The 247,904-nt window shown below is 34.6% G+C and overlaps 23 protein-coding genes and 1 long non-coding RNA gene across 37 annotated transcripts; 11 read left to right on the top strand and 13 right to left on the bottom strand.

The window, feature by feature from the left end:
* Nucleotides 1-1,242: 1,242 nt before the first annotated feature.
* Nucleotides 1,243-65,299, bottom strand: LOC101895959 (nose resistant to fluoxetine protein 6). Its single transcript, XM_005185850.3, has 10 exons — nucleotides 64,729-65,299; nucleotides 39,304-39,557; nucleotides 7,290-7,459; nucleotides 4,470-4,621; nucleotides 4,228-4,382; nucleotides 3,803-4,135; nucleotides 3,530-3,723; nucleotides 3,335-3,460; nucleotides 1,660-2,002; nucleotides 1,243-1,579 (listed from the first exon to the last, which is right to left on the bottom strand). The coding sequence occupies exons 1-10, from the start codon at nucleotides 64,958-64,960 to the stop codon at nucleotides 1,382-1,384; spliced, it is 2,157 nt and encodes a 718-aa protein (XP_005185907.2). The 5' UTR covers nucleotides 64,961-65,299; the 3' UTR covers nucleotides 1,243-1,381.
* An 11,666-nt stretch (nucleotides 65,300-76,965) lies between these two features.
* On the bottom strand, nucleotides 76,966-93,548 carry LOC101897975 (BTB/POZ domain-containing protein 7). Its single transcript, XM_005185862.4, has 5 exons — nucleotides 92,930-93,548; nucleotides 81,416-82,174; nucleotides 80,319-81,353; nucleotides 78,608-80,251; nucleotides 76,966-78,345 (listed from the first exon to the last, which is right to left on the bottom strand). Exons 2-5 carry the CDS (start codon nucleotides 81,821-81,823, stop codon nucleotides 78,193-78,195), a joined length of 3,240 nt encoding a protein of 1,079 aa, XP_005185919.2. The 5' UTR covers nucleotides 81,824-82,174; nucleotides 92,930-93,548; the 3' UTR covers nucleotides 76,966-78,192.
* A 3,659-nt stretch (nucleotides 93,549-97,207) lies between these two features.
* On the top strand, nucleotides 97,208-99,879 carry LOC101896125 (pyruvate dehydrogenase [acetyl-transferring]-phosphatase 1, mitochondrial). Of its 2 annotated transcripts, none has more exons than XM_059127316.1 (7): nucleotides 97,208-97,328; nucleotides 97,522-97,668; nucleotides 97,764-97,908; nucleotides 97,968-98,137; nucleotides 98,386-98,575; nucleotides 98,646-99,213; nucleotides 99,268-99,879. In XM_059127316.1, exons 2-7 carry the CDS (start codon nucleotides 97,522-97,524, stop codon nucleotides 99,479-99,481), a joined length of 1,434 nt encoding a protein of 477 aa, XP_058983299.1. In that variant the 5' UTR covers nucleotides 97,208-97,328; the 3' UTR covers nucleotides 99,482-99,879. The 2 variants fall into 2 exon arrangements, with proteins under 2 accessions (XP_058983299.1, XP_058983300.1); XM_059127317.1 differs by having other exon boundaries at nucleotides 97,219-97,356.
* Nucleotides 99,880-100,078: 199 nt separating this feature from the next.
* On the bottom strand, nucleotides 100,079-102,864 carry LOC101896295 (probable serine/threonine-protein kinase ndrD). Of its 2 annotated transcripts, XM_005185852.4 has the most exons (4): nucleotides 102,776-102,864; nucleotides 102,509-102,705; nucleotides 101,789-101,956; nucleotides 100,079-101,658 (listed from the first exon to the last, which is right to left on the bottom strand). In XM_005185852.4, the coding sequence occupies exons 2-4, from the start codon at nucleotides 102,558-102,560 to the stop codon at nucleotides 100,304-100,306; spliced, it is 1,575 nt and encodes a 524-aa protein (XP_005185909.2). In that variant the 5' UTR covers nucleotides 102,561-102,705; nucleotides 102,776-102,864; the 3' UTR covers nucleotides 100,079-100,303. The 2 variants fall into 2 exon arrangements, with proteins under 2 accessions (XP_005185909.2, XP_019893163.2); XM_020037604.2 differs by having other exon boundaries at nucleotides 102,509-102,826.
* Nucleotides 102,865-104,883: 2,019 nt separating this feature from the next.
* Nucleotides 104,884-107,116, top strand: LOC101896468 (negative elongation factor B). Its single transcript, XM_005185853.4, is given in 5 exon segments — nucleotides 104,884-105,174; nucleotides 105,246-105,663; nucleotides 105,666-106,543; nucleotides 106,612-106,739; nucleotides 106,814-107,116. Coding segments are annotated over 5 exon segments (1,758 nt in total). The 5' UTR covers nucleotides 104,884-105,048; the 3' UTR covers nucleotides 107,022-107,116.
* Nucleotides 107,117-107,303: 187 nt separating this feature from the next.
* Nucleotides 107,304-114,095, bottom strand: LOC101896649 (protein HIRA homolog). The gene is made up of 8 exons (XM_005185854.4): nucleotides 113,731-114,095; nucleotides 113,284-113,549; nucleotides 111,324-112,678; nucleotides 110,932-111,257; nucleotides 110,718-110,863; nucleotides 110,207-110,571; nucleotides 109,927-110,143; nucleotides 107,304-109,735 (listed from the first exon to the last, which is right to left on the bottom strand). Exons 1-8 carry the CDS (start codon nucleotides 113,765-113,767, stop codon nucleotides 109,367-109,369), a joined length of 3,081 nt encoding a protein of 1,026 aa, XP_005185911.2. The 5' UTR covers nucleotides 113,768-114,095; the 3' UTR covers nucleotides 107,304-109,366.
* An 817-nt stretch (nucleotides 114,096-114,912) lies between these two features.
* On the top strand, nucleotides 114,913-116,996 carry LOC101896829 (phosphatidylinositol N-acetylglucosaminyltransferase subunit A). The gene is made up of 6 exons (XM_005185855.4): nucleotides 114,913-115,064; nucleotides 115,128-115,218; nucleotides 115,273-115,518; nucleotides 115,581-115,698; nucleotides 115,767-115,886; nucleotides 115,993-116,996. Exons 1-6 carry the CDS (start codon nucleotides 115,054-115,056, stop codon nucleotides 116,922-116,924), a joined length of 1,518 nt encoding a protein of 505 aa, XP_005185912.2. The 5' UTR covers nucleotides 114,913-115,053; the 3' UTR covers nucleotides 116,925-116,996.
* A 1,408-nt stretch (nucleotides 116,997-118,404) lies between these two features.
* Nucleotides 118,405-120,921, top strand: LOC101897116 (sperm-associated antigen 7 homolog). Its single transcript, XM_005185857.4, has one exon. The coding sequence runs from the start codon at nucleotides 118,649-118,651 to the stop codon at nucleotides 119,501-119,503; it is 855 nt and encodes a 284-aa protein (XP_005185914.2). The 5' UTR covers nucleotides 118,405-118,648; the 3' UTR covers nucleotides 119,504-120,921.
* A 335-nt stretch (nucleotides 120,922-121,256) lies between these two features.
* On the bottom strand, nucleotides 121,257-124,532 carry LOC101897299 (XK-related protein 4). Its single transcript, XM_005185858.4, has 5 exons — nucleotides 123,731-124,532; nucleotides 123,494-123,655; nucleotides 123,301-123,431; nucleotides 123,079-123,231; nucleotides 121,257-122,075 (listed from the first exon to the last, which is right to left on the bottom strand). The coding sequence occupies exons 1-5, from the start codon at nucleotides 124,138-124,140 to the stop codon at nucleotides 121,627-121,629; spliced, it is 1,305 nt and encodes a 434-aa protein (XP_005185915.2). The 5' UTR covers nucleotides 124,141-124,532; the 3' UTR covers nucleotides 121,257-121,626.
* Nucleotides 124,533-133,603: 9,071 nt separating this feature from the next.
* Nucleotides 133,604-189,300, bottom strand: LOC101891750 (high mobility group protein DSP1). 7 transcript variants are annotated; one of them, XM_020036027.2, is made up of 6 exons: nucleotides 187,915-189,300; nucleotides 170,029-170,628; nucleotides 144,683-144,853; nucleotides 135,476-135,639; nucleotides 135,136-135,310; nucleotides 133,604-135,062 (listed from the first exon to the last, which is right to left on the bottom strand). In XM_020036027.2, the coding sequence occupies exons 1-6, from the start codon at nucleotides 187,936-187,938 to the stop codon at nucleotides 134,853-134,855; spliced, it is 1,344 nt and encodes a 447-aa protein (XP_019891586.2). In that variant the 5' UTR covers nucleotides 187,939-189,300; the 3' UTR covers nucleotides 133,604-134,852. The 7 variants fall into 7 exon arrangements, with proteins under 7 accessions (XP_019891586.2, XP_058983294.1, XP_019891582.2 ...); XM_059127311.1 differs by having other exon boundaries at nucleotides 170,029-170,649; XM_020036023.2 differs by lacking the exon at nucleotides 187,915-189,300 and adding an exon at nucleotides 174,316-174,381 and having other exon boundaries at nucleotides 170,029-171,448.
* Nucleotides 189,301-194,138: 4,838 nt separating this feature from the next.
* On the top strand, nucleotides 194,139-197,617 carry LOC101890706 (double-stranded RNA-specific editase B2). Of its 2 annotated transcripts, XM_059127314.1 has the most exons (5): nucleotides 194,183-194,333; nucleotides 194,468-194,505; nucleotides 196,184-196,409; nucleotides 196,485-197,083; nucleotides 197,151-197,617. In XM_059127314.1, exons 2-5 carry the CDS (start codon nucleotides 194,497-194,499, stop codon nucleotides 197,349-197,351), a joined length of 1,035 nt encoding a protein of 344 aa, XP_058983297.1. In that variant the 5' UTR covers nucleotides 194,183-194,333; nucleotides 194,468-194,496; the 3' UTR covers nucleotides 197,352-197,617. The 2 variants fall into 2 exon arrangements, with proteins under 2 accessions (XP_005181467.1, XP_058983297.1); XM_005181410.4 differs by lacking the exon at nucleotides 194,468-194,505 and having other exon boundaries at nucleotides 194,139-194,333.
* On the bottom strand, nucleotides 197,588-200,935 carry LOC101891577 (nucleolar complex protein 4 homolog A). The gene is made up of 5 exons (XM_005181415.4): nucleotides 200,675-200,935; nucleotides 199,833-200,601; nucleotides 199,431-199,766; nucleotides 199,164-199,357; nucleotides 197,588-197,780 (listed from the first exon to the last, which is right to left on the bottom strand). Exons 1-5 carry the CDS (start codon nucleotides 200,807-200,809, stop codon nucleotides 197,652-197,654), a joined length of 1,563 nt encoding a protein of 520 aa, XP_005181472.2. The 5' UTR covers nucleotides 200,810-200,935; the 3' UTR covers nucleotides 197,588-197,651.
* A 1,175-nt stretch (nucleotides 200,936-202,110) lies between these two features.
* On the top strand, nucleotides 202,111-202,937 carry LOC101890534 (uncharacterized protein C1orf131). Its single transcript, XM_005181409.4, has one exon. The coding sequence runs from the start codon at nucleotides 202,352-202,354 to the stop codon at nucleotides 202,895-202,897; it is 546 nt and encodes a 181-aa protein (XP_005181466.2). The 5' UTR covers nucleotides 202,111-202,351; the 3' UTR covers nucleotides 202,898-202,937.
* Nucleotides 202,938-204,943: 2,006 nt separating this feature from the next.
* LOC101890365 (uncharacterized) lies at nucleotides 204,944-205,387 on the top strand. Its single transcript, XM_005181408.4, has one exon. The coding sequence runs from the start codon at nucleotides 205,020-205,022 to the stop codon at nucleotides 205,314-205,316; it is 297 nt and encodes a 98-aa protein (XP_005181465.1). The 5' UTR covers nucleotides 204,944-205,019; the 3' UTR covers nucleotides 205,317-205,387.
* On the bottom strand, nucleotides 205,374-207,231 carry LOC101890191 (26S proteasome non-ATPase regulatory subunit 8). Its single transcript, XM_005181407.4, has 4 exons — nucleotides 206,982-207,231; nucleotides 206,693-206,868; nucleotides 205,857-206,064; nucleotides 205,374-205,788 (listed from the first exon to the last, which is right to left on the bottom strand). The coding sequence occupies exons 1-4, from the start codon at nucleotides 207,087-207,089 to the stop codon at nucleotides 205,483-205,485; spliced, it is 798 nt and encodes a 265-aa protein (XP_005181464.2). The 5' UTR covers nucleotides 207,090-207,231; the 3' UTR covers nucleotides 205,374-205,482.
* A 133-nt stretch (nucleotides 207,232-207,364) lies between these two features.
* LOC101890031 (putative uncharacterized protein DDB_G0291812) lies at nucleotides 207,365-212,932 on the top strand. 3 transcript variants are annotated; one of them, XM_059127383.1, is made up of 2 exons: nucleotides 207,365-207,497; nucleotides 208,307-212,932. In XM_059127383.1, exon 2 carries the CDS (start codon nucleotides 208,339-208,341, stop codon nucleotides 211,834-211,836), a length of 3,498 nt encoding a protein of 1,165 aa, XP_058983366.1. In that variant the 5' UTR covers nucleotides 207,365-207,497; nucleotides 208,307-208,338; the 3' UTR covers nucleotides 211,837-212,932. The 3 variants fall into 3 exon arrangements, with proteins under 3 accessions (XP_058983366.1, XP_058983365.1, XP_005181463.2); XM_059127382.1 differs by having other exon boundaries at nucleotides 207,377-207,582; XM_005181406.4 differs by having other exon boundaries at nucleotides 207,378-207,752.
* Nucleotides 212,933-217,926: 4,994 nt separating this feature from the next.
* LOC101889863 (ribokinase) lies at nucleotides 217,927-219,319 on the top strand. The gene is made up of 3 exons (XM_005181405.4): nucleotides 217,927-218,226; nucleotides 218,282-218,830; nucleotides 218,899-219,319. Exons 1-3 carry the CDS (start codon nucleotides 218,162-218,164, stop codon nucleotides 219,248-219,250), a joined length of 966 nt encoding a protein of 321 aa, XP_005181462.2. The 5' UTR covers nucleotides 217,927-218,161; the 3' UTR covers nucleotides 219,251-219,319.
* A 3,675-nt stretch (nucleotides 219,320-222,994) lies between these two features.
* Nucleotides 222,995-231,225, top strand: LOC101889408 (ADP,ATP carrier protein). 2 transcript variants are annotated; one of them, XM_005181403.4, is made up of 4 exons: nucleotides 222,995-223,154; nucleotides 230,025-230,331; nucleotides 230,430-230,557; nucleotides 230,664-231,225. In XM_005181403.4, exons 2-4 carry the CDS (start codon nucleotides 230,029-230,031, stop codon nucleotides 231,136-231,138), a joined length of 906 nt encoding a protein of 301 aa, XP_005181460.1. In that variant the 5' UTR covers nucleotides 222,995-223,154; nucleotides 230,025-230,028; the 3' UTR covers nucleotides 231,139-231,225. The 2 variants fall into 2 exon arrangements, with proteins under 2 accessions (XP_005181460.1, XP_058983279.1); XM_059127296.1 differs by lacking the exon at nucleotides 222,995-223,154 and adding an exon at nucleotides 227,435-227,592.
* Nucleotides 231,226-233,093: 1,868 nt separating this feature from the next.
* On the top strand, nucleotides 233,094-234,684 carry LOC101889234 (26S proteasome regulatory subunit 8). Its single transcript, XM_005181401.4, has 3 exons — nucleotides 233,094-233,252; nucleotides 233,311-233,452; nucleotides 233,508-234,684. The coding sequence occupies exons 1-3, from the start codon at nucleotides 233,235-233,237 to the stop codon at nucleotides 234,560-234,562; spliced, it is 1,215 nt and encodes a 404-aa protein (XP_005181458.1). The 5' UTR covers nucleotides 233,094-233,234; the 3' UTR covers nucleotides 234,563-234,684.
* Nucleotides 234,685-235,464: 780 nt separating this feature from the next.
* On the bottom strand, nucleotides 235,465-236,963 carry LOC101891399 (uncharacterized). The gene has a single exon (XM_059127318.1). It carries the CDS (start codon nucleotides 236,510-236,512, stop codon nucleotides 235,760-235,762), a length of 753 nt encoding a protein of 250 aa, XP_058983301.1. The 5' UTR covers nucleotides 236,513-236,963; the 3' UTR covers nucleotides 235,465-235,759.
* A 710-nt stretch (nucleotides 236,964-237,673) lies between these two features.
* On the bottom strand, nucleotides 237,674-240,915 carry LOC101888880 (acyl-CoA-binding domain-containing protein 6). Its single transcript, XM_059127289.1, has one exon. It carries the CDS (start codon nucleotides 240,913-240,915, stop codon nucleotides 240,157-240,159), a length of 759 nt encoding a protein of 252 aa, XP_058983272.1. The 3' UTR covers nucleotides 237,674-240,156.
* On the bottom strand, nucleotides 240,911-241,526 carry LOC101889059 (uncharacterized). The gene is made up of 2 exons (XM_005181400.4): nucleotides 241,374-241,526; nucleotides 240,911-241,313 (listed from the first exon to the last, which is right to left on the bottom strand). Exon 2 carries the CDS (start codon nucleotides 241,271-241,273, stop codon nucleotides 241,010-241,012), a length of 264 nt encoding a protein of 87 aa, XP_005181457.1. The 5' UTR covers nucleotides 241,274-241,313; nucleotides 241,374-241,526; the 3' UTR covers nucleotides 240,911-241,009.
* Nucleotides 241,527-241,972: 446 nt separating this feature from the next.
* LOC101891225 (acyl-CoA-binding domain-containing protein 6-like) lies at nucleotides 241,973-243,067 on the bottom strand. Its single transcript, XM_059127288.1, has 2 exons — nucleotides 242,417-243,067; nucleotides 241,973-242,256 (listed from the first exon to the last, which is right to left on the bottom strand). Exons 1-2 carry the CDS (start codon nucleotides 242,929-242,931, stop codon nucleotides 242,007-242,009), a joined length of 765 nt encoding a protein of 254 aa, XP_058983271.1. The 5' UTR covers nucleotides 242,932-243,067; the 3' UTR covers nucleotides 241,973-242,006.
* A 349-nt stretch (nucleotides 243,068-243,416) lies between these two features.
* LOC131804435 (uncharacterized) lies at nucleotides 243,417-247,311 on the bottom strand. Of its 2 annotated transcripts, XR_009343134.1 has the most exons (3): nucleotides 245,188-246,045; nucleotides 244,391-245,070; nucleotides 243,417-244,080 (listed from the first exon to the last, which is right to left on the bottom strand). It is a non-coding gene; the product is annotated as an uncharacterized LOC131804435 (long non-coding RNA). The 2 variants fall into 2 exon arrangements; XR_009343133.1 differs by having other exon boundaries at nucleotides 243,417-245,070; nucleotides 245,188-247,311.
* Between the last annotated feature and the right edge of the window lie 593 nt (nucleotides 247,312-247,904).

The raw sequence follows: 247,904 nt of genomic DNA on the forward strand, positions 1-247,904 counted from the left end.
GGCGCTCCTTATAGTATCTACCATGGTAAGAGGACCAAAAAAAAAAAACACATTTGGTGGCTCGCTTAAGGGTTAAAATTTTCAACCACAATACTCGTAATCGTCGTAAAGTTATTAGTAATATTACCGAGGGCGCTATATACCTAAAATGCAAGGTTTTTGGAAATCGTCATCCGAAAAATGGCAAAAACTAAAGGGGGGAAATTGCTCTCTGTATTTAGGTTATATTGCGATGTAAACTTTCTAAACGCCGATACCAGAGTCTTAGTTTAAATTTTATGTTCATAATATATTGGGTGTTGGAAACAATAGAATTTTGTCGCTGTTATTTATGTAAATACACGCCTAAAAGTATGCTTAAAAATTATGTTTCTTCGAATACTACTCGTCCACATTAAATTAAAATCAAGATGGCGCTCCTATATCTACCATGGTACAATAAAAACAAGGTAAGGCTATGATACCATGTTTTTTTTCTTGGCTTAATATGTCAACTTTATTGTTTTATGAGGGTGTTTTCTTTTCAATGATAAAAAAATGCTCAGAAAATATTGAAATTCCGCTTTTGTAGCCTTTTTGTAGGCAAATGCAAAATCAGGAAATAGTTTTTTGGTCCATTTCAACACCTGAATATTATGCGATCATCTCTTAAAGCAATAGACTTCTATTCTGACTATAACCCCACCTCCATGTAAAATTTCGTGAGGATCGGGCCATAATTGCGACCTGTAGCGTGATTACAAACTAACATGGACAGACGGACGGACATACATAGCTAGATCGACTCAGCTCGGAAGATCCATATATACTTTCCTATGTGGGAAACCAACATTTCGAGGTGTTACATAATTTTTGGCCCAATCAAACTTATAACTTTTCAAAAATAAAGATTGGACAGGAAGCGGGTCTAGCAGTATTTCTACACATAGTTATTCGAAGGTGTTCTACCTCTTTATTGTACCATGGTATCTAGTAGAAAATGCAGCTGTTAATTTTTCCTGTTTTAAAAAGGTAAATTTAAACAAGTAGTATAATAGATGAAATTGAATAATCAAAGCTGAGATCCCTTAAACCAACCCTGGGAATAGCAAATGTCTTATACTAAAATAATTTTAAACCCCTGAAATAAAATAAAAACCTCAAAGGAAATTATAAAAAAAACACTTTGGCCTTTATTACCAACAATAATGGGGGGCAAGTAAAAATAAGTAAATTAAAATATATATACTTTATAAATTAACAATGACGAAAGATTGAGTATCTTGAAATGAAGTGAAAATCAAATATTTTTGTGTCACACATTACAACAATATACCCGAATGAATTCTCTTAAAAGCTATCACAGATGTATGCATGTAAATCTTAATCGGAAAACAAGGACTTAGGCTACTTGTTCCTCAGATGTAGAGGGCGTTGCATCATTTGAACTGCTGCTATCGCGTTTCTGCGGCGCACCGCCTCGAACACCAAAGTGACGCATTAGCACTCGTTCTACGGCATGTAAAGGCGATTCGAAGATCAGACACAAGATGAAAGCCAATGCAAATGTGTTCAGCGTATGGTTCAGCATGTAATTTGTCTGCGCAAAAAAAAATCGAACAAATATATTTCATAAAATAAACATAAGCATACTAACATTCATATTTTTTGACAACTTACCATTTCTATGTAGCCCGACCGCTCTACAGTCCTTTGACTCGATGTATTGTACAGCTCGACAATGCCATTACATAAATATGCACAGTATGTCAATCGCGAGAATGGTACAAACACCCGACTGCTTAACATTCGCTGTACCCATCCGCCATGCCCTGTTGTCACGGCTAACACCAACCAACCACTTGCCAAATTCCAGGCCAATTTGTGTAGACCAGCATAGATGGTGCTTTCCATGTTCGTATACGATGATGTATAGAAACGGCTAAGGGAAAACATGGAACCAACACCCATAATGACGCCTAAGGTCCACATGGTACGCACCAGAGATTTTGGTAATTTTATGCTGAAAATGAAGGGTTAAAAATATTAAACCAGTAAAAAAGGCCAAAAGTTGGGTGGGCCGACTTTATGATGCCCTACACCTCTATGCATATTTAGTAGAGCTTCGAGTAACAAATAAATGTTTATATTGTGAAATTATGTGAAGCAAGTCATGTCAACTATGGTCGTTTTTTAATGCATATCGTTGATATAGAGTGCATATTACGTCTGTGGGGGAATCAAATAACAAATTGGAGGAACAGTATATATGGGAGATTTGGCTATATCTGAGCAGATTTCAATCAAATTTGACATACTTGTTTCTAGGCTCAATTTGGTGGTATGTTCCAAATTCCTATTTGGAATAATATTAAACATTTGGTGCTCCAAAAAAGACAAATCGGAGGACCCTTTAGTACAATTATAGTACGTATATCCTTTTCTCAACCACTGATACCATACCCATATCACCCATGTCCATATCAAATTTTAGGAATTCAGATCTATATTTTCACCCAATACCAAACTTAGTACGATTTAGTACTTTTTGTACATTTATAGCACACATATCTCAATTCCATATACAAACAAAGACCTCAATATCAGATTTAAGGATTCCAGACCTACCTCTTTGGCCAAGACCAAATTTATTACCATTTAGCCCACTTCGTACAAATACATAATCCATTTCCAAACCACCTCTAAATGTAGTACAATTCAGTAATTTTCGTACAATTATAGTACACATTTCCGAAAACACCTCCATATGTCTAGGTTACACATTAACGACGACCCTAAAATTTATATATCAAGCATTATCTGTTCACCTTATACCAAATTGTACAAATATAGAACTATTTAGTACTTTTCGTGAACTTGTAGTACACATTTCCAAAACCACCAGTTCATAACAAATCTACCACCAACAGAGGCCCCAATACAAAATTACTGCTTTATTTGTTCCCCCTAAACCAAACAGTTCCAAATTCAGCACCATATAGAACAGTTCGCACACTTGGTACACATTTCAGGTTTTTAGTTCTATCCGCTCACATAATACTAAATAGTACAATTTTAGGAATTTAGTACCATTTTAGAACTTTTCGTAAGCTTTAAGTTCGAATTTCTAAAATCCCTTTGGTACATCCTGCACTCCATCAGTGACTCTCATTCCAAATTTCTGAATTCTAGCTCATTTCATTTGTTCAATACAAAATATTCAATTTTTAGTACATGTTATTACTTTTTATATCCTTTTAGTACGAATTAAAAAAAACAGGTTTATTACACGCCTACGCACAAATACTGACCCTCGTGCAAAATTTCAGTCAGATTTATAAAAAAATTACCTTACCTTTTACAATGTATCAAATGTGCCAAATAACCAATACCCAGACCAATGAAGTAGGCCGAAGCCCTCATGTGGGTCTTGATGTAGGTGTCATGGTAATATTCGCTTAGAGACACATCCTCAGCCTCCCTTTAAGATAAAAAAAAGTAGATTACAAATACAATTCCCTTGAAAAAAAAAATTCAAACATGAACCTACTTCCTGGTGACCATAAATGTGGGTTGTGCCTCCTTCATGTAGGTGACCACAAAGGGTATGGCCGATGTAAGGCCAACGAGACCAGCCAAAACAGTTAAGCCAAATCTGCGGAATTTATAAATCAACAACAAAATGAAGGGGGCTATCATGAAAAGTTGAGTATCTGCCGATAGATACCACGATTGGAACATGCACTGGAATAAAATTAGGAGTAGGGTTTTTTTTTAAATTAAATTTCAATATTTGATTTAAAATTTTATTTGACTAACTTACCAATTTATCGGTGTTAATGTAGTTATTAACATACAAAATATTCAACCACCACGAGGAGATACAACGTTCTTGTTGTGGCTCAATACGTTCCTGCCAAATGGGTCCACTGCCAATATTCAGAAACCATGTCATATAGAAACCAATTACCACCATATAGGGTGGTGTCAAACGTATGTAACGTCCGAAATATAAAAATAAAGGATTCAAACGTCCCTTACGTTTCTCCACCTCCACAAATGCTATCCGGAAGAAGAGATAACCACTCAGCAGTAAATATACATCGACAAAAAGCAAAGAATTGACAACGAAACCAACCAAGGGATTTTTTAGATTCTGAAAGAAAATTAAAAAATAAATAAATTATGTGTCTTCAAAAAATACTAAATGTGTGTGCTTGCACGATAGAAACCGTCTCATATCCTTACCTCTGACATAAAATCAACGTTGTACGATGGGCTACCGTATATGAATATACCTGCATGCCCAAACAGTATCAGAATCATTGCCAGAGCTTTAACGCCATTCAATGGATTCAGTCCATTCTTATCGCTGCTGGGTTGAAAGAGTTTCTTGGTGTTTTCTAAAAATGTATAAATATTAAATTAAAAAAAATGGATCCGTTTCCAAGTAATTGCAAAGAGTAGTGAGTAGAAGAATATTTACTTACCAATTACCGAAAAGGATAATAAGGCAGTCTTCCAGATGTCATTGTTGTTCATTGCCTTCTTTAGATCATCTTGACTTGCTGTGGATTTTTTCAAATAAATGTGATAGCCGGTGCAAAAAATCGTAAAGAATGCAAAGAATATCACAATGGAACTAAAAATAAATAAAAAAATAAAAAAATGTTAAAAATTAGTAATTTTTGAAAAAAGTCCTCAGAGACTGCAATTTTTTTCAAAAAAAAAAAAAAAAACAAATTCGTTCTAAGATTATGAGATCTTTCTCTGCAGAAAAAATCAGTTCCCTGAGACTGAAGATTTTTTTCCTGGAACATAATTAGTCCCCTGGGACTAAGTAATACTTCCCTATATAAAAAACTAGCTAGTGCTACATCGTCAGCGTAAAGTCCATCTTAAAATTTTAGATTCGTTCCCACGGTACGTATTAGGCCTTTTTAGTGCTAAAAATGCACAATTTGTTCAGTTTGATAAAATGCATACAACGTACCAAATTTTCAGACTTTCAAGGTTTTATATATTATTCAAATACATTATTTATGCCAAAAATTCTTCAATCATTTTGAATTTTACCGAGGAGGTTATGAGCAAAATCATTCCACAATGGACGCACATACGATTTTCCTGTTCAAAAATATTTCAACGTCTCCATATGTGAACCCTAGAAACCAACAGTGACCTCAATATTAAATCTCAGAATTTCAGCCTTAACCCGATAACAAATTTAGTAACATTTATTACGTATATCCAAAACAATCTACATATATCCATCCTAGACATCAACAGTGAACCAAATGTAGTACTACTTAGTACTTTTCGTACAGTTATAGTACGTATTTAAAAAACCGCCTCAATATCTCCCTCCCAGATACCAATATCAAATATCAACCAATATCCAATGTAGTTCCACTTGGTACTATTCGAACAATTGTAGTACACACTTCTAAAACAACTTCCATATCTTAACCACAGACGCTAACAGTGATATCTTGATCAAATTTCAGTATTTTACTTTTGTACCCTCACCCAGTACCAAATATAGTAGAGTTCTCCATTTCAGATACCAACAGTGACCTCAATATCAATTTTTTTGTTTTCTTAATTTAATTTCTCTCATTGCCAAATTTAGTACTATTTAGTACAATTATAGTACGCAATTTCAAAACCACCTACATATCTTAACCACGGACACCAACCGTGATATCCATATTAAATTTCAGGATTCCAGCTCTATCCCTTTACCCAATACCATATTTAGGACTCTTTAGTTATTTTGTTATAATTATAGTACAGATTTCCAAAACCAGTTCCATTTCTCAATCTCAGATACCAATAGAGAGCTGAATTTCAAAACTCGGGATTCCAGCTATATCCCTTCACACAATATCAAATATAGTGCAATTTTGTACTTTTCGTAAAGTTTTAGTACACATTTCCAAAACCACATCCATATCTCGAATTCAGATACCAACAAAGACCTCAATATAAAATTTTGAGGATTTCAGCCCTACTTCTTCACCCAATACCAAATTTAGTACCATTTAGTCCTCTTCGTACAAATATAGGACACGTTTCCAAACCACCGCCAATTCTCAAAAACCAGATATCAGTAATCTAAATGTCAAATTTCAGAATTGTGTCTCTATCCGTTTACCCAATAACCAATTTAGTACTACGTAATACTTTTCATACAAATATAGTACACATTTCCGAAACCACCACACAAATCAACGACCAGCGGGAATACAAATACAAAATTTCAAAATTTCAGCTTCATCCGTTCACGCAAATGTAGTACCATTTAGTACAGTTCGTACACCTTGTACATATTTTCAGAAACCACCTTTATATATCAGACTTACTTTCTAACCTTGATTCTCATACCAAATTTAGCCCTTTCGGTTCACATAATACGAAATGGTACAATTTTAGAAGATTTGTACAATTTTAGAACATTTCGTAAACTTAAAGTTCAAATATCCTTTGGTACATCTATTCTGCAATCCATCAGTGACTCTCATTCAAAATTTCAGAACTCTAGTTCATTTCGTTTGTCCTACACAAAGTATTAAATTCTTAGTACATTTGAGTACATTGCGTCTCATTTTAGTAAGAATTTCCAAAAACTTAGTCCGATCACAAGCCTTCGCATTGAGACTGACTCTTGTCTGAGCGTAGATTACTTTTTCACTACTCTTTTATAAATATAGATAAATTAATGCCTAGGAACTGACAATTTGTTCCTGTAAAAAATCAGTCCCCTATGACTACGATTTTTTTTCGATTGAAAAAATCTTACCTCTTCGAACTTCAGAAAAAAGCCTGAGGCATTTTTTATATAAAAAAGTGAGCTGAGATGAATTTTTCTATAAAAAATAGGCTTCTACAAGAAAAAAATCCAGGCTTCCATAGAAAAAATCCAAAATTCAGAATGCCTGAGGCATTTTGGTTTTCTAAAATAAATCTCGTAGTCAGTGCGTCTGATTCTCAGTTAGTTGAGTCAATTTTTTTATAGAAAATAATATAGGCCTCTTTTAGTTTTTTTTTTTGTCGAATGGGAGTACTTAAACCAATATGACCTCCCAAAAATATATATTCCATTTTTTTTTAATTTTAGAGACCACGTCTCAGTTAGACATAACAAAAATGTTTTCTGCATTTACAGTTATTACACAATCCTTGGATGTCTATTACTTAACATCCAAACAAAGTTCTCCATTTCCCCTCCCATAACCCCGCTTCACACTACAATGACCATAACTCACCCACCGCCATAAAAATGGAAATCTGACAAGAATACAACTTACGCATAGGCAAACATTCCAATCGATATGGTTCGGCTTCCGTTCGACGTTGACAATTGGCACATTTTATCGCTGACCGTCACATTGCGCTGCAGAATATGGTGCAAGAAAATTGCAACATCCGAGCTACTGCAGGAGGCCGGTAAACATTCGCCCCAGCGCGAAATCAATGTCTGCAAAAAAGAAGAGAAGAAGAAGAAAAATAAAACAACAGTTAATAAAAAGCGAATGTTGTGTAGTTGTAGTTGATTGTTTGTTGTTGTTGTTGTTGTCCGAATCAAGTTAATTGTATAATTACAATGCTCGAGACATTCATTCACTTGGCCATTAAGAGCTACAACAGTGACCAAGTGATCAATGGCGGGTTGTTGCTGTGACTTTACAACAGTTGCCGTTTGGCATTTACATTGAATCGTATTGGATCGAATCGAAGTGAATTGCCATTTTGCATGGAAATTAATTTTGCATTAAAATTTTGCCATTTCGCTTTTTGCCACAATTTGCCGGACAACCTTGTTTTATTGTAAGGTAATAAAGGCAAATAATTGATTTATTTGTAACTGATATCGCGCTTTGTTGGTGGCTACTGTTTTTCTGTTGTTGTTTCGATGTGTGGCAAACCAATAAATAAACATATCAAAATATATATAACCCACATGTTTTTACATATGTGTGCATTGGGGGGATCCTACTTTAATGAGTGATTTTTTAAGAGCTACAGGAAATATATAGGAAATCTTTATTCGAGTTCATAGTACGGTTCATATATGTAATAAATGTTTAAAGATTATTTCTTTCAAATGTTGAACGCGACTGCGTCTCATAGAAAAAAGCTTTAACATAAACCCACAAAAAACGGCAAATTCCCCCCTATTCCACACATTTTCAAATTTTCGGACTAAGATTCGTTGGAATTTTTGCATTTTAGGCATATGCTCTCTCTGACAATACAAAGATTTATTTGGTCAAAATTTCTATCATTTTTATTCCAAAATATGGTAAAATTTTCCTTAATAACTCTCTTCACGAAATTCTACTATAGTTCTCAGAAAACAATTCAGCTCTATATCATACCTAAACGTCAGGAATTCATAACTATTTCTTTTTCCGAATTTTATGCAAATTTTCTTATAATTTCACAGTATAATAGCCACTCTGGGCTTTAAAAAATGCCAAGCGGATTAAAAGTAAATGGTTTGTAGATCAAAACTCCAAAAGAGTTTCGCGTTCTTATAACAAACTTTTATAAAGCTCTTACATATCCTTGGCCATAAACAAAGAACAACAAATATTTACAGGGTGAGATGAAAAAACAACTTCGGACTGCTGTCATTTCTAAGCCACTCATCCGACAGCTTTTAAAATTATTCCAGTGACATCTCATTATATTGTTTACAAGCTTACAAATGCATTTTAGTGAAAATTTTCCAGAAAAAATGATATTCGTGATTGAATTCAAGCGCGATGGTGTGATTTCCTTATATTTGGCTGGAAAACCACAAGTGGATATCGTTAGAGCACTCCACCATTTAAATGTGAATAAATCTTTTGTGTCTCCTACCATCGCTCGTTACCGAGATACTGGTAGCTAAGCCCGACGTCAAGAAAGTGGACGGAAGAAAACAGCAATATCAGCAGAAATGCTTCGAAAAGTAAAGAGGCGATTTCATTGAAAACGCGCCGCCGTGGCCAAAAATGGCCACTCGGCAAATATTGAAAAATGAGCTCGGGGCAAGCCATTGAAATTACAAAAAGTGCAAGATCTTACACCGCAACAGAAAGAAAATAGACTCAAAGGAGCTAAAGAGTTGCTTCGCATGGCCGAAAGTGGTGAAATGCCGAAGTAGGTTTTTTCCGATGAGAAAACATTCGTTGTCCAGCAGTTTGTAAACAAATAAAGTGATCGTGTTTACTTGCCAAAGAGGTCAGCTGAAAATGTGCACCTTCTGTTGGCCACCAGAACTCAAGCGCCGACAGTGGTGATGGTGTGGGCCGCCATAACAACCGATGGTCGATCTCCGCTCGTATTAATCGACTGTGGCATCAGAAAAAAATTTCAAAGTGTCGATCACCTCAAGCAAGCGCTTCGCCGGGAATGGGCCAAAATTCAGCAGAGCAACATTCGGGCAGCGTGTGATGGTTTCTTGGGCAGTTTGAAGACCATGATTCGTGTCAAAGGTGACAAATTCAACAAATCTAAAGTTGTTCTAAAATTTGATGCTATTTCCGACATTTTTTGCTTCCATTCAATAAAATTTAAAAGAAAAGTAAAAATGATGGCTTTTGACTTTGTTGCAGTTTTTTTTATCTCATCCTGTATGTATAACAGTTTTCATTAATAATATTGATGAAAAAAGATATTATATTATGTTTCTACCAACTTTTCATAGGCCATCACAATTTTTCAATATTTTTTAAATTAATAATGGGGTAGGGTATATATTTGCCCCAAAATTGATTAGTAAAATATCTTAATATTTACAATGAAAAGTTCCAGAAGAATGTATAAATTTCGTTCATAAATTTAATGTAAATATTACGCCATTTGACGTTTATATTAAAATGTCAAAAAACGCATGACAAATGGTTTTAATGTAAACGTAAACGTTTACTTTTTTATTATTATATAATTTAACAAAAAAAAAAAAAAAAAAAAAAATCAGGCCAAAGCTCTTAAGGCGCGAGAATAATGTTGTAGGCATACCCCACATTCATTCATTATTAATGTTAATGTTATTTTTTGTTTTGTTATTGTTATTAAAGCGCGAAATATAAACGTAAAATACCAAATATTAACCGCAAATATTTACAATACCATTTAGAAAGTATACTTAATTATATTAATTATTTTACAAAAAAAATCATAAATAATTTGTATTTATAAAAATAAATTCCATAAAGAGTTGAAATATGAAAAAAAAGAAAATAAAATAAATTTAAATTCCATGACTTTACGTCAACATATTAAAAGTGATTAATCATCAGTGGACCATTGTTTGTTTTTTTTAACTCATATTTGTCTTGTCATCGGATTTTTTTTTTCAAATACAACATTTATTATCAGACGTTTACAACGTTGATGTTTTGAAGATTACGATAGAATTTTCTTGACCCATTCACTTGAAAGTTCATTATCACCATTTCGGTTGATGGACATCAAATGATTGGATTTTTATATATATTTTTGTATTCGTATTAAAATGTGTTTCTAATTATATATTTTTAATTGAGATTTATGATAGCCGCGAAGCCTAAAATTTAGGCCAATTAATTGATGTATGTACTTTTAACACGACAAAACAACTAAAATTGTTTTCAAATGATAGTTTGCTATCACGATTTTAACTAATTGTATTTTCTTTAATTAGAAATACTGAAAATTATTGAAATTATTTAGGCACAAATCAATTACTGTCATTCTTATAGAAGTGCTTATTAAATCTCTTAAATTATTAATTTAATATAAATTTTGTACCATATTATTTGCCCGAAATTGCCCTCTCATAGAAGAGAATAACTAATTTTGTTGTGATAGTCTCTTAGAGCAAATTGAATGTCGAATGAGGTTGCCTTCACCCTAATAGAGAGAGAGAGTATCACAGATCGTCAAACCAAATTTTTGTCCCACGAAGTGCGATTAATGGTGTTAATAACCAGTCTTGTTAGACTCTCCACCATAGTATGGAGGATACGTCCCTATATACAGTATTTGTATACCCTCCATCATACATAGTATGGAGGGTATATTGAGTTCTTCATTCCGCTGTAACTCATCGAAATAATAATTTTAGACATAACAAAATATATATATTCTTGATCAGCGTCAAATTCTAAGACGATTTAGCCCTGTCCGTCCGTCTGTTATAATCACGCTAGAGTCAATATGTATAAGATAGGAAGCTAAAATTTTGCACAGATCAGCCTTTTGTCTTTTTTCGCAGGCAGATCAAGTTCGAAGATATCGGTCCACGTTATCGTATGGCCCCAATATTCGGTATTTTTATGACCGACTGAAATTGTCGGAAAATCCACAAAAGGAGTTCCTTCTGAGTACATTAGCCCTTGGAAGAGTATTGTCTATACATGGTGAGATAAAAATACTGCAACAAAGTCAAACGCCATAATTTTTACATTTTTTTTAATTTTATTGACTGAAAGCAAAAAATGAAAAAAAATTAGAATAAATTTAGATTTGTTCGAATTGGTCACCTTTGGCAAAAATTATGGCCTTCAAACGACCAATGAAACCGTCACACGCTGCCCGGATGTATTTTGGCCAATTCCCCGAGAAGCGCTTGCTTGAGGTGATCGACACTTTGGTATTTTTTAGTTCCAACCTTGCTTTTCAAAAAACTCCATGCCCAATAGTCCAATGGATTGTTATCCGGAGATTTTGGTGGTCATTGTGCGCTGGAAATGAAGCGAAGAACCTCATTTTGTAACAATTCTTGGGTGGTGTAATCATTCTTGGGTGGCGAGTGCGGAGACCTATTGGAAGGTCCAAGGTCTGCGGCCAAAATGTTTGCGTGCCCAAGGCTTTAATACACCCTCCAGAATATTTTCGCGATAATATTCGGCATTTATTCTGATGCCACGGTTGATTAATACGAGTGGAGAGCGACATTCGTCTGTTATAGCGGCCCACACCATCACCATGACCGGCGCTTGAGTTCTGGTGGCCAACCGAAGGTGCACATTTTCAGCTGATCTCTTTGGCAAGTAAACACGATCATTTTGTTTGTTTACAAACTGCTGGACAACGAATGTTTTCTCATCGGAGAAAACCAAATTCGGTCGGCAGTTCGACACTTTCGGCCAAGTGAAGCAACTCATTAGTTCTTTTGAACCTATTTTCTTTCTTTTGCGGTGTAAGTTTTTGATCTATTTGGAATTTCAATGGCTTTACCCCGAGCTCATTTTTCAATATTTGGCGAATGGAATATTGCAATATGTTCAGCTCACAAGCCATTTTTCGGCCACTGCGACGCGGGTTTCGATCGAGTCTCTTTTTTACTTTTCGAACCATTTCTGCTGATGTTGCTGTTTTCTTCTGTCCACTTCCTTGACGTCGGGCTACGCTACCAGTATCACGGTAACGAGCGATAATACGAAACACAAAAAATTTATTCACATTTAAATGCTGGAGTGCTCTAACGATAGCCACTTCTGGTTTCCAGCCAAATATAAAGAAATCACACTATCACGCTTGAATCCCATCACGAATAACATTTTTTTGGGAAAATTCTCGCCAAAATGCTTTTGTTCGCTTGTAAACAATATAATGAGCTGTCACTGGAATAATTTTAACAGGTGTCGGACGAGTGGCTTAGAAATGACAGCAGTCTGAAGTTGGTTGCAGTTTTTTCATCTAACACTGTATATAGGTATACGATATCGTATAGCCCACATACAACGGTACCCCCCAGTATTCGATATTTTGACGATTTTATGGACACTATTCACCGGAGTTATTTCAAACAGTTTATGCCAGAAAATTGTTTACGCATGTCTTCATAAAGGTCCCATATATGAGTACCTCCCCATATTCAATATTTTGACGAATTTAGGTACCATATTCACTGAAATTGTTTGAAATTTCGTATTTGAAGTTCCTACAAGGTACTACAGCTTGCCTACAGAAAATTGTCTATGCAGGTCCAGGACTTCGCATAGCCCGGATATAACGGTACATCCCTATATTAGGTATTTTGATGATTTTAGCTACATTATTCACGGGATTTTTTTTTTCAAGTTTGGTAGTTGAATATTCTAATTCCTTACGACAAAAGTTGCATATGCAGGTTCACATCTTCGTATAGACCCCAATATAACGGCTATATTCGGTATTTTTAAGATTTTAACAGAATTTTTAACGGATTTTAGTTTTTTTGAAAAGTTCCAAATTCCAAAGTTTTGCCCTACCGAACTTACTGCTTTTTTGCTTGTTGTACCATAAGCCATATAACTAGAGAGGGTATATATCATTTGATACGGCAAAAATGGGTCTCATCGGACCAAATCTGTTTCAGGACATTTTGAGTCGATCTAGCGATGTTCGTCCGTCTTTTACAAACAAAACAAGTAAGCAAAGGCTACAGTCGAGCGGGGTCGACCGTTGAATACCCTACAACACTATAATAAACGTTACAGTTTATATAGGCGAGATACTCGAAAGAATTCTCTAATTTTCGAATAATAGCAACTTTAACTAATTTGCTCATTTCCAATTTATTGGAAGATGTTGCACGTAAATGGTCTTCCTAGATCTGGAACCAATATTTCCCAAAGACCTATAATCTCTCAGAAGTGGCAAAAGATTAACATTTATTATTGGTTTTTGACTGAAACTTATCTATATGAGATACAGACATTTGATTATATTCTTAAACGAAATCAGCGTTAACGACATAGTCATAAGTGTGTCTTTCCTGTATTTGTGAATTCTCCAAAAAGTCACTGGAATGGACATTTTCGTATTTTGTCTACAAAAGTTGGCAAACTATTTCACACATTGAATATTTTTGGATGGCCATCTAAAACTGCTCGGCTTTTGCAATGTCCGGTAACCCCCATTCAAATGTGCGTGAGGATCGGACGATAATTACGGCCTGCTGACAAATTTGCAGTTTTTGGTCCATTTCAACCCCTAAATATATGGCGATCATCTCCAAAAAGAGTAGGCTTCTATTCTGACCCTCATCTAATCCCCATGCAAAATTTCGTTAGGATCGGGCCATAAATGCGATCTGTATATGATATCCTGATATCCTAACTACTTAGTTTTGTTAGCTGTAGAAATATTATCAAATGTTTAATTCAAAATGAAAATATGCCAAAAATATGACAAAATTGAAAAAATATGAGAAAATTTTACAAAATCAATATTTTCATCTTTAGAGAGATATTTTTATGCGATTTTTTCAGAGGTTTTTTCTTTCCTGCCAAGAGGCCATTCTGAATTAATGAGAACTGTTGAAATCTGTTCAGCCGTTCTCGACATATAAGAGATCTTTCAAGCATATCCTCTTTGATAGACATATATATCGCACATATTTTGCTATATATCCGATTTGTTGGATGTTAACATCAATGTAAAGATCAGAAGTAACCTTGTCATGGCTTTGTGATTTCGCCGGGATTTAAAATATTTGCGGTTTAATGAAAAATTTTGAATTTTTTCAACACAAAAGATATGGTCTATTTTACCCGTTAAATATTATCCGATGACCACCCAAATTGGTAGGCTTCTTCCCCGCCCTAAACTCTAGCTACATGCGAAGTTCCGCGTCGATTGGTCTATAATTGCGACCTGTATAGCTACTGCAAAATCCGACATTTTTTGAGTTTTTGGTCCATTTCGACCCCTAAATATTATGCGATCATCTCCAAAAGAATTAGGGTTCCATTCTGACCCTATCCCCACCTCCATTCTAAATTTCTTGAAGATCGGGGCATAATTGCGACCTGTAGAGTGATTACAAATTAACATCGACAGACGGACAGACGGACAGACGGACGGACGGACATACATAGCTAGATCGACTCAACTCGGCGAGATAGGAAGATCCATATATACTTTCCTATGTGGGAAATCAATATTTCGAGGTGTTACATAATTTTTGGCCCAATCAAACTTATAATACCCCCAACACATAGTGTTGTAGGGTATAAAAATCTTGAAACCAATATGGGGGAGGTACCAGAAGAAATGGTCCGATCTCTAGCATATTCATAACAGATCTTATGTTGATGGAAATATTGAGATGTATCAAGACTGAAAGGAATAGGATGTTAATTTCGCGATTTATGAACTTCATGGATACTTAAAATTTTGACGCTATGTGAAGGTACCAAAAGGGATGGGACGATATATTCCATTTTAATAAAAATATTGTCATGTTTGTAAGTTGAAGACAATCGGACTCTAACATCACATTTTATAAGAGTTATTATTTAAAATGTTGACCCTTTGTGGTGGTGGTACTAGATGGAGTAGACCGACATTGTCCATTATCCTACCTTACCTAGTACCACTGATGGAAATATTAGGATTTGCAAAGTTGGAGCAAAATCGGATTATCCTTTCTCTTTCTGTGCAGTAAAATATTTTTTTGCAAATGTCGACCTTTTGTGGGGGAGTTAGCAGAAGTGGGTGCCGATATTGCCCATCTCCGAACTCGAGCTAATTTTGATAATAATATTACGAATTTTATATATTCTAGGACCTATGCTGACAAATATGTTTTTACTATATTTTTTGCATCCAATCCTTCTCTTGTTATTCGGTACAATTGCACCCAACTAGTTCTGAAAGTTGTCTTCTTAATCATTATTTTTTTTTTGTGGTGGTTACGTCAATCCATTTTAACGGCTGATATTAAAAAAAACTTTAAAATACAGATATTATCCAAATCACACACATTTGGGTGACAGTATTGATTGGTCATATAATAAATTTTGAATCTAAATTACGATTTTAGAATCAAAAAAAAAATTAAAACTGGATATAGACAGTGCCATTATTTATGTACAAGAATATTTCAATTAATTGCCGCCATCATTACGAGAAATCCACAAAAATACCAAATACATTTTCAAAATTAACGATAATAATTCACTAATTAAATTCGACTACCGTTGATGGGTATCGACCTTGAAACGTGTCTCTTCTAAAAAGCTATTATTTACAAAAAAACAAACAAACTGCCAAACACGTTTCAAGCTGTAACAATTAAAAAGGATTTACATGGCTGTAAACATGTCCTATTAAAAAAAAAAAAACAGGAAAAAAGAAAATACCAAGACGACTCTGGTCCTGGTAAAAAAGGATACATATTTTCATTTTCGATTTTTGTCTTCAACATAAAATCCAACTTGTTGGTCCATGTTCGTTATCCAATTAGCTAGAATTCGTCTATAACGATTTCGATTTAAGATTTTATGTTCCGTTATTTGGCCAACAGATAAGTGGGTATTATTATTTATTATAAATCTATTATCCTTGGAATCCTTGCAAAAATACAAGAATTCTTTTGGTAGGAAATTGTAACTCTAACGAGCCACCAACAGGGTATTGTTTATCTTTTGTTTAAAATATGACTTAAAACTCCCCTTAAACGAATAAATGAAATACATTTTCGCTTTGGGCCGAAGGGGTTAAACAAAGAGATATTCTACACAACATTTTATTTTAAAACTAATTGGATTCATATATTTAGGTATTAAAACAAGTAAGCAAAGGCTACAGTCGAGCGGGGCCGACCGTTGAATACCCTACAACACTATAATAAACGATACAGTTTATATAGATATTGTGACAACTAATAAAAGAAAACCATCAGGTTTCGTTCTCTAATGTTCAAATAATAGCAACTTAAACTAATTTGCTCATTTCCAATTTATTGGTAGATGTTGGACTTAAATGGTCTTCCTAGATCTGGAACCAATGTTTCCCAAAGACCTATAATCTCTCAGAAGTGGCAAAAGATTAACATTTATTATTGGTTTTTGACTGAAACGCATCTATATGAGATACAGACATTTGACTATATTCTTCAATGAAATCTGCGTTAACGAAATAGTCAGAAGTGCGTCTTTCCTGTATTTGTGAATTCTCCAAAAAGTCACAGGAATGGACATTTTCGTATTTGTCTACAAAAGTTGGCAAACTCCTTCACACATTGAATATTTTTGGATGGCCATCCAAAACTGCTTGGCTTTTGCCATGTCCGGTAACCCCCATTCAAATGTGCGTGAGGATCGGGCGATAATTACGACCTCCTGACAATTTTGCAGTTTTTTGGTCAATTTCAACCCCTAAATATATGGCGATCATCTCCAAAAAGAGTAGGCTTCTATTCTGACCCTCATCTTATCCCCATGAAAAATTTCGTAAAGATCGGGCCATAAATGCGATCTGTATATGATATCCTGATATCCTAACTACTTAGTTTTGTTAGCTGTAGAAATATTACCAAATGTTTAATTCAAAATGAAAATATGCCAAAAATATGACAAAATGGAAAAAATATGAGAAAAAGTTACAAAATCAATATTTTCATGTTTAGAGAGATATTTTTATGCGATTTTTTAGACGTTTTTTCTTTCCTGCCAAGGGACCATTCTGAATTAATGAGAACTGTCGAAATCAGTTCAGCCGTTCTCGACATATAAGAGATCTTTCAGGCATATCTTCTTGGATAGACCGTTTTGTTGGATGTTAACATCAATGTAAAGATCACAAGTAACCTTGTCATGGCTTTGTGATTTCGCCGGGATTTAAAATATTCGCGGTTTAATGAAAAATTTTGAATTTTTTCAACAAAAAAGATATGGTCTATTTTACCCGCTAAATATTATCCGATGACCACCCAAATTGGTAGGCTTCTTCCCCGCCCTAAACTCTAGCTACATGCGAAATTCCGCGTTGATTGGTCTATAATTGCGACCTGTATAGCTACTGCAAAATCCGACATTTTTTCAGTATTTGGTCCATTTCAACCCCTAAACATTTGGCGATCATCTCCAAAAGAAATAGGCTTCTATTCTGACCTTAACCCCATCTTCGTGCAAAATTTCGTAAGGATCGGGCCATAATTGCGACCTGTAGCGTGATTACAAATTAACATGGACAGACGGACAGACGGACGGACGGACATACATAGCTAGATCGACTCAGCTCGGCGAGCTAGGAAGATCCATATATACTTTCCTATATGGGAAATCAACACTTCGAGGTGTTACATAATTTTTGGCCCAATCAAACTTATAATACCCCCAACACATAGTGTTGTAGGGTATAACTAATTGGATTCATATATTTTGATATTACAATTAAGGTATTCGAAAATTACATTCGAAATTTATATATAACAATTGAAAATTATGTGTTTGAGCCTTTACTGGTAATTACACACGTTTCCAATCAAAAGTCAACATTTCCCGAAGAGATAGGAGATGGACAATGTCGGTCAACTTCTTCTGGTATCTTCCCCACAATAGTTCAAAATCACCACAAAAATTCGAATATCATATTGAGCTAGGAAAGTCCTGGATATTGTTTAAGTTTGTACATGTTTATATTTCAATAAGACTTAGGTCTTTAAAATACTGAATATACCCTATATTCAGTATTTTAATGACCTAAGTCTTATTGAAATATAAATTACCGTTATATTGGGGTCTATACGAAGACGCGGACCTGCATATGCAATATTTTTATAAGCCATTACGCTTTCATATACGAAAATTGAAAAAATTGCAGAAAATAATGTCGCAAAAATCATCAAAATTCTGAATGTATGGAGTTATCGTTATATGGGGGCTATACGAAGACGTAGACCTGTAGCATCCATTACAAACTTACAAAACGAAATTTGAAACAAATCGGGTGAATTGTGTCAAATCATAAAAATACCGAATATCGGGAGGTAGCATTATATGGGGGCTTTACGAAGACGTGGACCTGAATACGAAATATTTAGGAATAGGCTGTATTACCCATTACAAATTTGGAATACGAAATTAGAAACCATTCGTGTGGGTAATATCGATAAAATTATCAAAACATCGAATATCGGGAGGTACTGTTATATGGGGCCTATAAGAAAACGTGGATCGACATGACCCATTTACGAACTTAACCTGCCTACTGGCAAAACACATATGTGTGCAAAATTCTAGCCTTCTATTTCAATTCGTTCGAAAGATAGCGTGATTACAACAGGTGCCTACACCTCAAAAGGTGAATCTTAAATGCCGATAAATCTCATAAAGTATAAAATCATTGTCCATTGTTAAGCATATATAAATCGACAGATATTGACCTATCGGAACACCGAGTAAAACTTTCAAATTTGTTATTTCACAGAATTAAGTCACAGACATATATTCATGTATACAGGGTGAGATGAAAAAACTGCAACCAAATTCAGACTGCTGTCATTTCTAAGCGACTCGTCCGACATCTGTTAAAATTATTCCAGTGACAGCTCATTATATTGTTTACAAGCGTACAAAAGCATTTTGGTGAGAATTTTCCAGAAAAAAGTTATTCGTGATGGAATTCAAGCGTGATAGTGTAATTTCTTTATATTTGGCTGGAAAACCTCAAGTGGCTATCGTTAGAACACTCCAGCTTTTAAATGTGAATAAATCTTTTGTGTCTCGTATCATCGCTCGTTACCGTAATACTGGTAGCGTAGCCCGACGTCAAGGAAGTGGACGGAAGAAAACAGCAACATCAGCTGAAATGGTTCGAAAAGTAAAGAAGCGACTTGATCGAAATCCGCGTCGCAGTGGCCGAAAATGCCTCTTTAGCTGAACATGTCTATATCCAAACAGTAAAAATTACAAAATTTCATCATTTAACAAATTTTTGAAGTTTTTTCCCCAAATGAAATGATTTCCCCAAATTATTAATGATTTGTAATCTAAATGCCTTTTTTAAAAAGCAATTCAAAAATAATTAATTTTTTTTTTTAAATTTATTTGTATATTTCTGTGTGGAAAAATTATGTCATATACTGTGCCGTATTAACCTGTTTACGTTTAACATTACAATATTTTTTTTTCAATTATTACAAAATATATAAAATATAATCTCATGTACATTTATTTACTGCAGCTCAAACGAAATTTGACAAATTATCCTACATTAATCTTCACAGTCAATTAAAATTATAATTAACAATGAATTAGAAATGTTAAATGACAACTTTATTTGTTCGCATTAAATTTGAAACTGAATTGCATTTATTTGTTATCTAAATCTCTCGGTTTATTTTAATAGCAGTTGGCATCGTGAAAATTAAACACTTTTTACATTTACTGTCAATGACCTATGATTTGCAATAGAAATTCACGACAAAAAAACAACAACTTTTTCGATATTGTTTTAAATAGAAATTGTTTTTTGAGGAAAATAAATTAAAAGTTCAGCATAAATATGAATGCATGAATATTCACGACTAAATTTCAATTATAACTTGGTGTCGCATAGGTCATCTGAATAATTTTCGACATTTTATTAAGTTTTTTTTTTAATGTGTTTTAATTTCTACTTACGGGCGTAGTTTTTTAATTTAATTTCAATAAATCTTATATTTTATAGTAATTAATCATGGTTAGATTTCCTTATATTCCTGTACTATTACTAGTTCCACAATAATTCCGACAAATGTAAATAATTTTTGGCACTCTAAAAAATCAAGTCACCATTTTATGTTATGAGCAATGTCTAAAAAATATTACATTTCCCATGCAAACATTTAAACATAAATCAAGATAAAGTTTACCGGCAGTGGAGACATAATAAAACGTCATCAAAATTATTTTTTTGACTGGCCCGCCGCATCTTAAGAATAAAAATTAACATAAATTCAAATTTGTATATTCAGATGTATATAATTATGTTGAACTTTCAGTTTCGTTGCGATTAAATCAAATGTTTAACAACGACATTTTTTGCGTAAAAATCTATTCCACTCCTTAGTTCATTGGCATTTCTAAAAAAATAATTGCTTTATTTTACGTTAAGTCTTCTGTTACTAAAATAGAGCCGACGATTTGCGTTAAAAAAAATAAATGATATTCAGTTCTAAATTTAATGTATGCTAATAAAGTTGTAGTCATTTCTAATTTGTTGTTAACAGGAAATTTTATTATTGGTTGTAAAATTTTTTTTCTATAGCTTCGGCCATATGGCTTCAGAGGATTCGAGCTCGAAAATGGAGAAATATCGTCCCATTCATTTCCTATCTTGTACATTTAAATAAAATTACTTTTGACGATGAATTAGAAATAACGACAAATTTATTAGCATATATGAAAACAGAATCCCATTTATAAGTTTACGCAAATAGTCAAATTTTACAGTAGGTTTTGATCAATTCTTTCTCGTTTTTTATTATTTTTTTTGGGTTTATGCTTAAAAGTAACATTCATTTTAATTTTAGGCCGAAAGTGTAAAAGGGGAAATATTCTACACATCAGTTTCTTATAAATCGCAGAATAAAGCTTACATATACAGGTTGAGATAAAAAAAACTGCAACAAGGTCAAACGCCATATTTTTTACATTTTTATACCACCCACCATAGTATGGAGAGTATATTGAGTTTGTCATTCCGTTTGTAACACCTCGAAATATACATTTTAGACCCCACAAAGTACATATATATTCTTGATCAGCATAAAATTCTATGTCGATTGGTGTCCGCCGTCTGTGGAAACCACTCTAGCTTTCGAACGAATTGATAAAATTTTACTCAAATGTATATTATGTCTGCAGGATTTTTGGTATTGAAAATGGGCCATGTAGGTATACATGTCTTCGTATAGACCCTAATATAACAGCTACATTCGTAATTTTTAAGATTGTAGCAGAATTTTTAACGGATTTCACTGTTTTTGAAAATTGCCAAATTCGTTCCAAATGGTGGAGGGTATTCAAAGTTCGTGCCGGCCGAAATTAGAGCTTTTTTACTTCTTTTTTTAATTTTATTGAATGAAACCAAAAAATTCCGAAAAAAGCATTAACTTTTAGAAGGAGTTTAGCTTGAGGTGATTGACACTTTGGTATTTTTTTTTTTTCAAAATACTCCAGACATAATAGTCCAACGGATTGGTATTCGGAGATTTTGATGGCCACTATGCGCTGAAAATGAAGCGAGGAAACTCATTTTGTAACCATTCTTGTGTGGCGCGTGCTGAGCTCGATGGTGCTGAGTCCTGTTGGAATGTCCAAGGTACAAATGTTTGCGTGTCCAATGCTTTAACACACCTTGCAGAATATTTTCGCGATAATAATTGGCATTTGTTCTGATGCCACGGTCAATAAATATGAGCGGAAAGCGACCATCGGCTGTTATGGCGGCCCACACCATCTCCATGGCCGGCGCTTGAGTTCTGGTGGCCAACCGAAGGTTCACATTTTCAGCTGCCCTCTTTGGCAAGTAAATACGATCATTTTGTTTGTTTACAAACTGCTGGACAACGAATGTTTTCTCATCGGAGAAAACCAAATTCGGCAATTCACCGCTTTCGGCCAAGCGAAGCAACTCTATAGCACCTTTGAGTCTTTTTTCTTTCTGTTTTTGGAATTTCAATGGCTTTACCCCGCGCTTATTTTTTCAATATTTGCCGAATGGAATATTGGCTCAAGAGCCATTTTTCGATCAAGTCAAAGAAGCGACTTTTCGAACCATTTCTGCTGATATTGCAGTATTCTTCCGTCCATTTGCTTGACGTCGGGCTACGCTACCAGTATCACGGTAACGAGCGATGGTACGATACACTGACGGTTTTTTCACATTTAAATGCTGGAGTGCTCTAACGATAGCCACTTGTGGTTTTCCAGCCAGATATAAATAAATCACACTATCTCGCTTGAATTCCATGACGAATAACTTCTTTTCTGGAAAATTCTCAACAAAATTATTTTGTTCGTTTGTAAACAATATAATGAGCTGTCACTGGAATAATTTTAACAGCTGTCGGACGAGTGGCTTAGAAATGACAGCAGTCTGAAATTGGTTGCAGTTGTTTCATCTCACCCTTTATATGCATAATATTTTTTAAGAAAACTACAGTCGAAATGTATGTATTACTAGTAAAAATTATGTAGTTATGTTTTTTACTGCTAATTTAATACCCTTCCAATCAAAGTCAAAATCTTCCTTAATATTTAATTTTATTATTATACATTAAATTTAAAACTAAATCCCATTTATATATTAACTACAATCGTCGGCTTTATTTTAATATCAGAAGATTGGATTTGTACAACATAAAACAGTTATTTTGTTTTTTTTTTCTTGGCAATGTCAACAACCTAAGGTTGGTTATATGTTTTTACGCAAAAAATTGTTGCTGTTTTTGTTATTAAATATTTGATTAAAACGAAACTACCATTTGCAAAACGAAACGGAAAGTTCGACATAAATATGTACATATGAATATAAAAATGTGAATTTATGTTAATTTTGCGAACTTGGCAGTTCGGTCAAAATGTTTTTTATGTCTCTACTATCGGTAAATTTTATGGTGATTTATGTTTTAGAAGTATCTAATAGACATTAGTCATAACATGAAATTATGTTTTTTTTAAAATGGCAAAATTTATTTATCTAAGGAGATTATTGTGGATCTAACTATAGTACAGTAATATAAGGTATTCTAATGTAACCATGATAAATGACTATAAAATATTATGTTTGTACAATAAACTACTCCCATAAGTATAAATAAAATCGCATAAAAAGAAACTTAATAAAATGTCGAAAATTATTCCCATGACCTGTCTGACTCCAAGTTATTATTGAAAATTAATCTTGAATATTCATGCACACATCAATAGCGAATCAGTTGAAGTTTTTTGTCGTGAACTTCTATTCCAAAGCTAAGGTCATTGGCATTTTTATTAGATGTAATATTTAATTTTTAATAATAATTATACCTTACAACACTATGTGTTGGGAGTATTATAAGTTTGATTGGGCCAGAATTTATGTAACACCTCGAAATATTGGTTTCTATAGGAAAGTATATATGTATCTTTCTAGCTCGCCGAGCTGAGTCGATCTAGCTATGTATGTCCGTCCGTCCGTCTGTCCGTCTACCCGTCTGTCCATGTTAATTTGTAATCACGCTACAGGTCGCAATTATGGCCCGATCCTAACGAAATTTTGCACAAAGGTGGGGTTAGGGTCAGAATAGAAGCCTATTTCTTTTTGAGATGATCGCCAAATGTTTAGGGATTGAAATGGACCAAATACTGAAAAAATGTCGGATTTTGCAGTAGCTATACAGGTCGCAATTATAGACCAATCGACGCGGAATTTCGCATGTAGCTAGAGTTTAGGCCGGGGAAGAAGCCTACCAATTTAGGTGGTCATCGGATAATATTTAGCGGGTAAAATAGACCATATCTTTTTTGTTGAAAAAATCAAAATTTTTCATTAAACCGCGAATATTTTAAATCCCGGCGAAATCACAAAGCCATGACAAGGTTACTTCTGATCTTTACATTGATGTTAACATCTAACAAATCGGACATGTAGCAAAATATGTGCGATATATATGTCTATCAAAGAAGATATGTTTCAAAGATCTCATATATGTCGAGAACTGATTTCGACAGTTCTCCTTAATTCAAAATGGCCTTTGATAGGAAAGAAAAAAAGTCTAAAAAATCGCATAAAAATATCTCTCTAAAGATGAAAAAATTGATTTTGTAAAATTTTCTCATATTTTTTCAATTTTGTCATATTTTTGGCATATTTTCATTTTGAATTAAACATTTGGTAATATTTCTACAGCTAACAAAACTAAGTAGTTAGGATATCATATACAGATCGCATTTATGGCCCGATCCTTACGAAATTTTGCATGGGGATAAGATGAGGGTCAGAATAGAAGCCTACTCTTTTTGGAGATGATCGCCATATATTTAGGGGTTGAAATAGACCAAAAAACTGCAAAATTGTCAGGAGGTTGTAATTATCGCCCGATCCTCATGCACATTTGAATGGGGGTTACCGGAAATTGCAAAAGCCAAGCAGTTTTGGATGGGCATCCAAAAATATTTAATGTGTGAAGGAGTTTGATAACTTTTGTAGACAAAATACGAAAATGTCCATTCCAGTGACTTTTTGGAGAATTCACAAATACAGGAAAGACGCACTTCTGACTATTTCGTTAATTAAATTGGAAATATATATAAACTGTATCGTTTATTATAGTGTTGTAGGGTATTCAACGGTCGGCCCCGCTCGACTGTAGCCTTTGCTTACTTGTGAAAAATTTAGAAAACTACTAATTGCAAATCAGTTTTAAATTTAGTGCGGGCAAACAATATTGTCGTTTAACTTTTCTAATTCATTGTTAATAAAAATTTTAATTGACTGTGAAGATTAATATAAGATAATTTGTTAACTTCCATTATACCTTCTGTGAATAAATACACATGAGTTTATATATTTTGTAATAATTTTGAAAAAAACCAGCTGAGATAATAAGACACATTAGATGACATGATTTCTCCACTCAAAAATATAACAATAAATTTTTAAAAAACCTAATTATTTTGGAATCGTTTTAAAAAATAAAAGACATGTGGATAATAAAAACTTGGAATTTTTTAAAAAAATATATCACCAAAGAAATTTTCAATTAAAAGTTGATTAGTGAATAAATTTGAAAAAAATTTTATGTTCGAAATCATATTGCATATGAAAAAGGCCTGTGGCTCAATCCTTGATGCATAAAATAAGAATTAACAAATTAAAAAACAGATATAAAATGTTAAGACCATACAAAATGACTTTAAGAAAAATATTTCATTTCATGGTATAATAAATAGGTAGAGGTTCATGGTACAAGCTAGAGTAAGGCTACCAACTGGTCACAAAAACCAAATTAAAACCAGTAAAGAAAGTCCTAAAGTCGGGCGCGACCGACTTTTTGATACCCTACACCACTTTGATTATTTAGTAGAGCTCCACATAACAATTAAAGTTTTTATGGGATAATTCAATCATACACGCTATGATTATAATCATAATTTAAAGTTCAAAGGAGTATATATACCGAAGCATTTGTGTCTTTTAAATTCGGACTTGTATTGCCTATTTGGTGCACAATTAATTTGAAATCGGGAGATGGCAGATATATCTCAATCTGAACCGATCTCGATAAAATTTGGCAAAGATATTTCTGAGCTGCATTTGATATATTTCCCCAAATATTGTTGTTACAGAGTGAATATTACGGCTGTGGAGGACAAAAATAACAAATCGGATGAACAATATATATGGGAGCTATAGCTATATCTAAACCGATTTCGATCAAATTTGGCATACTTATTTTCAGGCCTAATTTGATATACTTCTCTGAATATTGTTGTTACGGAGTGCATATTACGGCTGTGGGTAACAAATACTACAAATCGGATGAACAATATATATGGGAGCTATAGCTATATCTGAACCGATCTTCATCAAATTTGGCATACTAGCTTCTAGACTCAATTCGGTCGTAAGTGACAAATTTCATTACATTTGGGCAAATATTAGACGTTTGGTGCACAATAAAAGGTAAATCGGACAAAGTTATATATGGGATATATATCCAAATGGGAACCGATCTCAATAAAATTTTGCAAAGGTATTTCTGAGCTGTATTTGATATTTTTCCCCAAATTTTGTTGTTACAGAGTGCATATTACGTCTACGGAGGACAAAAATAAAAAATCGGATGAACAATATATATGGGAGCTATAGCTATATCTGAACCGATTTCGATCAAATTTGGCATACTTATTTTAAGGCCTAATTTGGTTGTATGTGCCAAATCCCATAATTTTCGGCTTGATATTACACGTTTGGTGCACAATAAAAGGCAAATCGGACGAACATATATATGCGAGCTATATCTAAATTTTGACCGATTATTTCCAATTTCAATAGGTTTCATCTCAATCGGATAATAAATGCGACCTGCATTTTGTTCACAAGAATACATGAACAGACGGACGGACGGACGGACAGACGGACTGACATGCATAAATCAACTCAGAAAGTGATTCTATGGATATCCTCAAAAGTAACTATGGGTCTATCTCGCTTCCTTCTCCATGTTACAAACAAATGCACAAAGACATAATACCTTTACCACTATGTGGTGTAGGGTATAAACAGCTTGAAATGTATCAGATCTTGTATTAGCAGAAATAATGGAATGTGTAAAATATGAAGAGAACCGTATGCTTATTTCGGATTTTATAATCGTTTTGTTTAAGGAAGGAATGATCCGATCCCTACCATCTTTATAACAGTTATTGTGTTGATAAAAATATTGCCAAGATGTGCCAAGTCTGAATGGAAGAGGATGTTAATTTCGCGTTTTATGAGCTTCATGGATATTCAACATTTTGACCGCTTGTGGGGGAGGTACCAGAAGAAGTGGACTGATATATTCCATACTCCCACCAGATTTTGGATTAATACAATATCTTGTGATATGTGAATTTGAAAACAATCCGACTCTTATATCACATTTCATGACAGATATAATTATTAACAAGTAAGCAAAGGCTACAGTCGAGCGGGGCCGACCGTTAAATACCCTACAACACTATAACAAACGATACAGTTTATATAGGCAAGATACTCGAAAGAATTCCACAAGATATTGTGACAAATAATAAAAAAATCATCAGGTTTCGTTCTCTAATTTTCGAATAATAGCAACTTAAACTAATTTGCTCATTTCCAATTTATTGGTAGATGTTGCACTTAAATGGTTTTCCTAGATCTGGAACCAATATTTCCCAAAGACCTATAATCTCTCAGAAGTGGCAAAAGATTAACATTTATTATTGGTTTTTGACTGAAACGCATCTATATGAGATACAGACATTTGACTATATTCTTCAACGAAATCAGCCTTAACGAAATAGTCAGAAGTGCGTCTTTCCAGTATTTGTGTCCAAAAAGTCACTGGAATGGACATTTTCGTATTTTGTCTACAAAAGTTGGCAAACAATTTCACACATTGAATATTTTTGGATGGCCATCCAAAACTGCTTGGCTTTTGTAATGTCCGGTAACCCCCATTCAAATGTGCGTGAGAATCGGGCGATAATTACGACCTGCTGACAATTTTGCAGTTTTTTGGTCCATTTCAACCCCTAAATATATGGCGATCATCTCCAAAAAGAATAGGCTTTTATTCTGACCCTCATCTTATCTTCATGCAAAATTTCGTAAGGATCGGGCCATAAATGCGATCTGTATATGATATCCGGATATCCTAACTACTTAGTTTTGTTAGCTGTAGAAATATTACCAAATGTTTAATTCAAAATGAAAATATGCCAAAAATATGACAAAATTGAAAAAAATATGAGAAAATTTTACAAAATCAATATTTTCATCTTTAGAGAGATATTTTTATGCAATTTTTTTAGACGTTTTTTCTTTCCTGCCAAGAGGCCATTCTGAATTAATGAGAACTGTCGAAACCAGTTCAGCCGTTCTCGACATATAAGAGATTTTTCAAGCATATCTTCTTTGATAAACATATATATCGCACATATTTTGCTATATATCCGTTTTGTTGGATGTTAACATCAATGTAAAGATCAGAAGTAACCTTGTCATGGCTTTGCGATTTCGCCGGGATTTAAAATATTCGCGGTTTAATGAAAAATTTTGATTTTTTTCAACAAAAAATATATGGTCTATTTTACCCGCTAAATATTATCCGATGACCACCCAAATGGGTAGGCTTCTTGCCAGCCCTAAACTCTAGCTACATGCGAAATTCCGCGTCGATTGGTCTATAATTGCGACCTGAAGAGCAGGTGCAAAATAAGGATTTTTTTCAGTTTTTGGTCCATTTCAACCCCTAAATATTATGCGATCATCACCAAAAGAAATAGAGTTCTATTCTGACCCTAGCCCCACCTCCATTTTAAATTTCGTGAAGATCAGACCATAATTGCGACCTGTAGAGTGATTACAAATTAACATGGACAGACGGACAGACGGACGGACGGACATACATAGCTAGATCGACTCATCTCGGCGAGATAGGAAGATCCATATATACTTTCCTATGTGGGAAATCAATATTTCGTGGTGTTACATAATTTTTGGCCCAATCAAACTTATAATACCCCCAACACATAGTGTTGTAGGGTATAAAAATGTTGACCTTTTGGTCGGGGAGGCCTCAGAAGGAGTGGACCGATATTTTCCACCTTCACCTTGGGTTAATAAAAATATTGTGATGCATGAAATTTGAAGACAATTGGACTCTTATGTCACATTTTATTAGAGTTATAATTGTTTTGACCTTTTGTAGGCGAGGTACTTGATGGAGTGGACCGATATTATCCATAATCGCAACAGACCTAGCACTGATGCAAATATTAGGATTTGCAAACATGGAGCAAAATCGGATTATCCTATCCTTTGAGTGCAGTAAAATATTTTTTTGAAAATGTCGACCTTTTGTGGGGTAGTACCAGAAGGAGTGGACCGATATTGGTCCAAAGAGACCTAGGGTCTAAAACCGTTATTTTGATTATGCCCGTGCTTAGATCTAGTTCGAAGACAAACAATATCGTTCTAATCCTTTCCCTTCTTTTACATCTTTACAGTTAATTAAAATCACAAATATCGAAAATTTATTAGCATATATTTAAACTGAGAAGCATTTATTCCTTAAGGCAATTTACAGGAAAATCCTTAGCGGGGTACAGGGGTTTTGAAAGTTTACATTGCAAAGTAATTTAATAGAGGAACAGTTTTTATACCCTGCAACACTATGTGCTGGGGGTATTATAAGTTTGATTGGGCCAAAAATTATGTAACACCACGAAATATTGGTTTCCCACACAGGAAAGTATATATGGATCTTCATATCTCGCCGAGCTGAGTCGATCTAGCTATGTATGTCCGTCCGTCCGTCTGTCCATGTTAATTTGTAATCACTCTACAGGTCGCAATTATGGCCCAATCTTCACGAAATTTAGAATGGAGGTGGAAATAGGGTCAGAATAGAACCCTATTTCTTTTAAAGATGATCGCATAATATTTAGGGGTTGAAATGGACCAAAAACTGAAAAAAATTCCTTATTTTGCAGTTGCTCTACAGGTCGCAATTATAGACCAATCGAAGCGGAAGTTAGCATGGGGCTAGAGCTTTGGGCTGGGCAGAAGCCTTCTAATTTTGATGGTCATCGGGTAATATTTAGTGGTTGAAATATACCATAACATTTGTGATAAATAAAAGTCAAATTTTCCTTTAAACCGCGAATATTTTTAATCCCGGCGAAATCACAAATAGACGAACAGGTCAATTCTGACCGTTACGTAGATGCCGATAGTAAATATATCGGTTATATATAGCGAAATATATACAATGTGTATATACAAAGAAAGGGGATGTTAGTTAGAATGCTTATATCTCCAGAATGGCTGGACCGATTTTGACAAATTTTGTCAATTCAGAATGCCCTCTTCACATAAAAGTATAAAATCTAAAAAAATCGCAAAAAATATGCCAATAATGATGTTAATATAGATTTTGTAGTATTTTGTGACATTTTTTTTTTATTTTTTCATATTTTTTATCGCATGCGATTTTTTTCAATTTGACTTTCAATATTTTGTAATATTTTTTCACCTTACAACACAGGTTGGGGATATTATATAAGTATAGCAAATATCGTCCGATCCTCACGAAAATTTTCTCAAGGGTAGGGTTGGGCTCAGAAGGGCTAGAACTATTGTTTTCAAAGATTTTCGCAATATATTAGGGGGTTGAAATGGACCAGCAACTAAAAATTTTCCTGATTTTGCAGCCGTTATAAAGGTCACAAATAGAAACCAAAGGACACGAAAACTCGCATAAAGTTAGAGTTAAGGACAGCGAGTACAATGGACCACTTTTTGTGAAAAAATACCAGCGTTACTTACAGGCGATATCCGAAATACACAAAAGGCGAACTTCTGGCTTTTAATGCTGATTTCGTTGACGAATATAGCCAAATATCGTAGACAAGCAAATCATATAGATGAGTCTAAATTTGGAGATACAGAGGGGCTTCTTGCTTTTGGAGATGATTGCAAAATTAACCAAAAACAGAAATGTTTTTCCGATCACACAATTGAAGCCAATCGACACGCCTGTGAAGAGAGTTAAGGACAGGGAAGAATTCTAGAATTTTGGATGACCATTGGATTATATTTAGCTGTAAAATGGACTACAACAACTAACAGCCCGACAGAGTGCATAAATGTTGGGCAAATGTCCATAGTCAAAATCCTAATTTCAAAAGCGAAATCTTGCAAAATGGATTTGGATATGAGGGGCTTCTAACATATTGTAGTGTTGTAGGGTATAACATAGTCGGCCCCGCACGACTAAAGCCTTTGCTTACTTGTTTGAAATTGTTGCATTTTTTTAACTTTTCGAATTAAGATTCATTGAATTTCTTCCGTTTTAGGTACATAGTTTTAATTTAAACGGATTTTGATAATTTGAAAATTAATTTGTATTTATGTTTTGACATTACAAAGACTATAGTAAGTATTGCACCATGGATCGGAATCCAAGAAGAGTTGTGGATTCTCAAGACAAACTTTATTTTAACCGTTGGGCGTAAAAAAATGGGTCATGTTAATATTTTGGTATAGTCCCTAAATAAATATCAACAGTGATTTCAAGTATTTTATACAATTTTGTCATTTCCTCAGTTGTCGTCAGTTTTATTTCCGATTTTTATGTTAATAGTTGTTTATTTCTTAGTATATGCAGTTTTTAATTATGCTACCGGCTTTTGCCACCATCACTATCACTTACAGCAGCATACCAATTCCTATCTTAACGCCGTTCACATTGTGGTTCTACCACTATGTGTTCTCTTTGGCATAACTTGAATTTTGTAAACAAACAAGTGAACCGATGTAGCAGAAATGCTAGTTGGCCATTTGCAGAATAGTTGTTTGTTTATTTATTTCCCCCAAGTATGGGGAAACTTTTTAACGGCATTCGTCAAACTGGTATTTATGGTACCGGCCACTTACAAGTGTCTACCGGTCTATCGAACGGCCAGGCCTTTTGATTACAAAACGTAGAATATTTTGTTTCTAGAAACTATTCATGGCTAATGGTTTGTCGCACATGTTGCAATTCTTGCATAATTTGAAAAAAAAAAACAAATTAATATTTATTCCATATTTAATGGGAAATACGAATCTTGTAACAAAAGTAGGGGAATGGATTTATAACTACCATAAATCGGGTGTTAGTAAATTGTGATTGCAATGAAGGTATCTTGGTTTAAATGAGAACTATATAAATAATACATTTATTTTTGTATATGGATCTTTAGTACGAGTCTTTAACTAGCAAGCGATTCGAGATAACAACAATTTTTTAATTGTTTATAATTTCTATAATTTACGAAATTTATTGGTTAGTTAGCGATAAAATTAATGGAATAAAATTTAAAATAAACAAGTAAAAAAGCAGTAAGTTCGGCCGGACCGAACTTTGAATACCCTCCACCATTTGGAACGAATTAGAAAATTTTCAAAAGAATAAAATCCAATAAAAATTCTTTTAAAATCTTTAAAATATCTAATATAGGAAGATGCCGATATATGGGGGGATATACGATATTGTGGACCTATAAAGACAAATCTATGTCTGCGTGTAAAGTACTCACAAGGAACTCCTTGTATAGATTTTCAGATAATTCCATTGGAAAAGTGGGTAAAATCATCAAAATACCGAATATAGGGCAGTACCGTTATACGGGGGATATACGATATTGTGGACCTATATAGACAATTCCGTTTCAGGGGTAAAGTGCTCACAAAGAACTCCGTGTGTGGATTTTCAGACAATACGATTGGAAAATGTGGCTAAAATCATCAAAATACCGAATATCGCGGGGTACCGTTATATGGGAGCTATACGTTATCGTTAACCTATATAGAGAATTCTCTGTCGGGGGGTAAAGTGCTCACAAAGAACCCCTTGAACCCCATTCCGTTGAAAAATATGGCTAAAAACGTCAAAATACCGAATATCGGGGGTACCGTTATATGAGGGCTATACGATATCGTGGATCTATATAGATAATTCTCTGCCGAGGTATAAAGTACCCACAAGGAACTCCTTGTGTGGATTTTCAGACAATTCCGATGGAAAATGTGGGTCAAATCATAAAATACCGAATATCGGGAGGTACCGTTATATGGGGGCTATACGATATTGTGGACCTATATAGATAATTCTCTGCCGAGGTATAAAATACCCACAAGGAACTCCTTGTGTGGATTTTCAGACAATTCATTTGAAAAATGTGGGTAAAATCATCAAAATACCGAATATCGGGGGGTACCGTTATATGGGGGCTATACGATATCGTGGACCGATATAGCCCATCTTCGAACTTGACCTGCCTGCAGACAAAAGAGAGATCGTCTTAGAATTTTACGCTGATCAATAATATATATACTTTGTTGGGTCTAAAATGATTATTTCGATGAGTTACAAACGGAATGACGAACTTGATATACCCTCCATACCTTTTTTGGTGGAGGGTATAAAAATTTAAAATAATAAAATTGAAAATTATGTGTTTTAATTTTAACGATTGTAATCGTAATTACCATGGTTTTTATAAACCAAAATTGATGATATTTTTTATGATGAATGTGTGGTATACAAATTTCCTTTGACCAGAGACTCACATTGACATTTAATGTGGAATATTTCTTTCATTGGCAATTTCTCCAAAAATGAAGTAGAGAGATTTGACTTAAAATGAAAACGTTTTAAATTGACAATAACAAACTTAAACACATAATTTTCATTGTAATAACTACATTTCGAATCTAATTTTCCTAAAAACGATTAAACCTAGATACATGACTTATTCGGAAGATTTATGGTGAAATTTGTGTAGTGTGCAGAATATTTCTTCTTTTGACACTACCTGCCTATAACGGAATTTTATGTTACATTCATGCACCAGCTTGAAAAACGGCCAAGGAAAAAAATGAAGAAAAAATTAAGAAATATTTTCGTCTGCTTTTGGCAACATTGAGGCTAATATTTTATTTATATAAAATGGAAATATATATTTCTTTTCTTTGGTGACTTGATGTGAAATTTGATGAAAAATAATTTTGTCTCTGACGTCGTACTTCTAAATTGATACCTTGTAGTAGAATTTAGCATAAACTCACATAAGGCACAAGTTTAAACCTCAAATGTGTTGTTTATATCTATGAATTTCTGACGCTTAGTTAGGATTTAGACTTTTGATGTCTTCTGAGACATAAAGTAGAGTTTTTAAAGGAGTCTATTTTTAAAAAAGTGCAAAAAGACCTCTTTAGTGACTCACTTGGGGGATTAGAACTTCCTACCAAAATAATCCTTGTTATTAGTACCGTTTCCGAGGAACATTAATCGAACATTTTTAAAAAGTGTCGAAGAGGGGAAACTTTGCCCCTTGCCCTTTCAAAATGGAGCATGGCTCGCCCTTTAAAAATGGAATTTGGTCTCTTTGGGCCGAATCCTTTTCAGAACATTTGGAGTAGATCTAGCGATGTGCGATTTGGTCTAATCTTTGTACATCGTAATATTATTATCAAACTTAGATTAAGTTCGGAGATGGGCAATATCGGTCCACACCTTCTGGTAACAACACCACCAAGGCCAACATTTCCAAAAAAAAATTACTGCAAAGAATAAACAAGTAAGCAAAGGCTATAGTCGTGCGGGGCCGACCATGTGATACCCTACAACACTACAATATGTTAGAAGCCCCTTTATGCCCAAATCCATTTTGAAAGATTTCGCGTTTAAAATTGCGTCACGGAGCACTGCCCACATATTACCCTTACAATTTTGGCTAGGGGCATTTGCCCAACATTTACGTACTCCGTCGTGCTGTTAGGTGTTGTGGTCCAATTTTCAGCTAAATATAATCCAATGATCATCCAAAATGCTAGAATTCCCCCTGCTCTCAACTCTCTTTTCAGACGTGTCGATTGGCTGCAATTGTGTGATCAGGAAATTTTTTCTGGGTCATCTATATGATTTGCTTGTCTACGATATTTGGCTATATTCGTCAAAAAAATCAGCATAAAAAAGCCTGGTGTTCGCCTTTTCCGTATTTCGGATATCGCCTGTAAATAATGTTCGTAATTTTTTACACAATAGCAGTGGTGCATTCCACACGCTTCCGCTTACAAAATATTAAAAGTCAAATTGAAACAAGTAAGCAAAGGCTACAGTCTTCAACGAAATCAGCGTTAACGAAATAGTCAGAAGTGCGTCTTTCCTGTAATTTTGAATTCTCCAAAAAGTCTCTGGAATGGACATTTTCGTATTTTGTCTACAAAAGTTGGCTTTTGCAATGTCCGGTAACACCCATTCAAATGTGCGTGAGGATCGGGCGATAATTACGGCCTGCTTACAATTTTGCAGTTTTGTTGGTCCATTTCAACCCCTAAATATATGGTGATCATCTCCAAAAAGAGTAGGCTTCTATTCTGACCCTCATCTTATCACCATGCAAAATTTCGTAAGGATCGGGTGATAAATGCGATCTGTATATGATATCCTAACTACTTAGTTTTGTTAGCTGTAGAAATATTACCAAATGTTTGATTCAAAATTAAAATATGCCAAAAATATGACAAAATTGAAAAAATATGAGAAAATTTTAAAAAATCAATATTTTCATCATTAGAGAGATATTTTTATGCGATTTTTTTAGACGTTTTTTCTTTCCTGCCAAGAGGCCATTCTGAATTAATCAGAACTGTCGAAATCAGTTCAGCCGTTCTCGACATATATGAGAACTTTCAAGCATATCTTCTTTGATAGACATATATATCGCACATATTTTGCTATATATTCGATTTTTTGGATCCTACCATCAATGTAAAGATCAGAAGTAACCTTGTCATGGCTTTGAGATTTCGCCGGGATTTAAAATATTTGCGGTTTAATGAAAAATTTTAAATTTTTTCAACAAAAAAGATATGGTCTATTTTGCCCGCTAAATATTATCCGATGACCACCCAAATTGGTAGGCTTCTTCCCCGCCCTAAACTCTAGCTACATGCGAAATTCCGCGTCGATTGGTCTATAATTGCTGTATAGCTGTATAGCTACTGCAAAATCCGACATTTTTTCAGTATTTGGTACATTTCAACCCCTAAACATTTGGCGATCATCTCCAAAAGAAATAGGCTTCTATTCTGACCCTAACCCCACCTTCGTGCAAAATTTCGTAAGGATCGGGCCATAATTGCGACCTGTAGCGTGATTACAAATTAACATGGACAGACGGACAGACGGACGGACGGACATACATAGCTAGATCGACTCAGCTCGGCGAGATAGGAAGATCCATATATACTTTCCTATGTGGGAAATCAATATTTCGTGGTGTTACATAATTTTTGGCCCAATCAAACTTATAATACCCCCAACACATAGTGTTGTAGGGTATAAAAACGATAATTCGATTTTGCTCCAACTTTGAAAATTCTAATATTTGTGTCAGTGCAAGGTCGGGTGCGAAAATGGACGATGTGAATTCACTCCATCAAGTACCTCTCATACAAAGGGTCAAAATTTTTAATAGTTATAACTCTTATATAATGTGATATAAGAATTCGATTGACTTCAAATTACACACATACCATTGTTTCTACTAACACAAGATCTGCCGTGAGGATGGAATATATCGGTCCACTCCTTCTGGTACCTCCCCTACAAAGGGTCAACATTTTGAATGCCCATGAAAATCATAAAGAGCGAAATTAACATCGGATTCCATTCAGACATGGTACATTTTAATATTTTCATCAAAAGAATATAGTGTAGATCGGACCACTCCTTCTGGTACTTCCTCCACAAACGATCAAAGTTTTGTATAACCAAAACGATTATAAAATCAGATATAACCCTGCGAGACTTTTTTCAACCAGTTGAAGAAATCGTTAGTTATAAATGCATTATTCCACAACTAACTACAAATTGGTTGAAAAGTCATCTGGAGATCAGAAGGTAAGTAATCACAACTGGTTGATATTCAGATGACTTTTCAACCAATTTGAAGTTAGTTGTAGAATAATGCATTTACTAACTTTCCAGCGGGGCATTTTTCAACCAGTTGAGAAAATCGTTAGTTATAAATGCATTATTCTACAACTAACTTCAAATTGGTTGAAAAGTCATCTGGATATCAACCACTTCAAACACCAAAATGAAAATAAATTGCAAAAACAAAACACATATAAGTTCTCTATTTCTCAAGAGATCACAACACCAAAAGCAAAAACCGTTAGAATTGCATACCATACATAAAAAACAATAACAAAACACTTTGCTGAGCGATGAAATGAAAAAAAGAAGTCATTCGTGTTTGGATGTCAATCGATTAAGACGCGTTATTTGTGGTGAAAAAAGTGAAATATAAAGGGTAATTTAAAAATATTAAAAATGCTTCCAAGCAAATCTCATTTAAGAAAATTAATTAAATCCCAAAGGGAGGATTACTTGAATATATTAAATTCTGGTATGCCTTTGGGTGAAAGTGAAGAAAGTGTGGTTTAGGAGTCATTAAATAAAAGAAAGCGTGTGGAAGGGGAGGAATCAAGTGAAAATGTATTTATTGATATAGAGAATGATTCTAATCTAAAATGAATCTAAACCGACAAAACGACCAAGAAAATATTAATTTAAATTGTCCCTCCTGTAGAAGCCTCGTTAAGACTATGGAGGCAAAATTTAATGAATTAAATGGTAAAAACCAAGAACATTATTTGTATGCATTTTTAACCTTCTTACATTTTAGAAAGTATCAATCAATTAAAGACAACAATGCGTTTAAACAATGAGGCAATTATGACAGCTTTAGCCTCACAAAAATTGGTACAACAGGACAATCACACGAAAAGCATAAGGAAATCCTTCCCAATACAGACCTTGTCAGATTTGGAAACCCTAAATGATGAGATAAACGATGATAATCGTTTAACATATGTAAGTTTTTTTTCTTTAAAGCATTGTTGTTTATATTCTTCTAATGGTAAATAAATTTCTATTTTCAGATTAAAGAGTTAAAGACGTTATTAAAAGGACCACTTCATAGATCGATTTCTGAAGTTTTGTCAACGAACATCATAATTGACTTTAATACGGATGGGACGCATGGTAAGAAACGACTGAAAGATTATCAAAATGTTTTCGAATGTCTAATGGGGGCCTTGCAATCACAGACGGAAGACCCAAACAATGAATTTCGAAAAGTTCTTAATGTCGTCAAAAAAATGCATTTTCACAAAGTGTGCATTGAAAAAAATCAGTAAAATAATTTTGTATAATTTTTGAAATATATATTTGTTTTAATAAATAAAATTGAATTTTAATAAACGAATTGGTATTTTTTTAAGCTGACAAAAAATCAGTCAAAAATATTTAGATATAAATTGGTTTAATTTCAACTAGTTATAAATTGTTCTTTTTGAACTAACTACAAGTCGGTCAAAAAAGCGTTAGTTATAAATTGGTTATAAATTGTTTTTTTTTTTTAACCGGTTTATAGTTAGTTTAAAAGTAATACAGGAAAGGACAATTGTCCACTGCCTAGCTCATCCCCATGTTAAAATAGTTAGTTGGCGTAAAGGAAATAAATCAAAAAATAACTAGTTGTGGTTTTTTTAAACTAATTTTAAGTTAGATTTAAACCAATTAATTTTCCCGCAGGGAAGCATCTAATTCTCTTCAAATTTCACACATACACACACACTAATTTTTGCTTGCACAAGATCTGTTGTGAAGATGATATATATCTGCGAACCCCTTCTGGTACCTCACCCACAAGGGCTTCAATTTTTAATACTTTTATCTGTGAAAATATCATGACGAAAACATGTCATGACGAAACAAGTCAGCGATCTAAATAAATCTAAATATTTCTCTCAACCAGAATTCTGAAATGAATATGGAATATATGATTTCCCATAAAATTGGACATAAATGATCGATTTTCTTTTCTTGAATTATAATAATAACAGAAGTCAAAATATATTTAAAAATCGAAAATTGGTTGACGGTATAGATCTGTCGGCAAAACCGACTGATGCCTTTTTACTTGTTTATTTTTACTTTCATAATCAGCTCGTTTTGCTGTAATTATTTTTTGTGTTGCACAGTGTTATTGTCGTTAACTACCGAAAATGTTATAGAATCGCATTTGAGGTTCCATGTGACCACTTAAGCCACAAGCAAATAATTTTACTGTGAATCACCGAGTTCATTGCTCGCCTAGTTTCCTCCTCGTGAGTCGTTTGTTTTTTTTTTTTTTTTTTTTTTTACATGCATAAATCAATTATAATCATTGCTATTACAAAATACTATAAACAAACAATAGATTGTTTTTGCAAATAAATTGTTATTTTCTAAACACTTACCTCGCCTTGTTGTTGTTCATCACCTTCCGCCTCGTCTGAGTCCAGTATTATTCCATTGATCCGCACATCGACTAGACAATATTGAACTGGTATTGTTTCCTTGTAAATCCCGTCATTCAAAGATGTCTCCATTGATGTAGCTGTTGTCGTTGTTGCTGGCTTACTCGAAGCTTCTAAGCATTGATCAAAATGTCCCATTTGATAGAAGACTTTACTGCCGGTGCCAATGGCATTTCGCACCGAAGCATCGTACACTGAAAATATCGAATAGCGAATGGAATAAATTAATTCGATATAATTAAATAATATTTATAACGAACAACAATATAATAATGCATTCTATATTGTAATCACGCACAGGTCGCAATTATGGTCCGATCCTCACAAAATTTTGCATGGAGGTGGGGTTAAGGTCAGAAAAGAAGCCTACTGTTGGGGGAGATGATCGCAAAGTATTTAGAGGATAAAATGAATCAAAAACAGAAAATTATTTATATTATTATATATTATTTATAACTTAAGAACGTCTGGACGCTTTTTGATATATATTTTTTCTAGATTTTAAAGTCGCCCTACACTTCTCAAGTAAGGACCAATATACATACATAGAATTTTTATGGGGTTGGAGTTCAGAACAGCTCTTTTTTTGTGAACAAAACGGCCAGGTCACAGGTCACATTTATTATCAGATTGAGATGCAATTTTCCAAACAATAGTTGTTTGGCCCAAGGACGAGCCCTATTGAAATTGGGGGGGAATCGGCTCAGATTTAGATATAGCTTCCATAAATAAATATATATCTTCAACCGATTTCGGGTTAATTTTGCACCAAATGGCCAATATCCAAATGACCTGAATTTTGACGAACATCGGTTCAGATATAGCTATCGCTCTAATATACAGTGCGCAGTGGCCGAAAATTGGCTCGTGACCTGAACATATCGCAATATTTAATATGGCAAATATTGAAAAATGAGCTCGGGGTAAAGCCATTGAAATTCCAAAAAGTGCAAGAACTTACCCCGCAACAGAAAGAAAATAGACTCAAAAGAGCTAAAGAGTTGCTTCGCTTGGCCAAAAGTGGTGAACTGCCGAATTTGGTTTTCTCCGATGAGAAAACATTCGTTGTCAAGCAGTTTGTAAACAAACAAAATGATCGTGTTTACTTGTCAAAGAGGTCAGCTGAAAATGTGCACCTTCGGTTGGCCACCAGAACTCAAGCGCCGGCCATGATAATGGTGTGGGCCGCCAGAACAGCCGATGGTCGCTCTCCGCTCGCACTAATCGACCGCGGAATCAGAATAAATGCCGAATATTATCGCAAAAAAGCCTTTACCACGCAAACATTTTGGCCGCAGACCTTGGACATTCCAACAGGACTCAGCACCATCGCACTCGCTTCATTTCCAGCGCACAATTGCCACCAAAATCTCCGGATACCAATCCGTTGGACTATTGTGTCTGGAGTATTTTGGAAAGCAAGGTTGGCACTAAAAAATACCAGAGTGTCGATCACCGCGCTTCGCCGGGAATGGGCCAAAATACAGCAGAGCAACATTCGGGCAGCGTGTGGCGGTTTCATTGGCCGTTTGAAGGCCACAATTCGTGCCAAAGGCGACACAAACATATTTTTGATCAGCGTAAGGTTATAAGTCGAAGTAGCCCTCTCGCCGCCCATGTGATAGAGAGCTAACATTTTGCATAGATTTGTCTTTTGTCTGCAAGCAGTGTCGAGTTCGAAGATGAGCTATATCGGTCAACGTTTTCATATAGACCAAACATAATTGTACCTCTTCATATTCGGTATTTTGATGATTTTAGCCACTCTATATTTCAAAATATGGAATTTGGAGTTCTTAACGTGTTCTACCCCGTTTGGCAGAATATTGTCTAAATAGGTCCATGTTATAGTATAGCCAGCCCCTATATAATGGTACCTTCCTATATTCACTCTTTTGACAATTTTAGCTACATTTTGGATTTCGTAAAGAATTTTGCTCCTATAGCAGTTCATTTTCTATATAGGTCAAGGTTTCTCTATAGTTCCCATACATACTTTACAAATATTGGAGGGTATAAAACTAGTTTTTACTTGCTTATATTATTCTTTTCATTTCGGTAACATTCATATGGATACATAATAATAATAATTAAATATTACTACATGAATTCACCTCTTGTGGTAAAATAATGTCGGGAATTTCGATATTATTTCGAAATGTTGCAATCACAAAGTTAATAATTGGACTGTTCCAGAACGATAAGAATATAAAATTTTTTACTATGATAAGCGATTTTTAAAATGTTATCGATCAGCTAATTGATATGAGAAGTGAAATAAAAATATTCCACCAATAGAATTTATTGACAGTTTTTCCATTGTGATGCAGTTCTGCTGGCAAAAATCGCATGTGAATGACTTGGAATAAAAACTAGTTTGTTTTCGTTTTTATGTTTCATTTCCTACATCTTGTCAAATCGTCGTAATAGATTCCCCCAGCGTTGGCTAGACAATGTAAACCATTTTGCAAATGGAAAACATTCTCAAATACATAGGAAATTTTGGAGATTTGACTAAAATATTTGGCAAAGTATTCGAAACTAGTTTTGACAAAAAATCCTAATCGTTCCAAAAAAAACATCCAAAAAATCCCAATCAAATATTGTTATTTGTTTTCAGTAGAAATAACAGAAAAATTTAAAGCCAACACCTCGTTGTCGTTTTTACAGCTGTCTCTACTTCCCACCTCTGGTGTTAAATGTCAAAATTGTAATCATGCATTGCTGTCTACATTGCATTGAGTAGTTACTGTTTTTTGGCAAGCACTTTGGGAGTACCTCTCGCCAGTCACTTGGCTGTCAGGAAATCATCAATGCGAAGACGTCAGTGTCCGCATGCCGGCAACAAATATGCATAACAACAGCTTAACATAAAGCCGTAAATTTTAAAGAACAATGGGAAAAGCCGGCCTTTTTTTATGTTGTCTCATGACTCATGAATATTGTAGTTCAGCTTATAAATATGTCGTAATACATATGTAAGTGCTACATATTGCAGAAAAAATAATACAAATATATAAATGCTTTGAAGTCTTTTTATGCGACTTCAACGGATAGTAGGTGGTTGTAAAAACAACATTCGAAGAATATTTTATTGCCAATCAATGAATGGCAAATCTAACTTAAGAAGTTGTTACATGAACATGCCGAAAATTTTTGAAGACAGTTTTTTAAAAGATCCTACGAAATCCACGATATCGTGGAAAAAATTTAAAAATCGATATTTTGCTCACAGTTCTTTAAAAAAATATGAAAAAGTAACTAAAAAATGAGGCAAGAGTTTTCTTACGGATTTTTGTAGTTTTTTATTATTGGGAGGCAGTTATTGGGAGAGAAATATTTGAAGATGTACTATAAAACTGCTACTTTTTGTCAGCAAGTCCCTGAAAATGTAATCTTAATCAGGAAATATAAAAACATAAAATTATTGGCCAACAATTTTTTAATAATAATTCAATAGGAATTTTTGACAAATAACTTTGAAATTTAAAAAAAATATACAAATATTAAACAACAGTTCATAGCCCAAAATCATGACTCTTGCTTTTGCACTATGAACTCTTTTTTAAATATTTAAAAATATCCAAGATTTATCTCCAGAAATATAAATATTAAAAAAAGATTTTTAAAAAAATTCACGACTTTGGAAAAGTTAAAAAAAAATTGTTAAAATCCATAACTCCTGGCCAGAAAGTTTTTTTTTTATAATTATTAAAAAAATAAAAAAGCTTTAAGTTCGGCCGGGCCGAACTTTGAATACCCTCACCTTTGAAACGATTTTGGCAATTTTCAAAAACGTGGACTACATCACCCATTTTCAATACCAAAAGTCCTGCAGATTAATATACATTTGAATAAAATTTTATCAACCTACTTCATTTCGTTCGGAAGCTAGAGTGATTTCAACAGACGGATAGAAGGACGGACATCGACATAGAATTTTATGCTGATCAAGAATATATATACTTTGTGGGGTCTAAAACGCATATTTTGAGGTGTTACAAGCGGAATGACAAAATTTATTTATGCAGGAAATCCTTGAAAAATTAAATATATACAATCCAGACGTGCAATTGGACAGTGAAAATTACAGGAAATTTGCAGATAATTCGGAAAAATGCTAAATTTGTCGAAAACAAGTTTAAAAGTATCAGTTGGTTTTGTCGACAGACGTATACCCTCAGCCAATTATCGAATATTTAAGGATATTTTGACTTTTGTTACGATTATTCAAATTGATGAATCACCCTTTGTGGGTGAGTACCAGAAGGAGTTCGCAGATACACATCATCTTCGCAAAAATGTTTGAATGTGTGAAATTTGAAGATAGTTAGATGCTTGTTTCGCTTTCGTTTAGAGTTTTGTTTTTCAAAACTTTGATCCTTTGTGGGTGAGGTACCAGAAGGAATGGTCTTATCTATACCACTTTTTATTTTTTTTTTTTTTTGATAGAAATATTGAGATGTGTCAAGTCTGAATGGAATCGGAATTTAATTTCGCTTTTTATGAGTTCCATGGATATTCAGAATTTTGAGCCTTTGTGGGGGAGGTACCAGAAAGTGTGAACCGATATATCCCATATCCCAGTAGATCTTGTGTTAGTAGAAATAATAGGATGTGTGGAATATGAGGGGAACCGGATGCTTATTTCGGATTTTATTATCGTTTTGGGTATTCAAAACTTTGACCCTTTGCGGGAAAAGTACCAAGTGGTCGGATCTCTATCATCTCTATAACAGATCTTGTGTTGATGGAAATATTGAGATGTGCCAAATTTGAAATGAAGTCGGAAGTTAATTCCGCGTTTTATGAGTCTCATTGATATTCAAAATGTTGACCCATGGTGGGGGAGGTACCAGAAGGAGTGAACCGATATATTCCATCTTCACACTAGACTATCGGACTGTTACATCACATTTTATAAGAGTTTTAATCATTCAAAATCGTTGACCCTTTGTTGGCGTGGTACTTGATGGAGTGGACCGATAATGGCTATTTTCCCACTTGACCTTGATATGGTGTGCATCAGCCAGCGAGATAGACAGACGGGCGGACATAGCTAGATCGACTCAATGAAACTTGAAACGGATTTTGTCCAAAGAGACCTAGGGTCTAAAACCGTTATTTCAATGAAGCACGTTTTGGCCATATCAAATTATATATACCCTCTCTAGCAATATGGCTGAGGGTATAAAGATATGAAATATATTTTTCTGTGTATTGGTAGTGGAAAGCATAAAACAAGACTTCATGGACAATTATCTACTGTTTTTAATGATTTGATTTTATTTCTATTTTATTAGTTACATGGCTACATCTACGCAATTTATTTACGTTCTTATATACCTACAAACATATAGTATTTAGTAGCTTAGCAATTAGATTTCAATGGAAATCTCCAAACACTGCTGTCAGCAGCCACTTCGGCAAAACGAAACAAAAAAAAAAGAAATATTAGTTTCGCTTACAAGTGCTCACTCAGCAACTATACGAGCTTAATATAAATTAACGTATTAACTTTTAATTTACATAAATATTTCATATAAATAACAGCGACAACAACAACTAAAAAAATAGCATTTGTTTATAAACAAAAGCAATTGCATGGCAGGCATTTGTAAGTGGATATAAAAACAAACATGCATTAGACAGTGGGTATCCATTCACCCACTGTGGTTGAGTACAGGGATTCTATGTACAAATATTTATAATAATTAATATTTGAAACCATTTGTTTAAAATTTATCAATGTTGAACGAAAATAAAAGTAGTTTTTTTTATAAATAACACTGTGCAAAAATAAACAATTAAAAAGGCAGTAAGTTCGGTCGGGTCAAACTTTGAATACCTTCCACCATTTGGAACAATTTTGGAAATTTTCAAAAAAAAATAAATAAATAAAATAAAATAAAATCCGTTAAAAATTGTTAAAATCTTAAAAATGCCGAATATAGTCATTATCTTGGTGTCTATACGAAGACGTGGATTGGCATTAGCAACCTTTGTCATAAGCCATTACAATATTCAAATACGTATATATAGGGAGGTACCTTTATCGGGGCTATACAAAGACCTAGACCTGCATGGACAATTTTCCATCAGAAGCTGTAGTATCTATTAGGAACTTCATATACGAAATTTCAAACAATTTCGGTGAAAATTGTATCTAAAATCGTCAAAATATTGAATATAGGGAAGTACTGCTATATGGAGGCTATACGAAAACGTATGCCTGCATAGCCATTTTTATACCCTCCACCGTTTGTAAAATCCCTAAATATTCGTCGTAGACCCCATAAAGTGTATATATTCATAATCAGCATAAAAAGTCGATTTAACGATGTCCGTCTGTCTGTTGAAATCACGACACAGCCCACATTATTTGACGTACAACGTCAAAATTTAGCAGAATAATTAGCATTGTGTCTAGGATGGTTGGTATTGAAAATGAGACATATCCGTCCACGTTTTGGTATAGTCCCCATATAACGGTACCTTCCGATATTCGGTATTTTAATGATTTTTGCCACATTTTTTCACGGATTTGTCTAAAAATTGGTATTTGTTGGTCAGAATGGGTTCTTGCTTCGGTGGCAAAACATTGCATGTGTAGGTCCACGATTTGGTATAGCCCTCATATAATGGTACCTCCCGATATGTAGTTTTTTGATGGTTTTTGAGATATTTCTTCGAGGATTTGTCTAAAAATTGGTATTTTTGTGTCCTAATGGGTTGTAGCTCCGTTGCCGAAATATGGTATGTATAGGTTCACGTTTTTTTATAGCCCCATATAGCGGTACCTCCCGATATTCAATATTTTGATGATTTTGCGACATTTTCCCACGAATATGTCTAAAAATTGGTATTTGTGGGACACAATGGGTTCTAATGTTTTATTTACACTAAGGTGGAGGGTATTAAAAGTTTGGCCCGGCCGAACTTAATGTTGTTTACTTGTTTTGTCATAGGCTGTAGTTCCCATTACGAAATCTAAATACGAAATTTGAAACAATTCCGGTGAACAATTTCGCTAAAATCATCCAAATACCGAAAATTGGGAGGTACCGTTATATGGAGGCTATACGAAGACGTGGGCTTGTCGTAGGCTGTAGTTTCCATTTCGAACTCTAAATACAAAATTTGAAACGACTCCGGTAAATAATGTCGCTGAAGTTATTACATTGTCGATGAGTTACAAACGGAATGACGAACTTAAAATACCCTCCATACTATGTATGATTGAGGATATAAAAATTATATACTTAATATGTACTATGAAATTTTTATACTCTAGCCATATGGTTGATACGGCCAAAACGTGCCTAGTCGAAATAACGCTTTAAGACCCTAGGGCTCTTTGGACCAAATCCGTTTCAGGACATCTGGAGTCGATCTAGCGATGTCCATCCGTCCGTCTGTCTGGCTGGTACGCACGACAACTCTTGAAGGGAGTATCCGATTTGGTGCGAACTTGGTACATCGTAATATTATTATCAAACTTAGATCGAGTTCTGAGATGAACAGTATCGGTTAAGAGTAACTCCCCCACAAAAAATCGATATTTTCAAAAACAAGTTAAAAAGCACTAAGTTCGGCCGTGCCGAACTTTTAATACCCTCCACCATTTGCAACGAATTTGGAAATTTTTAAAAAATAAAATCCTTAAAAAATTCTGTTAAAATTTTAAAAATACCGAATATAGCCGTTATATTGGGGTCTATACGACGTGGACATACATAGGCATTGTTTGTCATAAGCGGTGAATAATGTAGCTATAATCACCAAAATATCGTATATAAGGAGGTGCCGTTAAATTGGAGCTGTGCAAAGACCTGGACCAGCATAGACAATTTTTTGTCACAGGCTGTAGCATCCATACCAAATTTCAAACAATTTCGGTGGGTATTGTACCTAAAATCGTCAAAATACCGAATATGGGGAGGTACTGATATATGGGGCCTATACGAAGACCTGGATCCGCACAGACAATTTTCTGTCACAGACTGTAGTATTCATTACGAACTTCAAACACCAATTTCGAAACAATTCCGCGGACTAATGTCGCTAAAATCATCAAAATACCGAATATAGGGAGGTACAGTTATATGGGGGCTATACGAAGACGTGGACCTGCACAGACAATTTTCTGTCTTAGGGTGTAGTATCCATTTTGAGCTTCAAGTACCAAATTTTAAACAATTCCCGTGAATAATGTCGTTAAAATCACCAAAATACCGAATATCAGGAGGTACCGTTATATGGGGGCTATACGAAGACATGGACTTGCACAGACAATTTTCTATCTTAGACTGTAGTATTCATTACGAACTTCAAATACCAATTTTCAAACAATTCCGGTAAATAATGTCACTAAAATCATGAAAATACCGAATATAGGGAGGTACTGATATATGGGGGCTATACGAAGACGTGGACCTGCACAGACAATTTTCTGTCTTAGGGTGTAGTATCCATTTTGAACTTCAAATACCAAATTTGAAACAATGCCAGTGAAAAATGTCCCCAAAATCATCAAAATACCGAATATAGGGAGGTACCGTTATATGTGGGCTATATGAAAACGTGGACCTACATGACCCATTTACGAACTTAACCTGCCTACTGGAAAAATAAACATGTGTGCAAAATTTTAGCCATCTATCTTAATTTATTCGAAAGATAGCGTGATTACAACAGACAGACAGACAGACAGACGGACATCGCTAAATCGACTTAGAATTTTACGCAGATCAAGAATATATATATTTTGTTGGGCCTGACATGAGTATTTCGAGGAGTTACAAACGGAATGACAAAGTTAATATACCCTCCATAGTATGGTGGAGGGTATAAAAAAAAGTTTTACTGCACATAAAGAGAAAGGGACGACTTTGCAAATCCTAATATTTTCATCAGCGCTAGGTCAGGTGCGAAAATGGACAATATCGGTGCACTCCATCGAGTACCTCATAAATTGCGAAATGAACATCCGGTTCGATGTACACCTGGCACATATCAACATTTCTATCAACACAAGATCTGTTTTAATGATGTTGATGTTAGATCGGACGGTTCCTTCAGATATCTGCCCCAAAAAAGGGCCCAAGTTTTGAATAACCAAAATGATAATACAATCCGAAACAAGTCTCTGGTTCTCTTCATATTTCACATTTCCCACTACTAATACAAGATATGCTGTAAATATGGAATATATCGGTCCAATCCTTCAGGTACCTCCATCAAAAAGGCTCGAAATTGTGAATACCCATGAAGCTCATAAAACGGGATATGAAACGGGACCATTTTTTGTAGTACCTCACCCACAAAGGGCTCAAGATTTTGAAAAACAAAACGCTTAAACAAAACCAAATAAGCATCCAACTCTCTCTTTAAGTTTCGCACATACACATATTTTTGCTTACACAAGATGATATATATCCGCGAACCCCTTCTGGTACCTCGCCCACAAATGATCACAATTTTCAATACTTTTATCTGTCATAAATTGCGAAATAACTCAGTGATTCTTTACAACTTACCATATCTAAATATATGTCTCTCAGCCAGAAACCTGAGATGAATATCGAATTTATGATTTCGCATAAAATTGGATATACATATTTTGATTTTCTTGTCCTTTTGCTAATACCAATATTTTTATGTGTATTAGATGAAGTATGAAAAAGGAATACTTCTGTCGAATATGTATGCGGTATCCCACGCTCATTTTAATGATCACAAAATCTCATTTAAAAGGAAGGAAGTAGTCGATATAGTCCAAACCTGGCACGTCGCAATATATATATAATAGGTTTCCTTCGGAACCTACTTCATAAACGGGTCAACAGTTTGAATTATACTAACACAAGTCAAAATAAATTTAAGTAATCGAACATAGGCTGAGGGTATATATCTGTCGGCAAAATCGACTGATACGTTTTAACTTGTTTTTTTTATACCCTCAGCCATATGGCTACAGAGGGTATATATCATTTGATTTATACCCTCAGCCATATGGCTACAGAGGGTATATATCATTTGATACGGTCAAAACGTGCCTAGTCGAAATAACGGTTTTAGACCCTAGGTCTCTTTGGACCAAATCCGTTTCAGAACATTTGGAGTCGATCTAGCGATGTCCGTCCGTCCGTCCGTCCGTCCGTCTGTCTGTCTGTCTGTCTGTCTGGCTGGCTGGTGCGCACGATAACTCTCGAAGGGAGTATCCGATTTGGTCCAAACTTGGTACATCGTAATATTTTTGTCAAACTTAGATCGAGTTCGAAGATGGGCAATATCGGTCCACTCCTTCTGGTACCTCCCCCACAAAAGGTCGAAATTTGCAAAAAATTTATTCTTTGCACAGAAAGAGAAGGGAAAATCCGATTTTGCTTTAAATTTTGCAAATCCTAATATTTGCATCAGTGCTAGGTCAGGTGTGAAAATGGACAATATCAGTCCACTCCATCAAGTACCTCCCCCACAAATGGTCAAAATTTTGAATAATTACAACTCTCATAAAATTTGATTTAAGAGTCCGATTGTCTTCAAATTTTACACATCCCAATATTTATATTAACCCAAGGTCTGGTGTTAAGATGAACAATATCGGTCCACTCCTTCTGGTACCTCCCCCACAAAAGGTCGAAATTTGCAAAAAATATATTTTTTGCACAGAAAGAGAAGGGATAATCCGATTTTGCTCAAACTTTGCAAATCCTAATATTTGCATCAGTTTTACGTTAGGTGTAAAAATGGACAATATCGGTCCACTCCTTCTGGTACCTCCCCCACAAAAGGTCGAAATTTGCAAATCATATATTTTTTGCACAGAAAGAGAAACGATGATCCGATTTTGCTCCAACTTTGCAAATCCTAATATTTGCATCAGTGCTAGGTCTGGTCTTAAAATGGATAATATCGGTTCACTCCTTCAAGTACCTCCCCCACAAATGGTCAAAATTGTGAATAATTACAACTCTCATAAAATGTGATTTAAGAGTTCGATTGTCTTCAAATTTCACCCATCCTAATCATTTTATTAGTCAAGGTGTGGTGTTAAGATGGAGTATATCGGTCCACTTCTTCTGGTACATCCCCCACAAATGGTCGAAATTTTAAAAATATATATTTTCTGCACAGAAAGGGAAGCAATAATCTAATTTTGAAAAACATAACACTCAAAGAAAGCGAAATAAGGATCCAACTCTCTTCAAATTTCACACATACAATAATTTTTGCTAACACCAGATCTGTTGTGAAGATGCTATATATCTTCGAATACCTTCTGGCACCTCACCCACAAAGGGACACAATTTTCAATATTTTCATCTATCATAAATTACGAAGCGATTCAGCGATTCTTTACATTTGCTATATCCATCTACTATAATTTATTTGTTTACATATATAATTAGTTTTATATATAATTATATTTATATAATATTTATTTATGTGGGATACGAAATGGACAATCTTGAACGATTCTTTCAAAACCCACTCCATAGAGGGTGGATAGGGCTGAGGGTATACATCTGTCGGCAAAACCGACCGATACTTTTTTACTTGTTTTTTTTTAAATTTGACAAATTTGGCACTTTTTTCGAATTTTTAGGGGCTTACATAAAAAATTAATTAAAGAGTGGACCCCATGATTCCGGGAATAGTACATGTATTATTCTTAAAAAATCATGCCTAAGAACCCTACCCCGTCCATTTTTATACCCTCAGTCATATGGCTACAGAGGGTATATATCATTTAATACGGCCAAAACGTGCCTAGTCGAAATAACGGTTTTAGACCCTAGGTCTCTTTGGACCAAATCCGTTTCAGAACATTTGGAGTCGATCTAGCGATGTCCGTCCGTCCGTCCGTCCGTCCGTCTGTCTGTCTGTCTGTCTGGCTGGCTGGTGCGCACGATAACTCTCGAAGGGAGTATCCGATTTGGTCCAAATTGGCTACATAGTAATATTTTTGTCAAACTTAGATCGAGTTCGGAGATGGGCAATATCGGTCCACTCCTTCTGGTACCTCCCCCACAAAAGGTCGAAATTTTCAAAAAATATATTTTTTGCACAGGAAGAGAAAGGATAATCCGAATTTGCTCCAACTTTGCAAATCCTAATATTTACGTCAGTGCTAGGTCAGGTGTGAAAATGGGCAATATCGGTCCACTCCATCAAGTACCTCCCCCACAAATGGTCAAAATTTTGAATAATTACAACTCTCATAAAATGTTATGTAAGAGTCCGATTGTCTTCAAATTTCACACATCCCAATATTTATATTAACCCAAGGTCTGGTGTTAAGATGAACAATATCGGTCCACTCCTTCTGGTACCTCCCCCATAAAAGGTCGAAATGTTCAAAAAATATATTCTTTGCACAGAAAGAGAAAGGATAATCCGAATTTGCTCCAACTTTGCAAATCCTAATATTTGCGTCAGTGCTAGGGCAGGTGTGGAAATAGACAATATCGGTCCACTCCATCAAGAACCTCCCCCACAAATGGTCAAAATTTTGAATAATTACAACTCTCATAAAATGTGATGTACAAGTCCGATTGTCTTCAAATTTCACACATCCCAATATTTATGTTAACCCAAGGTCTGGTGTGAAAATGAACAATATCGGTCCACTCCATCAAGTACCTCCCCCACAAATGGTCAAAATTTTGAATAATTACAATCTCATTAAATGTGATGTAAAAGTCCGATTGTCTTCAAATTTCACACATCCTAATATTTGTATTAGCCCATGGTCTGGTGTGAAGGGGGAATACATCGGTCCACTCCTTCTGGTACCTCCCCCACAAAATATTGAAATTTTGAGTACCCATGAATCTCATAGATCGCCAAATTAACATCCGATTCCATTTAGACTTGGCACATCTGGCGAAATATTTATATCATATATTGGGTCCGATAGGAAATGGGCAATATTGGCCCATTCAAACGTTTGAATAACCTTAACACTAGTCAAAATATATTTAGATAATCGAACATAGGCTGAGGGTATATCTCTGGCGGCAATACCGACTGATACTTTTTAACTTGTTATCTACGCAATTCGAATACATTTCTCAAAACAGGCCAATGGCGTTTAGAACACTTAATCATGACACCGACGACGTGTCGACCATGTAATGACCATGTAACGTTACGCCCATCTCACTTGTTTTATTAATGCAACAAGTCTCATCTGTTTAATATTTAAAAAAATGTTAGACGTTTAGACTCTAATTGTCAACCAAATTAACATTTACTAACCTTCTATGAAATGTCACACAATTTTTGAAAAAATCAACGTTCCACTGGTTAAATATGTACCTTTTAAACACGCTCTAATTAAAACGGCCAGCAATATCAGCGAAAAACAAAATGAAACAGTTTAGCCTATTTCAAATCGTTTGCATTCGCAAAGACCCACCCTACCGCCATCATCAATTTTCGTAATTTTTTTTTTTAAAGTTCTTCTTTTTTGAAAATCTGTCTACATAATACCAAAAGAAAACCTAATAATAATAATGATAAACAAAAACAACAAAAACTGGTTTCATTCATTCGTTCATTCATTGCATTGCCGCTCGGCTGAGCGTGTAGTACTTGGCATAACTTGACGATCATAGTTGGCCGACAAAGCGTCATGAGTTTTGTACTTAACTCTGTTTCTGCACACTTGACTTCGAAAGAGATTCCCAAGTCAGAATTAGTTTTTCATCTTCTTCTGCTAAGCACCTTCTGTTAAATGTTTGCTTGTAAAAAAAAATATCAAAATAAATTAAACGTTGTCAAGTTGTGACTGTGTGTGTGTGTGTGTGTGCGTGTGTCTCTGTCTGGACCATAACATTTGAATGCCGCTGCTCTTTGCTGACTTCTTCACACAGTCATGGTTGTTGGAGTTGGCTACATATTTGTTTTTGGGCGGATTACTAACATAGCTACTTGTTTTGTTTACAACAGCTTTTTATATTTTGTCTTTCAAATGCCTGGCAAATAAACCAAACCAAGAAATTAAATAAAAATAAAAACAAAAATGTTAAAATGACATATTGAAATGTAATTGCCCAATAATTTTACATTAAACGTTTTTCTCCGCTTCCCAGATGCAAAGCCCAATCCAATGCTGAACTATCATGATCCACTTTTTTTGTATTTAAACATTTAATTAGACGTTTATGTGATTTTGGGTTTTTCGCTGAATGAATGTGCAAGTGTGTGTGTATGTGTATTTTGGTTATGCTGTCATTTATTTGGATATTCAATCTTATCAGTACACATTAAATTATTTTATTTGTGAAGGTCAAGGCTAAAGAAATGACACGATGCTATTTGGAATTAAGTGTTGAGAATTATTTTTTTCTTAAGCGCTGGACATTATTCAATTTTTCAGTATTTCATATATATAAAATGATATTTAGAATTTAAGAAGTGGACTTATTTGCCGCTGCTCAGACATAAACCTTTTTACAAGTTATATTACTTACCCATTATATTAAAAGTCCACCAGATTTTTTGACATGGAATTATTCCTAAAACACTCCATGATTTTAATCAGAAATTCTAGAACATTCGTTGACCTGGAGAAACTTTTAATCCATGAAGTTTTCATAGGAAATTCTTGAAAATATTCACGATTTTTAGCAAAAAATTGAAAAAAACGAATTTTCATCAGAAACCCCTAAAAACATATTCAAGGCCAGGATATTCTTCAAGAAATAGTCATAAAATATTTTACAATTTCTTTGAAACTATCCGTGACTTTTATTCTGAAGTCCTTGAAAAAGTAATAATTTTTTTTTAGAAATCTTGAAAATATCTAAGGTTTTTGGATCGAGAGTCCGTGAAAACCATTTTTAAAAAATCTATTATTTTTTATCAAAAATACTTGAAAATTTTCACGAACTTTGACTAAGTGTTAATCCATTAAGTTTTTATCTGAAATTCTTGAAAGTGTGCATTGTTTTAGGCAAAATATTGAAAAAATACGAATTTTCATAAAACAATCTTTAAAAGCGTATCCACGATTTTGGCCAGAAAAGTTATTGAATAAATATTCAAATAGAATTCATAATTTTTTAGTAAGAAATTTTTGAAAATATCCATGATTATGGGCCAGTAAATCCTTGAATATATATTTATTAAAAAATTTCCTTCAAAATATGCGCGATTTTTGACCAGAAGTCCTTAAACAAACATTTATAAATAAATATCCGCGATTTTTGGTCCTGAAGTCCTTGGAAAAACTATCCATGTTTTTTATTAGAAAAACTTGCAAATTTCCATGATTTTTTTACCAAGAATTCCTTGAAAATCTATGAAATCCTTAAAGATATTCACGGTTTTTAGGCAAAATATTGAAAAAATACGAATTTTCATAAGAAACCCCTTAAAAACATATGCAAGTTTTCTGGCCAGAAAATCTTTGAATAAATTTTCATAAAAAATTTGCAGTTTCTTTGAAAATATCAGCGTTTTTATCCTGAAGTCCTTGAAAACTTAATAATAAAAAGTCCATAATTTTTTTACAAATTTTGAAAATATTCGAGGTTTTTGGTCCGAAAATCCATGAAAAACAATTCCTAAAAAAAGTCCATGCTTTTTATCAGAAATATTAGGAAATGTTCATGATTTTTGACTAAGAAGTCCTTGAAAAACTATTAATCAAAGAAGTATTCATCTGAAATCCTTGAAGATGTACACGGTTATAGGCAAAATATTAAAAATATGATATTTTTAATCAGAAATCCTTAAAAGCACATCCATGATATTTGGCCAGGAAACCCCTTGAACGAAAATTCAAAAATAATCCATTTTTTTGTCAGAAATCTTTAAAACTGTCCAAGATTATGGGCCCAGAAATTCTTGAACACATATTCATAAAAATATTTACAATTTCCTTGAAAATTGCCTCGATTTTGTGGCCAGAAGTCCTGCAACAAATATTAATAAAAATTCTTTGTTTTTTTTAAATCCTTGAAAATATCCACCATTTTTGAAAAAGAAGCCCTTGAAAAAGTATTCCTAGAAACCATGATTTTTTTATCAAAAATACTTCAAATTTGAAAATTTTCAACATTTTTTAATAAATTCTCACCAGGAATCCTTAAAAAAACCTTAAATTTGTAAAATATTTGTAAAAAAATCCATGATTTTTTTGTTTTTTATCAAAGATCCTTGAAACATCCACCATTTTTGCCCGGAAAATACTTGAACAAATACCCCAAATAATTACATTTTCAAAAAAATATATATATTAAAAAAAATATAAATTTTACAATTTCTTTGAAAGTATCCGCGATTTTTGCCCTGAAGTCTTTGAAAAGTAATAATAAAAAAGTCCTTGAAACTATTAATCCATGAAGTGTTCATTTGAAATCCTTGAAGATGTACACGATTGTAGCAAAATATTGAAAAAAATGCGACTTTTAATCCCTAAAAATATATCCACGATTTTGCCACAAAAATCCATAATTTCTTTTTTTTTTTTTGTCAGATATCTTTGAAAATATCCAAGACATGTGAAAAAATATTAATCCATGAAGTTTTCATCTGATATCCTTGAAGGTATACACGGTTTTTGGCAAAATATTGAAAAATTCGATTTTTATCAGAAATCCTTTAATATAGCAAAGATTTTGGGCCAGGAATTCCTTGAAAAAATATTAATCCATGAAGTTTTCATGCCAAATAGTTGAAAGCATCCACGGTTTTTATTAAAAAAAAATACGATTTTTCAATAAAAATTCTTAAAAATATTAAAGATGTTGGCCCAGGAAATCATTGAAGAAACGTTAAAAAATCTATGATTGTTTTTATAAGAGATCCAAGATTTTAGGCTCGAGGACTTCCTTGAACAAATATTCATAAAAAACCATAATTTTATATCCGAAACCCTTAAAAATTTACAAAATTTTTGCAAAAAGAAGTCCTTAAAAAACTATTAATGTAAAATCCAGGAAAATATCCTCGACCAGGAATTCTTTAAAAATCAAAGATTTTGTTTACCAAAGTCCTTGAAAATATTAAAGACTTTTTGACAGGAATCACGGAAAATTTGCACGATTTTTGATCCAGAGTTATTCGATTTTTTTTAAATCACGATCAACTTTTAATTATAACCGCCAGATTTCCAACAATATTTTTTAAATCCACTTTCTTTTGGCAAAAAGTTCTTGTAAAATATTAAAAACAAAATAGCACCTGCTCAAAATCTTACAAATTTAATGGGTCCGCTATGTAACTTTTTTGAACTGGTGCTTGTTTCGTAAATGGTAAAATTGAGAAAAAAATGTCTGGGCGTATTTTAGTCCAAATATATGAATGGACCATTTATTTTCGAAAATGAGGGTCCGCTATGTAACTTTTTTGAACTGGTGCTTGTTTCGTAAATGTTAACATTGAGAAAAAAAATGTCTGGGCGTATTTTGGTCCAAATATATGAATGGACCATTTATTTTCGAAAATGAGCAAGGAGGGGACCATTTTGAATGAATTTTTCCACCAAAATTGGAGGACAACATTTACTCTCAATAGAGCGGTGGTCGAAGCTCCACTCGATTTTCAAAAAAAAAAAATATTTGTTGACCCAAAGTTAAGATTCACAAAATTAGACTAATCGGAAACCAGTTTGAATCATACAATACTCACAATTTCTAAAATGTTTAAGGCTGAGAGTATTTAAAACAAACAAGAGACTGTGAGGATATCTTCTTTAATTTCCTCATTATTTTCATATGCATATATGAATAAATATTTATGCATATATGACACATAAACAATTCAGGAAAACAGTTCCCCACTATTTTAAGATGCCATGTAAACACGGACCACTTCAATTAGCAAATCTTTGCAAAACATTTGTTAAAGTGTGAAAAAAAGTACTCACTTTATTTGTCTCGTCATCTTCAAACCACACAATCGAAAAAAAAAACAATAGCTCAAAATTTATTAAAGATGTAACTATATCAGATGGAAAACAATAAACAAAAGTAAATATTTAATATTTAAAACTTGTAGTAGACAGACAATAAGTACCTGGAACCCATATGACACGTTGGGGATATTCGTTTGATTTTTTCTTTGTCATCAGCCAAATGGAAATGCAACAACAACACTGGATTTTTTTTGCAAGCTAATAGTTTTTAATTCATTTGAAGTGTTTAAAGCGATACTTTTGCGAGGAACATCACATCACCACTTCTCAAAGCAAAACAAAAAAAATGTTAATCTCAAATGACGTAGAGAAAAGATTGGATAGACAGGTTATTGGGAATTTTTACTATTATTGTTGTTCTTGTTCCGACAAATAGGAAATAATCTGCCTTCCCTAAATGGTAGAAATGTGTTGTGCGATGATATACATTTTTTGGATGTAAAGAGGCGATCAAGATTTTTGTGTATATTTGCCAAAAAAAAAAACATGCTGCAATATAATTTTAATTAGGCTTTTTTAGAAATAGACAGGTGGGTACACTCTACTGCAGTAGATTAAATTCCGGATGAAGATCAGTGTTTAGATGAAGAACCCAAATTTTTTACAACAAATTTCCTGTGTAGGTCTGTGTAAGGGGGAAGCAAAATTTAAGATCGAGATTTTATTTAAGAATCTAAATAAAATTACATTTTTGTTCAATTGTCAAATATTTGATATCTAATCATTTTCTAGCATTGTTATCAAATTAAATTATTAAAATAATTAAAGAAACACGTTAAAAAATATCAGTCGGTTTTGCCGACAGATGTATACCCTCAGCCAATTTTATTTTTGACTTCTGTTATGATTATTCAAACTGTTGACCCTGTATGGAGTATCTATCTTTAAAACAGATCTTGAGTTATTAGAAATATTGAGATTTACCAAATCTAAATGGAATCGGATGTTAATTTCCAGTTATATGAGCTATATTCAAAATTTTGACCCTTTGTGGGGGGAGGTACCAGAAGGAGTGGACCGATATATTCCATCTTCAAACCAGACCTTGGGTTAATAAAAATATGGTGATGTCAGTAATTTGAAGACAATCGGACTCTTACTTCACATTTTATAAGATTTATAATTATTCAAAATTTGGACCCGTTGTGGGGGAGGTATTTGATAGAATGCACCGATATTGTTCATTTTCGCACCTGACTTAGCACTGATGCAAATATTAGGATTTGCAAGATGGATTATCCTTTCTCTTTCTGTGCAGTAAAACATATATATTTATACATATTTTTTTTTGAAAATGTCGGCCTTTTGTGGGTGGGTACCAGAAGGAGTGGACCGATATTGCCCATCTCCGAACTCGATCTATGTTTGATAATAATATTACCAAGTTTGGACCAAATTGGGTAGTCCCTTCGAGAGTTGTCGTGCCAGCCAGATAGACGGATGGATGGATATCGCTAGATGGACTCCAAATATCTTGAAACGGATTTGGTCCAAAGAGACCTAGGATCTACAACCGATGAGGCTGTGGGTATAATTAAGTGATATTTAAAGTAGGTAGGTAGGTCAATTTTAAAGTAGGTAAATGCTCTTGCTTGTCCCTTAACTTAACATTTAGCAAATTGTAATATTCAAATCAAAACTTAGCTCAAGATATATTACGCGGTTTGGTACCTCTTCGCGATTCGCCCAAAACTTGCACTTCTTCATATTTTTGCCAGACTTTCAACCTCCTCAAAACTTTATTGTACAGTGTCTCCGCCGTTTTATTTATTTAATTTGTTTTTGTTAAATTGTATTGTTGTTATAACCGGTACTTATTTATTTATTTTATTTTCTTTTATAACAATTAAGTATAAAAGGCCTAAATATTATCGGAACGGCATTTAGAAATGTCAATATTTAAATAAAAACCTGATACAATTTCTAGCTTTGATGCCTTTTTCTATACTCACCTCACCATTCTACTTAAAACTTTGAAATTATTTCAAAATGTGTGGGAATTTGGAAAGGGGAATGTTTTGCTTATTGAAGCCAAGTTCGGTACATTGAACATCTGAAGAGAAATATAGCAAAACAAGATTTGCCCTGACCGAATTTAGAAATTATACGCCAAACTCGCTATTTCGTCAGCGAAAAGACCACCTTACAATTATAGATTCGTTTCAACAGTTCGTGGTAGGCTTTCTGAGTACTCGAAATGCAAAATTTGTTCAGTTTTACAAAAATTGTTTATCAAAACTTCATACATCGTACTAAATACTCAGATTTTCAAGGTTTTATATATTATTCAAGTGTTCCCCTTTTCTGAAAGAATAAATGGAAAATATTTACCTGTTACACCAGAAAGTCTTCAAATTGTTTCATTTTGGAGTTTCCCGAGGAGTATCCATTGCACAATGGACCCACATCCAATTTTTCCGTCCAAAACTATTTCAACGTCTCCATATGTAAACCATAGAACCCAACAGTGCCCTCAAAATTAAATTTTACAATTTCAGCTCTATTTCTTCATTGAATACCACATTTACTCATATTTAGTACGAATATGCAAAACAATCTACATCTCTCCATTCTAGACACTAACAGTGATCTAAAATTAGTATCATTTAGTACTTTTCGAGCGATTATAGTACACATTTCTAAAACCACCACCAACAGGGACTTCAATATCAAATTTCGGGATTCGAGCTCTAATGTTTCACCCAATGCACAATTTAGTACCGCTTTTCGAACAATTCTAGCACACATTTTCAAACCGCCGCCAAAACTGTATCCCAGAGACTCAATATCAAAATTCGGGATTCCAGCTTTATCCCTTCAGCCAATGCCCAATTTAGTACTATTTTGTACATTTCGTACAACTATAGTACACGTTTTCAAAACCACATCCGTATCACAATTCCCGATACCAACAGAGACATGAATATCCAATTTTAGGATTTCTGCTTTATTCCTTTTTCCAGTACCTAATTTAGTACTTTTCGTACAAATTCCAACCGTGACATCTATATCGAATTGCAAAATTTCAGCTCTATTTCTTCACCCAATGCCCAATTTAGTACCATTTTTCGAACAAATATAGAACATATTTCAAAACCACCGCCATATCGCAATTATAGATACCAAGAGAGGTCTTGGAAAAGGAATAAAGCAGAAATCCTAAAATTTGATATTCATGTATTTGTTGGTATCTGGAATTTTAGCTCTATCCCTTCACCTAATACTAAATTTAGTACTTTTCGTACAAATATATAGGAACCATTTTCAAAACATCGCAAAGTCTAAAAAAACACACAGATTCCATCAGCAATCTATACATCAAATTTCAAAATTTTATCTCTATCCCTTCATCCAATACCAAATATGGAACTATTTAGTACTTTTCGTGTACTTATATAACTCAATTCCAAAACCACCTTTCTATCACAAACCCACCAGGGATCCCAATACAAAATTTTGAAATTCCAGCTTTATCCGTTCACCTTTAACTTAACTCTTCCAAATTTAGTACCTTTAGTACAGTTCGCACACTTAGTTCACATTTCCAAAACGACCTTCATATATCAAACCTGTTTTCCTTGATCTTCATTTTCGTAGCAATTTTTAAAATTTTAGCTCTATCCGTTCACATAATATCAAATGGTACCATTTTAGAAAAACCCATTGGTACATCTGTCCTGCACTCTATCAGTGACTCTCATTCTAAATTTCAAAATTTTATCCCGTTCCATGTCCAATACAAAATATAAATTTTTTACTATATTTTAGTACTTTTGTACCCTTTTTAGTGCGAAGTATTTAAAATAAGTATTCAATTTTAAGTACTTTTTGTACGATTTTAGTACGAATTTCCAAAAACCCAGCTTTATCACATGCCTTGTAAAAAATTCAAGATTCTAGCTTTAACTGTTTCATATGGACGTTGATTCTCAATCAGTCATTTATATTTCACTCTTATATAGATAATAGACGTATATTAGGCATATGTGGTAGGGAAGGCTTGTATCCTATGAAAACCTGAAAAACTAAATTACAACTAAATTGGGTTAAAAATGACTCCTGGTGGTAGTTTGGTTAGTACTCACTCTTTATGATATTCCTTAGTACTCACTTTAATGATAAGTTGTTACTGGTGCCAAAATGTACTTAATATACCCATTATTTGGTAATGAGATTTTTTTTTGTTGGGAAGTGGACCATCAAAAATTGTTTGGCGTGTTTCGTTTGACATTTTGAAAACAAATGCAAAAGCAAGCGCCTTAATACTCTGCTCCACGTGATGGCGTGGGTTGCTACAAAAAAAAATCCCAGCACTAAAGAAAATAAGAATTTTTTCGTTGGCTAGCATTTAACGAAAAAGGAAGTGGTCAGAATCACATCCACATAGTATTCCATTTATGTTGAATAGATAACGAACGTGTTTCTGAAGACAGCGATTAGGCCTCAATTAACCCTTTCAGTGTCAATGAAAATTTTTGTCGAGATAAAAATCTGAAATTCCGTACTAATTTACTAAAATGTGCTCAGAAATTCGAAAACGAAACTAATAGAATAGAACTGCAATATTTTTAAATAGCGAACGTGTCTGTTATTAAAAAATGTCAAAAATAACGGTTCGTAAGAAAAACAAAAAATGGCAAAGAAAGAGAGTACTTTTAAATGTCAAATATATTTGACAAAAACACTGAAAGGGTTAAAAAGTAAACTTTGGTATTATCTGTAGTGGGGTATTGCAAAATGTCGCTGAGTTTGTTTCTTAAGTCTTTTGTTTTTGTTAGGGGAATTCAGTTAAATATAAATGATTCGCCATATGTTTGTAATTTGTTCATTAAATTCAAATCGTTTAATATGTCAATTTCAAAAAAACTTTGATTTTTTATTTGAATTTTTGATTATATTTGCAGTCATCCATCCATTCGTCTGTCCATATTGATTTGTAATCACACAATTATAGTCTGACCCTCACGAAATTTAGCATGGAGTTGGGGTTAGGGTCAGAATGGAAGCCAATCGTATTTAGGGGGTGAAATGGACCAAAAATCAAAATATTACGGATTTTGTCGAATAATATTTTGAAGGGTGAAATAGACCACAACTCTTTTGTGAAACAATACCAAAATTTCCATTTAAAGGCTAATATTTTTTATCCTGGCGAAAACTCAAATACACACTAAGGTCACTACTGGCCATTATATTGATGCTGATAGCCAAAATATCGGATGTATAACAAAATATGTACAATATTTATATAAATAAAAGAGTATTGAAATAACTGACTGACCGACCTAAAGTAAGCGCCCAGTTGAAACGGTTGAAGTTAGAATCATGAAATTTTGCCCGAGGGTCAATCTTGGTGCGTAGGCACGAAAAGTACTAAAATGTACTGAAATTGAATACTTTGTATTGGATAAAGGGAATGAGCTAGATTTTTTGAAATTTGGAAGGAGAGTGACTAATGGAGTATAGGATAGATGTACCAACGGGTTTTTGGAAATCCAAACTTTAAAGTTACTAAAGTTTGGTTGTATTATAGGTGTGCGAACTGTACTAAATTTGTCACAGTTAGGTTTAGGGCGAACAGATGAAGTAGGTATTCCAAAATGTTGTATTGGGATCCCTGTTGGTGGTAGATTTGTGAAATGGAGATGGTTTTGGAAATGTGTACTACAAATGCACTGAAAGTACTAAATGGCACTATATTTGTTACAATTTGGTATTGGACGAGTAGAAAGTGCTTTAAATCTGACATTAGGTATTAGGGTTGCTGTTCTTGTGTAGCTTGGGCATATAAGGTCGTTTGGGAAATGTGTAATATTTAATATAATTGTAATAAAAGTATTAAATGGTACAATATGTGGTATTAGATGAAGGGATGGGGCTGGAATCCTCGAATTTGGTAAAGATGTCGTTGTTGGGGTCTGCGCTTAAGGTATGGAGGTGGTTTTAGGAATGTGTTGAAATTTGACATTGAGCTCTCTGTTGGTATCTGGGATTGAGATTTGGGGGGTGGTTTCGGAAATGTGTACTTTAATATATGAAAAGTACTGAATGGTACTATATACGGCATTGGTTGAATGGATAGAGATAGAATTTAAAAATTTTACATTTAGATAAGTGTTGGTATCTGAGGTTGAGATTTGAAGATGGGTTTGGAAATGCGTCCTATATCTAAAATATATATATTTTGGGTAAAGGGAGAGATCTGAAACCGTGAAATTCTATATAGCTATAACTGTTGGTGTCTAGTATTGAAATATGGAACGGTTTTGCAAATGAGTACTAAAATTATACGAAAAGTACTAAGTGTTACTAAATTTGGTATTGGGAATAAAGGTATAGAGCTTAAAATTATGCAATTGAAGTCATTGTTTCTAGGCTTTACATATGGAGACGTTGAAATAGTTTTGAAACGAATGTAAAATTTTAAGATGGACTTTTTGATGACGAATAGGGAACACTTAATAGAAATTTTACTAAACTTAAAACAAGTGTGAGATAGTCAATATCGGTCCACTCCTCCGCCAAAAAAAATGTCAAAAACAAATTTTATGCTCATTATACCCTCCACCTTGGAAAAGGTGTTTGTAACATCCCTAAATATTCGTCGTAGATCCTATAATGTATATATATTCATAATTAGCATAAAATTCTAAGTCGATTTAACGATGTTCGTCTGTCTGTTGAAATTTGTATTGTGTCTAGGATGGTTGATATTGGAAATGAGATATATCGGTCCACGTTTAGGTATAGTCCCCATATAACAGTACCTCCCAATATTCTGTATTTTTATGATTTTTGCCCCATTTTTTTACGAATTTGTCTGAAAATTGTTATTTGTAGGTCATAATAGGTCCTAGTTCGTGTGGCGAAAAATTGTAAGTATAGGTCCACGTTTTGGTATAGCTCCCATATAGCGGTTCCTCCCGATATTCGGTATTTTGATGAATTTTGCCACATGAATATGTCCAAAAATTGCTATTTGTGTGTCATAATGGGTTCTAATGTTTCCTTTACCCTAAGGTTGAAGGTCTTAAAAGTTCGGCCCGGGCAAACTTAATGTTTTTTACTTGTTTTTAGTTCAGTTTAAATATTAAATCATAAATCCATATCTGGTCAAATAATTCCAAATGTTGTGCCCTACTAACCCAACACAATCATTCCTAACTTGGAAATGCACTTATTCTGTTCAAAAAATTGTATAGATTTGAAATAATAATTTCCAATATTCAATGAGTAATTCTGCTTAGGTGTTTGCATTGATTCATGTTTGCATCACAAATTACAATATTGAAAATGACACACATACCGATAAATCTCCATCCAAATCAAATAGCTAAACACATATAATGCACCAATCGATTAGAACAAAATAACTAGCTGTCATTGAAGAACATGTGTAACTTGAATGAATATAAATTTTCAAATTTACTTACTCGTTACGGCCCACTGGACATTGTTTAACAGAGCCCAGAGTGTCACATTTAAATCACGTTGACAATTCGGGTCCTGAATGAAGTCTAAACTTTCACGAAACAGCTTCACTTCATTTGGTGTCAAATAAATGGCTTTAGATTGCTCTGGGTTGACATTTTCAGTCGACACCGCATTTGAGGAAAATAACAGCAACAATAAACATAAATTTAAGGAATATTTCAACATTTTCATTGCACTCCCAAAAGATTAAGAAAATAAAAATACACTGGAACACTCGAATTAAATTTACAGGATCGACGTTTTATATATATTTTTGTTTTCTTTTACAACACCGCGAAGTGAAATTATATTCTGTGAGCTATTTTCTTTACATACACCTTGTAAATGATCGCAAATGCAATTGTGTATGTATGTGTGGTTTGATAAAAAACCCAACGCCAACACAGAGATATCTATTCACTTTTTTCTTCAATTTTTTTTAATAATATTTTTTTAATTTTTTCTTAATATTTAAATTTGTTCTCTAAGTCGCTTCATAGAAATTCTGTTTTTTTTTGTAATTTTCCGTTTTTCCAACCGTTCGCGTTGATGTTAAAAACTCAACTGTTATTAATTAACAGGCTCCACCAATGCTTAGCTTAGCTATGGCATGCTTATAAAGCCGTTTTAACCATTAACCACACAAGCACCACATGTGCTGCTGTATCCATAGACCAGTCCAACATGTTTGATCACACTGGCTCGCATTTAAATGACTTACAACGTGTTGTGTTTTGTTTTAGCATTTCGTATAAAAATTGCCCGGCCCAACCGGCAGTGGATATAAATTTCACACTCAAATATGATTTTTTTGGGGGGGTGCGCCGAGAAATTCCAATTTGGGGCTAGGTTGTGAGAGCGTAACGGCAACAGAAATTAGGGGTTTTAAGGCAATTGTAACACATCCGAATAACTTGTAATTGGAATTTTAAAACCAATGTCGATTTTTATACCCTCCACCTTGGAAAGGAGGGTATATTAACTTTGTCATTCCGTTTGTAACATCCTTAAATATTCGTCTTAGACCCCATAAAGTATATATATTCATAATCAGCATAAAATTCTAAGTCGATTTAACGACGTCCGTCTGTCTGTCTGTCTGTCTGTCTGTCTGTCTGTCCGTCTGTCTGTCCGTCTGTCTGTCTGTTGAAATCACGATACAGCCCACATTATCTGACGTAGAGCGTCAGATAATTTTAGCAGAGCTATTTGCATTGTGTCTAGGATGGTTGGTATTGAAAATGAGATATATCGGTCCACGTTCTGGTATAGTCCCCATATAACGGTACCTCCCGATATTCGGTATTTTGATGATTTATGCCACATTTTTTTACGGATTTGTCTGGAAATTGGTATTTGTAGGTCATAACGGGTCCCTGAGCGTGTGGCAAAACATTGCATGTATAGGTCCACGTTGTGGTATAGCCCCCATATAAAGGTACCTCCCGATATTCGGCATTTTAGTTTTTTTTGCCACATTTATTCACGGATTTGTATAAAAATTGGTATTTGTGGATCATAATGGGTCCTAGTTCGTGTGGCGGAACATTGTAATTATAGGTCCACCTTTTTGGTGTAGCCCCCATATAACGGTACCTCCCGATATTCGGCATTTCAATGGTTTTTGCCACATTTCTTCTAATGTTTCTTTTACCCTAAGGTGGAGGGTATTAAAAGTTTGGCCCGGCCGAACTTAATGTTTTTTTACTTGTTAAGAATAATTTTAATGACTATCAGAGAAACTAATGCGGTTTTTTTTAAATATTTTTAGTAAACAATTTCTGAGAATACGTTTAAGGACTTTCAGACCTACCAAAAGATATTTTTAAAATATTTCCGTGGAATATCAGAGCAAGCAATGGGGATTTTTTAAGAATTTTTTTTCAAAGACTTTCGGGGAAACAAAGTGGATTTTTTAGGAATAGTTTTGAAGAACTATCAGAGCAACCCAAGTAAATATTTATGATTATTTTCTCAAAGACTATCAGAACAACCAATGAAGATTTTAATACCCTCAACCATATGGCTACATCATGAAACGGTCAAAATGTGCCTCATTGAAATAACGGTTTTATACCCTAGGTCTATTTGTACCAAATCCGTTATAGGACATTTGGAGTCGATCCATCCGTTCGTCCGTCTGTCTGGCTGCCACGCACGATAAATCTCGAAGGGATTATCCGATTTGGTACATTGTCATTTTATTATCAAACTTAGATCGATTTCGGAGATGGACTATATCCGTCCACTGCTTCGTCCCGCACAAAAAGTCAAAATTAAAAAATATATATATTTTACTGCACAGAAAGAGAAAGGATAATCCGATTTTGCTCCAACTTTGCAAATCCTAATATTTGCATTAGTGCTAGATCTGCTAGAAAATGGACAATATTGCTCCACTTCATCAAGTACCTCCCCCACAAAGGGTCAAAATTTTGAATGGTTATAACTCCTATAAAATGTGAAATAAGAGTTCCATGGTCTTCAAATTTCACACATCCCAATTATTATACCAACAAAAAATCTGGTATCAAGAACAGATAGAACGGACCACTCCCTGTGGTACACCACCCACAAAGGGTCAAAATTTTGAATAATTATAACTCTTATAAAATGTGATGTGAGAGTCCGATTGTATGCATATTGCACACATCACTATATTTTTATTAACCCAAGGTCGGGTGTGAAGATGGTGTATATCGGGTCACTCCTTTTGGTACCTCCCCCACAAAGGGTGGACATTTTGAATACCCATGAAGCTCATAAAATGTGAAATCCATTCAGATTTAGTACATCCAAATATTTCCATCAACACAAGATCTATCATAAAGATAGTAGAGATCGAACCATTTCTTCTGATACCTCCCGTACATAGGGTTTAAGATTTAAAAAAAAACAAAACGAACAATAAAAGCGAAATAAACCTCCTAATCTCTTCGAATTTCGCACATACAAACATTTTTGCCAACACATGATCTGTTGTGAAGATGTGTGAGGTGTTCGCAGAACAACACCTTCTGGTCCCTCCCCTACAAAGGGTCACAATTTTCAATACTTTTATCTGTCATAAATTGTGAAACAAGTCAGCGATTCTTAAAAAAATTTTATATCTAAATATTTCTCTCAACCAGAAACAAGAGATGAATGTGGAATTTATTTCCCATAAAATTGGATATAAATGTTCGATTTTCTTGTAATTTTTCCCATACCAATATTTTCATCTGTATTAGATGAAGTATGAAAATAAAATACTTCGATCGACTATCTGGTACCTCACGCATATTTTAACATTTTCAAAAAATTATCACATATCTCATATAAAGTAAAGGAATTAGTCGATATAGTCCAAAACTAGCACGTCGCAGTATTTATATCACATTTATTTAGGTCTGATACGAAATGGACAATATTGGCCCGTTCTTTTGGAACCTACTCCATAAAGGATCTACAATTTGAGTAATCATAATATATCATCTGTCGGCAAAATCGACTACGATACGTTTTAATTTGTTTCCTATACATTCAATGTCCAATAGCCTGTCCGGATTCCAAAGTGGATTTCATAGTACTTGGTGGGAAGATCAAAACCCCAAAAAAGTTTAAGGTTTTAGATCATATTTTTAAAGGTTTTTATATTGCCTTGGCCATATGCAAAATGACCTCAAGTTTTTGTACAGTCCTTATAAAAAAATACCTCCTGATTTTAGTTGCTGCGAGTAAATTGAAAATTACGCAATTTTTTAAAGTCACAACTGGATCTAAGTAAATGACATTTCGAATTTTAATAAATTCTACAATAATATCGCAATTACAATAAGGGGTATAAACAAATTATCTTTAATACGTTAGGAATTAACACAATTTAACTATAGAACAATATTTTTTTAATAATTTAAAGGGCATTGTGCGTCTTACACTAAGAATAAAAAAAAATAGTTCAAGTTATTCAACCGCCACTTAATAAAATTGCTTTATAGGCTTGTAGAATACGTTAGATTTATAAAATATCTATTGACCGACAGTAATTGTCACTTGTAAAAAAATTAACAGTTTTCCAATTAATTTTGTAGTTTGGTGGACCAAGGTCTTTATACATTCCGTTACGTTTAGTAGAATGACAATTAATTCTGTTGAATATTTTGATTGTTACAGTCCCGTTTGAAGGGGATTTTTAACCAATTTAAAAAAAAATGTCAAAAATACACCTTTGTATGACTCGCTCGAGGGTTAAAACTTTTCAACAACAAAAAAGTATCAGTCGGCTTTGCCCTTAGCCAATATTCGATTATTTAAATATATTTTGACCTCAGTGATTGTTCCCCCTATATGGTGTAGGTTCCGAAGGAATGGGCCAATATTGTCAATTTCGTATCGGACTTAAATAAATATTGGTTACTTCCTTCACTTTATATGAGGTATGTGATCATTTTTAGAAAATGTCAAAATATACATGAGGTAGCAGATATAGTGGGCCGAAGTATTTAATTTTCATACTTCATCAAATTCAGATAAAAATATTGGTATGGCCAAAATTATAAGAAAATCGAACATTTATATCCAATTAATGGGAAATCATAAATTCCATATTCTTCTCAGGTTTCTGGTTGAGAGACATATGTTTAGGTCTAGCAAGTTGTAAAGAATCGCCGAGTTATTTCGCAATTTATGACAGATAAAAGTATTGAAAATGGTGACCTTTTGTGGGTGAGGTACCAGAAGAGCTTCGCAGATATATATGATCTTCACAACAGATCTTGTGTTAGTAAAAATAGTTGTATGTGTGAAATTTGGACATAGTTGGATGCTTAATTCGCTTTCTTTGGGTGTTATCAGAATCTTGAATCCGATGTTGAGGAGGTACCATCATCTTTATAAAATATATTTTATTGATGGAAATATTGAGATGTACCAAGTCTGAATAGAATCGAAGGTTAATTTCCAACGCCCAATGGCCACCAAAATCTCCGGATACCAATCCGTTGCACTATTGTGTCTGGAGTATTTTGGAAAGCAAGGTTGGCACTAAAAAATAACAAATCATCACCTCAAGTAAGCGTTTCGCCGGGAATGGGCCAAAATGCCGCAGAGCATCATTCGGACAGCATGTGACGGTTTCATTGACCGTTTGAAGGCCATAATTCGTGCCAAAGGTGACCAATTCGAACAAATCTAAACTAATTCTAAAATTTGATGCTATTTCGGACATTTTTTGCTTTCATTCAATAAAATGTACAAAAAATTTAAAAATTATGTCGTTTGACTTTGTAGTAGTTTTTTTATCTCACCCTGTACTTTATGGGGTCTACAACGAATATTTAGGGATGTTACAAACGAAATAACAATATTAATACCATCCTTTTTTCAAGGTGGAGGGTATAAAAATACGGGAAAAAAGTCAATAAATCATTGTGATTATGCATTGCGGGTCGATTTATATTGCTTCCATTTCCAGGCCCTAAAATTGCCCCGTTTAGCTGATAGGGACAAGTTGTCAGTCGATATTTCCCGACAATACTACATATTCATATCGTGTTTTTTTTTTCGAAAGTGGTACGATCATCACATGGACTATTCTAGGAAATACCTATTTGGTGGGTTTACCAAATAAAACGTTGTAGCATTTCTCAACCTCATTATACCTCCGCTAAAATTAATAGATGGTCTATATAAATATATGATCTAAGTGCTATATGTGCCTGAGCTCAAAACCCTTTTTTCATTTAGAACCTACATTTTGCTTATTTTTTTCATTTTGCCGGATTTTTCCACCATACACGTCAATTGCAAAATTTCCCAACGATCCATCCTCCCGTTTATTCCTCGGGCAAAGGTTTAATTAGTTTGATACACAAAGAGATGATATATTTCATCCCAAAAACTATTTGTATTTAGACCCTAGTATGTGGTTACTTTCTTTGCGGTTACACCTACACACGTTTTTTACATTTTTTTATACATTTGTATCATTTATTTATTGGTGCTTTAAAGCTGATGCAAAACGATGATGACTACAGTTTATTTTTATTTAATTTTCTAATTGAGGAAATTTTTTGTTTTAAATTTCCGCATTCATACTTAGCAAAGTTATTAATGAGAAATATATAAGTTGTGAATGAACTAAGGGCAGTTATGCCAACCCTATCCCCTTTGAATGTGAATGATCATGCAACAATGTTTTTGAAAAGGTGAAATACTTTCTGTTCTAGGAAAAATAGCAATATTAGGTGTGTCTGGTTACCCTAAAGTTTGTAACAATTGTTACAAATTGTTACTGGAAGTCGTCTGTTAACCCAAAAGTTCTGCAAAAGAGAGCGGTTGGAGAGAGAAATTTTGACAGTTCTTTCAGTGAGAGTTTGCAAATTCTTGCTGGACAAATTTCTTCTTGCAATCTCTTGCAACTCTTTTTCTCATTCATCGACATTCAATCAGATGTTTTCTATTGTTTATTTATTTCTTTTTGTGATTTTAATTTGAAAATATTGTTTTGGAATTAGCAAGACTAATTGTTTTTAGAGAACAACTTTACAAAATGTGAAAAACGTAAATGTTAATATGTAATAAGAAAATAAAAGACTATTTCCAACATTTTTATTTAAAAAACGTGTAAAATTAGTATTGGTTCCTTTGTTTTAATTCTCCTTATGGGGGACAAATTGGTTTGTTTTGACAAGCTTCTGCAGGAATAGCGTCTGTTTACTTTTTGCATTTTCCTTGCAAAAGAGAATAAAATTACCTTACTCTCTCAGAAAGAAGTTGCTGGACAATTCCTGCTGGAAAAGTAACCAGACACTCCTATTATACCCAAAGATATTCTGCAAGATGAAAAACAAAACATAGTATTAAATTTAAGGGCATTTAAACGCTAGCCGAATTTAAGATTTATACATTTAGATTGAATTATTTAATGTCTTAGAAATATAATACTTACTTTTCAACACATTTGATATATTTTTAATTTCTTTCCCGCAAATAATTCTAAAATATAAGAAATCTATTATTCATTTAATTACTTATATTGTTTTTGAAATTATTTTACCAGTTTTTGTTTTGAATATTAATACGTTTTGATTAACATTTTTTAATTGACGTCTTCACTGCAAAACAGATAAATAGAAACAAAAAAAATAATATAACTCTCGAAGGGAGTATCCGATTTGGTCCAAACTTAGTACATCGTAATATTATTATCAAAATCGGTTCACTCCTTCTGGTACCTCCTCCACAAAAGTTCGAAATGTTCAAAAAAAATATATATATATATATTTTACCACACAGAAAGAGAAAGAATAATCCGAATCCAAATTTACAAATACTAATATTTGCATCAGTGCTAGATCAGGTGTGAAAATGGGCAATATCAGTCTGCTCCATCAAGTATCTTCCCCACAAAGGGTCAACATTTTGAATAATTATTACTCTTATAAAATGTGATGTAGTAGTTCGATTGTCTCCAAATAACACACATCACATCAAAGGTCAAAATTTTAAATAATCATGAAATTAACATTCGATTTCATTCAGATTAGGCATATCTCAATATATCTATCAACACAAAATCTGTTATAAAGATGATAGAAATCGGACCATTTCTTCTGGTACCTTCCCCACAAAGGGTCAAAATTTTGAATAACCGAAACGATCATAAAATCCGCAATCCGCAACGGGTTCTCATTAAATTTCACACATCCCATTATTTCTAGTAATACAAGATCTGCTGTAAAAATGGGATATATCGGCGCACTCCTTCTGGTACTTTCCGCACAAAGGGTTCATTATTTTGAAAAACAAAAAGCGAAAAAATCATCCCACTCTCTTCAAATTTCACACATCCCAAGATTTTTGCAAACACAAGATCTGTTGTGCAGTTTATATATATCTGCGAACCCCTTTTGGTACCTCACCCACAAAGTGTCACAATTTCCAATAGTTATATTTGTCATAACTAGCGATTCTTCACAACTTGCTATCCCTAAATATTTCACTCAGCCAGAAACATGAGATGAATATGGAATTTATGTTTCCGCATAAAATTGGATATAAATCTTCGATTTCATTTAATTTTGCTCATGCCAATATTTATACCCTACACCACAAGGTGGTTAGGGTATTATGTCTTTGTGCATTTGTTTGTAACAGGCAAAAGGAAACGAGGTAGACCCATAGTTCCTTTTGATGATCTGCATAGAATCACATTCTGAGTCGATTTATGCATGTCGGTCCGTCCGTCTGTCCATGTATTTTTTTTTGAACAGAGTACAGTTCGAATTTATTACCCGATCCAGATGAAATTTTGCACAAATCATTTGTTTGGCCCAAGGACGAACCCTATTGAAATTGGAAATAATCGGTAAAAATTTAGATATAGCTCCCATATATATCTTCTTCCGATTTGCCTTATATTGTGCACCAAACGTGTAATATCAGCCAGAATAGTATGGAATTTTGCACATACAACCAAATTAGGCCTGAAAATAGGTATGCCAAATTTGATCGAAATCGGTTCAGATATAGCAATAGCTCCAATATATATTGTTCATCCGATTTGTTTTTTTTAGTCCTCCGCAGCTAACTAAACTAAATAAGCAAAGTGGTGTAGGGTATCATTAAGTCGGCCCCGCCCGACTTTAAGACTTTCTTTACTGGTTTTATCTGTATTAGGTGAAATATGAAAATGGAATACTTCCGACGACTATGTATGGTAAACCGCGTACATTTTAACATTTTCTTAAGATTATCACATATATTATATAATGTGAAGGAAGTAACCAATATAGTCCAAACCTGGCAAGTCGCAATATTTATACCATATATATTTAGGTCTGATACGAAATGGACAATATTGACCCATTCCTTCGGAACCTACTTCATAGAGTGTCATCAATTTAAGTAAACATAACAAAGGTCAAAATATATTTCAATAATCGAACATTGGCTGAGGATATACATCTGTCGATAAAACCGACTGATACTTTTGAACTTGTTTATACCAAATTTGGGCAGTGGACCATATTTTTTTACAATTTGCTATTTTGATTTCTCATTGAATACGAATCTTTTCATTTTTTTTTCTAAAATTGTCTTATCTAAGCTTCTAATTCAAGTCTTATTATCAATAGTCGTCAATCGTTAACTGTATTCATTAATTTATTTGGCTATGACGTATTCCAAAGAAACCTGAAATATTTGTCTAAGTTTTTATCGGTCACTATAATTACGCAAAATTTATATCTATTCAAATTTTTCAAAAATTCCTCCGTTCCAGTTAATAAAACTAACCTAGAAACAACTTTCTAGTTTAACTCGAAAAATACAATGTCAATTATCAACTATTTTTTTACCAATTCTAATTATGTCGCATTTTATGCAAACTATTCTAATGCTGTTTAAAAATGCGTATTTATCTCTATTCTCATATTCTATATGTTATAGCTGTCGTAAAATTTATTTAAAGATCAAAGGTTTTTTTTTAGAGAATAAATACATTTACTCATGTTTCTTAAGAGATTTCTATAACTCTAAGTGTTTAGAAATATTTGAGTATAAAGTTAGCTACCAGCTAAGCTGCGGCCACTCAAATATAGTAACTGGATAAACTTAGAAAATTAAGAAAATTATGCTAAGTAGATTTAAGAACTAATGTCACTTTTTTGAAGTATAAGAAGTAAAAAAGCTGTAAGTTCGGCCGGGCCGAACTCTGAATACCCTCCACTATTTGGCAATTTTCCAAAAAAAATAAAATCCGTTAAAAATTCTAAAAATTATTAAAATTAAAATCTAAAAAATACCAAATATAGCCGACGTGTACCTGCATAGGAATCTTTTGTCATAAGCCATGACAATATTCAAATGCGAAACTTGAAAAAAAAATCGGTGAATAATGTAGCTAAAATCATCAATATAGGGAGGCACTATTATATGGGGGCTATACCAAAATGTGGACCTGCGCAGACACTTTTCTGTCATAGGCTGTATTATCCATTACGAACGAACAAATTCCAAATTTGAAACAATTCCGGTGAATAATATCGCTAAAAACATTAAAGTGCCGAATATCGGGAGGTACCGTTATATGGGGGCTATACAAAGACGTGGACCTGCAAAGACAATTTTCTGTCTGTCGTATTCATTACGAACTTTAAATACCAAATTTGAAACAATCCCGGGGAATAATGTCGCTAAAATCATCAAAATACCGAATATCGGAAGGTACCGTTATATGGGGCTATACAAAGACGTGGACCTGCACAGACAATTTTCTGTCTTAGGTTTTAGTATCCATTTCTTCAAATACCAAATTTGAAACAATTCCGATGAATATTGTTGAAAAAATCATGAACCTTCTTGGAGAACTAAATCCGTTTGTAACCCACACCCACACTTGACTCTCGCATTCATAGTGCACAAACCTTTCTATACCAACGTCAGAATGACTCCAAAAACCCACTCAACTTTACCATTTCAGCCTACCATTTTCCCCCTAGAATAACGCATTCAGACCATATTAATTTCTTATCGATAATTGCATACATAAATATACTAGGAAACACCGGCTACTTCGTCAGCGAAATCTCCACCTAACAATTTCAAAATTCATTCCAAGAGTTTTAGTACTCATTTTGTTTAGTTTGAAAAGATTTTTTAATCCAAACTTCATACATCGTCCTAAATTTTCAGACTTCCATGGTTTTATATATTTTTCAAAATTTTCCTTTTTGGGAAAGAATGAAGTCTTCAAAATCTTTCAATTTAAAGGTTACTGAGGAGGATATTAGTAAAACTATTGGACATTGGACACACATCAAATTTGTTTGTCCAAAACTATTTCAACTTCTCCACACGTAAACCCTGGAAACCAATAGTGATCTCAATGCCCAACTTGAGAATTTCAGCTCTCACCCTACAGGGTGAGTTGAAAACTGCAACCAACTTCACTTGTTTGATAGCTGTTAAAATTATTCCAGTGACAGCTCATTATATTGTTTACAAGCGTACGATAGCATTTTGGTGAGAGTTTTCCCGAAACAAGTTATTCGTGATGGAATTCAAGCGTGATAGTGTGATTTCTTTATATTTTGCTGGAAAACCACAAGTGGTGGTAACGAGAACTCCAACATCTAAATGTGAATAAATCTTTTCTGTATCGTAACCTCGCTAGTTACAGTGATACTGGTAGCGTACGTCAAGGAAGTGAACGGAAGAAAACAGCAACATAATCAGAAATGGTAAAAGTAAAGAAGTGACTTGATCGAAACCAGCGTCGCAGTAGACGAAAAATGGCTCGTGAGCTGAACATATCGCAATATTCCATTCGGCAAGTATTGAAAAATCAGCTTGAAGTAAAGACATTTAAATTCCAAAAATGCAAGATCTTACTCCGCAACAGAAAAAATAGACTCTCTTGGCCGAAAGTGGTGAACTGCCGAATTTGGTTTTCTCCGATGAGAAAACATTCGTTGCCAGAAGTTTGTAAACAAACAAAATGATCGTGTTTACTTGCCAAAGAGGTCAGCTTGAAATGTGCACCTTCGGTTGGCCACCATAACAGCCAATGGTCGCTCTCCGCTCGTTTAATCCACCGTTGCATCAGAATAAATGCCGAATATTATCGCAAAAATATTCTGGAGGTCGAATTAAAGCCTTGGGCAAGCAAACATCGCACTCAGCACGCGCCACCAAGAATGATTACAAAATTAGTTTCCTCGCTTCATTTCAGATACCAATCCGTTGAACTATTGTGTCTGGATTATTTTGCAAGGTTGGCACTACAAAAATACCAGTGTCGATAACCTCAAGCAAGCGCTTCGCCGGGAATGGATCAAAATCTATTCTATTGTCATTTCTCTTCCATAAAAAATAAAGCTTAACTACATTTTTTTTTTATTTTTTGAATTGGTTCGTTTTCATTCAAAGGCTTTATTTATAATTATTATATTTCATTTTTAAGTTTATTTTATTTGTTTTGTTTTTTTTTTCTTTGTTTGCTTAATAATTTTGTAAATTATAACATGTTTTGTTTTGTTGTTTTATATTTATAATTTGTTTTATTTATATTTAAATTTATTTAACTTGTTTCTGGTTTCCTTTTTTTTTGTATAATAGAGTGTAATTCAAACGCATTTTTGTTTTTTTTTTTTTGTATTTTTAAGGGAGTGGGCATTTGTTTTGTTCATTTCACAATTTGTAGATTATGTTTCATAATTTATTTAATTATTTTACAACTAAATTATTTCGAGTTGTTTTGTTTTTGTTTATTCTTTTCTTGGTTGCTTTTTTTTTGAAATTTAAATACAATAAAAATATTTGCTAACAACGTTTTGTTTTCGTTATTTGTTATCAATTATATAAATTACTAAAATCTAATAATAAATCGAATGAAAATTAAAAATATATTAAACAACTTTATAAACTAATATTATATATTTCATATTTATATTACTATATAGAGAAGAGAAGTACAGTGTGAAGGATGGTGGAATAGAAGAAATGTTTTGTGTATGTGTGTGGTAGGCGGGTGGGGACAATATAGGAGCATAGAGGAAGAAAGTTGTTCTGTGTGCACAGAGGGCATGGCAAAAAAGGCCCGAAGAATATTTAAACTTATTTATTTTTCCTCCGGTACAAAGTATGCGACAGTTTAAAACAGAATTAATTTTTCACAAAATGTAAAACAATTTAGGACGATATGCAGCAAGGGAAGTCGAAAGAGAAACACCAATTCCATGAAATTTTTTTAAATTAAATAAAAATAAAAAAATTGAAAATTTATAAGGAATAGATGTGTTCCTTTCGATGTCACTTTTTAATACTCATACAAAACAGGTCGTTTAAAAATTACATTTAAAAAATCAAGTCTGTCATCTGAATATTCAAACTCATATTAGCTACTCTTTAAAAAAAATATAATAACATTTCTCGTCACTTCATTTTGATTTACCCTCTATACACTGTTTTGTTTTTGTTTTACAAAATTATTTTAAGTAGAGAAGAACAAAAAAGGGAGGTCTTAAAATGTTGTCTTTTTTCCCAAACTTCCTTTTGAAAGAAGTTTGCTGTTATTTTCTGTAGTTTTTTTCATATCCCTTTAATTTGAGCGCGTGTACTTTATTTTAGCTGATAATTTTTTGATGTTTTTGTTTTTGGGGTTTGTTTTAGGAGAGTAGATTTAAGTTAGGTAAATTGAAGTGTTTAATGTTATGTGGCATTTTTGTAGAGGTTCTTCTTGATGTGGATGTTGCTGATGGTTTAGTTGGTTGGTGTGAGGACTTTACATAAAGATATTTTGGTTTTCCATATTTATTATCGGGTAGCAGCTGGCCATAGATTTGTGGAGTGATGGTAGTTGGGTGTTGTTGTTGGTGTGTTTGTGCTTTTTGTCAAAAAGGCATGCTAAAATAAAGGCCCTCATCGGGGGCCACACGCAAACTCTATAAGAAACGTGGTGGTCCTGTATTGTACGTCCCAGGTGGTGGATGTTGTTGCGGCGCAGGTGCTGGTGAATGTTGGCCTTGTCTTAAAACATCGAATGGTGAATTTGATCGCTGCATAAAATGATGATAATTACTAGGAGGTAATTGATGCTGCAAAAAAACAAGAGAGATATAAAATTGTTCCATTAGAAAATAAGAAATTCTACCGAGTAAACATAGTTCATGATCATGCAATTTGGATATAGCCCTCGAATTGAATAAGATTTATAGGTACTTTTAATCTTTATCACATGTGGAGAGGGTCACAAAAGGTATGCCATATAAACAATCTTTAAATATCATCCATGATTGGTTATAAATTACAATTTATGCTGAGTATGCCATTGTGTAGAACACCAGAACCCTTACATACCTGCAAACCACGTAATCCTCCCATTGGTCCCGCTGCAGCTCCTCCCCCGGCTGCACCCATCATATGACTTGAACCATCGCCCAAATCCAATTGCAGCGATTCAGGCATATCATTAGTGCTGCTCGCTGAACTGCCAGCATTGGCCAGATGAAGTTGACCCAATGAAGCTGTTGCCATTGCCACATCAGGCATCATATCCGATAAATGACCAGCATTGGCACCGTCTGCACAGCCCATTGCACCACCTTCGGCACCACCCATATCCAAACCAATGGCTGAACCATGAGCAAAACCACGGTAATCACCTTCAGTTATTAGTGCCGGCAGATCATTACGATGATGTGCTGAGGCCGAGAGACGAGCAAAATTCGGAGGTAGACCCGTTCCCATCGCGCTTAAGCCCAATAGACCAGCAGCATGTTGTCGGGGGAATGTTAAATTTCTTGTATAACAAGAGGGCAATGTATCTCCAACGCCGCCCGCACCTCCACCTCCCGCTACAGCCGCACTGCTACACGAAGTGGCTGCCGATGATGTCGACAGATAACTGGCTCCCATCGCTGACGCATGTCGAGGCACTGAGCCTGCTGATGCTGCCGCCGGCGAAGGTGGGGGACTTTGATCATCGTCCTCCAACAGACAACAGTCATCTACCGATTGCACCGTAGTCGTGGAGTCAGCCATATTTTGTACTTCTTCTTGCATTACATTGCGGGGATTGCCCAACAGTGACGTCTCCAAGAGATCCGAAACGGCATCGGGCAAATTAAATTCTCTAACGACACGCAAACGTATTTGCCGATCGATTTCATGTTTGGAAGATAGTGGCAGATGTAAAGCACGCTGGCACAATTGTGACTGGCGCAGTTTGTGTTCGCGCTTCAACATGGCAGCTAAGGTTTGAGTATCTGGTGGTGGTATGGCGGCCGCAGCTGCCAAAATATCTACAGTGTCTGTGCCGGAACCCACGCCGGCATTGCCAACACCACTATTGGAGGCAGCATTCATGCGAGAAACCATATACAGGGTGTCGGGTATGTCGGGCATTTGCCGCGAACGACGCATTCTCATCAGCTCGGCCTGATGATGTGATGAGGTCATGCGATCTTCCAGCAATGCCTTGATTTCCTCAAAGTACGGCATAAACAGTCGTGGTCTCACAAATAGACCTTGATTTTTACCACCTCTGATCCAGGCATTTACCCTGAGATTCTCCCGTTCATCGCCGATCATGTGCGAGGGTGGTGTGCTAACCAATCCCCGACGTATGGCTTGGGCCAGCACCTCACTATTGGGCGGTAACACATGATCCATTCTCACCAAAGGCAGCAGGTCCGAGAGTATCTCCCGTAGCTCTACATCGCTTAAGTCACGTTTTTTGACACCTTTGCGTGTCACCGAATGGGCAGTGTGTGAGAGTAGATTGGGTTCACGGTCTTCCATGCGCCGTATAAGCTCTTGTTCGCCCCATTTGAGAACGGCTTGGAGCACTTCCAGCTCGGAAGCTTGCAAGAAATTCGACTGTAAAACATGAATGAGCTGTGATTTGTCGAGCTGATGAAGAACAGGCGATGAAATGACTGCAGAGAACTCTTCACGTAAATATTGGCAAGCTTGGCGAAACACCCACGCCGAACCATGGGGCTGAAAGCAACAAAAAAAGAGACATTTAAAACACATTGGCATTTGAATTCATTCTCCTTTAGCTTACCTGGCTACCCCATTTAAGCACCGTTGGCAGCGTGTCCAGGGTCAGCCATTCTAATATGAGATCTTCGCAACCCTGGGCCAATATGTCCAATTCCAGAAAGCGACCAATCTGATACAACTCCATGGCCTCTTCCAATGGTGTGGGCCGTGTACGGCCCGCCGTCAGTGCATGTACTTCACCCAGCGAACCAGCCGCTGTAGTACCCGAATTGGCACCTCTTAAAATTAATGTTAAGTCTACGGTATCCAAGTAAATGGCATGTAAAAGAACACGAGCATAACGTTTTGGTATCACGGTCTCATCGAGGACAATACGCGTTGGCACATGCAACGCCCGTTCGGCATATTCGGCATCCATGTTACGTGTCCGCCTGGCTATGAGATTACGAAAGAACGGCGATCTGGCACTGAGAATCGCTTTGTGGCAGGGCAGCTCTAGTTTGGGACGAAATCCGTATTCGGAGTTACCCGAATCGGGGCGGTTATAGGCATCGCCGCCACCACCCAGAACCCCTGTAATACCCAGACCACCATTGCCTCCACCAATAATGCTGCTACCACTGGCGCCAGCACCTAAAAATCCTCCAACTCCACCACCACCACCGCCGCCACAGCTCTCTGATGTGAAAACCAAGGCGGCATCCGCATAATCACCAGTTTCCAGTAAGTACCGCAAATCATGTTCCAGAGGATTTGGTGTGCCAAAATCATCGCCCAGTTGCCGCAGAAGCCCTATATCAATACTGGAATCATGTGGACACAAGTCTCCCGTATACAGATACCGCAACAGTGAGGCGAACATTTGAACATCTATTGGTGAGGCAGGTAATTCGAGACAAATGCGAGCTCCAAAACCAGGACAACTGGCGAGAAGGTCACGGAAATATGTGCATCGCGATGACAGTATGCAACGATGCACGGGAAATATGGCGCCACGGAAGACGAGATCACAGTCTGTACAAGTCTTCGTTTCAAAGAGAGCTGCAAGATCTTGTTTGTATGTGGTAGCAGGTGGTCGGGCCAGCTCGGCTTGCATCTGGAGGAAAAGAGCAAAAAATAAAAACTGCCTTTTAAAACTTATTTACACCGTTAGCTTACCGATAAATCACGTAAGGCCGACAGTGATTCATACTCCTCACACAGTGCTGCCAGCTCCAGTGGCGTCCAGTCGGAAACAAAATCTCTTAGAACTCTGGCATGATCACAAGCTTTGGAGGAACGCCGTCGTCTGATAAATTTACGCTTTAGCGTTGCAAACCCCGTAACACGTTTCCGGCGAGGCTCTCGAAAATGAGGGCCAAACGCACCACCACCGCCACTGAGGCCACCCATCGAGCTGGACAACAGTGAATTGGCCCCCGTTGATGGCAGTAGCAAACTGGAACTGGTACTTGTCCCCGGTGGCATACCACCCATGGCCGAAGAATGGCCACTCTGTTGTGAGGAGGTCATTACCGATGGATAACCCCCACCTCCGCCCCCTGCTGATGATGCACTTGCACCCATTTTGTTTTGCTCTTGTTCTCGGCCTTCTTCTTCGTCTTGTTAATCCTTTTTCAGAATGTGTGGTTGTTAGTATGCGTTTTTTGTTTAACTATCCTAAAGAATTTCTATCAATGAGGAGATTAGAAAACTATCTGATGGAATTCTGTTTCTGCGGCATACACTCTCCAGAGTTTTCCAACCTCCGCTCATAAGTTATGAGCCAGTCATGAGCATTTAAGAATGTATTCTTTTTGAATTGTTCATTTTTTCTTGGGTTTTTTTTTTTGGTTCTTGAATCAGTCAAAGTTTTATTATTTTATGCGTATCCACCACTTAGTTATAAATCACGCGTATCAACATGATGGAGAATTTCTGGAAGAGACAATGGAAATGAGAAGAGATTAGTAAAAAGTGTAATTTCAATAGTACGATGAGTAGATTGAACATTCGGGTGAAAGCTGAAGGTGTAAAAGGAACACGTCTGCAAAGAAAGCACTGAGTACGCCAAAAAAAAATCTCCTTTTAACCTCGATGCGCTAATATTAATCTAATACTCTTCAAGACGAGGCCTTCGTCGTCTACAACTACGACCTTTATCCAGATGGACGAAATTCAAGTCGTGTAGAGGTATGAACTTCAGCCCGTCTATAACGTCTAACGTCTATAAAGACGACCTTCAGCCCGTCTATAATGACGACCTTCAGTTTTTCTATAAAGACGACCTTCAGCTTTGATCCTTCTTTGTGTAATCCCTCCTTTTTGTACTTCTCAAAGTCTTACTCGTTTTGTGCCTTCCATAAACTACTACGCTGTAAAAAGAGTATTTGCCTGTTCCGAGATTTCTTCAAAAAAAAAGTTAATCTTGTGAACTCTTGTTAAAGTTACAAAAAAGAAAATACAGTAAAACAAAGGCAACCAGCAGAACAGCAACGAGGTTAGAAGGCAAAATGGAAAAGGAATACGAAATTAAAACAAAAACAATGACATTATTTATAATATGCATCTAACCTTGACCCACTCAACAAACTTTCCCAACCGAATACATTTTGTAAACATTCCACCGCAATAGCCACCACATAAGCAGCAACAGCAGCACCCCAATACAACCACCCCTTCCTCGCCCCAATACCTCACATACCACATAACTAACACCCACTATCATTATGAGCATCAACATCGCCAGAAGCATCATCAACTTCATTATCATCGACGTCATCATCATTTTCGTCTTCATGATGCTAGCTAAGAACAAATGATTACGCAGCAGCTGCTGCCACCGCGATAGCAATGCCCATATGGTGGTGCAGAGGGAAAATAAACTTTATACCAAACTGTGTTTGAAATGAATGGGAATAGCATATGGCGCTTGGCATGATTTGGTCGAAGCGTGTATACCCTATCCATTATATTTTTATTCAACAAATTAAAAAGTATCAGTCGGTTTTGCCAACAGATTTTTACCCCAGCCTTGAGTTATGATAATCGACCGAAGTATTCCATTTTCATACTTCATCTAATATAGATAAAAAATATTGGTATCTGCAAAATTTGAAGGAAATCGAACATTTATATCCAATTTTAAGCTAAATCATAAATTTCGATAAATCACATATTCATATCAAATTTCTGGTTAAGAAAAATATTTAGATATAGCAAGTTGTAAAGAATCGTCGGCATGTTTCGCAAGTTACGACAGATATTGGAAATTGCGACCCTTTGTAGGTGAGGTAAAAGAAGGAGTTCACAGATATATACATCTTCACAAAAGATCTTATGTTAGGAAAAATATTTCGATGAGTAAATTTGAAGAGAGTTGGATGCTTATCTAGCATTTTTCTTTTTCAAAAACCTTGAACCCTATGTGGCATACACTCTCCAGAGTTTTCCAACCTCCGCTCATAAGTTATGAGCCAGTCATGAGCATTTAAGAATGTATTCTTTTTGAATTGTTCATTTTTTCTTGGTTTTTTTTTTTTTTTTTTTTTGGTTCTTGAATCAGTCAAAGTTTTTCAGAAGAAATGGTCCGATCGATACCATCCTTTACAATAGATCATGTGTTGATGGAAATATTGAGATGTGCCAAGTCGGAATCGAATCGGATGTTAATTTCGTGTTTTATGAGCTTCATGATTGTTCAAAATTTTGACCCTTTGAGGAGGAGGTACTAGAAGGATTGAACCGATATATTTCATTGTTACAGCAGATCTTGTCTTAGTAGAAATAATGGGATGTGTGAAATATGAAGGGAACCGGATGTTAATTTCGGATTTTACCGTCGTGTTGGTTATTTAAAATTTTGATCTTTGTGGGGGAGGTACCAGAAGAGTGGTGCACAACAAACCTAATATCGAATAAAGATATATATGGGAGCTATATGCAATTCTGATTCGATCTCGATAAAATTTGACAGAGATATTTCTGGGCTGTATTTCATATCTGGTATCAAATATTATTCTTGTGGAGTACATATTACGCATGCGAGGGACTTAAACACCCACATCGGGTTTAACATATATGTGGGAGCTCTAGCTATATTTGAACCGATTTTCACCAAATTTGAAGTACTTGTTTCTAGGATGGATTTAGCCAGATGTGCCAAAATTCAGGTCACTTCGACTGATATTGGCCATTTGGTGCACAATTAACCCGAAATCAGTTGAAGATATATATGAAAGCTATATCTAAATTTGAATCGATTCTCACCAATTTCAATGTGGTTCGTCCTTGGCCCAAACAAATATAAAATTTCATCTCAAACGGATAATAAACGCGACCTGCATTTTGATATGCATGAATCGACTCAGAAAGTGATTCTAAAAAGATTCTCAAAAGCAACTATGGGTCTATAACGTTCTCCATGTTACAAATACACAAAGATCAAATACCCTTACCACTGTGAGTGTGTGGTGTAAGTTATAATAAACTATAGGTTCCAATTTTAAGCTTCAACGAATCCCACCTTTCTACAAAGACTCATCTACAGGGACTCACATTAGCTCGTCTATAAAGACTCCATTTTAATAGAATCACTAACGAGCTCCTCGGTAAAGTCCCCTTGCCCAGCTAATCTAAGAAGAGTACCTGTCCAGTTCGTCAAAGAGATTTACATGGAGACTTTTTATCTATACAAAGACGCTCTACAGAAGAATGGACACTTAGTTTTTCTAATTACCGCTTATCTATAAAGACTATCTTCAACTCGTCTAAAAAGACCACCTTCAGCTCCTCTAGTCTATTATGACTACCTTCCCCTCGTCTATGAAGACTCTCTTTTAATGGCCTTAAACTGCTTCCTTGTGGTCATCTCCCCTTTCAGCTCGTCAAATGACATTCCTTTAAAGAACAATGATCAGCAAATCTTTCAATGATTAAAATTAAATGCCAGGTCATTGTTGGTGCCAAAGGAGAATTGCAAAAAATGGACATGTGAAACACGTATTCACAATAAGCAAAATAAAAATGCATGAAAATAATCTGGAATGTTGACCAAGAGCACTTAGCACATGCTTGCTTTCCTTAATTTTTGGATGATAGTGGAAGGAATGGGGAAAAAACCACCCACCCTTATTCAGTGAAATATGTGCATAAGAATGTCTAATGAAATGTGGAGCGAGGGAGAGTGAGAGAGGGTGTGTAATAAAACTGGGTGACGCAAGAATTCTTGGACCTTTAATGGTTGGCTGGGTGTAACAACAACAGTATCCCTGAACTCAATAATATGCATCCCTCACCGCATGCGACGGATGGATGCCTTAACTCACCCTGACGTTCATACCACACACAAAAACACTCAAACACACACATACACATACATACATATGTTATTATTCCTTATGGCATTGCTCCAAATCCTGCCTTTATCCCTCCTCTCTTACTCATTCTCCTATTCTCTCTTCCTGTCTGTAGCACCATATGTCTGGCTCTTGCTCACTCTCTCGCTGTAGCTATTTTACACTGTTTTGGCTGGTAACAGTTTAATGTTGGCACATTTATTCAACCGGAAATAACGAAATCGGAAGTAACTCAAGTGTCAAAATTAGTTAGCTGTTAGAACAAGTGTTCGAAGAAGAACGGAAAAGAAGTGTTCTTTTGAAAAGTAAAACAAACACCACAGACAGACGATGGTGATGGCGATGGTAATGATGTTGATGCTGCCGCTGTTCTTGTTGCTCTTGTTCTTGTAGTTATAACAAGTGATTTGATTTGATGCTTGTTTCATTCCGTCTCTCACCCCACCCTCAGTAGTCACTCCTGTCGCAATTTTGTCATTTGAAGAAAATTAGAAATTCATTAAAATTTAATTCGTTGTCATATCATGTACGGATTGCAGGATGAGATACCCACCAGACGGTTAGAGTTTGAGGGCGTAGGGTAATTTATTGGATGGTAATAAAATGGGGGTAATAAAACGTTTTCGGTGTAGAGGATTATCAAGGAAGTCTTTAATAAAGGAGCTGAGAAATGGGAGACTTAGAAAACTCAGGAAGTGGAAACTGAGATGGGAAAGCCTTTGATAAACGAGCTGAGAACAGAGAGTCTTTTAATCATTGTAGACCAGCTGGAGTCGGAGTTCGTCTCTAAAGGCGAGATGGAGCAAGCGAGTTGAAGGAGGCCGTCGAACTGAAGGTCGCATCGACTACTTCCTTCAATTTAGACGATATATGTGATAATATTTAGAAAATGTGCGTAATGTACCGGATATAGTGGACCGAAGTATTCCATTTTCATACTCCATATAATACAAATAAACATTTTGGTATGTGCAAACTTACAAAAAAAATCGAAAATTCATCGAATTTTTTGCGACGTCATCAATCCCGATAAATTCCATATTCATATCAGATATCATGGTTAAGATAAATAATTAGATATATCAAGTTGTAAAGAATCGCTTTTCGCAAGATATTACAGATAAGTATTGAAAATTATGACCCTTTGTGGGTGAGGTATCAGAAGGATTTGACAGATATCTATTATCTTCGCAACAGATCTTGTGTGAGAAAAAAATGTTTGTATTTGTGAAATTTAAAGAGAGCTGGATGCTTATTTTACTTTCTTTGAGAGTTTTGTTTTTCAAAATCTTGAACCGTATGTGGGGGAGGTACCAGAATAAATGATATCTGCCATCTTTATAACAAATCCTGTGCTGTTAGTAATATGAGATAGTCTCAATGGAATCGAATGTTAATTTCGCGTTTTATGAGCTTCATGGATATTCAAAATATTTACCCTTTGTGGGGGAGGTACCAGTAGTACTGGTCCGATCTCTACAATCTCTATAATATTTGCTTATTGAAATATTGAGATGAGTCTGAATGGAATCGGATATTAATTTCCCGTTTGATGAACTTCATGAATATTCAAAATTTTAACGCTTTGTGGGGAAGGTACCAGAAGGGGAGGAGCGATATATTCCATCTTCACACCAGACCTTGGGTTATGAAAAATATTGTGATGTGTGCAATTTGAAGACAATCGGACTAATAATAATCACATTTTATAAGAGTTAAAATTATTCAAAAGTTGGACCCTTTGATGGAGTGGACCGATATTAACCATTTTCGCACCTGACCTAGCATTGATGCAAATATTAGGATTTGCAAAGTAGGAGCAAAATCAAATTATCCTTCTTCTTTCCGAGCAATAAAATATTTTTTTGAAAATTTCGACCTTTTTTTTGGAAGTACCAGATGGAGTGAACCGATATGTTTCATCTCCGAATTCGATCTAAGTTTGATAATAATATTATGATGTACCAAGTTTGGACCAAATCGGATATCCAGACCTAGGATCTAAAACCGATAGTTCGATGAGGCACGTTTTGACCGTATCAAATGATATATACCCTCTGTAGCCATATGGCTGAGGGTATAATTATCGTATGTTGAGGGGTATCAACAAGCCCTCTACCGACAGCCAATGTGTAAAGTGATGGGTGGCAATTTAAATTTAAAAATAATTTTATTGCGCCAATAAATCTTTTAATAGCGACATCAAGAAAAATCTTCAGATCCGTGTAAAATGTCCGATGCAAACATTCATAAGGTGTCAAAAAAACGAAGAAGAAATACGATTTAATTTTATCAAATTAAATGCCTATCTTGTGTGACAGACAAATTATCTCGCCTCACCATGCGTCTGTGGAGGACAAGAAAATCTCTTATGAATGTGTGCGTCGTCTGTTTTACTGCCACTCACCTTCATGAGTTGTGTTCACCATGTTGAAGACAGTTCAAATATGATGGGTGAGTGACAGTCAATACTTTCATCACACGTCGATTTGACACAACCATTTTTTTGTATCTTCATGTTGTAGTCGTTGTTGTTCTTCTAGTTGTGAAATGCATTTGCATTTTATTAAAAAAAAAACAAATATAGTGAATCCACGAAAAAGATCTACCGACATAAATCTGCCTGGAATGTCATGTTTTACAAAATTCGATGTCGTCCATGGTGGATTGTCTTGTGGGATTATCAGAATGTTGGATATTAACCACCACCCACACCTTATCACCTCCCCCTTCTTCTGAAGATAAACAAATGAAAAGTTTTGCATTTTATTCGGAAGAAAAATTCTAAGAATTTCCGGTAAAGAATTTTGGAATTCAGGTCACGATTGAAAAGTATGACCAAAAAAACTTGTTAAACAAATATTTGAAAAAAAGTAATATTATGTATGGTTGTGGTCCGGCCCATTCTTTGGGTGGTAGTGGAGAAAATGTTTTATATTTTTTTGTAAATATAGAATATTTAGAAAATATTTTAAAGTAATTTAATTCTTAAATTAAATGGCAAATTTTAAAGAAACAAGCAAAAAATTACTTAGAAATATTTAGACTTCTGTTATGATTATTCAAACTCTTCACCTTATACAGAGTGGGTTTTGAAAGAATGGGCCAATATTGTCCAATTCGTATCGGACCTAAAAAATATGATATAAATGTTGCCAGGTTTGCCCTATTTTGGTAACTTCCCCCACTTTACATGAGATATTTGATAATTTTTAGAAAATGTTAACATGTGCGTGAGGTACCAAATATAGTCGACCGAAGTATTCCATTTTCATGCTTCATCTAATACAGATAAAAATACTGGTATGGCCAAAATCATAAGAAAATCGAAAATTTTTATCCAATATATAGGAAATCATAAATTCCATATTCATCCCAGCTTTTGGTTGAGAGGCATATATTTAGGTCTAGCAAGTTCTAAAGAATCGCTGAGCTATTTCGCAATTTATGACAGATAAAAGTATTGTAACCCTGTGTGAGTGAGGTACCAGAAGAGGTTCGCAGCAAGAGGTTCGTTTAAGCAAAAATGTTTGTATGTGTGAAATTTTTAAAAGGTTAGTTGGTTTTGTTTTTCTTGAACCCTTTGTGGGGGAGGTACCGGAAGAAATGGTACCATTTTTATAACAGATCTTGTGTTGATTGAAATATTGAGATGTACCACGTCTGAATGGAATTGGAAGTTAATTTCACGTTTTATGAGCTTTCATGGATACTCAAAATGATGACCTTTTGTGGGGGTGGTACCAGAAGAAGAGGACCGATATATCCATCTTCACAGATATTGTGTTAGCAATAATGTTTGTATGTGTAAAATATAAAGAGAACCTGATGCTTATTTCGGGTTTTATAAACGTTTTGGTTATTCAAAACTTTGATCCTTTGTGGGGGAGGTATCAGAACAGATCCCGTGTTGATAAAAATATTCAGATGTGCCAAGTCTAAATGGAATCGAATGTTAATTTCGCGTTTTATGGGATTAATGGATATTTAAAGTTTCGACCTTTCGTGGGGGAGGTACCAGAAGGAATGGACCGATATATTCCTTCTTAATACCATATCTTAGTTTCATAAAAACATTAGGATGTGTAAAGGTGGAAGACAATCGGACTCTTACATCACATTTTATAAGAGTTGTAATTATTACAAATGTTGACCGATATTGTCCATTTTCGCACCTGACCTAGCACTGACGCAAATATTAGGATTTGCAAAGTTGGAGCAAAATCGGATTATCCTTATTCTTTCTGTGCAGAGAATATATTTTTGAAAATTTCGAACTTTTGTGGAGGAGGTACCAGAAGGAGTGGACCGATATTGCCCATCTCCGAACTCGAACTAAGTTTGACAAAAATATTACGAAGTACCAAGTTTGGACAAAATCGGATACGCACTTCAAGAGTAATCGCGCGCACCAGCCATACAGACAGACGGACGGATATCGCTAAGACGGCTCCAAATGTTCTGAAACGGATTTGGTCCAAAGAGACCTAAGGTCTAAAACCGTTAGTTTGACTGGGCACGTTTTGACCCCCTCCATAGAAAAATTGAAGATCGGTCCTTCATAGGAGAGCTAAAATCGGCTATTCATAGACGAGCTGAATGGCGACTTTATGTAGAGTACGTCTTTATAAATACAAGCTATCCAAGGTTGATATGGCCAAAAAAAAAGCCTGCAGACGCACATTGACTATAATTATAAGAAATTGAAACAACAACGAGCACAACAATAATGATTGCAACAGACGGTAACAGATAGCAGACATTGTCACCAACCCCTTCTCACCACTCTAAGCAATAAACTACTAGCGCGTTGCAGCAAACAACGAACGAATGTAACAAAAGGCACAATAAAGTAGAGACAGATAAAAGACAAAGACACAGCAAACCTGCAAATAAGACAAAACACACAAAAGTACAATGCAACAATTTACAGTTGGTGTCAATGGTATACGTTGTTGTATGGCGGTGTTTAATGGGAAATTTAAATATAAAAAGTGGGGACAAATTATTTAATTTCATCGAAAATTGTGGGTGGAGGAGTTTATATCATTTGATATTAATTAAATCCCAACAATTGAGAAAATGAAAGATACCAGTCAATTTGCAGACAGAACCTTGACCCTCATAATATAACCATTTACTTTTGCATACCGGGAAGATACATACATATTAATTTGAAGTAGAAAAGTCCCAAAGGCAACTCGAATGGAAAATATCTTGGAAATAACATAAATCAGTAGGATCTTGCAAAATAGGAAAAGGGCTATACCAAAACGTGGACCTATATTGGAATGTTTCTTTAAGTTAATAAGTAAAATACCACAAAAAGGCAAAATTACATGGAAAATACGAATAAAAGGCAAAAATAATTGAAACTGGTGTTACCCTTATGTGGTGGCGGAATAACTCTGTTAAAGGCATTTGTACCTGATTTCGGGAAAGTATTTTTTCCTGTGCGACGGACAAGCATACCCGGATATTTGACCTAAAAGTCCAAGTAGGTATGGTTTGAAAGCTAATGAATAGCCAACAAGTTACCACATGATGGGGATTCGGGAGTTATGATTTAACAATCGATTCTTGGATTCAATTTGTTTGCAAAACCCCCAACATTTCGAAAAGGGCCCATTATTAGAGTCAAAAAAAGGGTGAAATGAAAATACTGCAACCAACTCCAGACTGCAGGTTGTATTAAAGCCTTGGGTACGCAAACATTTTGGCCGCAGACCTTGGACATTCCAACAGGACTCAGCACGCGCCACCCAAGAATGGTTACAAAATGAGGTTCCTCGCTTCATTTCCAGCGCACAATGGCCACCAAAATCTCCGAATACCAATCCGTTGGGCTATTGTGCCTGGAGCATTTTGGAAAGCAAGGTTGGCACTAAACAATTTCAAAGTGTCGATCATCTCAAGCAAGCGCTTCGATGGGAATGGGTACCGCAGCAACATTGACGGCAACGTGTGACGGTTTCATTGGCCGTTCAAAGGCCATAATTCGTGCCAAAGGTGACCAACTCGAAAAAATCTAAACTTATTCTAAAATTTGATGCTATTTCCGACATCTGCTGCTTCATTGCCAAAAAAGTTACGATGGCCAAAAACCCAAAAAAAGTTGATAAACTCTTAATATTATCCAGTGCTTTTCTACACTCCAAAACTATCGTGAAAATAGTCGCTGACCGGACCGTCAAGATCACTAATTTTGATAGCCAAGATTTCTGAATGTCTAGAGGTGAATTGTATCGACTCCTGCACAGTATGCGGACGTCTAAAGACCAGGGATACATCCGAGTTGATACATATTCTTTGGTTAAAACCTCGCTGGATGGTATAATCTGTCAGCCCTCAAAACCTATACGTTCAATGATCATATTCTTTTCTTTATCATTTAATTTGAATATCGCATTGAAATTGAATGCCGAATCTCTGATGTGTTGGCAGAACCTCTGCCTCAAACATCTTTAAAATATGACAACTCCAGGTGCTGTAATGACGAGCAGGGTACTTGATTTAACACTACCCGTTGATCTGATACCCGATCTAGTTTGAGGAGGCAAGAATATCTATGATCTGCATTTCTGTCCGCTTTGGGAACCATCCTTAAAATGCCCGAATACTTTAAGCGGTTGCAAAGTCCTGGAAACAGATCAAACCATTAAATTAACATTGTCCACAAATGCACCCCTTTAAAACACAAAAACATACCTACCATCTCCAGTAACCTCCCCTTTTTTCTTATTTATATTAAATTGTTTTGGCCCTCCTTTTACATATCTCCGATAAGCAAAGACGACGCAGGATATTTTCACGACCTAGGGAGAAAGATCCGGAGATATTCATGCACTAGAAGGCGTGACAACATACACCTTCTTTATATCTTATGGACTCCTCTTTAGTATGTCTCCCCTTTAAAACTTCGTTATGATTTTAAAATAATATCAATTTTGATTTACACCTCATTTTTTTAATTTCAGAAAACTTTTTCGTTCAAGTGTAGGTATTTGTTTCTTGTTTTATGTTTCTTCATCAACATTTCCACCTTTCTACACATCTGTCACCTCCTCTCCGTACGCCTCCCTCACTCCTTTCTTCTATCAACAGAAAAGAAAACAACACCACATCTCTCACTATTACAACACACACCACTATATACGCGTATAGTGGAGATTTTTGTACGCGTAAGTATGTATGTGTGTGGCTGTGTGTTTGGAAAATGTGAGAAAAGGCACATAGAAGGCCAAACAAGAAGAAGATATGTAAAATTAACCAACAGCTTTCACTGGAACTTTTTCACCATTAATTTATTTACAAAATAATATTTATTTTTGCCTACCTTGTTGTTGTTTTTATTAAAAATAATATATTATCTGCCAATAAAAACAATGAGTTTTATGACATTTTCAGCGAATTCTGGTTGTTTGGCTTTTTGGCTGCTGCTGTTGTCGTTGGTGCTGCTGCTATACGAACGATTGCACTTGTCACTTTTTTATGTGTATTGTGTATAAAATTTTCAGGGAACTTCCTCTTCACACAAAACGACAAGCAGACTGAATGTTGTCGTTGATTTATTTCTTATATTTTTTAAGAAAACTTATCTAAAGAAATTCTTATCGAAACACATTTCGTATATTTCATTTGATTATAAACATAACTATTTTACGATATATTAAGTAATTTTAGTTGACAATTATACATTTTTTCTCTGTGAACTTTTTTCTTCACACACACATACTTTATTTTCAGTCTTTTTTCACATTTCCACAGACCATCAAACTTTTGTAAAGTTTTCCCCATGGAATTAATTAGTATTCGTCTTCATAGGATCATAAACATTTTGCTTTAGTGTATTTCTATTGATCTTTGTTAACATTTTCATGATTTAAATGAAATAAATCCATTTTATTTTCACAAATACTTCACTACTCCAATTTGTTGCCACTGACTGACGACGACACTCCTGACATTTGGAACGTATTTTTATTCGATAGGCATAATGTCAACCAAAATTCCAATTAGTCTTTTACAAATAATAGGTGATGTAAATGATGGCAAAACAGTCGATAATACTGTTCAAAGTAGTGATAGCCCTGTTCACTCAATTATTTTTTTAGTGTTTCTAATGAAAATATGGCTAATTTTAACTTTTAAATAACAAGGATTTTAAATTATCTAAACAAACTTTTAAAATCCCCTCTGTTAATAACACCTTCATCTGCCATGTCAGAAAGGTAATTAAATTTCGAAAGAAATATAGGCATGGCGAAAAATTCAGGCAGATGCATCAACGCTTGGGAACATTGATATGTCAAATTTTTTAAAATATATTGTCGAAAATAAGTAAATTTTTTTTATTTTTTCTTATGCCACGCAAATCGGAGGTTGTTATGGTATGTATTTTTCAACCATTTTTACAAATTTCAATAATTTTTCATTCAATATTTTCAATTCCAAAATCGGTTTGCCAGTTTATTGTCCCAGCAGCTGTGTCGATGCGACTACCTGTATTCTGGGACCTGTGCTGGGACAATGAACTGTCAAACCGATTTTGGAATTGAAAATGTTGAATGAAAAATTATTAAAATTTGTAATAATTGTTGAAAAATTCATATTATAACAACCTCTGATTTGCGTCGTATAAAAAACATTAAAAAATCCGCTTATTTTTCATAAAACATTTTAAAAATTTTGACATATCAATGTTTAAAAGCGTTGATGCATCTACCTATATTCTTCTACCATGGTATGTAGACTCCAAACCAGATTTAAAATAAATCCTGTCATAGGATTTGGTAAAATGGTATTCGGATTCACCCACATTTTCTGGATTTATTGCTTAATCCGGATTTATTCGACCAGATGCACCATACAAAATTATAGCTTTTAACGACCGGATTTGTTTTAAATCCCGCGTGACTTCTACATGCCAACGGAAAACTTATTTGAATAAAACGCTTAAGGGCTAAGTACATAAGAAGCTTGAAGTCATGGCACGGCCTATTTTGTGACATTTCAGAAAAGAATTACAGAGCCGCAGTAAAATCCTGCCGTCGTCTTTCATTATAATTTGGCATTAATATGCCTAGCCAAGACTTCAAGCTTTTTATGTATTTGCAGCCTTATGCTAGGAACACAATTGGAGCGAACGACGAATTTTTTCGCGGCGTATGTTCGTCGTCAAAAATAAAACACATATGTGTATATGGAAGTGCACACAATCACGGCACCGGCGAAAATTTCGTCGGTCGCCGCGAACTCAATTAGCTTTATTTCTATTTCATACGCCGGCGACCGGCGAACAAAACAGTACAAGGTGGCCATACTTGTACGAATTTTATGTGTTTTAGTAAATAAAGTTACTTTTTACTTTAAAATTTGTTATGGTCACTCTACTATCTGTTACTCGTATAAAAAAACATAATTAATTTGTTTATTTATTTGTGTACTTGCGCCTGAGTGAAGATGGATATCAGTGAATTTATAATAGAGAAGATGGACATAAGTGAAATTATAATAGAGAACGTAAAGAATTATGTGTTCTTGTATAATTCATTGTAGTCAACAAATGAGCAAAAAGTAAACAACTTCATCAGCTGTTTTATAATTTCGTCGGTATTGTGTTCCATACGACGAATTTTCGCGGCTCATTTTGTCGTCGCGTAGGGCGAAATTCGTCGTTCGCTCCAATTGTGTTCCTAGCTTTAGTTGACTGGCGTAAGTCATCGGCTGGCTTCTTTAGAAAAGAACAAAGGAGCGTAAGGCTAAAATAGAACTAGGACAACCTAATGCTAGGAACACAATTGGAGCGAACGACGAATTTCGCCCTACGCGGCGACAGAATGAGCCGCGAAAATTCGTCGTATGGAACACAATACCGACGAAATTATAAAACAGCTGATGAAGTTGTTTACTTTTTTCTCATTTGTTGACTACAATGGATTATACAAGAACACATAATTCTTTACGTTCTCTATTATAATTTCACTTATGTCCATCTTCTCTATTATAAATTCACTGATATCCATCTTCACTCAGGCGCAAGTACACAAATAAATAAACAAATTAATTATGTTTTTTTTATACGAGTAACAGATAGTAGAGTGACCATAACAAATTTTAAAGTAAAAAGTAACTTTATTTACTAAAACACATAAAATTCGTACAAGTATGGCCACATTTTGTTCGCCGGTCGCCGGCGTATGAAATAGAAATAAAGCTAATTGAGTTCGCGGCGACCGACGAAATTTTCGCCGGTGCCGTGATTGTGTGCACTTCCATATACACATATGTGTTTTATTTTTGACGACGAACATACGCCGCGAAAAAATTCGTCGTTCGCTCCAATTGTGTTCCTAGCATAAGGCTGGAAATACATAAAGTCTGGCTTCTTCGTAGATGAACAAAGGAGTTTTAGGTTGACCCAGTTCGATTTTGGCCCTAGGCTCCTTTGTTCATTTCCGAAGAAGCCAGCCGATGACTTAAGCCAGCCAAATAAGCGTTTTATGTATTCCCAGCTTAAAACTCCTTTGTACGGAGGCTATTAGAATTCTCGTTTTTCAACAATTTTTACAAATATAAATAATTTTTCATTCAACATTTTCAATTCCAAAATTGGTTTGACAGTTCATTGTCCCAGCAGCTGTGTCGACGCGTCTACCTATATTCTTCTACCATGTGAGAAATGTTGTCTACAGTTATACTAAGTTTACATGACATGTGATTCGCCCTCTATTCCTTGTTCGAACATTTATTAAGAAATATCTACTTAATTGTCCACACAAAGTTTGCTGAGCGAACAAAGATTTTTGTTCTTTGTTCCATTCAAATTACTCTTAGAACTAAGATGAAACGTGTGCCATCCCTAAAAAATAGAGCATTTATCGAAAAAATAAATTATGAAATTTAAAAATTAAAAATAGAAAAATTTAATGAAATTTTAAAAACATTTGGGAGGACTGAAAATTATGAATGAAAACTACAATGCTGAATGGAGTATGTACATTCAAACTTATGCCATGTTTACGTTAGAACTTTTTGTAGGGTTAACCTTCTTTGAGAGGATTTATTTGAAGTAAAAGTAATGGATATGACAATTTAAATCCAAATCCAGTGGGTTAACACTCATATATATAAACGTACTATTAAGTAAATTTTCCACAAGTTGAAATTTCAACAGAAAACTGGAAACAAAAGGGGCAATATTTTCAAAGTGTTTGTATCGGCAGAAAAAATTTTTGACAAGTGTCTCTCCAGCAGAATTTAAAAATAGACAAATACAAAAATATGTCAACATTTACACAAAAAGTTGAAAACATGAATGAAAATTGTAAAATTAACGATATAATAAATCTTTGGAAGAAAAACAATAATTTCTTCAATTCATATTAATGAGAAATTCTTGTATTTTCATTTAAATTCGCATTAAAATCAAGGAATAAAATTTTTGAAAAAGGAATTATTTTACTCTGAACTTCGAATCGTGCCGTATGAACGGGTTAATTCGTGTAACTAATTCTGAGAGCGAACAACATGATTGAAAGTGCAATGAGAACATAGCATTATATGAAATACAATTTTGTTACAAAGACACACTGTCGCCAAGCCACCTAACAGAAATGTCAAATGTCAGCTATTCAAATGACATCCCTCAGATAGACAAGTGCAGTTTTGATCTTTTTTCGGTGATAATTGTAAAAAAAATAAAAGTCCGTGAAAAAAGATAAATAACAATAAAAGTACATATATAAATACGTATATTTATAAGTAAATATATTAATGCTGCAATTGACCAAGAAATAATAGGCAACGCAATAACATTTCATTGAAAAAAGAACCCTGAAGAAGTGCAAACCACCCCCTCTCGCTTTTGCAAAGAAAATCGAATAGAAAAAAACCAACAGAATTAGATCATTTTCCATAATTTTTTAGATGTTAACAATATTTCTACGCAATGTCGCCAATGTCCGACAAAGAACTTCCATCAGGCTTGGAAATGAAGCTGGTATTATTTCACGAAACTTGCACATTACCTCACAAAAACGCTGCAATCAACTTCCACATTTGTCGCCATACGATGTGAGTACGAAAAATGAAAACTATCAGGAACAACAACTTGCCAATGACTTGTTTACTTAGTAAATTCTATTGTATTTCCTTCTTCCGGAATTAAGGTTAATATGATGTTAAGAGAAAATGAATTTGTTTACACATTCACCGATGAAAAAAGTACTATTTTGAGTTATGAATCAAATCAATTGGCCTCCAATTCTCCCTGTGAAGATACCCGAACAGAAGCCAGTTTTAATCATAAGCCAGGTAAGTGGTTTGTTGATGCTGCTGTCAGTTAAGAATTGCTAAAAAAGTTGTTTTTGTAGGTTTCATTTGTGGTGTCTTTGATGGTCATGCTGGTCCTGCCTGTTCTCAGGTCATTAGTAAACGTTTGTTACGCTACATAGCCGCCTCATTAGTAGATCGTAAGATTTTAAAAGAACAAATTGAAAGAGGTTGCAACAGCCAATCGTTTTTGAAGTGCCATAATGATAAGGTATGATAGCCCAATTCTATTACCACTACTTTACGACTCAGGAGTTCGATTTGTGTTTTATAAAAATATAATAATTATTTCCAATTGGACATTTATATTTGAATTGATAGACTGAGTTATGCAGTGTCGCACCACTGCTTCATATCATTCATAAAAAAACTCAAAATCGTAGAATTAACAATAATTCAGGTTTTGACTGCTATAACATATATATGGTTTTTATTTTGTATCTCGCCCTGCTTTTCCAGGTGGATTTCGTAAAAGAAATCAAAGACATTTATGAAGAGAGCTTTGCCAAATATGTGGACACATTATCCAGTCGGGATCCAACCGATCGTTCTCAGGCCATAGAAGAAGCTTTTATGCTATTGGATAAGCACATGTCAGATGAGGCTTTAAATAAGACAAGCATGATGACAATGGCTGTGGCAATGTCAGGTAGGTCGGCAAAAGCTTTGGCATTATTATGATGAGGTTTCCAATGTTTAATGTTATTTTCTTCTCTCAGGTGCTGTTTGTGCGGTTGCCCACGTTGAAGATCTCGACCTGCATTTGGCAAGCACAGGAGATTGCACCGCAGTTCTGGGATCACATTGCCCCGAAACCGGTCAATGGACATCAAAGAAACTAAACAATGAACATAACACCGATAACCTCCAAGAAGTACAAAGAATTTTATCCGAACATCCCAAAGAGGAAAGTGAAACAGCAATACGTAATGATCGTTTGCTGGGTCAGCTGGCCCCATTGCGGGCTTTAGGAGATTTTCGCTATAAATGGTCCACCGAAATTATGAACAAATATGTTGTACCCTTGTTTGGGGACCATTTTGTGCCACCCAATTATCATACACCACCATATTTAACGGCGCGACCTGATGTACATCATCATCGTCTAACGGTGAATGACAAATTTGTTGTGATCGGTAGTGATGGTTTATGGGATTTTCTGTCTCCATCACAAGTGGTTAAACTTGTGGCGGAACATTTAAATTCAAAGAGGATAATGGAACCAATTAAATTGCCCGAAAATGATGTGACGTTACAGTCCATATCAGATATGTTGGCTGAGAGAAAGTAGGTTTCCGGTATTATTTGTATGGCATATTAAAAATGTTTATTGTCTTTTAGGGCTGGCCGCAAACGCAAACCTTTGGATCAAAATTCCGCAACGCATCTCATACGTCATGCTTTGGGCGGCACCGATTATGGTGTTGAACATTCGAAAATTTCCTACTATCTTTCTCTACCTCAGGATGCTGTGCGCTATTATCGAGATGACATCACCATAACAGTTATTTATTTCAACACAGATCGTATTAAATCCTTAAGTTCTAGTTCATAATTTCTATTATGCCTCATCGTCTGTCCAAGCATATTTGCCTAATTACTCATTGTTTTGTTTCTTTTTAATCTCTTAACATCGTAAAACTTAAAATTGTATATTGTTTAATTAGTTATTTTTTGCCAAATATTAAGTCAATTTTGTGTTCCTCAATACTAAAATCAACAGTATCGTGTTCGATAATTTAATAGCACTTTTACAAAGTATTTCATTACAAGATTCATGCTGCATACATTTGCATTTTTGTGTTTATACTTATGTTGTTAATTGGAAATGAAATCTATTGCAGCTATACATATGTGTTTCGTGTGACTATTCTGAAATGATGAAATTTTGAAATTGTTTTTAGTCAATTGCCATAAAGAAATAAACTTTTTATGAATGTGATTAGCTGATAATTTGGTCATTTTATTCATTTTCGAATAGAAATTTAATCTGGCTGACAAGATCCAATTATTTGTAAACAAAACTGGAAGTCACATCGCAGATGTAGGGAAGACTTGATTTCCCAAAAAACTCTGCGAAAGTTTGGGCAATAATAATATTTTGTGCACATTTCCATTGCAATTCTTGCAAAAAGATTAAACAAACATTCAATTTCAATTAGATAATTTATTTATTAAATAATTGATACACTATATTAACCTATTAACTAAATTACACTAAACTTAAACATATACTGTACGTAATATGTAAAGGACATAACATCTGCTATCGATCGAAACCTTTAAGGATGGCGGGTTGGGTGGGTGTGTATGTGTGGTGTTTGGGGTCATACTTGATATAAATTAAATAAGACAGGCCACAAAATGTTCAGCACATTCATTTCATATTATGCTGTTGTTGTTGCTGCTGCTGATGATGGTGTTGTTGTTGGTGTGCTATTTTCTGGGCATGTTCAGCCTCTCGGCGTAAAACACAATTGAGGAATTCCACCTGTATCGATGTTATCTCTTCAGGTGGAAAACGTTGTATTTTCTTTTTAAGGAAATCAAAAAATAAATCACACTCCTCTCGTTGGTGATTACAATAATCGGCTGCTACCATACATGTGGGTCCGGCGGACATGGTCGTAGTTGCAATGGATATTGTTCCCATATTAGTGCCGTTATTGTTGGTCGATGAATTATGGACATGTGTCGCATTATTTGAGTATGTGGGCGGATGGGAGTGATGTTGTTGCTGATGTGACGACTGATGGTTTTGGTTGTTGTTGTTACCATTGTGAGTATTTGATGAATTTGTCGATGCCGCCAATAAGGTCGGGTTCGGGTCGGTCTTAACCATTACAGTTGCCGGGGTATTAGCTGTTGCTGTTTTCGTCGAGCTAGTCACAACCGGTGTTAATTCCGGCAATTGCTCCATATGTTGCATGGCTGGTATGGTAACACATGTTGGCGACGTATCCAGCGTATTATTTGATGAAGTTGGAACCATTGATGCCGAAGATGAACTCACCATGGGCAAGCTTTTCAATTTTATTGTACCAGATGCTCCAATAACACTGCTGGCACTACTCGAGTATTGTGAACGTGTTGGATTCATTGAGCCTATACAAAAATCATTTGTATCGATATATTGAAATTTTGTATCATCCGAGTTGGCGGAATTCGTTACCGGAGCTCCAATGATTGTCTCACAATCCACGCTAGGCGTATTGCCAGATTCTTCATACAAACACACCTCCTCATAGTCGACCTCGGCCGCAGTATTGCCATCGTCATCTAAATTTGTGTGCTGTTCATGTTTAACTATTTCCACACAATTTTCTATACTATTATTGTCATGATTCAGCTCATTGTGTGACATATTGTGATCTTCATGGGTCACATCGTTATCGTGTGTCACATCCTCGTATGAGGTCAGTATAAAAGTGTCGGCATCATTTACCGAAATTATGCTAGAATGTACCATATCCTGGTGTACCACTTGATCGTGTTCATCATTACTCTCCGACACACTGTGCAGTAGATTATCTTGGGTTGTGGTTGTGTTGAAATTTTGTGTACGATTCGATTTCAATTTGGGCTGATAGACATTCGAAAGAAATTCCATATCTTTGGCATATCGCCATTTCGATAGGCCATCGCCTATTTTGGATTTTCGTAGACGATACTGGTGATAGGTATCGCGTAGATTCTTCCATTTTCGACGACACTCTTCAACGGAATATCGATCTGAAATGCAAAAAAAAAAGAAATTTAATTGAATGGATACATTTTTGGGAATACGTAGATTTCAAAACATGCACAAGACACTTGTAATGAATTGTTGTCAAGTAGCTGAAACTACGTTTAAAGCACTTACTTCCAATGGCGGCTGCAATTTGCGCCCAGCCATTTAAAATATCACTACGTCTTCGTTGATTTGGTTGTAATTTATAATTGTATAGAACTGGATTTTGTCGCACCAAATGTATCAACGTTGTAACAATGTCATCTGTGGAGGACGAATCTTTTTGGTATCGTCTCCTCTCTGCAAATAATAAAAAAATAATATACATTTTAATGCTGCGTTTTGCAATTATATGAAAATCAAATAATATGTAATGTCCCTATACCTCTCTATCTTTGGGTATTTTTAGGATTTTAACATGTTAGGTACCGCCAGATTTGGGTATCTTTGCAAAAGTGGTCAGTTTATGACTACGTTTTGATAATTTCCTCATAATAAGAATTTTAAATAATAAGAGAATGTATTATCTTTCCATTCATTTTAGTCGTAATGCAACCTCTACGAGCATATAAACCCCTTACCGAAAAATTGGCAACATAGTTCCCACGAAATTAGTAAAAACACTAATTAACAATTTCAAATTTTGCATCATATTTTTAAATTTATAGAATCAATGACCATTAACACCGCCTTGCTAACTCGTTCCGGATGGATATCACAATAAGATGAACAATCAAATCGCTGTAATATATTAACCACCGAAATTTTTAATCCAAACAATCTGGCCCGAAAAACATCATCTTCAGGTCTTTACCTTTCAATTGCCAAATTTCAATAATTACACACACTTACTCTGTGGATGACCGTTGTTTTCTATCTTTATTTGCTCCATATTCAGCAACATTCATGCATTTACTCGCTCCTTCGTGGCCCTCTTAGTTTTCGATTTCAATTTGTACGAGTTTTGTATTTCCGCTCGTTTTATTTTGAATTCAAGTTCAAGCATTGATTGTTTGGTGGTACATCCACTGGCAGACCATATAATATATCTGTATATTGTTTGGGGAAATTTTTTATTGCAAATGTTTGAATTTTTTACAGATTTTGTTAAATTTTCACCTTTTTATGTATAAAATGTTATCGTCCCACAGAGAACTATTTTGTTGAGTTACTTCTAAATGGCTGACGTACGACAAATGCAACAGCTGACCATTTTGTAATAGATCATGTTATCATTCGTTTGCATTAAAAGCATAGGTGTCCAAATATATGAGAGAGAGGGGGCCTCGTAGAATAAAGAAGGTAAACTTGTGTTAGATAATGTTTTTTTTAATTCATCCTTTATTAGACTTCAATTGCCGAAATGTATATTTTTTAAATCTACTGTATATACACATGTTAAGGATGGAAACAGTGTTCAAAGAAGTTAATTTTGCCTAGGTAAATTTCAGAAAATGCAGAAATTATTATTATTCAAAATTAATTCTACCATGATGGGGAATAATTAAAAAACGGTTGAATTAGACAGACGAAGAGTAAAAAATATCATTCGATAATTGTTAATACCCAGAAAACAATATGGAACGAATATCTAAATTCGACGTAATGCCGCAGAAAAGAGAATACAATAATTTCCTAGGTTTGGCATAGAAATCACTTAAATATTATCTGGAATTCGCTGCAAAATATGACAAACTGTAATTAAAGAATTTTTTTATGCTGAGAATATTGGTATACACAATTCAAATTCGATTTTCTAATTCTGCACAATTGTTTTCTCGTGATTTTAAAATATTACAAGCAAAAATGAAAGTCTGCAAGATTTGCAAAAAAATAGTTTGAATGGAATTGTAAATTTATAAAATGAATGTGAGATATTTCTTTTTTTCTCCAACAGTATATTTATTTTATTTATATATTTCAATTCATTTGTGATACAAAGCCTCCAAGGCCAATAATGTGTATCAACTTGCATTAAATAATATATATATATATATAGTATATGCTGATTTAAAACCAAACCTTATCCAGGCACAAAAGGGATTTACATTTCTCTGTTTGCTCTATTCATTCTCCAGGTCAATACGAAGTCAGATATGTGGGCCGTTCCATTGTGCATCCTGAATAGCAGGCCTATGTTATTGACACCAAGAATTTGCATATTTAAGTCGGAACCATTCGATTTTAAAATTTTACAAAAAAATGCACATGATACCCTGTTCCACGAAGTGATGTAGGTTTTAAATATCTAATGAATTATAAAATAAAAATAAACTAACAACATAACAAAAATACAATTATTGATTTTGGGAAATAAAAATCGTGCTATGTTTACGTTTGTTTGCAATTCGCCACAAAAAGAAGAAGAACGAAGGCGAAATATTTTTTGCTTCAAAATAAATTTTGACAGTTCGAAGGAGTAAATCAGTTGTTTTTAGGCAATTCGCCCTTTACACGACCTAATTATTGGACCATTGATAGTCTTATTTGAAATGACTTTAGCATTTGTATTTCATAAAATTAAAATAGCAAAAATGTAAGAATTGCTGACTTTGCGACCTTTTTCTACATAAAACAAAAGAATTAAGGAGAAATTTGATCGACAAGAATTTGCAAACTCTCAGTAAAATTATACTCAAAGCGGCTCTCTCAATTCGCTCTCTTTTGCAGAACTTTTGGTTAACAGACCACTTTCAGTAACAAATTGCAACTATTGTTGCAAATTTAAACATACCATAATATAAATTAATGTTCAATTGAAATAAGTAGAATTAATATTTAATTAATAAATATTAAACTAAGTCAATTATTACCTCCCGCTTCGAAATTTTGCCGCCGCCTTCAAATGAACAGCGCGACTCCGGTTGGTTTACACCATATGAGCCGCCGCCAATAAATATCGTTTTGCTGCGTTGTCTGGAATAGATTTATCAATTGTAAAAATGAAAATTGTTAAATGAAAGATAAAATAAATCTTTAGAGGAAAAACAATAAATTATTCTATTATTCTTATTAATGCTAATTTCATGTACTTTCGTACAAATCGACTATGAATAGTCGCGTACTCGGTTTTTACACAAGTCCATAGCCGAGTTCGAGTTTCAGAACTTTGAGTACCAAAAGTCGATTATTCGATTAATCGAAAGTCGACTTACCTATCCTGATACTCGTTCCGTGCTCTTTTTGGTGAATGTGTTGTACAACATATGTTGTTAGCCGTTCTGTTTTGATTCCACATCTTTATTCAGACTTTCTTTCTGTACTGTCTTTCTTTCCAGTGTTGCCATAACTTTACTTTTTTCTTTCCTCGGTGGCGTCGGTTTGTTAAATTGTTAATTCAGTTAATTCATTCCATTCAATAAACTAATAAACTCTTTAAACCATTTTAAACAATGGCACAACCACCTCCCAAATTTACCGGTACGGGTTTGGAAGAAGTCAACATTCCTGGTCAGGCGTATTTGCGGGAAGCCCTTACGTCGTGTACGGATCCCCTAAAAGCCATAGAAAGTTTTCAGGTAAATGCAATAAAAACAACTACATCATGCCATGTAAACAAACATTTAATATTAATATACTATTTGTGCAGTTGGAAAATGGGGTATTACTGCCATCGTTAAGACCAATGCTGCCTCTACTGGATTTACATGGTGTACGGCGTTTGGATTTTCATACATCCCTTATGGAGGAGTTACGCGATAAGCTAATAGCTCACATTAACGAACTGGGCCAAAAGGATCCCCGCGAACGCGATAAGAAACTCAAGGAGTTGTTGATTAAAAGTTTCCCTGTGGTACGGGTAAAAGCCTTGCGGCCTGTGGTTATGGCAATTTTGCGTAACACTCCCCACATTGATGATAAATATTTGCGTATTTTGGTAAGAGATCGAGAGTTGTATGCAGACACAGATACCGAGGTTAAACGGCAGATATGGCGTGACAATCAATCCCTATTTGGTGACGAAGTTTCGCCACTACTATCGCAGTACATCAGAGAGAAGGAGCATATTCTTTTGATCATACAAATCTCAATAATCTATTCTTTCATCCATCGCCCAAAGTAAGACGCCAGGGTGAAGTGGTCCAGAAATTGGCCAATATGATTGGTCGTAGCGTTAAACTGTACGATATGGTCTTACAGTTTTTGCGTACGTTATTCTTGAGAACACGTAATGTTCATTACTGTACCCTAAGAGCTGAACTTCTAATGGCTTTGCATGAACTTGATGTTCAGGAGATTATATCTGTGGATCCATGCCATAAATTCACCTGGTGTCTGGATGCTTGTATACGTGAGAAAAATGTTGACATTAAACGATCACGTGAATTGCAAGGGTTTTTGGATAATATAAAGCGTGGCCAAGAACAGGTGTTGGGTGATCTTTCCATGACACTGTGTGATCCATATGCGATCAACTTTCTCGCCACCTCGGCCATAAAAATATTGCAACATCTGATTAACAATGAGGGTCTGCCACGTGAAAACACCATTCTCATATTATTGCTTCGCATGTTAGCTTTGGGCCTGAGTGCATGGGTAATGATCGACTCGCAGGACTTTAAAGAACCCAAACTTGATTCACAAGTAGTCACTAAGTTCTTACCTGCGCTTATGTCACTAATGGTGGATGATCAGTGTCGTAGTTTACACTCAAAGTTGCCACCGGATGAACGTGAATCGGCTTTGACAACCATAGAACATTCGGGACCAGCACCTGATGCTGTGGAGGCCTACATTCAAGAGAGTTCGGTAGCCAGCATATTGGCTATGTATTACACTTTGAATACAGCCCGCCAAAAGGATCGTGTTGGTGTTTTAAGAGTATTGGCTATATTGTCTTCGTGCAAAGATGATCGGTCCTATGAAGATCCGTTTTTACATTCTTTGGTGAGCATCGAATTGGCAATATAAACTAAGTTGCATATACTAATTAAGGTTTTTCTTTTATTGCCTAGATTGCTTTACTTATACCTATGGCAGAGGAATTTACTACAGAAGATTTTTGTACGACACTATTCGATGAATTCCTATTTGCTGGCCTGACACGGGACAATGTGACAAGGCATATGATCAAGTTGTTGTGGTAAGTAAGAATGATGCATTGTATTTTGAAGTAAATAAAACTAATTTGGAATTCTCCATTGTATTCAATTTAAGGTACGTCCATAATAAATTGCCACCCGGTCGTTTGGCCACATTAATGAAAGCTATGCAACCGACCACGGGTCACAATGAAGCCGTACACAAGCTATATGAAACCCTGCAAGAACGCACAGCTCAAGAATGTCCACCCGAACAAGCCGAAGTTGATTTTGATTCACCGCTGAAAAGTGTACCCACACCGGGTCCACATTATATGCAATAAACCCATATTCGATTAAGTATGGTTATAGTAATAGGTAATGTAAGTTTCGGAAAATAAAATTCATGGCGTTTTTTTTTTTTTTTTTGTAATCGTAATATGTGCGTATGTGTAAAGTATTAATTAATTTATTTATTTTTCATAATTCTATAAACTACTGATTACATTAAAATTATTTTTAGATTACAAGAGTAGTAGTGAAAAGACAAGGCGGGTTTCATGGGGACTATTTGAAGGGAATCCAGGGAAATTTTAATCAAACGTAATTATTTTTTTTTTTTTGGGTTTTCTTGTGTACTGGAATAAAAAATCGGGATATTGAAGGTCTGTAAAGAAATGGTAAAAATGCGGAAAAACATTAATGGATAACAGGATGAGATGAAAAAACCGCATCAACTTCAGACTGCTGTCATTTCTAATAAGCCACTCGTCCGACAGCTGTTAATATTATTCCAGTGACAGTTCATTATATTGTTTACAAGCATACCAAACGAATTTTTTAGAAAAAAGTTATTCGTGATGGAATTCAAACGTGATGGTGTGATTTCTTTATATCTGGCTGGAAAACCACAAGTGGCTATCGTTAGAGCACTCCAGCATTTAAATGTGAATAATTCTTTTGTGTCTCATACCATCGCTCGTTACCGTGATACTAGCGCAGCCCGAAGTCAAGGAAGTGGACGGAACAACAACAACAACGGAACAACATCAGCAGAACTGGTTCGAAAAGTAAAGAAACAACTTGATCGAAACCCGCGTTGCAGTGGCCGTGAGCTGAACATATCGCAATATTCCATTCGGCAAATATTGAAAAATGAGCTCGGGGTAAAGCCATTTCCAAAAAGTGCAAGAACTTACACCGCAACAGAAAGAAAAAAGACTCAAAAATGCTAAAGAGTTGCTTTGCTTGGCCGAAAGTGGTGAACTGCCTTGGGCATGCAGACCTTGGACATTCCAACAGGACTCACAACCATCGCACTCAGCATGCGTCACCCAAAATGTTTACAAAATGAGTTTCCTCGCTTCATTTCCAGCGCACAATGGCCCCAAAATCTCCGGATACGAATCCGTTGACTATTGTGTCTGGAGTATTTTGGAAAGCAAGGTTGGCATATCAAACTTTTGATTACCTCAAGCAAGCGCTTCGCCGGGAATTGGCCAAAATACCGCAAGCAACATTCGGGCAGCGTTTGACGTTTTCAGAGGCCGTTTGAAGGGTATAATTCGTGCCATTTGTGGCAAATTCGAACAAATCTAAACTTATTATAAAATTTTATGCTATTTCCGACATTTTTTGCTTTCATTCAATAAAATTTAAAAAAAAATGTAAAAATTATGGCGTTTGACTTTGTTGCAGTTTTTTAAACTCACACTGTCGATTGAAGATGTGGAAAAATTAGAGGAACATTTGTGGCGGTTGCTCTATTGATGCAGAACTGGCCGAATTGACTTGTTGTAACAACTCTTTTGATAAAGATTGAGATAGTATTGCTTGGTCGAAAAGGATAGAAGGTTCAAATGTTAAGGACTTATTAGCTCCAATGTGCTCCCTAAATCTACAATTTTGATACAAATTTCGAAAGAGCATGAAATTGCTGTGAAGTGGTTAGGACATTTCCTTACAAAAGCCATGAAAATAGACATTTTATAAATTATCTTTCTTTAAACTATCGTTACTATCACTCGATCACCATCAATTTAGATAACAATGTTTGTAAATAAAATCAAAACGAATGCAGAAATGAGGACTATTTTATTAATTTTCACAAAGCATTTCTTTACTTTTCTTAAACAAATATGTTGACCATGTTTTTAAGCTGTATTTCTTAATTGTAATATTTCTTGATTAACAAAAAATGTTTTTTTTTTCTTAACCACTTATACAAATAAAGTCTTTTATTAACTTAGACTTAATAGGGTTTTTGTGAAACTAAGGTATCGTTCTTTTTTTAATTTTTAGAAAATTCATTTCATTTAATGATCACCCGGTCATTTAATTTCAGTGCTTAAACTAACACAAATTGGAAATAATTTAATATATTTGAAAAAAAAAAAAAAAAATGAAATAAATACCTATTTATATATGCATGTATATGAGAAACTAGTGGAGTTTGGTGGGAGAATGGAAAAAGGAAAATGTGTTGAGAATATTTATAAATTTAGAGTACAAAATAATTACTAAACAGGGAAACACAAATAAAGCTTAGCTTCTAAAAGAGAATTACATTAAAGTACAGGATGCTAACAATACAAAATTGAATTGGAAAGGAGAAGAGGATAGAGACTTACTACTGCTGAGCAGACTTGAATTTTGGCAATGACTTGCAATATACATTGGAATAGTATGGTTAGGCAACATCCATATGTTGTGGTTGTTCTCCACCTTTGTTGTCAATATCATCGGCCGGAATTGTAACAGACGCTGTAGTACACTCATTTGTTTTATTTGCTAAACAATGGTTTGACGAAGATGTGCTAGATGGTATTGGAGGTGGCGGCTTTGATGATATTGTTTGTGATGGCGATAAAGACGCTTCACACTCATCGCTATTTCCACTGTTAAAGGGACTTCTTCTGTTCGTGACTTCTACTTCTTCTCGTTTAAATGTTTTTATATCTTGATATAATTCATTATATTCCATATAAATACGCTGCCATCTTGGAAGAAGTTTTATTTGCTCCAGTGTTGCCTCCAATATTGAATGCTTGGGGATATTCTAATAAAGATAAAAGCCAAATTAAATAACATATATAAAAACAAATAGAAAATGGTATTCTTTTTATGACATGTTTTTATTCTAAACTAAAAAATTTACTTTAATTTTCATGGCCCAATTAGAAATCCCATGTTTTCACAGAGGGATATTATCAATTGATTGATTGATTAAATTGTCTTGTCTAAACTTACCAATATCTTTGCCTCCTGGCCAGGGGTGGGTCTACCGCTGCCCAATAAATCATTTAATAGGTCTCGTAACCTTTTCTCATTTCCATGTGCTGCCAAATAGAATACCAACATGCTATACCAAAATTTCAGCTCTTCGGGAGATTTTATCATTTCACAAAGTTTTATTTGATTTTCGGCAAATGTGATCTTGGCAGTTGATTGCCAATCATTGGCATTGCTGTGAAAGAAAATTTCCATTTAATATCTTTCCGATATCATTAAAATTTGAACATATACTTACAGCTCTATGCCAGCACTAGTTGTGGTAAAGAAATTCGTACTGGCTTGTACTGACATCAACGGGAAATCCTGATAGTCTTTAGGAAAATCTTTTGGCACAGAATTTTTAACACCGTGTCGTGTTATCGGATCTTTTGCACTCACAACCAACCAAGCTTGCATTTGTGGTGAATACGAATATGCATTGCCATTGGAGAAGATAATTAGAGGTACACCATTTTCGGTGATGGTATATTGATATATAGCTCCATGTTTTCCGAAAATATCTGAACATGTAGTTGACAAAATGCATGTGCATTTCTCAATGTTCCAAATACGCAATAAACCACATTCGGTTACAACTCCAACTAAGGTACCCTTGGGGGACTGTAGAATATAAAAATAAGTTATTTAAAATTACAAACATTGTACAGCGAAGAAATTTGAATAAAAATTAATTTTAAAATCCTATTATTTTCTGTTACAATTTTGTAATAATGTCTTCTCCCCTACTGGCCCAAATTAGAACTTACAAAGGCACATTGTATGGCAGGGGAACTCAAGGTTATGACCGGCATTAATGGATTACCATTCATTAAATCCATTAAACGCATAGAACCATCCAAGCTGCACAACATTACACACTTTAAACAAAAATTAAAATTAACAATAGGTGACCCTAGAACACAGAATAAAAATCAATTACAATTTTTTATTTATCTTGCTTTCAATCGACTTAAAACTTACCCACAAATGTCTCCCAAAGTTTGCCTGAGACTAAGCGTATGGCAGTTACCCTGGCCAATGGACCAGTTGCTGTCTGTACCGCCCCATTGGCTACGTGGACACGATAGTCCATAGCAGTCTTTTGAAATTCACATTTAGATGATTCAGTTATTTTTATCTTTGGACCCGCTGTCGAGGCCATATAAACTTTCGATGTGTCTTTTGGCGATGAAAAATATTGTGGTGTTCTTTTGAAATGTGGGAATTCCCGAAATGAATCTTGTTTCACGGAGAAAGGTTCGGGCGGTTGTTTTACATTGCTCTTTACCAATCTTGGATCTAAACGACTGAAAAGAAAAATAGATGAAATTCGAAATCGAAAATAAATAATTTAGAAAGGTCTAATATCATACCCAGATTCTTCCGATCCAGAAACTTTAGCCGTTTGTGGTATATTCTCCTTACTGACATCATTACCTACAATGTTATTCGTTGTTGTTTCCACCGATTGTGATGTGGCTACTGGAAAAGCAGAACTTGCATCGCTTCCCGGCACCGAAGAAGACTGAAAGCTATTGGGAGGATTTAATGCACCTTCGTTTTCAGTATTTAGCGGTATAAACATGGGTGTTATACGCCGTTTACCATCTTTTGTACGTGTCTCCATTTGTTTACTAATTGCTTTCACAGGCGTTGTCTGTGGTGCAGTTGCAGAAGAGTTTTGTGAAAATATGCTTCGACCATCATGAGTACCGAAACCATTTGATGATGGCAGTGTTCCCGTGGATTCTATAAAATTATTATTGCTGTTATAACTATTGGTCAGTTGCATTGTTGGCAGTGTTGGAGGTTTAGGTTTATTTTGACTATATAAAATTAATTCAGGATTTTCAATTAGCATATCGTTAGCTGTGGTGGAGCCATTTGTAAGATTTGCTGCACTTTTTCCATAAATACGTTGATACAGTGCATTCCGATCATCTTCGGAGAGCGGTGTACCCAGTTCATTTTCAGAAAATTGAAGACAAGCTACCGTGCCATCACCACTACATGCCATAAGTATGTATTTTTCCGGGCCCCACGACAAATCCAATATGCTGTCGTTGAATAACTCATGTATCACAACCAAAGGCCGTTGCAATGCTGTCATCCATACGGACAATGAGCGATCACGTGAACCCACTGCGAGACAACAATACTGTTGGGGTTTTTGTGATTTCGGTGCTTGTCGTTTGAGGATTGCCGTATGAAAGCGTACACATGTTACCGCTTTCCGATGGCCCACAAAATCTTTGTCACACTTCCAACCTTCACGTTCGATAATTTGTGCTGTCGGGCCGCCACCATTAATGGCATGCGCCGAAACTAAGTATTGGCCATCGGGTGACCATGATAAACGTAATATATGTGTTGTTCCACCGCATTCCTGAAATGGTTCTGTAATGGTATTACTGCATGTCCAATCACAAGTCTTCCATATTTTCACACTACGATCATCACTTTGCGATGCAAGAAATTTACACACCGGATCCCAGGCAACACCTTTGACCAGTCCGGTGTGTCCCCTGAGTGTAGTAATGATAACGGGAAAATTTTGAGCGTCCCATACAATGATTGTATTATCTACACTACAGCTGGCCAACCAGCGATCTTGAGGTGACCAGGCCAGGTCAAGTACGTCGCCAGCATGTCCTCGTAAAGTAAACATGCACTTCCAAGATTCGGGATTCTTTTGTATGCCGCCTGTGCCAAAAACACCACTGGGACCCTTAAAATGATTAAGAAAAATGGAAATATCGATAAAATATAATATTTATAAAACGAGTTAATAGAAATATATTTTTAAATTAGAAACAATACATTTGGGAATGAATTAAGCGAAAATTTAAATCGAAAAAAAGCATTTAAAATCATTGTCTAAAATTTGGATTTTGATTTTTAAAGATACCTTTTTTATTGCATTCAATTTGTCGGATGCTCTTTGGTACCACAAACTAATCAAGGTTCAAGTCAAATTTCTTTCTCCAATCCGTTTACAATATTTTAATTGTGAAACTCTTTCTTGCGTCCAAATAAAAATATGTTTGTGCCTCGGACCACAATTTATTTCACGAATTTATCGCTATTAATATATTAATATTACCGATATTTATTTCTATTAGAAATTATTCCGAATGCATTTATGCGCCTAAATATATGCTACATACACAATAATAAGTACTGTACAGGACAAACCGAACTATCTCATCCCCTCCCCCATTGCAATTTTTAAATCTTAAATTCTAACTTTTGAGTCCTGCATCATCCGACTTCTACATACTCTATTTTTTTTTAATTTCTGTAAACTTCTCACATAATTATTTCAAACAATACCTTTAATTGTTTCCATATCATTACAAGTTTATCGTCTGAACATGACGCCAACAGTAAACCGTTTTGCGACCAGCGCACACAATTAACACAAGCCAAATGATTGTCCATTTGGCACAGCATTTTCGGCACAGATTCGTCCATTTCGGCCTTTTCGGAGAGTACCGGCAGTAAATTCCATATTACGACCCGGCCGGAATCCACACCTTGGCCACCGGTGGCAAATTTAAGACACTCCTGATGTACATCAATTGAAAATATTGGTTTTTCTGTAGAGAAGAGAACAATCCCAACTATTAAAAGAACAATTACCGAAATTGTCTCACATGCACAAGCAATAACAATACAATTTCGACAAGCCGCCTTGCCGTGCCGCACATTGTTTGGCGAAAAAAGTATGGTGCATTAGCATGAATAATTTTGCGCGCTGTGATTTTCCTTCCAACTTACCGTCATGATGCACCCAACTTGGTTTTAATAGTTTCATTAAATCGTTTTCAATTATACCAATACTTTATTATGTATTTTATGTGGTTTCAATTTCTTTTTTTGCAAAAATTGTTTGATTTTGTTTCTCTCTTGTTTTCTGTTTTTTTGTTTAATTCCTCTTCAGACATCCAAGGGGACTGGTTTTCTCGACGGCGGCAGCTCATCAAATGCGAGGCAATCCATTGAAGCACGATGTAGTTTTTACAGTCGGCTGTTGAACACTTCGGTGTAGAGAACATTTCTCAAATTGCAAAAACATGAATGTGGCTTTATTCATTTACATTTTAATACCATGTTTACATTACCTCTTTATCCTATGTTCCAGAAAAATCGACAGGTTTTACAATTGTTGCCTAATAAATTTGAAAAGAAACTTTTGTAAAGGAATGACATTTCAAATGAAAACATTTACAATGGAAATATTTCTAAACACCTGAATAAAGAAAACTATTTTTATTGCTTAAACACATAAGAAGCTTATTTTACCAAAACACCGGCAGATTACCAAATCCAGTAAAGATTTTGTGACCGACTTAACGGTCACTAATAATTTACTTTATCGGATAGCAATATTGAAATCTTAGCCAATTTCATTGCCGACATACCTAGAACGTACACATTAAATTTGAACAAATTCTAATTTGAAAAAATTTATATTTGGTTTTTTATGTTTTTATTTATATATGAATAATCGTGTTAAAGCGAAAGGTAGGGTAAAGTTACCAGCTGGTTACAATTTGTCTCCGACCTCCGCCAATTTTGTGTAAGTATTTATGGTTTTGTTTTAAATAAAATGAAAATGTCATGAAACTACCATAAAATCCGAGCCTATAGCTGGGAATACATAAAGCGCTTATTTGACTGGCTTAAGTCATCGGCTGTCTTCTTCGTAGAGGAGCAGAGGAGTTTTAGATTGACTTAGTTCGATTTTGACCCTAGGCTCCTTTGTTCATTTCCGAAGAAGCCAGCCGATGACTTAAGCCAGCCAAATAAGCGCTTTATGTATTCCCAGCTTATAAGTGAAGGAGACTCTTTTCCATAATTGCTAGCAAAAAAAAAAAACGCAAACAATCGATTACCATAACCCTTTAACCCATTTTCGATCTAGAAATCCCAATTCTGCTCACATTTACGGTTTGTTTTGATTCCTACATTTTATCAACAATTTTCTTTTCATTCTTTGTTCAACTTTTACATCGGGTGCTGGTGCCAAGGGGTGCTTGTATCAATTTTATTTCACACATTCTAGGCTTTCGTATTTGTTTAGTTTTTATTTTATTCTTGATGCGAATATGGTAAGTTTAGAAATTATCTTCATATGTTTTTTATATAATTTATTATTTAATTTTATTTATTAGCATGGCATCGGACTTCTTTTACCCCAGTATAGGTGGTGTAGAAGAGCATATATTCAACTTATCACAGATTTTATTGAAACGGGGACATAAGGTAGGTCGTTTTTAAATTACTTTAATTGGATTAAATTAATTAGAATTTTAATAGGTTATTATATTAACACATTGTTATGGCGAATCCAAGGGTATACGATATCTTACCAATGGCCTTAAAGTATATTATTTGCCTATAAAAGTGTTCTATGCTCAATCAATACTACCAACAATGATATGCAATGCTCCATTAATAAGGGCCGTATTAATAAGGGAACAAATTGAGATTGTCCATGGCCATTCTGCATTTTCTGCTTTGGGTCATGAAGCTATGATTGTCGGCTCTTTATTGGGATTAAAAGTAAGTGGTTTATTTAAATTATGTAATGTTTGGCTTCCAAATTAGTTTTTGTTTTTTTGTAGACTGTTTTCACTGATCATAGCCTGTTTGGTTTTGCTGATTTATCCGCTGTGTTCACCAATAAAATGTTGGAAATAGACCTAACATGTGTTGATCACTGTATATGTGTTTCCCACATTGGTAAATCTTTGTTTATTTTGCAATGTCTCATTCATTGCCATTGCTAATGAATGCTACTTCTTCTGTAGGGAAAGAAAATACTGTTCTAAGGGCTCGGGTACCTAAGGAAAGAGTTTCTGTAATACCAAATGCAGTAGACACTGCACTTTTTACTCCTGATCCTAGTAGAAGACCACAAGATGATACAAGTAAGTGGCGTAAGGGTTTCCCTAGGAGCCAAAGGCGTAAAATTTTCTTATATGGTAGTCTCAGCAATATGTATAAGTAATTGTGTTTGTTTATAATTTATTTCAGTTAACATCGTTGTTGCTTCCCGCCTTGTTTATCGCAAAGGAATTGATCTCTTATCGGGCATAATACCCCGATTCAAATCTATGCCAAATATAAAATTTATTATAGTTGGCGATGGCCTGAAACGAGAACTGTTGGAAGAAATTCGAGAAAAAGCCAATATGCAAGATCGTGTACAAATGATTGGGGCCGTTGAACATGTCGAAGTACGTGAATATCTTGTACAGGGTCACATATTTCTGAATACCTCATTGACCGAAGCATATTGTATGGCAATTGTGGAGGCAGCTTCATGTGGTCTGCAAGTTGTGTCAACGAATGTTGGTGGTATACCCGAAGTTTTGCCGGACAACTTAATTATATTGACTAAACCTGAAGTCGATTCCATATATGAGGGTATTATGAAGGCAATTAAACGTTTGCAAGGATACAACAAACAAAGTACCACGCATCGCAATTTGAACACATCAAATGAAACAAAAACTCCACATGCTTCCGCTCATGATCACCATCCCGCAAAGAATGGCAAATTATCCAGAAAACTAAAAAAGCGCCATACAAAAAACAGCATGCAAAATTCTAGTTCTTGCCAAACGAAAGCAATTGCCAATAACATAGTTAATGATAATCTTGATGCTGGTGATGACGTTATTTCTTCCGAGGCCATATTATGCCCCCATAAATGTAATGAAATCGTAGCATCTCTATACAATTGGAATAATGTTACACAACGTACCGAAAAAGTATACGAGAGCATATTAAAAGAGCCATCACGGAGCTTGGGTGAAATTTTACATTCCTATTTACGTGCCGACGTCTGGTCTATATTGTTACCAATTTCAATGTTACACTTGATACTACGTTTTTTAGAATTTATTCGTCCAAGTCGATATATGGAAAAAGCCAGAGATCTTCCTTACTCTTTTAAAGAATAATCATAGTACTGTTATTCCATGATGCATTTTCTTTTTACATCTTATTAAACAATCCAACACAATTCTTACTAATACTGCTGGTTATTTTTAAATTAAAATGGGTTTAAGTTATCATATTATTAATATCATATTACAGTTTATGCTATACATACCAAATTTAATAAATATTAAAAACTTAAAATAATGTTGGGTTGTTAAACTATATTGCTTTCAAGTAGGCTGGGATATACCGGAGAAAAATTATTATGTTGCAGATGTAAATTCTTCGATTGATATTGATAAAACTAGTAAAAAACATATTACTGTTTTGACATTTCAGGTTAAACCATGGTAGAAGATGCATCAACTCTTGATATGTCAAAAAATTCTATTTTTTTTTAAAATAAGTAGATTTGTATATGTTTTCTTATACAATGCGAATCGGAGGTTTTTATGATATGCATTTGTTTAACCATTTTTACATATTTGTAAAATTAAATTGTATTATTTATTACATTCAAAAATTTAAAATTTTAAAATTGATTTGACAGTTCATTGTCCCACCAGCTTGTCGATCCGACTACCTGTATTCTTCTACCATGGGCTAAACTCATTTATGATAATTTATTTATTGAATATGCAATTTCGTAAATCCAATAAAAAAAATATAAATGTACTATTACCCATTTAACTTTGCAAATGTTTGTTGTTTTTGTTTTATGTAAAGATCCTCTTGCATAAATGCAATTTTCTTATATTCGAATTTTTCGTTTAATTATTCACATTATCAAATAGGCTATGTTTACATTGAAGCATCGTATAATGTTTCTTGCTCGGTAATCGCACATTTTTACGTAACCCGAATTGACATGAATTTAAACTAAGCTTTTTTCTAGTTTTATGAATTTATTGATTATATTTTTAATAATTTTAGTTTGCTCAGAACTTATTATAATGTAATTTTTTTGGCCTTAAAGGCTTTTATTACATGAATGAATTGAAATAAATAAAATCTCAAATCTGTCAACAGAAAGTAACGACTTTGTATGACTAGTTCCATCACTTTCACCAGTGAATTATTGAATTGAACCTTGATTGTGAACTACTAAACATAGCCACCAGTGGTGGAAGCGAGTTAATGTGATATATATTAGCCCCCAATCGAATACGTAGGAAAAAATTGATTAACAAAATGGTTAAAAAATATCTATAACATTTTCTTGTTCGGTTTCTTCTTAGACACTCGTCCCTTCGTTCATTAGGTGAACTCATACATTTTGTTTTTTATTCACAGGTAAGCAAACAGCTTTTGCGGCATGTTGCCTCTTCCACTTTCTACACATTGTCCTATTCGGCGGTTGCCTCTTGTATTAGTTCTTTGTACAGAGTACACGGAATAAACAACACGCCGCCGTCGATTGGTCTACAGTCGTCGCCGCCGAAAAAATATCATTCCGCTTCGTTGTCTGCTAATCATTGCTATTTTAATACCAAGGTAGATCTACCTTGTTTAATACATTTCATTTATTCTATTAAACTTTTATGGTGCAAAAAAATCAAAAATATATAAAATTCCAATATTTATATATATTGTGATCAAAACTGCAATAAAATATTCAGCGGAGGTATATTCCAGACTCATAGGAGACTAACCCTTCTCCAAAACAGAGTCGACCGTCACTTCAAACGGGAAATCACAATTTTTTTGCCTGGCGACATAACACACAAATCAATCAACATAAAAGATGGATTTGCTAGGATCCATACTAAATGCAATGGACAAGCCACCCACGGCCAATGAAGAACAAAAGAAATTACTTAAACGCCAAAAAGAAATGGCAGAACGCATAAAAAACAAACAAAAAGAAGAGCTATTGCGATTCAGAAAATTCGTTGAGGAACGAGTGGGTAGATTTGCAAAAGACGATCGTCCTCATATTGAGTTTCAACCTTTGGATAAGGTACATCGTTCCATAATACATGAGGTGGCGGAATATGGTGGATTCATATGCATGAGTTTTGGCTGTGAAGATGTTGATCGCTATTCGGTGGTCTATAAAAAAGAAAATGCTCCGACAGAAGATGAGATAGCAGCACGTCGAAATGGTGATGGTTGGAATGAAGAAGTGGCCAAAGAGTATGCCGAAAGGCGGCAAAAACAAAAAGAGATAGAAGAACAAAAAAGACTGGCTCGTGCTTCCGTACAAAATTCTCCACCATCCACATCTGCTAGCCAAACAACTAACAACAACAGCAATAGCCCCAATAGTACTGGTCGAAATAACGCCTCCAAAGAAACCGAGATTAAACCTACATTTAATTATAAAGACAAGTATGCTCATCTTATTGGTCAAGAGGCAGCCTTGGAGGCTGCCCGAAAGACTGAAACAAATGCTACCTATGGTTTCGTGCCGAGTAAAAATAAGAAGGATGTTCGTTCCATAGAACAAACGTTGGCTGATATTCAGGCAAAGAAAAGGCTTAAACTACAGCAACAACAAGAGCAACAGCAGCAAAAAGAGCATGACGAGGGGCAACATGCTAATGCTGAGCCGCCGGCGTCGGTTACATCAGCAGCATCAGTACCAAATTCACATTGATTTTTATAATCGAAAAAAATTAGTTCCTATCTGTGTAAGGAAGAATGTATGGAAAGTGAAAAGCGCAACATTGGGACATGGGGCAATTTAGTCATTGTTTCCTTCTGAAAAAAATATAAAATTGTTTTACAAGTATTCCTTAAATTGAAGTTATGCTATGGGTGTCTTTTTGATGAATTGAAGAAAAACTCCCAATAACCATATTCTATATTTAATAACATATTAAAAAAGTCTAGAAAGACTATCTCCTGAAAACTTATATACTTTAGGAGTTCATAACTTTATAACTGTAAAATATTTATATAGGTATCTAAAAAAAAGAATTTATGGGTACAGTTTTTCATCATATCAGAAAATTTTAAACGTTTGGTCACAGATGGATTGAGGCTTTTGAATTAATTTGTTTACAAAAATAGTCGTAAATATTTTACTAGAGCCTTATGAGGTTCACGGCTATACCACTTCTAAAATGCCATATAATTAAAAAAAACTCTGCTGGAAAATCCCAAAATTTCCTACACATACAAATAATAATGTAATTTATAAAAAAAGAACCTTTTTCTTTGAACTTTGCTCTGTTCCAGAACCTGCAAGAATGTAACACTGTTACGACAATAACCAATTTTTCCTTTATGATATCAAGAAAAATGTAGTATCTGGAAAAATGTAGTATCTAAAGTATTTACAGATTTCCTTTGTCTTTCCTTATCTTGAAATTTGTTTATAGTGACTCCCATGACAAATATCCGTTATTCAATTTCCTACATTCTTCGAACTCTTAGGTAATAACAAAAAGGCCATATACATATTTCATTTTTAAATATAAACCTAAAATAGTTAACAACAGATTGCAATTCAAAAACAAATTATATTTCAGTACATTTAAAACATTTAAATGTTATGTCCGAATAACCAAATACTCTGTGGTCCCTATTTGTTTTTTAATTAAAAATATTTCATGGTTTCACAATCAAACAATGCGTTTGCAATAAGTTTTCGAAAAGAGCGCTCTGCAATATTTTTACTCCCATGGGATAATTGTTAATTGTTGTTAATTTTGACAAACAAAACTAAAAATATACATAATATTGTATGAATTGAAAAAGCAAGGAAATACACAATGTTTCTATATTTAAGATATTTCGTTAATAGTTTAATTTAAATGACAACAACAAAAACTACAAATCTTTTTAGTTCATTTTAAGTTGTGTATATCATTCTTTTTTTCCTAGTTTATATTATAAGGATTTTTGTTTATTTTCTCTTTCAAGAGATTTTTTAATGGTATCTTAAAATATTAATTTTAAAAAAATATCAAATATGTTTCTAGACGATTTATTTTAGCTTGTACCACAACCACTATTCAGTGAAAGCAAAAAACAAAAAATAAATAAATTTTAAAACGTTGTAAGAAAAGAGCTATTGTATTTCAATTTAGTTCATTTCGCAAAGGGAGGTATTGAAATAACACCTTAACGTTACTCATGTTTGCTACTTCTTGAAACTTAAATACGACTGTAAAACGACAAGTAAACTCCATACAAGATAAAAAACTGCAACAAAGTCAAACGCCATAATTTTTACATTTTATTAAATGAAAGCAAAAAATGTCGTCAACTTTGGGAAAGTTGATGGAACTAGTTATTATATATTATAACTATATAGGTAGAGAGAAAGCATCAGAATTTCTCCAGAGTTGCATTAATGAGTTTTTTAATGATAAATAACTACATAGAAAAAGACCTTTATATAGTTATTGTAAAAAATATCGTTTTTATTTTATTTTCCATTTTTTTTTCAAATATAAAAACCTTGTTTAACAATAATGCTAAATATTGCCGTTTTATGTCTACATTTGTCGTTACCTATTTTGTTTTTCATTGTAAGTTCATATATTCTTCGGGAGGTTACTGTACCCTGAAAATATATTTTTAGGGCAAATGCTCCTTAATTTATTTTTTATCATAAATTCACTCAGGATCTTAAAGATATTACTAAAAAATACACATGCATTTACATACATTTTTGAACACCTCTCAATCCGGTGGATATTCAGAGCCTATATATATCACTAAATTTTATTGCAATATCAAAAACATTTGTGACTTTGTAATAATCTGAACTCAATTATTATTTATAATACGTTTCGATGTTCGTGCCGTAATGCGTGGATGAAAATATAAATAATATATTATCATAAATACAATGCCAATATAATAAAATGAAAAACCCATTGCACATAATGGATAAAATAGATATCCAATTGATATTAAATCGGGTGAGGCAAATAATACAAATATTGCAATACAGATCACATTTTCCATAGAACAAAACATATAATAAAACAAGTATTTATAACGTGTGGGTGCATCACGTACCGAAATGTATGTAAAAATATATACAACACCCAATATTAGACAGAAGAAGAAATTACCCAACTGTGAGCGGGCAAATTTTGGGCGATCAACTAAAAATGTTACGAGACCAAAGACTAGAGCATGTATTAGACAGGTCAATAACGTCCACAGGGGAAATACACTGGCAACAAATGCAATGCATAAGGTACGGGAGGCTGAAATAGATGAACAAAGAAAGAAAAGAACATAAGTAACTATATTGGAATATGAAAATACAAATAAATATTCAAATAAAGAATGTATGAAAATTAATGCCATCGTTAGGAATTTCTTAAGTAGTATAGATGTGACATGATTGAGCACTATGAGTGATGGTAATACCCTATAAATTAGTGGTATATGTATTATTTCGTCGCTGGTGATAATATTCGGTGTCAGGGACGCACACAGGAATAGTAACCAACTCGGGTAGCCTGCCTGCACACTTCCCTGTCCAATGTTTAAAATATTTACTTAATTCCACATTACGTGTAACAGCCTTATGCTAGGAACACAATTGGAGCGAACGACGAATTTTTTCGCGGCGTATGTTCGTCGTCAAAAATAAAACACATATGTGTATATGGAAGTGCACACAATCACGGCACCGGCGAAAATTTCGTCGGTCGCCGCGAACTCAATTAGCTTTATTTCTATTTCATACGCCGGCGACCGGCGAACAAAACAGTACAAGGTGGCCATACTTGTACGAATTTATGTGTTTTAGTAAATAAAGTTACTTTTTACTTTAAAATTTGTTATGGTCACTCTACTATCTGTTACTCGTATAAAAAAAACATAATTAATTTGTTTATTTATTTGTGTACTTGCGCCTGAGTGAATATGGATATCAGTGAATTTATAATAGAGAAGATGGACATAAGTGAAATTATAATAGAGAACGTAAAGAATTATGTGTTCTTGTATAATTCATTGTAGTCAACAAATGAGCAAAAAGTAAACAACTTCATCAGCTGTTTTATAATTTCGTCGGTATTGTGTTCCATACGACGAATTTTCGCGGCTTATTTTGTCGCCGCGTAGGGCGAAATTCGTCGTTCGCTCCAATTGTGTTCCTAGCATTACCCATTTGGCAGTAATTTCAAAAGAAGGGAGGTTGGAACACAGCAGATGATATGTTTTGAAAATCCACTTAATAATAAATCTGGAATAGCTCACCTGATATACAAAAATGCCAACAAAGTTGTAATATAACACCATTTGTACTTATATTGTATTTATCACTCTGCGAATAACGATTGTAACGATGGTAAACGGATAGAGACCAGGCCATACTGCCAAAATATGAAATTATGGCAATGATTTGAGCATCTAATATAAAAACAATTAGTATTATTTTAATATTTTAAAATCGACTGGTAGAGGGACATGTTAACTCACTTGACATTTTATCTCTGTGGGCCAAAATAATTGATATGAGCAGAATTTTTTGGGGTGCTGCCTCGAGAAAACACTCAAACAGGCGTATAAATGCAACATCACTCTCTTCACGAATATTTAATTTGTAATATCTAAATGAAATAAATTGCATGTTTAAAGGGACATCATTTCTTGAATGACCAAAAAAACTCACTTCAGTTGAGCCTGTTTATCACCAACCAGTTGAGCCTTTTTACATTTTATGGCATAGACAAACGACTTCCAATAGCGAAAGAAAAATGACGATACCAAAACTAAAAACAGTGTCTGTAAAATTTGACCACACCCATTGCTAAATTTGCCATCTTGATAACACCTGCATGGAAAGGAGGCCGAGGAAAAATGTATTCGTAACTAGAAATTCCATGTACTTCAAGCTAAAACTACTTACATATTTGCATGTATGAGCATTGTTATAATCATTGGGGTTACAATGCATATAACGGTCCATATAAAGTAATCTTGATGTCCTTGACGTTGATAATCAACAGCCAATTTAATATTTATACACACAGTCATTGCTCTCATTATTATGGATAAGGCTGTGGAACATATTTCCAAATAGCTTATGGTACAATGAGATGATGCACTGCCACCGGGGCATATGGAACTGATTTCCATTCGCTTCCATTGTTGATAATTACTTTCTTGGGGGCATTGACGTTGTTGCATTAGATGTTTATATTGTTGATATTGTTCGTTTACGGCCTCCACGTTGGACGAATTGCTGATGCTTGGTCCCACAGTGTATGCTCCATTGGTGTTAAGAGGATTTGTTTGTTTGGTAGGAATTTCACGCATTCTTTTGATCTCACTATTTTGTCCGATGGCTTTGGCCTTTGGTGCGGATTAAGACTTGAGAAGCTCTATAGAATTTCCTTAATAAATTGCATATTCAATTTGGAATGTAAATATGTTCTCTTTAAGATAAGGGCATCCAGAGAGACGTTGTTGCTACATTATCACGACAAATATTAATAAATTTTACTCATTAACTTCTTTAAACAAATTAAATTAAAAAAAAAAGAAAAGATCAACAAGATCGGTGGAAACAGAAGTAGAAGCAAGTCGATTGTAAATCGCCGCCGTCGCTCCTTTTTATTCAGATGTTAGCCGCCGCTGCCTTTATCCTACCGAATCGGCCAAAAATCGCTGGCAAGAAACTAGAGAAAATGTATTTGGCCTATATTTTTTTAAAAAGTAAAAAGTTAAAAAGTTCCCGAATAAAGGAAATAAGTGAGAAAAGAATATAAAAATATAAAATTTTTTCTTCAATGTCAACACATCGTTGCCGCCGACAAAAATGGCAACGTTCTGACATTGTTTGTTTACAACAGATTAGCCGCCGACGAAATAATGGCTCTGCTTCGTTGTCAGGGCCCTCTTAGTAATTCATAGCTCGTTTACATATCCGGATAAGCTGAATAATCAGGTTGACTGTACGTTTATACCACTGAAGGTAAACTCACTTGATTTAGCACATGGTAGAAGAATACAGGTAGTCGCATCGACACAGCCGCTGGGACAATGAACTGTCAAACCAATTTTGGAATTGACAATGTTGAATGAAAAATGATTAAAATTTGTAAAAATTGTTGAAAAATTCATATAATAACAACCTCTGATTTGCGTCGTATAAAAAACATTTAAAAATCCACTTATTTTTCAAAAAACATTTTAAATTTTTTGACATATCAATGTTCCCAAGCGTTGATGCATCTACCTATATTCTACCATGATTTAACAGTAATAGGCGAAATGGAAACATGAAAATGGTCAAAAGTGGAGTAGCAAATAAAAAAAAAAAAAAAAAATAAATAAATAAAAAAATAAAATGTGGGTGTCTGAAAGGAAAATAAAAATAATACAACCTTGATGCAAATATTATAATTTAAAATGAATTGCAAACATTTTCATACTCCTCTCCTCTTTTAAAAGGAAGACAAGTTGCAGAAAATAAATAAATAACGAAATGTCTGGATGCTCTTTTTGGAAATATGATCACAACCATTGCTCAATAAGAAAGATTACTCAACTTCTAAGAAACTAGAAAAATTTAACTCTGTGCTGGAGTCTTATAGTGTTAAATAGATTTTTAATTATGCAACAATTGGTGTTGTTTATTTTTTATTTTTTAAACAAAATTCCTTTATTGAGAAACCCCCCTAATCAAAAATGGAATTTTGGGTTTATTCAACAAGATTGAATCTAAAATGGTAGGACATAACAGTTTCCTCCCAAAATTTTACAATGTTTTGCTCATGGTAAAATTAAGAAGGTAAAGTCATTTCAAATAAGCATTCCCATCTCTGCATTTTCTGTAACATACCTTGTCAAATGTCAATGCATAGAAAATAGGTTCCCATATCCGATTTCTGTGTATGCAATGCATTCGTAAACATAAATTTTGACAAAGAGATGTTGTCAAATTAATATTTTTGAAAAAAGTTGTAATCATATAATTGCATGACTTTACCTTCTTACATGGCAGAGAACACAGGTAGACGCATCAACGCTTAGGAGCATTGATATGTCAAAAAATTTTAAATGTTTTTTGAAATATGAGTAGATTTTTAAATGTTTTCTTATACGACGTCATTCTGAGGTTATTATAATTGGAGATTTTTAACAATTTTTACAAATTTAAATAATTTTTCATTCAACATTTTCAATTCCAAAATTGGTTTGACAGTTCATTGTCCCAGCAGCTGTGTCGATGCGTCTACTTATATTCTTGTACCATGGTAATAGCCGAAATGGAAATTTAAAAAGTGTCAAAATGGAGTAGCAAAAATAATAATAATAATAATGATAATAATAATAATAATAATAATAATATAATAATAATAATAATAATAATAATAATAATAATAATAATAATAATAATAATAATAATAATAATAATAATAATAATAATAATAATAATAATAATAATATAATAATAATAATAATAATAATAATAATAATAATAATAATAATAATAATAATAATATAATAATAATAATAATAATAATAATAATAATAATAATAATAATAATAATAATAATAATAATAATAATAATAATAATAATAATAATAATAACAATAATAATAATAATATAACCTTGATGAAAATATTATTATTTAAGATGATTTGCAAAAAGGAAGCAAATTGCAATATGATCACAACTATGGTACAATAAAATCAAAGTAGGACACTCCTACCAAATGATTTTAAGTTTTTTATTTGCCTGGCTTAACATGCCAAATTAATTTGTGCATGGGTGTGTTCTTTTCAATGGTATGAAAAATTGTTGAGAAAATATACAGATTCAAAAAAAAATAAATAATAATATCAGCTGGTACTTCTACTTAACTTTTTATAGTACCATGCCAAAACGTAGTAAGACTCGCAGGCAAAATTTAAAACTTCTGATTGGCTGAAATGTTAATTTTAAAGGATTGCCACCTTACTTTAATATATTTACTAGTTTTATGTTTCCATAATTTCCATCTCTCCTTTTACTAGTATATATATATGAAACCAATGAAACACCATCACACGCGGCCCGAATCTTGCTCTGTGGTATTTTGGTTCATTCCCGACGAAGCGCATGCATGGGTGATAGACACTTTGGTACTTTTTAGTGCCAACCTTCCAAAATACACAAATCTAGACACAATAGTCCAACGGATTGGTATCCGGAGACTTTGGTGGCAATTGTGCGCTGGTAATGAAGCGAGGAACCTCATTTTGTAACCATTCTTGGGTGGCGCGTGCTGAGTGCGATAGTGCTGAGTCCTGTTGGAATGTCCAAGGATTGCGGCCAAAATGTTTGCTGACCTCTTTGGCAAGTAAACACGATAATTTTGTTTGTTTACAAACTGCCGGACAAGGAATGTTTTCTCATAGGAGAAAACCAAATTCGGCCAAGCGAAGCAACTCTTTAGCTCTTTTGAGTGTATTTTCTTTCTGTCGAAAGGAAACCCAGCGAAGGCACCACTGGAATTTGTCTTATGAATAAGACTGATTATGATGAGTCCCTGACAGAAATGAAAAACACACAATGAAATTATTTTTTATTTAATTTATTACTTTTTTTTAGATTTTTTCATTATTATTTAATATATTTTTTTTTCTCCATTTTCTGTTTGCTCTTAGTTGTTGTTGTTTTTTAATTACTTCTTACATCTGTACGTATTTATTTGTTTTTTTTTGTTACTAAAATTTTATTCTGGGAGTTTGTGTGTTGTGAGTGTTTTTTTTTTTATTATTATTATTTATCCAGTTTCTCTTCTATTTTTTCTTGACAATCATTCATTTGAGTGTTGCAAGGATCTCTTAATGATTTTTCTCATTACTTGTTTTAAAAAATATTCCACTTTTTTTGTTTTATTTACTTTCTGCACTTGCTGCTGCTGTCTGTCGGTCTGTATATAAAGAATGATGATGAACCAATAATTCACCCTAATTTATATGTGTATGAGTGTGGTGTTTGTTTTATATTGCATCTCTAAATTAATAGAGATTGTCTGTCCTTGTATTTTTAGAAATTGAATGAGGATTTCATGTTTTTCTTTTGTTTTGTTTATATATAAATATATACTAGTTTTATTATTATTATTATTTTTTTTAATATATTATTTTGTATATACGCCCCTCTCATCTTGTAACTTTTCTTTAGAATTAAAAATTTACCATTAGTACGAGTGTGTGTAGGTTCTCTATTTTTTTGTTTTTGTTATAAACAAAAAATATTTTTTTATAAGGGTTTTGTGTTTTGTATCTTTCGCTATATTATATATCTTTTTATTTCAAAAATAAAACAAAAAATATTTTTAAATCCTAAAAAATTTACACAAGACTACAATTGTCTGTAGTTTTTTGTTTTGTTTTTAATTGTATTTATTATTCATGTATTGGATTATTGTTAATAATTAATCTAATTTTAGGCCTAAATATGCAAATTTACTTTATGTTTTTTTTTTTCCTTAAAATATAACCTAAAATATGTATTTTTTCATTTAAGTAAACTTAATTAAATTTATAATAATTTCACAAGTTATTTCATTTTCTTAATTGGGGTTTGTAGTTATTTTGTTCTTTTAGAAAAAAATATTAAATAATTTTTTGTTTGTTCCTTTAAAAATTTTAATTTGTGTTTTGTATTTATGTATGTTTGGGTATTGTAAACTAGTTTGTTTTATAATACTAAGCAAATCTTAATTAAATTATAAAAATTAAAGATATTAACGATCAACTATTTTTTTAGATTATTCAGAAAATTAATTCATGTATTTAATTTTAATGAAAAGATTTCATAGATTTCTTCCTTATAATGAATGGTTTTTATGAGATAAAGAAATGTAATCTTAATTCAAAATATAAATTACAAAAAAAAAAATTATATCCAAATTTTAAAATAAAATTAGAACTTAAATTAATAATTAAAAAAAGCACTACATATCAATCTCACTCTATAGAATTTGAAATTTTCAATTGTAAGGTAAAATATTGAAAGCTTTGTAATAATTCCATTTAAAACAGAGCATTTAATGTGCTCTTACCTTAAGGTATAATGACGTCACATTTTCATAGACATTTCCTCCTTCACAAAAAGGCAGCGTTTCCTTTTATTTTGAGCGCCTTAATACCAAATTTCATAGCGTCTTTTAAAGAGTTGCTTTAGTTTTTAAATGGAAGTTCAAAACCTCTGTGGTTTCTTAAAGAAACCCTGCAAAAAATGAGTATGTTGGGTTGTCACGGGATATACATAGAGTAGACGAACGAGGTGGCAGGAAGAATTCTAACTTGTTTTGAAATAGTTCATTTATCAAATAAACAGTGTTATTTCTTGTGGAAGTTTGTTTTTCTCTGGGGTATTACTGATTATTAACAATAAGTTTTTTAATATATTTTTTAGGTTATACTTTTTGTTTTGATAAATTATTTTTATACATTAGATTTAGTATATGTATGTATGTATATTGGTGTTACTAAAGATTTTTGTTGTTGCCGTTAATTCACTGATAGATTTTGTTTTAATATTGATTGTAATATTCCTTCAATATATTTTTGTTTTTACCAAATTTCTCTCACTTTATTTCAATAAAGAAAAATAATTGAAACAATTTTGCAGAAGTTATATATAAACGTGCGAGGTCTTATTTTTTATATAACAGAAAAACCATATGGTCAGTTTAACTCTGTGCTGTGTAAAACTTATCAGAAAGGGTCTTTTAATTGGTCCGGTATTGTAATAGAGTTTGCTTTTTATTTGAATATGAATTGAATTTAAAATTAAAAATTCCATAAGGAAAACTTTATGAGATAGATTAGTCCATTGGTTTTAAGTTCCGATTACCGGGTATGCAATTTGTGAGCAAGATATTAGAAGTTTGCAGATATAATTCATCTTCGAAAATGAGGAATATAAACCATATTGACCCTTGGAGGAGGACATCATTAAAGTTTAATAGAAACATAATGGGTAAAGTTTGAGTCGGAATTAGGTTTCCACATTTGTTTTGTATGAAATTTAAGATCGAGGTATACAAAAAGTCGCCCGGGAAGACTGATATCATTTGACCACAATTTGACAAAAAAAATGTAGTAGTTTTTTGAGCTATTGTGATTTAGCAAACTTAATTGTCTTACTGGCCGATCCTGTATAAGCCATGTTTAAGAAATTTTCTTGTTAATTTTCGGCCGTTACAAACAAATGCGAACTATAAACTTATATCAAAAAACCACAATGTGTGGGAATGATTAAATTGATTTCTTTTCAGAAATGAAAAATTAATAGGATTTTCCTGTTGAATTTCAATTTGCCACTTATACAGTCATATGGTCTGTGAAATAATCAAAAGTAATCAAAAGACCACAATGTGGTGGGGATGGTTAAATTGATTTTTTTTTTTCAGAAATGAAAATTGATAGGATACTAGGGTTGAATTTCAATTTGCCACTTGGACGCTTTTTACAAATGTTTTGTCTAAAGAATATTTTTTTTTCTAATTTACCACAATATTTTTTTTTTAATTTTTCTTATATATATGTATATAAATTTATTGATATTTATTTTTTATTATAATTTCTTATATTTGTATATATAGATATTTTTGTATATTGTTTTTTTTTTTTTTATTATTTTACTTGCATTTAATAGGAATACTTTTCGAGCCTGAAATTGTTTGCATTTTATGTGTGTGTGTTTTTTTTTTTTCTAAATCAAAAAGCATTATTTTAAAAGTTTATGCAAAAAAGAAAATTTATAAGTTACAAAATATATTTTTATTTTTTTAATAATATTATATGTGATATAAGCAATGACATATGTGGCGGCAATTTGTAAATAGCCTGTATATCATAGTTATGTATATCACTTATATCAGAAATAATTCAAAATATTTAACTGTTGGTTTTTAAGGTTGACAGACAGAAACATTTTTTTTTGAAAGAAAACTGAATTTTTGGAATAAAATATCCCTTCTAAGCCAATTTTCTTTTAAAAATTCTATTCTTTTTCACAAAAAATCGCTTTTTTACGTTTCTTTTCATTACAAAAACATTTTTGTTTTAAACAATTAAAAAATTTACTGGAAAACAGAAAGATGTTTGTAATTTTCTCACCAAAAATATATAAAATTTAAATTTTTTGCACAAATTTTTAGATTGTACGGCTATTTTTGCTTGTTTGCTATTTCATCATAAATATTTACAGTGAAATCATGTGGTATATTAAATGTATGTACAAAATGATATTGTGGCAACTTAAAAAAATAAAAAACCAAGACATCAATTGAATATGGAAAACAAACTATAGAATTTTGAGTTTAAATACAAGGAAGTTTTCTTTAAAGCAAAACTGAGTTTTTGGAAGGGAGATAATGGATAGAAAAAAAAGTAACGAGAACGGTAATTACCATTAACTTGGTTTTCTTTTTAAACTAAAATTCTAATACAAAGCAATATTCAAATTGATAATTCGATTTGTTTCAAGTTCTCCAAGGTGTGTTTTATAGGGTCAGCCAGAAGAAAATGAAATATATTTCCTAAATAACATTTTTTCCTTTACAAAGCTTTCATTTCACATTTTCATAGAACAAGAATTGAGGCCCAGGTCTGAACAAATATGAGAATATTTCGGTCAGGCATAAGTTATTGACTGGGGCTTTCAATGTAAAATAACAAGAAAGGTATTATAGATTTAATTTAATTTAGGTCACATGCTTTTTTTCCCACATTTATTTTATTCATTTTTGCCTTCTTCAATAAATTCAACCAAAAGTTTCACTTTTTTAACTCTTCCTTGTTCAGAGTAATAATTTCCACAACAAATGAATTGCCATATCATTTGTAATTTAATTCAGGAAGATAGCTTTAAATTTCCTCCTTTAAATGCCTATCAATTCCATTTGCCACTACAAATGTCAAGAAATAAAAACGTTCGAAACCCATGGCATACTTTTAGGGATACACAATGTAAAAAAGAACAAATATTCATTAAACTTTGAAATAATCTCTTCATAATTTGTTGGAAATTGTAATTAATCCTGGTGATTTTAGTAACCAGACAATTTTGAAAAATGGAATTTAGCTTGATGAAAATTTCAATGAAGACAACTTGATATCTGTTGTAAAATTTTTTCCCTACAACTTTTTTTTTAATTTTTTGATCTTTATGTGGACTGAGTGAAGCGTGGATATTCGATGTTGGCAGGGAATCACGTTAATCCCTAATCTATATTATAGAATTTATTTATTCTATTTGGAAATGGAACTTCATATATTCTTATATTTTTAGCATTTCACTTACAGCAATTCTGACCTATTCACTGTGAGAAAAAGAGGGATTGATAGGTGGTTTTCATTTTCATTAACTCTCTCACAAAATATTGTAGGTCCACCATAGTTAAAGCTTTGACCTGACGTCGGAAATATAAAGAAATAACAAATTACCGACAATAAAAAAACACAAAGTTCTTGAAGCCACAACTTATAACTCATTAACTAAACTGGCCCTTACCCTTTTTTCTGAAGTTTCCTGAAGATAGAAAAAAACAGCAACCCCGTTTTAAACATTCACCCAAGTTGATTGTTTTTTTTTTTTTTTTTTGTCAAACTAGAGCACTCCAGCATTTAAGTGTGATTAAATCTTTTGTGTCTCGTACCAGCGCTCCATACCGTGATACTGGAAGTGGACGGAAGGAAATGGTTCGAAAAGTTGAGTAGCGACTTGATCGAAACCCGCGTCGCAGTGACTCGTAAGCTGAACATATCACAATATTCCATTCGGCAAATATTGAAAAATTAACTCGAGGTAAAGCCATTGAAATTCCAAAAAGTTCAAGAACTTACACCGCAACAGAAAGACAATAGTCTCAAAAGAGCTAAAGAGTTGCTTCGCTTGGCCGAAAGTGGTGATGCGAATTTGGTTTTCTCCGATGAGAAAACATTCCTTGTCCTGCAGTTTGTAAACAAACAAAATGATCGTGTTTACTTGTCAAAGAGGTCAGCTGAAAATGTACACTTTCGGTTGGCCAACAGAACTCAAGCGCCGGCGGCCATGGTGATGGTGTGGACCGCCATAAGAGCCGATGGTCGCTCTCCGCTCATATTAATCGACCGTGGCATCAGAATAAATGCCGAATATTATCGCGAAAATATTCTGGAGTGTGTATTAATTAAAGCCATTTGACATTTCAACAGGACTCAGCATCATCGCACGCAGCACGCGCCACCCAAGAATAGTTACAAAATGAGGTTCCTCGCTTCATTTCCAGCGCACACTGGCCACCAAAATCTTCGGATACAAATCCGTTGAACACTATTGTGTCCGGAGTATTTTGGAAAGCAAGGTTGGCACTAAAAAATACCAAAGTGTCGATCACCTCAAGCAAGCGTTTCGCCGGGAATGGGCCAAAACACCACAGAGCAACATTCGGGCAGCGTGTGACAGTTTCATTGGCTGTTTGAAGGCCAAAATTCGTGCCAAAAGTGACCAATTCGAACAAACCTAAACTTATTTTAAAATTTGATACTATTTCCGACATTGCTTTCATTCAATCAAATTTAAATAAAAATGTAAAAATTATGGCGTTTGACTTTGTAGTTGTTGTAGTTGTTTTTTATCTCACCCTGTACTGCTATGTATGCATTTGAAATGTTCCTTCCACGAATTCAACAACAAAACCTCATAATCCTCCTAAATCTGCTACAGTAGGCGGCAAAGCTGTTTTAACTACACAATCTATACTGTCTGTGAAATAAAAACGCCAAATCTTTTTCGTTTAATCTTGTTTTCTATAAAAAGTTCACTTTACAATATTTATATATATATATATGTATGTAGTAGTATAGAGTTCAATTTAAAACAATATATATATTTATCATAATGTTAATATGTATGCCGTTGGGTCGGAGAGTATATGATGATTTTGTTGTAACCTAAAATTGTTTCTTTAGATTTTGTTTCTTTATATGTATATGTTTGTATATTTTAGGTTAGGTTTAAATTTTTTTTTAAAGATTTTTTGTTTTTCAGTTTTACCTTAAATGAAAACATGTATTATAACTCAGTTACTAATTTGTTTGTTTTGGAAATTTGCAAAAAAATACGAATAAAATTATAAAGTTTTAATAGTTTTTCTTTTTTTTTTTTTTTTGTTAAATAAAAATTACACAGTAATTTTTTTCATCATCATCATCATCTTCTGCTTCATTAACTTGAGTTTCACACAAAAATTAAAGCGTATAATTAGTGGTAATAAAAAAAATTAAGAAAAATTTCAACACATTTTCTACAAAATAAAAGAAGAAAAATTAATTGTTGTGTGTGTTTTCATTTTTCTTGTTTTGTATGGGAGAAAAAGTGTGTTGTGAATTATTTAAAAAATATATATATTTATATGATGGTCAAAATATAATGGTCTTTTTTCTAGTTACATATCAAAAAAAGAACACAGGGCAACAAAAATATCTTGCTTTATTTACACATACATACTTGAGGTACGTACATACATATATAAATCGAAGAGAGGGAGGGAGGGGGAGAAGAAAAATGGAATTCATTCTTGTTTTCATTTTTTTTTTTCCGAAAATGTATCAAACCTTTTGTTACCCTGTGTTGTTTTGTTGAAAATTATTGAAAAGTGAGAGATAAGTTGGTAGTTGGTCTTGTGATTGTGAAGCTTAAGCTTATTTTTTAAGGGAGAGAAGGAAGGAAGGCTGGTGGGAAACTAAAACAAGTTAAAATGTACAAAATAAACTGGTTTAAAATGTAGTTGGCTGGCTTGACGAGGGGGGTGGTAGGAGAAACGTGTTATGGAAGTGTTTCTTATGGGGGTGGTGGTGGTGGATTTTAGTAATAAGAATGGTGGAATTTTGTTTTTGTTTCTTTTCGCTTGCATTATTCTTTAATTGTCTGAATAATATTTGTTGTTGTTGTTGTTGTTGTTGGTTGATTGATTTGTTGTTGTTTGTTTGTTTTTATCTCATAAGCAACATTTGGGCATAATATTAATTATTAAATCTACTGATTTTCATCATCATCACCCTCTGCATCATCTTCATCGTGATCGTCATGATGTACCGCCTGCTGTTGTTGTTGCTGCTGCTGTTGCTGTGCCTGTTGGGCAGCAGCCACAGCCAGTAGAGCAGCCTTTTGCGCCGCCTGCTGTTGGGCTTGCATGGAGGGGGCAGACATGGCAATTTTCCCACTTGTTTTGTATTCCGTCATTTCCTGCAAAAACACAACAAAAAATAAATTGAGGCTTACTTTTCTGTGGTGTTGTTTTAAATCCTTTTTTACTTACTCTTTCATATCGTGCCTTATCCTTTTCAGCCATTAATTCATATTTTTGTTTAACTTCAGGTTCAACATCGGCCCATTTTCTGCCCAGCTCTTTGGCGATATCGCCAACACCATATTCGGGATTGAGGGCCTTAACCTCATTACGTTTCTCATTGCAAAACCAGAAGAAGGCAGATCTAAAACAAAGTCACAGAAGAAAGAAAATTAGAGATATTTGATTTCAACACTCAAGCACACACACACACAGATTTTAATAGATATTTTAAATATTTTATACATGTATATACATATAACAAATTGCATAGAAGAAAATGATCTAAGATTGTTTGCTACGAACTCACAATGATCGTTTCGGCGCATTGGGGTCCTTCATTTGTTTCTTCTTTTTGGAACGTCCCACAACCGTACCCTTGGGAGGCACATAATTTTGCATTTCCAATTCATAACGTGCCTTGTCTTTTTCAGCCATTTCGTGGAAGCGTTTCTTCTCCTTGTCAACCATTGTCTAGAAAGAAAAGAAAAAAAAGAGTACCAAATTTTATTTAGATTTAAGTAAAACTCTTCTTAATTTACATTCATTAGAAGTGCTAAAGGAGTCCTCTCTCCTTATTGGTTTATATATTTTGCTATGTTTTCTCAATTAGATTTGTTTTTAAAATACTCTTAATATTGTTAAATGTTAAAATGTTTGCTTGCCAAAGGCTTTAATACACCCTCCACAATATTTTCGCGATAATATTCGATATTTATTCTGATGCCACGGACGATTAATACGGCGGAGAACGACCATCGGCTGTTATGGCAGCCCACACCATAACCATAAGTGGGGGTAGAGTGAGGCGCTTGAGTTCTGGTGGCCACCCGAAGGTGCACATTTTCAGCTGACCTCCTTGCAAACTGCTGGACAACGAATGCTTTCCCATCGGAGAAAACCAAATTCGGCAGTTCACTACTTTTGGCCAAGCGAAGCAACTCTTTAGCTCTTTTGAGTCTATTTTCTTTCTGTTGCGCTGTAAGTTCTTGCACTTTTTGGAATTTCAATAGCTTTACCCCGAGCTCATTTTTCAATATTTGCGAATGGAATATTGCGATATGTTCAGCTCACGAGCCATTTTTCGGCTACTGCGATGCGGGTTTCGATCAAGTCGCTTCTCTACTTTTCGAACCATTTCTGCTGATGTTGCTGCTTTCTCCCGCCCACTTCCTTGACGTCGGGCTACGCTACCAGTATCAAGCTAACGAGCGATGGTACGAGACACAAAAGATTTATTCACATTTAAATGCTGGGGTGCTCTAACGATAGCCCCTTGTGGTTTTCCAAATAGGAGGGCTTATTGAAATATTCCGGTTTCCCCGATTCGACTTGTGATCAAAATTTTTGAGATGGTTTGAATTGTAGTTGAGTATCTTTCGATACACATTGTGAAAGTTTCTTTGTTGAAACCATCACAACCCCCCTTAGCCCCCCGTTGATACTATGAAACCGCATCTAGATTTTTCCACAGCCAATCCACCGGGTTTTGTAAAATTAATTTCATGTCCTTAATTTTTTTTCTTCTTCTAATGCAATTTAAATTTCTTTATCACCTTCAGGTCAAATCAAGCTGAACTCTTGTGTGCTCTGCTTGGCGGAAGAAGGAAAGAATACCAATTAATTTAACAACGAACCCCCAACACCCTATATTTTTTAATAAATTTTATGTTTTTGTTTTTTCTTCGTTTTCTCCTTGATTTGCCAGCTAGAGCATGGCTGATTGTCTACATACATACACACATACACACGCATTTTAGAGCATACACTCCTCTCTTTCTCATTTTGCTTTTCCTAATGACGGCGGCATACACCCAAAGTACATGACTGCTGGTGCTAGGGCTGCCGCTGCTGCTGTTGCTGTTGCCTGTCCTGCTATGTAGTATGTGCAATGAAAATATAAAATATTCCTTATATACATTTGTACGACATGGAAACATCGTACATTTTAATCTTCTAAAGGGAACTAGTGTTGCTGAGTAGAGCAGCCAGGCAGTCAGTCACAGTCGGTACCAGTACCAAAATGAAGGACAGGAGGATCAGAGATGAAAGTGAGTTCTGTATTTTTCTTTCTTGGACGTTAGCTTATGTTGTGGCCCATCATGTTGGTCTAAAATAGAAACTCAAGAAATCGCACTAATCCTGTAATGAATATTTTGGTCTGTTTGAGAATTGTTATGAAATCTAAAACAGTATCCTAAGCCTCTCTTTAAGTCCACGGCGTTGAATTAGCGCAGTACAGTGAGAAGGGATGTTCAACCCAGATGTAGTATTTTGTACGCACCGAAAGCCAACTCTTTATACCTTCGACTTTTTAACTGATAAGGTCAAAAAGAGCATTGGTTGTTTGCTTGGGTCCAATTTTTTTAGCCTTAAATAGTACTCAAAATGAAATTTAAAACAGTCCTCTAGGCATCTTTAAGTCCACATTGCATCGTCCACTACATGTTATATCCTCATGTGATTGCACTCTGATATTTTGGTTTGGCTTTGGCTTGAATTCTTGAACTTTTATTGTAGTGGATGTTGAAACCTTTAAAATAATATTCGAGTGTTAAAATTATTCCCGTGACAGCTCATTAAAACAAGCGTACAAAAGCATTTTGGTGAGAATTTTCCAGAAAAAAAGTTATTCGTGATGGTATTCAAGCAGGATAATGTGATTTCTTTATATTTAACTGGAAAATCACAAGTGGCTATCGTTAGAGTACTCCAGCATTTAAATGTGAATAAATCTTTTGTGTCTCGTACCATCGCTCGTTATCGTGATACTGGTAGCGTAGCCCGACACCAAGGGAGTGGACGGAAGAAAACAGCAACATCAGCAGAAATGGTTCGAAAAGTAAAGAAGCAACTTGATCGAAGGCCGCGTCGCAGTGACCGAAAAATGGCTCGTGAGCTGAAACATGTCGCAATATTAAAAAGTGAGCTGGGGGTAAAGTCATTGAAATTCCAAAAAGTTCAAGAACTTACACTGCAACAGGAAGAAAATAAACTCAAAAGAGCTGAAGACTTGCTTCGCTTGGCCGAAAGTGATGAACTGACGAATTTGGTTTTCGAGTTTTGCCTTGTTAAGGCGAAGATCATATGTTTTATGATTTATGTGTTTGTTTTCTCTTTCGAGACGAGCTTAATGATCTGAAATTTGCAGCGAAAAGGAAAGCCAGATAGACACTATCACACACTCACCACTATGCGACGCGTTTCGCCGTTGGTTAAGCGGCTCATCAGGCATATTTGGTGTGGATGATGGCTTACAAGGGCCTTTCTCTGGAAAGTAGTATATATTTCGAACTTATTGCAAATAAGCATATGCGAATTATACACTAGAAACTCTCCAGGTTCGACTCAAGCTCTATTGGCAGATCTTTTACACAGCAAAGTTTTGTTTTTGTAGTGATGGATTTTTTGTCCACAACAACTACATTGCTTCCAATGCATACACTTGTTTTAGTGCTGCTTTAGGAAGACGGGTTAATGGCTCTGAACGTAGAGACGGCAACTTCTAGTTGGCTGCACACCGAGGTCCGAGGTCTCCGATGAGAAAACATTGGTTGTCCTGCAGTTTGTAAACAAACAAAATTATCGTTTTTACTTGCCAAAGAGGTCACCTGAAAATGTGCACCTTCGGTTGGCCACCAGAACTCAAGCGCCATCCATGATGATGGTGTGGGCCGCCATAACAGTCGCTCTCGCGAAAATTTTCTGGAGGGTGTATTAAAGCCTTGGGCACGCAAACATTTTGACCGCAGACCTTGGACATTCCAATAGGACTCAGCATCTCGCACTCAGCACGCGCCACCCAAGAATGGTTACAAAATGAGGTTCCTCGCTTCATTTCCAGCGCACAATGGCCACCAAAATCTCCGGATACCAATCCGTTGGACTATTGTGTCTGGAGTATTTTTGAAAGCAAGGCTGGCACTAAAAAAATACCAAAGTGTCGATCACCTCAAGCAAGCGCTTCGGGCAGCATGTAATGGTTTCTTTGGTACTTTGAAGGGCATAATTCGTGCCAAAGGTGACCAATTCGAACAAATATAAATTTTTTCTAAAATTTGAAGCTGTTTCCGACAAAATTATAAAAAAAAGTTAAAAATTATGGCGTTTGGCTTTGTTGCAGTTTTTTAATCTCACCCTGTAGTTAGCAATTCTACACCTAGAAGTTTTCGGATGAAAAAAAACTTTCATATTAGATGCATGAAGATCATTCAAAACAACAAGGACATGAAAGACGAGAATTTATGGAGTATACTTTTTGGCGGAATATTGGAGTCTTCTCAAATACAACAAAAATTGGTCTCAAAACTTCATTCTACAGGCCTTCTCAATTAATTGCATATTGCCTTAGCGCTTAAAACCACTTAAGGCTAATATGTACATAATGTTAGGGACTTATGCCATGTTTACGTTAGAACTTTTTGTAGGGTTAACCCACTTTGAGAGGATTTATTTGAAGTAAAAGTAATGGGTATGACAATTTAAATCCAAATCCAGTGGGCTAACCCTCATATATATAAACGTACTATTAGGTACATCTACATTTTCTATATTTATGCTATGCATACTAATAAAAAATATATTTATATAATATATGTATGTTATATGTAAAATAAGTATTTTATAAATTATATCGTTTCGTTTAATTTAAAACATGTGGGACGCACCTTAAAGTCTGCCAGAAAGTGTTTATTTTAAAATGTTAAAAAAATAAAAAAAAAATAACTCAAACGCGATAAGGAATCTGGCCTTTAACATTGGTAACTATGTTGTTATGATAATCATAACTGGTGTAAATACACCTTTTGACAATATTTTGACTCTGTCTTGTCCCATTTTTATATTTCTATGGCTTTGTTTGCATAACAAATAGGTTACACAAGGTACAAAAAAGACCCATTAGTGTTGCCATAATCGCAAATTATTTTCCCACACATAATTGATGATTGAAGGTATGATCTCTCGAGAAAAATGCTTTCCGTCGTGAGGATATATCGTGAATGAATTAAATGGTCGACTATTTCCATATGCTTGATTTGGCAACTCTGTCTGCCGCCATTGGGTTAGTTGTGGGGGCCGACAACAAAATTCGAATATAAAACACCAGCGCCAGTGTTCAGTTCAAAATAAATTGCTTGCACAGTTTTTCAGACTGCAATAAAGCTTCCCCCCTTCCTTCTTCCACCACTCTTTCCTTTCAACACTGCCACCAGCAGCAGCAGCATCAGCATCATTGTCGTCATCGTCATCTACTAGAACAAGAACAACAACCGGTTTGTGCCATAACACCAACCAGTCGTCCATATGACACCAAAGCAATTTTTCTCTGTCGTTCCCCACTTCACACCGCCCCGCACCGCCCCAACATCACATCACCATTCTTTACCATCAATGTCATTTACCCTCAACCACACATCAGTTGAGGAGTTTTATATGCAAGGCAGCCAGCCAACCCATTCAGCAACCCCTATTACTTTTACCATCATTTCATAGAAAAGTTCCATGGCAATTTAATGCATGCCCCCTTCCTTATTGTTGTTGTTGTTGTTGCTGCTGCTATTCTCTCGTGCAGACACATGAAATAACATAATTTATTTAATCACGCCTGAACTATTCAGGGCTCCAAAGTAATGAGTAGGGAAAAATTGGATTTTGTGAACGGGGGGATGATGGATCAACTAAAGAGGACAAAAAATTAACTTAGAACCAAGCATATATGGTTGAATAATGGTTAAATGCTTATGATTCTGGAAACTATATATGACATTGAAGGTACTTGCGAAAATTACACTTCTATTGACATTGAATATACCTTACCGGAAATAAGGTCGTCTTTAAATGTAAGACTAATCATATCATAATTATCGCTCCAAAAATAAAAAAATTGTTTGCAGACTTCTTTCCCCTTTTGTAAAGCAACTCTACCCTTCTATCTCCCCCATTCACCGCATTAGAAGTGCGAAAATTTACACTTAATGTGGAAAAAGAAGCAGATAACAAAAATTTGCAAAAAAAAACAGCAAGATTCTCAATTCAGTGGGATTGCAAGAAACAAAGTTTCAAAAAAGTGGAAATGGAAGAGTGAAAGTTGTACAATTTGTTTTCCTTTGTACTTGGAAGAAATGTTTGTGTGGGTTGGTTTTCATTTCATATTTTTTTAGGTAACATTTTTATAAACAGTCATGGGGGTAGTTGAAAATGAACTTTTCTCCTTTTTCGTCACATTGTGACACAAAAACCTAATTCTTTGTTCTTCTACCAAGTGTTGGGCTTTGAAACTTGTTGCCAATTTATGAATATCAATATTGTTTAAATACAATACGCAGTTATTCAGTTATATACCTAAGCAGTTATATATCTATCCGTAGGGAATTCTATACACATTGAAACCATTTTTCTCCAGAGATCATTCCTCCAATCATGAATAATTGTGTAGAAATATTTTACGAATACCGGGTGAGATGAAAAAACTGCAACCAACTTCAGACTGCTGTCATTTCTAAGCCACTCGTCCCCGAGAGCTGTTAAAATTATTCCAATGACAGCTCATTATATTGTTTATAAGGCATTTTGGTGAGAATTTTTCAAAAAAAAAAAAGTTATTCGTGATGGAATTCAAGTGTGATAGTGTGATTTCTTTATATTTGGCTGGAAAAGCACAAGTGGCTATCGGTAGAGTACTCCAGCATTTAAATGTGAATAAATCATTTGTGTCTCGTAACATCGCTCGTTACCGTGATACCGGTAGCATAGCCCGACGTCAAGGAAGTGGACGGAAGAAAACAGCAACATCAGCAGAAATGGTTCGAAAAGTAAAGAAGCGACTTGATCGAAACCCGCAGTGGCCGAAAAATGGCTCATGAGCTGAACATATCGCAATATTCCATTCGGCAAATATTGACAAGATAAACTCAGGGTAAAGCCATTAAAATTCCAAAAAGTTCAAGAACTGACACCGCAACAGAGAGATAATAGACTCAAAAGAGTTAAAGAATGCTTCGCATGGCCGAAAGTGGTGAACTGCCGAATTTGGTTTTCTCCGATTAGAAAACATTCGTTGTCCAGCAGTTTGTAGACAGACAAAATGATCGTGTTTACTTGCCAAAGAGGCCAGATGAAAATGTGCACCATGATGATGGTGTGGGCCGCCATAACAGCCGATGGTCGCTCTTCGCTCGAATTAATCGACCGTGGAGGGTGTATTAACGCCTTCGGCACACAAACATTTTGGCCGCAGCACTTGGACATTCCAACAGGAGGACTCAGCACCATCGCCCTTAGCACGTGCCACCCAAGAATGGTTAAAAAATGAGGTTCCTCGCTTCATTTCCAGCGCACAATGGCCACCAAAATCTCCGGATACCAATCCGTTGAACTATTGTGTCTGGAGTATTTGGGAAAGCAAGTTTGGCACTAAAAAATACCCAACTGTCGATTAGCTCATGCAAGCGCTTCGCCGGGTATGCAGAACAACATTTGGGCAGCGTATGACGGTTTCATTGGCCGTTTAAAGGCCATAATTCGTGCCAAAGGTGACCAATTCGAACAAATCTAAACTTATTCTAAAATTTGATGTTATTTCTGACATTTTTTGTTTACATTCAAAAAAATTTAAAAAAAAATGTAAAAATTATGGCATTTAACTTTGTTGCAGTTTTTTTTTTCTAGCTCACCCTGTAGGACCGAACAACACCTTTTATACCGGAATTTTAAATTTTCGGAACTGTGCCCCATTTTCGAGCTATTGGAATCTCCAATTTATGTCATTCGGTTGGCTTCGCTTTAAAAATCCTTGATTTAAGTGCTTTAGGGTGGCTCCACAAATTTCAAGACTTAACCTTCACGGAATCTTCAACAAATCTTCAAAACCCTATAGAATGTCTGCTTATAACGTCTTCGAGAATTTAGTTGAGCCTTTAAAATCCGTAACTAACAGCAAGGAGCCTTAATGGAGCCTTAAAAAGTTGTTTGTAATATCCCCGATTTAAGTGCTTCAAGATGTCTTACAAAATTCTTTACAAAAGTCTCTATTTAAGTGCAAGAGATTTACGAAAAATTCGCAACGAAAAACACTAGAAAATAAAAAAGTCTACGATATTCAAAAATTATTTGAGGTATCCATTCGAATTCTGTTACGTTTTAACAACTCAAAAAAATCCACAAAATTTGTGCAAGAGCAAGAAAATTTAGCAGAGTAAGAAAACAAAGAAATAGACGATTTAGGTTTTAATATTTTTTTTTTTTTTAAATCCACGAAGCTCAAGACAGTTTTCTTCTTAAAAGAAGTTAAAAGCTTTGTTCTTACAAATAAACCTTGGAGATTTATTTATTTTTTAAAAAGATCTCAAAAATTCCACGAGACTCCAAAAAGAATATTCGTTTTTAAGAGCAAAACTCGAAACTTCAACGAGTCTTTCAAAATGAGCCACGAGGTTAAAGGGAAGGCTTATACATTCTAAAAGGACCTTCATGCAAAATTTGAAAATCATAGTTATAGACATTATCTAATGATCTGTCAGTCAAGTTACCCAATTCATATACTCCGGATTTCTTATCGAATTATTTTACCCATTTCCCTCCCTACCAAAGACATTGGTTTTTCTATCCTTTCACTACGTTATGAACGATATGACGCAAGACGTCGTCCCGTCTTGCACATAAAAAGCAATTTATAAAGTGCCAAATTACTGACAAGGGGGAATTCTTCAACGATGGCAAAAGACGGAGAACGGGGAGAGAAAAGAGATAAATGTAAAGTGAAGCAGACACTTCGAAACGTTAGTTTTGCTTGGCCGACTCGGTTGGTTGGCTGGCTAGCTGGTCGGTTGGTTGGATGCGATAGATATGTTTCTTGCTAAATGTACCAAGACATAACAACATACAAACCAAAAAAAATCTACACACAAACCCATTTACTATTATATATATACATATAAAGATACATACATTAATATGCTTAGCTACGTCCACAGCACAAAACAGCAAAATGCAACGAAGCGTTGTAAAAATATTAAGGTTTTTGGGAAATTCTCGTTCATGTGTGTAGAAAGTGTCTTAACTATATGTTGAAAATATATTGGAGTGGGTCATTGAAAAATCCGAAATTTAAATCAAATGTTTGGGGATTGAAATGAAATAAGTTTGGACGTATATTGAACACGCTTAGGTTAAGTACGGTAATTTAGTAATTTCCAAAAGTCATCTTCTTTTCCACAGTTCACCACAAGAATCATGAATTATTTTCAACATTTTGTTTAATAAAAAAGTATGATATATATTACAATATTACATACTCTATTTTTGTCCTCCGCCTGAAAGTATGCTTATAAATATGTCCATGTTTTGCTAATTTATAACCTCACCCACCCTCGGATAAAATTAGACTATTTTACAGTTCTCCGGTATTTTTTAAATTATTTGACCTTTTCGCATCTAGTGCACCCTTAAATCTAGAATCTTAAAATAAATCTATAAAAAAGGAATTGAGTTGAATTGAAAGAAATCATATTGGACTTACCTTCCATCGTTCAGCACACTTTCTGGAGAATTCAGCGAATATAACTGTTTCGTCGGGATGTTTTTTCTTGTGTTCTTCGCGGCATGTCTGTACAAAGTAGGCATAGGCTGTCATACGACCACGTGGCTTAGCATCCGGTTTGCCACCTCCGGGAGTACGTATCATATTATTCTGTGGATGACAACGATGAAGATCAATATAGGGTTGTTGTGGTTGTTGTTGTGATGGATCATTAGTAGTGTTGTTTGAAGAAGTAGAGGAAGCTGAATTTGGCATGTTCATAGTTGAGGTAATTATAGAGGTTAGGTTTGTGTTGAGGGTAATGGAGGAGGAGGAACTAGTAGTGATTGTGGGAGGTATGGTAGAAGAGCCTTGTTGTTGGGCTTGTTTTCCATGATCAGTTTGCTCGTGTTGTTGTTGTTGTGTTATTATGGTTGTAACATTTTGATCCTTGTGATCCCTATTATTAGTATTGTTGGTATTACTACTACTGCTAAAATCTACAACTCGGGAATCATTCTAAAAACATCCTCAGATATACAGCGTCGTGCATCATCATGAGTCATGAAGAAATTGGCGGTACGCCCAATCAAGAAAGGCATGCAACAACAAAAAGTTTTCATCATCAACATCATCGTATTATCATCAAAAGGTGAGAGTGTTCACAGAAGAGCACACGCAAGAGAACATTCATTGTTCACGTCGAGTAGTCAACAAGTGTTGCAGTTACCGTTTGAAGAGAAAAAGACGGCGAAATGTGAAAAATGTATAAAAAACAAAAAAAAATAATTATTTCAACTTTTAACTAAAAGAAAAACAACGAAATAAACATTTCTTTCACCCACAGACAAAGCTATGATGATGACGATGATGGCAATTATGATGAGGGTAGAGACCGATGGCAACACTGAAATGATGCAGTAATGTCAAATGTTGTAACAAGACAAGAGAGAAACAAATGAACAAAAAAAAATATATGCAGTACGTGAAAATACAAATGTCAGTTATACGAAACAATGACAGCAAATTAAGCTCCAATATTTTGTGAATGCATTCATTATTCGTCTCTTCACAGAGAGACACCACACATACACACAGTGTGTGTTGAGCAAAAACTTGATAAATTTATGTGCAGGATGTGTGGATCCTAGAAGACGGCTGTAGTGGGAAATGCAATGGATGGCAAAGGGTGGTCCTTGAATTTTACACACACACACACACACACAAACATACAACGAAACACATAACGTAACAACACAACTTCCACGCTGAAAAAATAAAACAGGGGGGCAAAGCGTAGTGGGGATAAAAATAATGATGACAGTCATCATGATTGATGATGATGAGGAGAATGATGACGATGGCTTTTTGTCTCTCTATGGTTTTGCTTCGTTGATTCTACCACAGTCGTGCATTATACATTGTCACATAGAAGAAACAGGCGGCAGGCAGGCAAGTCAGCAGCAGCAGCAGCTGCTGCATTACTGGCAGTAACTGACTGGAACAATTTCCAGCAAAAACGACAACAACAATGATATTATTGGAATTTGCTTGTTGGTAGAACGAACCACAGCTAACAAAAAATATCGATTGTTCGCTGCTGCAATTATTTGTTCTTTTTGGCAATAGCTTTACTTGCAGTCGCAATGTGAGTTGCCAAGGGCATATTTTATGTGTGTGTGTGAAAAGGAAAAAAAGAAAGAAAAACACCAACAAATGTAAACTCTTTAAAAAGATTTCACAAAAAGTTGGACCTAGTTTCAAAAGAATTTGATTGAATAGCAACAAACTAGTCCATTTCGAAAATGGAGCAATATTTTAAAAGGACGCGGAATCGGGTTGTTTTAATTTTCACCATATGCTTTTTTTAGCCTGAAGCGATATCCACGACTTCCAAGCGCAAAACATTTCTTCTGAATCAAATCTCCCATGGGACCAACCATGGATGCGACATAAGTATTTAACGGAGCGTGGATGAAGAACCATCCACCTGTAAAAATACTATTCAGAGTGAAATTTATGGCACACAGTAAAATGCTTTTTTCATATTTTTTATTTTACATTTTTACAACTTAATTAATTACTATCAAGCGTTTCTTTTTAGATTAAAAAATTTGCGAAGCGTCCAAAATTATGCAACAAAAATTCAACTGCTAATTGTAGAAAATGTAACATTACACATGACTTTGACATCATGTGTAATCTAGCCTTAACAAATCCATAGTAAATGTACAAATCAGAAGAATATAAACTTCTACGGCAAAAACCTCCCCATACAGGAAGACCTACTCTTTAGATTAAGTAGTCAAAAACTGGTACCTCTTAATTTGAGTATTTTAAAACCTTCAGCCATTGAGGAAAATGATTAACATTTTGCAACAAACTCTCATATTCGATATTTAGTAAAGGGTGATTTTATCTGGTTTAAACAACTCAAGCATGTTTCCCGTACTGTTTCCCTATCAAAAATCTTCAGTTTGGTTCATTATTTAACCATAAATCGTCAAATGTAGAGCTACTTTTTATATCCTCCACCATTGTATGGAGGGTATATTAAGTTTAGACCCCACAAAGTCAACATAGAATTCTATGTCGATTTGTCGATGTCCGTCCGTCTATCCGTGTGTGGAAATCACTCTAGCTTCAGAACAAAATGAAGCAGATTGATAAAATTTTACTCAAATGTATATTATGGCTGCAGGACTTTTGGTATTGAAAATGGGCCATGTAGGTCTGCGGTTTGGTATAGCCCCCATATTACGGTACCTCCCAATATTCGGTATTTGATAATTTAAGCGACATTATTCACCGGAATTGTTTCAAGTTCGGTATTTGATATTCGTAATGGATGCTACAGCCTATGACAGAAAATTGCCTGTGCAGGCCCAAGTCTTCGTAAAGCCCCCATATAACGGTACCTCCCGATATTCGGTACTTTGCTGATTTTAGCGACATTATTCGCCGGAATTGTTTCAAATTTGGTATTTGATATTCGTAATAGATGCTACAGCCTATGACAGAAAATTGCCTGTGCAGGCTCACGTCTTCGTAAAGCCCCCATATAACGGACGTCCCGATATTTGGTATTTTGATGATCTTAGCGACATTATTCACCGTTTTTTTTAAGTTTCGCATTTGAATATTGTAATGGCTTATGACAAAATTTACCTATGCAGGTCCATGTCGTCGTATAGACCCTAATATAACAGCCACATTCGGAATTTTTAAGATTTGAACAGAATTTTTAAGATTTGAACAGAATTTTTAACGGATTTTATTGCTTTGGAAATTGCCAATTTCGTTCCAAATGGTGGAGGGTATTCAAAATTCGTCCCGGCCGAACTTACAGCTTTTTTACTTGTTTATTTCACACCATTTATAATTGAGAACCCCTCTCTGTGCAATTAAAAAAAATCACACGAATTAATTAAAATATTTCCGTTGAACCCGGCTATTTGGCAGGCTGGCGGTGGTTAGCTTCTTAATCCGCTCTGGCATGAATCATACAAAGACTGACTAAATAAACCGGAATTTAAAATCAATATTAGAAAGTATTTCACACAAAGCAAATGCAAAAACAAACACAAAATGACACAAATGACGACAATAAAAGTCAAAAGAAATAAAATTGTGATGAAATACAACGAAATGAATCATAATACACAACACAGTGGGTTATTTTTGGATAAAAATTAAACTGTGTATTCTGCAAAATCTTCCCATTTTTCTTGTGAAAAAAATGTTCATGTTTTTTTTTTTCTTTTTCTGTAAAAAACTGCATTTCAATTTAATGTTCTCGATACGTTATTTTTGTCTCGCATTTAAATTTCGAATCTTTTAAACTTCCAGCCAATGTGCTCTTTTCGTTGCAGTCGTACTCTTTATAAAAAAGAATTATAATAGCCATAGAACAAAAAACGTTAACCAATTAAGCATCGTTAATTATAATAATCGCCTCTGTCTTCAGACAGCACACCAAATTCCAAATTTAGCGTTGCCATTAAGCCATTATAGTTTTGTATGCGCATCGCATGGCGCTAAACGTCAAATGCCCATTATGTCTAATAATAAGCTAGTCTATGGAAACACATGCGCGAGCATACAGCGTTTTTGCCGACAGTGCACAACAAAAATGTTAATAACAATAATAATAATAATAGACGAAATGTCAATAACCTTTTATGTTGTTATTCTAAAAGTACAACAGCAACAACAGAAGAAAAAGAGCCAAACAAATTGCAGCGGATGCACACACACCTCCCACATAACAAAAATGGAAATTCTATTAAACAATATTTGGATTTGTTTTTATTCGTAAATATTTGCGTTGAATTAAATTAAACACAATGAGGTGACGTTTGGGGTAGAATGTTGCAGTTGTGTAACGGGAGGATAGATTCCTTCCTCCCGTTACACAACTGCAGCATTCTACCCCAAACGTAAGGAACTTTACTTTTGAAATTCGCAAACTTTTTCTTTCAAAAAATAGAAAAAAATGATATTCACAATAAACTTTATATGCAATCATATTTTTTTATAAAACGATACTTTTTAGTTCTATCATACATAAATCGAAAAAATGGAAATTAAAGGGATTTATTTTTTTAAATTTACTGATCCAGGGATTGTCAATTTGTGTTATTTTGGGATTTCGGTATTTTCCAATAAACGGTAATTGTATTATTTTATTATAAAATTAAACAAAATTTCCGCAATTTTGAACTCCACGATTTATTTAAACAGGATGAAATGAAAAAACTGCAACCAACTTCAGACTGATTATATTGTTTACAAGCGTACCAAAGCATTTTGGTGAAAATTTTCCAGAAAAAAAGTTATTCGTGATGGAATTTAAGCGTGATTGTGTGATTTCTTTATATTTGCCTGGAAAACCACAAGTGGCTATCGTTAGAGCACTCCAGCATTCAAATGTGAATAAATCTTTGGTGTCTCGTACCATCGCTCGTTAACGTGATAGTGGTAGCGTAGCCTGACGTCAAGGAAGTGGACGGAAGAAAACAGCAACCATCAGCAGAAATGGTTCGAAAAGTAAACCAGTAAGGAAAGCTCAAAAGTCGGGCGGGGCCGACTATATGATACCCTACACCACTATGCATATTTAGTAGAGCTCTCGTAAAAAGGTTTATACAGGGCATTTCAGAGCTCTATGAGTTATTTGGTACAAAATCAAAATCTATCTAATTCTATCGTGCATTTTACGAACTATAGCTATCTCTGAACCGGGTTTCTCCAAATTTGACGTATTAGCTTCTAGATTGAATTCGGTCTTATGTACGAAAATTCAGGTGATTTGGGCTGATATTAACCATTTAGTGCACATTGAACCCGAAATCGGATGAAGATATATATGGGAGCAATATCCAAATCTAAACCGAACTCGGTTGGGTGTGCCAAAATTCAGGTAATTTGGACTGATAGTGGACATTTGGTGCACATTTGACCCGAAATCGGATGAAGATATATATGGTAGCTATATCTAAATTTGATCCGATTCTCACCAATTTCAATAGGGTTCGTCCTTGGGCCAAAAAAATATTGTTTGGAAAATTTCATCTAAATCGGATAATAAATGCGACCTGCATTTTGTTCACAAGAATACATGGACAGACGGACGGACAGACGGACGGACAGACGGACTGACATGCATAAATCGACTCAGAAAGTGATTCTATGAAGGTTCTCAAGGTCAAGGTCCAGCAGTTTGTAAACAAACCAAATGATGGTGTTTACATGCCAAAGAGGTCAGCTGAAAATGTGCACCTTCGGTTGGCCACCAGAACTAAAGCCGTGGTGATGGTGTGGGCCGCCATAACAGTCAATGGTCGCTCTTATTAATCGATCGGGGCATCAGAATAAATGCCAAATACTATAGCGAAAATTTTCTGGAGGGTGTATTAAAGTCTGGGCACGCAAACATTTTGGCCGCAGATCTTGGACATCCCAACAGGACTCAGCACGCGCCACCCAAGAATGGTTACAAAATGAGGTTCCTCGCTTCATTTCCAGCGCACAATGGCCACCAAAATCTCCGGATATCAATCCGTTGGACTATTGTGTGTGGAGTATTTTGGAAAGCAAGGTTGGCACTAAAAAATACCAAAGTGCCGATCACCTGAAGCAAGCGCTTCACCGGGAATGGGCCAAAATAGCGCAGAGCAATATTCGGGCAGCGTGTGACGGTTTCATTGGCGTTTGTAGGACATAATTCGTGCAAAGGTGACCAATTCGAACAAATCTAAACTTATTCTAGAATTTGATGCTATTTCCGACATTTTTAAAAATAAATTAAAAAAAATGCAAAAATTATGGCGTTTGACTTTGTTGCAGTTTTTTTTATCTCACCCTATATATGTTTTGAGCACTTCCAATTAGGCCATAATTTAAGTTTTCACATGGTTTTGGGGGTATAACAACACAAATATATAAAATAGTCCTCTAAACAAACATTTCAACGATGATTTTTTTTCGGAGCTACTATTTTTGAAATTCTATTTTTATTTCTCCCCGAGGCAGAAAATCTTTTTGCTAATCACCGCCTTATCGCCGTCATCACCAGCCGCAGTGGTGGAAGTCCATTGCCTGCCTTGTCTTTGGTTAAATTCATTGACTTTGGCTAGCTTGCAAATGACTATTCATCATCATCAGCAGAGATAGTCCGAGACACAGTCATTTGTTTGAGGTCTTTTATATTTTGTTTTGTGCGTTTTGTATTTTTTTTCATTCATTTCAGTATTCATTAACACTTGTTGTCATCACTGTTTTATTGTTCATTCATTGATTTTTATTTTTTTTTTTTTTGCAGAAAATAGCATAAAAAAGGGGGAGAATGAATGTATTTAAAAATATATAAACTACAAAGATTTTATGGATGAATGAGTGCTGTTTGCCATGAAAGAGTACGAGGGGAAGGGAAGGTAAATCTCTGTGACCATATGCCGGTGGTTAAGGGCAAACAAATGACGAAAAAATAAACTTGTGGTGATGAGGTTGGTCGCGAATGTGGTTCTTTATTTGAATAGCGGCATTAAAAATAAAAAAAACTGTTTGTTTTAATGAATGAATATTTAGATTCTTGGGGTGGAAAAGTTTTGAAATATTGGGTCTTCAAATTTACAGATACTAGTTGGAAAAAATTGGTCAGTATCTTCGGTAAGGTGTTTGTTGTCGATACCTAAAAAAACGGAAATCAGGAGGTACCGCAATTAGGACGATATTATTAAATCATATATATCCTCTGTAGTCGTCGTATGGCTGAGGGTATAATTAGTTTAATGTTTAATTACATTTTTTTAGAACGCACCAAATCTACGCTATTCTTTAAGGTTATAAAAATTGTAAACTATAAAACCCTACACAACCACATTTCACACGTTGTGTATTACTGACCTTTTGGAAATTCCTTTAAATGTAATACCAAAATAAAAGTAAAATGGGAGAGAGAATAAAATGCAAGTTCACTGTCACATTCTTGCAAAAACTCACGTCCCCGTTGGACAGCTTTCAATGTAGGTAGGGCTTGCTAGTTGCGTTAAAGTACTAATGCTATGGTGCTTTTTAAATGAAGAGGAAGCGCAATTGTGCATTCATATAACGGAAACATTGTTTCCTGAAACGGATTTCATCTAAAAAAGACATAGAGCCGAAAACCGTTATTTCAATGAGACACATATTTTTGCCGTATGAAATTACATGTCTATACCCTTTGTACTCATATGACTGAGGGGGGTGGTGGTATGATAAATCTATTTTGCATTTCACATGACAACATCACTCAAACGAAAAGCTAATAACACCAATTTCAAAACCGGTTTCAATGCCATAGATCCATAAAAGGCATGCTCTATCTAATCATCAAACAACAACAACAGCAAAGACACAAAGAAATCTAAGCAAATAGGTTAAAGAAAACAAAAACATAAATAAGCGTCTTTAAACTATTCTAACAAAAAAGCAGCGCCACAGTGAAAAGGAAAAGAATTCAAAGAAAACAAATCACTGATCTACTGGCCTATCTTCGCTAAATGCCAAAATGTGTAACTCCTCATCTTCCCCTCTCTCTCTCTCTCGGCATTTGCGCCAAACAACAATATAGGTGGAGATAGAAGTTAGCACCAGAACCATGTGTGCGTTCATGGTATTGAAAAAGGCCAGGCCACAGTCATTTATTCAAAGTTAGCAAATGTTACAACTTGCATTACCATGGTTACATATACACCGCAACAACAGCAACAAAAAGGTGCCAAAGTGCTGCACCTCTATTCCATAATGGAATGAAAATATAAAAAGAAGAAACTCCAAGCCAGAATACAACTTGGTGCATAGAAAAGACATAAAAAAGCACAGCGCGCCACAGCTGGTTTTAAATGCCATTTATGTTTTTTCTATTCTTTTGTTACATTAGTTCTCTCTTCTGCCACCGAAGAAGAAGAAGAAGAAGAAGAAGAAGAAGGAGACCTCCTCCTTCTCTTTCTCTCTATCATACAAGAAAGCCATAAACGTTTTTTTGTTTGCTCACTCCCCTCTTGGGGTCCCAACATGTTTTAATAATGATTTAAAACTTTGTTTTATGTAAGAATATTCACTCCACTCTCCCATCCTTTGTGTTTAATGTGCAGGCAGAAAACATCAAAACACTGGAATCATAGACCATAACGACCGACTACTGATAGTGGTGTGGTAGTATGGACATCAACTTTTGAGAATCTAGCAGATGGCTTGGCTTGGAGACTATTAAGCAAGCCAACATAAATGGCGTTTTCTTAAAAAGTAAAAATTTCAAGGTGAGCAACGAAAGAAATAAGAAGACTAAAAGTTCTATGAAAGCAAATACTTCAAAGCAAGCTGGATAGCGCAACTTCAGCTTATATGGGAAAGAGGATTTTACTTAAAGGTGACTGAATTGATTGAACTTCTGGAACCGATACCGCCCTGAGTGCCGTCATTATCTACATAAGTAGTCGGGAGACCCTTAGGGGGCATCACATCTTCCCAAATGCAATCTAATATGGCCTTGAAAATATGGTGGAGGCATGGTAGAAGAATACAGGTAGATGCAACACGCTTGGAAACATTGATATGTCAAAAATTTTAAATGTTTTGTTTTTAAATAAATAGATTTTTATATGTTTTCTTATACGGCGTCATTGGGAGGTTATTATAATTCGCATTTTTAAACCATTTTACAAATTTTAATAATTTTTTCATTCAAAATTTTGTATTCCAAAATCGATTTGACAGTTCATTGTCCCAGCAGCTGAGTCGATGTGACTGGGCATGGTAGAAGAATTCAGGTAGATGCATCAACGCTTGGGAACATTGATATGTCAAAAATATTTTAATGTTTTTTTTTTCAAAAATAAATAGATTTTTATAGGTTTTCTTATTTTATGTTTTCTTATCTTATTATAATAAGCGTTTTTTTACCTTTTTTTACAAATTAAAATAATTTTTCATTGAAGATTTTCAATTCCAAAATCGATCGGGTTGTCTAGTCTCTTTGACACATATTTTCATGTTGATATAAATTTTGTTTAAAGCGCACCCAAAATACCCTATTTATTTTAGGGTTTTAAATATTGTAGCACAAACGCACCTATACAGCCCTATACAACCACATTTCAAAGACTATGTCTTTACACATTTTCTTTGCACATTTCACACATTGTATATTATTGACCTTATGTCAATTCCTTTTAGTAAAAAGGGAGGGAATAAAATGCGGACTCGTGGTTAAAAGAGGGGGAGTATAAAATGCGTTTTTATCCTCACATTCTTGCAATAACTTATCTCCGTTAGGCAACTTTCAATATATATATGCAGGGGTTTGTAGGTGCGTTAAAGTACTTATGTCACATTGTAATGGATTTTTGTAGGAGAGATGATTTTGATATCCTCGCCCGACATTAGTAAGCTTTACATTGACATTTCCTTACTCGAAAACAATTGTATAGTATTGACAAGTACTTTTTAGGCATCAAATGTCAAATAACATAAAATCTAAACAAACCGAGCATAAAATCTAAACAGATGAGCAACAAATAAAGACGTCGTTTAATAACACATTTCTATGATAAAAACAGCAAGAGAAATCTTCCTCTACCCACATAGATACAATTTCCAGAACTTTAAACCAATAAGGAGGAAGGTAGGTATTCATGTGACATAACAACACATATAAAAATGTCTGCTATGTTAATTTTTTTTATTAGAAAAAAATGTTAAATAAAATACCATTATGAATTTCAATTTGGAAAATGAATTCTATCTAAGAGAAAAAAAGAATAACAAAACAAAAAGACGAATCGAATCGAAGAAATGCCGCTTAACTAATAAAAGAAATATTTAAAATATTTTTGGTTGGTATTTTATTTTCATTTTAAATTTCTCATAAATATTTAAGTGGTGATTGGTGGCGGCAATGCAAGTGTGTGTGTGTGTGTGTGTGTAGACATAATTTTATTAAATTTTTTTTGAAAAGAAGAAATGAAATTCGTAGCATTTATAATTTGCTTTTTTTTTTTTTGATTTGGTCAACGAACTTTTTGAATATCAAATATAAAGCCAGATTTCAAGTCAAGCCAAACCAAACTACTAACCAGCCAAGCGAGCGAACGAACGAGCAGGCAGGCAACACCAGCAACCTGGCAGGAAGACAGAAGCAACCAAGTTTGTGTGTGTGCGTTTTTTTTTTTTTCTCAACATCAATTGCCAGTCCGGCGCCCGTTTGCCCGCCCTTCCGCCCCCTATCTCCATTACCATTAACCAACAACGGCACCATTTTACCACAAAACGCCACCAGAATATGGTTGAATGGTAAACCAGCCACCAGTCAAATGGATGGATGGATGGCTTTAAGAGCAGGAAATATATAGCAAGGGGGGAATTGGGTATTAAGGTAAGACAAATGTGTTTTTTGTTGGTTTCTTTAATGGATGGGCTCACCACCATCGACCTGGAGACAGACGGACGGATGGATGGATATTATTATACATGCAGTACAACACGCCAGGCATTTTTTCTTTCTTTAAAATTAAAGAAAATCTAGATTTTTGGAATTCAGTATGTGATTGGAAGGAAGGCAGTCGGAAAGGAAAATCTAAAATGCTTAATTTAAAATCTTGCCAATCATCAAGAACCCAAAAATAAAACGGATTCAAAATGTCGGCTGGTATTTCTGGTTGAATAAGTTTTAAAATAACATGGAAAAAATGTGTTCGTCGGATATTTGCCCTGTCCCAGAAACTGCAAAAACCTAGTAGGTGTTGTTATTTTTACGATATTTTAATTTATTATTGCAAAATGGTCAGGCTTAACCCCATTATTGTTAATTTTAAAAATGTTACTACGATAACCGACTTTTTCCTTTGTGATATTGAAAAAAAACCAAACTTGGAGATTCCTAATGGTTCTCGAAAAAAAAAAAAACCTGAAATTAGGTCAATTTTCATTCTCGACAACATTCTTTTTCTGGTCATTTGCAATCTCGTTTGTGATTTCGAGCATTTTTTGTCTTCTTTTTCGACGCTTTTGTTTTTGTATTACCAAATGAAGTGAAAGTTATAAATTACTTACAACGTTGAAAAAAAAGAGATTAAAATATCTGTTTGCTTGGCTGGATTTTTTCTCTCAAAACCATTATCATAATTCGTTTTAGTGGCGAGACGGCGGACAACAAAACAAGTTCTTGGTATTTTCATGTTGTTTTCTTTTCTATAAATGCCTTTAATTTCAAGTGGAGAACGTGTCTTGTAGCTTAATTTGTTTTGGCCAAATTGTGTGTGTGTGGCCGTATTTAGGGGTTAATCTACTACTTAAAAAAATTGTATTTATTGTTTATGTCTGTCGTCGTAGAGGAATTTTTAATCGTCATCATAGAGGAATTTGAAAATGAATTGAGAAGTGTGCACGCCACACAAGAAGAAATATATGTGCCAAGTCTTTTCATTGGGGAATTATTCTACAACGTCGTTGACGTGATTTTGTTTTTATATTTTGATTATGGAAAAGTGTATCACACTAGATTCCTCAGTATAAAACTTTTGGTTGATTCTTGAAGTGGATCTTGGTTTTATAAAATATGAAAAAAAGATTTTCTAATTTTTCCGTTTTACATGTATTTTCTTTATAAATGACGTAATTATATAATTTGCATAGAACAAGAATGGATCCCAAGGATTCTGTTCCATGACACACATTTTAATTACAAATTATTTAAAACGCAACTAAAATACCCTAATATTTTAGGGTTCTAGGCGCTGCAACTCAAACGGACCTGTAAAACCCTATAAAATGACAATACAATGATGAATAAAAATTAATTACAAATTGAATGCACAAATATCGGTAAAAAGCGCTTTCATTTCCACATTCTCGCAATACATGTCTCTGAGAGCTTTCAATATTGATGGTATTCTGTAGGTGTGTTAAAGTGCTCATGCTACACTGCAGTTAATTTCCATAGAAATGAAGCCAAATGTGTAACAGCATTTACGTAACGGAAACGCTGATTAGTATAGAAAGTACAGGGTAAGATGAAAAAACTGCTACCAACTTCAGACTGCTGTCATTTCTAAGTCATTCGTCCGACAGCTGTTAAAATTATTCCAGTGACAGGACAGTTCATTATATTGTTTACAAGCGTACAAAAAGTGTAAGGACTTACAACGCAACAGAAAGAAAATAGATTCAGAAGAGCTAAAGAGTTGCTTCGCTTGGCCGAAAGTGGTGAACTGCTGAATTTGGTTATCTCCGATGAGAAAAGATTCGTTGTCCAGCAGTTTGTAAACAAACAAAATGATCGTATTTACTTGCCAAAGAGGTCTGCTGAAAATGTGCACCTTTGTTTGGCCACCAGAACTCAAGCGCCGCCGGTCATGGTGATTGTGTGGGCCGCTATAACAGCCGATGGTAGCTCTCCGCTCGTATTAATCGACCGTGGCATCAGAATAAATGCCGAATATTATCGCAAAAATATTCTGAAGTGTGTATTAAAGCCTTGGGCACGCAAACATTTTGGTCGTAGCACTCAGCACGCGTCACCCAAGAATGTTTACAAGATGAGGTTGCTCGCTTTATTTCCAGCGCACAATAGCCACCAAAATCTCACGAAACGAATCCGTTGGACTATTGTGTCTGGAGTATTTTGGAAAGCAAGGTTGGCACTAAACAATTTTAAAGTGTCGATCACCTCAAGCAAGCGCTTCGCCGGGAATGGGCCAAAATACCGCAGAGCAACATTCGGGCAGCGTATGTTTCATTGGCCGTTTGAAGGCCATAATTCTTGCCAAAGATGACAAATTCGAACAAATCATTGAATAAATTTTAAAAAAAAATGTTGCAGTTTTATATCTCACCCTGCGTGTTAATATTTTCTTCCTTTTTTTAAACGCGCCTGAATTGTAATTATTCGTGTCTTTAAGTCAATACCATTCAATTTATACAAGAATTTGGATAAAGGGTGGGGATAACAAATCCTCTTTTGCCGCCATTTTCTCGCAACAACTCTACATTCTCCCACAGCATTTGGTGTATGTATTTTTTTAGGACCACCGGTTAAGTCGTCATTTTTTTTTTTTTAAAGTAGAGGACTACTTTCGTTTAACAGAAATTCAATATCGAGGCTTGTTTGTAAGACATTCCTATTGCATTTTTCTTTTCTAGTTGGAGTTTTCTGTGTGGTATTAGATTTGCGTCAACATTCACTTACTCAGAGACAATCGATTGGTATTGGTACTCACAATAAATGTTTACACCTACCAATACACCATCTCTTTTAGACATCAAATCTTCACATGGCAGAAATTTTGGCGCCAAAATTACTTATTCTCACATGGTTTTACGTATGATGTTGCTGTTGTTGTTGTTGTTATAGAAGAGGGCAACAACATTCGCCTAAAATACACATGTCATCGGATTGCTAGACAGACACAAACAAACACACACATATTTGAATAAACCATCTGACTGACGAGTAATTTTAATAATTGCGACAAGCAGCACATAATCCTCCCTCATCAACAAACTACTTTATCGTGGTACCTATTTTTGATATTATTATTGTTGTTTTTATTTTTGCTTTTTCGTCGTTTGTGGACAACACACCAATAACAAGTTGTTGATAAAATTCCATAGAATTTCTATGAATTCTATTTACATACACATCACGCGAGAATATATTTCTCCCTCCCAAAAAAAAAAAGTATTTTGGGGGGATTTGCTATGTATGTATGTGGGTAGGTTTATTGTAAGGCATTTTGTTAAAATTGTTGTGTATGTTTGCAACCAGTATGTGATGTTGGGGTGAAAGTTTGATAATAGGTTTTATAAATTGTTAAAAATAAATAATTCGTACACGTGTATGCGGGAGTGTTGTAGCTAACCATCACAAAAAAAAAAAAATTCCATGAAGTAGGTACTTGCAAAATGACATAACATTTTAAAAACATTCGGTCTGTCAGTTACTTTTCCTTTGGAAATTGTGCGGCAACTTTTTTTCTCAGAGATTGCTGTAGTTGCATCTCTTTTGCAAGAGAACTGGAAAAATGTAGAGACTAATAATAAGTTTACACATGGTACAATAATTTCCAAGATGGAGCATACATCCGAATGTACACGTTTTTTTATGGAAGCCTCTTGTAGTGTCAAAACAAATACAAAGGTTGTGTACAGGGTGAGATGAAAAAACCGCAGCCAACTTCAGACTCCTGTCATTTCAAAGACACTCATCCGACATCTGCTAAAATTATTCCAGTGACAGCTCATTAAATTGTTTACAAGGGTACAAAAGCATTTTGGTGAGAATTTTCCAGAAAACAAAAGTCATTCGTGATGGAATTCAAACGTGATAGTGTGATTTCTTTATATTTGGCTAGAAACCACAAGTAGCAATCGTTAGACCACTCCAGCATTTAAATGTGAATAAATCTTTTGTGTCTCCTACCATCGCTCGTTACCGTGATTCTGGTAGCGTAACCCAACGTCAAGGAAGTGGACGGAAAAACCAGCAACATCAGCAGAAACGGTTCGAAAAGTAAAGAAGCGACTTGATCGAAACCCGCGTCGCAGTGGCCGAAAAATGGGTCGAAAGCTGGAAATTGAGATCGGATCTGTCGCTCTCCGCTCGTATTAATCGAACGTGGCATCAGAATAAATTCCGAATATTATCGCGAAAATATCCTGGAGGGTGTATTAAAGCCTTGGGCACGCAAACATTTTGGCCGCAGACCTTGGGCATTTCCCAGGACTCTGCATCATCGCACTCAGCACGCGCCACAAAAGAATGATTACAAAATGAGGTTCTTCGCTTCATTTCCAGCGCACAATAGCCACCAAAATCTCCAGATACCAATCCGTTGGACTATTGTGTCTGAATTATTTTGGAAAGTAAGGTTGGCACTTAAAAATACCAAACTGACGATCATCTCAAGGAAGAAAGAGCTTCGCCGGGAATGGGCCAAAACACCGCAGAGCAACGGTTTCATTGGCCTTTTGAAGGCCATAATTCGTGCCAAAGGTAACCAATTCCAACAAATCTAAACTTATTCTACAATTTAGCATCAAATTTCCGACATTTTTGCTTTTATTCAATAGAATTTAAATAAAATGTGAAAATTATGTCTTTTGACTATGTTGCAGTTTTTTTTTATCTCACCCTGTATATATTGTTTTGAATAGCATTCTGAATAATACTGAAAGATTTTCAAACTCTTTTGAAAATATAATTTAAATTTTTAGTTTTTGGAGAGAATAATACTTTTGCATTTGGAGATGTGCAACCAAACTTAGCCACATTAGGAACTCCATATAGTGGAAAATCCCTGAAGTTCCAGTCAGTTTCGCGATTTTCTAGTAATTAGACCATTTTGGAATGTTCTGGATTTAGTAAATCACATGGCACAGCTCTGACTACAAGTGTCATTTACTTTGACGCTTAACAATGAGACACGAAGAGACCAGATTAGAAGAGAGAATTTTCACAAAACCAATTTTGCTTTACTCTTGTAAGCATGCACAACGCATTGTTAGACAGGTCATGTCAATACAAAATTTTAACTGTTTTGGATTATCTGTGAGCCAGTAGCACACCTAACTGCTGGGGCATATAACAGACAACCAACAAAGCAATATCATCATAACACAGGTGGAAGGGTGGTGGTGGTATTCCCCCACAACATAAAATGTGAAGTACAATTGCCATGGCTGCAAATGCTTCATATGTAACACTACATGTAGGTATATGAATGCATTCCGATAAAGTATATACATATAATTATTGTGTTTAAAAATCATTGTTTATTTTGCTGTTGACCCCACCACGCTATAACACTTGTTGTGTTTGTTTTAAACCTACATATTAAATTATAGCATATGCATAATACCCACCACCCCTCCTGCTGTTGACATATATTCCTACCTACACACACACACACACTTATTCACAAAACGTTTTTCTTTTTATTGTGATTGTTGTTATATTTTAGTATTATTTGATTCAATGTCAATGTCATTTCCATTGGTAACCCAGTGATAACACAACAACAACAACAACAATCAAAACAAACAAAAATGAAAAAAAAAAAATGAACACAGCAACAACAAAAAGCATACTTTACACTACTCTACTCAAAGTAAAAATCACATTAACAACAATAATAACAATAATAATATATATGCCTTTTGCAATGTCGCCTTTTTGTATTGTTGTTGCTGTTTGCCTTTTCACATAGCAGCAGCAGCAGCATATGAATATTCGCCGCCTTTTGAAGGCAGAGACGCTGACAGCAGCAGCAGCAACAGTATCTTTTGTGTTATTGTATCCGATTATTTTGTTGCTGCTGCTGCCGTCGCTGTTGTTGGGGTGTTTTAATGTTCCTTTTTGAGTGGTTTTTTGACATCATTATTATACTATATTTCATTTTTCGTTGTTGTTATCAAGTGTGTGAGGAGGTAAGGAAGGAAAAACACAAGAAAAGAATTTCCCAAAAAAAAACAAAAACTTCGTCGTCGACGACCAGGTATTCATTTAGGGGTGAAGGAAAAGGGAAAACTACCAAGAAACTGTTATAAAAAGACCTTGTGACGTTTTTATGTTTTGACGGCGTGTTTTTTGCATACTCATCCATTAAAGAAATCAAGCAATCAAAAACACAATAATGCACGCATCTCACAAAAGTACGACAGACGGAGAAGAGGAGCAAGTGTATGCCCTTTTGCCGGCATTATGAGATGATATTCGTATTCCCCAATTCTGTCACCTATCTGGCTATTAATGTTTGCCTGCATGTATATTTGGTGTTTGACATGGTGAATAGTGTAATGGGATAATTGGCATTTGTCAGTATATATATTTTCTCCCCCCTCTCCAACAAAGTCATTTGCCGGTTGTCATTATAATTAACGTCTCTTGACAACACACACAATACTAAACAACATCACTAAGAAGCACAAGGTGATAACAGAGAAAGACACACAGAGAGAGAGAGAGAGAGAGTGCATTCAATTGCAGAAGTCCCTTGTAAAATAAGAACTACAAATTGGTGGAGAGAAATTTGATCATGCATACATGCATGCAGTAAGTTTATTACGGAAGATTTCTTTTTAACGTGCCATTGAATGTTGAAAGAACATTGAAAAATCAACACCATTGGAATATTTATGAAAAAAATATAAGTAGACGGTGAACTTTTTTCATATTAGAGGAAGTGTTACTGTCGGTCATAAGTATGAAAATTCAAGTAGGCTCATATTTAACATTTTAAATAAGTAAAAGATCGCGTAAAGGAATTTGTTCCTCCTAGAGGAAAGAAGTAAGGCTAGCTTCTAAAGATCCCGGAATGACTTAAATATAAGCAAAGTGTGCAGCCGGTGTACAGAGCCAACTAGAAACTAACATTTCAAAGTTCAAAGCCATTAACCCGTTTTCCAAGAGCAGCATAATAATAGTAGTTGTATTAAAAAAAACAAGTTAGCAAAGGCCGAGGATGTGATACCCTACAACACTATAATATGTTGGAAGTCCCTCAGGTTGAAGTCTATTTTGGTAACTTTTGGTTTTGAAATAATGCCATACAACCCTGCACAAATGTTACGTTTGGCTTTGGGCTGATACGTATTCTAGACAATTTCACACGAAATTTGTGGTTTACTTGACCCGCTAAATATAATCACATGGTCATCCAAAATGCTAGGCCTCTGCCTTGTCTCTAATTTTCCCCTCATGCAAAATTCCGTGTTGATTGGTTTTCAATTGTGACCTGTAAAGCGACTGCAAAATCAGGAAATTTTTAATTTTTAGGTCCATTCGAATTCCTAAATGTACAACTTCAAAAAAAAAAAAAAAAAGGCTTTAATTCTGACCCTAACCCTACCGATGACCATCCAAATTGGTATGCTTCTGGCTAGCCCTAAAATCTTGTAGCCTATAGAGCAAGTGCAAAATCAGGAAATTTTTCTGTTTTTGGTCCTTTTCAACCCCTAAATATTTTGCGATCATCTCCAAAAACAATATGCTTCTAGGTTAGAATCCCTAACCCAACCTCCATTTTTGATTTCGTGAGGATCGGGCCTTTATTGCGACCTATAGCGTGATTACAAATTGACATGGACAGACGAGCGGACTGACAAACATAGCTAGATCGACTCGGAGAGATAGAAGGATCCATATGTAGTTTCCTGTGTGGTTTCTTTATATTTGGCAGTAAAACCACAAGTGACTATCGTTGGAGCCCTCCATCATTTAAATGTTAATAAATCTTTTGTGTCTCGAAGAAAACAGCAACATCAGCAGAAATGGTTCGAAAAGTAAAGAAGCGACTTGATCGAAACCCGCGTCGTGAACATATCGCAATATTCCATTCGCCAAATATTGAAAAGTGAGCTCGGGATAAAGCCATTGAAATTCCAAAAAGTGCGAGTGCTATGAAATTAAAAAAAATTAAATTATTTCGTTTGACTTTGTTGCAGTTTTTTTATGTTACCCTGTTTTTGAGGAACAGCACGTGTCATGTTATTAGCCAAATAGGGATGACAAATACAATTTAGAGTGTACCAAAAATATTGGCTCAAAATTGTATTCCATTAAGTTTATACAAATTATCCTGGTATTCCTTCTTTTCTAATTGGGTCTATATTTTTCTTTCGTGTTTGTGTGTGTGTTTTTTTTTGCGTTGCTATCCAAATGAATATGAATGGCAAAAGAACGTGGCACAAAACGCTGTACTGATAAGCAAATCTAGCCAAACATGTGCTTCATTAGGTTTTGTTGGTGGATGGTAGCTATTTCGTTGGCGCTGCTTTATCATTATGAAATTGTGTGTGTGTCCCCCTGTAGTCGTCATGTTTCATGTGGGACATTTGTGGTTGGTTGATTTTTTTTTTTTTTTTGTTAATGCTGTCACCACTGCCTCTCTCCTTGGTTAGCTAGAACCAACATTGTTGGGTGATGATTATAATTTCAAACATGTTTTCAAACACTGATTGTTTGATTGATTGATATATGACATACAGTCGTAACAAGTCAAGAACTATATTTTTGCTTTGTTAGGGAATCAATTGACGGTAGTCCGTTCGGTTGTTGGACAACGAATGTTTTCTCATCGGAGAATACCAAACTCGGCAGTTCACCACTTTCGGCCTAGCGAAGCAACTCTTTAGCTCTTTTGTGTCTATTTTCCTTCGGTTGCGGTATATGTTCTTGTACTTTTTGGAATTTCAATGGCTTTACACCGAGTTCATTTTTCAATATTTGCCGAATGGAATATTGCGACATGTTCAGCTCATTAGCCATTTTTCGGTGAAAATTGTATGCGAAGATGCCAAATATAGACCAAGAACGAAAAAAGTGGGCAAGGCCCCGAAAATAGCTTAGATCAGATGATGGATGTACCGTAACGTGATCAGTTTTTGCATGGATGGTTTCTTCTCAAATTACCAACATTTGCCGAAATTAGTATGAAAATTATAGTTAAATTGTAAAATATACTTGAAATCGGGTTGTATCCTTATCCGGGGGTTATGACCCCATATCATGACTTGCAATGGCGGTTTAAGGTATCTTGATAGTAAAAAACCAGTAAGGAAAGCTCAAAAGTCGGGCGGGGCCGACTATATGATACCCTACACCACTATGCATATTTAGTAGAGCTCTCGTAAAAAGGTTTATACAGGGCATTTCAGAGCTCTATGAGATATTTGGTACAAAATCAAAATCTATCTAATTCTATCGTGCATTTTACGAACTATAACTATCTGTGAACCGGGTTTCTCCAAATTTGACGTATTAGCTTCTAGACTGAATTCGGTCTTATGTACGAAAATTCAGATGATTTGGGCTGATATTGACCATTTAGTGCACATTTAACCCGAAATCGGATGAAGATATATATGGGAGCTATGTCCAAATCTGAACCGATTTCGATAAAATTTAAAACAGCTATTCATGTGCTCCATCTAATACCTGGTACCAAATATCACGGTTGTGGAGTGAATATTACGAATGTAAAGGTCTAAAACACTAAATCAGATGAAACATATGTATATATGGTTGCTATATCTAAATCTGAACCGATTTTCACTAAATTTGATATACTTGCTTCTAGGCTGAATTTGGTCCGATGTACTAAAATTCAGTCCATTTGGACTTATATCGGCCATTTGGTGCACAATTAACCCGAAATCGGATGAAGATATATATGGGAGCTATATCCAAATCTGAACCGATTTCGATAAAATTACAAACAGCTATTTCTTGGCTGTATCTTATATCTGGTACCAAATATCATTCTTGTGGAGTGCATATTACGAATGTGAGAGGCTTAAACACCAAATCGGATAAAACATATATATGGGAGCTATAGCTGTCTCTGAACCGATTTTCTCCAAATTTGTTGTATTTGCTTTAAGGCCAATCTCGGTCACATATGCCAAAATTCGGGCCATTTGGGCTGATATTGGCCATTTGGTGGTCAATTAACCCGAAATCGGATGAAGATATATATGGGAGCTATATCCAAATCTGAACCGATTTCGATAAAATTTAAAACAGCTATTTCTGTGCTCCATCTAATACCTGGTACCAAATATCACGGTTGTGGAGTGCATAGTAGGAATGTGAGGGACTTCAAGATGAAATCGGATGAACGATATATATGGGAGCTATAGCTATATCTGAACCGATTTTCTCCAAATTTGATATACTTGCTTCTAGGCCGAACTCGGTTGGGTGTGCCAAAATTCAGATAATTTGGACTGATAGTGGACATTTGGTGCACATTTAACCCGAAATCGGATGAAGATATATATGGGAGCTATATCTAAATTTGATGCGATTCTCACCAAATTCAATAGGGTTCGTCCTTGGGCCAAAAAAATATTGTTTGGAAAATTTCATCTCAATCGGATAATAAATGCGACCTGCATTTTGTTCACAAGAATACATGGACAGACGGACGGACGGACGGACGGACAGACGGACTGACATGCATAAATCGACTCAGAAAGTGATTCTATGAAGGTTCTCAAAAGTATCTATGGGTCTATCTCGTTTCCTTCTCCATGTTACAAACAAATGCACAAAGACATAATACCCTTACCACTATGTGGTGTAGGGTATAAAAAAAATACTTTTCTTACTAAATGTCCAATTCGCTCTACTATTTTGCACCCTTTATATTCGGTATTTCACTTATTGCAGTCCCATAGATATTTTATTATTTTTTTCTTTTTTTTAAAATTCACAAGACTGTGTCGCCGACGACGACTATAGCTCCTCCGTGTGTTCCACCTTATCAGGTCTGTTCATATAATTACGGGCAAACATATACATATGTATGCACGTATCAAACCAAACATGTGGAGAGAGATAAACTGTGCGCGTATGACAACATTTTGCGGCTAAGGTATAGAGATGGTAGACAGTCCGACAGACCCACCAGCACATATGTACGTGCGTAAATTGTTATAATTTATTTGCAGCCAAAATAAAGAAGAAAAAAAAAGAAATGTTAACAACTAACGATCATCATAAAATTGGGTCTATTGCTAACACGTGAATTTAAAATAAGGCCATGATTAGCCTAACAAGTACCTATAATTAGTCAAAAATATTTCAACACACATAGATAGTGAGAATTGAAATTTATAGGTATTTCAAAAAAAAAAAAAATATTTTAAATGTTGGTAATTTTAGCATTTCAAAAATGATTTCATGCTGATATTTTTAGCCATTTAAAAAAAAATCGTTGATGGATGTCAAGATAAGATAGGTGGCAAGCAGAGTATGGATTAAGTCGTACTGGGTTCTACAAGAGGAATGGGATTTTATAAGGGGGCTGGCTGGCTGGCTATGCCAAAACGTGGCCCAAAGCAAATATGTTTTCCGGTATCGAAAAAAAAAACAATCAAATGCCTAAAAGCATTGTCAATAATCTATCTCTAGAATTTTTCCCGAGAACCCAAAATAAGAAATCCAAACGACAACACAAAAGAAAAAGCGGAGCTAGAGGTTGAATCTGAAGTAACACAGTATCGTTTTATTGAAGACAGAGTAAAAAAGTAGACTAACATCAATCTATCGATTAGCTTCTTCAACATATGACCAACAAATACCAATTTTTAGATAAATCCGTGAAAAAATGTGACAAAATACCGAATATCGGAAGGTAAAGTCATATGGGGGCTATACCAAAACGTGGACCTATACATACAATGTTTCGCCAGACGAACTAGAAACCATAATGACCTTCAAATACCAATTTTTAGACAAATCCGTGAAAAAAATGTGGCAAAAATCATCAAAATATCGAATATCGGGAGGCACCGTTACATGGGAACTATATCACAACGTGGACCTATACATACAATGTTTCGCCAGACGAACTAGAAACCATAATGACCTACAAATACCAATTTTCAGACAAATCCGTGAAGAAAATGTGGCAAAAATCATCAAAATACCGAACATCGGGAGGTAACGTTATATGGGGACTATACCAAAACGAGGACAGATATATCTCATTTTTAATACCAACAATCCTAGACACAATAAAAATTGTTCTGCTATATTTTTGACGCTCTACGTCATATAATGTGAGATGTATCGTGATTTTAACAGACAGCCGGAGAGACAGACAGACAGACGGACACTGTTAAAACGACTTAGAATTTTATGCTGATTAAGTTTATGGGGTATTCGACGAATATTTAGGGATCTTACAAACGGAATGACACCTTCCAAGGTGTAGGGTATGGAAATACATTCGATATATCCAACATTAAAACCAAACATTCTGCAGAGGGCATAGCAGCAAAATCGACACATTCTTTCAAAGAGTTATTGCAAAGCGATTTTCCGACCGCTAATAGGAAATATATGTTGTTCAGGATGCATATTCTGCTTGGAGCAGCTCTGGAAACTATTTTTTTGAAAAAAAATATAAGTAAATAACCAGTATAACAAGATGTGAAGCTACTTCGTCATTCATTATTAGCATTTTATGGATTAGAATGTCCACCGAAATCATATGTGAACTTCTACATCAACGGAGGTAGTATCAAATTACTAACTTTTAATTGAAAATTTGAAATAATCCATGGAAAAATGTGCGTATCCGAAGATATCGGTATATGAAGGCTGTCAAATTATGTCATCCGCTTCGAAAAGGCTCTCATCGAAAAAGCTGGTGGAAGATGTCATTTGGAAACCAGTTGCAAGATATCTTAGGACCATGTGGCCGAAATCTCAAGAGTAAAGCGGAAAATAAAAACATTGAAACATTTTGTTTCCTATAAAACCGAAATCCTGAAATTCTTTGAAAAGAAATCAAGACGAAGTTGTCATATAGGGGCTGGCTTCCTATAAATGCAGAAACGAGCGATCCAATTTCTCCATTTATAGATTAAAGTCCACAAAATCTTGCGAAAGATACTGCCACAAAACTCCCCACCCTAAAACTCCACGGACTATCAGTTATTCAGATTGAAGAAAATCATTTTTGAGTTGCCATCTTGATGACGGCCACACGCCCTCGAATCGAAACCTTTATTCCTATGAAAGAATCTTGGAATTATTGTAGAATTCAATTCAAAAAAATATTAAATTTCAAAAAAAAATAAAAAAAGAAATGAAATCTTACTTTCCGCAATCAAGGTTATTTTAGGTTCAGGTCAAAAAAAGGAAGATAAAAACATCTAAAATTGAAAAAAAAAATCTGTTTAAATGCCTTCGTGAATCACAGACTGAACCGATCGGAAAGGCAATGTATAGGACCGGACTGGAAGCTTTTGGGAAGGGTCGATAAGAATTCCAAATTGAAGGAAATTCATAATTAGGTCTCCTATTGAGGGGGAGTATCTTGAGTACACCGGGATTATTGTCTAGTTTAATTTAAAAAACATAGGTTTGTTAAAAAAAAACTCACGCTTCAAGCTATGTTAGATTCAGGCCAAAAGCGGTGGATATAAAATCGAAAATAAAGATTTCTGTTTAGATGGTGTGGTTAACAGCAGAATCAATAGAAGAATTCTCGTCAAAGAAATTCAAGAAACAACCTAATTTCCAGTTAGAATAAAGTGCACAAACCGATCTCTTAGTGGAGAGGCTGTCTTCATAAGAGTTAGATGGCCTAGAATCGAGCACTTATTCATCTCAGATTATTATTAAAAATAGGAATTGAATGACAATTTCCATTTTAGCGTTTCGTGTAAGTCGACATTTTCAGTTGAATTAGCCATTCTTTTTCTTCCCTTGAGCAAATTAGAACCTTGGCTCATAAGATCCATCATCATTATTGGTCTCTCCAAAAAAGAAACCCACAAAGGCCATATTCAGGTGGTACATTAAATTTTCCCACAAGCGGGGGCGAGGTAATATGGATATATTACAATCCCCTTGTATACCTCAAAGATATTATATGGAATAGGATCAGCATTGGTGTTTCGAAAAGTTATTCTCGCGATGAGGCACGAATTTAACATTTTGGAGATTTTAGAATTTAATAGTGAATAACTCTGGTTTCTTTCGACAAGCTCCTTTCGTGTTCTGATCCAAAAACTAAAATTACACATTTATTGGATGTTTCCATTTTTTTGCGCGGAAGACGAGCAGCAGATCTTGTTATTCTTTGGTTTGTGTGCGCTCAAATATACAATAGAGTATATGTATAGTGTGTAAAAAGGACATCTGCGGAAATGGTGAGGTGATATGTATGTATGTATATAGATATTGCAAAGAAATTGATCTTCAAACAACACAATGGACAGGAGAACAACAGTAAACATAAAGGATCAAAAGATGATATATGAAGATTGTTTTGTTTGGTGTTTGTACTTACCGCATTCTGTTGCTGCTGTTGTTGCTGTTGCGCCTGCTGTTGCGCTTGCTGCAATTGCTGTTGTTGCTGTTGATGCTGTTGGGCCTGCTGCTGTTGCGCCTGTTGTTGCGCCTGCTGTTGCGCTTGCTGTTGCTGCTGTTGTTGCTGTTGCTGCTGCTGTTGCGCCTGCTGTTGTTGTTGTTGCTGCTGCTGTTGTTGCTGTTGCAATTGGGCGGCTGTATTGGCATCGATTTGTCCCTGATTGGCAGCTGAATACCACCACTGTGAACCGGGTACTGCGGCGGCAGCTGCTGCCTGGGCCATGTTTAGACGATAGTCGTAGGCGGGTGTACCGGCTGCATTGGAGGTGGCAACAACTTGGGCCATTGTTGTGGCTGGATTGGGAAAACTACTGGCCATTTTGTATGTGAAAAGCTGTTGGGTACCAACACCAGAAGTGGTGTTGGCATTATTTTGATGGGCTTGCTGTTGATTCTGTTGGACGACAACTTGTTGTTGGTGCTGCTGTTGCTGCTGCTGCTGTTGTTGCAATTGTTGTTGTTGCTGGACAGCAGCGGCTGCGGCAGCGGCCTGTTGTTGTTGCTGGGCAACCAATTGTTGCTGATAATGTTGAAGAGTTTGCTGATCAATTGTTTGTTGTTGTTGTTGCTGTTGTTGTTGTTGGTGTTGTGTGGCTGCCGCAGCGAGAGCACCGGGCCACCATAAGGCAGCCTCGGCCGCAGTCGCTTGGCGTTGACCCCAAGCGCTATGTTCTGACATGTTTTGTTGTTTTAGCCAATTGTGGTGTATTCTACTGAAGACTTACGTTATTGTATCCAAGATTCGATCAAAGGAGAAGAATCTTGGTTTGATTTTGTTTGGGGGGGAGTGGGAAGGTAAATAATAAGTTTTCACTATTTGTTAGTTAACTTTTAACCGTGACTTTCATTTACTTTTTACTTAAAGAATATTTAAATTTGCTATTGCTAAACTTATCAGTCGTCGTAGGAGTAGTACTTCCTTGTGTTTGCGAAGCAGTATTCTGAAATGTTAGCAACTTTGTCGTTTTGATATTTTTAAGTAAAAAATGTATGCTAAATTTCTTTTCCCTTTGCATTGGTAAAGGTTGTTAAACTCTGGTTGTTGTTGTGGTTTAATTCTTTTTGATTTGTTTACAGCACTCCGTCGTGGCTTTAATTTTTTTTTTATTTTAGCTTTCTTTTCATTTGTTGTTTGTCAATGTGTTGTTTACAATAATTCGCGCGCGCAATTATTTTAGTTACTCACTCACTCTCTCTCCCAATATATTTCTCTTGTTATCTCTCTTGCATACTTGTTTTGATATTATTGCTGTTTATTACACGATTCCAGACCAATTCCCTTCGTTTATACCAACACATTTGTTAGTTTGATTTTTTGTAATGATTTATTTATTGATTTTCTGTAAAATATATCACAATTATTAAAGATGTACTCAATGATATCTTCTTTTGTTGACAGCACAAAAACCGGAAGAAGAAAAAGGAGCCCTCATTAAATTTTAAACGCGAGAGTCAAAATTAACATGCGTCATTAGACTAACTTCCCTTTATTAACAAGAAGAAGAAGAAGCAGAAAGACAAGCAAATATACAATTAGGTAGCTGTGTATGTTGTGTTGTTCGTCTGTACAAAATGAACAGTCCGGACAGATGATAATAAATGGTAGAAAAGGAATAATAGAAAGATTAAATTTATTGAAAATAAATGGATTTATTTTCAATTGCAATGATGAGAAGTAGGGTTGCCATTTCCAAAAAGGTAACCTGGTGTGTGGACAAGGATTGGGAGTTTTATATGAAGAAAAATATGTTGTGTATATATTGCACAAAAAATGTAAATGGGAAAAAACATGAAACAGAGGAATAAATGGAAATGGAATAAATGTAACTTAATGAACAGTGTTGTTATTATTCTCAAAATATTTAAATTGCCTCATTGGCTATCAGAGATGAAAGGTTTTATATGAAAGAACCTACGCATGAATTTCGCGGGACAAACCGAATAGCTGCTTACAAACAGTAAACATACTATCTATATAATGAAAATTTAGAAAAGTTAAATGACACTTTAATTTAAAAAATATTAAATCAATTAGGTTTGTTGCTGCTATGAATTTAGCAACGAGATAGAATAGTCGTTTAACCAAAAAAAAAATACAATAAATAAATAAATTGAACTTAATTATTGTTGAACACAGCCCAAAAGTATGGAAAATTATGTTGTATAGCATCTACAACATTGAAATGGTCAAATAAAAAACAATGCTGACTTATTCAATATTTGGTTTAGTCGCGGTAAAAGAGAAAAGCAATTTCGAAAGATTTTAGAATAAGAATTGTCATGTACAAAACTTGTCCTAACCATCTGTAAACATTATATGGTAACGTAGATACAGTTTGGCACAATATGATGGAACTTCTGGGTGAGAAAACTACATTCGAAATATAGAAAAGTTTTTCACATAATTACAAAGCATTCCAGTGAAAATGCAAGATCTTCTAAAATGTTGCAAGAGAATATTTTTGCCTCTTTCTAAAGCACCGACCATCCTTAAAGAAATCTTTCTCTGTGTGAACATGGTATGTTGCTATATTGGCAACTTAAAAGTCAAGACTCAAAACCGCCACAACAACAAGACAGGAATTACGGGTAGATGATATGAAAGAAAAATCCTCTCATCTTCCACAACAAATTAATTTTACTTTAACGAAACTAAATTGAAAACATTTCGAAATCGTCACAAAATAAAAAAAAATGGGAAAATACAAATAAACAAAATTTTCATTCCCGGAATAGCCGGTGAAAGTTCGTTCGTTTTGTTTTGCTCTCTTAACCCACCAGCGAGAAGAAGAAAAACCAGGGTTATATGGCTAACACAGAAAAGTCAACGAATTGTTTGTTCTTTTCGTTGCAGCAATGCATCCAAGCGAAGAAAAAACAGGCCAAAGGAAAATATAAAAAATATATGTATTTTAGTGTCTGTCTTGTCCTCCTCATCTCTTTTTTTTTCCATTAAGAAAAAAATAAAACTTTTATTCCAAGTGATGATGACATAAAAACTGGTATTCCATAACATTATCCTTGAATGACATCTGATGATGAGAGGGAGGGAGGAAGTTTGGTTGCACTTTTGGTTTTTATTCCTCCTCTTTGGCACACACACTCATACAATTTGACACTTTAAGATTTTTTGAAAAAAAAATGGTAGGAAAGGCAGGGCAATCCCAATATGATTTCCATATCCTCTGTGATCTACTTGTTTTCGTTTCTCAAGTTTTGACTTTGTTTCACACGCAAGGAAAAAAACATTACGAAAAATAGCAAAAGGTAAGGAATACCGACGAGAAAAAAAAAAACACAAACACGAACGGCAGACACAACATTCCAAAAATTTGCACAGACGACGACACCCAACCAAACGTATACACACAGACACACACCCGCCGCAAAACCAAGAGGAAAAAAGTTCTCATCATTGCATTACAACATTTGTTTGTTGTTCCTTCTATTTTTCCTCATCATAGCACATTTGTATTAAAATACAAAGTATGGTGTATTCCTCCTTTCCACTCCTCGCGCAGCCCGACCGTACAACCGATGACAATGTCAAACAGTAGTAATAATAATAATAATACACACTTCTCTTCTTCGTTTACGTCGTATTTCTATACTGTACTCCTCCTCTCTATGCACTAAACAACACACAAATCATCATACAATACACGGTAGCTGCCTGCTGCTGCTACTTTTTTTGTTTTCGGAAAAGATAAAACACACACACACGTCAAACCATAACACGAAAGAAAACTTTTTTCTGCTTTCTTCTTTTTTTTGCCTCTTTTCGGTTGGTTTTTTTTGTATTATTATAGGGCGCGCTTTGAATTTACGACACAAAAGAGGAACTTCTTCTTTGGTTTTTTGTGCTTGCCTTGCTTGGGATTTTTTACTTTTACACAGCTGCTGCTTCTTCTTTTTCTTTGAGTACAGAGACAGCAGAGCACAGAGCCAGCCAGCCAGAGTACAGTGTGTGTTGTATATCCACAATCTATTGTAATACACACAATACAACACAATGGCTGCTCACTGCTGCATGTTGTTGGCAATGTGGAGAGGCAGTGGAATACGAAACAGAAGAAGAAGAAGCAGCAGAACAACAAATAAGAAGAAGAAGAACAAGAGTACTACACTCACTATACACACAACATAATATTATTCACACAATGCAATGTAAACGAACCAACGAACGAACAAACGACGTTTTCTTTACCGTATGTTTATTGCTTGCCTGCCTACTACTGCTGCTTGCTGCTATACTACTAGCCCTTGGCCACTAATACGTTTGCCTTTACCATCCATATACCAACCAGCCAAACCATCCATCCATTTGCGGCTAACGTCGACGTCGGCAGAGGAGTATGTTTTTCTTATATGCTATGCCATCATGCGGCGCGTTTTGTATTTGCTTTAGCTAGTTATTGGATGAACTCTCTGCTGGCAGCGCAGTCAACTTCCCTTTCCCCTATTTTAATGAGTGTGTGTGCGGTTGTGTGTATGTGCGCGCGAAAAATAATATTTTTGTATGTTTGGATGTATGTGTGTGTGTGTGTGTTTGTGGTATGTCTGCCAAAAACAACAGCATAACAACGTCATTATTGCCATTGACGTCATCGACGTTGACAATCGTTTGCTTCGTTATGATGTTCTGCATAAACAGAGTTGCCAAATTAACCCAAATTTACGTGGGTAATTTTTTTTTCACTCGAGAGCCAGGGACGAAAACTTTCATGTGAAAGAAAAAGTGAGTCGTTGGGACTTTCAGTGCATTAAATGGGGATACTTTTTGTGTATTAAATAAGGACATTATTTGTCAAAACGTAAATTTCGGTTCATACACTAGAATGCTAGCATAGAACTATGGATTTTTGGAAGATATGGGAAAATTTGAAAGTTGTGTTCAATACTACAATTTATGTTCAAACACAAATGAAGGTTTAAAATGTGAATTGCATAAAAAATATGTTCTGCAGTATTTTTAACGTTCTTTTTTTTTTGATACGAGGTAATTTGTTTACTACAAAAGTCTTGATTTAAACCAGGCGAGCTTAATTGTGGTAATTTTTATCATTATCTATTGTACTTGCTTCCTTCTTGCATTTTTCTTCACTGCCTTTTATGTCAAAAAACACAAGAGAAATTGTGACAGTGCAAGCATTTTTTCATTTCCAATCACCTTTTCTCTCTCTCTCTCTCTCCAACAGACATGGAATTGCGGCAAGAAATCTTGCCTAACATAAATTCGTTTTTCATCATTGTTTTTCTTTGGTGTTTATATTACTTTATAAAAAAACTGAAAGAATTCTCTGTACTACAAACAGAACCCCAAAATTTAAGGATTTATGTTTTACTTGACAGTTCAACAGAAACTCTTGTCCTACTTTTTTGGTCGATTAAAGACCCAAAAATGGCAACACAGAGCAACGTAGAACATCACATACCAAAAAGAATAAGACGGATCAACAACAAACCATAAACACGACGAAACAAAAACAACGCCGTCTTCGTCGTCTCAGTGGTGGTGTGGTTGACTGTGGTTGGTGGTATATTGATGATGGTTCGTTCTTCTCATGATGTTGAACTTCGTTGCCGTCCGTTTTCAACGAAAATTCCATTTATTTATGTATGCACACATATATGTGAGTGTGTGTGTTCATGTCTGTTTTTTTTGTATATACCCAATGATATGTTGACGCCTCGGTTGCCGTCGCCGCCGCCAGTTGTCCGTATGTGGTATTGTATTGTAGTCGCCGTCCGTCGTTGACGCTATTGTACAATGTTTTTTGTGTTTGGGATTTTTCTCTCTTGTCTCTTTGCTCATTGCCCTTCTCAATGGCGATTGCAACAACAACGCAACTTATACATAATACTTTGTGTGTATGTACGTAACGAACGCAGCCATTTATGTATGTTCGAATGCATGTGTCGAGAAATTTTTCGTCATCAAATGGATAATGACGTTTTTTTCATAAGAAATTATTAAACTTTGTTGATTCTTCTGTTTCAGATCAGAAGACAACGGAGGTGTTGTTATTATTTGCATTTAGTAGACACCATCAATGCATGCAAAAAAAATGAAACAATAATATTGTTTTTTTTTTTTTTTGTTTCATTTCTTGGCGTCATGAAAATAAGGGTACGAAAAGTTAAGTGTCAAATAGAAATAATGTTTGCGCACCAGCAGCAATAAAAGAGAATCACAACGAACAAAAATCGACCGGTAGAGTACACAAAATACGAGGGCTATTTGACTTTCGCAAACCAGTGTTGCCAATTGTTGCAATGTTAGAATGCGATTGGGGAAAATGGGATGGATTGTAATGATCATATCATTTACAACTTATGCGATTTGATTCAATTTTAAAAGAGATATAATGATGTTCATACGAGAATATAGCGATGTTCATCGAAATCGGAAGGGCATTTAGGCAAAAAACACTAGTGAAAACAATTTAAGACCTTATCTAATTATGTAATATTTTTAATATATTTTATATTAAAGGTTATAGTTTAGTTAACATTTCTTTCTTTATTTATTTAGCTCATTTTTAATACTAAAGCCTCCAAGGCCAATTAATAGTATTAATATAGTACCCAATTATTTATAAATAACTTATAAATACTTATCATACTACACTATTATAAATCGAGTTATAAAAATTTCATACAAAAATATTTCAAACATTGCGTAAAAGTTTCTTCTCGTTGTTCCAGGACCTACTATTTTTGCAATTTTTTCGATATCATAAAGGAGAAGTCGGTAACATTTTTTACATTCTTTAGAGTTCTGGAAAAGAACATATACCTATGTGTAAAACCTATTCAATAGAAGGAACTTTCGGAAATAGTTCACGATTTTTGATGATAAGACTGATAGTCTTGATTCTCGCTCTATTTCATGAAATATCAAATAAAAAACGTTTTCCTTACGTACATTTTTCTAAAATGGCATTCAGAAACAATATGGGTACCTGTTTCCCATTAATTACCTACTGGGTTCTTTTTTTCTTTGATGAAAAATGCATATAAACAAAATGGAACAAGGAACTAGTTCCTTCTTGGAAAAAGTAATGTGGGCAAGGGGAAAGGATACAAAAAGATCGATCCTCTCATTAGTGATGATATAACTCAATTGTATTTAGGAGGTGCCCCAATTGGAACCAAATATTCATTATTTTTTAATCTGGCAACATTTCACTTAAGCACAGGGTGTTGTACTATGGTTGACCTTTATGAAGGAGGTAGGTACATACATACCATTTTTGCAAAACACAAGAATACAAAGCCATGGAATGTTTGTGAACCCAAGCCAACTGGCATATGATGGCAATAAATATAACCCCCAAATGTCATGCACAAGCAAAACAAAGTTTTTCTCAACAAAATAGAAAAAAAAAATATTCATGTTTTTCCATTGCTACCAATGAACACACAAAAAAGCTTCTTTCCGTTTGTGTTTATTACAACAATAAACTACCTATTTCTGCATATTGCTATAGGGGGGAGTGAAAAAAGGAAGAAGCCAAACACAAAAAACGATGCAAAACATTTTTTACACAATTATTTAGCCTTGAAAATTTACCTACATTGTCTATAAATAGCAACCGCATGGCTCATGCGGTTCATGCATACGGACGGAACAACAACAAACAGTAGCTGCCAGCAGCAATGTAGGTTGTGAACAACGCTACACACTTATACAAACATACAGCAATACAATAATAGCTACTCGGAAAAAAACCTCAAACCCTTTTCCCAAAAAAAAACATATTTTTTGTTAGAAATATAAACAAAGTGTTGAATATAAGGAAGTAAAATACAAATAGCCACACACTTTCATTCACAAAACGAACAAGAAAAACAACAACAAAAACAATCCGAGTTTGGGAAAACGCGAATTTTGACGGAATATCGACATAACACACACAGAAGTTCATGAATGATTAAACACAACACATGGCGGCGACGGCAGCAGCGGCGACGGCGCCTAGGTTATGATATCGATGATGATGATGACGGCGTCAATGGTTGTGGTGTTGGTTTGTTATGATTTTTGTTTTGCGGCTTTTTTACTGCTACAGCCAGCCAGCCAGACAGACAAACAGATGTTTTTTCGTTAGAATTCTTGCAAAAGTAAACATTATTTTTTCATTTGAAACACAATCATCATAACTTTATGACTTCATGATGATGCTGTGCTGTGCCGTGCTGTGTGTCTGGCTGGCTGATTGCAAGGGATTATAGTAAACAAAGCAGAAGACGAAGACAAGAAGAAAAAAAATGAACAACATTTAACACCACAACATTGTACTTCCTTTACATTTTGTGTTCTCTACGAATAACATTTTCAAGAGGAGGTGGTAGTGGGGAGGTTTGTGGGAACGACTTACTGACTCTTAAGCACATTGTGTATTGTTGTTGTTGGTTGTTAGGTATTTACAATCTTTTGTTATATTTTTATTCGTTTTTTACAATTGCTCGACCTTTCCAAGAATTTGTACTGCAGCACCACCACTTCATGTTTTGTTCATCCATCTAGCAAAAGTTCAATGACTTTGAAATTTCTTTTCTTATCTTTTATGTTGTTGAGTGGTTTTTGTCAAAAATAGAGGCAAAAGCGAGCAATCATTTGCACACACACACATATAACCAGAAATATGCACATTGACCTAATTATGTAGCTATAGGTGAATTATAAAATGACAATAATGAGAGCATAGCAGATTAAGGTAGTTACCTTCGGAAGGAAACAAAAAACAGCAAAGAAATATTATCAGCTGGTGTTTTTTTTTTATAAAAGGGGGAGTAGGAAGGATTTTTTTCAATTCCGGTAGTTTGGGGACACTTTGTTTTGCTTGTAGGATAGGTAGGAACATGGTAGAAAAAAAGTAATGTACCTTGGTACACAATCATCAATGATTGCAGACACTATTTGTAGAGTAGGTGGTATTCCTACTTCTGATTTAAACTGTGGGATTTTTGGTAGTTACCCAAATTGTGGGAAAATTAAGCCCCCTCACCTCTCAACATTCTATAAGTCCTGATACATATTAGGCAACTTTCATCGACCTGTTTTGATCACTTTTTTTGATCACAAGGCAATGTACTTGGAAAAATTTTCGGATTTCATTATTGGTTTGTCTGCCAATATTTTGATTATTTTTATAAAAAGAGAATAAAAAAGATAAATTTATTGCCAGAATCGGCAAACTTTTTCCTATTATCATTCCATTTAGCTCCCTTTCTCCAACACACAAGTGGACTTGCTAATTGTAAATTAGGACTCATCAATCAATATTCCTTTTCTCATTTAGAACTAGTTTCTAGTTCCATTTGATTCAACTATTTCAGTTCACTTGTTCTATTAACTTGATCTTCTAATCTTTCACTTTAGCTCTCCCACCATCTTGTTGTATGCAGGGTGAGATGAAAAAAACTGTAACCAACTTCAGGCTGCTGTCATTTCTAAGCCAAACGTCTGACAGCTGTTAAAATTATCGCTTCATTTCAAGTGCCCAAAATGGCCACCAAAATCTCCGGATACCAATCCGTTGGACAATTGTGTCTGGAGTATTTTGGAAAGCAAGGTTGACACTAAAAAATAACAAAGTGTCGATCACCTCAAGCAAGCGCTTCGCCGGGAATGGGCCACAATACCGCAGAGAACAACATTCGGGCAGCGTGTGACGGTTTCATTGACCAATTCGAACAAATCTAAACTTATTCTAAAATTTGAAGCTATTTCCGATATTTTTTGCTTTTATTCAATAAAATTAAAAAAAAAAATGTAAAAACTATGGCGTTTGACTTTGTTACAGTTTTTTATCGCACCCTGTATACAATTTTAAGTGTAAAATATTTTCTTTATAATTTTTTTCATGTGACATATTTCTCCCTTCATAAAAGTTTTAATTTCATATTTTCCTAGAACAATTGAGCCCCAGATTCTTGATCAGAGCAAATTGTTATTTTTCTCAATTAGAATTAGTTCCTTGTCCCATTTAGTGAATATTTTTCAGTTCACTCACAACAGTTCAATTTTCATTCTTTCCCTTTAATGCTTTTATCATTGCAAAATCATATGCAGAGATGGGAATGCTTATTTGAAATAACTTTACCTTCTTCTTAATTTTACCATGGTAGAATCTATGTTTAAATTTTTTTTCAAAATTATTCCTTTGGAAACATTTCAAAATCAATCAAATCAGGGATCAGGTATGGAAACCTTTAAGAAATTAGTTTAATTTCACAATATAAATTAAAGAAAAATACAAAGCTAGATATTCTTATTTGAAATGAGACTACTTTGAAATAATTGTACCACGAGTAAGAGGTTCCTGCGGGAAATTGGAACTTTGAAGACATCAAACAATAGTCTTTAAAGATGTCCAAATGTGGAGAATCTGGAAAAAACGAGTAAATTTAGAACTTTTTGTTAGACCAAATGGAAGCTTTTAATAAAAAAAGCTTACCTTGGAATATTTACAGGCAATCGAATTTGAGCATTAAAACATATGTACGTTATGCAGATTTAATGTAAAATACCTATCAAACGATTTGTTGTTGTAGCTACATCTACGAACAAACACACCTGCAGTTTTTATTTTTTCAAACACGATAACGCATCAAAGTCCATAAAATTTTTTAGACATTTCCATTCACAGCACAGCACACTTGTCGTCATCATAACATCATTAAGCTATTATTTTAATAGTTATCGAACAATCAACACAATTTGCAGTTATTTCTGTTTTTGTTGTTGCTTTGTTTTTTTTTTTTTGTTTTGTATGTGCATGACTCAAACACCAGAAAATCGCCGCCGATCATCCATTCATTCAAATTATGTCAGCAAACAGTAGTATAAAAGCTAGCCAGCTTGGCGCATTGCTTATTTATATTTTGTTTTGCTGCACTAGTGCGAATTAAGAGAATAAAAAAAAAACAAATAATTATGGGCACATAGACGACAAGGCTTGGCATGCATACCCCACTTGCATGGGTGGGGTGGTGGATATGCATGCCAAGAAAAAAAGGAAAACACAAAAACATTTTTTATTTCATTTCATCGACATTTTTAAAACCAGTATTTATTTTAAAATTTATCCTGTTTTATAGGGCCGCCAGCGCCACACATTTCATGAAACCTTTTATTGCCTTTTTAAAGTGAAGTTTGGCAACATAGCCTTAAAATTTTATACAATATATTGAGCCTGATTTGTATTATTTTTGTTGTTGTATTTCATCTTGTCATTTATATAAAATTGAAAAACCGGTTTTCCTCACCCTCTTTGCTACATACACAGTACATAACATGAAGAGAAAAGGGACATGGTTTTTTTGTGGATATACCATGTACATAAGCAGCTGAGAGTTGGAAGAAAAAAAAAACCAACCCTGAGAGAGAACAAATAATGCTCTCAGAGCAGAGAAATATTTTAAGGGGAAATATGGCGTTATGTGTGGCGCAAATAAACAGTTTGTTATATATAAGAAACACAGAGAGAGAGAGAGAGAGCGTCAATGGCAATGTCTCCGGCTCTCTGTGAATGCGTTTGCCTTTCCAGCAGAGTTTTCTGTATGAAGTGTTAAGGGTACGATTTAATTTGTTCCATGCGGAATTTGGTTGAGGTTTAGATTTTTTTATTTTAATTTACTGAATGTCAAAACCTGTTTTACAACAAAAAAAAGGATTTAAGTACTATATTATGGATATTGTTTTCAACGCGGCCTGCCTGATGATTGTCGCGTGTGAAGAGGGTATGTGTGTTGCCGTGAGTTATAAAAAAAATGGTGGGGTACACAACATAAATATGCAACAGGTACATACAAATTATCCCCCCTTTAGAAAACATTGCTGCATTTGCGTCAATTTTTATTTTCTGCTATTTTGTATTATTAACATTAGTCATAGCAGTCTGACGAAAAGTCTGCTGGAGGAGGTGGAGGAATAGCATGTCAAGAAGTGCAAGAGGCCAAGAGAAGACTAAGAGGGCGGCAGGCATACGTCGCGTTGTCGTCGCCGTCATCATTCACAGTGATTTCCTATTATTTTGTTGACATTTTTTTCATCGTAGAGACGACGTCAACGCCAAAGGTGTTTTGTATTATTGGATTTTTAGCCGGAATGGAATTAAGAAATGAAAAAAAAAAAAAAAAAAACGAATGTGTAGAAGGGGGACGAGGAATCGAGTGTGTGATTTTGTCGGTACTTTTAACGTACATGAGAAAATATATGTTCTTTAATCAGTCATAATCTGGAAGTTGAAGAGTTTAGATGTTTTGTCATTTTCTCACTGGAAATGCGGTTGAAAAAGCGAAAATTGAATTTTGACAGGTGGCTTATTTGAGAAAAAGTTCTGCCATTTTCGAAAAAAAATGTACGGATTCTTCCAAAGATTGGATTCCTCGGGATTTTATACTAACATGTCTGTAAAGTTTGCTAAATAAAGTGATTTTTGGGTGGATAGAAAACTCCTTTCTTCCTTTTTGCCATAAACAGTGGAAAGAACCATGGTGCAATTAAATCATGATAACCTCACTTCTAATAATAATATCCAGCTCTGCATTTTCTGGTTCCCATCTCTGATTAGATTTCAAATATATAATTTTGAAAAAATGTAAACATATGATTGCATGACGTCAAATTAGCATTCCCAGATCTGCATTTTCTGTAATTTATCTTTTAAAATTTTAATGCATAAAAAACAGTTCCCACCTCTGATTTTGTGTGTATACAAGGGATTTATGAATATAGATTTTGACAATGAGATGTCAAACATATTAATTGAAAAAAAAAATTGTAAACATACGATTGCATGTCTTCAACTTCTTAGTTCTACCATGCAACAATGAAAAAGAAACTTCCTCTTTTGATTCAAGCCATAATAGACCAAATTTCGGTACAGACCAAAACAAACAGATGCCATATGTTAAACACGAAACAAATTCCTCACATAATGGAAATTTCATTATAAAATTAAACGATTTGTAAATGTTCTGTCATTGGTCTTTTCAAAATGCGAAACAAAAATAACATGGCAGCGCACGTGATCTGTCTAAGGCTATTCAAAAAAAAGAACTCGTTAGAAAGGGGCGAATAAAGTGAGAGTTCAGAATGTGGTCTGAAGTATACTTTGGAAGATACCTACAACGTTACAAACCCCTAAAACCCTAGCTATCCAAATCACCAAATTTTTCCCGCCAATATTTTTAGAAAAGCACAAAATTTAAAGTCTCGTGTTTTTTGTTGCATTCTTTCTTTGAATTTATAAACAAATAGGTAGGTAAGTATTTTTATGCTTTTTTTTCTATAGCTCTCTGAAGCCATGCCATGCATTCTGAATGACTACAGAAAAAAGCGCGCCAACTTTCCATCATATCTTTAATATAATTGCTTGTTTTTTGTTTTTTCTTTTGTTTATAAACAAGTTTTTTCTGTATATTGGGTTTTTGAATGGGCTTTGCAAACGGCAACACTGTTTTATAGAGATATATACATTCAAGGGGAGAAACATTCCTCTCAGAGAAAGAGGAAGAGAGAATGAGAGCGCGAGACAGAGCACACTATATAAACAGCAATAACAAAATATGTCGTCTCAAACTGCCTGCCAAATTTTGGTTGTGTGGTGTGTACTTTTCCCTCTGTTCACGACGATATTAGTGATGCCAACTAGTGAAATAAATAAAAACGCAATAAATGAAAATGTCAAAAACACGAGGGGAAATTAAATATTTAAATTTTGAATCGTATTTTTGTTTATTTTTAAAGGTTACATTTAATTACCGATTATGAAAGGGAGGAAAGGGAGTTTCATCACGTTGAACACATTCACTTATATGAATATGTCATGTTTATGTTAGAGCTTTTTGTAAGGCTAACCTACTTTAAGGGGATTCATTTGCAGTATGAGTAATGGATATTATTATTTTAAACAAAATCCAGTGGTTTAACACCTTTATACAAGGTGAGATGAAAAACTGCAACAAACTTCAGACTGCTGATATTTCTAAGCCACTCGGCCAACAGCTGTTAAAATTATACCCGTGACAGGTCAAAAGCGTTCAAAAGCATTTCGGTGAGAATTTTCCAGAAAAAAAGTTATTCGTGATGAAATTCAAGCGTGATAGTGTGATTTCTTTATATTTGGCTGGAAAACCACAAGTGGCTATCGTTAGAGCACTCCAGCATTTAAATGTAAATAAATCTTTTGTGTCTCGTACCATCGCTCGTTACCGTGGTACGAGACCGATGTTTGCTCTCCGCTCGTATTAATCGTATAAATGCCGAATATTATCGCGAAAATATTCTGGAGGGTGTATTAGATACAATAATCTTGGATTCCAATATAGCTATTTTATTTATTCATTTCATTAATGAAAAGGAATTAATATGAACTTCCACATTTATAATTTATTTTTTATGGATTTAAAAAAAAACACGCCTGATTGTCAACACTATTTTGCTCTTGTATAAAATGGTGCCAAAACGAGAATGGCAATGGGGCACCCAGATACTGAGAGAGAGGGAGAGAAATCAATATTTTTTCAAAGGTAATAAAACATCTGCTACAACCGTTATGTAAAAAAAGACATTCCATTGAAATGTGAAAATTGTTAAAACTACATTTTTGATGATTGAAAATAGATAATAGATTAATACAATATGCCTTCTACAACAAAAGAAACTTGGAATCAGAATCACATGTGCTTGGGATTTTGATTCCAAGAAAAGTTCACATTTTGCCAAGAAATAAAAAGTATACAACAACGCAACAAAACCGCAAAGGAGAGAGAGAGAGGTGGATACGTTAAAATTGAGAAAAAAGAGAATCATATACAAATGTGTGGTACTGACTTATGTGTGTGTGTGTGCGTACCATTTCGTATGCACTGCGTCGTAATATTGGGGAAAAAGTTAATAACGACGAAAGCGCAAAAGACGAACAACTACGAAGTGCAATAAAAAAAATCTTGTTCGTCGCATATGGTGAAAAGATTACGCAATTTATCATCGTTTAGGTTGATAGATTTTGTTTTTTTTTTTGTCGTCGTCGTCGTTTTCAACAAAATAGCAATGTAATATAGCAATTTTCGTTGACTGTTTGATTGTGTTTTCTTTTATTTTACGCGGCAATTTATGGTTCATGAGGAATGAATCACTTTTGTTTTTAGTGGGATTAGCAAAAAAAAAAAAAAAAGTACCTAATTAGAATGCATTGAAATGAAAAATGTGATTGAACGATGATACGCGACCGGGAACACTCACTCGTTTAAAACACGTTATTCGATTGATTTTTTATTGCTTGCTTCGGTGAGGGGGATTAATTTGCGTTATGACGTTGTCGTTGTTTTTAATTCATCACTTCATTCTTTTATTTTTAATTAATTAATTTGTTTACTTCGTTAAAAAACACGTGAAAACTTATTTACCATTTGAGTTTCATTTTTTTTTTCAAATTTGTTCAGAACATAGCACTTGTAGGGGTCAAAACTTAAATTACTAAAGATCCAACAAATCAAAAATGCTTAGATTTTAATAAAAATTAACACATGTGTGTGTGAGTGAAACAAGGAATATTAATTCTTGGTTACATTAAAGAAGTTTTAGTAAAACTCCCGTTTTAAGGATTTAAAACATACTTTATGTAAACATATCCCAATTCTTAGTTACATTCATGGTAGAAGAATACAGGTAGATGCATCAACGCTTGAGAACATTGATATTTCAAAATTTTTAAAATGTTTTTTCTTTTTCAAAAAAACGTAGACAGAAGATGTGTCGATGCGACTACCTGCATAATTCTACCATGATTACATTATTAAAAAAAAACTCTGAAATTACAGTCTCTGTATTTACTCATTCTAAAATATCTCCAGATCCCCAGAGTTTCTTTAAGCAAGCTCTATTAGTATCTTCTTGGCTATTAAAATGTCTAGAAAATTTGTATAACACCTAATCTCTATCTAGGCTGTCCAGTGGGCTATTTTTAAAAAAAAAACATGGAAAAATTACTTCAAAGCGTTGCCAGCTTATCTTCAAATTGATCGATGAAATGCTCAGTAGAAGGATCCTCACATAAAGTTCGGCAATACGCTACATCAAAGCACCCCCTTTTAACATTGCTGTACTGTAGCGCCTGGCGAATAACTCAAGAATTTGAAAGTCTGTCATTACTTGTAATTTTATCCATTTTATACTTATTTATTTGGTCTAAATATTTAATTAAAGTGGAAGCGGGAAGAAATTTTGGTAAGTGTCTTATTCTAAATATTTGAAGAAAAATTAGGTTCTTAGGGCAATTCGTGGCATTCCTTTCTAAAATGGATAAATATTGACACATTTCTATTTAAGAATTTAATTGCAATTGTGATTTGTTGGATCTTGCCAAGGTATATACAAACATCAAAAATAATAAAAGCTTAAGAACAAATATGCGAAATTTTACCGGATCACAAGATTATAATTTTCAAAAATTCAAAGAAACTAGTTATCGATAACGGGTTATTCAGCATAGCTTGACGAAAGATCACTCTAAAGGTGGGAATACATAAAGCGCTTATCTGGCTGGCTTGTCATTGGCTGGCTTCTTCGGAAATGAACAAAGGAGCCTAGGACCAAAATCGAACTAAGTCAACCTTAAACTCCTTTATTCATATTCGAAGAAGCCAGCCTATGACTTAAGCCAACCAGATAAGCGCTTTATGTATTCCCACCTTTAGAGTGATTGTTGCTCTTTATGTATTTCCACCATAACAGCTGATCGATAAATAAATTTTCATTTCCTTTTCTTTTATTACGAGAGCGGCCAAAAACGTTTTACAAGTTTTTAATTTATTTTTTTTTTAAGTACATTATTTTTACTTTTATGTTGCAAGATATACCTTGGCATTGTATGTTTTTGTATAAAAATTTCATTGATTTTCGTTTCAATTTTAGGTTTCCTTTTTCTTATTTTAAAATAAAATATTTAAAAAAAAAAAGATGTGGTTTATAATGATCACTAACTAAATCTATGGAATTTTAATTTTATTTAATTAAAATAAAACACTGCGTTTTCAAAATTTGTTAAAGAATTCGATGGGTGGCCCGATCCCTTTAATATGCAAAATAAGCAAATTTTATTATTTTTCAACATTTTAATACATTTTTCGATATGTGGCCAGGCCACATTAGAAAGTAACCGGTGCACATACGATACAGTGGAGCGCATTTTAAAAATGTGGCATTTTTTGTTTTTAAACGATTGCTCTAAATTTGTTCCTTAATTGCTAAAAACGCAATTGGCGGCATTTGATTGTGACATTACCGAAAATTGTTTAGAAATATTTACTAGCCTCTCATATTTGTTCCCTAAAACGCTCCACGGACCGGCGATGTTTAAAATATGAATTCGATGGGGCTAGTCAGCTGTTTAACGCAAACGGCGTGGAAATGAAAAAGGGGGGGCACATTTAAAAAAAAATGTATTTGTAGTTTTATTATTTACACGTTTGTATAACATGCTGTGTAATGATAAGTATTTGTTACCTAAATTTTGTTTTAACATTCCAAAAGCCAGAAAACACAAATCCCGCTTATAATTGGCGTTGCCATATTGTTAATTTGCAAACATAAAGAAAATACCCTTCCTATCCGAGAACATGTCAACTCCTAAAGAGCATTAGTTATAGATCACAATAAACCACATTGAGAATGTAAACATAACATCATCCTCTCATCAATCGATGAGTGGCCGGTTGTTGTTGGCTTAATTGAAGGGAAGAACCATTGAAACAAAAATCAATACAAACAATATGGAAAAATCCAACTCACCTGTATTTGATGAAAATGTTCCATGATGTTTATATTTTTAACGTGTTTCTCTTATATTTGCCGCATATACGCTGATAAACTGCTCTCTCTCTCGTGCTCGGCTCAAAAGGATGATACTGATTAATGTCGCTGGTTGTCAGATTGGGGGGAGGCGGTGGGGGACACTCAATTTATATCCGAAAAAAATGTAATCGCTTTGGAGTTTCTTAAAACATGGAACTCTTTTTAAATGTTTATAAGCTTTTATGCTCTTCTTTTTTGTTAGGAAATAATACTTATTTCATTTAATTACCACTCGTTAACATAACTGATGAGCAGCGTGCTGTTTGGCTTGTTGATTCACCATTAATTTTAATTGTGTTTTTTAATGAAATTTTAGGCGCGCTTTTTTCAAGAGCGTATCTTTTTATTTTTTAGTAGGCGGCCTGTTTGATTCTATACTTTTCGGTGATAGTATTCAATTATAAACAAAGCTTCTTGCATTTGTTGCTTTTTATATCGTTTTTTTTTTTTCTATTGGAAATCACACTTTATATTTTTACTAGAAATAGTAGAACAAAAAAGAAATTCGTTAACACTAGCCACACTTATGGAGGACAACCAAAGGAACAACGCAACCACCAACAAGAGAGAAGCCAGCAGAATTTCACACCAGAAGAATGAAAAACAACAACGCGTTACAATACAGTAGTGATGACAACAAATGTCAAATAATCGTATAATAATTACACTAATTCATTACAAGAGATTTCCGCGCCTCTCGTTTACACTACTCATTTGTTTTCTTTTTTATTTTTTGCTTTTCACTTTTTCTTTGAGGTACCACAACGTCTAAGGTTTTTCATTATTTTTCTCTATTTCGTTTTATTGGATAAACATTTCATAGAAGAAAATCCTATCAGACTGGAGGGTTTATTGTTGTTGTTGTTGCTGCTGCTTGGTTAGAGGTGGTGATGAGGGTTATTGCTATGGTTCGAGTTGAAAAGAATAAACATCAACATAAAAACCCTCTCCAACAATTGTAGTTGCCTTTTTTAATTTAATAGACAACTTACTGCCTGCTTTGTGACTTTACTGTACAATACTATATGAGGTACAATACAACATCAGCGCCATATAGGAGACAGGAGTTAAAGCAAAACGAACGACACAACATGAAAAAGAAATACAAGAAGAAAAAATCTTCATCTTCTTTGTCGTCGTCGTGGTCGTCATTCACACTGTGGTGCGAATATTTGCTGTTATTCCTGTTGTTGTTGTTGTTGGTTTCATATGGTAGCGCGTTGTATTGCCAGTTGCTCTGATGTTGTCTTCGGTTTTGATTTCGCTCGTTGTTATTTTCTTTCTTTTTTTTTGCAATTGAATTTTGTAGGTATGGCGTTGCTGTTGTTGCTGCTGCTGATTCTTCTTCTTGTTGCTGCTGTTGTGTTGTTTCTTTTTTGCTGTTTTGTGTTTTTCTTATTTGTATCACACACTGTGTATATTATAATGGCAGTTCCGCAGTGTATATTTAAACAAAACCACTGTATGTTGTACGTACCAACAACGAACGAATGCTATGGCAATTGCCTTTACAAATGCTATTGAATTGAGTTTCTTTATGCCTTGGCTTGTATAGCTGCTTTGCCTTAAAAAAGGCCGTTTCCATATGTATGTATGTCTGTCGTTCGCTTGCAGTAAATAACGCTGAGCAGAGAGTGTGTTCACGAAGAAAGAGAGAGAATTCGCTCTCTCTCGTGGTATATGCATTGTTTCTATCTCTCTTTAGCCCATACAAACGAATGGCATTTGGCTTCGTTGTACGTTTCATTTTATGTACGTAGTATTTTTCCAATTGACAGCATGTATAGTTGTTTGTGTATCCGCTTTTGCAAATCATTGCGGCGATAGGGTTGCCAATGTATCGATTTGTCAAAAAAATGATGTTCCCTGTATTTAAAACTATAACTACGGGTCTTCTAGGTAATCACGAATTTTCACTATTTAAGATTAATCCACGGTTTATTAGATCTAGTCGATTAATCTTGTGTGTTTACATTCATCTTTGGATATTTGATGTTGAAAAATGAGTGTCTATTCACATTGGTGACCTTGTTCAAATGTAAAAACGACTTTGCGGAAACATTTGCGACTTGTATGGTAAATGTAATTTAATATACTCGGATTAAGGAATAAATCCACATAATATGGTTTATTCTGGGTAGCATTTTGTTACTAAACGCGTTATTAAAATGCAAGGAGTTTAGGTTGACCTAATAAAAAATTCGGCTAATATGTTGCGATGGCACACCCCATGGTAGAATAACAGAAGGTAGAAAAAAGCTGGCTCCTAAATACAATTTTTTCTTCATTAAACAATTTGTATTGTTTTGAAGAACAAAGAAAAATATTTCCGAATTCAGATGTAGCAAAAATGCATACTTTTGACGTTAATGGAATTATTTTTTACAATCGTGTGAAAAATAATATTTCCCTGAAATTTAAATAGTTTTACAGTCAGTTCGGAGCGTGATTTTGGTTCGGTTCAGTATAGGTATATACATACAAAGCAAGTTCCACACAAACTACTTATCAAAATTCATTAAATTAGCCGATGTGGCCTAGATTCCAAGCAATTTTCTATAGAAAAAAAAATATATTTATATATATAAAGAAATGATAAAACGTCGACTGCACAATTTTTTGAGCCGATCCGAAACACTTTTCCAATTAAAGTGTGATTTTTGGTTCGGTTCAATAGTTTTTTTAGACAAAGATTCCTCTGGGTGCATTGTAACATGGATGGGAATACATAGTATTGAATCCCAAAATGAGTTACGTTTGTAAAGTTGTATGGGCAACTCTGTTACACTCTCTCCCCTACGCTTTATACAAATGGCGCATTATTTTCAACATGCTGAGTGAGAGATAATCAAAATCGGAGAGAGAGAGAGATACTGCTATGAGACCTTTCCATCGGCAATATACCCATTCGTAATCGTTGTTGTTTTTTTTTTTGTAGAAAAACATCATGAGACCGATGTATTAACGAATTCTCACGCAATGTTTTTTGCGCTGTCATATTTCAAATATACATCTACTTCAAGTATACATACATTCATATTTATGTACTGCGTTACTGCCGAACGCCATGAATAACAACAACAGCAAAAACGAATGTAATCCAAAGAGAAAGTAGTGTGCTGTGCACACAGCACAAAATGCCTTTAAAACTCATGTCACCACAGCCGACTTGCATTAACCATTAACAACCTCAAAAAACACATTCATCCGAGAGTTTTCATTCCTGCAAATTTCGATTTTTCACTTAATTTGAAAAATACTTTTGACTCGAGCAGTTTCACCCAATAGACGGATGGATGGTTGGATCGATCATCAGAATAACAAACAAACAAAAAACGGCCAAATAAAGTTGTTTTAGTTTAGTTCGAAGAAATCGATTATAACTATTGTATGGTGATGGCGTGTGTTTAGGCTGTATTAAAAACAATAAATGCATTTTAAATTATTTACGTGAACGAAAATACGAATTAACTTGAATTTTTGTTTTATATAGACAACGTTTTAATGGTATTTTCTTCTTGTAGTATGACTGTACTTTACGCGCCTTTTTTTTTTTGTTATTTTTTGTGTTTTTGTTGTTGGCCTAAAAGAGACGCGAAAACTGTGGTGTATGTATCTCATGCTTCTCTACAGTCGATGATGTTGTTGTTGGTGTGTGTCCCAATATGATTACCCCTCCGCTGTTGTATACAACAACACAAATACATAGTTTTGTACACCAACTAGGTACTATTTTTTTTTTTATTTTTAAAAGTGGTGTACTTTTTGTTGTTCGCGAAAATTGAAATGTTTACATACATTATGACCAAAGGAATAATTTTAAAAACTATCGTGGTTTTAATAAATCTAAAACACTTGAAGATAACCAAAGACCTGAACATTATGACCCTGTGGAGTACCACCTATACATATGGATCATGAAGTTAATTTCGTTTTTTTAATACAACAATAATCTAGTATTATTCATAATTGTTAAACCTTTTCGAACAGTTGTTTCGATGTAGGTTTAATTTTTATTATAGACCCTATAAAACGGTACCCCTGATCTTCCAATTGCCAACCAAAACTATCGTTATTTGGCATATCGGTTTCTCATTAGGTATTTTAACTACTCCAAAGAATATTTAAGAAGGTTTCCTTTCTTTGTATAGTCATGTCCAAAGTCTGCGTCCAAAATGTTTGCGTCCCCAAGGCTTTAATACACCCTCCAGAATATTTTCCCGATAATATTCGGCATTTATTCTGATACCACAATCGAATTATATGAGCGGAGAGCGACCTTCGGCTGTTATAGCGGCCCACACCATCACCATGGCCGGCGGTTGAGTTCTGATGCCCAACCGAAGGTGCACATTTTCAGCAGACCTCTTTGACGAGTAAACACGATCATTTTGTTTGTTTGCAAACTGCTGGACAACGAATGTTTTCTCATCCGAGAGACCCAAATTTGTCAGTTTACCACTTTCGGCCAAGCGAAGCAACTATTTAGCTCTTTTGAATCTGTTTTCTTTCTGTTGCGGTGTAAGTTCTTGCACTTTTTGGAATTTCAATGGCTTTACCCCGAGCTCATTTTTCAATATTTGTCGAATGGAATATTGCGATATGTTCAGCTCACGAGCCACGCGGGTTTCTATCAAGTCGCTTCTTTACTTTTCGATCCATTTCTGCTGATGTTGCTGTTTTTTCCGTCCACTTCCTTGACGTCGGACTAAGCTACCAGTATCACTGTAACGAGCGATGGTACGAGACAAAAGATTTACTCACATTTAAATGCTGGAGTGCTCTAACGATAGCCACTTGAGGTTTTCCAGCCAAATATAAATAAATCACGCTTGAATTCAATCGCGAATAACTTTTGTTCTGGAAAATTCTTACCAAAATGCTTTTGTACGCTTGTAAACAATATAATGAGCTGACACTGGAATAATTTTAACAGCTGTCGGACGATTGGCTTTGAAATTACAGCAGTCTGAAGTTGGTGGCAGCTTTTTCATCTCACCCTGTATAATCATAAATTAATTTCTTTTATTATTTTGTAATTTTTACTGGGGTATAAAAGTTAAATTAGCACTCCCAGCTCTGCAGTTTCTATACTTTATCTTTTCACATTTTATGGCATAAAAAAAGTTCTCAGCTCTGCTTTTGTGCATATACTATGGATTTATGAATATAGGAATGAAATGCATAAGTTTGAAAAAATTGTAAATATATGGTGACATGACTTTACCTTCTTAGTTCTGTCATGAGAAAAAAATAGGCTTGATTATGGAATGGTCGAAATTTGTTCCAAAGTACCTTTTTGCGCTAGTTTGGACAAGTATGAAGATCGGAAATATAGGAAATAGGTTGTCATCATGAATTTTCCATAATTTCATTATAATCTGCGTAAGATGCCGTTTTACACAGAATCCATATAGCAGGTTTTGTGCAGATTTTGACATTTTCAGCTAGTTATTTTGGGGTTTTGATCCTTTAAGACTGATTTAAAATAAAATGTCATTTGAGGACTATACACAAGAACTCACGAAAAATACACACTGCTGGGAAAATGAACTGTCAAACCAATATTTGAAAGCGACAATTTTGAATGCAAAATGATTCAAATTTGTAAAAATTGTTGAAAAACGCAATAAAAAAATATATTTATATTAGGGGATATAATTGGTTTTTTTATGTTAAATATAACATTTATTTTATATAATATAATATATATTATAAAATTGCAAAATTTATCTATTATAAAATTGCAAAATTAATAGATTTTTGCAGGTTTTGGAACAGAGCAATTTTTACCGAACTAATATTGAGCACTAGTTCGATGTGTTGACAGACGTTAATTACAGTTGGGGTTGTCCTTACGCCGTTAAGTGTTTTGCCGTGCTACGAGTTCATTACAGAAAAAGTCAAAATAGTACAATAATTTATAATTATATTAAATGTAAATTGTTTATAAATGTATTTAGTGGACAATTATAATACTATACAACAATTTTTATCGCAATACATCCCTTCAATAGTAATTTTACATGCTGCGCTATGACACACGAAGCGAAATTTGACGCCGTTAATACAAACAAAATCTAGCCAAGCAAAGTGATTACCATCGGCGTTAGTTTCACGGCTTGGATTTTAATAAAACTCCACTGGCTTTGGTCACATTGAAAAAAGTGCATGTTTTCAATTTATTGTCACACGAACTGAAGAAGTTGTTGTGTACGGACGTGTCTTTTAATTAATTTCGTGTGTTTGTGCAAAAAAGTTATTAAAAAATATAATTAAAAATGAGTAGCTACAGAAATCCTCGCGGTGGCAGACGTCCCATGCAAGCTAAACCATTTATAAGTGCTGATACCGGGGTAAGAGTGCACCTATACTATATATAATTTAGAATATACTAAGAAAAATAGGTATTGCGAAATAATATACGATCCTCACATGGAAAAACAAATTTTAATTAGTCATTTCTTTTTTTATGATTTTTTTTTTGCAGCGAAAAAGTCTGTTTATGGTTAAAAAAACATGAGAAAAGTAAAACCAAATTCTTAGACTTTTTTGCAATAATCTTTACAAGCGCTAACATTTTTATGTATACTAGTGGGTTTCTATAACCAGAGAAAGGGAGGTTCTAGAGAGCTAGCAGAAAATCCCAATTGATTTTTGTGTGTATTGTCCTAAAAACTTCCTTTTACTCGGTTATGTAAACTTAACACAGAGAAAAAAAGACACAAAATTGTGCCACAGCAGTGTGTCGTGTGGGTTTATATGTGCCAGCTATTTATTATTTGGGTATGAAATCTTAGCGCTTTTGTGAATGATTATTGAAAAACGTTCTATGTGAACAATTGCTTAAATTATTAGTTTTGTGTGACATAGTTATGTACATTTTATTGTTGCTTTATGCTCAAACGTCAAATATTGTAAATGGTGGAAAACAAAAAAATGGTTAGAAATAATGGATATTTTGCACAGAATCATCGCATCCCATCATACACCACGTAATAAAGGCAAGGGAACATGAGTTGTTTTATTTCTTTTTTTTTTCCTAAAATGCACTGCCATATTTTTTTACCAGCAAAATATTGTTTGCGAGAAGAGAGAGAGAGAGGGAAAAAAAGAGGTTATTTGCCGGTATACACAATTGTTTCCGTCCTCACTTCGTTTGTTGTTTCCTTTAAATGAAACCGGTTATTCTTTGTAAAAATTGTGAAATAAATATATTTTTTGTTGTTGTATGAAATGAAACTCATAACATTAGTCATTAATTTCTTTTATCGGTATAGATGAGGGAGAATCTAAACATTATGGCAGGTTTTATTTCGCCTTTCTGAGTGTGTATGCATGCGTTCTTTTTGTGTATGTATCCATAGTTTGACTGGGGTTAATTTATTGGCATCCTGCAATTTGTAAAGTTGGGGTGGAGTAGGAAATCATCCCCCTATATTCGTATGTCTGCGAGACCAATAAATGCCCACGCCATTAAGGTCATGCTGCTGTCGAGCCGGCCTGGCTAGCAAGCAAATGAAACAAATTACAAGCAAAGCAGCACTACATTGCATGTTTGTGTTCATCCAGCATTGTAATTATTTCATTTCTTGTTATTTTTCATCTAAATATGTTTCCTTGGTTATCCTTTTATCAGCTACTTACTACGTATATCCTTCACAATTTATCGGCAATGGTGCCGCGACTTTCTCTACAGGAAACTATTCTACATGGCTTTTCATGCTTTTATTTTTAACAAAGAGAGCAGATTTAACCAAGCAAACACATTTAGTTGAAAAAAATAAAATGTAATGTTTTGAAAAACGTTTGGGTTTTTAGCTGTAGAAATGTCCATAGCTATTGCTAAACTAAAGTTTTAGTATGCCTAAAAAGAGAGAAAGTGGTGACGAACAAACCAGCGATGATGACGATAATGGACTGTGAGTGGTGGAGGGATTGGCACAATGTATAATTGTTGGTGTCCTCCAGATAAGAACATATAACGACATCACATCCGTGAATTGTTGTCATCAAGGTTATCGAAGATGTACGGCGATCGCATACTATAATGGTGTTCATAATTTGTGTGTTTATTGGGTAATTTTTTGAATATAATTATTTTTAAGTTAATTACCTCTTTTTACAACAATAACAAAAACACCTTGCCTACAAGCAATTTAGTAATATCTAAAACCCCCTCTGATTTAATGTTTGTAAAATTCAGGAACAATATAACACACCCGTTAAAGCACCACCAGTACAGCAACCGCCACCTGCACCAACCCCAGTTCCCGCACCGGTGCAACAGCCACAAGTATTTGAAAATACTGAAAATCCCGAGGGGAATCCTTTCAAGGACAATGATTCTGAATTGAATGTGTCGGGTTTGGTTGATGAAAATGGCAAAGTTAAATTCAAGAAAATATTTGCTGTTCGCAAGAAGGCTTCAGGTAAGCAGACATCAGAACCTTTGAACCACAGAATGCAATACATTCATACATATTTTTTTTCCTCCTCCTCCTTAGTTCGTGCCAAGGAGAAGCGTATTCGCCAAAATCGTCGTTTACGCAAAACACTGGTGCCCAAAAATGCTCTCATGGCTCTGAATGAATTGAAAGGAGTTTCTGTGGGCGATTTTGTCATTAACTCCAATCCCAATGGCGGTTTCATTGCTTTGGTTACATGTAACAATAACCAATATGAAGGACATGGCATATCCAAAACAGCAGCCAAGAATAGTGCCTGTGAAAAGGCTTTGCGTGATTATATCATTGCTAAAATGCGTGAGAGACCACGTAAAATGTCAAATGGCAACAATGCCAATGCCATGGATACCAGCGAGGGTAATGATACCAGTGGTGACGGCAATGATGCTGTCAATGAGGAAGCTGAGGATGTACCGATGGTAAACCTGGCTTCGTTTGCCATTTACAAGCTATTTTCGGAATGGGAAAATGAGGGATTCATTATTCCCGAAATGCATCCTGCATCGGCGGCTGCTGCCAGTGGCAATATTAGTGACAACGAAAGCATGGCTGGTGTCAAGGAACCCAAAAAGCCACCAATTCGTACCGAATTGCCACCAAATTGGGAAGCAATGCACCCTGCTTCGTTGTTGTGTTTCGTAAGTTTCATTTGAAACTCAGTTTCTCACCTTAGACAAATTTTTAATTCTTCTTTCTATTTTACAGATGCGTCCCGGTGTTACATACACAGATAAGGGCACAACTGGCGAAAAGCCAAACATTTTGCACACTTTGGCCATAACAGTTGACAATCAAGAGTTTGAGGCATGTGGCCGTTCTAAGAAAATTGCCCGTCGTAATGTTGCGGCAATTGCTTGTAATACATTATTTGACACAAACTTTGATGAAGAAATGAAAACTGAATAAATCCCCATCATCTTAGTTCGTAGGCATTTTTAGACATAAAAAAGAACAACAACCCCCCCTCAACACACAGACACACACATCCTAGTTCATATAAAAAATACATTACGGTAGACGATTCTCAAAAAACTGTATTTTTAGTTTTAGTTTATATATTTCTATGTCTATATGTGACAATGGCAAATTTCCTTTTGGCTTTTTCCCTTCTCTACACATGGATTAAATAAAACAAGGAGATATGTAAAGACAACTTGGATTAAGAACTCTAATTTTATTTTTGTTTTATTACTTTTGTAACTACAACTATATAAGACTCCAATGCCTTTGAAATTGATCGTTTTTAGGCAGGAACATGGTTTCCGGCTTCTCAAATGCTAAAGCGTACTGCTGCTTTGATTTTTTGTTGCTCGTCGTCGTCTCCTCTTCAAATATCTGAAAACAAAAATTAACGTATTAGATTGAAATAGAAGTCAAGCTCAGGTTCATCAAATTTACGTTTGATTTGGTACCACCTAATGCTAGCTTATTTCGGTTCTAGGAATGTGTTCTTCACCCTTAGCTACCAAGTATTTATTTATTATTCATCTCAGAATGGAGAGAGGCGAGGTGTCTCACCCGGAGGTGTAAGAATGCCAAACTGATTTAGTTTGGTCTACATTTTTCAGAATTTAGAGAATTACACTGCACTTGGTAAATTCTAAAATCCAGAATTATTCTTATTATACCCTCCACTATAGTGTATTAAGTTTGTCATTCCGCTTGTAACACCTCGAAATATACATTTTAGACCCCAGAAGCACATATATTCTTGATCAGCATAAAATTCTATTTCGATTTAGCGGTGTCCATCCGTCTATCCGAACGAATTGAGGTAGATTGATAAAATTCTACTTTTTGTATTGAAACTGGGCCATGTTGGTCATCGTTTTGGTATAGTCCCCATATAACGGTACCTCCCGATATTCGGTATTTTGATGATCTTGGTGACATTATTCGCCGGAATTGTTTCAAATTTGCTATTTGAAGTTCGTAATGGATACTACAGCCTAAGACAGAAAGTTGTCTGCGCAAGTCCACCTCTTTGTATAGCCCCCATATAACGATACCTCCCGATATTTGGTATTGTCATGATTTTAGCTACATTTTTTTTAAGTTAAGCATTTGAATATTGTAATAGCTTATGGCTGTAGTTACCATTACAGGTATATGTCGTCATATAGACCCTAATATAACAGCTACATTCAATATTTTTAAGATTTTAACAGAATTTTTAACGGATTCTATTGTTTTTGAGGATTGCCGAATTCGTTCCAAATGGTGGAGGATATTTAAAGTTTAGAATTCATATTGTGGAAAAGGGTTTAAATAGTATTGTTTTAGAGGGGCCAAGCGTTTTTTGGCATTCGGAACCTAAAGCATATAATACTGGATATGTGGCAAAATACCAAGTGTGAACATGCTGCGACTTGCAGCCATCATCGAAAGAATTGAACGAATTTGGCACTAAATACATAAATGATTATAGACATTGAAAGACCAATATTCTAGTTATGGATGCCTTGCAGAATTGGAAGGTGGACTTGACATAAATTATTTTAGCTGGATAATGATTCAGATAAAGCATTTAACTTGGGAAGTTGTGCCATCTTACTTCCTCATCTCTTTTTCGTTATGATGTTTAGAAAAGAAAAAAAATCTTCCAATCTGGATGTCCATATCCCATCTTAGGACTGACTCAGGTTTGAATTTGCTCCTTACTATTGTTGCTAGCTATGTCCCAAAAGCAACCATATTTGCAATATATAATAAACTTACATCGTCTTCCTTGATTTCCAATATTTCGGACAAGTCCCATTCTTTCTTTGGCAATGGCTGGGATATGAATCGTGCTGCTGTGGCTACTGAGGGTATTGCGTGTTTCTGCAAGGCCACAATTTCCCACAAAGAACTGTCAATGGCATTTGATTTAATTGGATCACTTTCATGCATATTGAACGGGTCGGTGGATACTGTGGACAATAGAAAATTAAAAAAAAATCTCATCAAAACATAAATATAAATAGTAGAAAATGAGACAAATACCTTCAGTGGCCTGTGTTGCGCAGATTAAGCGTTTCAAGCCCAAATGTCGTAACAATAAGTTACCTATGAACTGTAGCATAATTACAGTATCCTGAGGTGGCGCAATCAAACTCAAGCGAGCTAAACGTTTCATAAATGCAGCTACCAGATTTTCTGGCAAATGTGTGGACGACAGAAATATATCGGCCAAATAGAAAAGACGCGCTTTATATTTGGTATGGAAAATTTCTGGCTCAAACATGGAATATAGTTTTTCATAAACATTTGGATAAGTTATATTGTGTTTCTGTATTAGGGTGAAAACTCCCTGCAGTGCGAGAAGAGACACAGCTCCACCTAAATAAAATAAAATTGTATAGAATTGAGGCAGGTGATTCCTTGCACGACGTTATTCATACATACCACAGTCTAAAGAATCCATTAGAAAATCTGTTAATAATACAGGTCTTTCCAAATGAGGCAACACACATTCCAGTAAAACAATTAACATTTGCCGGTGTACCGATTCCGCCAGATTTGGTTCCAACCATGTCATAATATTATTCCAAATACGATTAATGTGTTTACGTGTATTGGCATAATCAAAATGTTCCGTCTCCGGTGCATTTTCTGTTAATGCTACCAGCAATTTGGCGTTATCTTGTACAGATTTATTCAATGGTATGGCATTTATTAAATGCAGACAATTGATGGCCACATTTTCAGTTTGTGTCATGGACTTTTTAACCATTGATGACAATATAAACCAACAATTCTGTACAACATCCAAGTATTCGGCAAATTCTTTGAAACTTGAAATCAGTGTTGGCATTAGACGATTTTCGCTTAAGAGTTTTTCTATAATGCCGCGCAAACGTTTACGGGGAAAATTCAATGGTTCTTCGCTCACATTTATGGGATATTTTCCTTCCGCTGCAAGCAATTTCATACAGCAGCTCAATGCTTGTGAAGCATCTTGAGATTTTTCACAATTTTCAATAGCACTTAACATCAGATTCCATGTTTGTTCATATCGTTCACGCAACCAATCACGATATTTTGTCTCGGCCTCAGATTCCGATTCCTGTTTATTGGCTGAAACAAACATTTCCTTCCTTTTTAATAGCTGGGTAAAGACCACTTCTAGCGTCAGAAGTGCTGGTGTAAGGGATTCTTTGTGTTTGATTGCATTCTGTAATAAAAAGAATAACGTGTGTCAAAGTTGGATTTATTATCCATTAAAATTATTTTGTGACCCAACTTACATCTAAAAATTGAATGATTTCCTCCAAGTTCTTTGATTTTACTTTACTGTTGAGAAAATCATTGGCCTTCGCCCTAAGACCCTTAGATATTTTGCTCTTAAGATTAGTAGCAGGGGGTGTCTCGATTGGAGCCATTATTGGAGTATATTTACTGTAGGTTTATGAATTTTAAAATTTTACAATATATTAAACTGAGCCTAAATGAAAACAATGCCATGTGAAGAAGGTAAACACATGTATTTTGTTGGGTAAAATTTTTCACCACATCTGATAACAATAGGTTTACACTAAACTATTTTATAGGAAAGGTTCACTGCAAAGAGATTAAAACATATTAAATTAAATTTTTTTAGTACTTTTTCAGAGGCAATAATGCAAGCCACACACGAAGCAACTGGTTGTACAACTTGGAGAGGTTGTATTCAAGATTGTACCGTTTGTGGCCTAGTAATACGAAGTTGTGTCTCGGTTGTACAAAAAATCAAAATTTTTTAATATTTGGCATGTTGTACCAGCCGACTGTAATGTTTGTGGGTATGTCGCATACAATTTCATTTTGTGTTAATTTTCAAAGAGGCAACACCATTGTTCCGCACATCAAAACAACACGAATTCCAATCAAATATGTGATTTCAATGAAAATATAAAATAGAACAGTGTTTGGCTTGCTTGTTTGGGATACCATAGTATTTTGTTGTTGCAAAATCGTCAGGCAAAATCCCATTATTGTTGTTTTTATAAAAACAACGTTTGTTTATGAGTGGAGAACGATGGTAATGTTTACCAGGGGTAAGGCAGGGAATACCTAGGTTTCGGAAAGAGCCACCAATCCTCATCAGTTCCCTTGTTTCTTGTCTGGGATATTCTCCCCAGAAGTTATTTTAAAAAATAACTTCTATGACAAAAAACATTTTTTACCCAAGTGACGTGATCGTAAGCTCGATAGAAGAGGAACAAAAGAATTACATAAAACGAAAATTCTTTTGGAAAATCTTCTAAATCTTACAACCGCACTTATAAACATTTACATCTTTCTTTTTTTATTTAAATAAATTTGGCAAATATTATCAATATAAAATTTGACAATATAAATTCAGTAAACTTTACGTTAAAGCATAAAGGACAGATGATCTAACCTTTTGCTAATCGCGCAGTTCATACTTAAATGAAACTTGTAATGATGGGAAGAAAACTATTTATGTGTCCGACAACATCATTTTCTTATCGATAAGAAAGATGTGACAACCGGCCTATATATACTATAATGGGATGTAATGTAAACGTATAATGATTGCTGCACGAAAATTTGTCAAATGAGAGCTCCAATCATTTTACGTCACGTAACGAATAATCGACTGTTATATGAGCTAACATATGTTTGCATGTGTTTGTGGTGAGTATAAATCAGAGACATTTAACACATTCTTGTAGAGAAGTAAACAAGCCTTCGGTCGCTGTAAATATTTTTAAACATAAATATCACATAAATTCCTAAATTGTGAGAATTTTAAGGATATAATATCAACTGCTGCTTACAAATGACATAAGATTTAATTGGCTCCCGTACAGTTTATATTTACCTCTCAATACTAGGGAATACCAGTGACACCACCGGACACATGTGAGATACTTTCAAAACAAATTCTTGGCCACATACTAAACTAAAGAGGAAATACTATGACTTCTACTTCCTTTGAACCTGTGCTAACAAAAGCCGCCATAGCTTTAAAAAACAAACAAAAGAATGAATTTAAAGCTTTGGTATTCGAGGAACCCAAGCCCACAAAGCCAGAAGATATGTTGCCGTCGCTCACAGTCTCTAGCAAAAGGAAATCTAAATCCAATGACAAGGAAACAACACCAGATGAAAATGAATTTGATATTAAAAAAGCGCGTCATGAAATCTTAAATTTTGCCATGAATAATCAACGTGTCCAAAAAAATCAAAAGAAAATGAAAATTTTCCAAATGGTTCAATTGGGTGCGAAACACAAAAAGAACTATAAGAACTACAAGGAGCTGTTGGATGAAAAACGTCGCCTCAAAGAAATACGTGAGGAACGCAAAAAATTCCATCAGTTGGGTAAAAATCAGACGGGTGCCGCTTCTGTAAAATGCCGTAGCAAAACGAAAATCGAAAAGCAAGCCAAGAAACGTGCACCTGTATCGGCTATAGACCAACACTATGGTAAAGTTAATCCCAAACTGAAGAAAAGAAAATGAATAAAAGTGAAAAACAAAAAATTTTCGTTTTACTAAAATAACGCTTAGAGAAATTTAATATGCAATCATTTGTTGTTCAAAGAAAATTTCTTTTCAATATGTTTCAAATGATTCCATCTAAAGTGGCAATACAATTGGTCTGTTCCAGAAACTGCAAGAATCTACTAGTTTTACAATATTTTTCGATATCATAAATAATCAATCAATCAATTATCTTAGCCAAAAAAATTACATTTTTGCATGTCTGAAAAAGACCAAACGTTTGGAATAATTCGATTGCATATCTCTTGAAGATGGAATGAAGAATTTATTAAATACCCCTTTAGAGTTGATAGGCTAAATCTCAGGATAAACACCTCAAGTCGATTCATGCCAATTGCGAGCTGTTGGTATTATTTAATTACACCTCCTAAGAGTCATAGTAGAATGAGGAGGTAGAACAGCTTCGTAAAACTACAGAAATGCAGCACAAAGGCTGTTTTCATTTTTCAAAACCTAAAATACATACACAAAATTGGCAGAAGTCTATCCTACTTTTTTTATTGTACAATGCTAAGAACTTTTTAAACCATACAATGGAATAATGAAAATGTATTTTGACAAAGAGATGTCAAAGTATAATTTTGAAAAAAAAAATGTAAACATATGATTGCTTCACTTTACATCAACGCATTGTAATGTCAGATTTTTTAAATGCTTTCTTTTAATTTAAATTAGTTTGCTATACGACGCATGGTAGAAGAATATAGGTAGACGCGTCGACACAGCTGCTTGGACAATGAACTGTCAAACCAATTTTGGAATTGAAAATGTTGAATGAAAAATTATTTAAATTTGTAAAAATTGTTGAAAAACGCGAATTATAATAGTATAAGAAAGCATATAAAAATCTACTTATATTTGAAAACACATTTAAATTTCTTTGACATACCAATGCTCCCAAGCGTTGATGCATCTACCTGTATTCTTCTGCCATGATACGACGCCAATCAGAGTTTGTTTTTCAACAATTTTTACAAATTTCAGTAATTTTCATTCAAAATTTTCAATTCTAAAATTGATTTGACAGTTCCATGGTAGAAGAATATAGGTAGATGCATTAACGCTTAGGAACATTGATATGTCAAAAAATTTTAAATGTTCTTTCAAATATAAGTAGATTATTATATGTTTTCTTATAGGGCGTCATTTGGAGGTTATTATAATTTGCGTTTTTCAAAAATTTTTACAAATTTACATAATTTTTTCATTCAAAATTTTCAATTCCAAAATTGGTTTGACAGTTCATTGTCCCAGCAGCAGTGTCGAAGCGTCTACCTATATTGTACCATGGGTTTTGGGTCATATTTATGAAAGAACCTTTCATTTTCGCGCTATTTAAAAACATAGAAAAATATTAAATGAAAACAAATTGTTGCATACAATTCTGAATATTTCTGATGGGAATATGCCTTCAGATTTCCTAATCTCATCTCATGGTAGAAGAATATAGGTAGACGCATCGACACAGCTGCTGGGCCAATGAACTGTCAAACGAATTTTGGAATTGAAAATGTTGAATGAAAAATTATTTACATTTGTACAAATTGTTGAAAAAGGTCTTTTATAATAACCTCCGAATGACGTCGTATAAGAAAACATATAAAAATCTACTTATATTTGAAAAAATTTTTTTTTTTTTGACACGTCAATGCTCCCAAGCGTTGATGCATCTACCTGTATTTTTCTACCATGTCTCGTCTATTAGAATTAATGTTCCGTTTAGATCTAGTAGGTATTACCAGTTTTTAGACCCTGGGTTCTATGAAAATGTGAAGCGAACACTTTTATAAAGGAAAGAAATGTCAAATGAAAAATTTTATAAAGAAAATTTTTTTCATTTCATATTTTCATAGAACAAGAATTCAGCACCTAGTCTGCCCACTTTTTTACTATGCTAAATAATACGCTTTACGAAAAAATTTTGCCAATAGCCTCAATTACAGCCATCTAAACATCATATAACTATACTGTACAAAGTTGTATTTTACGGCCATATGATTTATGCTGTTGAACTATTTGTGTACTGCAGACTTTTTGTGGTTACGTGATTTTGGAAGCACTCAAAGAAACCGCAGAAAAAATGTTGCGAAACGTTCGTTCCTGCAATTCTCTTTTGGCTCGTTGCTACTCCCAGGGGGCTGGAGCTGCAAAACCAACTGGTAGCAGCGCAGCAGGCACAACCCCCAATGTGACTGGTCTAAGCTCCAATTGTGTGAAGCCCACAACCGGACCAGTTGGTTTTATGGGCGCTTCAGCTGATAATCCACATTACAAAGTTCCAGAATATTTCTCCTTCAATCGTTTCTCCTACCACGAAGCAGAAGTTGAAATGGCCAAATATCGTTGTCCTCAACCATCCGCATTGAAAAAGAACTAAACGCAGTTACAGTTTGTTAAAGCTTTAAATAAATTAAAAGAAAAATAACACACAATGTGAAAAAGAAATAATATTCTTTTATTTGTTATTGTTGGTGAGAGTGCATGTGTGTGCAAAAAATATTTATTTATGAATAATGGTAAAATTTACAAATAAAAAATAATTTTTAAACTATCATTTCTAATTCGCGAGCATAGAATATGGCTTGCTCGGCCAATTCTACAGAGGGTAGCACTTCTTTGGGTTTGACCGATTTGTCAACAAAATTATAGACACCGCCCGCATCCAATTGCCAGTTGCGCTTAACGCCAAAGTTTTTGACTTCCTCCACAGTTTTAAGATTTAGCCTCTTTGCAGCATCTTGCACGGAAATTTTGTCATAGGCCTTTTCAATGCAACCGGCAATTTCATCACGCACGGTACATAACAAAATATCCATGAAATAGCAATAGATTTCGGATGGAACAGAGCTCTGGAATAACACATTGGATAATTTACATTTGGTTGTCTCAATAATGATAATATACTTGATGTTATTACCTTGGCTTGAAAGATCTTATTATAACGTCCTTCCATAATGTACTGCTCTAAAGCTAGAACGGGTCCAATGTATTTGTTGGTGTGTATAATTTCCGCCGACAATAGTTCCAGTTCAGTGTGGAACTCCGACACTCTGTTCACCGACAGCAAATACAAAAGATTCAATCCAAGTAATTTAAACATATTTTCCGATTCGCCAATTTGTTTTCTAAAATAAAATTATTTTTTATAAAAATTTTACTCAAAAATTTATTCAAGGAGAACAATTGGAATAAGTAGACTGTAACTCAGACGACTATGAAGGTCTTGTTTCCTTGGAAATAAAAATATATCAAAGCAAGTCAGCTTTATAATCAAACTCTGCAAGCAATGTCAATTCTTTTATGGGAATATCGATTTTCTATGGAATAGCTTCTTTTATTTTAGTAACAGAATCGACAGAGGTAAGTGACAAACTTGAAAAAGTTTTGTCAGTACCAAACCAGTCCTGACCGTGGCAATGATTTAAGGTAGGTGGAAGGTGGCATATTTATTTCTTATATATTAAGCGACATATGTAAGAAGCTGTAGTATGTTGGACACTCCCAATACGAAAAGTAGATTTTGAAATGTTTTTGGTTATTAATAATGTGGGTGCTACATGCCGGATATTTGTACTGATTTCATAGAGTTGTTGCATCCCCACTATTGTTGCAAAAAGGCCAGTACATATGAAAACATAACTCGACTCTTTTCGTATTTTAGACACGACAGTCGTGGGATTCATGTAGTTCTACCTATTGGCTTCAGAGCGTATCCAAATATTTAACATGTCTTCCCTGACTCTTTCTACTTACTTGTAGTCATAATAATAACATTTCAATTGAGACATGTATCTTTCGAATGCCGGAATGTCTTTTGTGGCTACGCTATATTCGACAGCAATTTCCAAAACGTTACGGGACAACACCATTTCAGCCTTTGTGGATGTAACATCTTTGGTGGGCAAAAATGCCAATTTGGTAAGGGCCACCTAAAAGTAAATAAATAATTTAGAATACGTATTCCCAATAAAGGACGGAGTAGACATTTTTAGGTTAAACTCCCTTTATATGTTTTTTTTTTTTTGCACAAACTCTCACACACCTTCAATTGATCCAGCAATTGACCACATTTCTTTAAATTTTGTGGTTTTTTTGACCATTCTGTATTTAATTCTTTAAATAAAGTTTCCACACCCTGCAATTGAGACATTTTTACTTCACAATAATTATTATATTTCTTATGTTGCCTCGGCAAAGATGATTTGCAAATCCAATAGTTCTGTTTTGTTTGGTGTTTCTTTTTTTTGTTGGGGTTTATGCACTCTCTTTAGGCTCTCAGTTCGTCTGTTGCTCTCTGATGTTTTTCTACCGTCATGATTGTTTACATTTTCTGACAGCTGTCAATGTGACATTTCATATGGGCCGCCATTTTTGCCAATTTGATGCTGTCAAAATGACGCCATTTTCATTTTTCTCTTCTGTCACACAAAATAAATTGCTGCCTGCCGTACAATTTCCAAAGCGTTGGTCGTCGTTCGTTTACGTTGCAATTTAATAATATTTGTGCTGACAAATATGGAAATAATTGGAAAAATTACTAGCAAAATATAAAAAGAAGGCTAGTTGTGAAATAATTTAAAGCAAGTAGTGATTTTAAGTGACATTTGATGTGAAGAACGAGCATAGTGTCAAAGACGACGAAAGTAAAACAACTGAAAATATTATTAGCTGTACCCCATCATTCGTCGTTGTAGTCGTATCGTTTGTCCGCCTATATGTACCTTTTTTCCTGTTTGTTAAATTCGGAAAATTCAGTTCATGACAACGTTGGAGTGCACATTTGAACTATAGTTTTTCTTCTAAATTATCAAAAGTAAGTGAATTTATTTTCATTTCTTGTGATGTGTTGAAATGCTGTGAGAATTCCGCGCAATAGATATTTTGTTTGTAGACGACGTATTCGTATGCAGCCCTGCACACAGGCTTGTACGTACATAACAAGATTATGTGTTGCTCTTGCTGCTGCTGGTTGTGGGCTCTATCAGTACAGTAAATCACAAAAAAATATATCAAAGGCTTTTGTTTGAATGCAACATTTTTGGAAAATAACACAAAAATTAAGAATTGTAGATCGGTAAAATACATTATTTATTTTGCTGCGGGAGGTGTAAAACTCCCGCCAATTTTTGGGGTCTAACTGTGTTGCCAGATCGATATTTTTGGTAGCAAACATTACATGAGGGTATTTCTTGAGTAAATTAATCTAACAGCCAAGTAGGCGGGCCATCAATTTGGTTACTGGTCCTGAGAGCATTCCCAAACATTAGTGTACTCCATCGTAAGGCAGAGGTGGTACCACATGTATAACAAAAAATGAAATCTAATATTTTTTGGAGCTTAAATAATTTGTTCTTCTCTCTATTTCAGATCATATTTTATGATTTTCCCAGATGTGAAAAATGCGTTGTGGAAAAAAATTGAATAAGACGACGACGGACATAAAGAAAACTCGATCCTGTGTAGTTCGTTTAGAGAAGTTATCTCACGAATCTTTCTCCCCAAACACATCGCCAACAAACACTTCCAGAAGATCTCTTAATTCATTGACAAAGCAACAATCTAGAAACAACAAACGTGATTCCCAAACAACTGAAACCCCTGGCATGGGAGCAACTCCCAAACAATTGACAGCAGGAGCAGCAGCGGCACAATCAAGAGAGGGTAAAACAATTAAAGGAGGTCCCATTAAGAAAAGAATAACAAGCAATATTCTACAAACTACCCCACAACAAAAACAATCAGCAAATATGTCGACGATACGCTCAAGTCAAAAAATCAAATCGGTACCGAAAGCTGTCAATAGAAGTAACACCAGAGTAGCAACGCCAGCTTCCAAAGCGGCAACGCCAGCCAGAGATGAAACTCCAACCCCTACTATTGCCGCCGGACGATCACGTCGGGCCATAAAACCTAATCCAAAATATGCTAGTGAAGATATGGTAACACCCAAAATGGTACGCAATGTGGGGGTCACACATGCTTCTTCGGCCAAATCTCAAGCTACAGCCGATTCCAAGAGACGTAAAAATTCCACTTCTTCAGATGATTTTTACAATCGAAATTCAGAGGATGAATATGAAGAAGATGGTGCTCATAATTTACACGATGATGTGAAGGGCGACAAAGCATACAAAGTCGACGAAAAGGAAGAGTCTCTGGAGTCGGATATCTCCGAGCTAGAGGAGGAGGTATCAAAGCGTTCTGCCAAAACAAGGGGAAGGCCCCGTAGGTCAGATATTCAAACAGGGCCACAACAAAGTAATGCTACGAACAAATCCAGCAATCAACAGCAAACACCCGGTGGCAATATCAGAAGGTTGATTCAAACGCCCGGTTCCACGGTGAGAACTGCTCCGACGCAACTGCAACAATTACGTCGTTCCCTACAATCGGCAAATGCTCAACGTAATCAGAATCTACTGGCCGGCAGTGGTAGTGGCGCTCAGAAGCGTAAACTGGCGGCAGTAACAGATCCTAACGATAGTGATAGCGATGATGGAGGAACATATACCGTAGCTCGCAAGCAAATGCTGGTTACCACCTCATCAGGGCTTAAATTACGAATGCCGGTCAAAGAAAATTCATCAGCCTCCAATACACAAGCTGCAAGTAAACCTAGGATTGTGACTGGTCAAAAAATTGTTGGCAACAGTGAATCACGTTTGTCACTAAACGGTGGAAACCGCTCCCTACACACACAGCTAATTGATAGAAAGCGAATAATAGAATCCAATAAAATATCCAACGATGCGGGAAACAGCAGGACGAATATGAAAATTGTAACCAACAAACAAAATCAACAGACTGCATCAGGAGTGGGAAACAAACCCAGATCTGTTACAAATGCACAAACAGTCAGTGTCCATCAAAAAAATATACTTGGTTCGGGGGTTACTAATATAACCAGAGTGCCACGTACCAGTTCTCCAAAACCATTCTCGAGAAAGGAAGCTGCTGCCAACAGCAGTACAACAAAAAATAACAATTCAGCAACACACGGCTCATCATCTTCCTCTGGTCCAGGATCTTCGCAGTCGCAACAAAGAAAATTAGCTGGTGGTCCTGGAACAAAACCAATTGATAAGCTCAAATCTGCATTGGCATCATCAGTGACCACTGCATCTCCTGCTTCATTATCACATACAAAGGCATCGCAAAGCAACAAGACCACGACATCGCCCATAGCCCAAGCACAATCTAGTGGTAATGCAGCAGCAACATCCGCCTCAGTGTCAACACCCACAGATGAAGATAATAATGAAATGGCAGCAAATGATGACTCTCCAAACTCGACCATGGACGATTTTGAGACGATGCCCACATTTACCATAGTCAATGTTAATGATATCATCAACAAAAAAGGAGATGTCTTGATAACGAAAGCCAACAAAAATAGCGCATCGAAACCAGCGGTTTTAGAATTAACAGAAAGTATTAGCCTGGTTGATGACGAAGATGATGTTGGTGATGGTGATGGCGACGACGAGGATGAAGATAATGATGCAGTAAATAAAAGTATTCGAGGGAATAACAACAGAAGGCAAACATCTCTGAAAGTTCCGGGAAAACTTAAAAAACCATCGCCAGCACAAAACAACAAAGCTTCTGGAGAACAAAGAAAGAGGTTGCCTTTGGCGCGCAGTACTGGAAACGATGATGATACCCCGTTAACGGTGAACAAACAAATAAGGACAGTTGCCAAGCCGTCGCCGCCCGCTCCCAGGACTCACACAAATGCCAAACCACAAATACTTAATCATAGATTAGGTATGAGAAATAATGCTCGCGTTACAGCAAAGATGAGTAGCACAACCACATCTTCCAATCCAGATAAGCCTGCACCACGTATCCTGAACTCAGTTGTGGCCAAAAAGACTCAACCCGTGAAACCAATGATAACTAATCTGGATGATTCGGCAGAAGAAAGTTTCCCTCTCTCGTTGGATGAAGAAGAAACCGAAGATGAAGCTGAAAGCCAACAGAATGCCCCTGACAATGATAGCGCTAATTATCCTCTAATGGATATAGATGACAACGAAGATACCGAATCGCAAAACTCAGATCGTGAGGAGGAGCCTGTAACAACAACAAAAGCTTTAACGCCTAGAGACCAACAACTGAATGCTGCTTCAAGAAATACCACCACAAAAAAATCACCCTCACCAGCCCAGAGAAAAAAGCGCCTGCCACAGAATACTCAAACATCGCCGGTTGCGGTGACCAGTAACAAGAAACGGATATTGACACCAATTGCAGCGAAAGAAAATTCATTGGCTGCCACCAATCAACAGGTTGGTGACACTAAAGCTCCTTCTTCCCTCGTTACACCTCAGACGCGTAAACAACCCCCCGAGAAAGTGGTCATATCGAAGCAGGGTGATAAAATCATTAAAAAGATAACCTGTTTCGAGACATGGTATGTTATAAACATGCCCATAGAGCCAAAACGACCAACGCTCATCAAAAATCAATTGGACATGCCGCTCATCAACTTGGCCAACAATGCCAAAAGTATACAGCTGCCAAATGATTTGTGGAATTGCAAGGTAACATTATATGAGCTCTCCGCCACAACATTGGCCAAGGGTACGTTTGTCACGTACATGGGTGATCTCGAGGAGTACAATATCGGCGAGGAGGATCGTGGCAAATATCAACCATCGTGTGTTATGTTCCGAAGGGCAATTGAAAATCGTCAGTTGTCGCGAATGCCTTATGATCGTGCTGTTATTTTCAAAAACAAAACCTTCTCCACAAATATCGAGGGGAAGAACATACGATTGGTTGGGGCGCCCAGCATTATAAATAGCGAGCGGGATATTGAGATTCTTTTGGAAATTGTCGACACTTTAACATTACAAAGTGATTTTGTGGAATATGCTACAATTCTGCAGTAAAGTCTTTGTCTTGGTTTCTAACAAAAAATACATACGTATACACTTATATCAATGGAAATGCAAAAGTGTATAGGCAGACCTGGCTAAACAAAAATAAAACCCTAGTCCTGATTATGTTTTGGGAAAACATAATCTCTTTTGCTTAGGATTTGGAAAGTATTATATGGTGGGAACATATAATTTACTTAATATGATTTGGATTTTATGAATATTAGCCTGGCAAATTGCTTGTGTGTATATTGTCTTGAGATTTAAGTATTGATGGTGTTGACTCGACGTTTCATTCACAGAAATATTCTTTATATAGGTACACATATTTATTAAAAAAAAAAAAAAAAACAAACACACATCATTTGGTCAAAATCCGATTTTGTTAAAACTGTTTTGCAGAAAAAATACAACAGAGGACGTTTTTACTTTTAGACCTTTAGCAATAAGTTTAACATTAAAATTAGGCTGTAGTCTTAAAATAATACACTTAAAGAACACACACACAAAAAAAGAGGAATATGTAATTGAATTACGTAAATATAAGAACTGTAAATTCTCTTAAACAACAACACAATCTTTGAATAATCTGTTAAAGTATGTTGACTTTGTACTATTGTAATAATTAGTAATAGATATTAACAGCAACTGTAAAAAAAAATCATAAAGCTTACATTTTTTGCAATGTAAATCAACACTTCTTTTCCTGAGCCCTCTCATGGTCATCATACATTATTCTTTTTGTAACAACATGAATCATTTCATTTTGAATGCACACAAAATTAAATTTAATAGCAACTACCTTAAAATCAGAAACAGAATTTTCTGTTCGTATAATCACTACAAACTTAGTTTTTAGACTTACGCAATAATTTAAGAATTTTAGTTTACATATTTGTGTAAATTATTACAGAAAGAAAGAAAGAAAAAATTGTTGAAAATTATTTTTATCAATTCTCATTTATTTTCACTTGCAATCGTTTTATTGACATCAGTTCTTTTATTTTTTAGTTAATATATATTAAAAATAATTTGCGTTTAGTAATATATACTGCTATATTAAAAAAAAAACTAAACTAAGAGAATATAGATTTTTAATCATCTGAAATTGTTTTTGAAGTTTTATTTCTCTGTAAAAAGTAATTTCTTTTTTCTAAATAAAGAGTTTAACGGCTAACAAAAACTATGGATTTTTCATTTTGGGTGGAAACTGGATTTATGGTAATAATCTGGCAACTTTAATCGAATACACTGTGAAAAAATATTAAAATTACATTAATGTAAAGTGTTCCGGTCACATAGCGGTTTCTGGCTGTGTTATCAATAAAAGTGGGGTACACACTATCGAACAGGTCTGATAACCATCATTCGTTTTGCTAGTCATCTTAATTTTTGTCCAAAACCCCATTAGGATCCTTCTAAACTGATTTGTAAAAACTTTGTTCACAAAAGGCTACGCAGATATTCGAAATATAAGTAACGATTTAATTCCCTAATTCCGCAATACCTGAGCAACTACGTCGCCTTTTTAAAGTTGGAAGGTCACTGAAGATACAAACATGGTATCATGGTAGAAGAATACAGGTAGTCGCATCGACCCAGCTGCAGGGACAATGAACTTTTAAATCGATTTTGATATTGAAAATCGTGAATGAAAAATTATTGAAATTTGTAAAAATTGTTTAAAAATACATATCATTACAACCTCCGATTTGCGTCGTATATAAAAACAGATAAAATCTACATCATGGTAGAAGAACATAGGTAGACGCGTCGACACAGCTGCTGGGACAATTAACTGTCAAACCATGTTTGGAATTGAAAATGTTGAATGAAAAATTATTTAAATTTGTAAAAATTGTTGAAAAAACGCGAATTATAATAGCCTCCGAATGACGTAGTATAAGAAAACATATAAAAATCTACTTATATTTGAAAAAAAAAAAAAAAACATTTAATTTTTTTGACATATCAATGCTCCCAAGCGTTGATGCATCTACCTGTATTCTTCTGCCATGATCTACATATATTCTTCTACCATGTTCAATATGCGATATATAGGGAATTTCCATTGGTGTATACCAAAAAAAAAAAAAAAACTATGTAATTGCAGACTTAAATTAAAGCCTTTGAAGAAAATGCTCAGAATTTAAGATTTGGAAATGACAATTTTAATCAACGAGATTTATTATTTTAGCGGTTTTCAATTATTTATTCAAAATCAATGCAACAAGTTGTTTGTTTTTTCTTTATTTTGATAGTAATTCTGGCATTACAAGCCAAAGTATAGAGGTTTACTTGCAATTTTTTCAAAGTTAGCCTACCTTGTCTTCATTGTACCGTGGCAATAAGCATTTTGAAAACACCCGAATTTGAATATTTTCTGAACAATTTTTTTTATTATTGAAAAGAATACACACACACACCTAAACAAATAAAGTTGACATATTAAGCCAAGAAAATAAAAAAAAAAATTAAAATAAATGGTATCAAAGTCCTACCTTGATTTTACTGTACCATGATTGTACCAAGTTACAATTTATGTTTCATAGCACAATTAAATGAAATTAACCTCATTTTAAATACTAATATCCATCGGCTGAGGCTGGATAAGAAAAGAAAACATTTTTTTAATTGTCATTTGACATTTCTTTCTTTTATTTTTGTCACATTTTTTCAGTTTTTATACGGTTGCAATTAACCTTTAACCTAACCTAATTCCTTTTTTTCCAAAAAAAAATTATTGAATTTAATGGGAATTTGTACGAAAATACATGAACTTCTCACTAATATGAATAGAAGAAATTATTGTTTTTCTCCCAAAGATTTATAATATCATTAATTTTACAATTGCCTCTTTTGTTTCCAGTGTTCTGTGGAAATTTTAACTCGTGGACAAAATGCGTACCTCGGAAGAGAGAAAACAAAATTTACTTTCGTTTCAATGTACATATGCCATGGTTCTGAGAGTGATTCGAATGGAATTCATTGTCCCAGCAGCTGTGTCAATGCGACTACTTATATTTTCTACCATGGCTCTGATTCATGGTAAAAGAATACAGGTGGTCGCATCGACACAGCTGCTGGGAAAATTGAAAGTGTTGAATGAAAAATTATTGAAATTTATGAAAATCGTTGAAAAATGCGTCTTATAACAACCTCCGATTTGCGCCATATAACAAAACATTTAAAAATCTACTTATTTTCGAAAAAAACATTTTAAAATTTTTGACATATCAATGTTTCCAAGCGTTGATGCATCTACCTATTTTCTTCTACCATGCTCTGATTCATGGTAGAAGAATATAGGTAGACGCGTCGACACAGCTGCTGGGTCGATGAACTGTCAAACCAATTTTGGAATTGAAAATGTTAAATGAAAAACTATTTAAATTTGTAAAAATTGTTGAAAAAACGCGAATTATAATAGCCTCCGAATGACATAGTATAAGAAAACATATAATAATCTACTTTTATTTGAAAAAACATTTAAGTTTTTTTGGCATATCAATGCTCCCAAGCGTTGATGCATCTACCTGTATTCTTCTGCCATGCTCTGATTGATGTATAAAACGCCGTTCACACTAGCAGATTTCAACTGTCAATTCCATTTTTATAATGCTCTAACCATGGCAGAAGAATACAGGTAGATGCATCAACGCTCGGGAGCATTGATATGTCATAAGAATTTAAATGTTTTTTGAAATATAAATAGATTTTTATATGTTTTCTTATACTACGTCATTCGGAAGCTATTATAATTTGCGTTTTTCAACAATTTTTACAAATTTTAATAATTTTTCATTTAAAATTTTCAATTCCAAAATTGGTTTGACAGTTCATTGTCCCAGCAGCTGTGTCGACTCGTCTACCCATGGTAGAAAAATACAGGTAGATGCATCAACGCTTGGGAGCATTGATATGTTAAAATTTTTTAAATTTCTTTTCAAATAAAAGTAGATTTTTATATGTTTTCTTATAAGACACAAATCGTGGGTTGTAAAGATATGCATTTTTCAACAATTTTTACAAATTTAAAAAATTTTTCATTCAACATTTTTAATTCCAAAATTGGTTTGACAGTTCATTGTCCCAGCAGCTGCGTCGATGCGTCTACCCATATTCTTCTACCATGCGTCTACCTATATTCTTCTGCCATGGCTCTAACATAAACATATTAAATGAACAATCACAATAAATTAGTTTATGCAAAACAAACGTAAAATTAATTGTGATTGATCAATAATTAGTGCGTGTTAACGCACACTAAGGGTGGACGTACATAAAAGCTTATGACATTTCATAAAGGGATTACAGAGACGCACTAAAATCCTGCCGTCGTTTTCCATTATAATTTGACATTAATATGCCTAGCTATGATTTAAAGCTTCTTATGTACTTGCACCTTAATGTTGAAAACAGAAAAAAATAAGAAACAAATTATCAGCGAACGAAAACAAACGAAACGATTAACGTACCCCTCTCACAAAGACAAACAAAAAAAATTAAAATCTTTTTGTACTCCCAACAAAACAAAACCACAAACCATGGTAGAAGGTAAAGTCATGCAATCGTATGTTTACGATTTTTTCAAATTTATGCATTCATAAATCCATTGTATACACACAAAATCAGGGATGGGAACTGTGGAAACAAAAACATGCATTGAAATTTGACAAGGTAAATTACAGAAAATGCAGAGCTGGGAATGTTGATTTGAAATGAGGTAACCTTTATTTCATTGTACCATGCCACAAACATTTCAATACCAGAAATACACAAGCAATACCATTGCCTTAATGTACTTCTACGTGTATTTCCGTGTGTATGTCATTTTACATTTTAATATATATCATATATTGCATTTTCCATGCCAAAATGAAGAAGGTAAAGTCATTTCATCCATCCCTGAATTTTCTGTAATTTACCTTGCCAAATTTCTCTGTTGTGTGTATAAGTTGTTTTGTTTATTTGACACTATTTTACAATATTTCAATTCAAGAGAAAGTCGCAAAAAATGTATTCAGCTGATTTCTATGACCTATATTTGGATTGACAAATTTATTATTTACCTTGCTGTGAAGAAAAAATTCTTATTTTTCAAAAAAATTTGCTGGATTCTCTTTTGGTTTTGTGTGTTTGTGCATACATGTCATTTAAATCCTTCTAAATGCTCTATCAGTCGATGTGTTTCTTACATATGTAATGTCAAATTTTCAATGTGTAGAAGTTGCATATATAGTATTGACGACATTTTAGTTGTGAAATCACATTTTCATCTGGAAAATATAATTTAATTGTTTATCTGTTGTGTAAAAATTTATAAAATTAAATTTGCAGTAAAAATTCTACTATTAAGTATTATAATTTAAAAAAGTCGGATACACGCAGAGCCCGTGCTACCAGCTGATAACAATTTTTTTCTTAGTGCGCTCGACTTCTGCCAATTTTGTGTATTTATTAATTTTTTTGAAAAATAAAAACAAAATATTTTCAAGATCCATAATAGGAAGAATTACCAGATGGGAAATATTAACCAGATTTACCATAGAATTGAAAGACTGAACACTTAGGATCATATTTTTGAGACAACATCCAGACACTTCATTCATCTTTCAATTCTGACAAGAAGCGGGCATATCCTCAGGGCCAGTTTTACGAAGCTGTTCTACCTTCTTATTGTACCATAGCTATGAATATCTTTTACTGAGCCTCTTGACCATGGTAGAATTAAGAAGGTAAAGTCATGCAATCATATGTTAATTTTTTTTTCAAATTTTTTCATTTGAAAACATCTCATTGTCAAAATGTTTATTTATAAATCCATTGTACATACACAAATCAGAGATGGGAACTTGCTTTCTATGCTGTGAAATTTGACAAGGTCAATTACAGAAAATGCAAAGATGCTTATTTGAAATAACTTCACCTTCTTATTTTTACCATGCTCTTGACCCTTGGCCCCAATTTCAGATCTAATATAATGGATTTATAACGTTACCTTCTCAGTTTAACCATGCTCCCACAGATATTGGGTATTCCATCATTTATATCCTCAACTTGTCTATAACTTTAGTAGTTATTATTTCCACATGTTGAGCTCTATATGGGTTAAGCCTTTCAACTTTTCCCACTATTTTGTACAAGTCATGTATTTTATTATAGCTAATGATAATTCAAGTAAAATGTTTAATTGGTTTGGCAAATACAACGTTTACTTATATTTTAAGAGGCCCAGATAAGATTTGAAAATTATACAAACAAAAATGTGAGCTATCTCAGCTGATTTAGTTGGAAAGAAACATTCGAATTGTGAGTACAATTAGCTAGACAAATCATGGGGGATGTTAAGAACGACGTCGATGTTTTAGTCTATGGTTCGGCTATTGTGGATTTTATTTGGTAAGTGCTGAAAGACATTCTCCAATATTGTACTAATTCTATTCGTTTTTAAAAGTTACGTAGATCGTTTGCCGAAGGAAGGAGAAACAATACGTGGCCACAAATTTGAGAATGGATTTGGTGGCAAGGGTGCTAACCAATGTGTTGCGGCAGCTCGACTGGGATCTAAATGTGCCTTGATAGCCAAAGTAGGCAATGATACTTGGGGCGAAAAGTACTTAGAGAATTTGCAAAAGGAGGGTGTCAATACACGTCACGCAAAAGCATGTGAGGGAAAAAGTACAGGTATAGCCCAAATAGCTGTATCAAATGATGGGGAAAACAATATCATTATTGTTACCGGTGCTAATGATTGCCTTGATGGCAGTGATGTTCATGAAGCTGGATACTTATTTGATTCCGCTCAAGTACTACTGTGCCAATTGGAGACTTCTGTTGCGGGGACTTTGGAAGCCCTAAAACGATTCAAAGGAATATCTGTACTTAATGCTGCTCCTGCTATGACAAACACTCCCAAGGAACTATTGCAATCAGCTTCAATATTATGTGTAAATGAAACTGAAGCGGCCCTAATGACACAAACTGAAGATATTAAGACATTGGAGTAAGTAGTCAATAATAAATGAGTATAATTTCATTGATTGATTTGCCAATCGAATTTCTCAAAAACAGACAAGCAAAGCTGGCAACAAAGAAGTTAATGGAAATGGGAGCAAATACCGTTATCATAACTTTAGGATCTCAAGGTGCTGTCTACTCGGAGAAAGGGAACTCTGAAAAGTGTTACCATGTGCCGGGACAAAAGGTGGATAAAGTCGTTGATACCACAGGGGCTGGTGATGCCTTTCTAGGTGCCCTAGCCTACCACATGGCAAAATATCCCGAAAAATCATTACATCAACATATTGGCTATGCCAATTTGCAAGCATCCTACTCTGTCCAATACCCCGGCACACAGTCTAGTTTTCCAAAGGCCCAAAGTTGCCCATCCACATCTCAAGAATTTCCCTATCAAGCCATTTAACTTATCTAATTGTGAGAGTACACAAAGGAAACACCTTACATTAAAATAAAACACTTTTATTAAAACACATGCTACCGGAGTTTCTAATTTTGGGTACGTTTTTTTTTAGTCAGAAGAACACCGCCAATGAGGCAGATGGCAAAATATCCCAAAAAAGATCATTGCGTCAACATAATCACGAAGTCATTGAAAGCGATTCACTCTGGAGTAAAATTCTCCCATTCAATATGGAAGAAATATCGTCTAAGATGAATTAAAGACTGATGAAAATAAAAAAAAAAAAAAAAATAATAATAGAAACAACTGAGTTTCATACTGACATTTGATATTTTGTTGTTTCTACTAATAGACATCTTTTCATACCGACTGCACACAGGTTATTTTTTGAAATAGGCCTAAAGCCGACCATCTTAAAGATATAAAGTGAACTTATTCAATGTGTAACATGTAAATGCAAATATTCTTTCATCAACCCAAGATTATAATGAACATTGTTTTGCATTGCTAGCTTGTTGCTGATGAAGCCGAATTATTGACTAAAAAAGATCGACATAATGCTTTCCCCTTGGCACAATGGTTTTCCACTAAGCAATTCAGCTTGGACCTTATCTAACATGTAAAACACAAGGAAAAATCATATTTAATGTAAAAATTAAATTAAAAAATCCTTATAATTTATTGTTAACTTGTAATAGAGTCATCCAAGGTTTCTAATTTAGTTTATTATTTTTTGCCAGACTTTTTGATGCCTCCACCAACTAGAGGACCTTTTTGTGCTGCTTTCGCCTTGGCAGCTTCCAATGCCTTCTGGGCTTCCTTTTGTTTCTGTTTGAAAGCCATGTCATCATCGTCCAATTCTCTTGACTCTTTTTTAGGTGCCTTCAAAGGCTTTTTCTTGCCTCCTTCACGACCAGACATTTTTGAAAATTAAACTATAAAACATAAACAACACAGTTAGTGAATTTTCGTTCATAGATTCTAGAAAAGTTTGCACGTTTTTGTAGACAAATATAGAAAAATACTTCACACCTACCCAATCACACGCACAGTCGACTTAACTCTGAAGAAAAATTGTACGCAGCAATCCAACAAGGCTGTACAATTTTGTACTACTTGATGGGTTCAAATGGTTTCTTTATTATTGACGTATGCCAAATTGTATAGCTCATTTACAAATTTAGTGTCAGAATCGCACTCCTTATAATTTGGTATTTCATTTGATTGATATGCTTTGCCATGGATGCAATGGATGCTTATGTCGCATTAATACTATTTAAGTTGAATTTAATTTAACAGCATTACCTAAAATTCGACTTACTCGACGTATATCAACATTAACAATTGAAAATTTTATTTTTTTGTGTGTTGAAAATAGAAAAAATTTAAATTTTTGTAATTGGAAAATATTATCAATTCTTTTAAAAGTTTTTCTTTGGTATAATCTAAGATATGGATTTGGCGCATTTGGGTAATACGGGCGTACAAAATATTTCACTATGGTGAGGAAGTTGAATATTTGTATACTATACGTCGAATTTTAAATAACGCTGCAATTGATTTGTTTTTTTCTTATTCAAATGCAAATTGTAAAGAACGCATTTGCGGAAACATTAGCTACATGGGATTGTACCATGGTAGAAGAATACAGGCAGTCGCATCAACACAGCTGCTGGGACAATGAAATATCAAACCTATTTTGGAATTGAAAATGTTGTATGGAAAAATATTGAAATTTGTAAAAATTAATGAAAAATGCATGCGATTTTGCGTCGTATAAGAAAGCATACAAAAATGTACTTATTTTGGACAAAATATTTTCAAATCTTTGACATATCAATGTTCCCAAGCTTCTATGCATCTACCTATATTGTTGTACCATAGGATTTACGGTAGTATTGATTTCTTACAAATACTGTACATAGTGATGTTTTTGTGTGAGAGGATCTCTATTTGTATGGTAAATCTGATGGAATAAAGCTGGATTAAGCAATAAATCTCGATAATGTGTTATCCGGATACAATTTTGCATCTAAAAGCGCTATAAGATTGATATATAAATACCGCTCAGCTTATGGTTGTTTGCTTAGACTTACACACTAAGTCTGCTTTGTTCCAGTACCTGCAAGAATCTACTACTTTAGCTATTTTCTTCGATATCATGAAGGGAAAATTGGTTATCGTTGTAAACAATTTTACATTCTTGCAGTTCTGGAACAGACCAAGACAATGCAAAAAAATCCAAAAATTATCTTTCAAAATCTCTAATAAAGAGGCAAACATTTTGTATCTAAACGTGCTATAAAGCAGTTGTGAAAAACTACTGAAATGCAACTTCCTGTCAGAATTATTCAAAATCCAACAAGTTGATGTATTTTAAAAGTTATGAAACATATATATATAAAAGTTATGAAGCATATTACTGTCAAATTATAAAGGGAAACGACGGCAAAATTCGAGTCCCTTTATGATATTTCACAAAATGTGCAACGCGAAGACTTCAAGCTGTTTATGTACTCTCACCTTTACATGTTCACGCTTTGATTTTAAGGCGATAATACATAAAACGCCTTTTTCACTGGCTTAAGTCATCGGCTGGCTTCATAGTAAAGGAACAATGGAGTTTTAGTTAGACCTAGTTCGCCTTTTGTTCCTTTCCGAAAAAGCCAGCCTGTGCCTTAAGCCAGTCAGAAAAGCGTTATATGTATTCTCACCTTTACTCATTTGCCATATCGCTCTGCTTTGTCATCCGTCTATCATTGTCCCAAAGAAGACACTCGTGCAACTATGCATGGATCTAGCGTTTTATGTACACACTAATGAAAGTTCAATAGGCATAGTAAAATTCAGAAGATAAAGTCATTTCAAATAAACATTCCCCTCTTTTCATTTTTTGTAACTTAGCTTGTAAAATTTCACTGGATGATTTGTGTATGTACAATGGATTTATAAATATACATTTTGACAATCAAATGTTGTGAAATGAATAATTTAAAAAAAAGAAACCTAATGCAAGCCACACACGATACAACCTGGAGGGTTGTCAAGTTGTATGCTTCGGCCACAATCGATACAACTTTGTATGCAACCTCTTTGTACAACTTCACTTTTCGAAGAGTTCATTTGAGTTAAGATGACACCGGAAATAATTTCGTGCTCTATAATTTACTTAATAGCCTTTATTCATTATTAATTTTTGAAATTCCGTTTTATATATATATTTTTTTGTTTTATATTTTCATTAAAATCACACATTTGATTGGATTTCGTGTTGTTTTGATGTACGAAACAATGTTGTTGCCTCTTTGAAAATAAACACAAAATGAAATTGTATGCGACATGCCCACAAACATTACAATCGGTTGGTACAACATGCCAAATATCAAAAAATTTTGATTTTCCATACAACCGAGACACAACTTCGTACAACCGGGCCACAAACGATACAATCTTGAATACAACCTCTCCCAGTTGTACAACCAGTTGTTACGTGTGTGGCTTGCATAAGATTACATGACTTTCTTAGTTCTACCATGTCAAAAGGCAATAGCAGAATATATTATTAAAAAAAATTCAAGTGTTTTACCCATCGACAATCAACATAAAATTTTAGAATAAAGTTTTTCTATAATGTGTATACCACATGAAGTTTCCTTGTGTAATTTTTAACGCCGGACTGGCGGCGTTCAATTATAACAAAGCCGATTAGATAAAGCCGTTCATTTATAATCTTTTAACGCCATAGCGCCGTTAAACATTGTCTCGACTTGATTGTCTTGCCCGTTCTCACACTTCGCGAATTTATATCGTAAAGTGAACACGCGTTTTTGTCAACGCCGAGTGGGAAATATTGGAAAATTCTTCAAAAGAAGTTTTTATTGTATAACTTTTGAAAGAAAACAAGAAGGTAATTGTATACATGTATTAATTATTTTAATTTATTATGTATTTCATTAAATGAAATCGGGCGTATGAAAAGGGAATATATTAGATCTCAATGTGTTACGTAAAGAGACGAATGTAAAAATTGTGAAAAAAGAAAATTATGGGATGGTGAGCAGGAATGGGTTTTTGACCTTATGTGGTTTTGATAGAATTAAAAAAAATGTATGTATCCCATACAAAATTTTATTATTTCATTTCAATTTATATTCAATGGAAAAATTATTGAGTCACAAGGCAGTGTTGCTGGCCGCAAATTCTACTTTCATAATCTTAAACCTAACCTAAAAATTGCAAGTACATATCCACTTTTTCATTAACATCGTGTATGACATTTGTCAGTGTATGTGTGTGTGTGTATGTATATAGTAGGCATGTATGTGGCTTGGTGATCCACACCGCTGCTCTGATGACGGCGTTTTCAGTATTTGATGCCATCTTTCGTCTTGCACCGATTACTTTGTGTCATTTATTCTCTCGAGTTTTGCACTTTTATTTCTTTATTGGAATTTAAATAAAGTGTTCCAGTAAGCTCCATTCGTTACAGTAGGAAGAGTATACAGAACGGTTATTTAGATGGAAATAGTAAGAGAGAGCTTATCTTTGACAATGTGGAACTTGCAAGCTTTTTACATGTTCGTATTTTGAAGTGAGTTAAACTTCGGTTAGCTTACTTCGTAACTTTCCCTTACACGGCCCACAATGTTAAAATACTCGGAAACATATATTTTGAAAAATTTTAAGTTGGCAGAGCTCTCAACGTTTATCAATACTCCTATGTTAGGTTTTCAGTAGATATTCCAAATTTAAGTTGATCATCGTCAGTGTCAATGACCCTCGTTTGAAGTCGGCTTTGTTGAAATAGAATGCAACCCTATTTAAATACGTTTTCTCTTTGCCCCACTGAGAGCCAACACTTGTCATCATTTAACTAACCACAATACCATGTCCACACGAAACATTTTTGTCAAACACTAATTCATTTCGATAAGGTAAAATAATAGAGACAACCAGTTTTGTTTAAAAATTTAAAAGCATGCTTAGAATGATTGTTTTTCTTTACATCCATTTTTACTGCACACATAAACATGTATTTTATTTTAGGTCAAAACAAGCACAAAAAAGTAGATAGCTAGGAGAAGGTATTTCAAATGTTGAATCTTTTGTGGAAAGTAGATAAAATGAAATGAGTTATTTATAGATACTAGTTCGAAAATTAACGTTTTCTGAACTGTAAATTCATGAATATAATAATTTTCTATTTCCGTAAAATCTTATGCTATGTTAACATTTAACTGGTTAAGTGTTTTTGTGTTTCATTTGAAAACAAAATCTATTGAAAAAAACAATGTAATATTTGGTAAATAATTTCTTGTTTACATATTGTGTTGATGTGCATTTTAGTTGTTTCAAATAAGTTTCTAGACCTTGTCTTCATTTTAAGAAAAATGTATTTTTAAAATGTAAACAAACAACCTTGTAATAATGTGAGTGTTAAACACTGAGCGTTTATGTGCGCACAGTTTAACTGCATCTCTTTTGTTTTTTAGCTTGCCTTCAAGCTAATTTTCCCACGACTTTAACACCATTTCACTCTAATTAGAAACATTCTGGCAAATTGCCCAATGCATCTAATAGCTGCAAATTATCTAGTTTTGCATTGGAAAAACAACTAGAACGGCAGAATTCACGTGTGATGAGGTGTGGTCAAGGGGAAAAGAAAAATGTTTTCTTAATTTTGTAATGTCACAAACTTGAACTACTCTTCTTTGTAGTGCCAGCGTCTTGCATTGAGATGTTTTTGCAAGTTTTAAAAAATGTTACCTTGTCAGTGGCATTTTTTTTCTTTTTTCAAGTTCATTGACTTAGTAGAAATTGATGATCAAACTTGATTGTGACGTAAAGATTACATACTAATAATGCAGCTTTAAGGAATATGTTTTAAAGAAAATAAATAACAAATGTATATGATTTGTTTTTAATAAAATTTCAAAAATATTTAAATTAATTTGTCGTTTAGAAAGATCAAAGTATTTAAAAAATTGATGCAATGAAATTTTTTTGAGTAGTAATTATAATTGGTTTCAAATAAAATTTGAAAAAAAGGGATAAAATTTACATATTTAGAAAATGTCAACATTGTCCCATTGTTTTAATGAAAATTAAAATTAAATTAATTTTAGCAATCAGTATATTGAAATAACAAAATTAGTTGTGTTTATAACTCATACATTGTAATGTGAGAACTCTTTCAGACCAAATGTGCATCACAGTTAAATACAAACGATTTGCTAATTAATCAAAATGTACTATCCAAATCTTTATTGAATACAAAATTTCAAAGTAACTATTTTGAAACAGAAAAGAACTATATATTTTTCGGTAATATCAACCGAATGAAAGTTGCCTTCTGAGAAGAATCCGGTACAGGGTATGATAATAACATGTTCGGCTTCAGGAGGAACATACGTAACCAATGACGTAAAACTTATTGTAAAATATTTGTACACTTAAATTTTACTTCAAAAATGTTAAATCTTTGACTAGTTCCACGAAATGTTTTTAATTCAACTTAAAAAAATGTCTGACTTTTTTATTTCAATCTGTATTTATTTGTTTTAATGAGATTAAATAGGTGTTTTGTACACTTTTTACATAATTATTGCTAAATTCAGAGGGTCACATTTTTCAAATTATTGCCTTTTTCTGCAGGAATGTAAAACTTTTTACTATGTTAACCGATTTTTTCCTTTATGATATCAAAAAATCTGCAAAACTATAAGATTCATGCAGGTTGCGGAATGTATCATCATAATCCAATCAAAATAACATTTTAAATTTCTGGAAAAAAAAAATACCCAACCTTGTAGTAAAAACAACCAGTTTCATCAGCAATCAAAATTAGCTTCAATATTTTTTTAAATAATTTGTTAGGATTAATGCAAAAGAAAACTCCTATTCAATGAGTGTGTTTTTCTTATTTTTTTTTTAAATTAAAACGACATGGAATATTGGCGTTTTTTCATCTATTTCAGTTATAGCAGGGGCGCAAGATATCATCCTCCAAACTCATTTTGATTAACCTTGAAAAACATTTATATGTTAGTGTGCTAGATTGATTGAAAAGAGTTGTTTTCCTTTTCAATCAATCAACATTTCTAGTCTCGAAGAAAACTGACGAAATTTCGCTATGTAAACCATCGATGAACTGTAGCGGAATGTGAATATACGCAATGTAGACGCACTTTAGTTATGAAACGTTAACGCTTTACTAATCAAAGTCTAAAGTTTTTAGTACATAACAAATGTCCGTCTGTTTGCCACAAAAATTTCCTGTTATATTTGTTCTTACGAGATTTGACGAAAAAACAATTGAAGAAGAACAAACATGCAAAACCAGATGACTTATGTAAACAGCATTTTAGGCATGGAAACAGTGTTATGTATTTTCACGTTTGACGTCTGAAAATTTACGCATACCCCTTTCAATGTTGATTTTGTTGTTGTTGGCTTTTTTGTTTAACACTTTTGGCACATGATTCTATTAAAATTTTTTGGAGAAGAGAAACGTTTTCACCCAACTGTGGTGATTTTTTTCAATTTCTTTGTTGTACAAAAGTTTGCCAAAATAAGAGCTTTTCCTACGTTCTCTCTCTCTCTCTTTCGGCATGTGCGAGTGTGCCTTTGCTTTCTTATCTCATTTTTGTTTAACACTTTTGGCACATGATTCTATTAAAATTTTTTGGAGAAGAGAAACGTTTTCACCCAACTGTGGTGATTTTTTTCAATTTCTTTGTTGTACAAAAGTTTGCCAAAATAAGAGCTTTTCCTACGTTCTCTCTCTCTCTCTTTCGGCATGTGCGAGTGTGCCTTTGCTTTCTTATCTCATAAGTATGGGTTTTGCGCTGCTGCCTCCTTTCGTCTGTGTTTTTTCTGCGTATTCATGATTATGCAATGATGGCCATGAATTTACCTTTGAAACATGTGATACACAGTTTGTTATCTATCAGCATTTATGTTTTAAAGAAATTTCCTCTTTTTTAGGGAAATAGATAAGAAACCAAAAAACCTATCATTTCAGACATTTCAAAGATCTGCTTTGTTACGTCAATAAGCGTTTTTTTCGTATTTTCCGTATTTCCATTCTTCCATTATCTCTTATCTCGTACATTTTTTTCATGGCCACGAAAGCTCTCTCTGCCACTTCATTCATATGATTCTCGCTCTCTCTCTGCCTCGTTTTGTTAAACTTAATTTAGAGCGTTGGCGTTCTTGAGCTGTGTGTTACATTTCAATTGGTATCTGAATAAAATTTTATTAACGTTTAAGTTGCCGTCCGGTGCAGACCTTTGGTTCGGATTTTTGGATTTTAATTTACCTCTGTGATAACCACAAAACAAATAGTACGTTGACAAAAAATAAGATAAATAAATTATTTAAATTTAAATAAAAATAATTTGGAACAATTGAACAATTAAATAAAACAAATTTATGAAACAAAGAACTTGAACTGAAAACAAAAAAAGAAATTGAGTGTGATAAATAATAAATTGAAAATTATTTCAAATTTATTTTAAATTGAAATTAAATGAAGAAAAAAAGTACATAAATTTTATTTTGTGTTAACAACAATATCAAAAGGATTAAAATCGTTTTATTGGATTTTTTTGTGAAAAAAATATTTTTTTTGGCCACCAACTGACAATGAAAAAGAAAACCCGTTATGCAATCCTACCATTACTACACCCTCTTTTGACATTAGGGTTGCCATATGATGATAAAACCAACAAGAATAATAGAGAATAGTGATGGTGATAATTGAACGAACAAATTAATTAACAATAATTAAAATACGGTTAGAGGAAAAAAAAAAACAATTCTTTTTGTGTTAACAAGTGACGTAACACTTGCATTATCCCAGCTGATATGTTTCTCCCTCTGAGTAAACTTTGAACTTTGCCAACCAACATCACATCTATGGGATACCTATATTTTTTCAAATATAACTTGTGCCGTACACACATCAACACTCAGCTGTTTCAATGTTCAATTCTCTCACATTCTCTTATATAATGTAAGGAGAAGAAATGCCGTGGGAATTTCAGTTTTATAATCTCACACTCTCTTTCATAAAAAGTTGTCTGTTTTTTTTTTGTCTAAAAATAAAAGCCCTTGTTAATTTCTGTTCTTGGCCAATTATTTTAATTTGTCCGTGCTTTTTCTCATTTTGCCTTGGCTCTCATTCTGGGCCGTGAAAAACGAAATGGTAAACGTCATCATATGATTTGGCTAGCAACCAACATGCTTGTCCGTCTTCCTCTTTCCTATGCCGAAGATTGTATAACGTTTTCTTTTTCATTAACAAATTTGTTCTGTTGGCAAGAAGAAATGTAATTTTTTAAAAATTATGCAATGTTTGGGACGAATAGTTGTTGAGAATAAAATTTTTTAATTTAAATATTTGAGCTTAGCAACCATTTTTACCCAATGCTGTTTTATAACGATCTTTTTTGACGACCGGCTATCTCCGACGCGCACACACACACAAGTAAACTCCCAATCATATTTTCCAAACCACGTGCTATTTCTGTCCAGCCAAATATAATTGTGTTGGGTGAAGTACCGAAGTTGTCAAGTGGTTGGTTTGGTTTTTTTTTTCGTCTGATCGGATCGTGTTTCTTGTGAAATATGATAATGAGCTTAATAACTGTCACAAGTATATGAAAAGAATACCTCATGTCTTTCTTATACATACTGACATGTGCAAATTATATGGTCATTGATCTTTTAATTTTTCAACTTTGTCTTGATTTATAAATTGGCAATTTTATTTATTGGCCGGTTCTTAATATCAAGCGAAAGTTTAACGCAATTAATATTACATGGTGTAAAACGGAGCTTAAAAATACAAAGACGCCGTCTCTCTTTTGGTATTGCCACGTGTTATGTTAGTCAACATCTCTACCTGTCCCAAATTAAAGTTATGCTCCAAAATATTGACGTTGCTCTCTTCAAGTTTCCATATGTTTTTTTATTCTCTCTGGCGTATCTTACTTGTGGGGATAAAAAGTTGTGTGAACACAATACAAACCGACTTTAAAATAAAGTAAATTACTTATAATTTAACGTTTTCACAGGATAAATAAGAGGTTTTTACAAATACGAAATACAAGGTCCAATTTTGTCGTTATCTAACATTTGGATAAATTAAAAAAAAAAAAAACACAAAATGAATATTGATGTAAAACAAAGCGGCAAACACACGATTTGCATCCATTATTTTTCAATTGTTTCGACGTCTACGTCACTGACACATTTTTGTATCTATAAAGAACCAATGCCAACATTAATTTTTCTGTCCTCTGTAAACGCAGGGTAAATTACAACAAAGGATTGAATCATAAATGATTTTTCAGACGTTGCTAAAGTGTTAAAAAAAAAAACTGCATGCTTTGCCCAAGTTTGGAATAACATTCTTGGATATATTTTAGATACATTTAAATTTAAGGCAGTTCACCTGTCAAGCAAGCAACGCCGGTTTTAAGCCACTGCTATACTAGAGACGATACATACCTACTAATTTTCTCCCATACATGCAACTCAATATAATTCAGTTCCATTTCGAAAGATTGAACATCGAATCAAAATATCAAATTTTGGAATATTAAATTAACAAAAATATTACCAGAAGGTGGCAATGAAATTTTTTCTTTTGGAAGTCGACATGAAACAACTCATTTTTATTCATAAAAATAATTTGAACAACACTGACATTGCTATTCGTCAAAGAAAAAAAAAATAACTAACGGAAAATCATTTATTTTTCTTATTATAGCAAAATGGGTAAAGACGGTGTTGCTGATCCCCTTGGATTCGTTAAGGATTTCGCTGCTGGCGGTATCTCCGCTGCTGTCTCAAAGACTGCTGTAGCCCCCATTGAACGTGTCAAGTTGCTTTTGCAAGTTCAACACATTTCCAAACAAATCAGCCCCGACAAGCAATACAAGGGTATGGTTGACTGCTTTGTCCGCATTCCAAAAGAACAAGGTTTTGCTTCATACTGGCGTGGTAACATGGCTAACGTTATCAGATATTTCCCAACCCAAGCTTTGAACTTTGCCTTCAAGGATAAGTACAAGCAAGTAAGTATATCTCTGTGGCACCAAAAAGAACCAAATTTGCCTCAATTGCGTAAAAATGTAGGAATTTCTAATGTGTTTGTATTCTTGCTAACTCATAGGTCTTCTTGGGAGGTGTTGACAAGAACACTCAATTCTGGCGTTACTTCATGGGTAACTTGGCTTCCGGTGGTGCTGCTGGTGCCACTTCCCTCTGTTTTGTCTACCCCTTGGACTTTGCCCGTACTCGGTAGGTCTTACGTTTCCAAAATATTTGTTTTCATTCCATAACAAAATTACCCACATTGAAGGACCATAAATAACTCATAATCTCTTTTTCTCCATTTTACCCACAGCTTGGCTGCTGATATCGGCAAGAGCGGTCAACGTGAATTCACCGGTCTTGGCAACTGCTTGGCTAAGATCTTCAAATCCGACGGTCTTGTTGGTTTGTACCGTGGTTTCGGTGTATCCGTACAAGGTATCATCATCTACCGTGCTGCCTACTTCGGCTTCTACGATACTGCTCGCGGTATGTTGCCCGATCCTAAGAACACCCCCATCTACATCAGCTGGGCTATCGCTCAAGTTGTTACAACTGTTGCTGGTATTGTATCCTATCCATTCGATACTGTCCGTCGTCGTATGATGATGCAGTCTGGTCGCAAGGCTACCGAAATCATCTACAAGAACACATTGCACTGCTGGGCCACCATCGCCAAACAAGAAGGTACCGGTGCCTTCTTCAAGGGTGCCTTCTCCAACATTCTCAGAGGTACTGGTGGTGCTTTCGTACTTGTGTTGTACGATGAAATCAAGAAATTCTTGTAAATTAATTCAATTACCAACTCTACCTACATCTACAGTTAATAAATATTTTAATTTAATATTAAATTTATTTAAATTTAAAAAACACAATCCCATTGTAATTTAATTGAATCAATTTTCGCAAAAACAAGAATAATATATGGGGTGTTGTACCGTAACATCATCAACACACCCCTACAAAAAACACACTCCCAACACACTGAAAGCTATACCTTAAGCAAAATCATGCTGCAAATCTATGTTGTAAGAACAAAAACAAATACGTGTTCTAAATTTCGAGTAAACGACCGAAAGTATTGTTAAGCTCTTAAGTGTATCGAAATGAAATCAAATAACAAAACACACAGACACAAGAAGTCAAAAGAAGTATAAAACAAAACGATAAATTAATTTTGATGATAGCAAAGGACAGTTACAAACCAACCAATAACTACCAATACTTAGTATGTGTTCACACAGAAACAACAAACTAAGGTTTAAAACAAATAAAAAACTATATAAAAATAGTAAAAAAAAATATTTTTTCTTTTCATTTTTGATCAATCGTCGGGGAGGGAATTGAGTTGGAGGGGTTTAGGAATATGACCCGTTTGCCATAACGTGGGTGGCACATAACCTTATGGCGTCTTTGGCATTAGGTCTGTTTTTTTACTTTTATTGCAGGAAGTGTACAATTTCTTTCTGGGGAAGAAAAGTTGTTTTGTTTACACCTATTACGGAATCAAATGGGAGTTACCATTCACAAAGGTATTGCGAATTCCCATTCACAAAATAAACTGTCATTCACATTAATTTGCTATTACCAAATTATGGGAACAAATAAAAATTCCCATACAATTTCAAAGGGAATAAATGTTAGCCAAGTGCATGGTATAATAATATTCTTCTACCATTGGTAAAGTGAAAACAAAAATTCATTCCCATTTCGTTTTATAATACTGGAATTCACATTCGAACATTGTCATTTGGGGAAAACAAAATTCATAATAAAAACAATGGGAAATGGGATCAAAATTTTCAGAATAGGTGTGATTATCTTTTCCGATAAATCTACAAAAAGAGACACATTTCTTCCCTTAATAAAAGTTTTCCTAGAACAAGAATTGAGGCCCAGATGAACCCATGACACAATTATATATATAGCCGCTGCAACACAGCTGGGTGGTACAATGAACTGTCAAAACAAAATTTTAAATAAAAATTGTTTTAATTAGTTAATTTTGATGACATATCAATAATAGTTCAAAAGAGAAATTTTGACAATTCTTTCACTGAGATTTTGCAAATTCTTGCATGTAACTTTTCTTCTTCTTGTGTGCATATCCGGTGTTTTTTCAGTAATTTGGAACAATTTTTATTTTGGGCCTCACATCCTTTTGTTTTTGGAAAACAAAGCTGTGGGTATTCTTTCTATTTTGGCTCATTCAATTTTTTTAATAGAATACAAATTTTTCTTTTTATCCTTTCTTCCTTATTGTGGCACATAAATTAATTTGTTTTGAAAAATTAGCAGATTGCTTCCCTGTTTGCAGGAAAAATAATCAGACGAACCTAATGTGTACAAATTGCTTAATCAACGGTTATTCAAAAAAGAAGAAGAAAATACGTGACTGCCAGTAGAAATTTGTCTGGAAAGAATTTGCAAAAGAACGGTCAACGGTTCCCTCAAATCGTTTTTTTAAAAACCTTTAGATATACAGACGACTTCCAGCAACAATTTGTATACAATATATATTTGTTGAATGCTCAAATCTTCTCGTTTTCCATTGTCACAGAACAAGAGCTAAGTACCAGGTCTATGAAGACAAATAATCGTAATGTCTGCAAGCCCGAGAAAAAGTGAAACATTTTTGCATTTTAAAATGAATATGCTGATGCAATTGCCATACTGCAATATTAAAGTATCACTTGTATTCAACGAGTACCCAATGAGCAACAACAGCTGTCAAAACGTGTACTCGGTACCTAAAAAGACAACGCTGTATGTTGACTTTGCAAAAATTTCGTCTTGTCATAGGAATTGGTAGCGGCACAGAATATACAATAGAATTTTATTCCAACAAGGATATTGGTAATTTTAATTATTTAAATTATTCATAATGACCGTCACAAAGCGGGTAAGTTATATGTGCATCCAAAACTATGGAAGTTAGTCTACGTATTAATTACTTTTAGATGGACATTGATGCCGTATGTAAGGGCGAAGGCTTTCGCTCATACTACATACAAAAAATTGAAGAGCTACAATTGATCGTTGCTGAAAAGTCCCAAAATCTAAGACGTTTGCAAGCTCAGCGTAACGAACTCAATGCCAAGGGTAAGCTGGAACGTATTTAACCAAAAAACGATAGTTGAGTTATTTATTTTTTTAGTTCGCATGTTACGCGAGGAACTCCAGCTGCTACAGGAACAAGGCAGTTATGTGGGTGAAGTTGTCAAGCCAATGGACAAGAAGAAAGTCTTGGTGAAGGTACACCCAGAGGGAAAATTCGTTGTCGATATCGACAAGAATATCGACATCAATGATGTGACACCGAATTGCCGTGTTGCTTTGCGCAACGAAAGTTATACTCTACACAAAATCCTACCAAACAAAGTTGATCCTTTGGTTTCTCTTATGATGGTGGAAAAGGTGCCTGATTCAACTTATGAAATGGTTGGTGGTTTGGATAAGCAAATTAAGGAAATTAAGGAGGTCATTGAATTGCCAGTCAAACATCCTGAACTGTTCGATGCTTTGGGTATTGCTCAACCTAAGGGTGTATTGTTATATGGACCTCCTGGTACTGGAAAGACCTTACTTGCTCGTGCAGTAGCCCATCACACAGAATGTACATTTATACGTGTTTCGGGCTCTGAATTAGTACAGAAATTCATTGGTGAAGGTTCACGTATGGTTCGTGAATTGTTCGTCATGGCCCGTGAGCATGCTCCTTCCATTATATTCATGGATGAAATCGATTCCATTGGTTCCTCACGTATTGAATCCGGTTCTGGTGGTGATTCTGAGGTACAACGTACTATGTTGGAATTATTGAATCAATTGGATGGCTTTGAGGCCACCAAAAATATTAAGGTTATCATGGCCACAAATCGTATTGATATTTTGGATCCTGCCCTCTTGCGTCCTGGTCGTATTGATCGTAAAATTGAATTCCCACCACCAAACGAGGAAGCTCGTCTGGATATTCTTAAAATTCATTCACGTAAAATGAACTTGACTCGCGGCATTAATTTGAGAAAAATTGCCGAACTTATGCCTGGTGCATCGGGTGCTGAGGTCAAGGGTGTGTGCACAGAGGCTGGTATGTATGCGCTGCGTGAACGACGTGTCCATGTGACACAGGAAGATTTTGAAATGGCTGTGGCCAAGGTAATGCAAAAGGATTCCGAAAAGAATATGTCGATTAAGAAATTATGGAAGTAAGATATGCTTATGTACAATTAAATATATCAATATTTCATCTATTTACTAAAATTTAAGTTTGTATTTCGTTTGCTTTAAATTTGTAATAAAACAAGTAATCATTTTTAAGTTAAGAAATTGAACATTAAGTAGCTCTTATTGGGGAGATATGTTCTTGCGGAAGTCCATAATTTTCAAAACTTTTGCTTCCAAATTTACAATAGAGCAGGGGTTCGATCATGCCAGTAGCTAAATTTTAACTGATGGACGCGAAATTGTTTATTGAACGGCATTGCCCAGCTCTGAGAATTTATGGCCCATCGTGTTTATCCTCCAAGAGATAAGTATTGGGGGAAGTAAAGACAATATATGAGAGCGAGCTAGAGAATAGATACAGATAATGGGAAAATATGAAAGGGTGGATGATTAGAGGGAATTCAACACTCCTCTATCGAGGAAATTTCGTAGAATTGGTCTTGGAATCATTTAAATTCATTAACCGTTTAAAGGATGAGTGTTGGTTCCACCTAGCGGAAGAAGATTAGGGCTTGAATCTTTGCTTTCTTTTTCTTTGTCCTGATTTGTTCATAGGTCTTAAAAAAACTTATAAAATGAAATTTTTTTGGCAACCCGGCTATGGAAATAAGCCTGGGCTGAGAAATTGAATACTAAATACTACCGTTAAAATAAATGTACGGAATTTCATAAATCCCTTGCTCGCTGTATGCAGGTTCGTTCATTTATGTTTTTTTTTTTAACAAAAACAAGTCGTATTCTGTATCCAATTAAGATAAAAGAGATTCAACATCGATCATCCCAAGTTATTATTTGGAGCTGATTACATAAAACATAATATCCTCCAGTAATTTTCTGTAGGACCTAAAGCCATTTATCAATTCATTTTACACTCTTTAAAGAAATAATTTCTTTGTGTATGTAAATTCTGGTTTTATTTTTTATTAAACATTGTAATTAAACGAATGTGTTATGCTCTACATATATATCCAAGAATTGTATGTTTTATTACTAAAAATAGATTCCTTTCTTAAGTTTAACTTAATACAGAAGAATGACTAGAAGTTCGATTTTTTGTTGATGTTGCTTCATATTTACTTGTTTCATGGAAACGAATGACTAGAGAAGTGTAAATCAGTTAACTGATTGTGACGTCTGATCGTGCTCAAACACCGGTCGTATTTTTTCAGAAGTTATTCCATTTTATATCTGAAATGACCGATCAGTTGGTCCACGTCCAACAAGAGCTTCATGCAAGCGGGTATATAGTAGACTATCCGAGGGTATGCCTTGACGTTGTAGAAATAATATAGTTTCCTGGGCACACATGGCATAGCCTAATGCTTCTGCTTCCTGATCAGACATGACATGTTGTTGTTGATGATGGTCGTCGTCTGTATCATCTTCATAGTTTTGAAAATCGTCTTCAAATTCATCCAATTCTCTTTGCAGTTCCATTACTTTCGATTGTATTGCTTCGAGAAGTTCCCGATTGCGTTGATTATTTAAAATGTCTTCATGGGTTGGTTCACGACCATCTAGGTGCAGTCGACGTATTTCCTCGTCTTCTGGTTCGGGTGGGGGAGTGTCACAACGCAGACGTTTACTTTGTTGCAGAGATGCTGAGAAATCCGTTTCATTGTTTAAATTATTTTCGTTTCTTTCAGTGCGGCTAAGTTCTGATGATGGTCTTCTGCTGTTACTTCCACTAACAACTTCGCTTCCCTGTTCTGATCCAATTGATTGTGGCTCTGGTGCCGGTGGAGTCTGTTGTTTATCCAATTTTCGTTTCATTATTAGTTTTCCCGACATTTTTAAGTAATTGTTTTTAATACAATTCTGTTTATCCTTTGAGTAGTGAGTGTTGTGTTCACGAGCACGTCCTAAAACCGACTGACTTGCATTGCCCTGTCTGCCAAGGGAGATAACTTGTGCCCTAAGTTTGCTTCCCTGCATTCGTTATACCCATTAACCCCAAGTGCAGTAATAGCAACAGAGTTGGCATGGAAGTATAAGGGTAAACGGCTAACATCCCCTGAAAACATCTTCCTACATTTTGGTTGTTTTTGTTGGTAGATAGAGGAAATGAAAGACACAAAAAATTTAACAGCTGAGACAGATGTTTGTATTTATGTCAGCGCCAGCAGAACCTGGGTAGAGTATTCATCGTTGAAGACGACGACAGTTGGACTGCAGCGACAGCAGCAGAAAAACCAAACTCAAAGTGGATCAAGCAAATGGTGCGTGTGTGTGTTGCAACACAGTGGTGGATGTTCTTTCGGAAACAACCCCTTGTAGGTTGATGATCACGATGATCGTTACAACAAAAACAATATCAAGGTACACACACACTTACACATCATATATGGCAGACTGCCGGTTATCTCTTTTTGCTGTTGCCGGTCGGCATTAAAGTAGCAGCTGTTTGCTTCATGCAACATTCTGCGGAAATAAACGCTACACCTATCTTTGAATGCAAACAAGTTTATTTTTCTTTCCCTTCTTCGTGGTTCATTGAGACTAGGTGTTATGTTGTAATAAAGTTCATTTAGGATTAGTTAAATCAAAAACGTTTAGGAATTACAAAAAATAAGTTTTTGGGGGTTTTCAAATGTACACCTGTTATAATATACAGGGTGAGATAAAAAAAAACTGTAACAAAGTCAAACGCCATAATGCTTACATTTTTTTTTTAATTTTATTGAATGAAAGCAAAAAATGTCGGAAATAGCATCAAATTTTAGAAAAAGTTTAGATTTTTTAGAATTGTCCACGAATTATGGCTTTCAAACGGCCAATGAAACCGTCACACGCTGCCCGAATGTTGCTCTGCGGTATTTTGGTCCATTTCCGGCGAAGCGCTTGCTTGAGGTGATCGACACTTTGGTAACTGTTAGTGCCAACTTTGCTTTCCAAAATCCTCCGACGGATTGTGCGCTGAAAATGAAGCGAGAAACCTCATTTTGTAACCATTCTTGGGTGGCGCGGTGCGGTTTGATGTTGCTGAGTCCTGTTGGAATGTCCAAGGTCTGCGGCCAAAATGTTTGCGTGCCCAAGGCTTTAATACACACTCCAGAATGTTTTCGAGATAATATTCGGCAATTATTCTGACGCCACGATCGATTAATTCGAGCGGAGAGCGACCATTGGCTGTTATGGGGGCCCACATCATCACCATGTCCGGCGCTTGGGTTCTGGTGGCCAACCGAAGGTGCACATTTTCAGCTAACCTCTTTGGCAAGTAAACACGATAATTTTGTTTGTTTACAAACTGCTGGATAACGAATGTTTTCTCATCGAAGAACCAAATTCTGCAGTTCACCACTCTCGGGCAAGCTCTTTTGAGTTTATTTTCTTTCTTTTGCGGTGTAAGTTCTTGGACTTTTTGGAATTTCCATGGCTTTACCCCGAGCTTTTTTCAATATTTGGAATATTGCGATATGTTCAGCTCACGAACCATTTTTCGGCAACTGCGACGCGGGCTTCGATCAAGTCGATTCTTTACTTTTCGAACCATTTCTGCTGATGTTGCTGTTTTCTTCAGTCCACTTCCTTGACGTCGGGCTATGTTACCAGTATCACGGTAACGAGCGATAGTATGAGACACAAAAGATTTATTCACATTTAAATGCTGGAGTGCTCTAACGATAGCCACTTGTGGTTTTCCAGCCAAATAAAAAGTAATCACACTATCACCCTTAAATTCCATCACGAATAACTTTTTTCTGAAAAATTCTCATCAAAATCCTTTGGTGCGCTTGTAAACAATATAATGAGCTGTCACTGGAATAATTTTAACAGCTGCCGGACAAGTGGCTTAGAAATGACAGCAGTCTGAAGTTGATTGCAGTTTTTTCATATCACCCTGTATGTATATCCATATAAATTTCTTGGAAACACATCCACAATAATGTTAAGTAGAATAAAGTCCGTCCATTAAGAGGTACGGAACGAATCCAGAATGCAATCTAAATTATTTCAAGTCCATATGCTGCAGGAAGTCCCCATGCATAATGCAGGGAGTCCTGTGTAAGAGACTGAGTTCACAAGTTATACATTAGGTGTATGTTACTGTTGCACTACTCGCCTAATAGGAACAAAACAACTAAGGTGCAAAGGGTCTCGTCCTATTGATTTCCGGAAGTACTCCTCAATTAGCGGATTCGATAGTAAGATTTCCAGTCTATGGTTCTTTGGGTAAATTTCAAGCTCGGAAATCAGGGACATGGCGCTCACCATATTCCGACCGTGCTGAGACTATATAACATGACCATACACTTAGATTTTTAACCTAAGTTCTAAGCAGAGTTTTTTCAAGCTAACGTTCTAGCATACAGGAAGGCATCCAAGTTACAATATTACAGTTATATTGACATTCAATTTTCACTTGGAAAACAAAATCGAAAATGTATGTGGGCATTTGGCCGATCTGTTGTATATTTCTATCTATTTGTTCTGTCGATCCTAATTCCGTTTTAAGTCTGCAGGAACGTTTTCTAGCTAAAATTTTTAAACTTTAATGTAGCTCAAACGATATTCGCTGTCTGACACCGAATACTTTCGTTAATTGTTCCTACAAGTAACGACACACGCAAATTCTTTTCCTTTTTCATTGCTTTCATATAAACGTTTGTTGTTGTTTTTGTTATTCCTGTCTTTTATCGTTTATAGTCATTATTAAAACAAAATGCCACGCGACCATTGCACATGGAAGCTTGGTATGATTTCCAACCCCTAAAATAAGAAAATTAAATTTATTTTACCACAGCACATACATATATATGTATGTATGTATAGATCACTTGAAAAATGGTATTTTATATTGAACATTTAATTATCGATAAAGATATAGTGGTGTGCGCCACTTTTCCAACCCCTCCCCCTAACAGTTGAATTCAAGTTTATTTGATCGTGGTATCCAAGATATGTGGATGTACGAAGAGGGGTATTCATGTTATTCTTTATTCAGCCACTGTAATATCAAATGTCCTCTGTAGTCTTCCCCCTCTTTGTTTACTTTTTATGAATGTCTGTTTTACTTCCTTTGGCAGATGCATTTTATTTCCTTACTACCTCCTCGTTATTCGAAAGAGTTTTGTTGAGGAAAGATACATAAACAGAAAACAATCACAACATCCGTATAAAAGGCAAGAAGAAAAAAAATCAAAGTAGGGCTATATGGAGGAGATGTTTTTAATTTTGGAAGAAGTATTTCAAGATCAAATATAATGTTTTTATCACATGATGTTTTAAACCATATATTAGATTTAGTACAACATGAATGTAAGAGTAGCTGATACAAAGGTGAATGAACGAAAAATATCATTCAAAAATATTTTAAATTTGTTAAAAGGTACAAACAATTGACAAACTCACTTGGAATAGCGTTTTTCTTTAACATATACATTCACATCATGATTTACATCGTCATAGAGAAACAGGTTCTTAATCTAATACGACAACGTTTGGCTCAAAATTGTGGAGAAATTCTATCCTTTAAATCATCGATATACAACACCATGTCTTTTTTTTACTTTTTTATTAAAATAAATTAGCAAAAATTACTTATTATATTCTCTATGGAATAATTATTTCTCGTATTATTGCAACAGTGACAGTACCGATGAATCTGCAACGTCTATGCAAGATTTCCCATCAATATCCAAGGCCATTTTATCAGCACCGTATTGTAGAAGAAGACGCACACATTCGGCATGACCGCATGAGGCAGCATAATGTAATGCAGTTTGTTGATCTTCAGCATCACGTAAGTCCACCGGACAACCCGACGATAAAAGTAATGATAATATTGTAACATCATTTGCATCTGTGGCCCAATGTATGAGACCCAGACCGGTATCATCCAATGTTTCCAAATCACTCTTGTTAAGTAGTTGTTCTACTTTGGAAAAATTACGGTCTTTAACAAAATCGAATATGGTTTTGTCTTCTTCTGGCTTTTCTTCATTATCGGCGGGAGGTAACTCAATGGAATGTACTACCCAGCCAGTACCACCTCCACCGTCAGATTTAACGCCTTTTTGTACATCATCATACCATTGCGGAAATAGTTCTTTTACTTTTTCCACATAACGTTTTTTGGCTTCTTCCGAGGACATAGAACCTAATTCTTGCCATGCCGACCATTTTGCTCGGGCCTGCATATTGAAAATGTTTGGTTTCGAGGCGTTACATTCTCCTACGGTAGCTTGTTTGAAGAGACCATATAACTGCAACAAATCATTGGGAACAATTTTGTCATGGGTCTTTTGCACCTGTTGTGTTGCCTTGGTAAATATGACGTCCTTTTCATCGTCGACATCATCAAATTCCCAATCACTGTCTGCTTGTGAATCCATTATTTTGCTGTTTTCGGCTAATTTACTTTAATTTAGATACTTTATTTTTATGGTTAATCTTATGGGAATCTAGTTTGGTAATGGTGGGGTTTTTCTATGTTTTTTGTATGTTCAAATAGTTGCCTTCCAATGAATGTTTCTGTTCGTTTTCAATGGCTTGCACTGTCTTAAGGCTGGTCAATGTAACAAATCCATAACCTCGCGATAGACCGGTCTTCTTATCAAACACAACATTGGCATTGATGACACGGCCAAATTCCTTAAAGTATCCTTTCAATTGTTGATGACTAACTGTCCAAGGCAAATTACCTACAAATAATCTGTAAACGCTTTTTGTTGCCTTTGTTGCTGTGGCCATTTGAGGAAAGTTGATTTGTTGCTCGGGTTTAAATGATTTGCTGCAAGACAATTTTTAATTAATTTTTAATTTATAAATTATAAAATTTAATGGAATTTACCTATTGCGTAAAGGTCTGGAAACCAGAGAAATATGTTTTTTGTTTGTAAATGCTATTGCATATGGGCGATATGATTTTTCCCCCAGTTGCCCCAAATTAGAGGTTAGAACAAAGTTTTCATCTGTCAAGTGAACAGCTGCGTATCAGTTTGAGTTACTTTGTAGAGATGGCGTTGCATCATTAAAAATCTTCTCATTACGGAGAGTGAACGTAATGAAACGAATCTATGTTAATGCAGAATGGGGGATGAGTTGGAAAATATATAATTTTGAATTTATTACTATTTCAAGAATGGTAACTTTTAGGGTAAAAGTCATAGGGACCATGTTAAAGATATCTTCAACTATTGTTTCATCTATTAATAAGGGCTTTTACAACTTTACTGGCGATTGTAACCCCAGCCCCTGCAAAAAATCGTTGTTTGGTGATTTGAACACTTTTTATTTCTATTTTGATTTGACAACTATTCTTTTTTTTTTAGCAATATAATCTAAGTAATCTACTTAAAGACATTTATAACCAGTCATACATTAAACTCAATAATAAACTAAACATTTTTTAATTACGAAATAAAAATTAATGTATATTTTTAAAAATGATAACAAGTCAAATAATAGTAATTATTTTTCAGAGTTAGTTAAGATCTGTGCTCGACATTGCATTTACATTTGACACATTGGCGATTCCCTGGGCTTTATTAAATGTCCGTTTTTCTTTTTGAGCATTATACAAATTATCCAATGCTGTGACTAGGGATCCTTGATTTATCATATAATCCAAGATGTTTAAACGTTCACGATTCTTTTCTATAGTTCCAAATAGATGTGAGTATGAAACGTTTTCAATTGGTAAATAATACTTTAAAACATTATAGCTGCGTTTTCTAGAAATATTCAAAAGTATAAAAATTAATCAAAATCATTGTTCCGTCGTCTTATTTAACTTTTTGGTCCTATTGGTTCGAATTGATATCAGCGGAGATGGGTTTTGGCAGATTATAGGTTATGTAATTCATATATTTCAGTGTTTGCAAATATACTTACATTAGTTCGGATTCGGTATGTAGAAACGCTATGAATCTCTTGTTAAGTAGTTGTTCTACTTTGGAAAAATTACGGTCTTTAACAAAATCGAATATGGTTTTGTCTTCTTCTGGCTTTTCTTCATTATCGGCGGGAGGTAACTCAATGGAATGTACTACCCAGCCAGTACCACCTCCACCGTCAGATTTAACGCCTTTTTGTACATCATCATACCATTGCGGAAATAGTTCTTTTACTTTTTCCACATAACGTTTTTTGGCTTCTTCCGAGGACATAGAACCTAATTCTTGCCATGCCGACCATTTTGCTCGGGCCTGCATATTGAAAATGTTTGGTTTCGAGGCGTTACATTCTCCTACGGTAGCTTGTTTGAAGAGACCATATAACTGCAACAAATCATTGGGAACAATTTTGTCATGGGTCTTTTGCACCTGTTGTGTTGCCTTGGTAAATATGACGTCCTTTTCATCGTCGACATCATCAAATTCCCAATCACTGTCTGCTTGTGAATCCATTATTTTGCTGTTTTCGGCTAATTTACTTTAATTTAGATACTTTATTTTTATGGTTAATCTTATGGGAATCTAGTTTGGTAATGGTGGGGTTTTTCTATGTTTTTTGTATGTTCAAATAGTTGCCTTCCAATGAATGTTTCTGTTCGTTTTCAATGGCTTGCACTGTCTTAAGGCTGGTCAATGTAACAAATCCATAACCTCGCGATAGACCGGTCTTCTTATCAAACACAACATTGGCATTGATGACACGGCCAAATTCCTTAAAGTATCCTTTCAATTGTTGATGACTAACTGTCCAAGGCAAATTACCTACAAATAATCTGTAAACGCTTTTTGTTGCCTTTGTTGCTGTGGCCATTTGAGGAAAGTTGATTTGTTGCTCGGGTTTAAATGATTTGCTGCAAGACAATTTTTAATTAATTTTAATTTATAAATTATAAAATTTAATGGAATTTACCTATTGCGTAAAGGTCTGGAAACCAGAGAAATATGTTTTTTTTTTTTTTTTTTTTTTTTGGACTGTCAAGCGAGCTCTCCTATGTTGTAGAGAGCGTTGGCGATCCTCAGGATACAAAAAGCCAGGTTGTACTCCAAATTAAGGTAAATTTGTAGAAAGTCACCTCAAGTCCAATAAGTTTATTTTTCAAAATGATTCGCCAAATTACTCCACTCCAAAGAATTTATTTTCCCAACTGGTAGGTCACTAGTGAAATCGATTACAATCCAATCAGCGTTTATCCCAACATGGATTGCAAAGTCCAGTCCAATGCTTTTATTTTCCAAAATAGTTGGCCACTCTTGAAAACGATTACAAACCAATGAGCGTTTGTTGCAAAATGGATTGCCCATATAAATTTTCCGATTACTGCAAATACAGTATAAAAATGGTGTAAAAAGAAAACGATAGTACATAAGTACAAATGTCGAATTGTAGTTCAATTTTGTTTGCTTATTTGATATTGTAATATTTATATGAAAAGGTTTTTAACTCACGACACCTGGTTGAGAGGTAGTTTTACTTGCGTGACAGATGCAGGACACCACAGACGTAAAAAGACAAAATGTGCCCGTTCAGCAGCTATGAGGTCCAAGCGATCAGGAATATCCCAATTGTGAGTCCAGTTGTGATCCAAAGGTTAGAATTCCTGTCTGCAAATTGCACAAGGAAAATAAAGGGCCAAAAGTGGGGAATGGGATGGGATAATATCAATTAGTCAACATCCATTAAAAATAAGAAAGAAAAAAAAAAGAAGGAAAAAAAAAAACAAAACTTAAAACTAATATCACAGCTTTGTTTATCACAGATGATAGAAAGTGTTCATAAACTGATTTTGGTTTCTTTCAGGAACATTAGGAGAAGGTTGTATAGGTTGTGGTCTTTGGATTGCAGTAAAGGGATTAGTCCATGGTATTTAGGGAACAGGAGGGGATATTTTTTCCTTATGTTGTTGAATCTTACGCAATCAAAAATCAAGTGGTGAGCGGTTTCCTGCGCTGCGCATGTCTCGCACAAGTTCGAGTCTGCAGCTCCTATCCGGTGTAAATACTTTTTGTCACTGGTATGGCCGGTAATCAGTCTGTTTATTAGCTTAGTATTGCTAGACTCAAAATTCATTTTTGAAAACCATGGCTTTTCATATATGTTGTTTATAATCTGAAAGAAGTGACTGCCTTTTGATTCGGATAGTCTTATAAATTCTTCATTCCAGTCATCTTTCACCAGATTTTCGATTCTGGAATACGCCTCTTCAGGTGTTAAAAATACCTCTACAGGAGCACCAACTAGAGAGGCCTGTTTGGCTAGCAAGTCAACCTCTTCGTTGATTCTAATGCCTCTGTGCGCAGGGATCCAGACAATGTGACATTTTTCAATAGAGGATCTTTCCAAAATATTGTGACATTCAGCAACCAGATAATTTGTCGAATCAGCTGAATTTAAAGCCTTGCACGCTGTAAGGCTATCTGTGAAAATAACACATCTGTTATAACCGTCCTCAGTCGCAATTTCCAGAGCCTTTTTTATGGCAAAAAGTTCTCCAAACATTGACGAGGCCTTGAAGTCAATTTTGAAAAGGAATTTGAAGTCTTTTGTAGCATTGTAAACCCCGCATCCAGTGGACTCAATGTTTACCGAGGCATCTGTTGCAAAAATACAAATTGATTACTTTTATAAAAAGACAGCTCGCAATTAAAGGCAGAGAAAATGACCTCATTAGGCGTAATGTTTTTCGTGGATGGTAATAGGTTAGTTCTTACCGTCAGGTTTCTTTGATTTTTGTATGAAGTAATCTTGATTTTTCTAAAGATGTATTCAAATTGATGATAGATGACGCTGTAGCTTGATTTGACGAGAGGGTTGTTTCAATTATGTCAGATAAGTCATTATTTTCCAGCTTGATCTTAAGTATCTCCTTTGCGGTGAGGAGTTTGGCTCTATACTTAGGAGGCAATTCTCCAGCTAGGGCATATATAACGTGATTAGGTGTCGATCTACTAACCCCCAGGGATCTTCTTATCATCTCATTTTGAAGTCTTTCGATATTGTTATTGACATATTTTGGTGAGTTGGCAGTCGTAGTTCTACCATAGTCTACTTTCGCTCTCACAAGGCTTTTGTATAAATTCAGAGACACTTTTGGATGTAGGCCTCCTTTAGGGGGGGTAAGGCATTTGAGCAGTCTGGTTCTGTTGCTTACTGGATCCTTGATATGTGAATAGTGATCTTTGACCGATAAGGAATTTGAGATAATTCTGCCCAAAAATTTCATTTTTTTCACCTGTTCTATTCTACATCCATCTACGTTTAGTAGAATTTGTTTGGTACTATTTTAGCAAAATAAATCGTCTTCGACTTTTCTGGATTGAAGGATAGATTTATATTACCGCATTTCCTTTGAAAAGCCACTGCCTTAGTTTGTAGGTGTTGTAAAGCCATGTCAAAATCGTGATCAAAGACCATCAAAAGGAAGTCGTCTGCATATTGAAAATTAATGTTTTATTATCTTCCAATTTATGAAGATTTGCTGTGTAGATGTTAAAGAGCAGAGGAGATAGACAGCTTCCTTGTGGTAAGCCGTTTTTCACCACAACTTCTTTGTCACCCAGTCTCAGAATCCTTTTGATAGAAAGTTTATTATCCAATTCACAATTGATCCGTTGAAGTTGAGCTTTCTCAAGATTTGCCCGAGAATATCCACTCTCACGCAGTTGTAGGCATTATTTATATCCAACGACAGAACTAGTACTTTATAGTTGTTGGCCTTTAGCAGTGCAACGCGGTGAAGGAATTCATTTAAGCATGTAGATGTAGACCTACTTTTCCTATATGCAAAAGATCTCGCTGGAATAACTTCCTTATCATCAATGAATTGTACTAGCTTATCTTTAAGCATTAGATTGATGACTTTCATAAAGACAGAAATGAGAGATATTGGGCGATAATTTGACATGTCGGTTAAATCCTTGTTAGGTTTGGAATTGGGACTATTTTAATAATCCTCCAGTTGTCCTTGATTGAGTTCTCTAAAAGGCATTATATAGAGCTGTCAGAATAGCTCTTTTAGAAATGCCGGGTAACGCCTTGATCATTTCGTATGTTATTTTGTCATGCCCTCCGGCAGACCCTTTTTTCTTTTCCGATAATATTTTCTCAAAGTGATCAAAGTCAAAAATGATTTTGTCCTGGAAATTGTGTTGATCACTATAGCTAGGTACTTCTAGCAAATCACCAGGTACTTGGTCTTTGAGATACTGAAGAAAGTGACCGCTCCGGTCATTATTCCATGGTCTCGCCTCCGCAGACTCTCTGTTCCTTACATTGTTAACAAATCTCCAAGCTTCTCTTGGATTTGCATTTCTGTTAAGTTCATTGATTTTGGAGAGAAAACTATCATTTTTTGCCGTTTTGACCTTCATTTTCCAATTCTCTACCTCTTGACTAGCTTTAGATAGTTTTGATAATTAGGATATTTCCTTGCTTTCTTTAAAGCTGCAAGTTGATTTCGGTAAGCAACACTCAAGGAATCATTCCACCAATACTTGGGTGATCTATTGGCACTTAGATTGTTAGATGCAGCTTTTATTTCTGAACTTATTGCATCCTCTATAGCTAGCATGTCAGGTTCTAGCTCTAACTCACCAGTGCTTTCATTAATTTTGCTTTGTGTAAGAAGTTCTGGCCTTTAGGCTTATCCGCTTTAATTTCAAAGGTAATTGGTAGATGACGGCTGCCCCCAAAATGTCCATCCAGAACATTCCAGTTACCCCCAGACACGTTGCTGAGAAAGTTAGGTCAGGAACTGATCCCTGGGAGTTGGACCCACCTTTAAAGGTTTTTTTACCATTATTGAGACATAGATAGCCAGCTTCAGTAATCAACATACGCAGTCCCTGCCTTTAATGGAAGTGAGATATCTCCCCAGGCTTCATTGCGGGCATTGAAATCGCCACATAATATTACATTCTGAAAGTTTTCCAAGAAGAGAAGCAGCATTTCGAAACTTCCTCAATAAAACAGTATTTGAGGTTGTTGGTGGAAAGTACACCGAGACGATGACGACATTCTCTGTAGGTTTGAGGTTTTGATTATCAGGATGTCATAATCAGTATCATATTCTATTATTGATATATTTATTTTCTTTCTTACTCCTATGGCCACTCCTCCATAGCCGTCAGGTCTGAATTTTTGCACAAGATTGTAATTGATTAGTTTTTCTGCATCTCTTATCTTCTGAAAAAATTTCAGATAAAATTATGATCATAGTGTTTTTGTTAGCAAAGAATTCAATGAAGTTTTGTTATTCTTAAAAGATTGTATATTATATGGAGAATTCTTAATTTATTCAACATTATCATTTGAGATGTATTATTGTTATTACCTTAATGTTACTCCGCATTTTGAATCCTTTGTTGGAAATGTTGAATAGCTCACTGCCACTTGATTTCATCCTTTTGAAAAAATCGTACATAAATTT

This window comes from Musca domestica, unplaced genomic scaffold (assembly GCF_030504385.1).
Source record: "Musca domestica strain aabys unplaced genomic scaffold, Musca_domestica.polishedcontigs.V.1.1 44, whole genome shotgun sequence".
NCBI classification, from domain to species: domain Eukaryota; kingdom Metazoa; phylum Arthropoda; class Insecta; order Diptera; family Muscidae; genus Musca; species Musca domestica.

Excerpts from the sequence above, each read along its gene's own strand:
- LOC101890031 (XM_059127383.1), top strand. The coding sequence starts at position 208,339 with ATGCGTTGTGGAAAAAAATTGAATAAGACGACGACGGACATAAAGAAA.
- LOC101890706 (XM_005181410.4), top strand. The coding sequence starts at position 194,259 with ATGAGTAGCTACAGAAATCCTCGCGGTGGCAGACGTCCCATGCAAGCT. Across the intron at positions 196,410-196,484 it reads TGTTCGCAAGAAGGCTTCAG|TTCGTGCCAAGGAGAAGCGT; the intron begins GTAAGCAGACAT and ends CCTCCTCCTTAG. Across the intron at positions 197,084-197,150 it reads CTGCTTCGTTGTTGTGTTTC|ATGCGTCCCGGTGTTACATA; the intron begins GTAAGTTTCATT and ends TCTATTTTACAG.
- LOC101889059 (XM_005181400.4), bottom strand. The coding sequence starts at position 241,273 with ATGGCCACAGCAACAAAGGCAACAAAAAGCGTTTACAGATTATTTGTA.
- LOC101889408 (XM_005181403.4), top strand. The coding sequence starts at position 230,029 with ATGGGTAAAGACGGTGTTGCTGATCCCCTTGGATTCGTTAAGGATTTC. Across the intron at positions 230,332-230,429 it reads TCAAGGATAAGTACAAGCAA|GTCTTCTTGGGAGGTGTTGA; the intron begins GTAAGTATATCT and ends GCTAACTCATAG. Across the intron at positions 230,558-230,663 it reads TTGGACTTTGCCCGTACTCG|CTTGGCTGCTGATATCGGCA; the intron begins GTAGGTCTTACG and ends TTTTACCCACAG.
- LOC101889234 (XM_005181401.4), top strand. Across the intron at positions 233,453-233,507 it reads TAACGAACTCAATGCCAAGG|TTCGCATGTTACGCGAGGAA; the intron begins GTAAGCTGGAAC and ends TTATTTTTTTAG.
- LOC101889863 (XM_005181405.4), top strand. The coding sequence starts at position 218,162 with ATGGGGGATGTTAAGAACGACGTCGATGTTTTAGTCTATGGTTCGGCT. Across the intron at positions 218,227-218,281 it reads GCTATTGTGGATTTTATTTG|TTACGTAGATCGTTTGCCGA; the intron begins GTAAGTGCTGAA and ends CGTTTTTAAAAG. Across the intron at positions 218,831-218,898 it reads GAAGATATTAAGACATTGGA|ACAAGCAAAGCTGGCAACAA; the intron begins GTAAGTAGTCAA and ends TCTCAAAAACAG.
- LOC101891750 (XM_020036023.2), bottom strand. The coding sequence starts at position 170,787 with ATGTCAGAACATAGCGCTTGGGGTCAACGCCAAGCGACTGCGGCCGAG. Across the intron at positions 135,311-135,475 it reads AATGCGCCGAAACGATCATT|ATCTGCCTTCTTCTGGTTTT; the intron begins GTGAGTTCGTAG and ends ACTTTGTTTTAG. Across the intron at positions 135,063-135,135 it reads ATAAGGCACGATATGAAAGA|GAAATGACGGAATACAAAAC; the intron begins GTAAGTAAAAAA and ends GTGTTTTTGCAG.
- LOC101896125 (XM_059127316.1), top strand. The coding sequence starts at position 97,522 with ATGTTAACAATATTTCTACGCAATGTCGCCAATGTCCGACAAAGAACT. Across the intron at positions 97,669-97,763 it reads CACATTTGTCGCCATACGAT|GTTAATATGATGTTAAGAGA; the intron begins GTGAGTACGAAA and ends TCCGGAATTAAG. Across the intron at positions 98,576-98,645 it reads AATGGCTGTGGCAATGTCAG|GTGCTGTTTGTGCGGTTGCC; the intron begins GTAGGTCGGCAA and ends TTCTTCTCTCAG.
- LOC101896295 (XM_005185852.4), bottom strand. The coding sequence starts at position 102,560 with ATGTTGCTGAATATGGAGCAAATAAAGATAGAAAACAACGGTCATCCA. Across the intron at positions 101,957-102,508 it reads AAACAACGGTCATCCACAGA|AGAGGAGACGATACCAAAAA; the intron begins GTAAGTGTGTGT and ends TATTATTTGCAG. Across the intron at positions 101,659-101,788 it reads AATTGCAGCCGCCATTGGAA|ATCGATATTCCGTTGAAGAG; the intron begins GTAAGTGCTTTA and ends TTTGCATTTCAG.
- LOC101895959 (XM_005185850.3), bottom strand. The coding sequence starts at position 64,960 with ATGAAAATGTTGAAATATTCCTTAAATTTATGTTTATTGTTGCTGTTA. Across the intron at positions 39,558-64,728 it reads TGTCCAGTGGGCCGTAACGA|TGTACGATGCTTCGGTGCGA; the intron begins GTAAGTAAATTT and ends CGATATTTTCAG. Across the intron at positions 3,724-3,802 it reads ACATTAACACCGATAAATTG|TGCATGTTCCAATCGTGGTA; the intron begins GTAAGTTAGTCA and ends ATTTTATTCCAG.
- LOC101896649 (XM_005185854.4), bottom strand. The coding sequence starts at position 113,767 with ATGAAACTATTAAAACCAAGTTGGGTGCATCATGACG. Across the intron at positions 113,550-113,730 it reads AAGTTGGGTGCATCATGACG|AAAAACCAATATTTTCAATT; the intron begins GTAAGTTGGAAG and ends TCTTCTCTACAG. Across the intron at positions 110,572-110,717 it reads CTGCCATACAATGTGCCTTT|TCCCCCAAGGGTACCTTAGT; the intron begins GTAAGTTCTAAT and ends TATATTCTACAG.
- LOC101897975 (XM_005185862.4), bottom strand. The coding sequence starts at position 81,823 with ATGGGTGCAAGTGCATCATCAGCAGGGGGCGGAGGTGGGGGTTATCCA. Across the intron at positions 80,252-80,318 it reads TGCTTAAATGGGGTAGCCAG|CCCCATGGTTCGGCGTGGGT; the intron begins GTAAGCTAAAGG and ends TGTTGCTTTCAG. Across the intron at positions 78,346-78,607 it reads GAGGATTACGTGGTTTGCAG|CATCAATTACCTCCTAGTAA; the intron begins GTATGTAAGGGT and ends GTTTTTTTGCAG.
- LOC101897116 (XM_005185857.4), top strand. The coding sequence starts at position 118,649 with ATGGATTTGCTAGGATCCATACTAAATGCAATGGACAAGCCACCCACG.
- LOC101888880 (XM_059127289.1), bottom strand. The coding sequence starts at position 240,915 with ATGGATTCACAAGCAGACAGTGATTGGGAATTTGATGATGTCGACGAT.
- LOC101890534 (XM_005181409.4), top strand. The coding sequence starts at position 202,352 with ATGACTTCTACTTCCTTTGAACCTGTGCTAACAAAAGCCGCCATAGCT.
- LOC101890365 (XM_005181408.4), top strand. The coding sequence starts at position 205,020 with ATGTTGCGAAACGTTCGTTCCTGCAATTCTCTTTTGGCTCGTTGCTAC.
- LOC101891225 (XM_059127288.1), bottom strand. The coding sequence starts at position 242,931 with ATGGATTCACAAGCAGACAGTGATTGGGAATTTGATGATGTCGACGAT. Across the intron at positions 242,257-242,416 it reads CATACCGAATCCGAACTAAT|AAAACGCAGCTATAATGTTT; the intron begins GTAAGTATATTT and ends GAATATTTCTAG.
- LOC101897299 (XM_005185858.4), bottom strand. The coding sequence starts at position 124,140 with ATGCGTGAAATTCCTACCAAACAAACAAATCCTCTTAACACCAATGGA. Across the intron at positions 123,432-123,493 it reads GATAAACAGGCTCAACTGAA|ATATTACAAATTAAATATTC; the intron begins GTGAGTTTTTTT and ends TATTTCATTTAG. Across the intron at positions 122,076-123,078 it reads TTGGCATTTTTGTATATCAG|CCTCCCGTACCTTATGCATT; the intron begins GTGAGCTATTCC and ends CATCTATTTCAG.
- LOC101896829 (XM_005185855.4), top strand. Across the intron at positions 115,219-115,272 it reads TATTGAAACGGGGACATAAG|GTTATTATATTAACACATTG; the intron begins GTAGGTCGTTTT and ends GAATTTTAATAG. Across the intron at positions 115,699-115,766 it reads TATATGTGTTTCCCACATTG|GGAAAGAAAATACTGTTCTA; the intron begins GTAAATCTTTGT and ends CTTCTTCTGTAG.
- LOC101891577 (XM_005181415.4), bottom strand. The coding sequence starts at position 200,809 with ATGGCTCCAATCGAGACACCCCCTGCTACTAATCTTAAGAGCAAAATA. Across the intron at positions 200,602-200,674 it reads AAATCATTCAATTTTTAGAT|AATGCAATCAAACACAAAGA; the intron begins GTAAGTTGGGTC and ends TTTTTATTACAG. Across the intron at positions 199,767-199,832 it reads AATGGATTCTTTAGACTGTG|GTGGAGCTGTGTCTCTTCTC; the intron begins GTATGTATGAAT and ends TATTTTATTTAG.
- LOC101890191 (XM_005181407.4), bottom strand. The coding sequence starts at position 207,089 with ATGTCTCAATTGCAGGGTGTGGAAACTTTATTTAAAGAATTAAATACA. Across the intron at positions 206,065-206,692 it reads TGTTATTATTATGACTACAA|AAAACAAATTGGCGAATCGG; the intron begins GTAAGTAGAAAG and ends ATTTTATTTTAG. Across the intron at positions 205,789-205,856 it reads ATAAGATCTTTCAAGCCAAG|AGCTCTGTTCCATCCGAAAT; the intron begins GTAATAACATCA and ends GTGTTATTCCAG.
- LOC101891399 (XM_059127318.1), bottom strand. The coding sequence starts at position 236,512 with ATGCAGGGAAGCAAACTTAGGGCACAAGTTATCTCCCTTGGCAGACAG.